The sequence below is a fragment of the Calliphora vicina genome, chromosome 1, assembly GCF_958450345.1.
Source record: "Calliphora vicina chromosome 1, idCalVici1.1, whole genome shotgun sequence".
In the NCBI taxonomy this organism is placed as follows: domain Eukaryota; kingdom Metazoa; phylum Arthropoda; class Insecta; order Diptera; family Calliphoridae; genus Calliphora; species Calliphora vicina.
In genome coordinates this window covers 5222746-5511103 of record NC_088780.1, presented here as the reverse complement: position 1 = coordinate 5511103, position 288358 = coordinate 5222746, and the positions used below count along the sequence as shown (strand labels likewise).

Sequence of the window (288358 nt, the reverse complement as noted above, 5' to 3'; positions counted from 1 at the left end):
GCTGGCTGGCTCGCTGGCTGGCTGGCTCGCTGGCTGGCTGGCTGGCTGGCTGGCTGTCCATGTAAACCTTGTGCGCAGAGTACAGGTCGCAATTTTGAAGATAATTCGATCAAATTTGGTACATATTATTTCTTCGGGCCAAGGACCAAGCCTATTGAAACTGGCTGAAATCGGTCCATTATTTCACCTAGCCCCCATACAAATGTCCTCCCGAAATTTGACGTTATCGGTCATAAATGTTTAATTTATACATGTATCTCCACAAATTCCACTCCAAATAAGTTTTATATACACAAAATTCATGTCACCAAATTTTGTTACGATCGGTCCATAATTAGTCATAGCTCCCATATAGACTCGCTTCCGAAAATCACTTTAACGTGCATAAATCGCTTAAAAATGTTGGTAAACACACAAAATTCAACATAGTTAACTTTATTATAGACATAAATCACATGACCTAATTTCATGGTGATCGGTCCATAATTGGTCATAGCCCCCATATAACCCCACTTCCGAAAATCACTCAAAAATATAAATTATTGAAATTTTAAAAGAAACATTTTTTTGCTCTTTTACTTAGTGTAGGGTATTATATGGTCGGGCTTGACCGACCATACTTTCTTACTTGTTTTTCTCTCAGATTGTTTATACTGATGAAATATATAAACGTACAAAGTTTCTTGTCGATACGGCTTTTCAAAATACTTTTTTTCGGCTAGATTGAGCCTTTGGACCACTGTGTAGTGACGCCATTTGAGTTTTTTTGTTGCAAAAATCATAACTTTTGAACCGAATGAGATAATCCAAAAATTTAAAAGGCATATAATAGATAATTGATCAGACTATGAAATGAGTGTTTGAAAGGTGTTCTACGCCTTTTATGTGCCTACTCATGGGTTAGCAAATTTTAAATTTGCGGAAAAATCTATTTTATGGATGTAAAATAAAATATTTTTAAATTTTTTTTATTTTTTATGTTAATTTTTAAAAGTTCAATAATGCTAAAACGGTATTCGGAAGATTACAACAAGTATGGAATTGAACACCAAAAGCTATTCATCAGCAAGTACCTCAGAATCATATGCAGAATATTTTGGCAAACAACATCAACAACTCGGATCTCTGGAATCTTACCAATTCATACTAACACAAATAAAACGTAAAAAATGGAGATGGGTCGGCCATACTATCAGAAAGAATTGTGACAGTATAACAAGGATAACGCTAGAATGGAATCCCCAAGGCTCAAGAAGCCGTGATGGGAATGCGTAGAGATGGTCGATACTCTAAAAACTAGAACAGTGCAATCTTACATGGGGAGACGCGAAAACAACTGCTTTATGGAAGCTATATGCTCCCAAGAAGGAGAAAAAAATCTTAAAGTCTAGTAATGGTTTAACCTTTATGTCAACGGCAACATACCTGGGTATGTTTTGCATTTTTAAAATGCTGTAGCTTTGAGTTAGATAATCCGATCGACTTGAAATTCTTGATATCCTAGCCAAAACTGTTTAGCGCAAGTGTCCCAAGTTAGGTTAGGAAAGGATTACTCGTTTGGAAGATAAAGCCCATTTACAAAGTTGCACCCTAACATCAACAGCATACATACCTGGGTATCCACAGTAAAACGCATGCAAATATAATAATAAAATTAAGTATTTTTTCAACGTTTTTACACACCCTACTCCACATTTTTGATAATAGAGGGTCCAAATATATACCGATTTTTCCATTTTTCCTTTATTGGACTAACAACAAATGTATATGTCAAACAAAGTAAGAGTTATTTAAAAATCATGACAGACTGTATGTCAGTCACGAATTTATAAAAATGTTAAAAGGCGATTTTTCTCTAGTTTTTGGGAAAAAGTCCTTTTTTTATTTTTAAGTTATCTAAAAAATTCAAAGAGGATGTATCAGGAATTTATACTTTTTAAAAAGCTAACCTTACACTAAATATTTCAAATGAAAACAAATTTAAAAATTCATGATACGGAGGTGAACAGGTCCATTCATATAACGCCTATTTTTTACGTAAAATTCAAATTTAAGGCAAAAATTCTCAAATCGCATAGTCGATCTCAAAATAAAGTAAACTATATTAGATGGCCAAATGTGTTCTTCATTATTTTGTAAAGGGTTCCAATAACCCCGCTCCTGGTGTGGATATTATAGCAAAAAAAATAAAAAATCCCATTTTTTTGGGATTTTTCAAAACTTTTTTGGGAATTACGGGATTCCTGATTATAAATTTCAAACTGTCAAATTTCATTAAAAACTATTAATAAATAAAAAAATATTTTAATTTGAAAAATTTGTATCTTTGCAAAATCTCAATTAAAAGCATTTTTTTCATACCTGTACAACCACTTTTTTTCAAAAAACAATGACTAAATGTAAGGGTAAATCTGGTTATCATAAAATTTTTGAACCTTTTGTCTATTTCTAAAAAATAAAAAAAAAAAATAATACAGAAGTTCCAACAAACGAGTTAGATATTAGCATTTGTATGCTATCGGCAGCCATTCACCATACAAAACGTATGAACATACCCAGGTATGTTGCTGTTAACGTGCGTAAAACAGTTCTGCTGTTGACATAAAGGTTAACTTATATTTATACTGTCTGTTAAAATAATGTTTGTATGAAAACTGTTAATTTAACTTCTTTTGTTACTAAAGTGGCTCTCAAAAGGCAATGAAGCAACGTTTTTGCTAGTAGGAGTCGAGATGATAATAAATTTCAAAATTATCCAATATATCCATAAAAAAAATATGATCTTAATGATATAAGCCATTAATTAAAACAACTTTGATGCATTAATGAATTTAATATCGTAGTTAGAAAACGATTTCGAAATTTTTCCAAATTAAAATTGACTTAGCACGTTTGCATGCCACAAAATAAACATTGCACTTTTGCATACCACAGTAACTACTTATAACAACGATAAAAATACAAAATAATTGTAAACTGTTTTTCCGCAAACAATCAGCCCAATTATGAATAAAAAATTCCGCGGGAGTTTGTTCCACGGGAGTTTTTTCCCATTGAATTTGAATACGAAAAATGAGGAAAGGGAAAAACTCCCGGGGAATTTTTATTCAAAATTGGGCTGAATGTATTTTTACTTATTCTAGCGTTTTGTATAAAAATCACAATTTTCATAAAAACTGGACTTATCACCTTTGCACACTAAGCTAATAATATATATGTAAAACATTAAATGAAGGACTTTTTCATTTCAAATTATAACTTAAAATAGACTACAAATTAATTTTTTTAAACACCTAAATGTATGCTAGAGAAAAATGTCTTAATTTACATAAATATTTCTCTTTACTTATATCTGCAATATTCATAATAAAACCTCAATTGTTGTTAAGACTTTTAACTAAATATAAAGCATACCTTTTAGGCTTCACCTTCATATCTCAAACAAATCCATTTTAATCTCCTAAAAAAAACTTTTAGATTTATTTAACAAATAACACTAATAACAAATAATTGAACAGCCAAAATCCAAAATTATAATTCATTGTGTGACAAGTAAAAGTAATTGAAAATATTGTATACAAATAAAAAAAAATAAAAACAAACTTTGGACATTTGACTTAACAAAAAAAAAAAAGTTTAAACTCTCAACAAATAATATCTTTAAGCTTCTTTAAACTTATTTAGTTGCTGGTTCTTTTTTCTCTTTACAGTTTTATCTAATTTTAAACAGACGCCGTCTGTTATTAAACTTAAAATTTTAAACATGGTTACCCACCAAACTTTGCAATTCTTCGCACCTAAATAAACTTTTTAATTCAATACCTAAACAACTACTAAAATAACACTAACAAGCACAACAACCTCCAACGTCTGATAAGAAAAAAACTGGAAAGAATATTTTCGTTTTTAAGCAAACTTTTAGTTCATATTTTTATACTTTTGATTTTTCTTCTTTTTTTTCCAATTTACAATTTAAGCAAGCCAATGATCATCATGTTTGCCAAAAAAAAACCTACATAAATACGTACATATTACCATTAATATGAATTATTGTTTCGAAAAGTTTTTAATCGAAAAGTTTGTTTCATTATAACTTGTATAAAGATTTATACTTCTTAGTGAACGTTTGCTTGCTTCCTTTCATTTTTTTAAAGCATATTTTCAGGCTTTGTAATATATATGAAATATAAAGACAGACTTTTAAGCTAAAGTTGCATTTGAGTAGTATATCCAAAAGAGTGTTTTATGTAGAAAACAAGTGGGTGCAGAATTAAGTTAATGTTGGTAAGTTGAAATTAAAGTTGAAGTTTTTATGGCAGCTAAGTAGCAGCGTTATGGTTACGACCATAAAGAAATGAAATAACAAGAAAATCAAAAAAGAGTTTGTTAACTTTAGAAGTTAATTTCAAAAGGAAATTTTAGAGAAATTTTACAAATATATAGGTGAAGTGTTAAAAACACGTTAGTAGTTGTGTTATGGTTTAAATATTGTGTATGTAATCATATTTATAGTTGAAAATTGTGTTACATTTGGCAGTTTAATGATTATGATTTATAGGTAAAAATATTTATATACTACAAAAACACAGATCAATATTTAATAGTTCTAAATATATCTTAGTAAATAGAGAATATTACTCACACAAATTCCTCCAATCTTCTAGAAAACCTCAGATAACATATTGTTACGTTTTAACCTTTTCAAAACGCTGGTTTATTTCCTTTAATAAACCGGATACTTTTGATTGCAAATAAAAGCCGTTTAGTAGTTTGAAAATTGTAACAACTCTTTATTTATTTAAAATGTACAACAACAGAATTAAATAGTCACTCAATGTTTTTTTATACACGTTTGTAAATTCTCAGAAATACAGACACTTTATAATGTATACGAATTCACTTGAAAAATACAGCACACTTTAAGGCACTCAGTTGATGTTTATTCAAATAGCGTCACTGATAAACGACTCACGACTGCAACCTCTGCCACTATTTATAACACTACCATCTGCACTCTAGATTGTTCTTTAACTGTCAAAATTCGAATATTCTAGATCTTACTAATACATACGCCATCTGTGGTGTACTTTCTACAATGTTCTTTAACTGAATATTCGAATTCGAATACAAGCTTTTATTTAATAATGCCCACAGATATGTTACAGTTTGCTATTACAGCACTGTTATTTGAAAGCATTATGCTACTTTTAAATCTGCCCTTAAAATCGTTATATTTGAATTCAAGTACAATTTCTTAACAATATGAATAATTAATAATGAATTCATTTTCTGTTTAATTTTTTTATTTCAAAAACTGGTATTTCAATTTATAGAAAAAGGTGTTTGACATGACAAAACAATAATTCTGATCGTACACCGTTATCACACTCTCTGGAGTCTGTCATTTCCATCCAAAAAGAGTTAAGCGCAGACCATAATGATACACTCAAATGTTGGAAACAAGCTTACCTGCTCAAATGGGTATCTGCAGACAATATTGTATAAATATTTAAATTCATTTCCTTGCCGATTTGCTTGAAATTATGTCTGAGGTCAAAAACAAGTTGAACTGAATTTTTATATGTGTCAACAAAGAAAATTTATTTTAATTTGGCGGATTTCAATAGAAATTTGTTATTTATGATTTTGTAACAGATAGCGTATCTTTTGAATGCGGTTTTTTTTAATCACTTATATGTAAATTTGAGAGGTACATATCTGTCATTTATTCTCACTTTGTTTTTCAACTTTTAGTGTAACACCATATTTTTTTTTTTGCTTCGAAAATTTCGAATATTGTACCAACAAAGCGTCATATGCGAGGAGTTTCACTTTACTTCTTTAATACCAATTGGTCGCCGAAGATTATGGTGAATGTGCGATCGCCCAGGCCAGTCGAAGACCGCGAATTGGAGGCATTACTCCATGAAGATTGTTGCAACAATAGCTTGCAAAAATCATTGGGAGGTAATCAGGCAGCAATTTCAAAATGTTTCCGAGCAGCAGGATTCTGCCAAAAGCTGGGAAATTGGGTACCACATTGGTACGAATTGAATCACAGAAATTGATGATGCTTGAACTGTGCTCGGAGAAGAAAATCATTTTTGCACCGAGTCATTACTTGCGAAAAAAAAATAAATCCATAACGATAACCCCAAGCGTAATAGATCGTATATAAATCCCGAACAACCAACTGAACCGACACCAAAGCAAAATATCCATGGCGTTAACCAATTTCGCTCCGCTGTTCGATTTTTCGAACAGTAAAAATTAAATTTTTCAAAAAATGTTTATATGTGAAAAAGGTGGAATTTCTGAAAAATGTTGGCATGAATGTTAAGTGTCATCTTTTAGCTAATAAAAACCTATATCCCGACGTGACCATCCCCCTCCCCCTCGTTGCTAGGGGCAAATTTCTACAGTTACATTAAATTAAAAAAAGTGTCTAAAAAAGAAATTTTTTAAATTAATTTTTAAAAATGTAAAAAAATAAAATTGAAATAAAAAACATGAGGAATTATTGCCAACATATGTAACTGTTTCATAAAACATAAAAACCATGATTTACATGCAAATGCGGGACATCACATATGTTTAAACATAACTGTTCGAAATTTTGAACTGGCTTTTCTGAGAAAACGAAAAATCGGAAAATTTTTTTTACCAGATATTTGCAATCAGGGGGTCATAATTACCCTAAAAAAGTTATTTTTTTTTAAAAAATAAATAAAAATTTTATCTCGGAGCGAAATGGTTTGTATTTGGTGCTGAAATCTGGCCAGACCATCACAGGCAACGATCGCAACTAATTCGCTTGAAGCGATCAATTTCAGAAAAACGCCCAGAATATGCTGCCAGACATGAAAATGTAATATTCCATCATGACAATTCCCGGCCACATGTTGCAATACCTATTAAAAAATATTTAGAATGAAGTGGTTGCGAATTTTTGTCTCACCCGCTTTATAGTCCAGACCTTGTCTCGTCCGACTGCTAATTATTTCAATCGAACCAGAACGTTCTCTCTGGGAAGATGAGCAGTTCTTTTGTATTTTATGTATATTGTAAAAATGTTTCAAAATAAAAGCTGAAAAAATCACTTATTTTTAAATCACACTTATACTATATATAATATTTTTCTTTTAATATTGTGCGAAAAAGATTTGTTTTGGTAGGACATTTTAATGGGGGCTAGTTGAATTAATGATTTCAACAATTTCAATAGGCTTTGACTTCAGGCTGTAGTTACTACATGTATCAAATTTTATCGAAATATCTTAGATATTGTGACGTGTACTTTGCGCACAAAATTACATGGACAGCCAGACAGACGGACGGACATCGTTAAATCGATTCAGAAAGCGATGCTGAGTCGATAAAGTTAAAGGGTGTTGAAGTGCAAAACAGCATTACACACATAGTATATTACAAACACCAGCTCAATATCATATCAGCATAATACCCTTCTTACTATGGTGGTGTAGGGTATACAAATCGTGTGCTAAACGTAAAACTAAACATTTTGGTTCAAAAACCATTTTTTTTTCTATTTATAAAAAGGGCTTTTCTCTTAAAGGCTTAAAGAAAGGTATTTCTTCACACAACAAAACTATTAGTTTCCTATATAAATAACAAAGGTTTGCAAAAAATAATTTTAGCGAATGAAAATATTCTTTAGCATTAAATTTTTATAAAAATTCACTATTTCAAAATTTAAAGGGATAAAGACAAGTTTTTTTTTCACACAACAAAACTATTAGTTTCCTATATAAATAACAAATGTTTGCAAAAAATAAATTTAGCGAATGAAAATATTCTTTAGCATTAAATTTTATAAAAATTCATTATTTCAAAATTTTTGTTAATTTATTGCCAGTGAATTGCAATAATAATTTTTATACAAACAATTAATTATTTACACAACAGAAAGTATGTTTTAAAATTTCAATATTAATTAAAACCGGCAAATGGAAAACAGACACACTTAAATACTATGTACTCATATGAATATACATATATTTGTATAAGTAAATTCGCCTACATAGACATTTATATACTTATGAATATTTATACAGAATGTATGTTTATGTATGTATTCATATGTTTATATTCGTTTAATTTCAATTTCAATAACGCATCAATTCATCGATACTGATAAATATTAAACTATTATAATTTGTTGATATGCAACATTAAGTGTTGCAAGTACGTATGTATGTAAGTTGTTCTTTATTATAGGCAAACATATTTCATGTGTGTATAGAGGTTTGCTTTCCGCCACAATTCAGTTTTGATTATTTTTGTTGAAACATGTAAATTATTAATTATTGCAAGCAGTTGGTGTTCGCAAAATTTTCAATGACAAAAATCTCTAGCGTATTGTCGCAAAAGGGCTTGTCAAACAGTTGTCATTGGTACTATTAACATTTACAGTACATATTGATATTTAAGGCTACTTTTTGCATACATTTTTTGTTTTAATTTGCAAATATAATTTGCAATAAAACAGCACAACAATGGAAGCGGAAGTGTAGGACCAACTTTAAAACATTCATTTTTCATAACTTCGTTTTCTATAAAAGTTGTTAAACTAACAATTTTAAATTTGTTAAAATTTTATTTCATTTAGTTGGTCCTATTGTGTTTGCATTGTTGGGACTTTTAGTAAATAGTGGTAAATAGTAGTTTTAATTTATTAATTCCTGTCTATATGTTTGAGTGAGTGTGTACGTTTAAAGCAATTGTAAGCACACACGTTACTTTAGGGCTTAAATGCTTAAAGTGTTAACAAGGGATTTAAACAAAACTAAAATGAAATGCTATGAATACAGCAAAAAATAAAAAATAAAATGTTGGCATTTAAAAATTGCTAAGAGACAAAAGCTGACAATGAAAAATTCATCAGCAGCAACACAACTGCAATGAATGCTGACAATGCGAATTATAAAGATTTCATTTACCAAATATTTCCACATTTCATTCCAGAAATTTAATTGCAGGCAATTAACGCTTTGAAAGGTATGTAACGAAAAGTAAAATTAAAAAAACAAAGGCGATTCATAATCGTTAAATACATTAATTTCCTAGAATAGTCTATATTTAAACTATACACCAATATTAAATCTATCATAGCATAGAAAAAACCTACGATTTATTTACCGAATTTCTAACTTAGGCTATTTTGCCTGTTACAAAGTTAAATTAAATAAGACTTTCATAAACTGAAGCCTATTTTTAGGCTACATTCTTTAACACATAATTGAAAGCATCATGCTGATGTCTTCTCTTCAGCTTAAATTTTATAATTCCATGTTTATTTCAGCTAAACCCCAATTGTGATTTCTTTCAATGTCAATTAAAACAAGTAAGAGAACTATATTCGGCTGTGTCGAATATTATATACCCTTCATCAAATTATACTTTAAAATAATAATTTTCAATATTTTTAATTAAAATTATTTTTTTTAGTCTTTTTTTAAAAAAAAAATCAGTTTTTATAAAAAAAAATTTTTTTTTTTCAAATTTATTCGCGAAAAAAGTTTTATGCTAAAAAAAATTTTTTGGTGAAAAAAAATTTGGTAAAAATTTTTTTTAAATTTATTTTTCAAAAAAAAAAATATTAATTTATTTTTGAAAAAAGTTGTATGACAAAAAAATTTGTTGGTAAAAAAAAATATTTGGGTTAAAAAATATTCCCCAAATTTGACCTATTGTAGGTGCGATTTATCCAAATTTTTTTTTCAAATTTCTTTTAAAATTTTTTTTTTTAAATTTATTGGCGAAAAAACTTTTAAATCAAAAAAATTTGTTGGTGAAAAAAAAATTCGGGTAAAATTTTTTTGTCAAATTTTATTTTTTCAAAGATTTGGTAAAATTTTTTTTTAATTTATTTTTAAAAAAAAAATTTTAAATTTAAAAGTTTTATGAAAAAAAAATTTGTTGGTGAAAAAATATATTCGGGTTAAAAAATATTTTTCCCAAATTTGACCCATATTTTGTATTTTAGTTAAAACCGAATTTTGATTACTTTCCATAGAATTTATAAAATATATAATTTATTTACCAAACTTAGGCTATTTTTCCTGTCACAGAGCAAAAATTATTAAAATTATCATAAACTACTGCCTATATTTAGGGTAAATTCTTCTCATACATAATAGAAATACTTAAACAAACATCATTATAGAGTCTTCTTCAACACCTAATTTTAAAAATGAATCTTTTCGACGATTACCGCCCCTTAACTTTGTATTTATATATTTTAGCTAAACCCGAATTCAGATTTGTTGGTGAAAAAAATATTCGGGTTAAAAAATATTTTTCCCAAATTTTAACCATTGTAGGTGCGATTTATACCCGTAAATTCTGCAAATAGATGTCTATCAGTGCTTAATTACTTATGGAGTAAAATTTTTTAGGTAATGTTTACAATTACTCCTTTTTTTAATTTTCAAGCTATTTTTTAATATCTTCGCCTCCACCTATATTTTATATTTTTTAGTTAAAATCGTAAAACATATAATTTATTTACCAAATATCTAACTTAGGCTCTTTTGCCTGTCACAGAGCAACATTTATTAAAATTATCACAAACTACTGCCTATATTTAGGCTAAATTCTTCTCCTACATAATAGAAATACTTAAACAAACATCATTATAAAGTCTTCTCCACTACCTAATTTTAAAACCGAGTCTCTTCGACGATTACCGATCCATAACTTTGTATTTATATGTTTTAGCTAAACCCGAATTCAGATTTCTCTCCATAGGATTTCAAAAAACTTAACCTGGCCTCTTTCCACTGTTGCACAGTTAATTTAGCAATTTGTTTAATAAACTGCTGCCTACGTTTAGGCCAAATTCTTTAATTCATAATAAAATCCTCAAACAAGCATAATTTTAATGTCTTCGCATCTGCCTCTGTATTTCTATTTTTTATCTATAACTCAATTCCAAAGAACATATGATTGTCCAAATATATAACTTAGGCTCTTTTGCCTGTTACAGGGTTAAATTAATTAACATTTTCAAAAACTGCTGCCTATATTTGGGCTAAATTCCTTAAATCATAATCACAATTATTAAACAGTATTCATTTGTCTTCTGCTTTGCATAATGTTCCTAAGAAACATGCGATTTATTTAACGAATATCAAACTTAAGTTAATTTGCCTGTTACCAAATTAAATTAATTAAAATTTACATAAACTGCTACCTACATTTAGGCTAAATTCTTTAAAACATAATTAAAATTATAAATTTAATGTCTTCTGCTACACCTAAACTTGGTATTTCTACTTATAGAATATATTTCGAGTAATTTTAGCAAAACAATTTTATATAGTATATATTAAGGCAAATTTTTAAGCAATTTCATAATTAAAAATATATTAAGAAAAACAACTCAAAAATGTAGCCACCCCATAATGTGGATTACAAAAACACTTTATTAAACTCATATTTCAGAATTAATTAATAAATTGTTTAACATATTGAGTATATTTGATATGAAGTACGAATTAGAGCAACGGTTAACTAAAATGAGTCAAGAGTACATACATAAGCATTTATTTTTTAAACATATTTATTCTATGAAAACAAAAGAATTGAAATTCAAGCGAAATACTTAAGGACTTGAAAGTGTGTCTATTAGGGCTGAAGGGTATTTGTGTTTTTTTTTTTGTTTGTGCTTTCAGTTGAACTCATTTCAGGTTTCCAATATCATTTCATTGAATAAAGCAAATGCCAGTTCCTGTAAAATACTGTGGTACTTTAAACACTTGTGGAATGATGTATGCTTAATAATAAGCTACATACAACAGCATGGTTTTGTATAACAAGTAGTCAACAAGAATACAATCAATAATTTCTGGGAAATTCTTGATTCTTATATATTACAACATTTCAATTCAGTTCATTTATATTTTATTTTCACATCACTCTTACTCTTCACTCTCACTCTCTCTCTCTCTCTCTCTTCTTCACACTCATTTGTTAAAATCAGGCTAATGGAATTCTTGCTAAATGTATAGAAATTGTGGATTCCTGCTCCCCTTTTAACCTAAAGGCATTAAAAATTATTACAAACTCTTACAGATTCAGTTTAAGAATACCATACAATATTTTAACAGAATGTAGGGTGTTCTCCTACTGCTAGTCACATTAGAAAATGTATAGAATAGTGTAGACAAATCTAAAAACACCTTATTTTTGTTGGTGGTTGCTGTTGCTGTATTTATACCCAATTGAGATACAATAAAGTTTTTCTAACTCTAAGCTATTTTGTTGCGTTGCTGTTACTTTAAATAGATGTTTTTTCCCACTGCTAAGGGGGATTGAATGAGTGAGTGCAAAATACAAAAGAAAAAAAAACAGAAACTAAAACTTTTGAGCTGTCAACTGTCATTAGCAAATGTTTTGTTATTAATTTAAGTTGAACTTTTTGCCCCTCTAAGCTGTTCGATTCCACATAAATACATTTAAACAGTAAAAACCAAAAACGTTCTACTATATTTGCTTCAAAACAAAACAAATTTTTGTAATATTTGTAATTTTTGTAAATGCCTTAAAGTATGCTTCAAATTTATTTGAAGAGAAAGAATTCTTGGAATATTCTTGAACATTTTGTAGAGGTAACCCCCATTAACACGAAGTCTGGTTATGCCTTAACTAATAGTTATATTGTCGGTTAAAATTATTTTTATATCAAAACTGTCAATATAACTATTAGTTAAAACATAACCAGACTTTGTGTTACTGGGGGTTAGTAAATCTTGTCTAACTTAAAGAAATATGAATCGGGAATTATATTTTTCAGTAACAGTTAGTTAAAAGATGATGTTTATAAGAGATATTGAACATAACTATAGATTGCTGAGGAAACCAACGGGCAGAAAATTCATTTTAGTGGCTAAATTACTTATTCAATTTCTTTCTTGAATTATTACATATAAATGAACTTAATTCTGAAACTTTCATAAGCTCGAATAAAATTCTGCATTTTCTTAATTGTAAATATTTAAAATTTTGTATTTTTTACAACATTTCATTCTTGTTTCGCTCCTCACTGTACCTGACAATTCACATTCTAACTCATACACCCTTTTAGCTATACACTCAAATACACACTTACCCTTCAATTCTGAACATGTAGAAATGTTCGCTAAATAACCAACTTTTAAATAAAAAAACACATTGTTGATAATCCAGCACCCCTAGTGTCCCTAAAAATATGCTGCTACATTTTGTTGCTGTTACTTTTCAACTGATCATAATGTGTTCAATTAATTTATACTTTAACTAACAATAATTTACTGGTGAAAGCAGAGCAAAAAAAAAAGTAAAGAGTAAATAAAGTTTGACTGCTAACCAACATATTTGTTACATGGTTTACAACAGCAATGGCAACAAGAAAAAAATGTAAAACTTTTACTTTTTTTCTCATTTGTGTGAAAAAATAAAATACTAAAACAGAAACGTGTAAAAAAAAAGTTTAGAGAAAACTCAACACGTTTTATACGTTTTTGTTGTTTTTGTTAATATTATAATTGGAATAATAATGGCCACGTATTAAATGAAGTGTGAATCTGTTTTGTATTTTTGGTAAACACATATAATGAATAAATACACTGAGAGCAAAGGGTGAATGAAATGATGATATTATAGAACAAATATTACAAACAACATGATAAATATAAATAATATTACAATATTGATGTAATGTTTCAGCATGATCAAACTCTAATGTTTACAGGATATCGACTTTATTTAAAAAAGTGTCCTGCCTAGACAACCTTTCATCTAACTCTGATGAATATCGAAATCGAGTTTGCTAAATAAAGGTTCTGTGAAAATCATTAATTACGCTACTCAGGAACTTTAGACTATTTTACGGCATGTCATAACCAGGGCAAGTTTTTAAAGCTTTTTGCTTTAAAAGTAAGCTTTTACATATTTCACAAGTTTTTAAAAAACAAATATTTTTTTTCTTGAACTTTGCATAACACTGTGTGTAATTTTGTGAAGTCATGGAAATATAATCATATACGGATACCACTACGTGATAAATGACCCGTGTCTCACAGTTTTGCCCAAAGTCATGCACTTTTTTAATGGGCCCCAAAAATTTGGGGCCTCGGTATCATTTTCTCAGGTTCATATCTTACAAAGAGGTAGGAATTTTGATTTACTCTCTGAGGCAAAGTTGTAGCCCTTGTCATAAAGAACAAAAACTGTGAACATATAAAATCAAAAAAACTTCATCTTCAAGATCAAAATCTCAAAAAAACTTTAAAAAATGCTAAATAAATTAAGATTTTTGTTAATTATTCGACCTTTATATATATAATTTGAAAGTAAATTTTAATTAGACTTAAGTTAATTTTTTATTATAATTTATTTGTAATAATTCAAAGAATAACACTGAAAACTAATTTACAAATAATATAAATATGAATTTCGCTTCCCATATTCTAATTCCTAATAATAGTAAGTTAAATAGATGCTATTTACAATAGACCCTGACAATGAAGATTGTTTATGACGCCCTTGGCAGGGTAGAAAATGCATTCCAATTTGCCAATTGTCTAAAAAATTTTAGTATTCAGTGATATTCTTTGAATTATTACAAATAAATTATAATAAAAAATGGACTTAAGACTAATTAAAATTTACTTTCAAATTAAATAAATTGAGAAATAATTTTTTTAAGCTGCCTAAAAGTATGCTTTAGTTTTAATAATTTAATAGTTTATGGCCCAAAACACTTAATTCATTTAGTTTTTATACCCTTCACCTTCGTGAGAAGGGCATACATATATAAGTTTGTCAATCCTTTTGCAATTTCTACATTTTTCATTTCCGACCCTATAAAGTATATATATCTGGATCCTGTCTGTCAATCTTCAATAATTCTGTCAGACATGCTTTCGAGAAGTTTTCTATTTAAAATCAGCAAAATCGGTCCATAAATAACGGAGATATGAGCAAAAAACCGGGACAACCTCAATTTTTGACCTATTTTTGATCTATATCTGGATTACTAAGTCATTAATATAGACAATATGGATATCTAATATTTCAAAGTCCATTGCTGATGTAGATAAGGCTATAGTAACTTTTAAAAAAATTTGGAAAAATTTTAAAAAAACAATTTTTTAACCCGAATTTTTTTTTCATCAAAAAATTTTTTTAAAAAAAAAAAAAAATTTAAAAACAAAAAAAAATTAAAAAAAATGTTTTTAAAAAAAATTGGAAAAATTTCAAAAAAATTGAAAAACAATTTAAAAAAAATTAAATTTTGTTTACCTAAAAATATTTAAACAAATTTATTTTAAAGTATAATTTGGTGAAGGGTATATAAGATTCGGCACAGCCGAATATAGCTCTCTTACTTGTTTTCACTAACTTATAGCTCTGACATGTGAATTCTCTGAACGAAATTTTGGCGATTTTTTTTAGTTGGCAAAACTTGGCTGCACAAATGGTGGAAAATTCAAATCTTGCATGATTTTTAGGACAGTCTTTACATATACGTTGGTCATTTCCTTTGTGATTTTTACAACATTCATTTGAATATCTAGGAGAATCTATACTCTCATTTGATTTTATATAAAGTGATACAGACCTGTGATATCTTTCTATTGGATCCCATGAATAGGATGGTTTTGAGTTCGGAAGAATAAATATTATTAGAAGACAAAAGAACAATTGGCATTGAAACCATTTATTTTACACAGAACAAACGTACATTTTACTATAAAGAGCGAATGTGGTAATGAGTCATATGATCCCCACACCGATCATTTCCCATTGCTTTATTTTTCTCTTTTCTCCCAAATTCTTTGAAACCTAACAAAGTCTAAATTGTTTTAAAACAATTTTACAAACTTTTCATTAAATCTAATTAATTTCAAATCATAACTTTAGAGCTTTTAACCAACCATATAAATACAGACAAACAATAAATAACAAAAAGGTTAAACAACAACTTGACCAATATTTTTGTTTGTTTCTTTTTCCCAAAGAAAAAGTTACAAAATTTTATTTAAAAAAATAAAATAAAGCAGACTTAAAGGTATAAAAACAATTATTAACAAAAGGAATATTGTTTGTTGTTTTATGCTTACATATATATTTTTTAAAAGGATTTAAAACTTGCCTTTTCATATTAATAAAAAATATGAAATATTCATATACAAACAGCAAAAAAAAAAAAATAGACAACGAAATTATATAGAGACACAGACACTGAGACTTTAATTTAGGTTATTTCTGAAGAAGTTTGAGATGTAGGTGACATTTTTTTAAGGCACTTTATGTGTTTAGTTATTCATGAGAAATTTGTCTGAGAGGATTTGTATACAAATATTAAAGCTGGGCTGCTTTACCTCCCTTGGTTATACAAAAATAATAAAAAACAAGTAACAGGGCTAAATTCGTCTGTGACGAATCTTATACACACTTCACCAAATTTGTTATTTAAAATAAAAATTTTAAATATTTTTAGGTGAACAAATATCGCCAAAAAAAATTTAAAATTTTTTTAAAAAAAAAAAATTGAAATTTATTAGTGAAAAAATACTATGACTAAAAAATTGTTAAAATTCTTTAATTCTTTATTTTTCCAAATTTATTGAAAAAAATTTAACGACAAAAAAATTTTTTTGGGAAAAAAAATTCGGCTTAAAAAGTATTTTTCCCGATTTTGACCCATTGTAGGTCAGACGGTTGCAAAGTTCTTTGAAATATCGATCATTAGATATCCATATTGTCTATATTAACCCTCCGTTACTCGCAACTGATCTAGTCGATACAGGCAAAATTTTTTTTATTATAAATTTTTTTAAACATTTTTCGAAATAAAAAGTGAAGAGTTTTAAGCTATTTTTGATAAAAATATATTTATACTGCAATTTTGTTTGTATTATGCTTTTAAATACTTTGAATTTAATATTGTTTTTATGTTTTCGAAATAAAAAGTCTTTTATTGATATCAATTTGATACATTGCGGTTAGTCTCGATTGAAAATGATTGCGAATAACGAAGGGTTAATGACTTAGTAATCCAGTTATAGATCAAAAATAGGTCAAAAAAGGTTGACCTGGTTTTGTCCTATATCTCAGCCATTTGTGGGCCTATTTTATCGACACACTAACGGACATAGCTGGGTCGTCTTAGATTCTTATGAGGACCCAGATTATATATACTAATGTGGTTCTGCGACAAATATTCTAAAGTGTTACAAACGAAATGACAACATCAATATACCGCCTATATTTTTTTATGTTGGGTATAAAACCGAAATGAATAGTAACAGTTTTTTTTCTTCCTTTTTTAAATTTAAATACATATAAATAACTAATCATACATGTCTGTTTCATGGTATACACTAGTGTATTTTTACTATATTCATATGTAAGTAAAACTCAAAAGGACTGCAAAATACTAACAGCAACAAGCATCCTTTTAAGTAAATATATATTTGTAAAAGGCTGTCTGCATTTACAAGCAAAAAAATACACAACTTTTTAGGTTTATTTTTTTTGGTTTGTTCTGTTTTAGAAAACATACTTTTAGAATTTGAAAATTTGTTTCCTAACAAATGTAAAAAAAAACAAGTAAATGTTACTTTTAAATATACAAAACAAAAAACCAGAATACTTTCACGCTTGACTATTTTCACAACGAGCACGGTTGCTAGAAAAATTAAAGAAAGAAAAACAACCCGCGTTTTTTTATTTATATTTTAGATTCCACTGTTGCTGTTTAGATTTGAACATTTTTTTTACTTGAAGTTCTTTTTTTGATTCCTTTTTGTTTGCATTTTGTTTCTTTTAATTTAAAGCACATAGAATGATGTTTAATGAAAACCCAACCCTCTGGCTGGTGGCTTGAAGTAAGTAATCAGCTCTCGCCAGTCAGTCAGTCAGTATTTTTATACAGTTCAGCAGCATGTGAAAGTGCAGATTTGCTCAAATGGAAAATGGGACTAAATTTTGTATACCATTTGAAGTTGTAAGCAAAAGTATATGAAAAAATTTAAAAAAAATAGAATAAGAAATTATAGTCGGTTAAGCCCGACAATGTAATACCCTACACTTTTTATATAAGCAAATAATTTTTCTTTTAATATTTCAATATTTTTTTTGAGAGGAATTTCGGGCAAAGTTGTACCCCTTGTCATAAAGAATAAATATTTTGAACATATAAAATCAAAAGAATTTCATCTTCAATATCAAAATCGTAAAAAACTTTAAAAAATTCGAAATAAATTTAGAAATACATTTTTTTAAAGCTGCCTAAAAGTATGCTTTAATTCCTTTGGTTTATTCTTACCAATTTATATTGACCCACCTAAACGGTGTTAAGAATTATTCCTAGAATATTAATATGTTCTAGAAAGTTGTTTATTGAGATCTTAGGTACAATTTTGTGGTGGATTGTTTTCTTGAATTTTGAACGGTTTGCTACCTATGGACCTGAACAGGGGAAAAAGGTAAAAATCCAATGTTTTAAAGTTTTTTGTGATTTTGATCTTGAAGATGAAGTTTGTTTGATTTTATATGTTCACAATTTTTTTTCTTTATGACAAGTGCTACAACTTTGCCTCAGAGAGTAAATCAAAATTCCGAACTTTTTGGAAGATATGGACCTCAGAATATTATCACTTTTTTGCAAAAATGACGCCTAGGACCCAAATCTTTAAAATGTACCTAAGATCTCAATAAACAACTTTCTAGAACATATGAACTTCCTAGGAATGATTCTTAACACCGCTTAGGTAGGTCAATATAAGTTAAATAAGCAAAAACTAAAGGAATTAAAAAAATTATTTTGAGTTTTTTAAAGTTTTTTGTGCGATTTTGATCTCAAGTGATTCTGGGTCGATCAGTATATCTTAAGTGGATCTGAGACTAATATTCTGTGGCGTTACAAACATATGCATAAACGCATTATACCCTCCCCACTATGGTGGTGTAGGGTATAATAACTGAAAGCAACAGACAGTGAATATGTATGATGATGTGACTGATGAGGGTAACGAAGGAGTTAGTTAAAGTAAATGTTAACAGATAAATGTGTAATGCATGTTAACAATGAGTGACACAGGAGATGGTACGAGAATCAACATGAGTTGCTATGAAGAATTTAAAGTCTATGAAGAATTTCTAATTAAATGAGTAAATAAAATTTTGGATGGTAATAACTATAACAAATATTTGACAGCAATTTCTTGGATTAGATGATTCAAAGAAACAATTGTTCAGGGAAAAAATTTTAGTAAAAATTTCAAGCTCTTAATAATCATTTTTTCCATTGAATAAATAATTCAATATGTATAATAAAATTATCGCCAAACTTGTTTTTGTTAAATTTTCAATTCTAAAATTTTGTATAAGAAATTCTTTAAAACTTTCCTGTAATACTTTACTTTAAGAAATTTTCATAACTTTAACCGAATCCCACAAAAAGTATGGCAATTATTTTCTATTCTTATTTATAATATTCAATGTCGTCACCAAATCCCTTAATTTGTATAAAGAATTTCTATGAAAATTTCTTAAACAAATTCTTTAAGTAGAAAATAAGAAATTCATAGTTAATTTATGACCACAATTCCCAGCCAGAATATAAGGTTGTCATAATTACATAAATAATTTGAATATTAATAAGAAATATTTAGCAAAGTAAAGAAAATACAACACAACCATAATAAATTAAATGAAGTGAGGTATCTATATCTATAAAAATAAGAAAAATAAAATAAAACTAAATTATAATTTAGATATTTCTGGCTTCCGGAAATTGTAAAGGAGTGTGGGTGTTAGAGCATAAGACAGCGTGTGTGTGCATTTCTGCGTTATAATTAAACACACACATGCCGCATACTATTTCTCTAATTTATTTTTTTCCTTTTTGTTTTGAGTAAAGAGCCTTATATGTAGGTGTGTGAATGAGTGAGTGTATCTATATTATCTGCACGAGTGTCACTGAAAAAAACTACACAAAACTTGAATTATTTTTCCTGTTTCTTTTTAATTAATTCTTAACATTTTTCACAGTTTACTTCATTTTCTTGTTGTTGCTGTTGCCATAGTTGCCTTAATAAACAATAGAATGCAGTGTTAATGAACAGTGTGCTTGAAGAGAGAACAATAACAACACATGAACAAAAAAAAAAAACAAAACCAATAAAACAACAGCACCAGACAAAAAATCGGCTAAATGAAAAAGCTATTTTGTGATTAACAACTGACTACGTAGCTTACTGCAGGCATCATGCTACGTAAGAGAGTAGTGCCAAGAGCTTTAAAGGAATTAATTCTGCAATTGCAACTAGTAAATATATTCCTAGTTAATAAATTTATACATGGCAAATTTTGTGTGTCTATTTCTTTTGCAAATTCTAAGAAAATATAATAATAAACAATCTCAAAACAGCAATAAATGGGCTGATTACACAATATATATCTTCTGAGAATGATCAAGTCATTAAACAAAATTTTGTAACCAACCTGTTTGAGTTAAAGGGTGAATTTGAGTTTAAAGTAAGAATATAGTCGCCTGTGTGGATGACGTGGTGATTCTGATTAAAGAAATGCTTCTCTCCACTATCAGAATTGGGGTTTGCGACCAAGTATTGTAAATTGGATCTATACATCTGTTGTAGGACCTATAAAAGCCTACCACAACACTAATGGGTTTGGATAAGTAATTTTAATAGAAGTGATAACAGGTCACTGTTCAATTAGAGCATTTATAGTTAATTGGCTGCCCGAGACTACAGATTCATAGATTTGCAAGGCTACACGCAGAGAAAAAATATAATTGAGCATTGTTACTGTAACCATTTAAATAGTGTTACAAGATTTTTAACAATATTATAGTCACAGTAACCATTTACATGATTGTGGTAACCATAATATGTTTAAAGTAAACAAATATATGATTGTGGCAACCATATTTATGATGAATAATTTTATCATAATATGTTGTTCTCAGATTATGATAAGCTTTAAGCCGAGTGCAACATAATATGATAAGTCCTTCATCATATGAATGGTTGTCACAAACATATATATGTTTACTGTAACCATATATATGGTTGAGACAATCATGTGAATCGTAAATTAACCATATTATGGTTACCACAATCATGTAAATGGTTACTGTGACTATAATATAGTTAAAAAACTTGTAACAATATTGAAATGGTTACAGTAACCATGCCTAACTATATTTTTTCTCTGCGTGTATGTACTAGATGAACTTGTGAGTGTTGCTGGTTTTAAATTAGGTAACATACTAGGTTTTATCAATTGAATAGATTGGCTATTTAATAGATATTCTACGGTGAATTCAAATATGTAACCTTTTTCACCCTCTTTACGCAGATTTGGATTTTTCTTTTTGTTTCTCCTTCAGCTATCTCTAAAACGCCACACTTCTCTTTTCTTTATGTCTTTTTATTTAGGCATGACATACTTTTTTTCTGAATCTGACTCTTGAAGGGAATCACAATTTAGTTTATGGGCTCCGACAAATGGTCGTAACAAAAACGCCTGATGAATTTTTAGAAAATTTATTTAAAAAAACGTCAAAAAGCTTTTTAGACTTTATTTTAAAAAAAATCCTTTTTTTAATAGAAATCTGTTTATCTATAAATTTTTTCTCAAACATGTTTAAAACAAAATTTAAAAGCAGTTTTACCACAATAGCTTTAACAAATTTTTATTTTTTTTCATTAAAACTTTTTCAACTAATTTTTTCATAAAAATCATCTTCAGAAGAAGCTTTTTGAAAAATTTTCTAAAAAGATTTTTTATAAAACTAGAATCACAATTTAGTTTATGGTCTTAACAAAAACGCCTGATGAAAATTTTTTCAAAAAAAGCTTTTTTCCAAAATACTAAAAAAGAGCATAAATTCGTTGATATTTTTACAAACATATTTCTTTACCGTCAGAAAGCTTTTTTAAACTTTTTTTAATAGAAATCAGTTTCTCAAACATGTTTAAAAAAAACCACAAAAGCTTTAACAAATTTTTATTTTTTCATTAAAATTTTTTTAACTAATTTTTTCATAAAAATCATTTTCAGAAGAAGCTTTTTGAAAAAATTACTAAAAAGATTTTTTATAAAACTTTTTGAAGAAGCCTATGAAAGAAAAATTATTTTAAATTCTCTCAAAGCCTTTTTTAACAAAAATTTTGCTCTCTTTTTGCTGAAAAGCTCTTTGCCAAAACATTTTTTTTTTACAAAAAAGCTTTATGATCTTCGAAACAATCTGTATCAGAAAACTTTTTCAAGTTTTTCAAGCTCATTCCAAAACTATTTATGAAAAAAAATTTCCAAAAGCTTTTTTTGAGCTTATTTAAAAATAATATTTTTCAAAAAATTAAAAAAACTAATTTTCCAAAAGCTTTTTTAAGGAAAAATTTACAGAATTTTTCTAAACAATAGCTTTTTAATAAACAGTTTTTTATTAAACACATTTTATCCAAAAAACTTACAAAAATAAGCTTTTTCAAAAAATTTTTATGGAGAAAGCTTTTTAAAGAAAATGATTTCAGCAAAAAGGCTTTTTCTCAGCAATTATTTATCCAAAAAGATCTTCTTTTTTTTAAATGGTTGTTACAAACATATACTTGTTTACTGCAACCATATATATGATTGATAAAATCATGTGAATCGGTAATTAACCATATTATCCTTTAACTTATGAGGTGGTGGTAAATTTTACACCCTCTCTTCATTTTTTTAAAGTTTTATCAAAAAGGCTTGCGAAATAAAGTGCCTGGATTTTTGTTTCAAATAACATTTTGCTTTCTTTTTTTTAATTTTTTAAAGTAAAATTGTTGTATCTTATTTTTGAAAAGCAAATATTAACGAAAAAAATGTTTTTTAAAGTAAATTTTTTTGCAAAAATTATAAGGTAAAATTTACATCACATCTGTGACTATATCAAAAATTTTCACGTCATAAGTTAAAGGTTATTGTTACCACAACTATATAAAAAATTAATGTGACTATAATAGGGTTACAGTAAACATGCACAAATAAATTTTTTCTTTGCGTGTATTTGTCTGCTTTTCAAAATAAATCTTCTTCAAAAATTAGATTTATTGATCTTGTGGCAAAGGACTTTAAATGATATCAATTGTTTAATGATCAATACATTCCTTCAAAAGCCCCTGCGAACGACTAAAAGAGTTCCATCTCTTGCAAATAACTAAAAGAATGTTTCTGTTTTTCCAATGCTTTTCTCTTTCTTCATTTATTCACAAAAATATAAAAACACTACAAAGAAACAACAAACAAAACTTGGAAAAAAAGTTTATTGAATATTACGAATAAACTAAATGGTAGAAAGCTCAGAATAAAAGACAAAAACCGACAACAACAAAACAAAAGGCTTAAGTGCAACAACAAAAAACAAGGATTCATTTATTTGGTGGTTTCCTTTTTCCCAAAAGTTGCTTTGTTTTTTAAACCAAAAAATAAATACCAACAAAACACTCTTTCACACACACCCCACCCCTTTCAAAACAAAACTTAAAGAAAATTTTAAACACAGAGAAAAAAAAAACTAAAATAAAGGAAACGTAAATGGTTTTGAAAGTTTAATATAAAGAAGAAACTCTAAAAGAATTTTTAGCATGTAATCAGGGCGGCACTTTTAAGTGAATGAACAATTAAATTGAAATTGAATAAATGAATTTAATTCATAATTATATTACACAGACATCTTTGAACAATAACCAGAAAGAAACTTGTTAGAAATGCTAAGTGCCTGGTATTTTGTTCATTCATTCATTCCATTTTTCTTTTTTTGGTTTATAATTTTACTGCTTATTCACCACTAGAGTTCAATTTAAGACATGTGTAGGAAGGAGCATGTGTTGCTGCTAGTGAAAATTGTTCTATTGTTTTCTAACTGTCGTGAAATTCTAATAAAGTTTTCATAAATAATCGTGCATGTCTTTGTCTCAGAGCCTTTAGTTCGGGAATTGTTTGTTGTCTGTTTGTGAAGGTAAAGTGTCATTGTGTAGTTGTTTGGTTTTTTTTTTATATACAATTTTTGAGTATTTTTTTTTTTTGGTGGTAAAGGAGTGTTGTACATGTCTTGTTAAACCTTTTGTCTGATGCGGTTTCCCCTTGTAATTTTACTTTTATATATTGCATGAAATAACAGGGAACTGCTTGTTAACGTTGTTGTATTCGCTAATATGTTCAACATATAGAAATATTTTTATTTAATGTTTTTCATTAGCATTGAAGCGCGAACTTTTTGTAGCTTTTGTCTGCAATCTGTTTCCGTTGAATATATACATCTATACTCCTACTGTTTATATGTGAATGTATGGGAGTGTGGTTGAACTAATACAACCAATGTTGCTGTTACTGCCACTTTTCATTTCCCCTTTTCAGTTTTAACACACAGCTCAGTGTTCCCAACAATGTGTATAGCACAAAAATTAAGCAACAAAAGAAAAAGGAAATGATTTAACATACTCATACAATGTGTATGTGTGTGTGTAGAGCTGTTTATTTGCTTGCATGTATTAGTCTTTGTATGTATGTCTGTTTATTAATAGATGTGCAAAAAATTAAATAAAAAGCGAAAAAAAAACAAAAACCTTTAGTAGAATGTTTAAGTATGTGAGGTGATGTCTTTTAGGGCCATGATTTCACATACTTTAACAGCTGACGCTTACACAAAAGAGTCACTTAACTAACATAAACTAAACTATACAAGACAAGACAATAACGTACAGTACAACAATACAATGTTGTTTGGTATATGGCACAATAAAACGACAAATATATAACTCGAAGACTCGCATTAAAATAATCATTCCAGCACATGTTATGTATGTACATTAGGGTGGTCCAAAATTGTTCTCCTTCATATAAAAATTTTCTGAAAAAAATTTTAGCAAATTCTGATAACGTTTAGTGGTTGTACATTTTAATTGAAATTTCGTGTTTTAAGCAAAGGTAGAAATATTTTTTCAAAAAATTTAAAAAATTAATTGTTGAAAAAAAAATTTAATTAAAAATAGTTTTTATACCCACCATCAAAAAAGATAGGAGTTTCTTGATTTTTTTCATTCCGTTTGTAACACACAGAATTACTCATCGCAAATTCAGAAAACTATATATCTGTGGTCGTATTTAAAAACTAGTTAACTCAACTTTTTGAGAAAATTGGAGATAACACCAAAAATATTTTCTCATTTAAAAGTTATTTTCAAGTGAAAACTTGGCTAACTCCATGCATTTTTTTGAAAAATAGTTTCTTAACTCTTTTAACCACGCTTTTTTGTGTATAAAGCCTAGTTCTCTGTTCATATTTGCGAAAAATCATGGTTTTTTCATGCGAACAATTTTATATGCAGTTTGACAACTCGCTGTTGCTTTTAATTTCGTGCGAAAGAAGTGCTGCCTATGTTATTTCGTGTGGAAAAATAAGGTTGCCAGATGTATTTCACATGTTTTCCACAATAAAAACAGAGTACAACTTTTGCGAAATTATTTCGCATATATTTCATTCCAAATATTTTATATGAAATTTTTAACAGAGTACCTAGCTTAAGTTTAAAATCAAAACAATTGCATTTTTACTTTAATCAAGGTTAGTTTATTATAAAAAGTAAGAAAAAATTAATCAAAACATGAAACAGCCACCCCATTCCAAGGTTTTTTGTGGAGTGAAGTGGTTAGTTTACTAACCACCGTGGTGGTTGGCATTAAAAATAACTATGATAAACAATTTTTCTTTCGTATAAATTTTTTTGAAATCGAATATTTTTGACTAAATTTTCTGACCAAACAAACGAAATATCAAAGTAACACTGAATTCGATGAACAATAAACACTCTGTGCTTTTTTTATTGAATGCGTGAAAGTATCTTAAAAAAAACTGATTTTTACAATATTTTCAAATGAATATATTTATCTAACCAGAGCACCCTGACGGCAAAGTTTTGCCAAAAATTATAAACTATGACTTGTAAAAATATAATTGTTTAGCAAAATGGCAATAGATGACAATAAACTATGTTTTAAAGACTATAGAAAATGTGGTTAGTAAACTAACCACCAAACCGCAAAGAGTTAAAATAATCATTCCAGCTGATCTTTTTATGTACATTAGGGTTGTCCAAAACAAATTTTAGCACATTTTGATAACGTTTAGTGGTTGCACATTTCAATCAAAATTCGTGTTTTGGATCAAAGTAGTAATATTTTTCAAAAAATTTAAAAAATCAAATGTTGAAAAAAAATTCTAATTAAAAATAGTTTTTATACCCACCACCAAAAAAGATTGGGGGTATATTGATTTTGTTATTCCGTTTGCAACACATAGAAATTTTCATCACAGACACACAAAAATATTTTGTCACCTAAAATGCACTTTTCGTAAGTTTATACACTCTAATAAATTTTCATGTAAATTTCCTACATTAATAGTAGGAAACTTTTCTCCTTCTATAATTAGGGTAAAAATACATGTTGTGTGTAAATTCAAATATTTTTATACCCTTCACCTTCGTGAGAAGGTTTTGTCATTCCGTTTGTAATTTCTACATTTTTCATTTCCGACCCTATAAAGTATATATATTCTGGATCCTTATAGATAGCGGAGTCGATTAAGCCATGTTCGTCAGTCTGTTGAAATCAATTATCTGAAGACCCCAGATATCTTCGGGATCCAAATCTTCAATAATTCTGTCAGACATGCTTTCGAGAAGTTTGCTATTTAAAATCAGCAAAATCGGTCCATAAATAACGGAGATATGAGCAAAAAACCGGGACAACCTCGATTTTTGATCTATATCTGGATCACTAAGTCATTAATATAGACAATATGGATATAGATGTAGATAAGGCTATATAGTAAGTTGGGCCTACAATCGGTCAAAATCGGGAAAAATATTTTTTAACCCGAATTTTTTTTTCATCAAAAAATTTTATTTGTCATACATTTTTTTTCCAAAAAAAAAAAAAATTTAAAAACTAAAAAAAAAAATTTTAAAAAAACATGTTTTTAAAAAATTTGGCAAAAAAATTTTAAAAACAATTAAAAAAAAAATTAATTTTGTTTACCTAAAAATATTTAAAAAAATGTATTTTAAAGTATAATTTGGTGAAGGGTATACAAGATGCGGCACAGCCGAATATAGCTCCCTTACTTGTTATACCCTTCACCTTCGTGAGAAGGGTATATATAAGTTTGCTTTTTGATTTTTTAGAAATAAAATGTTGACCATTTGTATATTAAACGTTTAAATTAGTTTACACACTTTATGTGAAAACTTCAATTTATGCACAATATATGTAATTTTAAAAATAAAATGCCTATTACATTATAAAAATTGCAAATACAACATTTTGTTTGTATTTTTGCTGAAAATAGTATGTAATTGATTTTGATAACCATATTGTGCTTAAATTTACGCATATTGCGTAATTTTACATGAAAACTTACTTTATAGTAGTAGATTTACATGCATTTTTAGAGTGTAGCAGAAGCCGAAAAAACGATATAAAATGAAAACAAATTGAGATATTGAAACAAATTTTCTGAAAATCTGAATAAAAATTTTCGTTATTTCGAATTGTTGTTTTCTAAAACCAAAATAACGTATCATCAAAATAAATTTGTATAAAAAAAAAATTTAAATAAAATTATGTTTTAGTTACTTATTTAAACTTAAAATTTGGAAATAATGTAAAATACTATTTATTAATTAATTACTCAAAACTTTTTTGTTTAAGAAAATCGTTCACCTTGTTCTGAATTTTTGTTATAACATGATAATTTTTGATAGTAAAAGTAGTGTATTGAATCGTAATCAATAATAAAATCAATTTCGAATTTTTGATGATACGTTGTTTTGCATATATATTCTGGGTCCTTATGCAATTCTAAGACAATCTAGCAAAGTCCGTCCATCTGTCTCTATGCTGAAACAAGACAGGCGCCAAACGAAAGGAGCTAGCTGTTTGAAATTTTTCACGAATACTCTCTGTTGATAAGGTTTATTTGGTATTGAAAATGGACAATATCGTTCCATGAATTCACCTAGGACCCATTCAAATTTAATGATACAGCTATTGATAACAGATTTGGTTCCGTAAGATATCTCAAGCCTTCGTAAAATTTATTTAAACTAACATGTGGACAAAGCGGCAACACTATATCAACTTTCCTATCGCCAGAATGTATACCTTAGAATTTACAAATGGAATGACAAACATATACTCACCGTGAAGGGTATACAAAAATTTAATATCATTTTATTTGATATCCATTCTTCTCAATACATTTCCATACAACTCCCTCAAAGTGTAAACAATGTATAGGCATTTTTCTAAAAATATAACAAAACTAAACCAATAACCACCTCAAACTAGTTACAAATTATGTAACGAATTGCAAAAGGCTTAAACTTAACACCCCTGACAAACAGAATTTACAAAAATAACTCCCAGGATATGTTTTGAATAACCTTTTTTAAATTAACTTTATTTTTCCAAGAATTTTCTTCAACATTTTGCCCCAAAAAAAAAGCTTATAAAACATATTTGCGAATTTATGTTTTTGAAATGTTTAGTTTATAAAATAATAAACACCCAGCTACACACTACTTCCTTTTTAGTGTAAAATAAACAAACATCCTTTATAATTCATTATTTATTCTTTTATTGTTGTTTTTTGTTGCCAAGTTCACATTCTTTTGTGAGGCAGTAAATGTATGTGTGTGCTTTTCTCTTTGTCTAAATTATGGTTTATTTTGGATGAGTTGGTTTATTTTGTTTGTTGTTAAGAAGCTTTCAAAGGCGGTAATAGGGTTACCAAACATACAAATTTTAGGCTGGTTTAGGATATATAAACAACAATAACAATATAAAGCAAAGGAAAACATCAAAAAGGATGATGATGTTGGTTTTTTATAAAAATAATCTAAAAACAAAAGCAACAACATTAATATTAACAACAAAAATAAGCAGTTTGTTAAATAACAATGACTTTATATCACTGGGCTTTCAGAAGCAAAATGTAACAGACCCCTACATACACTCGAGAAAAAGTGAATAATAATATTTACTAACATCTGAGTGATTTTTGGAGAATCGACTCCATAGTCGACTCTATAGTAGAGTCGACTATAGACTCTGTAGTCGACTCTGTGGTCGACTCTTTAGTCGACTCTGTAGTCGACTCTGTAGACGGCTCTTTAGTCGACTCTATAGTCGACTCTGTAATCGACTCTGTAGTCGACTTTTTAGTCGACTCTTTAGTCGACCCTGTAGTCCACTCTGCAGTCGACTATATAGTCGACTCTTTAGTGGACTCTAAAGACTCTGTTGTCGACTCTGTAGTCGACACTGTTGTCGACTCTGTAGTCGACACTGTTGTCGACTCTGTAGTCGACACTGTTGTCGACTCTGTAGATAGCTCCATAGTCGACTCTATAGACCACTCTGTATTTCATCCTATAGTCGAATCCATAAACGACTCAATAGACAAATCTATAGACGACTCTCTAGTCGACTCCTTAGTCGACTCTATAGTCGACTATAGTTGACTCTATAGTCAACTCTATAGTCGACTCTATAGTCGACTGTGTAGTCAACTCTACAGACAACTCTTTAGTCAACTCTATAATCGACTCTATAGTCGACTCTTTCAGTTCATGGGGGATACAGAAATTACCTCTTTTAATTTGGCCACGATGACCCACCAATTTGTGCAACGTGCTTTGATATGGAAGTGTTTCAGAATTAACAAATTTACGCATGATAATCTCTGACGAAAAATGGCAGTTAATATCAAAATTTGTAAATAACTGTACCTAGCGTTAAGAAAAGAGAACGATTAACGAAAGGAGCTTAGGGCGGGCCTAAATGCAGCCGTAGCAGAGATGCTAGCCATCCTCGTGACGTAAAATTTTAGAACAGTTCCGCGCTAACTGCAATTGAAAATGAGAAAGCGGTTTAGTGAGTAGGTGGCAAAAAACTCTTATTCAATGTTTTGTATGTTTACTGTCTTATTTCTCTGAGTGTTTGTCAAATTTATATTTATTTTCTGTTTTTTACGGATCTTCTGTTTTCGTTATATTTTCCCCAATTAAAATTCCATGTCATGGCAAATAAAACCTTAATGAAAAAAAAAAAACAAAACAATGCTAAATAAAAATTAAGTAAAAGGCAGCAAGTTTATTTACAACACAAACCACTTGCCACTTAAGGTGGCATAAAGGTGTTGCCTGCTTGCCTAATTGTAATAATGTATTGTTTATTATTTAATTGTCTTAATAATACCCAAACACTTCCACAACTTTCTTCTTGGCTTAAACTTGCACGGCTTATTACAGTTTTCTTGGGCCAAAAAAGACTTTTAGTTTTTTGTTTAAAAAAAAGTTTTAGGGAACATAAAACCCAGCAGCAACAGCAAGCAATAAATATACAGAGAATGAAAGAAATAAAACGTTTTCAAAGGAAAATAATGTTTTGAAATATAAAGCAGCCTGTGCATCTATTATGAATTAAAAAAACATAGACACACGCACACACATTTGGCAGCCGCGTAGCTTAAGCACCCAACTGAGAGAACTTTAGAATTCTAGAAAAACATATAGAATATGCAACAATGGCCTGCAAGCATAAAGAATGAATGAATGAAGGAATAACTGACTGAGTTACAAACGCAAAACTAGCATTAGTCACGTGATACATTTGTCACGCACACATGAGCACAGTGGTGAACTAAAGAATTTTGTAAAGAAAACGAAACGAAACGTAACAATTGCAAAAGAAAGAGAAAACTTAAAATGATGATGTATGTTTGAGTTTAAAAGGAACTTAAATGCGTGTGTATGAATGAATATGCTTGTGCGAGTTTGGAAAATACAAAAACCATAATTTGTTTATTTGCATGACTTTAATACAATGACATACACTATGGTTTAAACACATTCATACTTTTCTATGCATGCATACGCATGCACTCTCATGTTCATACTTACATTTACATTTACAACTACAAGTATGTATGTATGTGTGCACTTCAATGAACTTTTGAACTTGTGTGGAGAATTTTATGGAAATAAAAAATATTTTTAATAGTGTTCAACAGAACAGCTTTTTTTATATAGAAGTAAATGATGGGGTTGGAATATATAGCAGTAAATAGATAAATTATTTGATTTATATATTTTGAATATATGAATTTGTTCCTTTTTACCATTATGTGTTCTTATTATATTTATATTATAAACAAAACGAGCTGTGCTTGTTCGTCTGCAATAACTTTAGGTACAATTTAATCTTTAAGACCTTGACAACAGTTTTTAATTCATAAATTTTTCTACAATTTCAGGAAATATATTTCAAATTTGTGGTAAGTATTACTAAACAATATATATAAGAAAAACTATTTACAGTGAACAATTCATAGCACACACCAGCTACATACAATTTACTACAGGATGTATTTTTGTGTACAATTATAACCTACACCACCATAGTGAGGAGGGTATTATACGTTTGTGCAGATGTTTGTAACGCCCAAAAATATTAGTCTAACACCCACCTTAAAGTATACCGATCAACTTAGCATCACTTTCTGAGTCGATTAAACGATGTCCGTCCGTCCGTCTGGTCGGCTGGCTGTCAATGTAAACTTTGTGCGCAGAGTACAGGTCGCAAATCTTAAGATATTTTGATCAAATTTGATACATACTATTTTTTGGGCCCAAGGACCAAGCCTAGTGAAACTGGCTGAAATCGGTCCATTATTTCACCTAGCCCCCATACAAATGTCCTTCCGAAATTGGACTTTATCGGTCATAAATGTTTAATTTATATATATATCTCCACAAATTCCGCTCCAAATATGTTTTATATACACAAAATTCATATCACCAAATTTTGTTACGATCGGTCCATAATTAGTCATAGCTCCCATATAGACCCGCTTCCGAAAATCACTTTAACGTGCATAAATCGCTTAAAAATTTTGGAATACTCACAAAATTCAACATGGTAAACTTTCATATAGACACAAATCACACCACCTAATTTCATGGTGACCGGTCCATAATTGGTCATAGCCCCATATAAGGCCCACTTGCGAAAATCACTATAAATTATTGAAATTTTAAAAGAAAAATGTTTTTGCTCTTTTACTTAGTGTAGGGTATTATATGGTCGGGCTTGACCGACCATACTTTCTTACTTGTTTTTTTTACTTTATTTTAGAATTTCAAGCCACAAGTTTCCGATTATTCTCGCGCTGATTTAATAGGGCTTGGAAGATTCTTTAAAATTGCATAATGTTAACATGTCCCTCATCGGTTTTGATGATTGCAAATGTGTTTGCAATAGAGTTCTATAAGTCGATGGTTCGATTGATCAAATAAAAAACTTTTTCCTGAAAAAAGTCGAAAAGTCCAAAGAGAGTTTTTGTTCGGAAATTATTATGTTATCGTAAAAAAGAATAATCGATAAAAGTAGAAAGTAAATTTTTTTATTTTTAATCTTAGTGGTAAATATTAAAAGAAATGCATGTTGAAATCAACATTCCGTAACTTACTTACATGATTCATATAGTAATGAATCCGGTTCGGGTGCTATTTAACCCTCCGTTAGTCGCACCTGATCTGGTTGATACAGGCAACAATTTTAACTTATTTTTTGATAAAAATAAATCTTTACTGCAATTTTATTTGTATAACTCTTTTAAATACCTTGAATTTAATATTGCTTTTAAGTTTTCGAAATAAAAATGAAGAGATTATTTTCAAACGCGCCGTTTTTTTATTGATATCAATTTGATACATAGCGACTTGTCTCGATTGAAAATGATTGCGACTAACAGAGGGTTAAAATCGGAAAAAACCAGGAAAACCTAGATTTTTTACCTATTTATGATCTGTATCTGGATAACTAAGTCATTAATATAGACATAATAAATACTTCAAAGACCTTTGCATCGACGTATATAACCTTATAGTAAGTCGGTCATACTATGAGTCCAAAATCGATAAAAATATTTTTTAACCCGATTTTTTTTCACCAAAAAAAAAATTTTTTTATCACATAATTTTTTTCACTAATAAATTTAAAAATTAAAAAACAATTTTGAAAAAAAAAATATTAAATTTTGTTTACCAAAAAATATTTAAAATTTGCCCAATAAGCATTTTTGCTGGAATTCAAGTGTAAAACAAGTTCATACATTCAAGCTTCAAGGGTTGAAATACAGTTGTATTATACTTGATTTCAATAGCATTCTCCAGTGAAAAGGAAACTTGAATTCAAGTCGAACATTACAATGTTAATATAGTTGAATTCCAGCCTTGAATTACAGTGAAATACAAATTGAAAATATACTTGAATTAAAGCTTTGAAATATAGTTTAATTCAACCCTTGAATTATAGTTCAATTCAAGTCGAAAAATAGTTGAATTCAAGCTTTGATTTTTAACTAGTTCTAAATTCAACAACAAATTTGGTTTTTATTATTTTTATTTTGCAACGTACATTAAAGTTATTTAAACTGAAATCGGAATAAATTTACATTTAAAAGTATGATTCATGTAAGCTTCACTATTTCTTTTTTAGCATTATCGAAATCTTCTTTAGAAGCCAAATATATGTATGTAGGTTCATTTCATCTGTAGACATTTTTGGAAATTGTTGGGATTTAGAAGGAGATGTAACATTCTGCGGGAAGTCGGAAAAAATAAAGAATATAATGTGAATCTTTTTCTTTTAATAACATATTTTGATTTTAATTATATATTTTTTGCTAATGGACTTGCTTATGAACTTTAATTCTGCTTATTAACAGTTAACATTTTTATATTAGTTCTTCTGTTTTTAAAATATTTCATTCGTTTTTATTATTTGTTTGACAAGAAAAGAAAAATTTTCAAATAAGTTTGAACATTTTATAACGTTAAAAATTCCAATAAAATTTCCAATACTTGAATTTAAATTTTTCGGGTGCTTATTGGGTGTGTGTTAAAGTATAATTTAATGAAGGGTATATAAGATTCGGCACAGCCGAATATATCTCTCTTACTTGTTTAAAAGAAAATTATATATAAATTACGATCCCATTAATTAGAAGTTGTTTGCAAAAACTGAATAATTCCAATTTTCAAAAGGCAGCATCCATTGGATCAGTGTCATCTTTAAAATGGAAAGTTCACATAATCTGAGCTACATCTGATCTCAAAAGCCAATTACACTGTGAGTAATTTTTTCAGTCATGGAAATAAAACCATATACGGACACCACTACGTGATAAAAGACCAAAAAAAACAGTTTTGCCCAAAGTCATGCACTTTTTTTATGGGCCCCCAAATATTTGGGGCCTCGGTGTCATTTTTGCAAAAAAGTGATCATTTTCTCAGGCTTATATCATGCAAAAAGTTCGGAATTTTGATTTACTGTATGAGGAAAAGTTGTAGCCCTTATCATAAAGAACAAAAACGTGAACATATAAAATCAAAAAAAAACTTCATCTTCAAGATCAAAAACGTAAAAAACTTGAAAAAATCGAAATACCTAAAAGTATGCTTTAGTTTATAATAATTTATAATTTTAAACGATTTGCAACCTATGGACAGGGGGAAAAAGGTAAAAAAATTCGAATTTTTAAAGTTTTTGCGATTTTAATCTTGAAGATGAAGATTTTTTGATTTTATATGTCCACAATTTTTGTTATTTATGACATAGGCTACAACTTTGCCTGAGAGAGTAAATCAAAGTTCCGAACTGTTTGCAAGATATGAGCCTAAGAAAATTATTACTTTTTTGCAAAAATGACATCGAGGCCATAAATATGTGCCTGACTTTGGGCAAAACTGGACACGGATATTTTCTTTTTGGTCTTCTATCACGTAATGATGTCTGTATGTGGTTCTTTTTTCTTGTTACACTGTTTTAACAGATCGATTTGGTGGAATTTTGAAATTTTCCACCCAAAACAAAAAAAAAATTCCCAAAACATTTTTATAACTTTTATTTTCCATTTTATTATAATACATACATATTTCGTGTTTAGAGAGATTCCCAAACGAATACATTAGTGCTGCTTGTTCAGACATAAATTTGATAAAATTTTGAGCTAAATCAAAAGAACGGAATTCACACATGTTTTCCTTCAATCAAATGCTGCACTTACACTCACATACTCTAGGAACAAAAAAAGCAACATGCTAATGTTTTTCATGTTGCATGAACATGATTTACTTTGAATTACAGGTAGTTTTTTTTTAGTTTTGTTAGATTTCTTATGATTTTTTTTTTAACAATTTCTATGTGTTAAGTTCACATAAAGGTTAGTTGAGGTTATAAAGCTCAAGATTCTAAGTAACTATAAATGTGGATTCATATGTACTATGTAGGTTTGAATGTATGCATGCATGTATTTACTTAAGTTTCTCTTAACTTCTGTTCTATTCCTTTTTCATATTTCTACAGTCTTCAGTTCACTGAAGTTAAGCATAAAACGAAGATTATTCTTATGTACATTTGGGTTCTTAACGTGGCTTACTTTAGTTGCTATTTTTAGTTAAAACATTCATTCATGCATTCGTACAAGTTTAATACGAGTGACTACTCCCCGCACCAGCATGTACGTGATGAATTTTACTGGATGTTTGCACTACACTTCCCTTATGAAGGAAAAAGGGGAAATGAAGTTTATGTCTTATACTTTCGTATAAATTCCATGCAGGCAGTAGCTAACAATCATATAAACTAAACATACATAGATACTAAAATGATTATGAAATACTTACATTTTCAACTTAAAAAAAAATGTAAAATCTACTCTCTCGTTTCGTTTCTTTTTTTGTTTTGTTCTTTAGCACAAAGTTAGTTTAATTTTAATACAAGTGAGTTTACGGGCACGAGTTCCATTGGGGTCTAAGATAAAATGAAATTGAAGAATAGAAAACTGCTGCTCGTTACTCGTTTATAAATTGTTTCATGTTGGTTTAAACAACAAACTCACTTCTCCTCCACCCCCTCTAAATGCCTTACACGAGAAGCAAAATGCAAATTCAAATATTGTTACAGTTTTGAATGGATTTACGTTACATTTTCGTTTTTTTTTTCTTTTTTTTTGCCAAAAAAGTACATGTTTTGAATCACAATTTGTAATAGTGAGTGTGTGTTGCAGAATTTTTATTTTGCAACTAAAATTTTTTCTAACAAAAATTTGAAATTTTTTTTATCTTTTCTTTTTTGTTTTCTTTTTTCATCTTTAGATAGCTGGTTATAAAACATTTATCTTTGGTTATTTTAGAAGTATTTGCAAAATTCGATTATTAGTGGATTAATATTGTAGAACTAAGTAAAATTTATGTAAATCAACTCAATTTCCAAGGGGAAGCAATGCAGTGTGTAAAAAAAGTCGTTTAGTTATAGTAGCTTATTATTTTAAGAGATTTTGTAATATGATTTGTTTCCTTTAATGGAAAATTTAATATATAACTTTTAGCAGTTTTTAGAAGTTTTCTGTTTAATTTAAATTTGTTTTACGCAAACTTTAGAAACTTTATAAACAACATTCAAACATTAGTGTTTATATTTAACTAAACGTTAGAATTTTTATTTACAAGTCGTTGTTAAACCAAACTTTTATAATGAAATTTCTCATCAAAACTACTAAATATACAAATTTTTTTTTTATTTAAAGAGAATTAAAATTCCAATAACTGCTAAAACTTTTAAGAAATAAACTAAAATTAAGTTTTAGCTAGCTGTACAATTCAATTTAAGGTCTTTCTACAGTCAAATTATAGTTTCAATACAGCGAAATTTTAACTTCAATCCTAGGTCTTTATGCAGCCACATTTCATCTTTAGTCGAAGCTCTTTATACAGTCAAATTTAAGCTTCAATCGTAGTTCTTTATACAGCCAATATATAGTTTCAATTATTGGCCTTTATACTGTAAAATTCATCTTGAATCTAAGAACTTTATACAGACAGATTTTAGCTCCAATCTAAGGTTTATACAGCCAAATATTGTCCTCAGACGAAGGGGTTAAAACAGTAAAATTTTTGATCCAATCTTAAGTCTTTTTACTGACAAATTAGCTTCGATCGGAGGTCTTTCTACAGCCAAATTTTAGCTTCAATCGTAGTTCTTTATACAGCCAACTTTTAGCTTAAATCGTAGGACATTCTACAGCCAGTCAAATGTTAGCTTCAATTTTAGGTCTTTATACAGTCAAAGTTTAGCTTTAATTTTAGATCTTTATAAGGTTAAATTTTAGCTTGAATCTATGGTCTTTATACAGCCAAAGTTTAGCTCACTAGCTTACTGCCAAATTTTTGCTTCAAACAAAGTTCTTTAAACAGTCAAAATTTTGATCGAATCTTAAATCTTTTTACTGCCAAATTTTAGATTCTATCGAAAGTGTTTCTACAGCCAACTTTTAGCTTAAATTGCAAGTCTTTATACAGTCAAATTTTAGCTCCAATCTTAGGACTATACAGCAAAATTTTTGCTTCAGTCAAAGGTCTATATACAGTAAATTTGTTGATCCTATCATATCCCATTTTATTGACAAATTTTAGCTTCAATCGAAGGTCTTTATACAGCCAACTTTTAGCTTCAATTGTAGGTCTTTATGCAGCCAAATTTTAGCTCCTATCTTAGGTCTATACAGGCAAATTTTTGTTTCAGTCAAAGGTCTATAAACAGTAAATTTTTTGATCCAATCTTAAGTCTTTTTACTGACAAATTTTAGCTTCAATCGAAGGTCTTTATACAGCCAACTTTTAGCTTCAATTGTAGGGGTTTATACTGTCAAATTTTAGCTTGAATCTATGATATTTATACAGCCAAATTTTAGCTCCAATCTTACGTCTATACAGGCAAATTTTTGCCTCAGTCAAAGGTCTATAAACAGTAAATTTTTTGATCCAATCTTAAGTCTTTTTACCAACAAATTTTAGCTTCAATCGAAGGTCTTTATACAGCTAACTTTAAGCTTCAAGTTGTATGTCTTAATACAGTAAAATTTTGGCTACAATCTCAGATCTTTATACTGTCAAACTTTAGCTTTAATCGTAGGTCTTTACACAGTCAACTTTTAGCTTGAATCTTTTGCTCTAGTCTTAGGTCTATACTGCGAAATTTTTGCTTCAAAATAAGTTCTTTAAACAGTCAAATTTTAGCTTCAATCGTAGGTCTTTACACAGTCAAATTTTAGCTTGAATCTTTTGCTCTAGTCTTAGGTCTATACTGCTAAATTTTTGCTTCAAACAAAGTTCTTTAAACAGTCAAATTTTGACTTCAAACGTAGATCATAATTCAATAAAATTTTAGCTCCAATCTTAGGACTTTATACTGTCAAATTTTAGTTTCAATCGATGGCCTTTGTACAGTCAAATTTTATCTTCAATCGAATTTCTTTAAACAGTCAAATTCTGACTTCAATCGTAGGTCTTAATACAGTAAAATATTAGCTCTAATCTCAGATCTTTATACTGTCAAATTTTAGCTTCAATCATAGGTCTTTACTCGATCAAATATTAGCTCCAATACTAGGACTTTATAATGTCAAATTTTAGCTTCAATCGAATTTCTTTATACATCCAAATTTAGCTTCAATTTTAGGGGTTTATACAGTAAAATGTTAGCTTAAATTTTTTGTCTATTTACTGTCAAAATTTAGCTTCAATTGTATGTCTTTTTACAGCCAAATTATAGCTCCAACTTTAGTCCGTTATATAGCCAAATTTTAGCTTCAATCGTAGGTCTTTATACAGTCAAATCTTAGCTTCAATCGAAAGTCTTTATACAGTCAAATTTTGGCTTGAATTGATGGTCTTTATACAGTCAGATTTTAGCTTTAATACTAATTTTTAGCTTCAATCGTTTGTTTTTATACTGCCAAATTTTATCTTCAATTGTAGTCAAACTTTTGATTCAAAATTTTCAGATCTCCTTTCAACATTTAAGGCATTTTATATACATCAAAGTAATATCGTATATTTTAGAAAAATTTAACGATTTTGTACCGCAAAATATTTATTTTGCCCTTAAACAAATATTTGTTAAACATTTATTAATAAAAGTTTTTCTACAAAAAAAAAATCAAATTTAAACAACATGAACTCAGCAAACAATGCTTCTCAATATGGGGCAATACAATTAATTTAATAGTTTTCCTATTTCATAAAATAATAATAATAATATTGTTCTGAGTTTTTTCTACAAATAAAAGCCATTCACATAAATATGTTTTCTATTGTATTTAAGTCATACATTTCAATGTTTGTCCGTCAGTCTGTCTATGTGTCTGTCATGGTCTTTTTTTTGTGAGAATAAACAAATATGGAAATATTTTTGAATAAAAGTTTGACATTTAAATTGGCAATTTGTTCATATGTACTTTGCTTTATAATACATATTTTATTTTAGAAGTTATAAACAGTTTTTTGTTTTTTTTTTGTAGGTTAGGGAATAAGGGAATTTTAATTTTACAATATTCTATGCCACAATGGATATGGATGGATACTACAAAAACTAAGTAGTTGAATTAAATTATTTTTGTTAAAGAAATATTTGATATTATTACTTATGTTTTGACATTTTATTGTTTTGTTTGTAGAGGGATCTTTGATGTTAAATAAATATTTATTTTTGGAAAAGATGTGATTGAAAGCTGATTTTATAAAAGGCAATTCAAAAACTTAAACTGATATTTTATAAATCAAAACTACTACAGATTTTGTAATAATTTTCCCTTACAAATGGTATAAGTCTTCATTTCACACTTGCATTATTTTAAAAAAAAATACCATAAAGTATACTTCTATTGAGTAGCAAACTATATTGTTTGCCTTTAAATAGATTATATTTTTCTCCAAATAATAAAACTCCACAAAAATTTGCATAAAATAAAAAATAACTTTATATTTAGAGAGCTCTCATTCATAATGCCGCAAATGGCGGTAAATTTTAGTGAATATTCAAATTATTATTCTTTTCCACCAAATAATATTAAAACCACAAACAATTTTTAAAATAAAAACTAAAAACACACCAAAAAAAAAATATATAATGTTGTTTAAAATATCAAATGAGCAAAAATTATAAAACATATATGTAATTATGGCTAAAAAGACGGGAGTAAAAAAGGAAACGGATGTAACACTGCCACCATTAACGTCATCATTATCATCATCATAATGGCTGGTTGTCTAATGTGGCCATATGCAAATATTGAAGCATGTGGGATGCTTAAATAATATTAAGAGACAAAAGGGGAGATGAACAACGAACATTTTTAATAATAATAAAAAAAAACAAGCACAACCAACAATTTTGCACAAAATTTAATGCTTAATTTAACATTAGTTTTGATTTGCGGGGAAAAATATTCATACATTATTTTAAAATGCATTTTACAGGTGCTTAATTTGTTGCTACATATAAGTTTAAATCTATAAATTTATTTATTGAACAATGAATTTAACTGAAAGTAAATTTTACGATATTAAATCGGTAAATTTTATTACATTTTGACGATACTAAAACAAGTAATTTACTTTAAAGACAAATTTTCCGATTTAAAAATTGAATATTTTTTTGATTTCGAATCTAAGATTTTTGTAAACTAAAATTTTGATCGGTTTCTTATTGAAAAATTTCATGAAAAGAAAATTTTCGTAGAGAGAAAATTTCAAATGATTTTGAATCAAAAATTTTCTTTAAAGGAAAATTTTAATAAATTTCGAATTAAAATTTTTCGTAAAATTAAATTTTTTTTCAATTTTGAAACGAAAATTGTAATAAATTTTTAACAAAAAAATGTTCCGATTTCAAATCGAATATTTTTGCAAAAAAAAAGAAATATAAATTTTAAGTCCAAAATTTTAGTAAATGAAAATGTTAATCGATCGTTATGTATACATATAATTTTAAATCTATAAATTTATTTTTTGAACAATGAATTTAACAGAAAGTAAGTTTAACGATATTAAATCGGTAAATTTACTTTAAATATATTTGAACGATATTAAAACAAGTAATTTACTTTAAAGACAAATTTCCCGATTCAAAAATTTAATTTTGTATGCCTTCGAATCAAAGCTTTTCGCAAAAATAAAATTGTGATCGTTTTCTTATTGAAAAATTTCTTGAAAAGAAAATTTGCTTCTATTTAGAAAAAAAAATTTCATAGAGAGAAAATTTCAAACGATTTTGAATCAAAAATTTCCTTTCTTTTTTCTTTCTTTAAAAGAAAATTTTAATAAATTTCGAATTAAAATTTTTCGTAAAATTAAATTTTTTTTCGATTTTGTATCGAAAATTGTAATCAATTTTTAACAAAAAAATGATCCGATTTCGAATCGAATATTTTTGGAAAAAAATATAAATTTTAAATCCTAAATTTTAGTTTCATCGATTTCAAAAAGTATATTTTAATAGCGACAATATTTGTAAAAAACAAATTATGGATTTTGAATCAAATGTTTCAAGTGATGATATGAAGTGAAAATTTCCGTAAAAGGATAATATTGATGGATTCATAAAAACAATTTTTGGTAGATTCGAAATCGAAAATTTCGGTAAAAACTAAATGTGTAATGATTTTGCTTTAAAAATTTCGAATTAAAACTTTTCGTAAAAAGAAAATATGTATTAATCGATTTCAAATACAAAATGTTCATAATTTTAATAAAAAAAATGTTGATCGATTGATTTTGTTTTGAAATTTTTTTAAAAAGAAAATGTTAATTGTTTCCGAACTAAAACTTTTCATAAATGAAAAGACATTTTTTATTAATCGATTTTGTAACGTAAATTTCCATAGAAAGTAATTTCGAATTGAACATTTTGTTCAAGAGAAATTATTGATCGATTTTGAACAAAAAATTTTAGTAAAGTGAAAATTTTTATAGATTTAGAATATCAAATTGCCAATTTTTTATTGGGTGTATGACTTAAAATGCTGGATTTACAATATATGGCGTATATTCTGAACGCGGTTTTTGTTTATAATAACTTCTATGTCATTTTGAAGGGTACATATCTATTATTTATTCTCAGATGATAATTGAAAATTATGGTGTAAAAAACAAGTTATTTTTGCTTCGAAAATTTCGGGAAAAATGCGGGAAGTTTTGCTTTACTTCTTGAGAAAAGAGCCGCTGAAGCAAACCGATTGCTCACCAAAGCTTTTGGAGAATGTGTTTCAGAGAGATGGTTTGTGTGATTCAGAAGTGGTGATTTTGAAACGAAAGTCAAAGATCGTCCAGGCCAGACAAAAACGTCTGAAGACCAGGAATTGTAGGCATTACTCCATGAAGATTGTTGTAAAACTCAATAAGAGCTGCAGGATTCATTAAAAGTCAGGGAATGGGTACCATACGAATTGAAGACGAGAGTGCTTGAAAGGTTATTTTGCATATCCGAAATGATGCTACAAGAGAAATTAATTTATTTTTGAACAGTATCATTACTTGCGATGCAAAATAGATCCATTACGATAACCCGAAGCGTAAGATATCGTACGTTAAGCCAGGGAAGCAGTCCTTTGACTCAAAATCCATATGTTGCCAGAAAGATGGGAAAAGGTTATAGAAACAAGTTAGAACATAGCTTTTTAACTTGTTTTTTTCTTGTCGATAAAAATTTTAATTTTAAGAAATTTTTTTTAATTAAAATCTATAAAAATTTTCTTTTTACTAACTGCGGGATTTTTTAAAATTTTTAGCGTTTATTTTGAAACACTTGTACAATATAAATTTTTTAAAGAATTGGCCATTATCTATGGCTGTGCCGAATCTTATATACCCTTCACCAAATATATTTAAATTTTTTTTTTAGTTTTTGAAAAAAAAATTTATGAAAAAAAAAAAATTATAAAAAAAAAAATTTGTTGATGAAAAAAAAATTCGAGTTAAAAAATATTTTTCCCGATTTTGACCCATTGTAGGCCAATCTTACTATAGTCTTATATACTTCGTTACAATGGAAATTAATCCAGATATATATACAAAATAGGGCAAAAATCGAGGTTGTCCCGGTTTTTTCCTTATATCTCAGCCATTCTCAGTTGGCCGATTTTGTCGATTTTAAATAGCAACTGAGTCAGAAGAATTCCCGACATATTGATGTAAGAATCATGTATGTAGGTTATTTGGGGGCTACGGAAAGTTGATTTCAACATACAGACGGACATTAGGGTGGCCCTTAATAAACGAAAATTGGATTTTGGCCATTCTCACCCTCCATTGGTGAACATTAGTAAAAAAAATCATCCTGAAACAATTTTAGGTAAATCGGTTTGGGGTTAAGACGTGCCGCAAGCCCTCTGAAATTTTGAGAGGGGAAAAAATGCATTTTTTTCAGTTTTTGAAATTCCAAATATTGAACAATTTGACCTTTGACCTTCACGATTTAAGGGTTAACGTTTTTCGATTTTAGTAAAACTTTCAGAGTATATTTAGAATTGTCTGTGCTATAATATTCTGAATAAGTTTTGCTTAAAATTCATAAGAGTAAGGAAATAGAGCTCATTCGAGTAAAAATTGCCAAATAATTGGTTTTTCTCGAAAATTTCAAAATTTAAATCGCAGGTACGAAAAAACTATAAGAGATATTTCCATAATTTTTTCACATTTTTATTCCCTATTATATTCTTAATAAATCCCAATGAGATGATAAAAAATTCTGAAATTTGTTAAACAAAATTTTTAAAAATTTGAAAATGGAGTTTTGAAACTGCCGTTAAAAAATTTTAATTTTTTTGTTCATACCTAAGAATAGGTTAACGGAGACAAAAACTCATATACAAGTAAATATGGACATATTTTAAGTAAAAATGAGCTTTTATTTTAATATTTATCAAAATATGTTAATTTTGTTCCTACCTTTCTTGTTCTAGTTGCCTGAGACACGTTAATGCCTGGCGAATTTTTAATAACTTTAACATTTTTTGACCAATTTCTGTTTTTTATGTCTGATTAGAACGAAAATTACGTACACATTTCGATTCTTTTAAATTAAATTGCAAAAGTAATTTTTTAATGACAAAATTTGTACAAAAACTGAAAAAAATGCATTTTTGCCCTTGTAAATGCATCTCGAAACTTCAGAGGGCTTGCGGCACGTCTTAACCCCAACCGATTTACCTAAAATTTTTTCAGGATGATTTTTTTACTAATGTTCACCAAACTGGAGGGTGAGAATGGCCAAAATCCAACCTTCGTTTATTAAGGGCCACCCTAACGGACATCCAGAATATATATACTTTGTGCGGTTGCAAATGAAAAATGTAGAAATTTCAAACGGAATGATAAACTTATATATACCCTTGCCACTCATGATGAAGGGTATAATAATCTATGGATTTTACTTGAAACATTTTTGTAAAAATAAAATAAGAGATTTTAAATGAAATTGTTTTTTAGAAAATTTATTGATTTTGAATTTAATGTTTTATAAATTGAAATTTTATCTATAGTAAAAAGAGAGCATTAATTGAATTATATCATTCAATCTAATCTATTTTTAATCTAAAATTTTTTTTAACGATTTTGAGTCGATTTTTTTTTAAAAAGAAAATTTATTGAATTATGTAAAGAGAGAAATTTTGAAAAAAATTTTGGAAAATTTTATAGAATTTAAAAAAATTAAAAAGGGATTTTATCGGTTTGGCAAGAAAGTTGATCGATTTGAAAACGAACAATAATTTTACTAAAGCTAATATTTGTAATTAAAATTGTATCTATTTTCACTTAATTTACCAATTTTTCACAAAAATTTTATCTATTTTAAAAAATGTTTGTAAAAACAAAAATTTTCGATTTCTTATCCAAAGATTTCAGGAATTTAATTAAAGTAAAAACAAAAAAAAAAACTTTGTAAAAAAAATCAAATAAATTTTCACTGTATTTCTCAAATTTCCATACAATTCCAAAGCAACTTTTAATTAACTTTAATTTTCTCTTAAACATCTCAAAATTTAAGGAATACTATAACAATATCTAATAATTTTCCTCTTTGTTCTATTGTTTACATTTTGTTTTGTTTCTGTTGCAAGGAAATCCAAAACAATAAAATTACATTTTTAAAATCATTTATGTACATAATTCTACATGATTACACCATTAACATAAAAATAAAACCTAAAAGCAGGCAACAAAAACTTGTGTTTACTGCATAAGGAATACACTATAAAAACCAAAAATTACACTTAAAGAAAACAATAGCAAAGTAAAATAAAGTAAAGTAAAAAGGCTGGCAGTTAATGTAAACAATTTTTGCACACAATATAGAGCCATAATGGCTAAAAAAGGAAATATTTGCATTTTAAAAGAGTAAAAAAGAAAAAAAAACAGAGTTTTTTCCAACTTAAGGGAATAGGAAAAGAAATTAAAGGGAAATACTGCTACAAAAACTAAAAAGTTAAGAAAGTTAAACAAAAAAAAAACAAATCTGCGATAACGAGAAATCAAAATAGTTTAAACTTACGTAAAGAAAATTCGTAATAAAGCTTGCAAAAAGCAATGCAAAGAAGTTTCAATATTAAACAATTACATTTGTACTAAATTTTACAGATATTGTTTTGAATTTCTTTGTGGGATGCCAACAAACTGTCACACTGTAATATAACCACTAAAACTCAGTAAAGTCAAAACGAAAACTAAGACTGACAGTAGCAGCATAAAAACAGTAATAAACCTACAACCAAATACTGCTACAGACAACATTTTTGAGGCAATTTAGAAGAATTACAAGAACAAAAACAGCAAAAGAAAATTCTACTACAGTCTGCCGAAGACACAAACAATTGACAACATTAAAAAGATGTTACAGAAAATGAAGACGATGAAGACACAAGAAGCAGGAAGATATATACAGACCACTACAATACAAAACCACCAAGTGCAGTATGAAAAGAAAACCAAATTGGTTGCATTTGTATGCTTAACAAAACATCGACAATAGCAACAACAAAAACAATCTACTTGGCTGAAAATAAAAGAAAGATATAGTGAGTACAACACAGCAGCAACTGCAACAAAGTTGAGAATACAAATTGCTGCATAGAGATACAAAAACAATGCGGATGCCACACTAATGCAAACCACTCAAGATGCCAGTACCACAGCATCACTACCAACCACCACCATCATCATTATTGTAACCAATTTTTTTCTTTTGGTTTTTATTTTTTTATATTTTGTTGCTTTCTTTTATACTTCTTTGTACTTTGAATGCCCTTAAATCCCCCAGGATAACAACAACTGTACTTTGTTGTGCATGTATGTTTGTAAATTCAAATATTGTTGCTGCCAAAGCTAGCAAAGAGGCTGTGTGTTGCTGCCTCGCTGGCTGCCTTGCCTGGCAAAGCAAAGAAAAAAAAACACTCATACAGGCAGGAGGCCAGGCCAACATTAGCCAACCAAGTCAAGGCAATCTAGACAAACACTTTGGGAAATATAAATTTAAATTTTCATATTTTTTTCCAACAGACAATAACAACAAAAAAAAAAGATGCCATTTTCTCACTAAACAAGATCACCCAACAACAACAAAATGAACAACAACAGCTATTAGAACGCAGTGTTGTCTTCTTTCTATTCATCTCCTTTTACTTAAAAATAAAACTTCTAAAAAGGAAGCTGGAAATAAAAATAAATATATAAACACACACACATGCATACACAAATACATAGATATCCTACACAAACTCACCCATTTGTGTAATAAAGAACCAATAAATGGAAAAAAAACCCACAAGTGACGGTAAAATCTGTTTAAAGTGAGAATAATGACAAAAGTTTAAAGTCTCATGCAATGATTGTTATAGCAAAATATGTATGATTATAAGTATGTACGTCCACTGGCATAAATAGCAAACAACGAGGGTAGATTTCAAAAGTTATTCTAATATTTCAACAAACAGAATATTTGTCTATTTCTGATCAAATTCTTCCGACTATTTAAAATCAAGAAAATCGGCCCACAAATGGCTGAGATTTAAGGAAAAAATCGGGACAACCTAGATTTTTGGCCTATTTTTGATCTATATCTGGATTACTAAGTCATTAATATAAAAAATATGGATATCTAATGATAGATATGTATTTCAAAGCCCATTGCAACGATGTATATAAGGCTGTAGTCAGTTGGACCTACAATGGGTCAAAATCGGGAAAAATATTTTTTAGCACGAATTTTTTTTCACCATAAAAATTTGTTTGTCATAATTTAAAAAATGTTGGACAAAAATTAAAACAATTTGGAAAAAAAAATGTTGAAAATTTTTTTTTTTAAATTTTGTTTACCTAAAAAGTTGTATTTTAAATTATAATTTGGTGAAAGTTATATAAGATTAGGCACAGTCGATTATAGCTCGCTTAGAGTAACTTCGGGTATTGTGGACTATGCGTCTAATGTGGACCTTTTTTCAGAAACTATTGAAGGTATGATAAAACTGATTTGTCGTACATTTTACAATTTGTTTGAAACGACAATTGCACATTTGTTTTCATGAGTAATTGATATGTTGGCTATTTATTCTTGTATTGAAATTAATGCGCGTGCTCAACATTTTTTTCGGCTCAAGTAAGAAACAAAATTTGGTACAGTTACTTTGTAGAATTTAATGTTTGGTTGTTTTATATAGTTAAAGTGGACACGTAGTTTTGCATATATTTGGTAAGAATTTAAGCACATTTAGATTATTAGGTAAAAATATTTTTTTACCACTGTAACCCAAGTTCGTTTAATGTGGACCACTTAAATTACTTGATTATGTACTACTGGTCCATATTACCCGACAATAACTATGTACTTTGTAAGCAATATATCTAAGCCAAGAACGCGACTTTTTAGTTTGTATTAATAAAAATATATTGAAATTAAATTTTTTAATCATTCATGATTAGCTGGTTCATGAATTTTATGTATTAAATACTAGTCCACATTACCCTCATATAGTGGTCCATATTACCCTCCAATTTTTTTAATGCTGGTTTTTGGGTTCCTTACAATATTTTCACATAATTTTTTTATCCTTTGACGGAAAAAATTTTCAACTGCAAAAACAATTAGGGAATATATTAGCTAATATATTGCTTCACAACATTTTTAATATCCATATATATTGTGGCCAAAATTTAGAAGAAACAAAACGGTAGTCCACATTACCCGAAGTTACTCTATTTGTATAATATACAAAACGTTGTCAAATTTTAAAATCAAAATTATTAAAGCATTTGCAAATTAACCAAATCAAATGGAATCTGAAGAGGATAAAATAAAATATATCGGAAGAATCAGGTGTGTCACAGACATCACTTTTAAACAAAAACGTGGAACTAAAAACTAAAAGTGTATAAATTATAGTGTCCTAAAAACCGGCAAAATTAAAAAACCGGTTTCCGGTTTAACCGAAAAGATGTGTTTTTGAAAAAACCGGTTCTGATTTTTATGTTTTAAAAAAACCGATTATCCGGTTTCGGTTTTTGTCTTCAAAAAACCGGTTAACCGGTTTATATTAAATTTTTATTCAATATGAAAAATACGCTAATTTAAAATTTTTGAATTCTTAAGGCAATTATTTTATATATTTTACGAAATATTGTCAAATGCTAAAATTTTCTATAAAATTAATCGAAATTTTTAAAAATGGTGTCAAAGTTTTTCAAAAATATGTTTAAATGAGCTTTGAAAATACATTTCATTAAAACCGATTAACCGTCTTACAAAAACCGGTTTTTCAAAAAACCGAAATGTTAAAGAAAACCGAAACCGGTAGAGTTAACAAAGATGAAAAACCCGGTTGACCGGTTTTCGGTTTCGGTTTTGGATACTCTAGTATAAATAAAAGACAAATTTAAAAATATTTCATAAACACTTTTAAGAGCAACAGATAAATATTTCTTTAATAAACTATGTGTACCTTAAAATATGATTATTTTCACATTCGTACAAATTCTATAACAGATCTGAATATCTATGGAATCCATATGAAATGTGTAACAGGCCTGAAGCGTAATTTTTGATTCAAAATATAATTTCGTTATCGAAATTATAATAAAATGTAGTAAAATTCTTACGATAAATTTGACTCGATATACAGTGCGCTAACTCAGAAGAAAAATGTTGGAAAAAATCTTTAAATTGGAAATTTATTGATTTTGTATTCAAAATATTTTATTGAACATTCAAGTAAAAAGAAATTTATATGTATTTTTTCACAAAACTTTCGGAAAAAAAAAATTGATTGATTTGAAACAAGGTTGGCTGGCGATTTTAAACGGTGAAAAGGTGACGGTAACGGTAATTTTTGAAGTTTAGTAGAAACAATAATTTTGCTCAGACTCGAATGATCAATGAAGTTTCTAAAAATTCATTCAAATCAGTTTGAATAAGTTTAAAATTACCGGTAACAGTATTTCGAGGTAACGATATTTTCGATTATATCGGTAACGGCTTTTTAATGCTAACGGTAATGCTAAAGCTAAAAGGGAATAGTGTAGTAATGGTAGCCAAACTTGAAAAAATTTATAAATTTTTTATTAAACATTTTCGTTAAAATAAATCCAAAATGTTTTTAAAAACAAAATTTATTTAAGAGTTATAAGGGAATACAAAATTAATATTATAGTAAGAATTGTGCTAAATTTCCCAATTATTGATAAATTCACTGACATTTATTGTTGGTTGATAAGCTAGTTCCTATGCGCATTTCACTGGTTGCTTAGGCCAGATCATCAGGAAACCTTTTCCCAAAGGGCTTTAAAAAAACTAAAGATATTATACAAATCAAGCTATAGAGTGTTTGAGAATTACAGACACTCAAGCTTTATTTGTAAAAATATCAAAGCTTAAACAAAACTCCAACAATAAACAGTGAGTTTATCTTTTCTTACATTCCCTCTAGAATTAGTTGGCTTTTTCCGACTCAAAATGTAGTTGTAAGTGGGTAAATAAAAAGCAAAACAAACTAAAAATTTATTATTTATTTTGAAATTCAAATATTTGTCACATATTGAACTGGTTTCAATTATTTCATAATTAAATCAAGTTTTGAATTTGATTATTTTGACAATTGAATATACAATTTTAGTTATTGGTTGAATTTCAAATACAAAGATTATTGAATAGATAATTTTCGTAATTGAAAACACATTTTTGTTATTTTTTGTGTTTCAATTACAATAATTTTTGTATTTGAAATTCAACCAATAACGAAAATTGTATATTCAATTGTCAAAATAATCAAATTCAAAACTCAAAATTCAATAGAAAATATCAAGAAATTTTGTTTTTGAGCCAATGAATACTTGATTTAATTATGAAATAATTGAAATCAGTTCAATATTCAAACTGTTTGAATTGAAATATAATTTTTTCTGTGTACTGGGAACTTCTTACTCTTTTAATCGTATTCGCCAGTATTTCAATCATGATTCCACACAATTGAAGTAGCAATCTAGTTGGCTAGGTACGAGTTAAGTTGGAAGTGTAAATTAAGTAAAGGGTAGGTCCAAGAATACATGAAACGAATATTTTCGTAAAATAAAAATCGCAAATTTTTAGATCAAAAATATCATTATTATTTTTTTATCGTTTAAACATGTTTTGTTCTTTTGATCTTGAACAGTAAAATGGATGAGGCTTATCCTTGAAATTTTAAATGAGGGAAGCTATTATTATGTGTTTTCCTTGAAATAAATGTTAATTAAACCACTTGTGTCTACATACATACATATTTAGATATTTTACAAACATTTTTCTATAACAGCTACATAAAATCTAACAATAACACTTACTTTTCATACCAAATATACATTCATACGTAAATGTATTGTATATGTAAATGTCATATACCAGCAGTTCTACAAGAACCCAGCAGTTATAAAAGACTGCCCCGAACTAGTAATTTTACCCATCGTTTAACACAGAAAAAACTATTTCTTAAACCGTTTCAATTCAAATATTAGTCACATATTGAACTGGTTTCAATTATTTCATAATTAAATCAAGTATTCATTTGCTGAAAAACAAAATTTCTTGATATTTTCTATTGAATTTTGAGTTTTGAATTTGATTATTTTGACAATTGAATATACAATTTTCGTTATTGGTTGAATTTCAAATACAAAAATTATTGAATAGATAATTTTCGTAATTGAAAACACATTTTTGTTATTTTTTGTGTTTTCAATTACGAAAATTATCTATTCAATAATTTTTGTATTTAAAATTCAACCAATAACGAAAATTGTGTATTCAATTGTCAAAATTATCAAATTCAAAACTCAAAATTAAATAGAAAATATCAGAAAATTTTGTTTTTGAGCACATGAATACTTGATTTAATTATGAAATAATTGAAATCAGTTCAATATGGGATAAATGTTTGAATTGAAATATAATTTTTTTTGTGTATAGTCAATTGGTTACTTTACACATCTCAGGTAATCTAGCGTGAAATCAATTGTCACTTCAGTGTCTTTAAGAAATCTGTAATGTAGTCACTGCTCTTTAGAAATTATTTATTTTACCCACTAAAAAAATCTATTGGAGGGGAGAATCAGTTGTCACTTGGCGTCCCTTTGTAATCTGTTAAATAATCTATTGGCAATAAGTAATTCTACTCTTCAGAGTCTAGTTATTATACTTACGCTAAGTAATATAGAGTCGGTCAGTCATATTTGATTAACCCTAAGCAGTTTGTTCATCTATTTGTTATTTTACTTACTTCATAAAGCGACACCTTATTTGAATCCAATATGTTGACTACATTGAACCAGCTATCAAACAGTATCTTTGTAATCTATGTAGTCTCTCTAAATAATAGCAGAAATCACTAGTTCGTCACAGTCACCCAGAACTGCTAGTATATATAACAATATATTAATGCATATGTATTTTTATGTTCTAAATATTATATGAACTCGTACTAGTGTTTATATGTATGTAAATCTAAGTATAGTTTTTTTTTTCATTTCCTGCTGTTTTTTTATATAAAAACGCTGCAGTAGTTGTCGCAGTCATTGTAAAAATGTTGTGAAATTTAAATATTTCGTTTCACAGCAGAGGCTCGAGTAGAGGCGGCAGCCATAATAATACTTACTACAACAGCAACAACAACATACACAGTCATTCATACAAGAGGAAATATAAGCAATGAATATATGAATGCAATAGATTAGATGAAATATTTTGCTGTAGCAATAAAACGCAACTACAGTGACAATAGCAACAACGACAACAACATCAACAAGCCAAATTACAATAAGAAGAAATAAACTGAAAATAGAAAAATGGAAATTGAAATAAATGGCAGTGCAATAAAAAAGGATTTGTCCTTGTTATGTTGCATTAGACATGCATACTCATACATACATACATATATAGAAATGACTAAAAAAATAGATATGTATGGATGTGTGTGAGAATATATTCCACTTATATGATCAAGAACTTTAACTATTTGACACATATAACGATGGGAGGGAAGAGATAATAAAAAATACATAGATTTCTATTTAACTATATCGATTTTTAGGTGGAATGTATTAGTTGGGGTTAGGTAGTGCAGGAAATCGCCAACAATTATATTGAGAAGGAAGGTATGAAGTTGAAGATAATAAAAATAATCTGTATAAAAATCTATATAAAAATGAGCAAAATAATATCCCAGTTCAGCAATTCGGTTTCCATGAACATACAGAACTATTGAATAAATTAAGATCGTAAGATCGAAAAAATCTTATCATACATAAATGTTATTAAAAAAAAACCACTAAACTTAGAGTTTTGCTTCTTTTCATATATTTCATTCAAATTATTATTACAACTTACAAAAAATAACATAACACACTTTTGGACACTTTTTTGTGCTCTTCAATTTTTTTTAACAAGAGCCCAATATATTTCCACTGGCCTTAGCTCCAGTTTGGAGGATTTGTCTCTCTTGGTACAAATAACACATTATTTTTCTTGTACCACTCAAGACCTTGCTTACCAAAATCTCATGAATGGAGGCATCCTCTTTTGTCAATATTCCTTGATGTAAATTTCGGTATTTATAGGACCCTTAGTAACAAATGTTTGGCTTCTTTTGCCACAACTGCTTATTGCTTGCCATACCAAGAACTTTTTGGAAAAATTTTCTGCTTTTGGGTCTTAAACTTTTCTACAACATTACCTCGAGCATCAAATGTCGACCCGGAAGCAGCGAAAGTTTTTTCAGATCATAAGTTTCGTCCCCCATTATGCAGCAGATATATTTTTTTTATAAAATTTTAATTTCTCGCTCTGTACCAAACACGATCACAGCTTTGCAGTTCCGATCTATCACCTGTATAAGGACAATTTGTCCATCTAGGTTCTTGTTAGAGAGTAATATGATTAATTTTATAAGATTTTAATTATAATTGTTAAACATGCAAATACGAGAGATTCTATAAATAAATGCAACTGTGAAAAGAGAATTGAAAGCATTATTGAAGAGAGTATGCAACGAAGAGCTGGTCATTTGCATTAATATATAACATCTTGTCAGCTAATATCTGAGTGTATGTGCATGCTAAATGAGATAGCGAGATACGAATAGATCGTCGCACACTGTGTCATTTCAGTTTTTTTGTTGCAAAAATCATAACTTTTGACCAAAATTTATGTTTCTTTTTAATTTAAAATTATTCCAGAAAAGATAAAAAAAAAATTTTTTCTTAAAAAAAAAGTTTTTGGTTGGTTTTTCACGGTCATATGTCATTTTTGAAACTATGTCTTTTTTCAAAATTGTACTTCTAGCAAAAAATGGGGCAAGAACGGGCAACTGGAAATTTTTGCATTAGGTAAATGAATAATCAAAGAACTTATTTTGAAAATATGGCAAATATAGAAATTGATGGTTTTTTTCCTTCGAAGTTGAGAAATATTGAAAAAATGGATAGTTTGTAAATATCGATTTACCTGGACAAATACAAAGCAAACAGTACAATTTGTGTTTATTATTTTCTTAATAAATATATCTATCAAAAGATTCAAAAATAATGAAGATCAGTTATATAGTTTTTGATATATTGTATCTGAAAGCGGACAAAATTACCTAAAAATTGTCTGTTTTTTTGAAAACTGAAAATCAGTCAACTTTGAAGGGCTACAGTGACGGATATTACAACTGAATCACTACCAATATTTCATTTAAAACAAGGAGCAATCATAAGGATTGGTGTGAGCCAGAAAATATAAAAAAGTGGCAAAATGTGTTGTGGACGGACGAAACAACCATTAATTTAATTGGTAGTGATGATAAGACATGGGTTAGACGTCCAAAAATGGCAAAAACCTAAAACGTTTAAACATGGTTGGGGAAATATTATTATATGGGGATGCTTTTATTTTTATTACGTTGGTCCAATTTATTGGATTAAAGAAAATATGGATAAGTACTTGTATGTAAATATTTTGGAGAATGTTATAAAGCCACATGCAGAATGGAATATGCCCTTAAAATGGCTCTTCCAGCAATGTCCCAAAGCACACATCAGGTCTTGCCAAAAAATGGGTTTTATATAACAAAATTCATGTTATAAAATGGCCGTCTCAATAACCAGACTTAAATGCTATGGAAAATAGTAAAAGACAAACTCGGACCTGAAAAATTGAAAAACAAGGAAGAACTGTTGCAGAAAATTCAGGAAATATGGTATGCAATTTCCCGATCTAGATGCGAAAGTTTGTTAAATTCAATCCCCAAAAGATTTGATGCTGTTATTAGAAATAATTGATATGCAACAAAATATTAAGAAAATAACGAATTCTTATGATGATTTTTTATTTTTAATCATTTTAAGACTGATTGATTCTATTTGAATGTCGCATATTTTAATTAGTCTTTTAGATTTGACATCGTTTTTAACATAAGAATGTGTTATTTTTTTATTTTATTTTTTTCTATTTATTGTTTACGTTATGAGCATTAATATATAATGAACAAATTTTAAATTTTGAAATCAAATTTTGTAGTTTTACCGCTTTAATCGAATTCATATGTAGTGATTCTATTATATTGTCCGTCACTGTATATCTTCTGAACCAAAAATCTGATTATAATAAGAGTATCATTTTTGAAATCGTTAGACAATTTACTGTAAAAGACATTTATTCAATATTTTTTAGGGACACATGCAGGTAGATGAATCAGAGAGCGGAGATTGAAACAAATTCATCGTGAATTTTATTTAAAATATTTTCTAAATAAATATCAGAAATTATCTCTAAATAGAAAATTTATCGTATATTTTCTTTAAACTAACTTTTAGTGAACTTTCTCTAAATATAAATATTCAGAATTATAATATAAACTTCAATTAAATAGAAAATTTATCCTAAATTTACTCTATATAGAAAATTTACTATCTCTGAATAAAATAATTATCGTAAATTTCTTCGAAACAAAAAATTGATTGTAAATTTAATTTAAATTGAAAATTTATCGTATTTTAAATTAAAAAATCATCGTGAATTTTCTTTAAGCTGGAAAATTTTCGTATACTTCCTTTAAATACAAAATTTATTATAAATTTATTTCAAACAAAAAATTAATAGTAAATTACCTTTAAATAGAAAATTTATCTTAAATTTTTCTAAATAGGAAATTTATCGTAAATTTCCTTTAAATAGAAAACTTGTTGTAAATTTCGTTTAAATAGAAAATTTATCGTAAATTTTACCTAAATAGAAAATTTAATCTAAATTTACTATATATACAAAAATTTCTTCAAAATATGAAATTTGTTGTAAATTTTCTTTAAGCAAAAAATGTATTGTAAATTTTCCCTAAAATTCTCAAAACAAATTTGAGAATTCAAAAACGACTTATTTAGCATTTAATAAGAACGCTCCTCGTTCAACATAATTATTTAAAGCTCCACAATACATAAAACTATGTATATGTTCATACATCTTTTGTCGTTACTCTTTGTAAGCCATAGTAATTGTGAATATGAATGAAATACATGCTTGTTGAATCTTTTCATGCATTCAATGTCAAAAATGCATGTAGTAGATGATGCCTGCATTAAACATGCATTCATTACTGACTGCTTTACAAAAGCAAACAGCAACCAACAAATTCTTTGCACATCATGCACCAGCTTCGAATGATGATGAGATGATGAAAAACAGCAAAAAAACAGAAACAAAAAAACTTTAAGGACATTAAATGTTGAGTGTCAATTTATAAAACTGAATGTTTATGTTTTATTGATTTTAAGCTCATTTCTACCCCAGTCTCTCTGTCTGTCTCGCTCTGTTGTACATTTTCTCGACAAAAAAGTGTCTGCATAAAATAAATCTCTGTTATGTGTGTTAAGGACAGGAAAAATTTAATTTCGATATTAATGACACAGCACGGTACAATATAAAGGTAAAGAAAATTATAATATATAAAAACAACATCATAATAACATTCAGTCATAATGATGATCAGAATATCCTCTTCGTCTTCATCATGGTCCTCATAAAATTGTAAATAAATTATTATAATACTGATGATGCTGCTTGTAAATGGGTATAAGGCTGATGATGTTGCTGGAAATGATGACAATTTCAAAAATTAAAGGAAAGGCTAGAAGAAACATACCCGGTACCCAAACACTCTTTTCTTTATGGTTATGTGGTGGAAATTGACGGAAAAAGTCTATAAATAATAAAACAGGCTATAACACAAAAAAAAATAAAGAAATTAACTCAATGCCATTTTTTGTCAACATCATCATTATTATTATTATAATTATAATCATCATCAAAAGCAGCATTCTTAACTCAACAAGGATTTTCCAACAATACAAATATTTGTTGTATTAAGAGTTCTTGTGTGTTTTTCTGCTGAAAAATCTACTTTAGCCGGGTTTTACTTATTTTAATTTTAGAATTAAAATTAAAGAGTCATCATATTTTTATATAGTAAGAGCGAGAGAATGAGAGAAAGGAAAACATAACAACCTTTTGGAAATCTTAATAATAATACAAACATAATTAAAATGCTAAATAATACATTTAAGGACTGAGATCGAAAAAACCTTAACACACGTTTTTCATTAAAACTTTTAACCCAAATATTATTTGATTTTTTTATCAAGTTACCTTATCTTTAATGTCACTTATGTTCATTTGCAGTTAATCTGATTAAAATGAGCGACGAGAAAAAAGTGCGGACTAAAATTAATAAATATTTTCAACAAAACCCAAATTGGTCCTACAAAAAGTTGGCCAAACAATCAAAGGTCAGACTGTTTCCAATATTATTAAAGAGTATCGGGAGAAGTTGTGCGTTAATAGAAAACCTGGCTCAGGTAGAAGGAATGCTCCAAATGATGTTTCTAAAGCCAATAAATAGAAAGTATTTTCAAAAGAGCTCCCAACCCATCATATAGGAAAGCAGTCCGGTTAGCCAAGTACTCGAAATATTTGGTACGAAAAGTTAAAGCCAATGCAGATTTAAAAATATACAAGGCTCAAAAATTTCATGACAGGAACACTGCCAAAAATTTAGAGGCCAAAGACAGAGCATGGAAATTGAAGTCAAGTTTTATACAAAAAATATACCAGCTGCATTACACTTTGAACCATAGAAATATAACCATATACGGACACCACTGCGTGATAAAAGACCAAAAAAGACCCGTATCTCAAAGTTTTTCCCAAAGACATGCACTGTTTTTATGGACCCCCAATGATTTGGGGCTTTGGTGTCATTTTTGCAAAAAAGTAATCATTTTCTCAGGCTCATATCTTGCAAACAGTTCAAAATTTTGATTTACTCACTGAGGCAAAGTTGTAGCCCTCTTCATAAAGAACAAAACATTGTGAACATATAAAATTTAAACAAGTAAGAGAACTATATTCGGCTGTGCCGAATCTTATATAAATTTTAAATATTTTAAGGTAAACAAAATTTATTTTTTTTCCAAACTTGTTCTTCTCATTTTTTGGAATAAAAAAATTTTCGAATTGTTGTTTTAAAATTTTCAAATCTTTTTTTTTAAATTAAAAAAAAAAAATTTTTTTGTGAAAAAAAAAAATCTGGTTAAAAAATATTTTTTCCGATTTTGACTCATTGTCCAACTTACTATGGTCTAATATACGTCTTTGCATCATTAGATATCCATATTGTCAATATTAATGACTTTGTAATCCAGATATAGGTCAAAAATCAAGGTTGTCCTGGTTTTTTCCTCATATCTCAGACATTTGTGCACCGATTTTGCTGATTTTAAAGCATGTCTGACAGAATTATTGAATTAATTTCAACAGACAGATGGACATGGCTTAATCGACTCCGCTATCTATAAAATCCAGAATATATATACTTTATAGGGTCGGAAAATTATAAACGGAATGACAAACTTATATATACCCTTTTCACGAAGGTAAAAAAACTTCATCTTCAAGATCAAAATCTTTAAAAAAAAGTCAGCTTTAAAAAAATTTATTTCGAATTTTTTAAATTTGTTTGCGATTTTCATCTTGAAGATGAACATTTTTATCTTCAAGATGAAAATCGCAAAACACTTTAAAAAATTCGAAATAAATTTTTTTAAAGCTGACTAAAAGTATGCTTTAGTTTATAATTGCTGAATTCACAAAACCCCTTATATCATTGTATCGAGTGTATTATTGAATTGTTATTGGAAATTTTCATACACAAATTAAATACACTCATACACTTTTATTTTATATGTTTTTAAAAAGTTGTATTGGTTTACAGCTATAAATTTCTCTGAGCACACATAGTACCCGCAATTTTGAAGATATGTGAGAGAGTAATTTGAAAAAAATGAGAGTCGGTCTACTTGTTATACATACTACGCTTTCAAAAACATTCATACAATATACAATGGGTGTTCACAAACTAATAAACAAAAATTGTATTTAATACAAGATACACGTTACAAATTGTTGTGAATTCAGCAAATAATTTAATAGTTTACACTTACTTCCTTTAGTTTTTTCTTACTAACTTATATTGACCTACCTAAACGGTGAAGAGGGGGAAAAAGTTAAATAAAAAATCTATAAATCATCTTGAAGATGAAGTATTTTTTTTTTATTTTATATGTTCAATTTTTTGTACTTTAAAAAAATCAAAACCATAAGTTTAATGGTTTCATTATACTCTACACCACCATAGTGGGGAGGGTTTAATGCGTTTGTGCATATGTTTGTAACGGCCAAAAATATTAAGTCTAACACCCACCTTAAAGTATACCGGTTGACTTAGAATCACTTTCTGAGTCGATTAAACGATGTCCGTTGGTCCGTCCGTCTGGCTGGCTGTCCATGTAAACCTTGTGCGCAGAGTACAGGTCGCAATTTTGAAGATATTTCGATATATTGGTCCATTATTTCACCTAGCCCCCATACAAATGTCCTTCCGAAATTGCACTTTATCGGTCATAAATGTTTGATTTATATATGTATCTCTACAAATTCCACTCCAAATATGTCTTATATATACAAAATTCATATCACCAAATTTTGTTACAATGGGTCTATAATTAGTCATTGCTCCCATATAGACCCGCTTCCGAAAATCACTTTAACGTGCATAAATCGCTTAAAAATGTTGGTATACTCACAAAATTCAACACAGTAAACTTTCATATAGACACAAATCACACGACCTAATTTCATGGTGATCGGTCCATAATTGGTCATAGCTCCCATATAAGGACCACTTCCGAAAATCACTCAAAAATATAAATTATTGAAATTTTAAAAGAAAAATGGTTTTGCTATTTTACTTAGTGTAGGGTTTTATATGATCGGGCTTCACCGACCATACCTTCTTACTTGTTTTTATTAAAATGCATGTATGTTAAGATTTTTTCGATCTCAGTCCTTACTTATATATACACATTTATTAAGGGTAATCACTGAATGGTTCTTAAATAAAATATTAATACTTATAATACACATATGTATTACATATGATATGTAAGTACCAAACATAAGCTTTATTTAAATATTTTATTTACATTGAAAATTTGTTTTAATTTTCAAACTATTATTCAAAAGATATACAAATATTATTTAGTTTTTTCCTTTATAGGCATTTATTTAAATCTGCTTAAAATATGTTTTAGTTGCCATATATAAAAGCATATAAAAATTAAATTGCAAATAGAAAAAATCCAAACAAAAAATGTGTTAAATGTAAAACGAACATTCTAAAACTATGCCATAAATAAACTTAAAATCACATATACATATCTAAATACCCCCTCACCAAAACTGCAAAACCCATTTATATACATACATACATATACTATATATAAAATAAATATTATATGGACTTGTATAGAGCTGAAGGAATAAAGCCATTTTATTTAAGAACCAGATTTTTTATTCCTTTAACACTATAATATAGTACAAGCACAACATTTGTGAAATGCAGACAAAACGTCTGCTCAAGTTTTTATACATGTTTAGAGAAATTTTTGGGCATAAATCCAAATGCAAACACAGAACACGAATATTAAATTGCTACAATATAAAATAAACACTTAGACAAACAAGTACACACACACACACTCACACATATGTATAAAGGATATTTATGAGTATGCAAGTGTGTACTGCATATGTGCATGCTAAGAATAAATATTCTCTTTTAGAATAAAAATAATATTTTTAAGTGTATTCAAGAACGCAACAAAAAAAAAACAACAACAAAACATTAGAAACATTTTTAATACTAAAAGACTAAGACGAATAAATTGTGCACTAAAAAATCCGTTTGGAATACAATAAATTTACAAAAATATTGTAAAATGTTTTCTACATTCACTTAATAATGAACATCTTAAACACTCATAGGCTAATGCTGTTGCATTAAAAGAAACTGCCTTAAAGTATGATTCATTTATAAATCTTGTATTTAAACATTTAAATAGTTGTGTAATAAAACAATTAATTAATTAATAAATACATGTTTATTATTGATAATCTGTGATAATCTTTCCTAAATACATATGCTGTAACAAACTTTAAGTTATTTTTACATTAATGACTCCTTAAAGTATGCCATATTTTAATTAAAACTTAAGGTATGCTATTAAATTAAATATTAAATTCTCATAACTTAATTTCGTTTGGATTTGATTATTTTGTTGAAATTTATGAGTTTGTAATTAAATGAAATAAAGTATTTGACTTGAGTTCATATAGATTTCTAAAAAAACACACACACATTAAAACATCTTGGTCATACCTATGAACTGCTTATTTTGAAAGTGACTAAAATCTAAATTTAGACAAGTTCTACAGTAAGCCTCAAAAGTGAGTAAACACCAACAAATATTTGATTTTTTTAAGATAATGAAAATCCTAAAATTTATTCATCGATTAAAATTTTAATGTTTCGGTTTGTTGGAGATTGAGTTGAATAATAGATTCGGTTGTGAAAAAAAGATTTAAGTCGGACTATAATGATTTTCATGATCATAAAAAATAAAAAAACATCGCGGTTGTTTACTCATTTTTGAGGCTGTGTGTATATAGAAGGCATTTTCAATAAATTTTGTAATCAGGGAAAACATATAATAAATTGTGTACTTAAAGAAATTTTCGATAAATTTTCCATTGAGTCAAATGTATTGATAAAATGATACTTATATTCAAACACAATCTACGATAAATGCTCTATTTAGAACAGATTTACGATAAATATTACCATAAATTATCTATTTAGAACACATCTAGGTAAATATTTCGCTTATTGAGAGGAAAATTAACAATAAAAATTCAATAAAAATTAAATTTAAGATCAATTTTCAATGATGATAAAATCTACTATATATTTATTAGAGTTCGTTTGGTGGGCAGGTCACATCATTTGATTTTCGGTTATCATAATTTTTTTGCATTTTAGATCTTTATTTAAGGGTTTAAAAAACGTTCATTGTATTAATTTTTGCTGCAAAATCGAATGGTAAAATCAGATTTGCAATATATATATTTGCTCTACAGAAAAATGAGCTCAAAATCCTCGAATTTAAGTGCGTTGACCTTAAGGAGTGAAAAATTTCAAAAAAAAAAAGACCGCCATTAGTTTTATATATTCAACAACCTTAAAATTTACTCTAATATTTATACCCTTCACCATTCCATTTCTAATTTCTACATTTTTCATTTGCGACACCACAAAGTATATATATCCTGGATCGTTATAGATAGCGAAGTAGATATATCCAAGTACGTCTGTATTTTGAAATCAACTTTCCGTAGCCCCCAAATAACTTACATACATGATATATATTTCAATAAGGAATATTTCCGGCTCGGATGCTATTTAAAATTGACAAAATCGGCCCACAAATGGCTCAGATATAAGGAAAAAAATCAGGACAACCTCAATTTTTAACCTATGTTTGACCTATATATGGATTACTAAGTCATTAATATAGACAATATGGATATTTAATGATAGATATTTCAATGTCCATTGCAACGACGTATATAACGCCATAGTAAGTCCGAACAGCAAATAGTCAAAATCGGGGAAAATTTTTTTCAACAAAAAAAATTTTTTTTTTATTTTAAAAAAATTAAAAAAGAAGTTTTGAAAACATATTTTTTCAAAAACAAATTAAAAAAATTTTCCTAAAAATATTTAAATTTTTTTTTGCTTGATTTTCAGCCTGTTTTTGATCTATATCTGGATTACTAACAAAACACTTGTAAGAGTAAAGTCAAACAAATTTGTGCTAATAAAAGTGGTTACGCTTTTATTAGCACAAATTTGTTTGACGTGTTTACTCTTACAAGTGTTTTGTTAGATCAAACAGCATCAAATAAAATAAAACAATTTTTGTTGTTGTTTTGAATAATATATTTTATTTAGTGGTTACTAGGGTATTCAATTAATCGGGTTTCTGGTTTAATCGGTTAATCGAGCAAATAATTAATCGAGTTTTAGATTTATTCGGTTAATTTAAAATTATTCGATTAACCGAATAGTTTCTATTTTCATTTTAAATTGAAAATACAACAACGAATTTTGTGTACAAAAACATAAAAAACAGCAAATAAGGTATTTGAGATCATTTTTGTTAACATATCGCCTATTTTCTGCAACAACGTTATAACTCATAATCCGTGTTTTATAAACTGAGTCATATAAAATATGCGCTGTTCTATAATCTTTCATATAGTTTAATCTGTTTTCAAAAAAGTAAATTATTTTTTGTGTGAGTGTTTTTTTTATTGTAAACACCAAAATTTAAATTCATGTTTTTTCGTATACTTGATAAGTGGAAATTTGGGTTAAATACAGAATAGAAAGATATTAACATCTACTATTTATATTTCTGAAATCGCATGATTTGTTGAAAATTTATTTAAGAAATAGTAAAATGTCATAAAATATTTCGAAACGACTGAATTAAGACGTTGTTGTGAGTTTTTTACGGGTTTAGTGAGATCTTCTGAAATAATCTTTTATAAAAATAATATAATTTAAACGATTTTTTCTTTAGATTTAATAAAACTTTTCTTGGAAAAAAACTCTCTCGCTGATTGTATATATTTCAGTAATCAAAAGCATGATAAAGAATATTCCTTTTTGGATCGTTTTAGATTTTGATTAATTTAACAGTTTCGTTTAGTTATGATAAAATACTCATTTCAAAAAATGTAAATACAAACAAAGTTTCAAATACATGTAAATTCAATATGTCAGTTGTTATACATACTCACTAATCATGTATATTGGATGTTCAAAAAATATCTAATTTTAATTTGAAATTTGTATTTGAATTTGAATTTGAATTAAAACGGAAAAATAAATACAAAAAAATGGTTTAAAGTGCAAAAAAAAGAAATTTCGGTTAATCGGTTAATCGACACAAATTAATCGGTTTATTTGTTATTTGAAAATCGGCAATTTCAAATTATTCGAACAGTTAACCGTCCAAAATTAATCGGTTAACCGATTAACGGTTAATCGATTGAATACCCTAGTGGTTGCGTCTTTTTCGTCAAATATTTCCCATGTGTAACCCGACCTTAAGTCATTAATAAAGATAACTAGTCATTTCTCGTTTTACTTTAAACAAATTAAAAAAGAAGTTTACATTTTTTTCATCAATAAATTAAGAAAATAAAAAATATTTAATATTTTTTTTATATTCTGGATAATTTAATAATGTTTTTGATATTTACAGCAATTATTTTGTAAATTTACAGATTTTCAAAAAAGTAGTAAATCTACTACTCTTATTAAATGTGAGAAAAATTAAATTTTCTGGATAACTAAATACTGTTTTTGTTATTTACAACAATAATTTTGTAAATACTTTGGTTTTTAAAAAAGTAGTAAATCTACTACTTTTTTAATGGTAGCAACACCGCAAAATTCTAATATATTTGTTTAGTTTGAATTTGTGATTTATTTTGACTGTATGATTTTTTAAATTTCTCAACTCCAAAATGGTCACAAATTTGCAAAATTTTTATATTTTTATTTGAATGTTATTAAAACTATTATTTTTTTAAATGTGAGCAAAACTTAAAAAAAGCAATAATTTTGTAAATTTTTGATTTTTTAAAAAAGTAGTAAATCTACTACCTTTTTTAAATGGTTGCAAAACTGTAAAATGTTCATACTTTTATTTAGTTTGAACCATAGTCTTAATTTTACTGTTATAATTTTATAAATTTCTCTATTCAAAAAAAGTTAGTAAAATGTACTACTTTTTTAAATGTGAGCAAAACTTAAAAAAAAGTTCATATTCTGAATAACTAAATACTGTTGTTGCTATTTATAGCTTTAATTTGATAAATATCATGATTTATAAAAATGTAGTAAATCTGCTAACTTTTTCAACGGTCGCAATCATAAAAATTATTAAGTTTTTATTTAGTTTGAACCAATTATTTATTTTTAATATTATAACTTTGTAAATATAGAAAAATTTCATATTCTGGATAACTGAATACTGATATTGTTATTTAAAGCCAAATTTTGGAAAGATTTTTGATCGAATTCATCACGTGTTACACACTTCCTGAACAGTCTATGTAAACCACTGTAGCTTACACACTAACCTACTCATTTACAATGAAGTGTACGACGACTGCACGCATACTTATAGATATAAAATGTGGAGAAAAATATAAAGAAGAAAGACAAACAACTAACAAGAAAACAAACAAACAAATGCGTACAATAAACTTTTTCGAAATATATAAAACAAGCTGCATTAACAAAAAATAAAATGAACAGAAAATAACAGAGAGAGAGAGAGAGAAAAAAAATCAACAACGAAAAACGTACAGATATTTATATAAGACATGGGGAAAAAAATAAGAATTCATTGTTTATTCCCCTGCAACTCAAACACACAATGTGTGTTGTGGAGGCAGTAATGTGCATTTAAGGAATAGTTGAATGCAAAAGTATGTGTAAATTAATACAACTAATGTACATACGGATTCATACATATGTATATGTATTTGTACAACTATAGAAACTATATATTGTTAAATATGTATGTACATTATTTGTATGTTTTGTTTTGTTTTTTTTCCTTTTACATTATTGTATTCACACGTACAAAGCTCTTTCTTATGCACCAGGCAAAGCAAATACACATGCACATGTTTAGAAACTAAATGCATTTTAAATTAGTTTTATATTCGTGCTATATAATAGTAAGAGTTTGTATGAATTGCAATTACAGCTAAACAAAAAAACAACGACATCAACAAAAAAAAATACTACAAGTGTTAAGAAATGCGTTTTAATATTTACTTAAGAAAACAATAAAAACAAAAATGAAAATGAAAATGAAAAAATCCTATATATAATATTTATGTATGTAAAAAGTACAGCAGCTTTTAATATGGCTAATGTTTATTTACTCACTGAAGAAGCAAAATATAGACAACAAACTAAACAAAAACAGCTACTAAAACATTAGTAGCCTGAGAAACATGCATGTAGTTGTTTTTTTACTGTAATTACCAACTACCAACCAACTACACTACACTCCTAGTATTTGTTATAGAAAATGCAGTGATTTTTAGTGTATTTATTTTTAAACAAAAATACCATAAAATATTTAATTATTGCGCAAGGAACGTAAATGTAGGAAATATTTAGAGAAAACTAGATTAAAGTGTGTTAAAATTTATAATTTTTGTAAAGTTTTATTTCATATATTTATGTATTTCGGAAAAATGTTTATAAATTATTGACTGGACTTTTAAATAACAGCAATAAATATCTATTTTAGTACCAATAATAAATTATAATTTTTAAGGTCGCTTTTTTACAACTATGTGTATTTGAGGAGTGTGGTGAAAGTGTTTTGAAAACCAATACATATAAACAAAATGTTACCAATACATTCAAAGAGTTAGGTTTTTTATGACAACCGACTTAGGTTTTTTTTTGACAACGTTTCACTTCTTGTTAATATTCTTTGCATCCAAAAGTCTATTATTAATATTATTTGTTTATAATTACACTATGAACATGATTGCCACAAACATATATTTATTTACTATAATTATAAATATGATTTCTACAATTGTGAGAATGGTAACTTTTACATATTATGATTACCGCAATCATAAACATAATTACAGTAACCATAATAATGTTAAAAAACTTGCAAATATGTTGAAATGGTTATGGTTAACATTAGAGTATTCAAAACAGAAACCGAAAACCGGTCATCTTTGTAAACTCCAGCGGTTTCGGTTTTTCGACAAACCGGTTTTTGTGAAATATATATAATATACTAGCTGATCCGGCAAACGTTGTTCTGCCATACAAATTATTTCTAGTGAATATTTTGGTTGTTAAATCAAAAATAGCGAATGTATTCTAAGTGAAGTTGGCATTATAGGTATTTTTGATGCCAAATGAAGAGAAATACAAACAAAATTTGTTGGCGAAAAATATTTTAAAAAATGGGTGGATAGGGACATCCTAATTTCCTAGCGGTATGATATATAATATTATCGTACTTACCAAAAATATATACAAAATTTCATAAAAATAGTTAAATATTGATATTTGGATATTGCCATACAAAATACTAAAATCTCGGCTAAAAAACGGGTGGGTGAGGGTCGGTTGATGAAAATTTGGGGTTATCGGTATTTTTTAATGCCAAATAAATAAAATGCGAAAAAAAGCTTTTGACCAAAAAATGGTAAAAATAAATTCTGGATAGGATCACCCTAATGACCTAGCGGTATGAAATATACTTTACGACCTATTCTCATACCTACCAAACATACATACAAAATTTCATAAAAATTGGTTGAGCCGTTTCGGAGGAGTTCAAACACTAACATTGTGACACGAGATTTTTATATATTAGAAGATATATTAGTACACATTTAATTTAAAATCCAATTTTTGTTTTATAAAAAATTATATAAAAGTACAAAGTTTTTCATAAAAGTCGCAAAAGAGAGTATTATAATTTTTTAGTAACGAATAATCATAAATCCATAAAAACACAGCATTTTAGAAAAAAAAAAGTTTTAAAAAAAACTTTTTAACCCGTTTAGCGTATTATTGTTTTTTGGAAAAAGTACCTTAGCTCACAATTCATGCTGTAACTTTGGAATGGAAAGCGATAAATTAATGAATAAAATTGAAAATTAAAGCAAACTTAATGTGCTATTCAAATATTCAAATAATAAATTTATTGTATGTATTTACATTAGTATAAATTTAATTAAAATTAAATTTTTTTTTGTCACAAAAGTTTACAAATGTAAATTTTTTTTTAAAAAAAATGTCGCAAATTTTTGTAATGAATAATCAGCTTTAAGCTTTAAAGAAAATGGAAAATTTTTTTTTTAACCTGTTAGGCGTTTTTTGTCTTTCGGAAAAATATAATTTTCGCTGTAACTTTGGGATCAATATAAATTCAAAGAATAAGTTAATATGTAATATGTAATATGTATTCCTAATAGTACAAATTTGTATCCAGTTTTTCTTTCACTAAATTCTGTAAATATTTTAAAAGTTTTTTGGACTGTTTTTTTTATTTCTTAAATATAAGCCGATATCATATACTATTCTAAAATCTATAAAACTAATTTCAGCTATTACTAACTTAATACTTGTGGCCCATTAAATGCGGAAGTTATCCCAATTTTGGACCTTTTTTAAAAAAATTATTAAAAATGTATACACATAATTTTTATAAAAAAAAATTTAATATATACTTTAATATCCGATGTTGAAGGTTCCATTATAAAAGATTTACTTTTAATAGATTTAATTTTAACAATAATCGCTTGAATTGTAAAAATTTCCAATTTTTTCACTTTTTTAAAACAGGCAATAATTTGCTAATTTTGACAGCTCACTGAACAGAAAGTAAACGACTTAGTTGATTGATTTTTACAGCTGGTGTTGTCGAATTTTATCTACTTTTACCCTATACCAAAATTTATTATAAAAACTTTATTTCTAAATTCCAATGCCATTTGAACCCAACGTGCAGCCGTTAAAACAGTTATATTTAAATTCAAGTATAACTTCGTATCTTTAATAAATAAGTGAGAATAAATAACAGATATGCACCCTTCAAAATGTCATATAATTTATTGAAACCAAAAATCGCGTTCAAAAGATACGCCATCTAAATCCCACATTTTTGAGTCATAATATATTCGATATATGTTCGAGCATTTTTGTATTAAAAATCAAAAAAAAAATAGTCCTGAAATGGCTGAGATATGAAAAAAAACAACGACTACCACGTTTTTTGGAAATATTTTTTGGATATACCTCGGATACAAAGCATAAACAATATTTTTACCAAAAAAATGTTTTCATTGAAAAAATTATTTTTCACAAAACAATTAAAATATCATGATCGTTTTCGAAATAGTTTTTGAACCAAAACAAATGTTATTTTTCTTTTAAAGTATAGCTACTAAGGTGAAGGGTAAATACGTTTCGTCAGTGACGAATACAGCAACTTTTCTTGTTATCTGTAACGACTTGCATTTTCAATCCATGAGTTATAATATTCCAACATGTAAATTGATATTGTTGTTGTTGTAGCAGCAGTGTTTGCTGAGTAAGAGAGCTATATTCGGCTGTGCCGAATCTTATATACCCTTCACCAAATTATACTTAAAAATAGTTTTTTTTTAAATATTTTTATTTAAACAAAATCAAATTTTTTTTAATGTTTTAAATTTTTTTTAAAAAAATTTTTTTTTCCAAATTTTTTTTTAATTTTTTTTAAAAAAAGTTTTTTCAAATTTTTTTTTTTTAAATTTCTTTAATTAATTTTTTTGGAAAAAAATTTATGACAAAAAAACATTTTTGATGAAAAAAAATTCGGGTTAAAAAATATTTTTTTCCGATTTACTATGGTCTTATATACGTCGTTGCAAAGGTCTTTGAAATATCTATCATTAGATATCCATATTGTCTATATGAATGACTTAGTAATCCAGATATAGGTCAAAAATATGTCAAAAATCGAGGTTTTCCTAGTTTTTTCCTTATATCCCAGCCATTTGTGGACCGATTTTCTCGATTTTAAATAGCGACCGAGCCGGAAGAATTTCGGAGATCATTCCGGTACGTAGAACCGGCTGTCGTGGGAATTGATCTTATAATCTTGGGTTGTTAGTGCTAGCCACGTTTGCGTAATGAAAACTCATTATATGAGCATTTTAAGCCATTTCAGAGTAATTAAAGTTTTCGTTATCTTTATTTACATTTTGCTTAAAATTCCCTTTATCTTACGAAAACCTTTCATTTTGGCAAACCACTAATTTGAAAAATGTGCTTTTTTTATTTAAAACCCCGCACTTAAGTAGTCAATTATGAAAACTAAAGCACTTAACTTAAGTTTTATTAATAACTACTTAACACCAAGTAGCTGCCCTTTCCTCAAGCAAACCCTATAATCACGCAGTTCCTGCTTGATTTACTATAAACATAAATCTGTTTAATTTAACTGCTACTTACAATGACCGAATAGTAAAACAGTAAACTTTCAGTAAACTAACTGAATATATGTATAAAAGGGAGTTAGTTAGTTGTGGAAAGAATAGATTATGAAACATACAATTTATGCAGTGCTTTCTTTTTATTCCAAACAAATCTTTATTTCTTTATGTATTTGCGAAAAATCTTTTTGTTGTTAGAATATAAAAAATGTAACATAATCGCACATTAACCTAAAACGGTACTTAAAATATCGAAACAAAAGCCGTTCGTAATCTGTAAAACTGCAATTACAGCGCTCTAAAATAATACTTAAACAGACAGTTGTTACAAATAACAACAAAAAAAATACATACAATATATATAGTCGTATTTTGCAAAGAAGAAAAGTCTTATAGAGTTTGTCAGTGATTTTTTCTGCTTTAACGCCACGTTAGCAACAATTGCTTTAGTTCTTTAGTACATGGGGCATCAACTGAAGTGGAGTGGAGTTGCAAGTGTTTTCTTTTTTGTTGCATTGTGTACCACTGGAGTTGTTGTTATTGTCTTGTTTATACTATTCTTTCTTTCTTGTCTTTGCTGCATTCTAAATATTTAGGAGTCTCAACAATAAAACTGCAAGTTTTTATTTAGTGTTGTTGTTGTTTGTTTTTTATATTTTTGTTGTTGTTTAATGCGCACAATTTCCCCTAATGTTTTGTGTCTGTGTATGAGATAAGCGATTTTTCTATTCTATTCGTATTTTCTTCATTTTTTTTAATGCAGACTTTAATTTTGTATTCTGTACATGTTATATTATTTCCGTTTTTAGTTTGGTATTTTTTTTTTACAAAAAAAATAATGAAAATAATATTATAATGCAAGCACTCCATTTGTAAATAATACTTATTAAGAGATTTTAATATATTTTTTTAGCAACTAAAAAATGTGTTATAATTTCATTCTATCTTTATATGACAATAAATGGTTAAAAAGTTTCAAAAACTGTTTTAAAAAATAATAATATCCAAATAATGTAACTGATATAAGAGATTTTTGACTGGAAAGTTTGGGATTGAAAATTTACCATAATATATGACTAAAATATTTTCGATCAGTAATCGTTTTTTTTTTGCAAATTGCAATGAAAACAAGTAAGAGAGATATATTCGGCTGTGTATACCCTTCACCAAATTATACTTTAAAATAAAAAATTTAAATATTTTTAGGTAAACAAAGTTTTTTTAAAAAATAGTTTGTGAAATTTTCTTTTCTTAATTTTTTAAAAAAATTCTTTTTATACCCTTCACCATCTTGAGAAGGGTATATATAAGTTTGTCATTCCGTTTGTAATTTCCACGATATAATTTTCCGACCCTATAAAATATATATTCTGGATCCTTATAGATAGCGGAGTCGATTAAGCCATGTCAGTCTCTCTGTCTGTCTACTTAACTACTTTTAACTACTTAATAATAAATCGCTTACCTTTTAGTACTTTTATAAAATTGAAAAAAGCACAAGCAAATATACTGGCGAGTCATTAAAAAGAGAATATTTAGTGTTCAGAAATAAATCTGTGGTAATTTTTATATATTTTTTTGGTACTAAAAAAATAAAAGTAGCAAACAAGATACCAGCTACTCAGGAACACATTTATGATTATTTTTCTAATATCTTTTGGTACTTGCCAAATTTGTTGTACTTTTGAGATATTTTTACTTCTATAAAATGCCAAAAAGTACGTACCAGCTACCCAGTATATGGTTCTTCTATAAAATTAAAAGTAATTAGAAATTAGCTAAAATTTCTAACTAATCAATAATAAATTGCTTACTTTTTATAATATTAAAAAAGTACCAGAATTTTTAAGTACTAAAAATAAAATGTTCAAAAGTACTAAACAAGATACCAATTCAATTAACAAACTAAAATTTTGATAAAATATTTTGTATTTTTGAAATTTTATAAAATATGTAGCCAAAAAGTACCAAAGTGACTCATTAAAATGAGATTTTCATAATTCTCAGTTACAAATGTTTTCAAAAGTTTTAATACTTTTTGCTATTTTATTAGAAACCTGAAAAATTTACAAAATCAGCCAATTTCCTACTACTACTTAGAGATATATTTCTTGGTATTTTTTGTGGTGCCGTTGGTACTTGTATAAAATGACAAAAAGTACCAACAAATACATCGGTAAGTCATTTAATTTCTTAAGCTCAGTAAAAATTTAAAAAATTACATAAAATACCAAATTATTATGTGGTCCAGCGTTGACATGAAAAAATATTTCGGTTTCATGTCTGGCAGCATATGCTTTCGACCAATGCTCGCTTCAATCGAATCTGCTACGTTCGGTACAGGTTCCCTGTGATGGTCTGCTTATAATAGATAGGATCCTTTTGCTCCCACCAAATAAAGAGAATTATCTTAGCGCCACGCTCGATTCGGGTGATAGGCCGGGCTTCACATACGCTCCCTTATGCCTCGAGTTATCTTAAAGGAGGCATTTATTATTGCATATAATGATTTGATACAAAAATGATTTTCTTTTATAGCGTTCAAGCAGCATTTCAGACTTGCAAAATCGTTTTTCAAAGTCTCTCGGCTTCAATTCGTATGGTACCCGATTTGCCTGCTTTTGGATGAATCCTCATAAAGTAATGCCGTCAATTCTTGGTCTTCAAACATTTTTGGCTGGCCTGGGCGATCTTTCTTTTACATGTCAAATCACCACTCTGAACCGCACAAACCATCTATTGCACATTGAAACCGATGGAACACATTCACTACGCTTTAATGGACAATCGGTATGCAGCGGCACTTTTTTTCAAATTAAAGTAGTAAAGCAAAACTTCCTGCATATGACGATTCGTTATTACAAAATTCGACGCTTTCTTAGTAAAAAAAGCGTTGTTGTGTATATTATAATTTTCAATAACTAAGTGAGAATAAATGACAGATATATAGCCTTCAAAATGACATATAAGGTATTTAAAAACAATAGCTACGTTCAAAAGATATGCCATCTATTTTAAATCCCGCATTTATAAGTCATACACCCCCAAAATATAAATAATTCTTTTACAAATTAAAATGATTTTCTTATAATCGTTTTTCAATTCCACTCATTTTTTATATTCCTAGTAATTTTTAATAAATTTCAGCTATTCGTTAATACATTTTTTGGTACTTCTATCAATATGTTGCCAGGTACTCAAAGTTAAATTTCATGGTACATTTAGAAAGTAACAACAATTACCAAAATGTAATTCGGTAATTCATTGGAAATTAAAAAAAATCTACAAGCTTTTGGTGAATGTCTTTAGGGCTAAACATTTTAGTAAAAAATTTAATTAAATAAAAATCTAGCTCGACTGACAAAATTTTCTTGAACACAAATTTTTGCCAGAAGGAATTGTCATGCCTGTGATCGACTTTAGTATTTAATGAAGGGACTTAATAAAGAGTCATAGATATTTTGCACCTTTGATTTCAATATTTTCAAACCGAAAATGAATTGACCAACTACATAAATTATCAATATATGAATAATATAAGACACAAATCAATAATGCAGGTTTAATAAATGTAAAACATGCTTCGAATATAAAAGTCTTAAATATTTTCTTCTATTTGAAAGCTGAAAACAATAGTTTTTCTTCTGAAAGAAAATCTAAACATTAGTTTTTTTAGTATTTGATTTCTTTCCTTAATCTACCTTGAAAAATTAAAATTTTTTTAATTTTTTTTGTAACTCCAACATTTAACACATTTTCAACACCTGCTTCATGGCGTCAACTGTTAACTACCACTAATTTAATTCTTATTACAAATAATTTGACAGCAGACATATAGATACAAATAGCGGGAAAGAGAAAGATACAGAAAAAGAAAAATACCTTTTTTACCTCATCATAATTTACACAAATTTTTGAAAAACATTTGTAACATGTGTTACCGCACATTTGTAGTGATTACCGTAGTTTGAAATTTAATCATAGTTTAATTTAATTTTTCCAACTGGCTGTACTTCAATAAATGTTTGTGTGTGTGTTTAATATTACACGTTTTAACATTTACCAGAAAAGTATGCAACATAAAAACTAACTGTAATAGTAAAATTAAAAATTTAATAAAACATTTTCCCGCAAATGATGTATAATTAAAAGATATAAAAGTCATAGTTATAGCTGATACACAGTATTTCGGACAATAAATGACTCAAGTGAATCAGATATAAGAGTGTTATAATAAATACTGCGAAAATCAATAACAAATTTATATTGGTGCGTATGATTAACATTTATTTAATACTTAACACTCATTCGTCATGATGTTTTAAATAACAAGTGCATACTTTTAGGGAGATTAATTAAACATTAATAAATATGGGACGTATGATTTATATTTATTTCACTCACTATTCCATAACACGTATACGCTATCGTTACATAAATTAATATTCAAAGCATACTTTAAGGAGTAGATTTAAAAACCTTATTTTTCACTTGTCATTTTTACTGATTTTAATTGCAATAATGATAACAGCTCATAAATTTTAATAACATTTTTATTTATTTTCTTGTATTTACAGATGCTGCTCAATGAAAATACAAAAAAAAAAGAAATGTTGAAACAATAGACAACATTTCCGAAAACTGCCATTAGTTAAACGCTATGAAATGTGAAAAACATCAATAACTACAAAAATTGTTATCAAAAACACTAAAATTTACATTATACTATTTAAACAGACATCTGCAGCAAACAACCAGAAAAATAACAAAAAAAAAAACGAAAATAATATGAGAAAAACCCAGCAAAAATAAAATGAAATTTCACAAACATTTTGCTTTAACAATAAATATTGGCTTTGAAAACGATAGATATAAAACTATGAATACCGCAGAATAACAGCCAACAACAATAACAATAACAAAATTCAACTTAAAATTTATGCAATAACAAAGAAAAATAATAGAAAATAACATAAAAACAAAATCGAATTCGATGGGAAAAAGCCAATGTGTTGTTGCTAAAAACATAAACACTAGCAGGCAGTCTGACAGACAGACAGATAGAAAAACGGAAAACTAAAACAAATGCCATGTTAAACTGTAACAACAAATGAATAGAAAAAGAAAAACAAACAAAAATAGTTGTTAAACTAACAAAACCAACAACAACTAAAACAAAAACTGCAATAAAGTAGAAATAAAAAAGAAAAAAACAAAAATAAAACTCCAATAAACCAACATTATGCGGCTGACAAACTGCAATTGCTTGAAAACGGCAGCAACAACAAAACAAGAAACACAAAAACTGCTGAAAATACACAACAACACAACAACAACAACTAAAGACTGTAAAACACAAAATACACCAGCACAAACTACAAAAACAAAATCATTAAAAACATGCAAAAAATCACTGTCAACGACAGCAGCTGCTGCTGCTCAACAAACACCAACAACAACAGCCACTACAAAAATAGCTAATACTTTAGCTGCAGCAACAGAACTACTTTACACTAGAATTCCAACTACGACAGCAACAGCAACAACTACAACAACTCCCGCAACAACAGCAACTTTAACAACAAGTTGTCGTTGTAGCTTTAAGCAAATGTGGTGGTGGCGCCATCAACGTCGCTGGCATTCTTTAACCGCCACCCTAATATTATTTTGTCTCTCCGCCTTGATACAATCATCACCCGCTCTCAATATACAGGCCTCCAAATCGGACATTTATAAAAATCTACGTCTCGGTCATCGTATCGTTCAAACACGCTACGGTCGTTTGCATGGCCTAATACTGCCACTGGACAATTATCGGTTTTTGCGTTCGGTTGAGGTATTTCTGGGTGTCCCATATGCCACGCCACCCACCAAACAAAATAGGTGAGTGTCATTTCTTTTTTTTCTCTTGTGCACTATTTTTTTTTTTTTTGCAGTGAAAAAGCAACATATGGTTGGACAATTTTATATTCATGCAATTACAATATTAAATTTATATTGTAGATTTTTTGTGTTAAGAATATCACAAATGAATTAACTGAACACCATTATGACTAAGAATGAGTATGAATAGTGAAAGTGTGTACTTAGGTTTTAATTTTTTTATATGTTTTAAAGAATTTTCATTTGAAGGAGGTTTTTAGTTCTAAAAAAGGCACAACAAAAAATTAGATTTCCAACAAAGTTTTGTTCCCAAAAAGCATTAAAAAATTTATATTCCAAAATTAACTTTTTCAACAAAAACATCTGCAAGATAAAAATTGTTTATAAAAAAAAGCTTTTCTATTATATGGCTTTTTCACCATAAAACCTCCACTAAATTATATTTGCCAAACTATTTCTCCGCCATATCATTTTTGTGGCAAAGCATTATAATGAGCTTTCCTCTCCAATAAAATTTTTCATATATTTAACTGTGAACTTATCTTTAACAAAACAAAAGCTTTTAACCAAAATAATCAAACGTTTTTTTTGGGAACAAAAAATCTATTTTATATTAAGATTTAGTTTTAATGTGCTAAATTCCCAATTTAATTATCGATAAATTCTCTGAAATTTATTCTTGCGGAATAAGCTAGCCCTATCTACCAAAGGTTCAAGCTTTACTTATAAAAAAATATCAAAGCTTGGACAAAAAAACAACAATAAACAGAGATTTTATATATTCTAACACTCCCAATTACAATAGGATGGCTTATCTCCGACTACAAATGTAATTTTGTAAATTTGGATAAAGAGAAAATCTGTTTAGACAATGAAAATAAAATTTTTTTAAATAGAAAATCGTTTCAAAAATAAATATGTCATCAATAAAAACAGCTTTTATTATTATAAGCACAAATTTTAAATAAAAAAATCGTTATCCATAAAAGCATTTGCAATCAAATAGCTATTTTACAAATAAAGCTTTTTAAAATGAGAAAGCTTTTTCACAAATAAAGCTTTTAAAATGAGAAAGCTTTTTCACAAATAAAGCTTTTAAAATGAGAAAACTTTTTCACAAATAAAACTTTTAAAATGAGAAAGCTTTTTCACAAATAAAGCTTTTAAAATGGAAAAGCTTTTTCACAAATAAAGCTTTTATAAACAAAAAGCTTTTATCATCAAAAAGTTTTTCCACCATTTTAAGAAAATGTTTCCTTAAATCGTTCACAGTCTAGAAGCTTTTTCACCAATAAAGCTTTTAGTGAATAAAAGCTTTATTGGATAAAAGGTTTTAGTGAATAAAAGCTTTCATAAATGATACAGCATTTATCATTTTACAAAATGTTCAAAGAAAACAAACATTCCACTTGAAAAGCTTTTACAATAAAAAATCGTTTTCACAAATAAAGCTTCAAACAGCGTTTTCTGCAACAAAAAAGTTTTATAAATAAGGAATTTTCATATTTTATCATCAAAATACTTTTTGACCAATGATGTTTTATCACCAAAAACCTTTTTTAACACTAAAGATAAGGTAATAAAAAAAAAATTAAGATTTTTCACCAATAAAATACAAATATTTTTACAACAAAACAGCCTTTTTCCATAAGAGAGCTTCTAGCATAAAAATGTTTTTTTCCCCAATAAAGGATTTATCATCAAAAAACATTTTCTAGAAAAACACAGAATTTGTCACTTTTACTAATGAAGCTATTTAATACAGCTTTGTTTTCAAAATACCAAAAATATATTTTCTTTAAATTCTATTATAACTAAAAAGCTTTTTCGGGGAAAAAGCTTTCATCGTCAAACAGCGTTTTCTCCAAAAGAGATTACATCATTAAAAAGATTTATTCACCAATAAATCTCTTTTACTAAAAAGCTTCTTCTCCAAGCATTTCAAGTTTTTTTCACAAACAAGTTTCGTTCTATTTTTCCTTTCTATCCGTACGATGACTCGAACGAAATTTTGGCTCCTCTATTTTCTGCGAACGTAATGAGACACATTTACGATATAGATGAATATAATTTATGTGGACTTCGTGTGACTTTCAAAAGCTTTTGTCTTCCTATAAGATCGAAGAATAGGTTTCAGTAACCTAAAGTCATAATCGTTGTTCCATGAATAATTAAGGCTTTCAACAAAAAGGGCCTTAATAGCAGCGTTACAGAAAATTTTAGCTATAATTAAAGATATGAAATTTTAGCATCCTAACTGATTACAGCATCTTTTATTAACTATTTGTTAACCCAAAAGCTCGTTTGTTTGTTCGTTATCAAAAATGTTGATATGAATAAATAAATAAATAAAAAATATATTTTAAAATTTACTAAACAACTTTACAACAAGTAGAATGTACAGAATAATTTCCTCAAAATATGGGTTATTTCAAACATTAACATAGATGTTATTACGGGAAAAAACTCAAGCACTTTTTATAAAAAAGTTAACAATCAAACAATCTTTTTTATAAATATTGGGATGGTTAACATGAAAGTCGGTGGTTGGTTGTTTTTCCATTTTAATGATTTAATCAAATTAAAAGTGTACAACACGCACTTTTACAAAATATCCCCAGAAATTGAACACAAATGATATGAAATGTAAAAATAAACAATACTTATATACATAATATGAAAAAACAAAGTACTTGTATTTTGCAGCCCAACTTAAAAAAAAATAAAAATAAAATTAACCAACAAAATACCTTTTGAATATTTGCCCAAATTATGTTTAATTCAATATGTAAAAAAAACATGGCTGGTTCTGGGTGACTGGCTGATTGTTTGTTTTTCGGATGTTATTTTTGTTTCTTGTTCCTCTGCTAGAATGGCGTTCTGTTGTTTACGTTTTAAAAACATGATCCGCTTAACATGGGTTTTTCCCGCTGCTTGTTTTACGATTTTACATTTTATTTTGCTTTTTATAATATTTTATTTTTTTATTGCTTTTTATTGTTTGTTAACAAATTCCGAAATTCCTGTAATTGCGTGTGACACTAAACCCAAATGAGAAGCGAAAGCATTGCGCCCCAAAAATATAAATAAAAAAACTTGAAATAATAAGGATTCTTGTTTTCCTGGAGAAGGGGTGTTTGAAATAAAAAGGGACTTAAAATTAGAAATAGGATTTGAATGTGTAGCAACAGCTGTTGGAATATTTTGTAAATGAAATACATCAAAAAAAAATAATATACAAAAAACAAACAACTCATCAAACCGCCAGCAACCAACCAACCAGCCAGCCAGTCACTCAAAGCCACAAAAATGAAACAGAAATAATGTTTTAATAACAAAAATATCAAAAAAAAAATAATATGATGGCATAAGGTTGGTTGTCTTTAATATAAAATCATATTTAAATTGTATGTGACACTGATACAGAGTTACAAGTATGAAAAGTATAGTGATGTTAATGTTTGAGGGGTGAAATTTTTATTAAACCTTCTTCTTCTACCTACCTTACCACCCAGTTGTCTATGTTTGTACCACAATTTGTTTACTCTACACTTTGATTGTGGTAATAGCAACAAATTTACAAACAGTATCATCATCATCAAAAACGACATGTTGACCCATCATTATATTTTTATGTTTAACTGTGTCCTTGTTTAAATTTATCTATGTGTGTTTCACAAAATTTAAAATTGTGTAGGAGGTCAGATTTTTTAATTTTTATTCTGAATTCTATTTAGGTTTAGCATGAATTTTGGTAGTTTTGATGATTTTTAATCAGAAATTTCTAAGAAAACTTTCGCTTAGAGCTGTACTTGCCAGAAATTGGAATACAAATTTAAATTATTTCATGATAAAACAGAGAATTGTATTTGGCGAAACAAAGAAAATCTTCTAACTAAACCCTTGTTAATGAAAAAATTTATTTTTATATTGATTTTTTTTTTCAATAAAATTAAAAAAACAAAGTATTTTGGTAAGAATATAGTGCGCTAAATTCCCAATCTATTTTTGGGGGATAAGCTAGTTCCTATGCGCATTTCTCTTGTTTGCTACAGGAAACCTTTTCCCTTTTGTACAAAATATTTTTAAGTGAAAAAAGCTTTATGAATGAAAGAAATATGTGAAAAATTTTCTTGAAATAAAGTTATTTTAATAAAAAAATTTGTTTTGGTTAAAACAGCTTCCATAATTAATCAACAATTTTTTTTTGTGAAAAAATGGTGGAAAGCCCTTTCTGTAAAAAACAGAAAATCGCTGCTCTTAAAATTTATTCAGTGAAAACTGTTTTTTTAAAAAGTTTTTATTTTGCAAGAGTTTAACTTTTTTAGTAAAAGCTTTTTGAGGAAAAAACTGTTTTAGCTATTAGCTTTTTGGTGAAAACTTTTGTAATAAAAAACTTTTTAGTAAAAATACTTTTTTGTTCAAAGCTGTTTTGGTGAAAAATATTTTAAGTAAAAAAGCTTTTTTGCTAAAAAAAAAACTTTTTTGGTGAAAAACTTTTTTAATAAAAAAACTACCGGTGACAATTTTTTTGTAAAACTGTTTTTTTTGGTGAAAAAACTCTTTTAGTAAAAGCTTTTTGTGTGAAAACTTTTTTTTCGTTAAAATCTTTTTTGGTGAAAACTTATTGTAGTAAAACAAATTTTTTGGTGAAAAAACTTTTAGTAAAATTCTTTTTTGGTGAAAAAAAAAATCTTTCAGTAAAAGCTTTTTTGGTGAAAAAACTTTAGTAAAAGCTTTTGTGGTAAAAAATGTTTAATAAAAGCTTTTTTTGGTGAAGAAACATTTTTAGTAAAAGCTTTTTTGGTGAAAAAAACTTTAGTAAAAAAAACTGTTTTTTTTCTGAAAAAACTTTTTTAGTGAAAGTTTTTAGTAAAACAGCTTTTTTGGGAAAAATGCTTTATGTAAACTAGAGTTAATTTCAAAAATTTGATTTGCGGTTATCATCATTTTTCTGAAGGTTTTTGCGTAAATAAAAATAATGGCGTCCTTTTTTTTGGAAAATTTTCACTCCTTGTGGTGGTTTAACGCACCTAAATACGCGCATTTTGAGCTCATTTTTCTGTAGAGCAAAAACGATTGAATATATTGTAAATCTGAATTCACCAGTCGATTCTGAATCAAAAATTAATATAACTGATGTTTTTTGAGTCCTTAAAAATAGTTCCGAAAACCCACAACAGGGGACGCAAATCTCATAAAAAAATAGCAAAAAGAATTTTAGTTTTTTTAAACAGGCACGATGAAAAGCCATTTTAAGCTTAGCAAAACGGCATCAATATCTTTTTCTATCACTTTCTTTTCTATTTTTTGGAACTATTTTTAAGGATTCAAATAACATCAATTATATTAATTTTTGATGCACAATCGACTAGTGAAATTCGACTTGCAATATATTCAACCGTTTTAGTTCTACAGAAAAATGTGCTCAAAATGCGCGACTTTAGGTGCGTTGAACCACCACAAGGAGTCAAAATTTTCCAAAAAACAGGACGCCATTATTTTTATTTACGCAAAAACCTTCAGAAAAATTATGATACCCGAAAATCAAATGACGCGACCTAGTCACAAACGAACTCTAATGTAAACATATATTTTTGGATGCAAAATGTTTTAAGTAAAAAAGCTTTTTGAAGAAAACCTCTGACAAAACTTTTGTTACTGAAAAACTAAATATATTTTTTTATATTACTTAAACACACGTGTTCATAAAGCTATAATCTAATTAAACTAAACTAAGAAATAAAATTTGGGACTCTCTTTTGTAAATAGAAGACTAATTGGAACAATCCTATTTGTATTCCACACAAAAAAAAATTGAAATTAAGCTTAAACTAGAAACGATATTTTTGTGTATCACAAACAAAATGAACAAACTTTTATTTGCAATTCCAAGTAGATAAAAATTAAAAAAAAAAATCACCCTTAAAACAAAAGCCATAAAGTCGATTTTAAGTCCATAAAATTAACTATTATTTCAAATTTCGTACCATAAAACAAATTTTCAATATAATTAAAAATGTTGTTTTATTATTTCAAAAAAATGCTTTTTGTTTTGCAATTTCTTTTTTTTTATTTACATTCATTGAAAAATATTTGAATGTATGAGCTGGAAAACGTTTTGAAAGCTTTTTTAAAATATTTTTTATGGTACGTAAAAAACAAATGTTCTATTTAAAAATAAAGTCGACTTTAACAAAAATTAACTTTAAAATTTCTTTGAATGAATATTTTTAAAAATTTTTAGAATACAAGTGCTATCTACAAAATAAATTTATTTAATATTTTTAAACTTATATATCTAAATTATACATTATTTTCTTGCTGCTCTTCGACAGAATTGCTTATTGTTAATTTCCTTTAAATATACTTATATACCACATTTATATTGCTCTTCTTATCTTAATTCTCAATATTACTATTTTTATTTTTGTTCATATTTGCAGATTTAGTCCTACACGTGCACCAGCTCCCTGGGACGGAATACGTATATCGGATACATACAGTCCCGTATGCCCACAACGTTTGCCAAATATACAAAATGAAACGGCTGCACTGGAGAAAATGCCAAAAGGACGCTTAGAATATTTAAAAAGACTATTGCCACATCTGGAAAATCAATCAGAAGACTGTCTATATTTAAATATATTTTCACCCATCAATGGTAAGTGCAATGACTTGTGATGACATACTTATTTTTTCTATTCCATACTCTTGTTTTATTTTACTCAAAAAAGGCAGAAAAAAAACCGAAAAAGTTAAATACATAAATGTTTTAAGTACATAATAATTTCATGTGCCAAAAACAATATTGATATTAGCCCAATAAATAGATAGATAAATATAATACAAATACATACCCACATGTGTGTTACTTTATGTACAGGATTAATAAACTTTGCCAAAGCCAAATAATGGTTTTCATATAAACAAAATTTATTACTCAAACTTTTACATTGACTGCCAATATGCAGCCTTAAACTGAGTACCACCCGTTAACCAGACAGACTAACATGTTTTTAATTAAAAATTAACCACAAAAAACGTTTCATAATCTCATTAATTTATTTAATAAAAATTAAACAAATAAAAACAACAACAACAGCATCATCGTTCTCATATGATGTGTTTTATTAATTGTATTTTTAAAATCACTAAAAACACAATTTGCAACAACTTTTACTTTTACAAACACACATTTTTTCACTTTGGTTCGGATGGAGATCGAATGATGGCTCATATATTAAGTATATGTTGAACAAACAAACAAAAAATTATAAAATAAAATTACTATAATTAAAACAATAAATTCAATTAAAAAATAAAACAACAAAATGCCCCCACACATGGTAAATGTCACAAAAAAAAAGCTAATAATTGAATTTGTTGCAGATAACGAGGGGTTTTTTAAGTAAAGGTTTAAAACGAATTAGAAGGGCGCTAATGAAAATGATAAATACTTACATACTATTTCCTTATATATTCAAAATTATAACTTCTTATTTATATTTTTTTTTTCTAAGCATACTTTCGATTGGGTGTGGCTTTAAGTATGCAAATATGTTTGAAGATCTGTATTTTAACAATATGAAGATCTGTATTTTAACAATATAGACATCAAATGGAAGGTGTTTTAAGTACTGTTTCAACGCTATATAACACATAAATCGGTTTGGCAAAGGATCACTTTGAGGAAAATATAGAAAAAATCCTATTTAAGTAAATATCTAGATAAATCTAGTGTGTAGAACTTTTAAAATCACGAAAAACACAATCATTTTGACCCCAAGTACTCTTAACGGTTAATTTCATTTTTGTACTGTTATTGTAAATACTAGACCTCATGTTATATTTTTCTTAGGTTTCATCAAAATCGGCCAAAAAATATATAACATTTCGCTATCTTTAAATTAGAAATTCCAAATATTGAAAAATTTTACATTTGACCTTCACGATTTAAGGGTTAACATTTTCCGATTTTAGGAAAACTTTCAGACTATATTTAGAATTACCTGTACTATAATATTCTGTACAGATTTTACTTAAAATTAATAACAGTAAGGAAATTGGGCTTATTCGCCAAAATATGACCAAAAAATTTGTTTTTTCTCGAAAATCTTAAAATGAAAATCGCAGGTACGGAAAAACTATAGGAGGTTTTGACATATTTTTTTCACATTTTTATTCCCTATTATGTTGTAAATAAATCCCCATGTGATGATCAAAAAATTCTGAAATTTGTTTAACAAAATTTTTAAAAATTTGAAAATGGAGTTTTGAAACTGCCGTTAAAAAATATATATTTTTTTGGTTATGCCATCGAATAAGTTAACTGTATCCTATGAAGATAAAAGTAAATATACAAGTAAATACGCATATATTTTAAGTAAAAATAAGCTTTTATTTTAATACTTCTCAAAATATGTTAATTTTGTTCCTAAATTTCTTGTTCTAGTGGCCTGAGACACGTTAATGGCCTGTCGATTTTTTAATAACATTTTTCAACCAATTGTTGTCTTTTATATCTCATTAGAACGACAATTACGTACACATTTCGATTCTTTTAAATTAAATGGCAAAAGTAATTATTTAATGGGAAAAATTTAAAAAAAAAATCAAAAAAAATGCATTTTTCTCTTTTCACCTCAAAACTAAATCGAAAGTCGGCACGGGTTGCCCTTCTTAGAACAAGCTAAATAATTTTTTGGTGGCATTTTAGGTCATTGCTGTGGACACGTGTGGACACGTGTGGACACGAATACAGTTTCAAAAAAGAATTTAAACATTTTTGCAGCAAATACTTCACAGTGTGGACTTACATGAATTTTTAAACAAAATCTGGTAGTTTTTCGGCAAAAGAAAATTTTATTTGTTCATATTGCATATATCTGAAAAAAATACTTTTTTTTTAAGTAATAATTTTCTAAATAAATACATTTCAAACCTCTACTGTTTCTTCATTCATTTGATAAGAATAATGAATTCTAAAAGTACCTTTAACTCCTACACTAAGCTTTGTTGTACATTATATGCTTTATATTATTATACCCTACACCACCATAGTGGGAGGGTATTATGCGCTTGTGCAGATGTTTGTAACGCCCAAAAGTATTAGTCTAACACCCACCTTAAAGTATACCGATCGACTTAGAATCACTTTCTGAGTCGATTAAACGATGTCCGTCCGTTCGGTTGGTTTGCTGGCTGTCCATGTAAACCTTTTGCGCAGAGTACAGGTCGCAATTTTAAAGACATTTCGATCAAATTTGGTACATATTATTTTTTCGGCCCAAGGACTAAGCCTATAGAAACTGGCTGAAATCGGTCCATTATTTCACCTAGCCCCTATACAAATGTCCTTCCGAAATTGGACTTTATCCGTCATAAATGTTCAATTTATAAATGTATCTCCACAAATTGCTCTCCAAATAAGTTCTATATATACAAAATTCATGTCACCAAATTTTGTTACGATCCGTCCATAATTAGTCATAGCTCCCATATAGACCCGCTTCCGAAAATCACGTTAACGTGCATAAATCGCTTAAAAATGTTGGTATACTCACAAAATTCAACATAGTAAACTTTCATACAGACATAAATCACACGACCTAATTTCATGATGATCGGTCCATACTTGGTCATAGCCCCCATATAAGGCCCACTTCCTAAAATCACTCAAAAATATAAATTATTGAAATTTTAAAAGAAAAATGTTTTTGGTCTTTTACTTAGTGTAGGGTATCATATGGTCGGTCTTGACCGTGCCACGCCTACTATCAATAATCCGCTAATATTTTCCTCAAATATTTATAAAAACGTGAAAAATTTGAGGACTCTATTTTTTTAATTTACATCATATGGGAGATGGATATCTAATAATAGATATTTCAAACACCGTTGCAATGGCGTATATAAAACCATAGTAAGTTGGACCTCCAATGACTCAAAATCGGAAAAATATTTTTTAACCCGATTTTTTTTCACCAAAAGTTTTTTTCGCTAAATATTAAAAGCAAAAAAAAATTAAAATTAAAAAAAAAAAATAATTTTGAAAATTTAAAAAAAAAAAAATTTAAATTTAAAAAAAAATTTCGAAAAACATAATATTATTTTAATTTGGTGCTTATCCCTAAAAATTTATTTTAATAAATAAAAAGTACCATATTACTAAAACGTACTTTTTTCCAAAAAGTACCTATTCCAAAATTAACTATTTATAGCATAAAAAAATTTATTTAAACAAGAAAAATTTATATTTTAAAAAAAAAATACATTTTCAAAATACATAAGTACTTTTCTATATATAGAAAGATTACTACATAATAAAATTCAACGCAAATAACTTTCATGGCGATCGGTCCATAATTAGTCATAGTTCCCAAATAAGACCCTCTTCCGAAAATAAATTATTGAAATTTTAAAAGAAAAATATTTGACCGACCATTTTTTCTTACTTGTTTGAATACATGTCATTGAACAATTTGACAGAAATAGTTAAACTGTACTTTTTAAAGAGACTTAGAGCTTTTTCTTGTGATAAATTGGACTAAGCGCTTTTGCTCATCACTACAAAACAAAAACAAAATGCGAGATAACTCCAATTTTTTTCTTTGTAATCAATGTATTTTTACTTTTATACATTACTGCATTAAAATCTCAATTTCTAAAAAAGTGGACTTAGAGCCTTTGCATGTTAAGCCAGCGATATGAGAAAAATTTAAAATTCCTAAATTAAGTGCTTTACCACTAAATTAATTTTATTAAAGTAAATATATCGTATTATTAACAAAAATAAAATTCTAATTGAGAAAAGGTATCAAATTACAAAAAAGTATTTTTTTTTTAAAAAGTACCTTTTCCGAAAAAATAACTTTTTATAGTAAAAATAATGTATTTTTTTCTAGTTTCTGGACAATATTTTGGTTTTTTAAGCCGCTTAATGTACTAATATTTCATGTAAATTAAGTAAACGTACTTTATTGTAGTAATTTTAGTACTTTTCGAACATGGTAGCAAAAATTCACAGAAATGTATTTAATTCATTTCATTTAAAATTTGGTACTTTTTTATAAAAGACCTATTTTGTTTTGACCAGAAAAAAGTACTTACTTAAAAAGCACTATTTATTAACAAAAAAAAGAATGTTTTTATAAAAAAATTTATAATAGATGGAAATTTTTAGGACTGCTATAAATAATAGCTTTTTGAATTAAGTAGTTTTATAGAAAAATTACATTTTCCTCATTTGTGTATATGATATTTTAATAACTAGATTGTTTTAAAATAATATAGTTTTTTAACACCTCTTCTTTGGTTATCAAATAATGGTACTTTTTTCAACAAAAGTACTTTTGTGAATTATGGTACTTTTTGTTAATTGAAATTTAAATAATATAGATTTGGTTTACTTTGGTTCTTTATTTAAGTACTTTTTCTTTGTTATTAAATAAATTTTTAAAGTATTTATATTGTTTGTAAACAAAATATCAGAAGAAGATCTCTTTTTAGAAAAATGTTTATTGTCCAAATTTGCATTACTTCAAAGCACAATTTTAAAGCCATTTCCATCAATATTATCCACCTTAGAATCAACCCTAAACATGTTTTAACAAATAGTACTGTGTAAATTAAAGTTCTGCTGTATGTTCATGGACAAACTGATATTAATTACAATATAAAGGATATTTAAAAAAAGCTCGTTAATCTACACTTAGACAGGAAAAAGCGACATGTGTCCATATGCTTCAATGTAAATCAAGGTCTATAAACAATAATACTTTATACATACTATATTAATGTATACATGATAGTTAATACAATAAAATCAATTTTTATTACTCGTAACAAGTTGGCTTTTAAAACAATAAAATATTCAAATAAAATACATATCACATGGAGACAAGAACAACTAAAAAGCAACAAATACAAAAAAACAAACAGAATAATAATTAATCTCTCACACTGAGCACAACAATAAAAATTCAAAAAACTAAGGGAAAACTGTAAAAACAAAACAATTACACATCTCAATATTCGGTTAAATGGTTACTTTGATGACAAAAACACAAACACACACACACTTGCCAGTAATCAAACCCATACTCACACACACACACAAAGTCACTTACACAACTACTGCTGTGTTCTGTTTTGAGCAACATGTAAATGTATTTGTGGTCATTTCCTGTTTAATACACATCAAGTGCAGGCATACATGTGGTGAGAGTAACCAGTAAAGTATGTGTGTGTGTGAGTGTCAGTCACTCCATTGGTTACTGCGTTAAATAGATTCTCAACTACATTTCAATCAAAATTACCATTTTGTCTAAAAAGCTCTCCTTCCTTTCCATTCCATTCGTTTCGTTTGCTAATGATGCCGCTGCTCAGTTGTTGACATCAAATCAAATGGAAACCACCTCATTTTAACCATTTACACGTAAACGACAAGAGTCCATTCAAATCAATGGTTGAATGGCTGGATGGATAGATAGATAGATGTTTACAGCTTTTTCTTTCTAGCTATTTAACTAATTGTGTGTGTCTCTGTCTTTTTGTTTTGCCCCAGACTTAGTGCCAGACTCTATAACGACCTCTAATGCATTAAGTATAAAGACACACACAGATACTTTTGTCATGATATTCACTGCCTTTTAGCAATAGGCTGTAGTAAGTAGTTGGAGAGAAACCAAATAAAATCAATTTAATTTAACTACTTCAGGGATTTTAGAAAACAAAAAACTGTTTTCTTTTTTCAAGCAAATTTAGGTACTTATTTGCAAATGTATTTTGTCTTTATTTTATTGGATCCTTACAAAAATTTAACGCATTTTTCTTATTATTTTCGCACGAATTCACCATGGCAACTAGAGTCAATACAGTAACGCCATGAAATTGATATTAAATTAACATTTAAACAAGCAGACAATGTAAATTGTGGAATTATTTTATTGTTATATTAATACAGTAAATGCTAAGCAAAAGGGATGGGGATATAAATACTTCTGTCTTATAGAAAAACATATGTATATCTATGTATGTATATTAAAAAAACGAGTTAGAAGATAACAAACGGTAGGGCCGAATCATAAATTGGGATATACCCAACCTTTTTTGTCGCACTTTTTATATACAACAAAATCAAATTTTTTCCACAATTACAAGGTCCAACCAATAAATGAAGTGGAATTGCCGAGAGCTAAAAAAATGTAATTAATGAATACTTCCTATCCAAATTTGCTATCGAATGTAATATAATACAGATATTAGTGATTTTAGTTAAATTTAAACTATTATTTTTAATGCTAAATTTTTGGGTATACTTTAAAATAAAATTCTTAATAAATTCGAAATTAACCCTAAGCTCTCTTATGTTGCGACTTATATCTGACTTTCTGGTTGAATTTTCCGTTTTGGTGTATTCAGGGACTTATAGTAAAATTTCACGAATAATATTTTTGCGGAACATTTTAACACCTCAGATTTTAATATTAACTTTAAAATAAAAATTTCAAAAATATTTTTAGGTATACAAAATTTAAAAAAAAATTTATTTTTCAAATTTTTTTTTAATTTATTATGGAAAAATTTATTTTCAAAATTTCTTTTTCAGTTTTTTTTTTAAATTTATTAGTAAAATCAATTTTACGACAAAAAAAAATTTTGGTGATTAAAAATTTGGGTTAAAATAGTAGTAGAAATACTACTTTATTAAAATAGTAGTAGAAATACTACTTTTTTAAAATAGTAGTAGAAATACTAATTTTTTAAAACAGTAGTAGAAATACTACTTTTATAAAAAAATATTGGTAGAAATACTATTTTTTTAAAAAAATAGTAGTAAAATTAATACTTTTTTTAAAAATAGTTGTAAAAGTACTACCTTACAAAAACAGTAGTAGAAATACTACTTTTTTAAAAAAAGTAGTAGTAAAAATACTACTTTTTTTAAAAACAGTAGTAAAAATACTACTTTTTTTAAAAATAGTAGTAAAAATACTACTTTTTTAAAAATACTAGTAAAAATACTACTTTTTTTAAAAAATAGTAGTAGAAACACTACTTTTTTAAAAAAAATAGTAGTAAAAATACTACTTTTTTAAAACAATAGTAGTAGAAATACTACTTTTTTTTAAAAAAAATAGTAGTAGAAATACTACTTTCTTAAAAAAAAGTATTAGAAATACTACTTTTTTAAAATAGTAATAAAAATACATACTACTATCTTAAAAAATAGTAGTAGAAATACTACTTTTTTTTAAAAAAATAGTAGTAGAAATACTACTTTTTTAAAAAAAATAGTAGTAGAAATACTACTTTTTTAAAAAAATAGTAGTAGAAATACTACTTTTTTTTTAAAAAATAGTAGTAGAAATACAACTTTTTCAAAAAAAATAGTAGTAGAAATACTACTTTTTTACAAAAAATAGTAGTAGAAATTCTACTTTTTTTAATGAAAATTGTAGTAGAAATACTACTTTTTTAAAAAAATAGTAGTAGAAATACTACTTTTATTAATGAAAATTGTAGTAGAAATACTACTTTTTTAAAAAAATAGTAGTAGAAATACTAATTTTTTTAAAAAAATAGTACAAATACTTATTTTAAAAAATAGTAGCAAAAATACTACTTTTTTAGAAAATAGTAGTAGAAATACTACTTTTTTAAAAAAATAGTACTAGAAATAGTACTTTTTTTAAAAAAATAGTAGTAAAAATACTACTATTTTTAAAAATAGTAATAAAAATACTACTTTTTTAAAAAAATAGTAGTAGAAATACTACTTTTTTTTAAAAATAGTAGTAAAAAAATATTTTTTTTTTTTTATTTCATTTAAAAAATTTGTTTACATATTTAACTTAGTTCTAATCCCGCGAAGCCATTCCGCTTGTCTGCAGGATACAAAAATAAAAATATGGACTCAAATAATTTTATTAAAAAATATATATACATATTATGTTTAGATATTAAAATGTTTAAATACATTGCGAGGATATAAAATGTAATTTTAATAATGATTTTCTTTTATAAATATTAGTTATATTAAGTAGATATAACGGTAACTTGTTGAAAATTGTAGGTAATATAACGGCTAAGGTGTTTTTGCCATAGTTGTTTCTGTAGCGCTCAACTTTGTATCTTCCTTCAGTACGAAGTCGTGTGCTGTATGTATGGTCTAGTGGTTTTAGGAATCAGTCGTCTTTATAAAATTCATTAAAAAGTGTGGTGTAATATATACTTTTGACGTTGAGTATTCCTAGCTGGGTACCGATGTTATTATTTGGGCTGATGTTGTTGCTCCTATTAATGCTATTACTTTCTATTTTGTTTGCGTTCAAGTTTCTGCGATTCTGGATGTTGGAGTTTGAGGTGTTGTTGTTTGGATAGTTGTTATTCGTAGAGTTGTTTGTGTTTATATTATTGGCTGTGTTACCGTAAACCAGGTCGTAGTTAGTAAATCGTTTGTTGTACTGGAGATTTTTAAATAGTATCTTCAAAATTTGGTTTTGTGTTTGTTGCAGCGATTTGCAGTATGTAGAACTGAAATAGTTTTAGAAATACTACTTTTTTAAAAAATAGTAATAGAAATACTACTTTTTTCTAAAATAGTAGTAGAAATACTACTTTTTAGAAAATAGTAGAAATACTACTTTTTTAAAAAATAGTAGTAAAAATACTACTTTCTCAAAATAGTAACAGAAATTCTACTTTTTTAAAAAATAGTAGTAGAATTACTACATTTTTAAAAATAGTACTTTTAAAATAATACTTTTTCAAAAGAGTAGTAGAAATACTACTTATTTAAAATAGTAGTAGAAATACTACTTTCTGAAAAAGTCTGTTTCAACGTACTAGAGCTGGTTTGTGTGGTTCAGAAGTGGTGATTTTGACATGGAAGACAAAGATCGCCCAGGCTAGCCAAAATAATTTGAAGACCAAGAATATTCGGCCAGACCATAATATTCCATCATGACAACGCTCGACCACATATTGCAGTAATTGTTAAAAACTATTTAGAATATTTATTTCGATAGATGTAGAACGCTCTCTCTGGGCTACGATTCAGTTTCGAACAGTGTATCTGATATTGGCATTATTCGTCTTGTCCTCCAAAGATGAGATGTTCTTTTGGCTCGCAATCCATATGTAGCCAGAAAGATGGGAAAAGTTCATAGCTAACAATGGCCAAACTTTGAATAAATTTACATATGTTGTAAACTATTTTTTTTTCTTTTTTAAAATTTCGAAAAAATAGCAGTTGAATTTTTTTTAAAAACCCAAAGAATATATTTTATAAAGCTGTAGAGACTCAAACTGGAATATCCAGGGACTTTTTATTTGTTGAAATACATGATATACACTAAAATAGCTGATATTTTTAATATAATTTTGACAATATTTGTCAAACATTTTCTATATAAAAAATACTCCAAAAAATATTATAAAGTCCCATACTATAAGTTTCCATTGTTTGTATATCTAGTAATTTATTGCCTTAACAGCTGTAACTGCTTATGTTAAATTTATTTATACGTTTTTCATTTTTATAAATTTCCATTCATACCAACGAATATTTACATAATTGAAATGCAACACATTAATTTCCATTTATTATGTGTTTATAAAAGTGATAAATTTATTTGAAAACATTTAAGTTAAGTTAATGGCATGCAAGTAAAATAAATAAATATCAAGTAATTTTGCACAACAAGGCATGCATTATTGACACCTCAGGCGTATGAGGAATATTTTAACAAATAATTATTATTCATACGCATAGGGTTGGTTGCAATAAAAGTAATTTTTAAAAAACATTTGTGTATAATATAGCCATATAAAGTAAATATAATACACCAATTGGCGAGAATTTCTTCCGGCTATGTCTTTTTCATTATAAAATTTGTATTACTCATACAAGATCTAGCAATAACTTGAATAATTAAGGCTAAACTACATGACCTTCAAAGCAATTACAAAATCAAGGCAGCCAAATCAAATGGAAACGAGAGCAAACTTAGATCATATGGAGCCATTTTCATAAAACCATTTTAAACCAAATACATACACATAAATGTGGCTGGCATTAAATGAAAAAATATTAGATTTGTGTTTTTAAGTATAACAACGACAAAAAATTATCTACTACATACAAAAATAAACTCTGGCACTCACATATACATACATATTTATGCACTGATATTAACATACATTTAGAGCAGAGGAAATTACTAAAGGAAACAAATGATAAAAAAGGAAATAAATCGTCTAAAATTGCCTTAAAGCACAAATGAAACCAAACGAACTAGTTTAATATCCGGCATATTAAAATGGAAAATTAGCAAAAATAAAAAATAAAAAAAAAAACGAAAATAAAACGAAATTTAAACAAGTATTGTACATAAACATAAAATAGCAGCCATAATATGATATTAAAGAATTTTATTGCAATTTTACATGTTTAAATTAAAGTATTTGTTATTTTGACATTTAGTTTAATGCTATAAGAAAATATTTTGAAATAAATTTGTAATAAAAAAAATTTTTATAATCTCTGCTTCACTCAGAAAAAATATATAATTATACATGTTTACTGTAACTGTTTCAAAATGTTTACAAGTTTTTAAACAATTATTGGCACTACTATATGATTGTGGTAAGCATAATAATGTAAAGTTACGATTCACATGATTAAAGCAATCATTGTAGTAAATATGTTGTTCTTAGATTATTATTATTTTTTTAAACAAACGCAAACTGCGAATCGTTTTGCTTGTCTGCAGAAACACCCAGAGTGCCTGGCAGGAATCGAACCCGCAAAACTAGGATTGATAGTCCAGCATACTATCGTGTAGTCTATCGGTGCACACATTATGATAACACAGTACGATACTCAATATTAGACACGAACCGGATGATATACGTCTTTAACAATAAATTAAAAGGAGAAAAACTGCGTTTTCAGTTTTTCATTTCGTGATCATATTTCCTTTTAAAAGGATTTCAAATTTTCAGAGAAGTACATTTTTATAAAAATGTTTTAAAATACTTGTGATCATCCTACTATGTCAAATTTGGTGTCAGATGATCAAGAAGGGTCGTAAAATATTTCGTATTATTTTTATTTTATCCTGTAAGGATCAAAAAATGTCAAAAATGTCCTTTCAAATTTTTATCCTTGAATATCCTTTTAGATTTCCAATAATTTTTTTTTAAAAAATAGTGAGTTAAAGATCCAAATATTATATACCACATGCCAAAATTTCTTAACCACTTAAGTGCTAAAAAATATTTTAAATTTAAATTATTTGATTTTTTATATTTTCTTTTAATATTTCATTCGAAAAAAATGTAACAAAATCCGCTGTGAAAAGCAACGAAGAAGACTTTTTAATAAACAAGTAAAATGGTATAGTCGGTCAAGCCCGACCTTCTGATACCCTACACCGGGTATATGATTATAAAGAGTGTTGAATCTTATTTGAATACACACATTTTCGGTAGTGGGCCTTATATGGGAGCTATGACTAATTATGGACCAATCGTCACAAAAATTTGTTGCGATGAATTGCGAATATATGAAACATATTAGTGTTGAATTTTGTTTGGATACTGACATATTTCAGAGATTTATGTATATTAATGACATATTCGAATATGTTGCTTATATGGGAGCTATGGAATATTGTTGACCGATCGTTCGGATATTTATGAGAGCTTAACTATTTTCAAATAGGCCAATTGTATGAGGGCTGGGATAAATAATGGGCTGATTCTAACCAAATTCAATAGCCATTGTCCTTGGGGCAATATAAAGGTTATTTCCAAATGTTTTCGAACTCAGAAAGTGATCCTGAGCAGATTGGTATACTTTAAGGTGGGTGTTGGGACAATATTTTTGTATCTTGCAAACAACAGCCCTAACCCTCTACCTCCCCCACTATGGTGGTGTAGTTTATAAACATTCTTGATAAAACTTTTTTGGAACTTTGAAGTCCTTAAAAAAGGACACAGGCTCACGACATGAAAAACTGAAAACACAGTTTTTCTCCATTAAGTTTATAGTTTCAGACGTATATCATCCGGTTCGTGTCTAATGATTTTATCTCTATTTGTCGGACGGTGTAATCATAAGCCGATAAAAATAATTTTTACATTAAAAACATTTTTAATTAAATTGAGACTTTGAAGAACAGTTAGCTCCGTTTTCAGTTTACCTATTGATGAACTGGAGTATTTTCAGATCATTTAAAATTTTAACCCATAGATTTTAAAAGTGAAATACAATGAAGTATTATGACATAAAAAAAACGCTTTTTCCTCTTATGGACCAAAGATTTAGCAAAATTAAAAAGGTGCTCCTTATATTCATAGTGTGTTGGAAAGCATGTACATATACAGAGTTACATTTTTACCTCTTAAAATCGATGGTTCATTTCCTTTAAATAAACCGGATTCTTTCAGTTGTAAACCAAAGCAATAAGTATTTGAAAAATTGTAACAACTCTTTATTTATTCAAATTTAAGCCGTTGTTTCCTGATACATAAAGTTATATTACACACTTTAATACGATTGATGTTAACTATAACAGCGCCAACAATACACTTACTGCTCTGCAAGTCGATGTTACTATTTATATATGTACACAGTACTAGCTTCTAGTAGTTTCATGAATTGTCTAAAGCACAGAACTAGAATGTTTTATTTCCACAATAAACACCTAGAGCTTTTAGCAGCTTTAACAGTTAAACTGTTCATACTTAGAAACAATGTTAATAACAGCGTGCTATCAACATTGATGATTACAAAAATATCTATATCTAAATTACTAAAGGCCTGTTTCACGATGTCGAAAGAAAAATGATTCGAACAAATTTGTATGAAAACTATTCAAAAGAATTTTAAAAACTGAATCTTTTTCATACAAATTTTTTCGACACATTTTTCTTTCGACATCGTGGAACAGGCAGTAAGTTACACAGTGCAATACAAAAAGACCCTTGTCTCCCAGTTTTGCCAAAAGTCATGCACTTTTTTTATGGGGCCACGGTGTCGTTTTTGCAAAATGTGATAATTTTCTCAAGCTCATATCTTTTAAACAGTTCGGAATTTTTATTTACTCCCTGAGGCAAAGTATACTTCAAAAAAATACTTCATCTTCAAAATCAAAATCGCAAAAAACTTGAAAAGATTCGATTTTTTACCTTTTTCCCCTGTTCAGGTCCATAGGTAGCAAACTGTTCAAAATTCAAGGAAACAATCAATTACAGAAATGTACCTAAGATCTCAATAAACTACTTTCTAGAACAAATGAACTTCGTAGGAATGATTCTTAATACCGTTTAAGCAGGTCAATATAAGAAAAAACTAAATGAATTAAGTGTTTTAGGCCATAAACTATTAAATTATTATAAACTAAAGCATACTTTTAGGCAGCTTTAAAAAAGGTATTTCTAAATTTATTTCTAATTTTTTTTGACTCATATACATTAATCCTTTAAGAGCCGTTTTCTCATTAGGTGATTATCTTTTTCCCCAACGAAAAACTGCAGATTAAAGAAATTTGGTTTTCTCAAAGTCTCACTTGTTTCTATTCTGTCGCAAAGCTAACCCGACCTCATCTGCCAATTATTTATTTATCGTGCAGATAAATTCAATCAGCTTACTGCTGCTCATAGTTTTTATGTGTTTGTGTTTTTGCAAACGAAATTAAATAGATTTTATAAAAAAAAAAGTTTAGTAGAGGAATTAATATTAATTTGATGGAGGATGAACTCCAACAACATGAGTTCCAAGTGAATGCTGAGAGAGTTTATCATGACAGGCCTAACTACCTGGCAGACATGCAGGATAATTAATTTTTCAAACGATTCCGGCTGTCGATGGCCACATTAAACAGCTGATTTATGTAAACATGTTGTCACTTGAAGGCAGGTTTCCCAACTTTCACATCTATTTTGAGAGGTATTGCCATCTGAAAATAATGTTTTTTGTCGGTATATTGAGAAAACCAAAATTGTTAACGGACAGTTTATCGGCCTAATAAATTTATGTCGACATTTAGTAACAGGCAGTTTATCGATACATTGAGAAAACGGGCCTAAATCTTCATGGTTAAGCTAAGTACTTTTCTTGGATAGTACTTTTTTTTATTAAAATTTACGTGTGTATGCATAAAAAATCAGATGACTTAGGTATTTCTTTTAAAAAAGTACTTTTATGTAAGAATTACATTTTTTTTATAAGGTACTTTTTTGAAAAAGTGCTTTATTCAAAATGAACTTTTTTAAAATTAAGTACATTTTTGTGTGGTATTATAATTTAATTTTCTTTTATTTATTCGGAAAAAATACTTTATTGAAAAGTTATTTTTCGTAGCTTGGTACTTTTATTCATCAAAATATATTAATTAGTTGAAATCAGGTACCTTTTGTGGAATAAGTACCTTTTAAAAATAATTTATTCTATATATTTTTAAAAATAAGTAATTTAAATTATAAACCCCATAAAATATTGCTTCCCCCTGCTTTTGCCTAGAATCTCTCTCTCCTTCGTAAGCGTACATTTTTGTTCACCTTATTTATTTTAATAGATTTTATTTTATCATTTAACAAGAATAAAAATGCAGTTAATTTTATTTTATTTCATTTCATTCCCTACAATTTTTTTATGTCCATCATTTATTTCAATAACAGTTTATGGTTCATACTTTCTGCTCCATCCTCCATTCGCATCCTGTTACTCTCCCGTGTCTAGCATTCTTTGTTTATGGGTGTGAATAAGTCTGTATCTGGCTGTTGCCGTGGCTGGTGTTGGTTTGATAAACATTTGAATGTAATTAATTAAAATTAATCATACGTCACGTAGCAACACAAATGAATGTTAGTAGGTATCCGAAATGCAGGCATAACAACAATAACTATATAAAATAAAAAATGTAAACAAAAACCGAGCAACAGAAATGAATAGAAAGAAGACAAGAATGAACAACAGGAACAAATAAAATAAACATTATTATAAAAACTAAACGCCCTCATACGTAAATTCTCTAACATACTGTGTAGCTCAAGAAAAAACGTTATAGCACAACAAAGCTGCTTATCTTAAGAACTCCTGCTAAAGATAATATTTCCTAGCTATTTTTTGTTTCTTGTTGGATCAAAAAAAAAATAAAAACAACAATAGATTATCAAAAAATAAGAAACAAAACAACAATGACGAAAAAATTCCTTAATATTATCCCAGCTTTTATTTTAGTTATTTTTTGTTTGTTTTCTTTTCCACCAGCTCAATTCATGGCGAATATTTTCTTATACAGGGAGCATAGAAATAGTCATTTATTTCACTTTATTTTAGCTGTTTTTTTTTCTTCTTTTTTGCTTAAGACTGGGTGAGTTCAGTATGCTATGTGAGTTAGTGGCTGTTGTAGTCTGCCGGAAACATTTAATGGAGCTTAAAAGCGCGTTTACTGGCACACAGTCATGAATTTTTATTTTCTAATTTTTTATACACACCTTTTGAAAGAAGGTTCTTTTCTTAGGAACTTCTTGTTTATAGAGGGGCATTTAAATTGATACTTAGTTTTAAGATATTTTGCTACATAAACCAACTAGTTAAAGAACAACTTTGAAACTATGGAAATTTTTCAAATTCCTCCTTCTCCAAACTTAAAAACTTTTTAAAGAGATGTTTGAAAAGGAACTAAGTCTTTTTAAGAAATAATACAGGTACCAAGTTTTTTGACGATTCGATTTAATAATTGAATTTTTGTATATCCTTTTCTCAATGAAGTTTTAGCTTCGTTTACATAAGGTACTTTTTTGAACTATTCAAAATATTAAGCACTTTTACGAAATATTTATTATTTGTTTCAGTTACGCAATCTGTTTAGGATACTTTTTTAAAAAAAGTACTTTTTGGTATTTAGTACTTTTTCGAAAAAAAATTTTAATTAATTTTTACAATGAATTTACTTTACTTTTATCAGCTTAAAAGTAGGTACTTTTTGAAATAAATATTTTTTTTGAATTAAGTACTTTTTTTTAAATAATTTTTTTTTTTTTTGATTTAAGAACTTTTCTAAATTAAATAAATATTTGAACTAAATATTTTTTTGAATAGTACAAGCTTTTTTATGTATTTAAGACTATTTTAAGGTACATTTAAAAAAACGTACTTTCTTTAAATAATTACTACTTATGAGTTAATAATTTTTCAGAATTTAAATTCTACTTCATTTTGCACAAGTATTTTGGTCTTTTTTAAAGTATTTCAAATATCCATTCTTGAAATTAGTACCTTTTGAAATAAATAAATTTGTTATAATCCTCAAAGTCTCTTATACACGCAGAGAAAAAATATAGTTGGGCATGGTTACTGTAACCATTTAAATAGTGTTACAAGTTTTTTAACTATATTATAGTAACAGTAACCATTTACATGATTGTGGTAACAATAATATGGTTAATTTGCGATTCACATGATTGTATCAACCATATATATGGTTACAGTAAACAAATATATGTTTGTGACAACCATTCATATGATGAAGGACTTATCATATTATGTTGCTCTCGGCTTAAGGCTTATCATAATCTGAGAACAACATATTATGATAAAATTATTCATCATACATATGGTTGCCACAAACATATATTTGTTTACTGTAACCATATGGTTGATACAATCATGTGAATCGTAAATTAACCATATTATGGTTACCACAATCATGTAAATGGTTACTGTGACTATAATATAGTTAAAAAACTTGTAACACTATTTAAATGGTTACAGTAACCATGCCTAATTAATAGCATAGGAAGGAATTTATATAAGATTTTCGTTAAACCGACATTTGCCTTAATAAATATCAAGTAAGTACTTTTTAAAGTAAACTAATTTTCAAATAAGAACTTTTTTGAAAAATTTACTTTTTTCAAAATAAATACATTTTTGGAAATTAGCAAATCTTTTAAATATGTTTATGATATTAAAGCTCTTTTAAGGTACTTTTTGAAAAAGGTACTTTCTATCTTTAGGATTCAGTAGGTATTTTTTAAATTAAAAAAATTTTAAAATAAAATAATATTTTGAACAAAATGTAGTTATTTTATCAAAATATGTAACTATATTTTTAGAAATTAGTAAATTTTATAAATATATTTTAAGTAATGTACTTTTTTGAAATCGGCAAATTTTCATTACTTTTAAAAAAAAGTACTTTTTCGATATTAAAAATTCCAATTAATTTTTACAATGAATCTTCATGTTTCATTAAATTTAAAGTAAAATCTGGAATTTCTGTAGTTTCAAAATTACTTTTTTAAATAAGTACTATTTGTGAATTAGTACTTTTTCGCAATTAAAGTATCACTACATTTAAACAAGTATTTTTCATGTATTTAAGGCAAGTAAATAATGAATTTTGTATAGGGACCATGCCACGGTCCAGAACGCGACATTTGTAAACCTTTGAAGTGAAAAGATAAAGAAATCAAAAAAAAAATTTTGTTTTCAATTTTCGATAGCATTTTAGTAGCATTAGGCATTGCTCTTTTGTTTTCAATATATTAGCAAAAACATGAGAACCAGAACGCTACAAAAAGTGCTTCTAGGAAAATTCAATAATCTGCAAAAATTAAATTAATAAGAATTTCTGTTGAGAGTTATCATATTGATATATTTAACGAGACATACATATTTAACCAACGACTTGTTCATGTGATTTCAGCAAAAGCTTCGTATTTATTATTTATTGGTACGAAAAACTTTTTTATATGTTGTACTTTTTGAAATTAGTACCTTTTCGAAATTATAATTAATTTGCAATGTGATTTCATGTACAAATGCGTTTTTATAAAAATTACTTTTTGAAATAAGTTTGTTTCTCATAGTACTTTTTTTTAAATAAGTACTATTTCTGAATCAGTACTTTTTCGAAATTATAATGTTACCATATTTTTTATTTATTTAGGGCTATAATTTATAATTAGGTACTTTCTCGTAAATTCTTCTTTGAAATAAGAACTTTCTGGAAATAAGAAAGTACTTTAAAAAAATTACTTTTTCAAATAAGTACCTTTTTATATCCTTCACCATGAGTGGCAAGTTTGTCATTCCGTTTGTAATTTATACATCGTTATAGATAGCGAAATCGATATAGCATTGTCCGTCTGTATGTTGAAATCAACTTTCCGTAACTTACATACATGACTCATACATCAATATATCGGGAATTCTTCGGGATAACCTCGGTTTTAGGCCTATTTTTGATATATACATATCTGGATTACTAAGTAATTAATATAGACAATATGGATATCTAATGATAGATATTTCAAAGTCCATTGCAACGATATATATAAGGCTATAGTAAGTTGAACCTACAATGGGTCAAAATCGGGAAAAATATTTTTTAACCCAATTTTTTTTTTTCACCAAAAAAAGTTTTTTGTAATAAATTTTATTTTTTTAATAAACTTAAAAAAAATTGGAAAAAACTTTTTTAATATAAATTAAATAACAATTTCGGAGAAAAAAAATAAATTTTGTTTACTAAAAATATTTAAAACTTTTATTTAAAAGTATAATTTGGTGAAGGGCATATAAGATTCAGCACAGCCGAATATAGCTCTTTCTCTTACTTGTTAGAATAAATATTGTTCTGAAAAAACTTTTTAAATACTCGTAAGTAGTATTTGGAAGTAAGTACTTTTTAAAATAAGTAAATTTCCTTAATTTGTACTTTTTTTTAAATAAGTACCTTTTGTACATTAGCTCTTTTTGAAATATGTAAGTAAATTTTAGAAGTAGCTACTTTTTATACCCTACACCATTATAGTGGGGAGGGTATTATGCGTTTGTGCAGATGTTTGTAACGCCCAAAAATATTAGTCTAACACCCACCTTAACGTATACCGATCGACTTAGAATCACTTTCTGAGTCTATTAAACGATGTCCGTCCGTCTGGTTGACTGGCTGGCTATCCATGTAAACCTTGTGCGCAGAGTACACGTCGCAATTTTGAAGATATTTAGGTCAAATTTGGTACATACTATTTTTTCACCTAGCCCCCATACAAATGTCCTCCGAAATTGGACTAAATGTTTAATTTATAAATGTATCTCCACAAATTGCAATCCAAATAAGTTTTATATATACAAAATTCATGTCACCAAATTTTGTTACGATCGGTCCATAATTAGTCATAGCTCCCATATAGACTCGCTTCCGAAAATCACTTTAACGTGCATAAATCGCTTAAAAATGTTGGTCTACTCACAAAATTCAACATAGTAAACTTTCATATAGACATAAATCACACTACATAATTTCATGGTGATCGGTCCATAATTGGTCATAGCCCCCATATAAGGCCCACTTCCGAAAATCACTCAAAAATATAAATTATTGAAATTTTAAAAGAAAACTGTTTTTGCTCTTTTACTTAGTGTAGGGTATTATATGGTCGGGCTTGACCGACCATACTTTCTTACTTGTTTTAAACAAAAACTGTTATTTCATTCCATTTTTAAAATTTGTTCAAAATATGGTACCTTTAAACTTAGTACTTTTTCAAACGTTGGCCTTTAAATAAACGAAGTAGTATTCCTATATTTCATAGGAATTTCTTTAAAAATAGGGCTTTTACCAAACGATTTTTTACTATCTATAGTAGGTTTTTAATAAGAACATTTTCGATTAAGTATTTATCAAAAAAATACAACATTTTCACAATTTTTTACCTTTTTGGAAAAAGTCCTTTTTTGCAAAAGTATTCCTTCCTTCAAGCCTTTCTACACTTTTCCTGGAATATGAAAGTATGATGTATTTTTTAAAGTCCTTTTTGTAATAAGTATTATTTCCAATAAAGTAATATTTTCAAAAAGTACTTTTTCTACATGTATTTAGAAATTTTTAGTTTAGGGTTTTTTAAGTTACTTTTTCACAAAAAGTACTTTTTGAAAAAATTTAATATAATCCATGAAACCATTAATACTGCTACGATTTTTCCAACACTAAATTCATTTACACATCTAAACTACAAAAGGTGTACTTAAAATCGCTTTTAATTTATTTTCCTTGTACTATTAGTTATAGCCATACTATTATTTAAATACCAACTTATTTGTTGTTCATTTTTCTTCTTTTGTTGCTATTTTCAGCCGGAGCTAGTGAGAAAAAATTACCCGTAATTGTGTTTATACACGGTGAATCGTTTGAATGGAGCAGCGGTAATCCCTATGATGGCAGTGTATTAGCCAGCTACGGCGAGGTTGTGGTAGTAACGCTTAATTACCGTTTAGGAATTCTAGGTAAGTGCAACAACAAAACAAAAGCTTAAAGAAAATAACAAAAAAAACTAAAGCAACAAATATTTACCTATACTGCTACATACATACAAACATACAAAAAAACAATAATAATAAATTATTATATTTAAGAGCTAAAGCACACAAAGAATGAAAAACGAACAAGAAAAACTGTTTATGTGCGTGCCTTTGCTCGCTGCTACTCACACACATAAGTTAGAATACCTGCCGGTATCACAATTATTTATGAGCTTAATAAAGTGTAGCTGTTTTGTTACTTTTGGCTTTTTATTTATTTATTTATTCTCAACAGGTTTCCTAAATGCCAATCCAAATCCTCAACAGCATGCACGCGTTGCCAATTACGGTCTAATGGATCAAATAGCGGCTTTGCATTGGATACAACAAAATATACAGAAATTTGGCGGTGATCCCAATGCTGTTACCTTGGCGGGCCATGGTACGGGAGCGGCTTGTATTAACTATCTAATGTCCACGCCCACTATGGTGAGGGGTCTTTTTCAAAGAGCCATTTTAATGTCGGGTTCAGCTTATTCGTCGTGGGCTTTGGTGGAGGATCCAGTTTCGTTTGCCGTTAAGCTGGCGAAAGAGGTGAATTGTTCCATACCAGATGATTTAAATAAACATCATGAGCAAATTGTGGATTGTTTAAGAGATGTGCCGCTGGACGATTTGTATGGAGCGGACATTCAAGCGCCTACGTTTTTGACCTCCTTTGGGCCATCGGTAAGTTGGAGTATAAAAAGTGGAGGAAATTATTATCAAATATTACTGGCAAATTTAGGAAGAACTTTTAGGGAATTTGGAAAATATTTTCTGTATCATAAAATATTTATTTGAATCAATAAGCTTGATTTCTAATTCCTCAATTAACAACTAGATTTCATTATTTGGAACATTTAATAAAATAATATATCAAATTTCCAAAACAATAAATGGGAATGAAACATCAAAAGTAATAAAATTTGTCTCAGTAAATTTGAACATTATTGCTTAAATAACTGGGAAAAACAATAAACAAAAATATCATCATCCTATTAAACAGAACGAATTTAAATTCCTATAAATTTCTTAATGAATTTTCCAAACAAAATCATACATTTCTTATACCAACACTCATCCTGAATGCAGAATGGTATACAGGAAAAAACCTTAATGAGATTTTTCGTTTCCAAGAATTTTTTGTATTTCGGCTTTAAATGTTGCATTAATTTGCCAAAAAAGGGGGAAAATTAAAAACAGCAGCATTAAGACTTAAGCGGAACAGTTAAAAAAATCTGTAAAATAAAATTTCTTATGAATTTAACGTCTGTAATGAAAAACGAAATGAAATACAAACGAACGCTTTTTTAAATGAATCGTAAGATTTAATGTTTGATACCAGGAAACACCATTTCCTTTAAAAACGCAATAACATGAAAATTATTTTGATTTTAAAGAAAATTTTCCGCGAAATAAATTATAAAAGAATAAAGAGTACGAATTGAGTACATTTTTGCAGAAAGTATCATATCAAAATTTTCTGATCTTAAATTTAAATGAATTTTTAGCACTTAGTATAAATTTTAATAAATAAGGTACTTCTTCTGTAATAAGTACTTTTTCCGATTTTATTGATTCAAATGTATCTAAAATGTGTTTTATTAAATGTGGTACTTTTTTGCAATTAACTACTTTTTTGGAAAGAATATATTTTGAACATTTTGCTTTTTTTTTGTACTTAAATTAACTTTAGTCTTTAGCATATGCTTTTATAAATAATGTACTTGTTTAAAATATACTTATTTTGAATTAAATATTTACTTTATTGTATGTAATAAATATTCTAAAATGAGTTTTATTAAATTTTATAAGGTATTTCTGGCAATTTATACTTTTTTGAAAAACAAATACGTTTTCCACATTAAGTATTTTTTTAGATAAAATTTTATGATTAATTTTTAATTTAGGTACACTTTTCAAGTTAAGTACTTTTTGGAAAAAGTACTTTTTATAAACTGAGTATAATCATTAGTATTATAAAGGAATTTATAGCTTTTAAACTCAATTTTGTTAAATTTGGTACATTTTTGGTATACGTACATTTTTAAGAAAAAGTACTTTTTATGATATAATTATGTAATTGTTAATTAAAATTAATTTTAAGCCTCTTGAATGTGTTTTGTTGCATAAAATATACTTTTTCTATTTTCAAATAAGTACATTTTGGCAGGAATTAATTAAGTTTTCCAATTTTTGGAAATTGTTATTTTCTTCATTGAGTAATTTATTAATTTTAATGAATTTTTATACAGAAAAAATAGGTTTTGTTAATTTTGGTAAATTTTTACTTTTTCTGATTTAAATTATGTAAATTTATAGCTTAAATAAATTGTGTGGCAGTTTTTTCTTCAAATAAGTACTTTTTTGAAAGAAGTACTTTTTTAATTAAAGTACCATTTTGGAAAAATTCACTAAAATTAACAAAATATGTACATTTGAATGGATATCTAGCATATAAAATGTATTTTTATTTATTTTCGTACTTATTCTGTACAAGTACTTTTTAAACAAATTTTCCTTGTTTAAATTAACTTTGCACATTACAATGTGTAAGTTAAAAAAAAATGTTAAGCGAAGCTCGGAATTTAGTTTTTTTTATTTTATTCAATAAACTAAACTGTTTTTAAATTACGCGAATATTTTTTGTGCAACCTCCTCTATTTTCGAAATACCGGTATATCTCGAAAACAAGAGCTAATCTAAACAAGTAAGAGAGCTATATTCGGCTGTACCGAATCTTATATACCCTTCACCAAATTATACTTCAAAATACAAATTTTAAATATTTTTAGGTAAACAAAATTTTTTTTTCAAAGTTGATTTTTTCATTTTTGTTAAAAAAATTTTTTCGAATTATTTAAAATTTTTATTTTTATTTTTAATATTAAGTTTTTGTTTTTTTAAATTTTTTAATTCTTTTTTTTTGATGAAAAAAAAATTCGGATTAAAAAGTATTTCTTCCGATTTTGACCCATTGCAGGTCCAACTTACTATGGTATTATATACGTCGTTGGAAAGGTCTTTGAAATATCTATCATTAGATATCCATATTGTCTATATTTAGTAATTCAGATATAGGTAAAAAATCGAAGCTGTCCTGATTTTTTTTTCATATCTCAGCCATTTGTGTGCCGATTTTGCGGATTTTAAATTGGAAACTTCTCGAAAGCATGTCTGACAGAATTCTTGAAGATTTTGATCCCAAAGATATCTGGGGTCTTCAGAAAATTGATTTCAACAGACAGACGGACATGGCTTAATCGACTCCGCTATCTATAAGGATCCAGAATATATTTACTTTATATTGTCGGAAAATTATATTGTGGAAATTACAAACTTATATATACACTTCTCACGAAGGTGAAAGGTATAAAAATATTAAACACCACTGGATCAGTGTACTCGAATTAGTTTAACCAGCTGGCTGCTCTTTTTTCTTAAATTCCGTACATTAGTTTTACATAAACTAGAACTCTTTTATTTATTTGAATTTTTATACTCTTCAAAAGTTTATTATTTCTTTTGTAGTTTCTACATTTTTCATTTTCGAACCCACAAAGTATATATATTCTTGGTCGCTCTAGATAGTGGAGTCGATATGGACATGTCCGTCTGTATGTTGAAATCAACTTTCCGTAGCAACCAAATAACTTACATACATAATTCATACATCAATATATCCACTATATATAGACGGTTCGGTTTCTAAAATCGACCAACAAATGGCTGAGATATGGGGAAAAAACCAGGAGAACCTCGATTTTGATCTATATCTGGATTACTAAGTTATTGATATAGACAATATGGATATCTGATATAGATATAGATGTTTCTTACGAATAATTATTCGAACAATTTAAAAATGGCCACTTTCGAATAACGAATAAATCGAAAAATTTTATGTAGAATAATCTAATAAAACGAACAAATGTTCATCATATATATTTAAATTTATTAAATTGCTTAAAGTTTTTCATAATTTCATATTTAAATAAGTAATAATGACTCACAAAAATTATATTGTTTCTGAAATTCGACAAATAACTAAAGACAAAGGGACTTTCGATCACTGTAGGAGCTATCCTTCTAAAAATTTATAAATATTACTACAAGAAGTTACAATTCTAAAAACAAATCTTTAAAAATTTCTAACTTAGGAACTGAACCAATGAAAATAAAAGCTACGGAATAAAATATTTGTTATTTAGCTGGCGAAATATTAGAAGAATCGCAATTAATAATCAAAATATTAACTTAGATTTAAGTAGAGTTGAATGGGATGGAGAATGTGATTTTGAAACGGTCGTCGAAAGTGATATTGAGGATGACATTTATAATGATTACATTGAAATAGATGAAGGCCATTGTCTTAAAATATATGTATATAAGCGATGTTATTAAACGCGTACTATAGTATTGCAAAATATTTAGTAAATCGAATGATAAACACAAAATATTGCAAACTAACATGCATGGAGTTCGTCTTATACATGATTTTGAACATCGTTGAACATCTTTTAAATGCGTCAATCATGCATTGCTTAACTTCAAATTAGCTACATACGTTCACTGACAATGATATCAAACTTTGGACAGATTCCCTTTATTGTGTAATTCCCCAAGATCACTTTATTAAGCAAAGATTCGGCAACGTTGATAGAGCTTGAGGGTATAATACAATTTGTTATAAATAATTTAGAAATAGTGAATAATTAATTTACTAAAGAATTAGTTACTCAATTTAAAACCCGAATTAATGAACGACATACAAAAGTTCTTAATACGTTTATATTGTATTTGAATTCAGGAGCATGTCCAACTAGCTCAAATTTTTTAAAGCATAGCTCCAAAACGGAAAGTAAAGGGTTTGCTATAGTCAATTGTTTGGTAGATTGTTCGGGAGTTAATCTGATCAGAATATTTCTGTTGAAAATTCTTTTCGAATGATTTTTAACATTATCATTGTTTTTTTTAATAAAAAAATATTAAAAAACTGACATCAAAACTACATTCTTTACATTTTTAAAAATATTTAAATTAATCGAATAATTCGAATTATTTGAACAAGTTAAAATCTCTTATTCGAATTATTCGTCTTATTCGAACAAAAGAAAAATCGAATAATTCGAATACCCTAATATATACCCTTCACCAAATTTTTTTCAAAAATTTTAATGAACAAAGTTTTTTAAAATTTTTTTTTACCTTCATGAGAAGGGTATATATAAGTTTGTCATTCTGTTTGTAATTTCTACATTTTTCATTTCCGAACCTATAAAGTATATATATTCTGAATCCTTATAGATAGCGAAGTCGATTAAGCCATGTCCGTCTGTCTGTCTGTTGAAATCAATTTTCTGAAGACCCCAGATATCTTCGGGATCCAAATCTCCAATAATTCTTTCAGACATGCTTTCGAGAAGTTTGCTATTTAAAATCAGCAAAATCGGTCCATAAATAACGGAGATATGAACAAAAAACCTAGATTTTTGACCTATTTTTGATCTATATCTGGATTACTAAGTCATTAATATAGACAATATGGCTATCTAATGATAGATATTGCAAAGTCCATTGCAACGATGTAGATAAGGCTATAGTAAGTTGGACCTACAATGGGTCAAAATCGGGAAAAATATTTTTTAACCCGAATTTTTTTTCATGTAAAAATTTTTTTCGTCATACATTTTTTTTCCAAAAAAAAAATTAAAAACTAAAAAAAAAAATTTTTAAAAAATTTGGGAAAAACTTTTTTTTAAAAAAATTAAAAACCAATTTCAAAAAAAAAAATTTGAAAAACAATTAAATTTTGTTTACCCAAAAATATTTAAAAAAATTTATTTTAAAGTATAATTTGGTGAAGGGTATATAAGATTCGGCACAGTCGAACATAGCTCTCTTACTTGTTTTTAAATAAATTAGTATTTTATATATTTAAATGAAGTCTCTTTAACATTACTTTTATGGAAAAAGTAATTTTTTTTATTTAAATTAATGTTTAGCCTGAATGCTTTTAAAAATAATTTCTATGAATATATTTTATATTACTGATTCAGTTTTCTTCACAAAATTAAAAATTTAAATTCAATTTTGTTAAATTTTTATATTAGGTACTTTTTTCCATAAGTACCTTTTATACGTTAATACGTTTTGAATTAAATAAGTATGTATTTGAATTTATTTTATGAATCCAGAATGTGTTTTGGATATATTTTTGAACAAAATTCTTTTCTTTATTTATACGTTTATATCAAGGCTTTAGTCCTACTAAATACATTTGTTCATAAGTATTTTATAAAAATTTGCTAAATTCATAGAAATGTTATTTAAAAAAGTACTTTTCAGTTCCTCTTTTAAATTGTTAAAGTTAAATGTGCAATAATAATGAATTCATTTTTGATTTTTGTCTGGGAAACAGTGTTAAGGTTTTTATTAAAATTACCAAAAACAAAAAAAAGAAATATCCCAAAAAGCAAATGAATAGTAAACTAAAGCAAAATACACCAAAAAAATGTCATTTAATAGGCTGTAAAATGAAACAATGAATAAGGCAATGATGATGGCATATTGTGTAAACGTAATACATATTTATATGGCAATGAAGGACTTGCTTCATAGTAGTCCAAGTCCTACAGCCTCCGCTCACAGGCTTTTTTATAGCCATTGAAATTGCCATTTGCTGTTATTGTTGTTATTACAGAAGATGTATAATAATATTGTACATGGAGTGTTAAATTTATAGTGTCTCAATTGATGATGGCATATTTTAAAATTGTGTTTTCTTCTTCTCCTTCTTTTTTTTTCTTTGCTTTATTTACATTATTCTGTTTTCCGATTTTTTTTTCTAAACAAATTTACCAAAAAAAAAAAGAAAAATTCTTTAGAAAGCTAGAAAAATGAAAGGAAAAAAAATAATAGAAAGTTGAATGTGAAATAGAACAAAGGCCATGAATATCAACAAGAACAACAGCAAGAGCAAGAGCAAAAAAAAAAACTGAAACATTTGAAAGTGGTGTTTGAGATAGAGAGAGAGTATAGATACTTGAAATAGGCCTGAAATACTTTTAAATGAACTTATGACATTGTTGTACACTTGGACAACAAACAACAAAACATTCTTGACTGTAATAAAAAAAAAAAAAAAAAAATACAAGAAAAAATAAAAACTGATAAAAGAAAACATATTTTTTTATTTATTTATTTATGTACGCATAAATATACAAGCTGTTGGTTGTCCTTGTGTGTTAATGAGTATCTATAGTGTTGGATAGAATATGTGATGATTGGTATGTACGAACTAATACTTGATGATAATAATGAAGAAAATATGTTGAAACGCTTCTTTTGCATAAGTATTTTTTGCATTTCCCTTTCGCACTTCTTCAGTCTTAGAGTGGCTTTCATTTGTGTTAGGTGCTGTGATTTGCATGAACTTCTTTATTGTTGGTCATGAATTTAAACTTGAGTTGTTGTAGCTTGAATGATTTTGCCAGTCAAGTGGCTGACTTTTAAATAATCAAACGCCTGCATATTAATGAAATGTCAGCAAAAAGTGTTATATGCCTTTTGAGAATAATCACTAAAAGTTTAAATGAATTGAGGATAGAAAAAAGTAGCTCTATTTTAAGGAATGAACATTTGCTAACAACATTCAGAGATAAAATATAGATGTGCATGTTTACTAGAGTGTCTCTTAGAATTACAGTTTTTGAAATGTTGAAACGGTACGCGCTGAAAACTTTCATAATGACCCAAAATACAACCAAACAATTTTTTAGATTGTTCTAAGAAGGGCATCCCGTGCCGACTTTCGATTTAGTTTTGAGGTGCATTTACAAGGGAAAAAATGCATTTTTGTCAGTTTTTTTTTCAAAAATTTTGCTATTAAGTAATCACTTTTGTAATTTAATTTAGAAGAATCGAAATGTGTACGTAATTGTCGTTCTAATGAGATATAAAAGACAAACGTGTCTCAGGCCACTAGAACAAGAAATGTAGGAACAAAATTAATATATTTTGAGAAATGTTAAAACAAAAGTTTATTCTTACTTAAAATATATCCATATTTACTTGTATATGAGTTTTTATCTTCATAGGATACAGTTAACCTATTCGCAGGCAAAACCAAAAAAAAATATTTTTTTAACGACAGTTTCAAAACTCCAATTTCAAATTTTGTTAAACAAATTTTAGAATTTTTTGATCATCACATGGGGATTCATTGACAACATAATAGGAAATAAAAATGTGAAAAAAGTATGACAATACTTCCTATAGTTTTTCCGTACCTACGATTTAAATTTTATGATTTTCGAGAAAAACTAATTTTTTGGCCATATTTTGGCGAATGAACCAACCCAATTTCCTTACTGTTATTAATTTTAAATAAAATTTTAATATAGTCTGAAAGTTTTCCTAAAATCGGAAAACGTTAACCTCTAAATCGTGAAGGTCAACGATAAAATTTTTCAATATTTGGAATTACTAATAGAAGAAAAATATAACATGAGGTCTAGTATTTACAATAACAGCACAAAAATGGAAATTAACCCTTAAGAGCACTTGGGGTTAAAAATGACTGTGATTTCGAGATTTTAAAAGTTCAGGGTCATTTGGACCCAAGTGCTGTAAAGAGTTAATTTCCATTTTTATGCTGTTATTTTAAATACTAGACTTCATTTTATATTTTCCTTAAGTTTCGTCAAAATCGGCCAAAAATATATAATATTTTGCTATCCTTCCATTAGAAATTCCAAATATTGAAAAATTTGACCTTTGACCTTCACGATTTAAGGGTTAACGTTTTCCGATTTTAGGAAGACCTTCAGACTATATTTAGAATTACCTGGACTATAATATTCTGAACATATTTTATTTAAACTTAATAACAGTAAGGAAATTTGGTTCATTCGCCAAAATATGGCCAAAAAATTAGTTTTTCTCGAAAATCGCAAAATTTATATCGCAGGTACGGAAAAACTATAGGAGGTATTGACATACTTTTTTCACAGTTTTATTCTCTATTATGTTGTCAATAAATACCCATGTGATGATCAAAAAATTCTGAAATTTGTTTAACAAAATTTTTAAATATTTGAAATTGGAGTTTTGAAACTGCCATTAAATAAAACATTTTTTTTTGGTTATGCCTGCAAATAGGCTAACTGTATCCTATGAATATAAAAACTCATATACCAGTAAATATGGATATATTTGAAGTAAGAATAAACTTTTGTTTTGATATTTCTTAAAATATGTTAATTTTTTCACACATTTATTGTTCCAGTGGCCTGAAATACGTTAATGGCCTGGCGATTTCTTAATAACTTTAACATTTTTAACCAATTTTTGTCTTTTATATCTCATTAGAACGACAATTATGTACACATTTCGATTCTTTTAAATTAAATTGCAAAAGTAATTACTTAATATCAAATTTTTTTTAAAAAAAAAAACTGAAAAAAATGCATTTTTCCCCTTGTAAATGCACCTCAAAACTAAACCGAAAGTCGGCAAGGGTTGCCCTTCATAAAACAAGCTAAAAATTTGTTTGGTGGTATTTTAGGTCATTACGAAAGTTTCCAGCGGGTACCATTTCAACATTTCAAAAAATTAAATTCTAAGGGACACTCTAATGTTTACTGTAACCATTTCAAAATGTTGACAAGTTTATTAACAATATTAAAGTCACAGTAACTATTTATATGAATGTGGTAACCATAATATGGTTAATTTACGATTCATATGATTGCATCAACCATCTATATGGTTATAGTAAACATGTTGTTCTCATAATCTGAGAACAACATATTATGATATAATAATTCATCATAAATATGCAATATTTAAATAATATATATAATTTAAATGGTTTTCTAATAAATGCATACTTATTTCATATCTAAAAATATAAAAAATATTTTTTTTAACAGAAAAACATTCAATTATTTTTCAACAAAAGATAAAATGGAAATTTAAATTTTTTTTATGTAATTTTCTTTCCTTTTAGCTTTGCTTCAAAATAAGAAATTATGAAGAAATTTTTAAAATGAATGTACTTTTTATACTTATTATGAATTGAAATCTATGAAAGGCTTTTCATAGTATTTATCTACAAAAGGTTTCCTTTGAATGACTTAAAATTTTTTTCAATTTTTGTAGTAGACATTCAGGAGCTGAGAATTTAATTGAATTATGAAATAGTACTTAATCACTACAATTTATTAAATCTATCTTTCTATAAAACGATATTTAGAGCTGGAAAAAATATACATCTTCCTAAACTTAACAGAAGAAGCTTTCAAAAGCTTTAAATTCATTTAAAAAACAAGATACAATAGAATTTCAAAAAAGTATCTAATATAACAAAACATACATTCTAAAATGTAGCCTATAAAATAGAACCAATTTCAAAAAAGTACTTTATATTACAATAGACATTGAAATTAATTCATATAAATAGATAACATACTTAATTCAGCAAAAGTACTTTTTTCAAAAACGACTGAACATTAGTACTTTTCGGTAAAATTACTAATGCCAAAATGTCAACTTAATTTGAAATTCAATTTACGACAAAAAGGTTTAAACAAGTTAGATAAAGTTGTAAAAAGTTAAAAAAAACTACTTTTCCAAAAAGGACTGAACATGAGTACTTTTCGGAAAAGGACTAATGCCACAATGAGAAGTTAATTTGAAATTCAATTGAAATAAATGGTAACTTGTGCCAAAAAAGTACAATAAACAAAAAAATAGTGCAAATAAACAGAATCATCATTTCAAATGCATACTAGAAGCTTAATTCATATAAATAAAAAGTAAATTTTTCAAAAAATTATGATTCTGAACTGAAAAGAATCAATTTGAACAAATAAAGCTATTACTTGATTTAATGAAGGTACTTTTGTTTGCCAATCATTAATGCTTTAGAAAAGTACTTTAATCAAAAACTATTTAAAATATCAAATCATTTATGAGAGACACCAAAAATTTAATGAAACACTTATTTAAATACCTAAAAGAGAAAATTTACTTTTTGCAAAAAAGTACTTATTTCAAGAAAATAACTTAATTTTTAAAAATTGTAGGAAATCCACAAGTTTTGCAACAAAATTATTTCAATTATATAAAAAAATATTTTTTATATAAAAGTATCAAATGTAACAGTAAAAAATGGGGACTAAAAATAAAGTTTTCAAATAAAATGAAGAAAAAATAAAAAATATTTTTGGAAAACAAAATACTTTTTTCAAAAAAATACTTTTTTCCAAAAAAAAATACTTTTTTCCAAAAAAAATACTTAATTTCGAAAATTTAAATCTTGTATATAGAAAATCATTTTAAACAGATTTTGAGAGCTTAAAATCAGTTTAAATGAAGAAAAGTACCAAACACATATCATGGGCTAGAAACACTTTTTAAAAGGTACTTATTCCCCCCCCCCCAAAAAAAAAACAAACGTACCGCATTAAACAAAGTCCAAGCTGAACAAAAGCTATTCTTCTGAAAATATATGAAAATGTATCTAAAATTCATTCTAAGAAATGTATTTTTAAAAAAGTACTTTTATCACAAAACTACCAATTAAAACCAAAATAGTTTGATTTTTAAGGATGTAAAAATCTTTAAAATAAAGAGAAACTATTCATTGCAAAAATTTTTATTTTTTCCAATTACTTAATCCAAAGTAAACTCTTGAAAATTATTTAATAAAAGAAAAAGTACTTCTTCCGAAAAAGTATAAAAAATTCATTACAAGTATTAGAGCACTCAAAAGCACTTTTCCTACCTAGCCTTTATTTAAAAAAAAAAAACTCATTCTAGTTTTTTTAGTTTAAGATAAAATATTTAATGTAAAAATGTTTAATGAAAATAATTTCCTATAACTTAAATAGTAAACAAAAAATTCCATGTTACATTCCAGTAGTTAAATGTTCTTAAATGAATAATGTACACAACTTTGAGAAGTAGTAATAACAAATTTCATATAGAATTCGAGTAGTTTAATTTTAATTTAAATTATTAAAAACTAATTTTTTAAATATTCTCTCAGACGAATAAAGATATACAGAAGTTAGATCAATTGTTTATTCGTAATTTAACCAAAAACAAGGAATAAATTTAAATTAAGGAAAAATACACAGAAAAAATTATATTTCAATTCAAACATTTATCCCGTATTGAACTGGTTTCAATTATTTCATAATTAAATCAAGTATTCATTTGCTGAAAAACAAAATTTCTTGATATTTTCTATTGAATTTTGAGTTTTGAATTTGATTATTTTGACAATTGAATATACAATTTTCGTTATTGGTTGAATTTCAAATACAAAAATTATTTAGTAGATAATTTTCATAATTGGAAACACATTTTTGTAATATTTGTGTTTCAATTACGAAAATTATCTATTCAATAATTTTTGTATTTGAAATGCAACCAACAATGAAAATTGTATATTCAATTGTCAAAATAATCAAATTCAAAACTCAGAATTCAATAGAAAATATCAAGAAATTTAGTTTTTAAGCAAATGAATACATGATTTAATTATGAAATAATTGAAACCAGTTCAATATGTGACAAATATTTGAATTGAAACGGTTTAAGAAATTGTTTTTTCTGTGTACTTAATGAAGGCAGCAAAATTTAATTTCCCAAATAAGTACTCTTAGCAAAATAATGCTAATTTTCCTGGTTGAAATAATTTTAAGAAAAACTCAATATATCAGCTAAAAAAGTACTTTTTTCAAAAAAGTAAATTTCCCTAAAAAGTTCCTTTTTCAAAAAGTACTTAAAACAATAAGCAGAATCTAGAAACTACAAAATAATTTAAAACAAGTTAGAACGGTATATTCAGCTTTGCCGAATCTTAAATACCCTCCACCTGCATACATATTTTTTAGGTTAATATACTATATGGGAGCTATAACCAATTATAGGCCGATCATCATAGCGATTTTGGTATACAGTGACGGACAATACAATAGAATCACTACATATGAATTCCGATTAAAGCGGTAAAACTACAAAATTTGATTTCAAAATTTAAAATTTGTTCATTATATATTAATGCTCATAACGTAAACAATAAATAGAAAAAAATAAAATAAAAAAATAACACATTCTTATGTTAAAAACGATGTCTAATCTAAAAGACTAAATAAAATATGCGACATTCAAATAGAATCAATCAGTCTTAAAATGATTAAAAATAAAAAATCATCATAAGAATTCGTTGTTTCCTTAATATTTTGTTGCATATCAATTATTTCTAATAACAGCATCAAATCTTTTGGGGTTGAATTTAACAAACTTTCGCATGTAGATCGGGAAATTGCATTCCATATTTCCTGAATTTTCTGCCAAAGTTCTTCCTTGTTTTTCAATTTTTCAGGTCCGAGTTTGTCTTTTACTATTTTCCATACGATTTAAGTCTGGTTATTGAGACGGCCATTCCATAACATGAATTTTGTTATATAAAAAACATTTTTTGGCAAGACCTGACGTGTGCTTTGGGTCATTATCTTGCTGGAAGAGCCATTTTAAGGGCATATTCCATTCTGCATGTGGCTTTATAACATTCTCCAAAATATTTACATACAAGTGCTTATCCATATTTTCTTTAATCCAATAAATTGGACCAACGCAATACCAAGAAAAGCATCCCCATATAATAATATTTCCCCAACCATGTTTAAACGTTTTTGGTTTTTGCCATTTTTTGGACGTCTAACCCATGTCTTATCATCACTACCAATTAAATTAATGGTCATTTCGTCCGTCCACAACACATTTTGCCACTTTTTTATATTTTCTGGCCCACACCAATCCTTATGATTGCTCCTGGTTTTAAATGAAATATTGGTAGTGATTCTATTGTAATGTCCGTCACTGTATATGGGGATTTAAGTGATTTTCGGAAGTGAACTTCATATGGGGGCTATGGTCAAATATGGGCCGATCCACAAACAATTCAGTGTTGTGATTTCTTTTAGCACGAAACTTATTTTTGCTGAATTTTGTATGGATACTGCAATTCTGAAGGCATTTATAGACCATAGAACCATATTTCGGGAAGAAATTTGAATGGGGGCTAGGAGAAATCATGAACCAATTCTAATAATTTTCACCAGAGTTAGTCCTTTTATTATAAAAATGACGTGTGTAAAGTTTTATGGTATTATCTGCGATATATTTACTCAAATAACCAAAAATATGTGAAAATTGTCAATTTTTTTAGGTTGTCTCATATTTTGGTTCATAGCTCTGGTTCTACTGAACCGATTTTCCTGATTTTCAATACCAAACTGCTCAGGACAACAATAAACATATTTTTTGCAAGTCCACCAATTTTGTTTATATATTTAGGACGTGAGCGTGTTTTACACAGACACACAGACGGACATGACTCAATCAACTTAGAATTTCATAAGGATCAAGAAAATATATACTTTGTTGGGTCTCAGATGAATATTTCTCAATGTTGCACACGGAATGACAAACTTATATATACCCTCATTCACAACTTGTGGTGGTGGAGGGTATAAAAAGAAGTATAACTATTTCTAAAAGGGAACTTAGTTAGAAAAATACTTTTTCAATATAGAACTTGCCTATAAAAAGCTTAAATTCTAGAAGTTAATAATGAATGTCAATATTATGAAAAATACATACTAAATTCAGAAAAAGTACTTTTTTAAGAAAAGTACCAAAAAAAGTACCAAATTTTGCTGAAAAAACAGTAATAACTAGAAAATCATTCAAACAAAGAAGAAAGAAAGTAATTTTTTAAAATTTGATTTAAAAGAACGATGTGTTTAAAGTACTTTAAAAAAAAATATTACTCCAAAAAAGTAAAAAATTTACAAAAAAACTAAAAAATATTTTTTTTGAAAATGTATCAAATTTGAAGAATAAACAACTTATTGAATTTAAAATTTCATTTAAAAGAACAAAATCTTTATTTAATTTAGAAAAAGTAATTTTTTGTAGAAAAGTAGGTACTTATTCTCCAAAAGTACCAAATCATAAAATATTTGTTTTTTTTAATGCATTAAATTTTGAATATATTTATGCAATGTTTAACATTAAACAAAAAAATCTTTCAGAAATGTTAAATTATATTTTTCCCATCTTCTACATATCAATAAATTATCGCTGTAATTTTATATTAAGAAAAACTCAGCGCTACATAAATATATAAACATGTCTTCTTTAATATATTAAAGAGAAAATATAACGAAACCTAAAATAAGAGCAAGTTCAAACCAAAAAAAATATTCCTTTTTGCCATTTTTCATTTAAACCCACATTCAGCCTAAAACTAGGCAACAATTTAAGCAAGTGTATTTCCTTAAATAAACAAAAATATGTGGGAGAGAGCAAAAAAATATCTATAGAGTAGGTTTTGTATACATGTAAAGACAAACAAAAAGGTCTATTGCTTGATATCTTACAAAACAGATCTGCTTGTCTCTATTAGTCATCGTTTCATAGTTAAGAACCTTCTTTTTTTTCTTTGAGCTGGTAAAGTAAAGCTGCAAAAAGTAAAGAAAAACTTACAAATGTTTTTAGTCTTTACGGTTTGTTGTTCTTTTGGAATTATTTACCAAACAATTTTTTTTAGTTGTTGCCGCTTTTTTATCTTCATCCTGTTTTTCTTGTCATCTTTCTTCTTTTTTTAATTTTTTTTCTCTACTTTGATATTTTCAATTTAGGTTGATGGCGTCGTTATACGTTCCGGACATTCCAATCTCGATATCGATGATTTAATGACACGCAGTACCAAACGCTCTTCAAATGATGGCAGCGGTGGTTCTTCGTCGGGTGGTGGTGGTGGTGGCAATTATGGCAGTGGTTACTTTAGTGGCGGCAGTTCATCTTATGCGAATGGTGGCAATGGTTTTGGTGGCATGGGCGCTCACTATGATGTTTTGTTTGGTGTGGTTACGGGTGAATCAATTTGGCGTTTTAGTGCCCATGATATACAAAACGGTTTCGAGGGCGAGAGACGTGACAAAATTATACGCACTTATGTACGCAATGCCTACAATTATCATCTAAATGAAATATTCTTTACGGTAAGTCAGAGATCGTGTTATTTTATCATTATTATTACTTACTTATACAAATAGCAAAGGCTAGACAAATCTAATTATAGCTAATTTTTTTATATATATAAAATAATGTAATGTAGAAATGTAATTGATTATTTTTTTTTGTCATTTTTATTTTTCCATTAAATAAACTTTTTGCCAGTTTGTTACAAATATAAAACAGAGCTCGATAAATAAATCAAAGCCAATCAATTTCATTTTACACACAACCATATAGTCTAAAGAACTAACTTATTTGAATATCTATTTGTTTGAGAATGTGTGTGTGAGCGAGTGAGTGTGTAATAAGGCGAACCTTATTTTGGATTTTCCATGTTCCCAGAATATAAAATCATTCTTCGTCATGCAAAAATCAAATGCTGAAAATCGGATAACGTTGCTGATATTATTTGAAGTTTTGAATTTTATTAATTTTGAAAATAGTTTAAATATAAAGTATCAAAATTTTCGGAAATCGATAACCCATTGTTACACTGTGTATAATTTTTTAAGTCATGGAAATATAACCAGTATGTGATAAAAGGCCAAAAAAAGTCCCGTGTCTCCCAGTTATGCCCAAAGTCATGCACTTTTATTATGAGCCCCCAAAGATTCGGGGCCTCGGTGTAATTTTTGCAAAAAAGTGATAATTTTCTCAGACTCATATCTTGTAAAAAGTTCGGAAATTTGATTTACTCTCTGAGGCAAAGTTGTAGCCCTTGTCATAAAGAACAAAAATTGTGAACATAAAAAATCAAAAAACTTCATCATCAAAATCAAAATTGCAAAAAACTTTAAAAAATTCGAAATAAATTTTTTAAGCTGCCTAAAAGTATGCTTTAGTTTATAATAATTAAATATTTTATGGCCCAAAACACTTAATTCCTTTAGTTTTTTCTTACTAACTTATATTGACCTACCTAAACGGTATTAAGAATCATTCCTAGGAAGTTCATATGTTCTAGAAAGATGTTTTTAAGTAAGTTGAGATTATTTTTGTAGTTGATTATTTCCTTGAATTTTGAACGGTTAGCTACGTATGGACCTGAACAGGGAAAAAAAGTAAAAAAAATCGATTTTTGAAGATTAAGTTTTTTTGATTTTATATGTTCTCAATTTTTGTTCATTTGCCTCAGAAAATAAATCAAAATTCCGAACTGTTTGCAAGATGTGAGCCTGAGAAATAAAGTGTTTTTGCCAAAATGACACCGAGGCACAGTGGAAAATTTTGGTAATTTTCGGATCAAAAATCTGTAACATTTGAATGGATGAGGATTTTTGTAAAAAAATTTTTTGAATAGGTGGGAATTTTAGCTTTAATATGTATTTTTAATCATAAAAAATCGAATTATTAAAAAAAAGTTATGAACGGTTAAAAATACATTTTTGATTTTTATTTTTTGAGTTTTTGTATAAAAGTAATAGTACTATAGTACCTCTAACTCACACATTTTTAGACTGATTTAAAAATTTTAAACAATTATGGAGGGACATCGAATTAATCTTTCATAAATATCTGAATATTTCATGAAATTATGTAAGTTTTTATAAAAAGTTTAGCATTTTGTGATTTTTTTCGTAATTTTTCAAATTCTACAATAGTTATTTTAATTTTTTTCTATAAAATCCTATTTTTTTTGCACAGTGAGGGTGTAAATGAAAAGTTGAATAACTTTTCCATTTTCATCCGGTTAAAAAAATTCAAATACTGTTTTGTTAAGAACTAAATTTACTTTATATATAGTTATGAATTTGTATAACCTATCATAGCAAAATAAGCTATGAAAAGCAACTAAAATCAAAAAAAGTTAATAATTTTTTTTCTTAAATTTCTGAGTTGCTCAACATTTTGGCATACCATTTTTTTTGTCAGCAAAAGGCAGCTAATTTTGATATATATTTTGCGTAGGTAAGCCAAAAAAGATTATATTTTTTAAATGAATAAATTTCAAATCTGCGAACAATATATACAAAACTCTTTGCAAATATAGAATCTGGACAAGATACCCTTTCCAACAAGGTATAACAATTCTGAAAAAAATAATTATAAATATTAAAAATACGCCCTTGAATAATGTATAATTTTAACTCCACAAATCTTTAAAGTGGAAAGTAGTGCATTCTGTCGCCATTTTCGAATACTTCTGTTGACATAATAACTATAATTTCTGCAAATAATTATTGCTTGACATCTTAGCTTTACGATACAAGTTGTTTTATGGTTAATTTCAATCATTTGCAAAAATCATTTATGAGATATAATCCACTGTGCGAGGCCCCAAATCTTTGGGAGACCATAAAATAAAGAGCAAAATTGGGGTCTGTTTTTTTTTGTCTTTTCGTATATGGTTATTTTTCGTGTTGCACTGTGTTATTTGATACCAAAAAAATCATAAAATATCATACCGGAAATTTGAAATTTAGAATTTCAAAATTTTTTTTCAAACAAAATTTCAAAATTTTAAAAAAATTTATTTCAATTCTAACACAGAAAAAACTATTTCTTAAACCGTTTCAATTCAAATATATATCACATATTGAACTGGTTTAAATTATTTTATAATTGAATCAAGTATCCATGTGCTCAAAAACAAAATTTTCTAATATTTTCTATTGTATTTTGAGTTTTGAATTTGATAATTTTGACAATTGAATATACAATTTTCGTTATTGGTTGAAATTTAAACACAAAAATTATTGATTAGATAATTTTCGTAATTGAAAACACATTTTTGTGTGTTTCAATTGCAAAAATTATCAAATTCAAAACTCAAAATTCAATAGAAAATATCAGAAAATTTTGTTTTTGAGCACATGAATACTTGATTCAATTATGAAATAATTGAAACCCGTTCAATATGTGATAAATGTTTGAATTGAAATATAATTGTTTCTGTGAATAAACTCTAAATGAGGATTAAAAGCTCAAATTTTAACGGTTTTACCCGTAAAGGTTTAGCGACGGGACCGATTTGAATTTGGCGGATTTCCAGGTTTTTGGCCGCAAGGTTGTTAAAATTCATTTCGTAACCAATTTTCTTATATTTAATATCCCGTTATCGGATTTTGCTCAAAATCTCAGCATTTGGTGTTTAATGGTGAAGATTGGACATCCAAAAAGTTCAAAATAAATGCCACCCTACTATGAATGTTTATTTACATTTTGCTAAATGATTATCCTGTCAATACTGCTGCCATAGAGTTCCTAACTCGTTTTAAAGGGAGAAATGGCGGAGGGGGGTTATGAGTTAGACTGTCTCTATTTTACCCTGGCAGTCTAATAAATTTTGTGTTAATTTTTATTTTTTTTTATTACTGTTGCTCTTCCACCCATCTAAACAAAGTTGTATTTTCTTTGACGAGATTGATTGGCTGTCAATATTGGTGGGTAAGTTAGTGCTAAAAAGGATTTCAATATATCAAATTGCCAGAAATTATTTCTGTATTTTTTTTTCTCTCTCTGCTAATATCAAAATGTTTGTTACCCAACCAAACAACCAACCAACCATTCATCCATCCATCTATCCAGCTCTCAATAAAATTGTTATGTATGTTTGTCTATGCTGATGGTTTAATAGAAATCGTTACGTATTTTGACATTTATTACACAACTCAACTTTCTAGTTATAAACGGAAAGTCAAAGCCAATCATAGTAGCAAATGATTGCATATCTTTCCCTGACTTTGCTAAACCCATATTTGTATGCTACACTTACATACATATACATATGTATGTAGCATAGATAAGGCCCTAAAATATTTAGACAAAGCAACAAAAACAATTTATTTTCATTTTCAGTTTATTTCTTTTTTTTCATTTTAATTCAACACGTATTTATTTAAAAACGATTTTAAAGTGAATACATTATAAATGAAATGAAAATTGTTTATCTTATTTGCAGTTGCTCTCAGTCTATGAACATTTTAAAAGGAAGTTCTTTTATATCAAAAAGGCAATAAGTTAAAAAAAACACATGAATAAATAATAATATTTGATTTTGTTCTTTTTCAAAAAAAAAATAAAAAAAAAGAGATTTAAGGCAAATTAAATTTTGCTACTTTTTTTAGCAAAAGACATAAAAAAGTAGCTTTCGCTATGGCTGTCATATGAGCCAGACGTGACTGTTGCTAGAATCTATAAGAAAATAAAATCTATATCAATAATATATCGCAGATGGATAATCTCTGTTTAAAAAGGGAATGTATGAAAGTAGGTTTTATAAAAAAAAAAACAATTTTAGTAGGAGTTGGTTCCACTTTGCAAATAAAATTTAAAATAAAATCATACAAATTTGATAAGCTTGATGAAGATTAGTAAATGAGTTTAATAATTTATTATTTCAAGATGTTTATAGTTAAATAAAATTAAAAAATTTCGTTATAAACTTTTGAAAAATCATCAATTCAAAAAGCTTTGTTTATTTGTTAATGTCACAAAATCATCACTATTTCAGTAATAATGGAAAGAAGTGTATTTATTCGGTAAACAGGTACAATAGAATGTAAGTTTATGTTATAATTATTGGGACGGACCTCAACTATCAACTATTACAAAGCACAGTGATATAGAAAAACAAGTAAGAGAGCTGTATTCCTATATACACTTTACCAAATTATATTTTAAAATACATAAAATTTTTAAATATTTTTAGGTAAACAAAATTTAATATTTTTTTTCAAAATGGTTTTTATTGTAAAAAGTTTTTTCGAATTTTTTTTTTATTTTCGAAATTGTTTTTTAATTTATTTTAAAAATTTTTTTCTAATTTTTTTTTTTAATTTTTCAAATTTTTTTTTATAAATTTATTGAAAAAAAAAAATTATGACAAAAAAATTTTTTTTGGTGAAAAAAAAAAATTCGGGTTAAGAAATATTTTTCCCAATTTTGATCCATTGTAGGTCCAACTTACTATGGCCTTATATACGTCGTTGCAAAGGACATTGAAATATCTATCATTAGGTATCCATATTGTCTATATTAATGACTTAGTAATCCAGATATACAGTGAGTCTCAATACTGAGTATACACCAAAAATTATTTGATTTTTTTAAGATAATGAAAATCCTAAAATGTATCCATCGATTAAAATTTTAAATTTTTGGTTTGTTGGAGATCGGGTTGAATAATAGATACGGTTGGGAAAAAGAAAGATTTAAGTCGGACTATAATGATTTTCATGATCTTAAAAATATCAAAAAATTCGCTGGTGTTTTCTCACTTTTGAGGCTGTGTGTAGATAAAAATAGGCCAAAAATCTAGGTTATCCCGTTTTTTCCCTTATATCTCAGCCCTTTATGGACCAATTTTGTCGAGCCGAAAGAATTCCCATTATATTGATGTGTGAATCATGTAAGTAAGTTATTTGGGGGCTACGGAAAGTTGATTTCAACATACAGATGGCTATATCGACTTCGCTATCTATAACGATCCAGAATAGCCTTGCGACTCATGGTGAGAGGTATCAAATGAGGGAAATAAATCTGAAATTTATAAACGGCTAGTCCGATTCGAATTCTCTGCGAGATGTTAAGTTTTCCCTAACTAATTTTCCACGTAAAAAACATAAGGTAGATTTTTCAAAAATATATATTTTTCAAAAATATATGGGGGATTTCATGTCAAGTGAACCAACTTTTGAAATCGATGTCTTCCGATCGGGATGAAATTTGCACCAAGGTTAGCTCTATTGGATAGTAACTCAGACACAATTTTTCAACAACATCGGTCGAGAACTCTCTCAAACAGGGGTTTTTTCTTATCCATGTAACTTATTACCTATTGTTCTTAGCAAAATGTGTTCCAAATAGTATAGATAGCTATTTCTTCGATCTTTCGAAAAAAAATATTTAAAAAAAAAAATAAAAAATTTTTAATATTTTTTTTCCGAAATCAAAAACTTTTTTGACTTTTTTTTAAAATACGCTATTTTTTTTTATTTTTTTTTTTTTCTTAAAATAAAGTTTAGATATTTTCCTTGAACACCTACTTGGTCGCTTAGTGGGATGCGAGTGGTATATCTATCAAAATAAATATTTTGTAACTCAAAACATAAAATTTTTGACTTTTTTTGCAAAATCAAAAACTTTGTTGACTTTTTTTTTCAAAATGGACCCTTTTTTAATCTTTTTTTTTAGGTCAAACAAAAGCTTAGATATTATCCTTGAAGACCCTTTTGGTCGCTTAGTGGGATGCGAGTGGGATATCTATCAAAATAAATATTTTTTAACTCAAGACTTACAATTTTTGACTTTTTTTTTTGCAAATACGATTTTTTTTCCAAATGGGCCCTTTTTTTAAAATTTTTTTTGTAGTCAAAAGAAAGCTTAGGTCCATTCCTTTAAGATATTTTTAGTCCCTTAGTGGGATGCGAGTAGGATATCTATCAAAATAAATATTTTGTAACGCAAGACATACAATTTTTTATTTTTTTTTTGCAAAATCAAAATTTTTTTCCAATATGGGCCCTTTTTTATTTTTTTTTTTTTGCTCAAAAGAAAGCCTAGGTCCATTCCTTTAAGATATTTTTAGTCCCTTAGTGGGATGCGAGTGGGATATCTATCAAAATAAATATTTTGTAACGCAAGACATACAATTTTTTAATTTTTTTTTGCAAAATCGAAATTTTTTTCCAATATGGGACTTTTTTTTAAAAATTTTTTTTGCTCAAAAGAAAGCTTAGGTCTTTTCCTTTAAGACCTATATTGTCACTTAGGAAGATGTGAGTAGGATATCTATTAAAATAAAAATGTTGTAACTCAAGACATTCAATTATTGACTTTTTTTTTGCAAATTCGAATTTTTTTTCAAAATGGGCCCTTTTTTAAAAATTTTTTTTTAGTCAAAAGAAAGCTTAGGTCCATTCCTTTAAGATATTTTAGGTCCCTTAGTGGGATACGAGTGGGATATCTATCAAAATAAATATTTTGTAACTCAAGATATACAATTTTTGATTTTTTGGCAAAATCAAAAACTTTTTTGAGTTTTTTTTAAAATGGGCCCTTTTTGTAATTTTTTTTTTTGCTATAAAGAAAGCTTAGGCCTATTCCTTTAAGATGGTTTTGATCGCTTAGTGGGATGCGAGTGGGATATATATCAAAATAAATGTTTTGTAACTCAAGACATACAATTTTTGTGTTAAAACATTTATTTTGATAGATATCCCACTCGCATCCCACTAAGGGACTAAAAATATCTTAAAGGAATGGACCTAGGCTTTCTTTTGAGCAAAAAAAAAAATTAAAAAAGGGCCCATATTGGAAAAAAATTTTGATTTTGCAAAAAAAAAATAAAAAATTGTATGTCTTGCGTTACAAAATATTTATTTTGATAGATATCCTACTCGCATCCCACTAAGGGACTAAAAATATCTTAAAGGAATGGACCTAAGCTTTCTTTTGACTACAAAAAAAATTTTAAAAAAAGGGCCCATTTGGAAAAAAAATCGTATTTGCAAAAAAAAAAAGTCAAAAATTGTAAGTCTTGAGTTAAAAAATATTTATTTTGATAGATATCCCACTCGCATCCCACTAAGCGACCAAAAGGGTCTTCAAGGATAATATCTAAGCTTTTGTTTGACCTAAAAAAAAAGATTAAAAAAGGGTCCATTTTGAAAAAAAAAAGTCAACAAAGTTTTTGATTTTGCAAAAAAAGTCAAAAATTTTATGTTTTGAGTTACAAAATATTTATTTTGATAGATATCCCACTCGCATCCCACTAAGCGACCAAGTAGGTGTTCAAGGAAAATATCTAAACTTTATTTTAAGAAAAAAAAAAAAAAATAGCGTATTTTAAAAAAAAGTCAAAAAAGTTTTTGATTTCGGAAAAAAAATATTAAAAATTTTTTATTTTTTTTTTTAAATATTTTTTTTCGAAAGATCGAAGAAATAGCTATCTATACTATTTGGAACACATTTTGCTAAGAACAATAGGTAATAAGTTACATGGATAAGAAAAAACCCCTGTTTGACCAAATTGTCAAAATTTTACCCCCTATAACTCAGAGAGTTCTCGACCGATGTTGTTGAAAAATTGTGTCTGAGTTACTATCCAATAGAGCTAACCTTGGTGCAAATTTCATCCCGATCGGAAGACATCGATTTCAAAAGTTGGTTCACTTGACATGAAATCCCCCATATATAACTTTTGACAATTACAAATTGATGGAATACTCTTTCAAAAATAGTAAAAAAAAGCTTTTTATTGACTTTTGCGAAGATACAAATTTTTCAAATTGAAATTAAATTTTTAGTTATGAATATTTTTTAATGAAATTTAATGATAAATACACATATCTACTAAGCTATACGAGAAAATTGATAGCTACGACGAAGTTTTTGTAGTGCTCGACGAGGAGATAGGTTAGGTTAACAGGCAGCCGCTTGGTAGAGTAAAGAAAAAGAGCTGCTCACTTGGGTCCAAACAGTAGGTCCCTTTGTGTTACCTGAAAATAGAAATGTCTCGCCATCCTATCAAAGGTTCTATATAAGTATTTTTTAGAAATCGGAACACAAATAAAAAAAATAGCATCGTTTTAAAAATGTAACATACACGAGGTGTCCTACTTAAGGGACCCTGGTCCCTGGGCCCATGTGATCCAAAACTTAAACTCAAAAGCACTTTCTCTTATGCACTTTCTGCATATGTAAAATTTCATTCAAATCGGGCTAACCTTTCAGAAGATACAGTTATTTCCCTCTTTTTATACCCTATACCACCATAGTGGGGAGGGTGTAATGCGTTTGTGCAGATGTTTGTAACGCCGATCGACTCAGAATCGCTTTCTGTCCGTCCGTCTGGTCGGCTGGCTGGCTGTCCATGTAAACCTTGTTCGCAGAGTACAGGTCGCAATTTTGAAGATATTTCGATCAAATTTGGTTCATATTATTTTTTCGGCCCAAGGACCAAGTCTATTGAAACTGGATGAAATCGGTTCATTATTTCACCTAGCCCCCATATAAATGTCCTTCCGAAATTGGACTTTAGCGGTCATAGATGTTTAATTTATATAGGCCCGCTTCCGAAAATCACTTTAACGTGCATAAATCGCTTAAAAATGTTGGTATACTCACAAAATTCAACATAGTAAACTTTCATATAGACACAAATCACACGACCTAATTTCATGGTGATCGGTCCATAATTGGTCATAGCCCCCATATAAGGCCCACTTCCGAAAATCACTCAAAAATATAAATTATTGAAATTTTAAAAGAAAAATGTTTTCGCTTTTTTACTTAGTGTAGGGTATCAATGACTATTTCATCGGAGAACCTTTCCATTTCAAAAATATCACGATTTGAAAATTTAAAATTTGGTTAAAATTGTCTAAAATTATATACACATAATTGCCCATAACTTTGAAGCTACTCAAAGTTCAACAAAATATTTGATTCCATTTTAAAGGCAAAGATATTATTCTTAAAATGGTGGGAATAAAATTGTTTACTTCCAAAAGGTTAAAGGTCAATTTTCAGAGTATATATTTCAATGTAAAAAATATCAAAGATCGCGGTGTTAAAAATTCAAAAAGAAAACGGTATAAGTTCGCCTAAACTCTCTACTATATTCGTAAACTATATAAAGAAAAACTTTATTAAAAATACGTTTTTTCATATAAATTCTTTTATATGAATTGATAATTGAATTGATAAATTGAAATTGATTCAAATGTGTTCTGTTTTCTATTTGCTTAAATTTATATGAAAAAACTTACTTTTATTAACGTTTTTCTTTATAACTCCTGAACTAATAGATATTTTGAATTTTTAACACCGCGATCTTTGAAATTTTTTACATTGAAATATATACTCTGAAAATTGACCTTTAACCTTTTGGACGTAAACAATTTTATTCACACCATTTTAAAGACAATATCTTTGCCCTTAAAATGGAATCAAAAATTATGTTGGACTTTGAGTAGCTTCGAAGTTATGGGCAATTATGTATATATAATTTTAGACAATTTTAACAAATTTTTCAATTTTCAAATCGCGATATTTTTTCATCGGAATGAGTTTCCATTGAAAAATTCACTGATATAAGAAACATATTGGATATATTATGTATGTGGTAAATTTCATTAAAATGCTGTCCGCTTTGACATGGATCTTCGCTTCTGACAAAAACATATTTTTATCGGGCATTTTTCACAATTTCACAACCCTTTTCAACAAGAAAGCTTTTTAACAAAATCATATATAACAGAAAAGCTTTTTCACGACCTTTTTATAAAAATGAAAAACTTTCTTCCAAAAAAGTTGTTTTTAAAAAAAGCTTTCATTAAACAATTTAATGAATAAGATTTTCATTAAATAGATTGAATTAAAAAGCTTTAACGAAAATCTCATAGTAAAAAGCTTAATCACAAAAAATCATATAAAAGCTTTTTTCTTCCAAAATCAAAATACTTTCCAAAACTGTTTTTTATCAAGTTTTATCCAAAAACCAGTGGTTTACATCAAAAAGCTTATTTCATTCTTGTGATTTTGCCACTAAAAACTAAAATCTAGAGAAAACTATAGTCCATGGCTTGAGGTTCCCCAAAACTATAGTCCATGGCTTGAGGTTCCCCAAAACTCCATACAGTTTTGACAGCAGTCTAGTGCTGCTACTGCACATCAAAAGAAAACTCTACATAAAACCATCACAAAACCAACACAAATTATATTTGAAAATACTTTATTGTTTAAATAAGTTTAATATTTTAATAAAACAAGAAGAAAATGAAAAAGAAAACACACAGGAACGCACAACTTTTGTTTAGTCATTTTAAGGGGAAGTTTTCATTTTTCGGCTACCAAGAATACCATGACTCTAAAATATATGTATATATGGAAGTATGTACGAGTAAAACTATAATAAATAATACACCATTATGTATATATATATATGTATGAATATGTGAACATTTTCAAGTAGCTGTGTGAGTTTAAGGAAAAAACGTCCTTGACTAACTTTTTCTTTTATTTTTCGTTGCAAAATTTTGTTTGTGTTTGTAATTTTGGGTATGCAAGCTGGCAAAAGACGGAAGCTCAAAGTTTTATGCGACTGAGATGGCAGAGGCAAACCGTAAATAAATATAAAAAACAATATATATATTGTTAAAAAAAAAATAAAAACTAAAAAATAGAAAACAAAAAATATGTATAAAACTATAGTAAACTTTTTAAAAAGCTTTTAAAACCACATTAAATTTGTTTTTTAGTTTTGTTGCTTTTTTTTCTTTTTGCTCATAACAAAATAAATGAAAATTCCATAAATTTTTGTTAATGCTAACGTTGTGTTGTTATTTTATGGCAAATAAGAAGAGACAAAAAAAATAAAAATTTTGAGTTGTGGTGGTTTTGGTTTCTTTATTTTTTGGCCAACAGGAAACTATTTTAACAAGATTTTTCAAGTTTAAAGTTTTTTTGAATGGTTGTTTACGAAATTATTTAAATAAATTACAGTCACTAACTAGAAATGTCATTTAGAATTTTAAACTAAATTCTGGGCCAGGGGAACAGCAAAACAAATGCTAACATTAACGATTAATATGCCTGAAAGCAAGTGTAGAGGACAGTTTTTTGTCTCTTGCTGGTATCCCTCTGCTCCATTTTAATTAAAACTAAAACTTGAATTTGTTAAGTTTGCCATAATGAAGTTTGACACTTAAACTTTACAAATTTTCATAAAAGCAACATTAAAGACGCTAGCTGGGTGTAATGTAAAGTTTTAATGTAATAGAATATTGTATAATTAACAGCAAGGCCAATGCAGGGATGTTGGGAAAAGGTTAATGATTCTGTTTGTGAAAAAAAAAACGGCAAATGAATATTTAATTTGTTTGGATTATAAGGCTCTAGAAAAACTATAATGTTTAAGGTTTTAACTGTTGATTGTCTTGAAAATAACTTAAAAGGTGATAAAAATGCTTTGCTGCTTACGAATTACTGAAATTATGGGCTATTTCTGGTAAATTACTAAAACTTTGTCTACAGCAGCCCAAAAGTATGCAATTAATTTATATTTAAATTGTCATGCCTAAAGTATGCTACAATTTATAAGCATATTTAAACAGAATTGGCAGATAAACTTTGAAAATTTGTAAATTTAATGTTTTAAGCTAGATTTCAAATAAAGTACTATTCATACTTAGTTTATGTTATAAACCAGCCATTACTAAACTACTTCTGAGTAACGTAATTGGTAATAGTAGTTATTATAAAGCCTATTAATCAGTAATGGGTGTCTGTACCAACTTTTAGAGGGGAATTTATAACCAATTATACTCCAAACTCTATCAATTTGTACAGGAAATTAACAAGTGCCAAGACAACCATTAACAATCTGAAACTGTGATATTATTATGATTGTTTATACAAAATTTATTCACTTAAATATCTTTTTTATAAACACTTAACAATTCAGTATTTATAAACCCCCTAAAAATTAAAATTTCTTACAACAAAAAAAACGCCATAATCATTTAATAAAACAGATAAATTTGTCCACAATTTACAATCCCCTTGCACGGACTGACTCTGTATTATGGAGGGTTGATTAAGCACCAACTGACAAACCAAACAAAAACAAATACATGAAATTGTAATAGTAATAAAAATGCAAACACACATGAATACTCCTAAAGAAAAATAGCCAAAGCAGGAAGGGGAGATTATTTTATGGCTTCGATTAGTAGACAAAGATAATAAAATGCAATAAAATATGGATTTAAATAAACTCCCCTTAATAAACAACTACCAAAGCAAGACCCTTTGATATATGTATGTTCACATTCTAGCTACTCCTACTTTATTATAGGGTACGTATGTACCTTTAAATATCAATGAATTAAAATGACCGGAAAATACTCGTTGGCTATGACAACGCAAAATGCAATAAAAACAAAACCACCAAATAGCTTTAGCAAATGTTTGACATGAAATTGTTAAATATGAGCACATAAATCTAACCTCATCTCTGTTGTCACAAGCATATTGAATGACAAAGACATTCCGGCCGACCTTAAACTAGAAAGAATTTCATCCCTCAAAGATTGTCACTAAAGATTGGTTGCCATGTTTACTGCACATGCTAGACTTATTTCCTCAGAGTCTTTAAAAGCTTAATATTAATAAAGGGAGGGAGGAAGAAGGCCTCCTATTCTCTACATATAATAAAATATAAAAATCTACCATAAATTGTTGGGCGAATTTTTTTCAAGGCATCCATCCATCCATCTTCACCAGCTTAAGTTCTCTCCTACTGCCAAAAATATAAAAAAAAATGGCAGCAACATTTTTTTAAAGATTTCTTTTTATAGATTCTTTGTGTGCAATTTCGTTAACATCAATGTTTTTTGTGTGGCCTACTGGCGTATTAGAAACTCATAAATATTTGAAGTCTTATTAAAATTGGTTGTAGATATGTAAGGCTGTCCCTTTAGGAAAATTTAAAAAGAAATGCTTTTACCAGTTAAAAAATGTTTTATAACTATTCCAAAGCAACACCTTTCAAATTATGTTAAACTTGGAGAAATAAAATTAATTATTTATTTTATATCATTATTATGTTAGTTAAATTGCAAAAAGCTTTAGGAAAACCATTTAAACCAAATATTGTTTAGAAAAAGCTAAAGGCTTTAACTTTAGTAAAATAGTGTTAAATTTAAAAGCTTGACTAAAAACATTTAATCAAAAAACTTTTGAGAAAGCTTTAAAAATAACCTATTTTAAAGGATTGTTATAACACTTCTAATAAAGCTCATGCTTTATGAGCTTTAAAAAACTTACAAAAAGTCTTTTTATAGAAATAAATATATGAAATAAGCTTTTATTAAACAAAACTTTAATATAAAAACTTTTCTCATAAAAAGCTTTCAATAAAAAAAGCTTTTAATAAATTCATGAATTCTTAGTAAAAAGCTATTACAGAGGAAGCATTTAGTAAAACATTTATAGTGATAAAGCATTTAGCAAATAAATTTTAATGAAAAAAAGATACTTTTTTGTCTCAAATCATGTTGAAACAAAATCTTTTATTATAAAACTATTGATGAAAAATCTTTTAATGATAATTTTTTTAATAAAAAGATTTTAGCAAAACTTTATATGAAAAGGATTTTAGCAATAATCTATTTATGAAAAACCTTTTAAGAAAATACTTTTAATGAAAACACTTTTGCAAATGTCTTCAGAAAAAAGGTATATGAAAAAGTTTTTGTTAAACATTTCTTATGAAAAATATGTTAGTATTTCATGAAAAAGCTTTAATAAAAAATTTATGATAAAGATTTAAGTTAAAATAAAACTTTTAATAAAAAACGCTTTTAGTAGAAATAGTTTTAGCAGAAAACTTTTCATGAAAAAGCTTTTGGTTAAAAGTTCATTTTGATAAAATCTTTTAGAAAATAATAAAACGATTTTTTATTAAAAAGCCTTAAATAAACAACTACACTCAGTTCTCGTTTTATACGAATTAAAATTTATGCGATTTTTAAATAAATGTTTTTTTTTAATTTTAAAAGATAATTTCAAAATCTTAGATGGTTTTTTTTATTCTTCATTTACATAACCGAGCCCTTAAGGGCCTTACCTTTTTACCATTTTTAAATTAAACCAATTTTGCATCACTGATATAATGGTTATAGTTTGTTTTTTACAAAATCAAATTCTTAATAGAGATTCAGATACGGAAAGAGAATTAAAGATTCATTGCGGACTGACTGATCTGTTTTCCGGATATCAAGAGTTGCATAAGCAACTTAAAAATTCAAAATCGCCAAGTTTAATGAAAAATTATTTGCAAGAAAAGAAGCAATTGAAGCTCCTAAAAATTCTTCGATTTCGTCCCCTATTCACTAGATTAATTCTAGTGATGAAAATGATATTTTACCATATGATGACAATATGATTATATCATCTAGTGATGAAAGTGACGTTGAACCAATTCCAAACCGATGCAGACAATTATTCAGTGATTCAGATTAATCATGCATATTTACAGAATTTCTTTAAAAAATGTGTTAGCTTATTTTTTTTGGATCATTTTCACTTTTTCTGTAATTATAAATATTTTTGTTTATTCTTTTTAAACGTATTTTGTTTTTATGGTTTAAGTAAATGAAATAAATATATTTTTCTTGATTTTTTTATGCGATTTTGTTCTGATTTTTTAATTAAAATCTGAATTTATGCGGTTTTTCAGAATTTTGGAACGAATCATTCATTTTTATATGAAGCTAGAGTATCGTTTTATGCGAATTCAATTTATGCGATTTTTTTGGAACGCATCTATCGCATAAAACGGAACCTGAGTGTACTTTGAAAAAACATTTTCTGAAAAAGCTTTTAGATAGAAAACATTAAGTTAAAAAAATTGTTTGCAAAAGCTTTTAGTAATCAACTTTTAATAAAAAAGTTTTTAATATAAAACTTTGAAAAAGCTTCAAGTAAAATATTTCAGTAAATCACTTGTTATGAAAAAGCTTTTATTAACAACTTTTCATGGAAAAGCTTAAATAAAAAGTTTTATTAAAAAGACTTTTAATATAATGTTTAAATAATAAAGCTTTTAGTAAAAATTAAAATCAGAAAGCTTTTAGCAAAAAGTCTTAATTAAGGGACTTTTAGTTAAGAAAACCTTTTAACAAAAAAGCTGTTAGTAAAATTTTTCGTATTACATTTTATTAAAAGCGTTTAGTAAAAAACTGTTCTTTGTTAAATACTTTTATAGCTTTTATGATAAAACAGCTTTTAATTCAACAATTTGTTAAAAAAGCTTTAGTCATATATGTATATGTTTAATAAAATCGTTTATAAAAAGAATTTCAAAAATATTAAAGCTTTAAATTTTTGTTAAAAGGTCTATGATCTAAAGCTTTTAGTAAAATGACGTATAATCTATATATATATAAAAATTAAACGATCCATGTATGTAATGGCATCACGTGAGAACGCCTGGACTGATTTGGTTGATTTTATTTTATTCGATTCGAAATTTTCAGGAGATGGTTTGTAAAGAAAATAAATTAAAAAATTCCGGGTAAAACTCGAACATTTTTTTTATTTTGAATCCAGTCAACTGTAATAAAAAAAGCTCCCTAAAGTATGCAATACAAATTTTGATATTTTATTTGCTAATAAATAAGAACAGGCAGGTGTATGTGGGTTGGAGAAACTTGAAAAACTAACATTAGTAAATGCTACCGGGCGAAGCCGGGGTGCTCAACTAGTAAATAATAAAAACCTTTATTAAAATTAAATCTAAAAACTTAAATTTTTAAAAAAAAAATTGCATAGAAAGCTTTTCTTAAAAGAAGGTTTTCTGTTAAAAGTTCTTAGTAAAACAAGCTTTTCTAGCAGCAATAAATTATTTAAAATTTATTTAAATATCAGCAAATTTTAAAGAATAGTAGACACCCTTAAACAAATTTTTGGTTTATAATCAAAGTATTTGGTTATTTTTTTTTTTTTCATTTTTGTATTTTTATTATTAGTATAAACGAAATGCCAAAAAAACAGAAACAGAAAAGCTTTACTACATTGCCGTTGCTGTTGTTGTTATTCTGTTGATTAGTGTTTGTCCTCATTTTGTGAGTTTGTTTACTATTTAGCATATTGTATGTATTTTAGTGGATTAAGGCCAAAAACCACAAGTTTATATTGCAAATTCGTAAACAATGGACCAATTGTGTACATGTATTTGTATTCGTTTATGTGTATAGTTAGGTGTAAGCAATAGAGATTGTGTGTGTGTGAGAGAGAGAGAAATTATAAACAAATTCTAATATAAATTTACATACATACTTAGAGTATACAACGATTTATGTGTAGAGCCATTAAATTTTGTGTAAATCTGCGAATAAAGAGCAATAAAAATTTAATTGATTTAATAACAGAAATTTCTGGTTTATTAGGAAACATCTAAAGCAGCAATTTTAAGGGTATAACACGGGAAGAAATTGTAATAAAATAAATGTAAATGGAATGAAATTAAAATGGTTTAATTTCAAAATTAAAGGGTCTTTAAAGAAGCAAAGTTATATATTAGAGTATAAAATGAATACAGTAAAATTAATCTAAAACGCAAAGAGTTTCGGATGGTTTTAACTGATTTTCTTAAACCTTTTGTAACAAGTATATTTTATTTTAGTTAATAAATACTTACCAATCGTTTGTTTATTGATTGTAGAGGCATTAAAATGATAACACTGCAAAAAGAAAAACACAAATTAAGGAAAATAGTGCCTTATTTAAAACGATTACATCAACTTCTAATCTTTTATTTGTTAAATCTAGTATCATATATCACAATTTATATATTTTTATAATTATTACTATCATTATATTATTCTTTAAACTCTATAAATTCTATAAAAAAAAAATATAAAATATGTAAATTTACCGGAACTAAATAATCAGAGCTTAAACATCAAAACACATCATTTGCCACAGCAGTAAATCATACAAAAAAAAAAACTAAACATTAACTCGTTAATTTTACTGTTTATTGAAAGTTGATAAATAAACGATAAATCTAGGAAAACAATAGAAAAAAATATCTTCTGTATGAGAAAAAAAACAACAAAAAACGGAAAACTAAATGATGGAAACAATAAATACAAACATACATATATATTAACATAATAACCCAACGAGATATATAATCATAAAAATAGTTGAGTTATATTATTAAAAATATAAAAAATATTTATTGTAGTTTTTTCTTTTCTCCAAATTGTATCTTTTATGGAAGTCTTAAAAATTTTCCTTTTAATTAAGAATTTTGCTGGGCTATGTTATACATTTGCTAAAACTATAAATTATACACAGACACGAAAATATAAACCTCAATAGACCACACAGTGAATTACAACAGAGTGGAAAATGAAAGTAAACTAAAATTCATGATAAATAGCGAATAGGGGTATCTGAATATGGGGGATTTCATGTCAAGTGAACCAACTTTAGAAATCGCAGTCTTCCCATTGCGATGAAATTTGCACCAAGGTTAATTCTATTGGATAGTAATTTAGACATCATTTTTCCACAAGATCGGTCAAGAACTCTCTGAGTTAGAGAAATTAACAAAAAAATAAAAAAAATTTTGACATTTTTTTTCTAATTTTTTTCCGACTTTTTTACAAAAAATTATTTCAAAGGAAATCTTAGGGCTTTTCCTTGAAGAGCTTTTTGGTCGCTTAGTAGGATGCGAGTTCGATAGCTATCAAAATAAATGTCTTGTAACTCAAGATATAAAATTTTTGAGTTTTTTCAAAATTGTAATTTTTTTTGCTCAAAGAAAGCTTAGGTCTATTCGTCTAAGAGCTTTTTGGTCGCTTAGTGGGATATATATCAAAATAAGTGTTTTATCACTCAAGATATAAAATTTTTTACGGGCCCTTTTTTTCTTTTTTGCTCAAAAGAAAGTTTGTAACTCAAGACATAAAATTTTTTAGTTAAAACATTTATTTTGATATACAGTGGTTGACAAAACAATAGAAATATTCCATATGTAGCCCAAAATTTAAAATATTTTTTTAAAATAAATTTTTTTTTTTAGTATTTTACTTGTATAGTTTTATTTATATAAATTAACTGAAAAACAAACAACATAATTATATTCTGAAAAAGGGAACAAAATTAAAAATATTCACTATTTCGCTACTGACAAAACAATGGAAACTTTTAAACTTCTGCAAGAAAGAAGTGTAAAACGAAATAATATTTAAAATAACGATGTAAAAAGCATCCGGTTTACAGTTATTTTATTTAATTTTATTTTTAAATTCTGGTAATTTTTCACAATTTCTTTTTCTAAGTTTTTCGCATAACTGCTTTTTTTCAAAGTTAACGAAAATGGCTAAAGTTAAGATTTGTGAAAACTTAAAAAATAAAATAATTAACGATTTTAAAGCAGGTTTAAAACAAAAAAGTATCTGTGTCAAATATCTAATAAATAAATCAGCAGTTTCAAAAATTATAAAGAAATTTCGTGAGACCGGTTCTGTAAAAACTCAACATTTAGGTGGAATACCTCGTAAGACTACTCCTAGACAAGATAATTTAATAGCGAGAGATTTCAAGAAATTCCCAAAAATAACTCCTCGAGAGGTTGTTAATAGCCTAAAATTAGAAATAAGTACCCGAACAGTTAGTCGTAGGGCAAATGAGGCTGGTCTTGGTTGCTATCGGCCTGTGAAAAAACCACTCATTTCTAAAAAGAACCGTTATTCTTGTCTACAATTTGCCAGGGATCATTTAAACTGGTCGATACAGAAATGGAATACTGTACTCTTTTCCGACAATTTAAGAGGCAGTGATGGGAGAATATTTGTAAGACGACCAAGGGGAAAAAGATTTGATCCAAAGTACACAAATAAGACTGTAAAGTTTGGCGGTGGCAATATTATGGTATGGGGATATTTTTTCAGGGCAAGGTATGGGCCCAATTCATATTATAAAAGATACCATGTCAAGCATAGGATACAGAACCATATTAAACGATGTTATGTATCCATACGCTGAGGAAAATATGCCCCTAGTTTGGAGATTCCAACACGACAACGAACCGAAACACACCCCTAGAGTTGTAACCGAGTGGTTACAATCCAACGAGGTACGTGTTTTGAAGTGGCCTGCCCAATCGCCAGATCTCAATCCCATAGAAAATCTATGGGAAATTGTAGATCGTAAAATAAGAATCCAAAATTACACCAGGAAGGAAGATTTATCGGAGGCGGTTATAAGGGAATGGCAAAATATTTCAAAGGAGACCATTGACTCTTTAATTGGTTCAATGCATCGTCTATGTGTAGCAGTTATAAAAAATAAGGGATACCCAACAAAATATTGAGTTATTGCTAAGTTTAGACCATATTTATTAAAATAATAACTAAGTTTCCATTGTTTTGTCAATGCCGTAATAAAGAAATCTTTTAATTTTGTTTTCTTATTTTTAGAATTTAATTAATTATGTCTTTTGTTAAATTAAGTTAATAAAAGTATACATATAAAATACTACAAAAATGTTAAAATTGTTTAAAAAATTATTTCAGATTTTAGGCCACTAATGAAATATTTGGAAAAGATTCCATTGTTTTGTCAACCAATGTATATCCCACTCGCATGGAAAAGACCTAAGCTTTCTTTTGACCAAAAAAAATAAAAAAAAAATCAGAACAGTTTTTATATTACAAAAAAAATCAAAGAGTTTTATCTTTTTTTATTTTTTATCCAAAGATTGTAGAATCGGTTTCAAAAGTTGATTCACTTGACATGAAATCCCCAATATATAATTTAAACAGGTAAGAGAGCTATATTCGGCTGTGCCGTATCTTATATACCCTTCACCAAATTATACATTAAAATATAAATTTTTAATATTTTTATGTAAAAAAAAATAAATTTTTTTTTAAATTGTTTTTGAAAATTTAAAATTCTTTTTTTTCAAAATTTAAAAAAAATAATTTTGTTCTAAATTGATTTTTAAATTTATTAGTGAAAACAAATTTATGACATAAAATTTTTTTCCTAAAAAATAATTCGTGTTAAAAAATATTTTTCCCGATTTTGATCCATTGTTGGTCCAAATTGCTATAGAGTTACATATATATTATGAAATTTCTATCATTAGATATCCATAATGTCTATATTAATGACTTAGTAATTTAGCTATAGATCAAAAATAGGCCAAAAATCGAGGTTGTCACGGTTTTTTCTTATCTCAGCCATTTGTGGGCCGATTTTCTCGAATTTAAACTGCAACCAATCCGGGTAAATTTCCGATATATTGATGTATCAATCATGTTTGTAAGTTATTTGGGGGATACGGAAGGTTGATTTCAACATACAGACGAACATGGCTCGACTTCGCTATCTAACTAACGATCCAGAATATATGTACTTTGTGGGGTCGCAAATGAAAAATGTAAAAATTACAAACAGAATGACAAACGAAAATATACTTTTTGGACCTTTTTTAAAAAAATCTATATCTTTAAAAATGCAAGGCCTGACTCATTCATTCACTCACTCACTCATGACTGATGAAGCAGTGAATGAGTGAGTGAGTGAAGAGTATAAAAAGAGACTACGAAATGGAGAGCTACAGAACTTGCTTCAAAGCCAAATGTTTATACCCTACACAACCATAGTGGGGAGGATATATTGGATTAATGCTGATGCTTGTAACGTGAACAAATTCTCCCAACACTCGCCTTAAAGTATGTATACCGTCTGACCAACCGACCGTCCGTCCATAAGCAAAGATAATTCGACAAAATTTGGTACACGCTTTTTTATTACCCCAGAGACGGAGCCTATTGAATTTGGAATCGGTCCATTATTATATCTTAGTTATATAGATATCCAAACCAAATTCAGTACAAATAAGATTTTATATAAGTTGAACTCGCACCACCAAATTTTATAACTATCGGTCGATAATTAGTCGTAGATCCCATATAAGGCCCACTTCCGAAAATTATTTTAACGAGTATAGATTTCTTAAAAATGTTGGTGTTCAAATAAAATTCAACACAAATAAGTTTCCATATAAGTAATTTTATGGCGATTGGTCCGTAATTAGTCATAGCTTCCATATATATTTTAAAAGAAAACTGTTTATAATCATCTTCTCGGTGTAGGGTATCATTTGGTAGGGCCTGAATAACTACTTTCTAACTTGTTTTATTTGAATTCAACACATATTGTGGCAATGTTATGTATTTATGCTATGTATTTAAACACAACTGTTGCTGTTTTGAGAAGAGTGAGAATTTATTATAGTAAATCAAATAAATAGGCCAAAAAATATTATTTTATAAATAAAAAGCACAACACATTAAACTATAGATATACCGACTGACTGTCTGAATGAATGACTGACTGACAAACGAACATATGAAAAAACAAAAGGAACGAAGCAAATAAATATCTCTATGGACAGTCATAAATTTAATAAATTTTGATAAAAACAATATCCTTTTGTAACAGACTCAACTCTAACGTAGATACTAAAATAATAAAGCAAATAATTTCGGGAACTGAGTGAGGTTCTGGCAAGTGAGAAAAATAATCAGATTTATAATATTAAATCAAGCAATCCATGTTTGACAAATGTGTGAGAGTGCAAAAACGTTTGATGATTGTGTGTTGATACAACATGTTGTAGGATGTTGTTTTTATTTTAAATGCTTCAGTGGTTTCATTTCAATTTCAATTTATTTTTTTTACTTTAATTCATTTTATTAGTAAAAATTTGTTGAAAATCAAATGTTGTTGGAGTTTTTTTTCACATAGACAATTTTTTTGTTGCTGTTTTTGCACAACAATTAATTTAACAAATCAATCAATTGCAACGCCATGCCAGTAATAATTTAGACAATACTCTCACACAAAATAAAACCAACAGAATTTACATCGAATTGAGGGTTTTTTTTTTTGCTTTATTTCGAAATTCTGACCAATTACTAAATGATTGATGCAAACAACACATTTAAGCATAGGGTGTTTCAAAAAAAAGTGTTAATTTTTAATAAACAAAAAAAGTTTCAATAACTAAAGAAATCAAGAGCAAAATACATATTTTCTTTAATGTTTTAACCAACATTTTGTAATATTACTGTCTTTTTTAAGATATTTTTTTGTCACTTTTTGTTAACCCCGTTTTTCAATGTACAGATTTCCCTGTAACTAAAGGTTAGCAAGTATTACAGTTGCCTGCCTCTTTCGGAGTATTTGTGGGGGCACTTGTCAACACAAATGCATAAACGTTGCCATTTTCAAAATGTTTAATTCATGTTAATTTTATAATGACCTGTACAAAAATAAAAATAAAAAAAAATAAATGTTTTCAGAGGCTTTAATCTGACCACTATTTTTTACATTTTCTACTTGACCCTTTCTATCCCCCTTGGCTATGCGAGTGGTGTTAAGGCCACAATGGATTATTTGGTGGATAATTGGAAAAAATGTAAAGAATTTTTAATTATTTCAAATTAATTTAACATTAAACAAAATGATTGTATTTCAAATAAAATAAAGAAATTAAAGAGTTAAGTTTTAGTATCAAAATTGTTTATAAAGAGAATGGAAATAATAAACTTTTTGCGTACATCGCAAAACCTTTACTATTTTTTTGACATCCTTAAAGTATGCAACACTTTTTTGCATAATTCCAATTTCAATGGAAATGAAGTTTCATGTAACAAATTCTCGGAATATTCTCAGAAAAATATTAAAATCTGATAAAATTCTGTATTTTTTATAAATAATAAGCTTACTAATGTTATATATGTTTCATTATAAGACTCCTATGCAAGTTTTAAACTAAATAAACTTTCTAAATCTAAAAAAAAACAACTGATAGACATTTTGCCTTCCATATTGACACACTCACCTTAATCATTTGACATTGACACTTTTCCAAGTATTACAAACGGCATAACATATTTATTATACCACTCAACGAAATGCAAAAACAACTACAAAAAAATACTATAGTTAAGCTTGCTTTGCTCTTTGTTTTCTGTAACATTGAACTAGTTTGCCTAAAAAAAAAACAACAGCAAAAAGATGTCCTCATTTCACATAAACGTTTAGCAGTGGAAAAAACTATGCAGAATTGCCATTCTTAACACATGTGAAACACACAGTTAAAAGCACTTAACTTAAATTATTGTATTCAGCAAAATGGCTAAACAAATGGTGGCTCATAAATATGCGCGAAATGAATGGCAGAGCAACAAAATTTGGGCCAAATCAGTACTGTTTGGGGGAACGAAAGTACATTTTAGGAATAATTTTGAATAACTTGCCTTTAAGTTCCTAATAGTAAAAGTTAACTTTAAGCAATAGAAAAAGGTACCCTTAAAGTTAACTTTTACTATTTCGAACTTAAAGGCAAGTTGTAATAATGGCCCTAAGAGTGTTAAATTCTTATATAACCACCACACCAATTATTGTACATTTTATATAAAAACATTTATTCTGATCAGATTTTTCCAATTTTGAATACCAAATTTTTTGAGATCGAAAAAACACACGTTTTCACCTTCGTGAGAAGGGTATATTAAGTTTGTAATTCCGGTTGTAATTTACACAATATAATTTTTCGACCCCATAAAGTATATATATTCTGGATCGTTATAGATAGCGGAATCTACATAGCCATGTCCGTCTGTGTGTTGAAATCAACTTTCCGAAGCCCCCAAATAACTTACATAAACGATTCATACATCAATATCTCCGAATTCTTCGGGGCAGTTGTAGGGTTCTATAAGTCGATTGTTCGAACAATCGACTATTTCCTGAAAAAAGGCGAAATCGACTTTTTGGTTGGAAAAAAGTCGAACAATCGATTATGTTATCTCAAAAGTCGAATAGTCGAAAATAGTCGATAAAAGTCGAATAGTCGATAAAAGTCGACTTTTTAGATTGTTAAAAAAATATTGCACTTGCATTTTTTGTAGTGTATGCTAATATATGTAAATAATAAATAAATATATGTTTATAAAATAAAGCTTTTTTCTACACAAAATTCTTACAACATTATTCTAACTATTATCGCCTAGATAAATTTAATTTTTATTGCTAAACATTACAAAAGGCGCATCAATAAATGTAGAAACCATGTATTTTTTACAATAAATGGTAAAAAGTTGAAAAAAGTCGAAAAAAGTCGATTAACTAAAAAGTCGAAAGTTCGAAAAGTCGACTATTTAAAAAACTGAAAAAGTCGAAAGGTCGACTTTTTGTTTCAGTTATATAACCCTAGTCAGTTGCTATTTAAAATCGGTCTACAAATGGCTGAGATATACGGAAAAAACCAGGAGAACCTCGATTTTTGACCTATATCTGGATTACTATGTTATTAATATAGACTATATGGATATCTAATGATAGATATTTCAAAGACCTATGCAACGACGCACAGTGCTTTGTCCCCATATAACGAATGGACAAAAGTAGAAGGAGCTTTCGTAGAGATATGAAATTTGGTACACTAATACACTTTTGCATTGCTAAATAAAATACAAATTTTCAGCAAAATCGGATGAAGGACTTGCCACCTGCCATATATCCTGAATATTAAAAATTACATTTTAGCTAAAATATTGATTAAAATTTCTTACACATTTTCAGTTTTCTCTAGAATTAAGGTGTTTCATTGTATGACAAATTTAACCTTAAAGACAAGGTCTCCTTTTACTTCCATTTAAGCCTAATTTATATAAAATTCGTTTCGACGATTTTCTTGAGATAATTCACTTAATTTATCCAATTTTCAATTGCAAAATAAATGGTAATAATTATAAAAGTTATTTATTGGAAATATAATTTTTTTTTAAATAATATTAAATTAAATAATGTACAAGGGTATATGTATTAGTCTCAAATTTGCTAATTCTAAAAACGGTAAATTAAAAATTCATATTCAGTGATTTTTATTTCTTAATTTATAATTAAGGATTGTTTTTAATTTTATTAATGACATTTATAATAGCACTGTTTACTGAATTTAGTTATACGCGTATTAAAAAAGTTTACTTTTTCAAATAGTTTTGTTTTTTCAAAATGTACATACATTACCAATTTTTTCTCTAACAAATTTATATATTTTTATTATTCTTTTACTTGAAGATACTGAAACCAGCAATAAGTCAAGTCTAAATGTTTTAAAACAACCATATTGATAAAAAAAAATATTTTGTAAGAAGTTCAACGATCTTCAATACACTAATTTTACTAAAATGTTGTCAAACAACATCTCACTTATTATTTAAAAATCAATATTAATATCGAGAACAATTATAACAAAATTCCAAAATTATAGAATATTTTTTTTAAGTGACAACAACCATAAATATTACAAACAATACTTAGCAACTCCAATGAACCAATTATTGAAAATAAAAAAACAGGACAAATTTTTAAAGAAAATTTATTCAAAATTTTAAATATATTATTTGTACAATTGATATTATAATTTAAATGATTTAATTTAATTTTCAATTTGGGATATAATTAACATTTTATACTAAAATTAACCATAATAAGCATTTTTAAAAATAATTTATTTCAAAGATGCGGCAAAAATTCCGTTAATTTTATTTTTATTTTTAATAAATAAATGTATTAACTATAAAAAGCAATAACAAAAAAATACTACATTTTACACACTTTGTTTACATTTTCCACCAAAGTGAGATATTTTTTAATTTTTTATATGCATTTTTTAAAGCTATGTAAAAACATTCTAGAAGTGAAATTTCACAACAAATTATTTTTTGGTAATTGAACGTATACATAGTTATTTAAAATATTAAACCAAAAAACATTTTTTTAAAAACCTAAATTTTTATAATATTTTTTGCAAATCTATCTTCAAAAGCACTTTCGTTTCCCTGAAAAATTTTCTGACTTAGAGCCTTCTCTCAATAATAAATATGGTCATATCAAAATAATTTTTGGATACGCATATTAGATGTCTTCTTAGCTTTCAAATTATATATATCTTATTAAAATTTGGAAGAAACATTTATTTTCGACTTTTGTCTATAGAACAGAGTACTGTGCGACGTATATAAGACCACAAGTTGGATCTACAATGGGTCAAAATTGGAAATAATATTGTTTAACCCGATTTTTTTTTCCCCAAAAGTTTTTTTCGCTAAATATTAAAAAAAAAATTTAAAAACAAAAAAATATTTTTTAAATTTAAAAAAAAATGAAAAAACAATTCGAAATATTTTTTTTTTTTAAAATTAAAAAAACAACTTAAGAAAAAAAAATTTTTTTGTTTATCTAAAAATATTTTTTATGAAGTTACTTTTGAAAAGTATGTCAGTTATTATGTTTAATGTCAATTATATTAATTTATTATTAATCTGATTAAAATAAGTGACCAGAAAAAAGTGCGTACAAAAATTATTAAATACAAAAAGTTGGCCAAACAATCAAATATCTGCCATCAAACATATTCCAATGTTATTAAACAGTATCGGGAGAACTTGTCTTTTGAAAGAAAACCTGGTTCAGGTATAAGGAATGGTCCACATGACGTTTCTAAAGCTAATAAATAGAAAGGAATTTCAAAAGAGCTCCCAACACATCCGGAAGGAAGGCAGTCCATTTAGCTTAGTACTCGGACTATTTGGTACGAAAAGTTAAAGCCAATGCAGGTTTAAAAACATACCAGGCTCAAAAAGTTCCTGACAAGAACTCTGCTATAAATTTAGACGCCAAAGACAGAGCATGGAAATTGAAGTCAAATTTTATATAAAAATATAAGAAGAACACAAAAAAGGTGTCCAAAAGTGTGGTAGATTTTAAACGGAGATGGACTTAATGGTAGGGTTTCCGGAAAAGGTTCATAAATTCATTACTATTGATTAGAACTATGAAAATAATATTTTTTGTAAATTGTAATAATAATTTCAATCAAATAAAAAAAATATAAGCTTTAGGTTTAGTGGTTTCTTTTTATACCCTTCACCATGAGTGGCAAGGGTATATGTATATAAGTTTGTCATTCCGTTTGTAATTTCTACATTTTTCATTTGCGACCCCACAAAGTATATATATTCTGGATCGTTGTAGATAGCGAAGTCGATATAGCTGTCCATCAGTATGTTGAAATCAACATACATGATTCTTACATCAATATATCGAGAATTCTTCCGGCTCAGTTGCTATTTAAAATCGACAAAATCGGCCCACAAATTACTGAAATATAAGGAAAATAACGGGACAAACTCGATTTTTGGCCTATTTTTGATATACATACATATATCTGGATTACTAAGTCATTAATATGTATAGACAATATGGATATCTAATGATAGATATTTCAAAGTCCATTGTAACGATGTATATAAGGCTGTAGTTAGTTGGACCTACAATGGGTCACAATCGGAAAAAATATTTTTTAACCCAATTTTTTTTTCATCAAACAAATTATTTGGCATACATTTATTTTCAAAAAAAAATAAAAAAATTTGCCAAAAACGTTTAAAAAAATTAAATTTTTTTTTTAAAAATATTAAAAAAAAGCAGGGACCGTAACAATTATGACATTTATAATAAAAATCACAACATAATTGTTATTTTTTTGGTAAAAAAAAAAATTTATGAACAAAAAAATTTTTTGGTAAAAAGAAAATTCGGGTTAAAAAATATTTTTCCCGATTTTGACCCATTGTAGGTCAAAGCCTTATATACATACATCGTTGCAATGGACTTTGAAATATCTATCATTAGATATCCATAATGCCTATATTAATGACTTAGTTATCCAGATATAGATCAAAAATAGGCCAAAAATCGAGGTTGTCCCCTTATCTCAGCCATTTGTGGGCCGATTTTCTCGATTTTAAATGGCAACCGAGCCGGAAGAATTCCCGATATATTGATGTGTCAATCATGTTTGTAAGTTATTTGGGTGCTACGGAAAGTTGATTTCAACATACAGCCGAGTAGACGGACAGACGGACATGGCGATATCGACATGGCTATCTATAACGATCCAGAATATATATACTATGTGGGGTCGCAAATGAAAAATGTAGAAATTACAAACGGAACGACAAACTTATATATACCCTTGCTACTTGTGGTGAGGGGTATAAAAATCAAAGTCTGACAAATATTCCTGACAAAATAATAAAAATTAGAAAATAACAATTATTTCTGACAAAAAAAATAAAAATCAGGAATTTAACAGTAATTATTTAAATGATTGTGGTAACCATAATATGGTATAGTTACGATTTACATGATTGTCGTAGTTGTAGTAAATAAATATATGTTTATGGCAATCATGTTCATTATGAATCATTATTATAACCATAAGCCGAAATCCTTTATAATTAAAATGGTTGTCACAAACATATACTTTTTTACTGCAATCATATACATATAATATTATTGCTACAATCATGTACATCGAAAATTTACGATACTAAATCAATTTTTGATGATGGGTATAAAAATTAAATTTGTTAATAAATCAAAATAAAGTAAATTTATTATAACATATTTAGTATCGATATATTTTTCAATATATTCACCAGTTTAAAGCAAAATTTAAACACATATGTAGTACTATTTTCAAGTATTTATTTCCTCTACTCCATATTTAGTACTATGTTTTAGCACCTATTTTGGTACTAAATCCCAAAAATGTACTTTTTCTAAAAAAAAGTACCCATTTTCATCTTTACCTTAGCAATTTAGTACCATGTTCTCCATTTCTCTTAAAACATCCTTGTGTATCCTGCATTACTCCAGCATACAATTACAAATCACCAAACACACATTTATTTTATGAATTTTTGCACGATGTTAACAAATGAGTATGTTAACAAATGAGCATGTATTAGTAATACTTATAACAACGAAAAAACTATAAAAATATGAGTTCTTTTTTCAGTTTGTTTGCCATTTTTTGTGCACATCCCCCGATAAATTTTGGAGCAAAAAATAAAAGAAACTTAAATAAAATGTTCATATCCATACATACATATGTATATATTCATACTGTTGTCATATTTCATGATTATAAAATTTGTATTTTTATTACCATTTGGAGTATATTACTTTTACTTATTTCCAAGCATTTTGGCTGCCTTTTTTTGTGCTCATACTAAAGTAAGAGCCAAAATTACACCACATGATGCTAAAAATATAAAATACTTACTACTGTGCTACTCATTTTACTCATACTCTTAAACAATTTAAGCTAATACTACTACTACTACTATGTACTTACTATTACAACAGCTTCTAACTTTAAGCAAGCCAATATAAACAGCGACAACTTTAGCATCCTTTTTGCTATATAAAAATAATGTTTTTATAAATACTTGTACATACATTGCTACAATTTCCCTTAGTACTTGTATCCATAAAGAAAAAACAAAAAAGTATATGTGTGTGATAAAGTTTTCGTGTTGTCATTATAATGTCACACTAACAGGTTGTAAGTACAAGTACATATGTATCGGTTATAAAATGGTTTGTGTTTGATGATATTACCAACAAAAACCCAAAAAAGAAAACACTAACATTATGCGTGCTTGGCTGTGAATACAACTTGTAAAAGCATAAAAAAATATTGTTCCTGCAGAAGGATTTTTACGTAACTACGTATGTACCTATACGCATATTGAGCAACTCATAAGCAATATTATGATGCATCAATATGTAGACAAGAGTGAAAGACCACAAACAGTTGGAACAGGCATTCTAACACCAAGAGAAAAATATTGGTCCTTTCTTGACAAATGTTATTCTGTTTACAATGGAATTGTCCTTAAAAAATTTAATTGGTTTGGAGCGGTGTAATTTTATTCTCTAGTATCTGAGAAAAATTACAGCAATCGGTGGCTACTGGGCAATGAAAAAAACCTGTTTGAGGAACTACAGTATTTTTGAAGTAATATAATATACTCCTCAATAAGCTGATAACGCAGTGTAACTAGCTTTTCCCAAAGTCATGCACTTTTTATTTAATTGGTCCCCAAAGATTTGAAGCATCGGTGTAATTTTTGCAAAAAAGTGATTATTTTCTCATTCTCATATGTTTCAACCTGTTCAGAATTTTGATTTAGTCTCTTGTCATAAAGAACAAAAATTGTGAACATATAAAATCAAAAAAACTTCATCTTCAAGATCAAAATCGCCAAAAAAAACTTTAAAAAATTTGATTTTTATACCCTTCATAAGTCAGTCATTCCGATTGTAATTTCTACATTTTTCATTTCCGACCCTGGATCCTTTTAGATAGCGGAGTCGATTAAGCCATGTCCGTCTGTCTCTCTGTCCGCCTGTATGTTGAAATCAACTTTCCGAAGCCCACAAATAACTTACATACTCGATTCATACATCAATATCTCCGGAATTCTTCCGGCTCGAGAAAATCGGTAAACAAATGGCTGAGACATAAAGAAAAAACCAGGACAACCTCGATTTTTTGACCTATATCTGGATTACTAAGTCATTAATGTAGACAATATGAATATGTAATGATAGATATTTCAAAGACATTTGCAATGACGTATATAACACCATAGCAAGTTGGACCTGCAATGGGTCAAAATCAGAAAAAATAATTTTTAACCTGAATTTTTTTTTTAACAAAAAATTTTTTTTCGCTAAATATTAAAAAAAATGAAAAAACTAAAAATAAATAAAAATTTTTAAAATTTAAAAAATTCGAAAATTTCTTTTTTCCAAAAATGAAAAAACAACTTTGGAAAAAAAAAATTTGTTTACATAAAAATATTTAAAATTTGTATTTTAAGTATAATTTGGTGAAGGGTATATGAGATTCGGCACAGCCGAATATAGCTCTCTGACTTGTTTTTATCTTTTTCCCCTTGTTCAGGTCCATAGGTAGCAAACCGTTCAAGATTCAAGGAAACAATCAACTACAAAAGATCTCAATAAACAACTTTCTAGAACATATGAACTTCCTATACAGAGAAAACAGATTCGTATTAGCAAACGAATTTGTTGCCAATCGAATGATTCTACCTTAGTAACCGAATATTACAGTTGTAGCTACAATATTTTAGAAGCGGTAACAAAATTTTGGTTGCATTAACTGAAATTCTTCTTTATCAACTGACTTTCTGTTGATGGAACCGAAAAATTCTATGTGTGCAACCGAATCATTCGATTGGCAACAAATTCGGTTGCTATCACGAATCTGTTTTCTCTGTGTAGGAATGATTCTTATCATCGTTTAGGTAGCTCAATATAAGTTAGTAAGAAAAAACTAACAGTATTAAGTGTTTTGGGCCATAAACTATTAAATTATTATAAACTAAAGCATACTTTTAGGCAGCTTAAAAAAATTATTTCGAATATATTTAAGTTTTTTGCGATTTTGATCTTGAAGATGAAGCTTTTTTGATTTTATATGTTCACAAGTTTTGTTCTTTATGATAAGGGCTACAACTTTGCCTCAGAGTGTAAATCAAAATTCTTAACTCTTTGCAAGATATGAGCCTGAGAAAATGATCACTTTTTTGCAAAAATGACACCGAAGCACAGTGGCGCCCGTAGAACAAGTGAGGTTTCAAAAATCAAACTTTCATGTGCCCCTAAAAAATATTGAATAAACCTGTTTTACAGTAAATTGTCCAACGATTTTAAATATGCTACTCTTATTACAATTAGATTTTTGGTTCAAAAGATATAGCCCTTCAAAGTTGACTAATTTTCAGTTTTCAAAAAAACATACCATTTTTAGATAATTTGGACCGCATTCAGATACAATGTATGGAAAACTATGTAACGGATCGTCATTATTTTTGATTATATTGATGGATATATTTATTAAGAAAATAATAAACAAACACTGTACTGTTTGCTTAGTATTTGTCCAGGTAAATCGATATTTACCAACTATCTATTATTTCAATATTTCTCAACTTTGATGGAAAATAAAAAAACTATCAATTTCTATATTTACCATATTTTCAAAATGAGTTCTTTGATTATTCCTTTACCTAACGCAAAAATTTCCAGCTGCCCGTTTTTGCCCCATTTTTTGCTAGAGGTAAATTTTTGAATAAAGACATGGTTTCAAAAATGATATATGACCAAAATTTTTTTTTTCAAAAAAAAATTTTTTTTTAATCTTTTCTGGAATAATTTTAAATCATAAAAAAATTAAAAAATTTTAAAAAATATTTTATTTTACTTCCCATAAAATTGATTTTTCCACAAATTTCAACTTTGCTAACCCATAAGTATGCACCTGCAAAACGTAGGACTATTTTCAAACACTCATTTCATAGGCTTATCCATTATCTATCATATGCCTTTTAAATTTTTTGGAGTATCTCATTTGGTTCAAAAGTTATGATTTTTGCAACGGCCAAAATCTTTGGGGCCCATAAAATAAAAAGTGCATGACTTTGGGCAAAACTGGGAGACATGGGTCTTTTTTTTGGTCTTTTATCACGTAGTGGTGTCCGTATATGGTTATATTTCCATAATTCATAAAATTACACACAGTGTAATGGTTTATTTCAAAATGAATCCTCATATTTCTCCAAGTATATTTAGTCCTGTGTACACTTGATGTAGTATCTTGTATTAGTGCATGTATTAATGATTTCAATATAAGTATGTTTATGTGTGTGTGTGGCTGTGTGTGTGTGAGTGAGTGAGTGTTGTATTGGTGTTGTTTCGTTGGTTATTGGAACAATTGCGTAAATTTTGTTTTAAGCTGAAATTATGGTCGTATGTAGAAACAAACGTTAACATAATGCGAGTGTGTGAGCAAAAGAGAAAGAGTGTTTAATAACTGTTTTGGCAACCATTGTAAGCAACAAAATCCCCTCCTCCTTTCCCGCTAGCTTTCCAACCAATCGAGCTGACTAAAGTAAGAAATGACTTAAGTCATCATAAAGTATGGTATTATGTGGTATTTTGAAGGTTATACAAGAACTAAACTCATACACACATAAACAGACATAAATAAATACCTAGATATGCACATAAGTGTATGTAGAAACTACAAATGTACATTAGGATGGCCCTTATTTCGCACGTTTTGGGATTTTTGATGCTACCAAGGTCTTTAATATTTAAAATTTTAACAAAATCGTATAACATTTATAGCTTTGAAAATCGAAAGAGTACAAAACGAAGGCCCACCCTAATGTACATATGTAAGTATGAACGAGCTTCAATGTAAAGAACATAAACCTTCTAAACGTTAAAGTAGCTTAATTTGGCAATTCATGTTAATTTCTTGTTGCGTATTTATGAAGCTCACTCGTTCGTTCGCTCGCTCGCTCATATGTTGGTAATTAAAGTCAAATGATTGTAAATCACTGGAATAATATTCTGCTTCATGTTTTCTAATACATATTTATTTATGTACATTATACAGCATAAAAGGTAATAAAATATAAACATTTTGCTAAATAGTCTTATATAAATACTCAAAATATACAAACATTCTTATTAATTTAGGCTTTTGTGAGTAGCTACACTTGCAAAACATTTATATTAATATAGTTGAAATTTAGCAGCATTAAATAGTAATTGTAGCAGTTATTTATAAAGGTGTAGAGTTTATTAATCATTTTAAATGACTGTGGCATGTTTAGCAATTTCTCATGATTATTGTTTTTCTTTTTTTTTCCCGTGTAGATTGTTAACGAATACACCGATTGGGATCGTGCTTCCCAGCATCCCATTAATACCCGTGACACTGCCGTGGCCGCTTTATCCGATGCTCAATTTGTGGCTCCTCTTATAAGAACGGCGGACATATTTGCTGCCAACTCACCGCCACCCATGTCTAGCAGTAGTTCAGGTGGAGGCACGGCCTCGGCTTCCACTCAGTATCCCGGACAATCGGGTCGTTGTTATTTCTATGTCTTCGATTATCAGACCAAAGATGGTGACTATCCTCAACGCATGGGCACAGTGCATGGTGAAGATTTGCCGTATATTTTTGGAGCTCCTTTGGTGGATGGTTTTAGTCATTTTCCTCAAAACTATACAAAATCGGAAATAGCCCTTTCGGAAGCGGTAATAACATATTGGACGAATTTTGCCAGAACTGGGTAAGTACATAATGATATATATTAAAGGATATTAAAGAAAGAAATTTGAAAATTGTCCACCCCTTATACATTTAAAAATTCCTGGGAATTCCGGGAAGTCTATTAGATTTGAGATACAGTTCAATAGAGTGAAAAGCGGTGTATGCAATGCTCCTGTTATCAGGATTGTTATTCTCCTTAATAACCGTTCAAAGACAATGCAGTTTGAGTCCTTCTCCATTGCCCCCACTAGACAGAGTAACCATATCAACTAGCCAATTTTCATTTCATTTTGTCAAAACGGGTTGCCTGCGACTCTACTTGATTGTTCACACACAGTTCGAAAACAACCCCATTTCATAAGTATGACCTTCTTACAGTCATACATAGCCATCATAGCATTTGATGTTCTTGCCAAAGTGTTTAATTTCCAGGACAGTTTTCTGTCCAAAATTATGCCCAAGTATTTTGCGATATCCAAGAGCTCTAGTTCAGCACAGTTCAAAAGTAAAAGTTCACTTATGTTTGGATTTACACTCAATCCACGGTCAATACTCCATCGACTGTAACTGCAACCGCTACGTCTTCCGCATAGGCAACAGTTTTTTAATTCAGGGAATCCAGCCTCTTGAGCAGACAGTTTATGGCCATATTCCACAAAAGTAGAGCTAGAACACCCCCTGAGATGTGCCTCTTTTGACAGATCTAGAGATCGTAGTCGCCCCGATTTTAGAATGAATGATACCATACTGACGAACATAACAATATGTTGGTCCAACCCCAAATCAAGTAGGGCTGATTCTAGTCCAGGCGCGGATCCAGGTCAACCATTTGTGGGGGGGGAATTAAAATTTGTTCTACATTTTTCTTTTTATTCCTTTTTTATATAAAAACTTTTCGGTTTTGGGGGGCGGAAATTTCCTATTTCACCCCTCTGGTTCAGCGCCTATTCTAGTCTCAAATTCCACATTATTGTAAGCCCCTTTTATATTCAGAAAGGCTGCTAGTGTTTAATTGCCAACTTCGATTGATTTCTAGATATGCCTTACTAGCGAGTGCTGTCTCAACTGATTTTCCCTTCATATAAGCATGTTGAGAGGTAGATAGTGATCCCTGGTTTACCGACATTCTGATGCGAGTGTCAATGATTCTCTCCGGAATCTTGAACAAAAAGGACGAAAAGCGAATCGGTATAAAATCCTTTTTCATAGTATGTGACGCTTTCCCTCCATTCGTAATGAATGTAGCAGTACATTCAGTCCTTCGATCGGTTATGAACAACCATGAAAGACAGGCATGATCATTTCTGATCAGCCATGGAGATAGTGATACCCTGCATTGTTTTTCAGATCAACCGGTATAATTCCATCCGGACTTGGAGACTTATATGGATCAAAGCTTCATATCTCCCAATGGACCTTAACCTATCGTCTATTTTGATCGAGGCAGAAATCCGACCATACGTTAGGGATCTATCTGCTGTAATTACAGGCAGACTTCACGGAAAGTGAGTTTCCATGAGCATTTCAAGCATTCCACATTCACCAGTAGTCCAACTACCATCCTGTGTTTGGATGTAACCCTGGACGGTTGGTGTTTTATACAGAATCTGGCTTAAACGATTGATCTCAGAGGAACTTTCAAAGCCGCTGCAAAAGTAATCCAGGAATTAAGTTTTGCATTCCTGACCTGATTATGTAAATTATTCAGCGATGACTTGTAAGTTGACCAGTCCTCGGATCTTTTAGCCTCGCTGAAGAGTTTGCAACAACTTCGTCTGAAGTTAGCTCTTTCTGGAAACCACCATGGAGGCCAACCCTTTCCTCTACGTATAGAGGGTGCGCATGTTTGCGCCATAGCTTATGAGCTTATACACAGCTTTTTCGATATCCCAAATGTCATTTATCATAAGCGGTGAGGGAAGGAGATCATATATGATTCACCGCTGCTCCTCCCATCTTATTTTCCTCCCGTTAAATAGGGTTTTATCCCAGCAAATTTCATCTTAATCGAGAATTCCAGATATCGATGATCTGAACAGGAACAATCACCTGAAACTTTCAAATTTCCAAGAACTTCCAGTCTGTTTGCAACTACAAAAGTTTGTTTTAAACCCTTATTGACTATTCCTAGATGAAAATGTAATATGAAGTCCTAAAGATTAACTTCCCGAGCTTTACCATATAGTGTGGCCAGCATTAGCGTCGGCTCCTATGACCACAGGAGTTCGATTTCGATTTGCAGCGCTTATCATAATCTTTACCATATTGTTGGGTCTACTAAGGCTTGAGTTGAGTGAAAAAAAATTCAGTTTGCCAACCAACCATCTGTTACTAGAACCGAAAAAATGTATGGATATAATGGAATCATACAATTAGCAACAAATTTAGCCATCACAATGAATCTGAATACTGAAACTTTAAGAAGAAAACTCATAAAGAAATTCTAGCAACCCTAGTTCCCACCCACTTTATTATGAACATTCTTAATAGCTATTTTTTCATTTAAAATAAAAAAAACAAATATTCTTCTACTTTGTTTTAAAATTCTTCACGGTTTGATGAATTTCAAGTAAGCTCAACAACAAGTTTGTTCTTCTTTTTAGTCTTCATTGTTTATTAAACAATTTCAACAGCTAGTTTTCTATGCATTACAAGTGTGTAGGACTGAATTTCTATTTCAAGCCTATTTAAACATTAGTTGAGAGAGAACAACAAAAAAAAAAAAAAACTTAACAAATTGTCTTTTTTTGTTTTACAAACGTAACAAAGAGAAAACATGTGGCAATTTTTACATTTATCACAAGAACAACTTTAAGTGGGAAATAACACATCAACAACATCAAGTAGGTACTTTAAGTGTTTTCCATTTTCCATTTAGTATCTGTTTTATTTTTCACTTTTCATTCAAACGAAATGTTCATCATCATCATTGTAGTCATCATATTATTACGTATAATTTGCCAACAAACATGTGAGGAAATTTAGCAACAAATTAAAAACAAAAACTCAATAGATGTTGTAAAATGACAACAATGACAACAAGCAACGAGAGCAGCAGCAACAACTATTTTATTTTTTTTACAATTCCCCCTTTTTTTGTTGGATGATTGTGTTGTGCAACAATTAAACATTTGTATTCATGTGTACATTTTAATTTGTCACTTTTATTATTGTTTCTTTTGTTGTTGCAACAACACAAGAGGCAAAAAATTATGCCATTGAAAATAGCTAACAGAGAGAAACGAGAATTTGAATTGCAATTACAAACAAAATTTAAATATAAAATGTGGCATGAAATGAATTTTTAAAATGCTTTAAACATTAAAAAAAAAGAATTTATATTATCTTCAAATTTAATAAAAAGGTACCCATCTCAAATTACTGTTTTGAATATGTTGTTTTTAGGACTACAACGAAGTTAAACTTTAACATTTATGTCAACGGCAACATACCTGGGTATGTTTTGCTGTAGCTCTGAACTGGATATTCGGATCGACTTGAAATTTCTTGATATCCTAACCAAAACTGTTTTCCGCAATTTTCCCAAGTTTGGTTAGGATATGATCACCCGTCATTTACAAAGTTGCACCCTTACGCCAACAGCATACATACCTGGGTATTCAAATTATTAGATTTTTCTCTTGTTCGATTAAGCGTTTTTAAGTTATTCGCATAATTCGATCACACGGTTAAAATTAATCGAATTATTCGAATAATTAATTTTTTTTTAAAAGTAAAAAATTAAGTTGTAGATGTAGGTTTCTTGATATTTATTGTTAAAGAAAAAAATATAACGTTAAAGTTAACAATTCAAATATTGATAATGTTAAATAACATTCGATAACAAAGTTCATCATTAAATTTTCATTAGAAATATTCTGATCAGATTCCCTCCCGAATAATCTACAAAACAATTGACTATGCTAAAAGAATTTCAGCTAGTTGGACATAATCCTAAATTCAAGTACAATATAAACGTGTTAAGAACTTTTTTATGTCGTTCATTGATTCGTGTTTTATGTACACCCTATATTTTTAAAAAAACGGACCAAGGTATAGCAAAATTTTAAAATTTCAATTTTTAAATGCATATAACTCAGAAATTATAAGAGATAAATAGCACACACATGCATGTTTTTTCAAGCCGAGCGCTTTCCAAAAATATAAAAATCTTTGGATGGGAAACAAAAAAATTGAACGTGTTTAAAAATGTTACATGGTGAAGGTACCCTAATTTGAGCGCCCATAGGGCCGCCCCTGGATCAGTTGTAGGGCCCATTTTAATAACTTAAACTCGAATACTCCTTGGCTACGCTCATGTCAAATTTTATCCAGATCGGAGAAGTCTTTTAGAAATACCATATTTATTTCCAAAAAATTTCGATTCTGCCCCACTGTGCCATGTTAGACAAAGATATCCAACAATATCTAACAAAATAAAATTATTTAGCCTTTTTTACTTAATAACAAATGGTTTAATTCCGTGCCTTTTATTTTCATTTGTTCAAGTCCTAAATTAAACATTTTGGAAGACTTATTTTTAGAATTGTAACTTCTTGCAGTAATATTTCTAATCATAACTATAAAAGAAGCTATCGGACCGCTCATCTACAGTGATCGAAGAAAGACTCCCTTGTCGAATTTCAGAAACAATATAATTTTTGAAAGTCATTATTACTTATTTAAATTTGGAATTATGAAAAAGTTTAATTAATTTAATGAATTTAAATATATATGTAAATTTATTCGATTATTCTGCATAAAATTGTTCGAATTATTCGTTATTCGAAAATGGTAATTTTTAAATTGTTCGAATAATTATTCGTAAGAAATTATTCGATTAATCGAACGATCATTAGTCGAATGAATACCCTAGTATCCATAGTAAAACGCATGCAAATATAATGATAAAATTGAAAAGTATAGTATTTTTTTCAACGTTTTTTCCCACCCTACTCCACATTTTTGATAACAGCAGAAACAAATATATCCCGACATAACAACAAATGTTTTTTAAAAAAAAAAAAAACAAACACAAACTGCGAAGCGTTTTGCTTGTCTGCAGCTACACCCAGAGTCTCTGGCGGGAATCGAACCCGCAACCCTCAGATTAATAGTCTAGCACACTATCGACTAGCCTATCCGGGCACCGAGATATGTATATGTCAAACAAAAAAAGAGTTATTTAAAAATCGTGACTGGCTCCAAAGTTATATGTATTTGAATTTAAACAAGTAAGAGAGCTATATTCGGCTGTGCCCAATCTTATATACCCTTCACCATATTATACTTAAAAATATTTGTTTTTTAAAAAAAATTTTTTAAAATTTTTTTTTTTTAAATTTCTTTAATTATTTTTTTTGGAAAAAGAATTTATGACAAAAAAAAATTTTTGATGAAAAAAAAATTCGGGTTAAAAAATATTTGTTTCCGATTTTGACCCATTGTATGCCCAACCTACTATGGTCTTATATACGTCGTTGCAAAGGTCTTTGAAATATCTATCATTAGATATCCATATTGTCTATATTAATGACTTAGTAATCCCGATATAGATCAAAAATAGGTCAAAAATCGAGGTTGTCCTAGTTTTTTTTATATCTCAGCCATTTGTGGACCGATTTTCTCGATTTTAAATAGCGACCGAGCTGGAAGAATTTCGGAGATATTGATGTATGAATCGTGTATGTAAGTTATTTGGGGGCTTCGGAAAGTTGATTTCAACACACAGACGGACAGACGGACATGGCTATATCGATTCCGCTATCTATAACGATCCGGAATATATATACTTTATGGGGTCGCAAATGAAAAATGTGGAAATTACAAACGGAATGACAAACTTATATATACCCTTGCCTCTCATGGTGAAGGGTAATAAAATTTAAAAGGGCGATTTTTCGATACTTTTTGAGAAAAAAGTACTTTTTTATTTTTAAGTTATCTAAAAAACTTCAAAGATGATGTATCAAGAATTTATACTTTTTGAAAAGCTAAATTTACACTAAATATTTTAAATGACAATAATCCATTCAAATAACGCCTATTTTTTATGTAAAATTCAAATTTAGGGCAAAAATTCTCAAATCGCGTAGTCGATATCAAAATACAGTAACCTATTTTAGATGGCCAAATATGTTTTTAATTATTTTGTAAAGGGTTCCGATAATCCCGCTCCTGGTGTGGATACTATAGCAAAAAAACTAAAAATCCCATTTTTGGGATTTTTTAAAACTTTTTTGGGAATTACGGGATTGCTGATTATAAATTTCAAAATTTGTTTTTATTTTTCCATATCTAATAGAAAAGTCTTTATAACTGTAAAATTACATTAAAAACTATTAAAAAAATAAAAAATTAATTTTAATTTAAAAAAAATTGTATCGTTGCAAAAACTCAATAAAAATCATTTTTTCACATACCTACACAACCATTTTTTTTCAAAAAAAACTTTTGTCTATTTCTAACAAAATAAAAAAAAATAATACAGATATTCCAACAAACCAGTTAGATATTAGCATTTTTATACTACACGCAAAGAAAAAATATAATTGGGCATGGTTACTGTAACCATTTAAATAGTGTTACAAGATTTTTAACAATATTATAGTCACAGTAACTATTTACATGATTGTGGTAACCATAATATGGTTAATTTATGATTCACATGATTGTATCAACCATATATATGGTTACAGTAAACAAATATATGTTTGTTGCAACCATATTTATGATGAATAATTTTATCATAATATGTTGTTCTCAGATTATGATAAGCCTTAAGCCGAGTGCAACATAATATGATAAGTCCTTCATTATATGAATGGTTGGTAGAAAACACAGTTTTTGTTCATTAGATACGGTTTTACCGTTTAGAAATGGTATTTTATTTCCACAGCATCACACAGTGGTCCAAATGCTCAATCTAGCCGGAAAAAAGTCTTTTGAAAAGCCAAACTTTGTACGTTTATATATTTCATCAATATAAACAATCTGAGAAAAAACTAATTTTTTGGGCATGAATTTTTTCTTGTGGGCTTGTTTGAAGCCTATATATGGCTATACGGCTGGATAAATTTTCCTGAAATTTTCACATCGTCTTTCTGTATGTATGGAAGGAATTAAAGGCTACTTTTCATTAAAAAATTTGAAGTGGGCGAAATGCCACGCCAACCTTAAAAATAAAAATACAGTTCCTTGCTTATAATGGACATGTTAAACTCTAAATGAAATAAAAATCGTTTATTCAAAAACTGGCACCTAATTTTTTAAACATTAAAAAGCTACATATATATAGATGACGACAACATAAAAACTAAAACTTAACTCCGATAAATAACCATTTGAAATTCTAATAGAATATGGACATTGAGCAAAAATTGCACATTTAAAACACACATGTACATAATTGCAATTTTTTCTAAACAAAACTTATTTTATGAAAAATATAAACAGTAACTTTTATTCCTACTTTTGTTATATTAATTACACTAACAAATTTCTTTTTAATTGTTCTTATTATTTTTTGCCGACACATTCACTTGCACTATTAAATGTCACTTGAGATATTAATTTTTTAGCAAAGAAAAAATTACTTGTACTTGAAGAAATATATCAATGCTAGTGTAGCTATTTAAAGAAAAAAATATGCTGTTATGTAGTATGGACACTTGTCAACATATTACCATACAAAAAAATTGTGGCTAGATTGAGATTTTGGACCACAGTGCGTCACCTACTAGCAGTTTCGAGAATTATCTAACGGAAAAACTAGAATGTTGTATTTCCACAATGATCAACTAGAGCTTTTAAAGCTGCTTCACAGTTAAGGTTGTCGCACTTAAAAATAATGTTAATATATGTTTCTATTGATGGAATTGTTTATAAACATGATCAATGTTGCAAGCAGCTGTAAATAAGTTAAGGTGGGACAGAGGCGATGCGACAAAGATGCTTTGATGGACTTTGAAATTTCAAACTATGCCTTAATAAAATGACAGTTCCCTTACAACTGAAGTATTATAACAAGAACCGTCCCTTATATACAAACAAGCAATCATCTGACTGCTGCTGTGTCAGTATTCCTTTTTCCTCTTTAATTTTTGTAAATTCAACAATATGACTTCCAAGAATTTTTTAACCAATTCATTAAAACTTTCTTTTCGCATAAAATTTTCACAGCAGTTTTAAATTAAATTATAGGAATTAAACAAAACATTTTATTGCATACAAAATGTTCTCTCAAATTCTCTTTAAATGTCTTTCTGAAATTTCTAAGGAAATTTTCTAACATTTAATATTGCCATCGCAACAAATATATTTTAATGCTGTAATTGTAATTAATAGGAAACATTTTTTTCTATATTTCTCCTGAATAATAGTTTTTCCTTGTAACAATTAAAACTGCAAAGTAATTTGTAGAAATTTAAATTCTTTTTGAGAAATTATTTTAAGCGACTTCTGCATAAACTTGCAATACAGAAATGCTAATTAAAAGAAAGAAAACAAATGGTGTTGAAACAGCAATAATGCCAGCAATATTAGAAATTATATATGTTTACATGAATTTATTTTGGCATTTGGGGGTAAAAAAGACATAATACGTCCGTGATACGTCCGTGCCTTTTTTAATGAAACACAGGTTTTTGGTTAAAAAATTATTTTATTTTTCAATATAGCTCTGAGCTCTATGAACTTTGTTCAACGTTTCACCAGTTTTTGTATCCTTTCCAAAAAATATGAATTGTCGAGGTCATCAAAATAGGTTTTTTTTTGGAGATGATTTCATCATTGGAGTTTAATCTCTTTCCGCCGAGACATTTTTTCAGGTTTGGAAACAATAAATAGTCTGGGAGCATTTCGTAGCCTAATTCATGGACATTTATCATGAAAACTTCACATGTGTGTACCCTTTTGTCCACCCGATTGTGAGCAAACGCTAAAGCCATCTAGCGGAAAGCTTTCTCATGCCCAAGTGATCATTCAAAATTGAAAGCACTGATCCATGTGAGATGCCTATGGCTTCCACAATCTCTCTCACTTTCAATCTCCGAACGGCCAGCACCATATCATGATTTTATTCAATTGTATCGGATGAACATTCGGCATCTTCTGTGCTTGTACGGCCACAACGAAATTGAGTAAAGCACTTTTTTACCATTGAAATTGATGGAGCAGAGTTCCCATAGATGATTTTTTACCGCAAGTAAAAATGCTTAATGAGCGCAATTAATTGTTTCAAATTTCTCCTCACGAGTCACGAGATACTCTGGTATCAATGGCTGTCAAACAAAGAGAACAAAGAGAATTCCCTTAGCGCCATGGATATTTGGCTTTGATGTCAATTCAGTTGGTTGGCCGGGCTTCAAATAAGATCTCTTACGACTCGGGTAATGATTTTCTTTTATAGCGTTCAAGCTGTATTTCTGAAATACAAAATCGACTTTCAAGGTCTATCAGCTTCAATTCGAATGGTACCCAATTTCCCTACTTTCGAATGAATACTTTTTGCTGCTTGAGAAGTAAAGCAAAACTTCCCGCATATGACGCTTTGTTGCCACTATAATGTTCAATAACTAAATGGGAGTAAATGACAGATATGTACCCTTCAAAAACACATATTAGTAATTAAAAACAAAACCAGAGTTCAAAAGATTGTAAATCCTACATTTTTAAGTCATAAAACAAATAAATATGATGGTAATTGTTGATAAAGTATTTTTTTATATATTTCGACAATAACACTGTGCTAGTTGAAAAAACTGTCAAGCGGGGCACCCGGTGGGTTAAGCCAATTCGGGTACGCTGAATTCAGTGGTGCTAACCGTTTTTTTTTAGGTTAGCTCGTATTTTCGAGATATACCGTTATTTCGAAAATGGAGGAGGTTGCACAAAATATATTCGCGTAACTCAAAAACGGTTTATTTTATTGAACAAACTGAAAAAACCAAAATTCGGGAACAAAATTACCTTTAAGTTAGGCTTGACATGTTTTTAATCTTCGCAGTCATTTTAGAAATATAAATTTTTTTTAGAAAAATTTCGAAATTTTTGGTTTTTAAAACGGCATTAAAAATTGGAAAATGCATATACCCTCTTAATTTTTAAATTCAAATGCATATAACTTTGGAGTCAGTCACGATTTGTAAACAATTCTTTTTTGTTTGACATATACATTTGTAGTTAGTCCAATAAAAGAAAAAATGAGCAAAACGGGAAATATTTGGACCCGCTGTTATCAAAAAACTGGAGTATGGTTGGAAAAAATGTTGATAATTTAATTTTCAAATGCGAATATCTCCTAAGTTATAAGAGATAATTGATAGCCACGATGAGATTTTTTGTAGTGCTCGATGAGGAGATTATATTTGTGTAAGTTTTTTGAAATCGGAACACAAACGAAGAAACAGGATCGTTTTAAAAAATTATCATACCCGAATCCTATTTTGGGGACCCCTGGCCGCACCTCTGGTAGACTCATGCGGTCAAAATTCAAACCTTAAACTCGTCAACACTTCTTCTTTGCACATGTCAAATTTCATTCAAATCGGACTAAGGGTTTATATTTATTTCCCTCTTTTTTGTGTATACCTCTGTGCACAGCACGATGTAGCTAATTACTACGAGTTATGTATTTTGATAAAATATTAGGGTTGTATTATTTTTTGTGAATAAAATGAAAAGTTGTGGACAGAATTTAATTATTTAGAGTTTATTTGGAACTTCGTTTTCTAAATGTGTAATAAAAATTAAGATCATATATCGTATAAAAGCTAAAAATTTCGAAATTTTTCAAAAAAAATATTTTTAAAACGACTGCGAAGATTATAAACATATTAAGCTTTTCTTGAAGGTAATTTCATTGCGGAATTTCTTTTTTTTTCAGTTTATTCAATAAACTAAACTGTTTTTGAGTTACGCGAATATATGGTGTGCAATAGAGATGAGCGATATTTCCATACCTGTGATTTAATCACTGTGATTGAAAAATCACTGGTAACAACAGTTACTGAATATTGCAAGTAACAGGTACAATTAAGTCGTTCTTTTATATTTTTCAACATACTGTTAAATGTTGTTCTTTTATTTTCTTCAATATTAGCAGGCAACGTTTTAGAAAAATCACTGGAACAACTGTAGTAACAGGTACTTTTAATATCGATCTTTCACATTTTTCAACATACTATTAATTAGTAACGTTTTTAAAAAATCACTGGTAACAAAACAAGAAAGTAACAGGTACTTTTAATGTCGTTCTTTTAAGTATTTCAACAAACTGTTAACGACATTTAATATTTTTCAACTTTCACTGGTAACAACAGCCTATTTTTAGGCGCATAATTTTATTTATCTCCAACACAGTGTATAAAATAAAATGTCAAGTACCATATCAGTTAATTCTCTTAAAATTTTGTTACATTTGCTTAATTTTGTTATTTTCCTATTTAAAAAAAAAAACGTTTTTAAATCAGCAAATATTAGTTTTTGGTTAACATACGAGCAGATTTAAGAATGCAAATAATACATAATATATTCTTCTTAACATAATTGTTATTTTGTTTAAAATAGACAAAACGTGATCACGGTCACTGTTTAAAAGAACAGTGATTTATAAATCACGTTCACTGAGAACGACGTTCTTCAAAAATCACGGGATCGCTCATCTCTAGTGTACAACCTCCTCCATTTTCGAAATAACGGTATATCTCGAAAATACGAGTTAACCTAAAAAATGGTTAGCACCACTGAATTCAGCGTACCCGAATTAGTTTAAGCCACTGGGTGCCCCTCTTGACAGAAAAAAAGTGTCAATTTCGTGCATAGTGTAATTAATTTTTTTATTATAATTAAAAGTAAAGCCTAAAATCGTTCACTTTCGATACATTAATTACAAAGGTCAACAGCAAAAAAAGGCTTCACTAACCAATATATAGATTTGAAGCATCATGATTACCTAAGTACAAAAATGGTAAAATTTTTTAATTCTATGGATCGACATTTTTTTTCTAAAATTGTTTATTTTTGTATATTTTTATATACTACGTTTTAATCGGCTCAGTAGTTTCGTAGTTACAACAAATTGAAACAAAAAATATATTTCTTACGTGAAAATAGCAAATTTTTGTGTTTTAAAAACTCATAAAAAATCGAAAACTGCAGAACTTGTTCAGATTTGTTACTTTGTCGCAAAGCTGCATATAATAGCAACAAAATGAGATATCAACCATAATATCAACCATAAATCAAATTGATTCTCTTCGAATTTATTCACAATTAAGTGAATTCGCTCATTTTCGCAAAATTTAAATTTTTTGTTTGATATACATAAAATTGAGTAGTTAATGTTCTTCTTTTGATTGATTGAATTTTGAGAACATTTTTCCCATCTAAGTATAAATTTTCACACATATATTTCGTTTTAATCGGCTCAGTCCACTGTGGTTCCAAATCAAAATCTAGGTGGACAAAATTATGAAAATCGGTATCTTCAGAATTTGGAAAAACTAAGTTTTTTCGGAAGCTGACAATCTGCTCTCCTCCAATACAATTGGGGTTTTCAATTGGACATTTCGTTTTCTCCACAGAAGCGACAGAATTTCAACAAATTTTGAATCATATTTTCGTTAATTTTTTTTAATATTTTACTGCTTTACTAAATTAGATATATCTCAATGGTTTTACCATACAGAAATTCATACTTCAAAACATAGATAAACATTGATATAGGCTTTTATTAAATATATATCTTATATTTATGGGCCTCTCCATTTTCCTGTTATAGTTCTTTAAACATGGTTCCCAAATATACTGATATTTTTTTTTTTATAAGAATGTTATATAGCTTGCCAAAAAAAGACCGTCGAAGCCCGCCCAATGACTAAATACATCATTTAAAGAAACTTCTGGGATGAATGTCTTTGTAAAAAAATTGTAGCCGGAAATATTTACGGAATGGAATTATTAAAAATATTTCTTTACTTATTATTGATTTTTATAGATCTAGCCCCTACTGTAACTTGAAATATAGTAAATACAGATCTTTTAAAAATTTAGTTTCAGAAAGACATAAAAAAGTATTTTTTTTAATTTTTTATTAATGTTTTTTATATGTATAGCCAGACCCTACTGTAACTTGAAAAAAAGTTTATATTGATCTTTTAAGGATTTTTTTGGAATTCTATATAAAAAGATCGCCAAATAATTTTGTCCACCTAGATTTTGATTTGGAACCACAGTGTAGTAGTTTGGGAGTTATAATAACAAATTGAAGCATATAATACCCTACACTAAGTAAAAGAGCCAAAACATTTTTCTTTTAAAATTTCATTAATTTATATTTTTGAGTGATTTTCGGAATTTGGCCTCATATAGGAGCTATGACCAATTATGGACCGCTCACCATGAAATTAGGTCGTGTGATTTATGTCTATATGAAAGTTATTTATGTTGAATTTTGTGTATATACCAACATTTTTAAGAGATTTATGCACGTTAAAGTGATTTTCGGAAGCGGGTCTATATGGGAGCTATGACTAATTATGGACGGATCGTAACAAAATTTGGTGACATGAATTTCGTATATCCAAGACTTATTTGGAGCGAAACGTGTTTAGATACATTTATAAATTAAACATTTATAACCGATAAAGTCCAATTTCGGGAGGACATTTGTATGGGGGCTAGGTGAAATAATGGACCGATTTCAGCCAGTTTCAATAGGCTTTGTCATTGGGCCGAAAAAACTATATGTACTAAATTTTATCGAAATATCTTCCAAATAGCGACCTGTACTTTGCGCAGAAGGTTTACATGAACAGACAACCAGCCAGACGGACGGACGGACATCGTTTAACCGACTCAGAAAGTGATTATAAGTCTATCGGTATACTTTAAGGTGGGTGTTAGATTAATATTTTTGGGCACAAATGCATAATACCCTTCCCACTATGGTGGTGTAAGGTACAAATATATTTTTTTGTGAAGATATCAAACATTTTTGTTTTAAAAAAATCATGAAAAATCGAAAACTGCAGAAATTGTTTATATTTATTGCTTTTTCGCAAAGCCACATGTAAGAGGAACAAAATGAGATATGGATCATAAAAATCGATGGATTATTTTCGTATTTATTCACAATTAAGTGAATTCGCTTATTTTCAGAAAATTGTATGTGCGTACAAGCTTGTACTTTGAGTGTAAATTTTACTTATGTTTTGTTTTTGTTAAAAATTTTGTTACAATAACAAAACACATGTAAAATTTACACTCAAAGTACAGGCTTGTAACCAATTTTATGAAAATGAGTGAAGAAGTGTCATAAGAAAAAAAAGTTTAGTCAAATTCCCCATAATTTTTTTATTTTCCAGTATGAAAATAAAGAAACTTTGATTTTTTTACTCTTCTAAAATTTTATTCAAGTATTGTGTTTAAATTACTTTGAAAGCCTTCCTTCAAATCAATATCATTAATTCGTCTCATTCCAGTTATAATCTGGCAAAACCTATAAAATCACAAAAATATTATTGAACTCATACAAAACAATATGACACAGCTAAATCTGGAATTCCCTTAACGCATATCACAAGAAAGTCTAAAGCAAGTGGAAGGGAATGATTGTTATAATAAAGAGAATAAAGAAACAAAAGAATAAAAGCAAGAAACTCTTTTAACCAACAAAAAGAAAAAAACACTTAAAGTTGATTGTTTTGTTGAATCAAAGAGATTTGAGTGTGTGTTAAGAATGCTAAAGTACAAGCAATTGTAGGCATTTGTAACACTACTTTCCTCACAATCTTACCACCAAAATATATGAAAAAAAAAAGAAAACATTTTTATATTTTATAGAACATTGTATTTATTTTTGCCATTTCAGTAATCCAAATGAACATCATCGTCAGGACTCTGCTCTGCCAGCCTCTAAAGAACGTAATCGTTTTCGCAGCATAACTTGGGAAAGTTATGATCCTTTACATCAGAAATATTTGGAAATAGGTAAGTTTCATTAAAAAAAAAATATATACAATAAAACAATTGTTTATTCATACAGAAAATTTATTTAACAAAATTTAGTTTCTTTAAAATAAATCTTTTATTTATTTTATTTTTCTATGGTTTTCCCAAGGTGTTGTTTATTTCTTGTATTGGCTTTAATAAAATTTATTTTTTTACTTTCCTTCCTGGCCTAAGCAGCTTTTCTTGTATATTCTTGGTTTGATTTTGTTGTTTTTTTGTTTTACTTTACAACATTTTGATAATTGCCAAAGTTTTTTACCAGCTTAATAGTTGCCTAACAAAACACAGCCAAATAAAACAAAATAACTAAAAGAACCTCAGCTAGTAGTTCGTAAGAATCTTAACAAAATTTGCTTCTTTTGAGAAATTAAATTAAATAGTTTGTAAAATAAATATACAAACATTATAATGCCTTTTATTTGTAAGTAGTTGATAAAGTAGGCAACGAAAGTTCAGGTGATTATTATGGCTTTGCTGTTTTGTATAGTTTCCGTTTGAAAAAATTCGCTCAACTCAACTAATTTGTAAGCAATTAGTAGGCACTTTCAAAGGGGTCATAATATCAGCATTATATTTACTCTTAAAAAGTTTATGGAAAGTTTATACTGAAATGTTTTTAAAAACATTTTAATAAATAAGGATAGTTTTGTATAAATATGTTTCCTTTTTGTTCCCTCCACGCACAGAATTGTAACCATATTGTGGTCACTGTAATTATGTATATGATTGTGGTAACCAGAATATGGTATAGTTACCATTCACATGATTATCGTAATCATATATAAGATTGCAGTAAATAAATATATGTTTATGGCAATCATGTTTATGATGAATCATTATATCACAATATGTTGTTCTCAGAGAACTTTATCATAAAAATGGTTATCACAAACATTTACTTTTTATAAATAAATATAAATAATTAAAGAGACCATAACATTGAAAAAAAATTTAAATGTTTACAGCAAACATGTACAAATATATTTTTTATCTGCTTGCTCCATTCCTTTATAAAATCTACTAAATTCAACTGAAATCCTATGCTGAATGTAAATACAATTTGAATTGGATTTAACGACCTAACTAAATTGCGAGTCTGTTTGTTAAATTTTTGTTTGGGATGTACTTTCGATATTTTTATACCCTACACCACCATAGTGGGGAGGGTATAATGCGAAAATATTAGTCTAACACCCACCTTAAAGTATACCGATCGACTTAGAATCACTTTCTGAGTCGATTAAACGATGTCCATCCGTCCGTCTGTCTGGTCGGCTGGCTGGCTGTCCATGTAAACCTTGTGCGCAGAGTACAGGTCGCAATTTTGAAGATATTTCGATGAAATTTGGTACATATTATTTTTTCGGCTCAAGGACCAAGCCTATTGAAACTGGCTTAAATAGATCCACTATTTCACCTAGCCGCCATACAAATGTCGTCTCGAAATTGGACTTTATCGGTCATAAATGTTTAATTTATAAATGTATCTCCACAAATTCCGCTCCAAATAAGTTTTATATACACAAAATTCATGTCACCAAATTTTATTACTATCGGTCCATAATTAGTCATAGCTCCCATATAGACCCGCTTCCGAAAATCACTTTAACGTGCATAAATCGCTTAAAAATGTTGGTACACACACAAAATTCAACATACTTAACTTTAATATAGACATAAATCACACGACCTAATTTCATGGTGATCGGTCCATAATTGGTCATAGCCCCCATATAAGGCCCACTTCCGAAAATCACTCAAAAATATAAATTATTGAAATTTTAAAAGAAAAATGTTTTTTCCCTTTTACTTAGTGTAGGGTATTATATGGTCGGGCTTGACCGACCATACTTCCTTACTTGTTTGTATTGAAAATCAGTAAAACTAGTGGCTGAGATATGACAGAATTCAACTGAGCTTCTTTTTTTAACAACAAAAATTAATAAAGTATTGTGTAGATATCGTAAAATTATACTTATATTATTTGGCGTATGACTTAAAAATGCGTGATTTACAATAGATGACGTATCATCTGAACGCGGTTTTTTTGGTTTTAATAACGTAGATGTTATTTTGAAGGGTACATATCTGTCATTTATTCTCAATTAGTTATTGAACATTATAATGTGAACAACAACATTTTTATGCTTCGAAAATTTAGAATTTTGTACTAACAAAACGTCATATGCGGGAAGTTTTACTTTACACTTTAATTTGAAACACGTAAGAGAGCTATATTCGGCTGTGCCGAATCTTATATACCTTTCAACAAATTATACTTAAAAATATATTTTTTCTTTAAATATTTTTATTTAAACAAAATATTTTTAAAATTTTTTTTCCAAATTGTTTTAAAAAAAAAAAAAATTCGAGTAAAAAAATTCGGGTTAAAAAATATTTTTCCCGATTTTGACCCATTGAAGTTCCAACTTACTAAAGCCTTATATACATCGTTGCAATGGACTTTGAAATATCTATCATTAGATATCCATATTGTCTATATTAATGACTTAGTAATCCAGATATATATACAAAATTGGCCAAAAATCGAGGTTGTCCCGGCTTTTTCCTTATAACTCAGCCATTTGTGGGCCGATTTTATCGATTTTGTTGATGTATAAATCATGTATGTAAGTTATTTCGGGGCTACGGAAATTTGATTTCAACATACAGACGGATCTGGAATACAGTGAGCCACAAAAGTGAGTATACACCAAAAATTATATAATTTTTTTAAGATAATGAAAATCCTAAAATTTATCTATCGATTAAAATTTAAAAGTTTCGGTTTGTTTGAGAATGGGTTGAATAATAGATTCTGTTGTGAAAAAAAATATTCAAGTCGGACTATAATGATTTTCATGATCTTAAAAAAATCAAAAAATTCGCTGGTGTTTACTGACTTTTGAGGCTGTGTGTATATATACTTTGTGGGGTCGCAAATGAAAAATGTAGAAATTACAAACGGAATGACAAACTTATATATACCCTTGCTACTCATGGCGAAGGGTATAAAATAGATAATTTGGCATACAAAAATCTGTAAATTTAAAAAGTTAATAAAATGACTATTTCTACAAAAACTATAATAAAATCGAAAATTTGACAAATTCTGAAAAAATTTATAATTTAACAAAAAAAAAGCGACTAATTCTCTAAATGCAATAAATCGCCAAATTCATAAAAAAACGCTTAATTAAAAAAAAAATCGTGTCGCTGCTTTATTTCAAGCATGGTTATGATATAAATTCACATATTTCAAACATGATATCTGACTCTAAGTAGTATTCAAAAAAACATAGGGTTGTTAAATTCAAATATTAATATGTCTTCATAAAGAGTTACATTTAAAAATAAAAGTTAAAAAAAATTGACATAAATTCAAATATTGGTTTAAATAATGATATGAGTAAAATATAGTATTAAAAAGTATGGACTGCTACAAAATACTATTAAATAAATCTCAAAAAAATATATAATTCCAAAAAAAATCACTTAACAAAACAAGAAATCGCTAAATTCACAAAAAACGTCAAAATACAAAACACTTAAAAAAAATTCTAAATTCAAAAATTCTTTCAATAAAATAATAATTTCAGAAAAAGTTGCGAAATTCTGAAAACCTGATTTAATTCAGAAACAATAAGTAAAAAACGAGAAAAGTTAAGTTTAACAACAAAATTTAAAAAAATAGCTAATAACGAATAAAAAAACGCTAATTTGCAAAAAAAAATCGCTTAATTGATAAAGTTTATAAAATCTCTATACAAAAACTAAAAAAAAAAAACAATTCTGAAAAAATCGATAAATAAAAAATCGCTTAAAATAAAAAATTTCAATTAAAAAAATCGCCTATCGCGGAAAAATAAAAAGAAAATCCTGAAAAAATAATTGTAATTCCAAAAAAATACTGAAAAACCAAGAAATCACTCTTTAAAAAAGTACTAATTTAAGAAAAATCGCTAAATTCAGAAAAATCTGTAAATCATAAAATATTACAAATGTGAGAAGTTATGCAAATGAATATTTTAAAACAAATTTGGACATAACTTAATTATGGGAATGGTTAGTAATATCAGCATTATTACAATACCAACTTTTTATGTACTAAAGTAGATAAGATATGAGACCTGGAGGTGTCATTGATAAGGGACAAGTTCAAAAGAATTCATCAGAAATATTTACTCAAACTATTGTACAAAATCATCACTCACACACAAGGTTTGTTGTTACCAATGAAAACGGCAAGTCGTATTAAGTAGTTATTGTGATACGATATGGTAACAGAATAGTTGGGAGGTAGGTTTTCTACTTTTGCTGAACCACACAACGATGCACAAACCTCAAACTCCTCGCATATAAGTGCTTTTATGTATCAGAGAAAAAGCCAGTCAGCTACTGATATAAAATGAAAACGGTATGCAGAATTATATTAATAAGTATGGAGATGTTATTACAAAGTTTTTAAAGGAAACATTTTCTAAAACTACCCTGCAGTGAATGCCAATAGTAAATTTGTAGTGATTTACTAGTGACATTGTCAGTAGCACTACTACCATAGTACCACAGCCAATGAAATCTTCTATTGACATTTAACATTAGCTTGTCATTGAAAAGCCACCAGTAGACTGTATCACTATTGACTAGGTAGTTACTTTCTATACCTATTGACTACACAGCATAATAAAAAAAACCAAACTATTGACTCAATCGTCGACAATGTCACCAAAAATGCAGTACTAGAACTGTTTTCTCTAATGTATTTCTACTGACGCTTAAAGGAAAGTTTGTCGACTTTTTAACTAGTGCAATTGTCTGTAGAGAAATATTATTGACATAGAGACATATGGTCCTAGGTTGGCTATAGGTTATTTAATCTAGTTTAATACTTTATACAGCCAAATTATGAAAAAATAAAACGTTTTTAATAAAAATCTTCAACTTGCTGTTAAAAATGTTTAACATTCTCATTGAGATTCTTTGTCATTTTATCAAAATAAGTATTTGCTAGTACTTATTTTAAATTGATGTTTACAAGATAAAAACTACAAAAGAAAATCAAAGCCTATTAATTGTGTTTTTTTTTACATACTCGTACATGTACCAATATTACATACAATTCTTTTACCTTAATATCATAAACGTGTAAAATCACGTTATAAACAGACAATACAGCTCATATTTTCTTTCAATTGAAATAAACAAAATAATACCGGGAAGGACAACAATAACCGTGGCAACGATAAGTTGTTATAGGTGGGGAGGGGGGTTATGTTTGAAAAATGTCATTAAAAGGTGAATATCTCTTTTCACAAACAATTTTAACTGCCAGCCAGACAACAAATTTTGTAGATATTTTAATATTATAATGTTTAATTCAAAATATTAGATGTTATTCACACCTTCATACAAGGAAGTATACAATTTCATCATCAAAAGAAAACATGTTACCCCTAAAAATGAATGAATAAAAATGAAAATGTCAAAAAGAAAACTGAAGAATTCTGAAAGAAAGAGGAAAATGAAGCATTTATACATGGCACATTAAAGAAAATAAAGAAATTTAAATGTTTTTTTTTTTCAAAAAAAATCATGTCAAAGAAATTTGAAAAGAAAATCATTTACAGGATGAGAATAAAATTCATATAAAGAAGATGAATTTTGTTTTAATTTTAGAAAGGAATGAGCACAGTGGGTATTTATGAGGTAAAGACATCCTGTTATAAGATATTTGTTAGCATGAATGTACAAAAGTCTGTACCATTACTATGGGTTTAATCAAGCTCGTTTTCAGTTGTTTCAGAAATCATTTATGTAAGTTCTGGCAAGGATACTATACACATCTTTAAAAGTAGATGCCAGTTATTGCCATTTAGTAAATTCTACTTCTTTTTCGCTTCTTTGGAAGTAGTTCTTTTGCTGGTCAAGAACTTCTAAAGTGCAAGTTCTATACATATATATAAAACTTAGACAATCAATAGAGAAAGTGATCATATTTCAGAATATATTCTTTAAATATATGGGCAATTCCGTATCATCGTACGTGAAATTTGTACGCCTATAAAGTGGGATAGATTTTGCAAAAATAAGAAAATATCTGAAAAATAATTTGGTCTTTATGTTTCATACAGAGGGTACTTTATTTTAAAATAATAAAAAGTTCTTTCGAAATATTGTTGTCCAAAATATCGAGCGAAATAAGGGTATATCGTACGTGACATAAAACGGAAGTCATTTTGAAGTGCATGTAGAAATATTCGGAAATATTCGAATCGTGAGAGGCGTTATGATTTCTTTTAATTTCTTACACTAAACGAATATTTTTCCTTTACAATCCATCATCTATATATATAACAAGTAACAAAGTATGGTCGGTCAAGCCCGATCATATAATACCCTATACCAAGTAAATGAGTAAAGTGAGTGATTTTCGGAAGTGGGGCTTATATGGGAGCTATGACGAATTATGGACCGATCACCATGAAATTATGTCGTGTGATTTATGTCTATATGAAAGTTATTTATGTTGAATTTTGTGTGTTTACCAACATTTTTAAGCGATTTATGCACGTTAAAGTGATTTTCGGAAGCGGGTCTATATGGGAGCTATGACTAATTATGGACCGATCGTAACAAAATTTGGTCACATGAATTTTGTATATATAATACTTATTTAAAGCGAAATTTGTGTAGATACATAGATAAATTAAACATTTATGGGGGCTAGGTGAAATAATGGACCGATTTCAGCCAGTTTCAATAGGTTTGGTCCTTGGGCCGAAAAAGTAATATGTACCAAATTTGATCGAAATATCTTTAAAATTGCGACCTGTGCTCTGCGCACAAGGTTTACATGGACAGCCAGTCAGACAACCAGCCAGCCAGACGGACGGACATTTTAATCGACTCAGAAAGTGATTCTAAGTCGATCGGTATACTTTAAGGTGGGTGTTAGACCCTCCCTCCCCACTATGGTGGTGTAGGGTATAAAAATGAAATGGTCCATGTATGTAATGTAATCACGTGAGAACGGCTGGAGCGATTAGGCTGATTGTTTTTATTCGATTCGAAATTTTCAGGAGATAGAAAAAAGAAAAAAATTAAAAAAATTCCGGCCAAAACCGACTTTTTCGAATTCAGTAAACTGTAATAAAAAGAGTCCCCTAAAGTATGCAGTACAAATTTAGTTAGTAAACTAACCAACCCACTCCACAAAAAACCATGAATAGGATGGTTTTTTCATGTTTTGATTAATTTTTTCTTACTTTTTATAATAAACTAACTAACCTTGATGAAAGTAAAAATGCAATTGTTATGATTTTAAACTTACAAAAAAGTGTAGCTGAAAGAGTTAATCATGACCACCTCTGGTGTGCGAATCATTTCGGAGCTACAAACTTTAAAAAAAAATTTTATTTAAATAATTGTTCTCTAACAGCTTAAAACATTTAATTCTTTAATCATACATTTAATTTTCTCTATTCCAACACTTTATTTAAAGTCATTTGTATTTAATTAAAAAAAACCCACCCACTATTTTTTTACATTTCTAATGAACAGAAATCCTTCCCCCCTTTCATAAATTTCCCTCCACTAATTTGTGTTTAACAAAACAATTTAAATGTCGGCATTCATATTCCCAAAAAGAAATTAAAGTATTTTATATATTTAAACTGTTTAAATATTACACCCATGAACCCTTAAACTTGAAAACTTTTCCAACGATTTTTGCCAAACACGCAAAAAAAAAATTATTTATAAACGAAAAAGTCTAAACTTTATGAGACACTGGCAGTATGTTTCATGGCTAAAGACTTAAATGAAATTTCGAAAAACTTATTGTGCGCATAAGAAAATATTACTAAAAAAAAAATAGAAAGAAAATATGTATAATTTCTTATAAACTTTAATAAAAAAAGAAACAGAAATGCTGCTAAAGATGATGTCAATTTTTACCACCTTTACCACGCTCTCACATGAATTCTCAATAATAAGCATACACAGACATACCTTCACATATGTATTGTATGTAAAAACACATACTCTTATAAATGCTGCTACGAGGGCAAGCTGAAAAGGTTTTGTTTCAAATAAGGGAAAACAAGCTGTTAGTTTAAAAACAAGGTTTGTTTGCAACCCATAAAATTTGTCAATAGACTTGTTAAAATTTCAATGACAGTAATAAAGAGTTGGAAACGCAAAAGAATTTACCGTACACCCAATTGCATCTTTTCTATCCCTAAGTAATCTAAAGTGTGGTCAGTTTAAATGTGTTTTTTACATTACACTTCAGAAATTACATACATATGTATGTACTTATATTACAAGGTGCTACGATGGAAAAAAACTTGGAAAACGACCTATTTATTGATACATTTGTATGTTATAAGTAGTGTTTTTGTTAAGAATATCTAAAAACAAAATAAAATTTATAAACTGTTTTGATTTCGGTCGCTTTCCATTGATTATTTTGATATGAAAGCTTATAAAAATGTATATCAATGTATAAAGAAAATTTAGTTCTTAACAAGACATGGTTTTAATTTTTCAAATCGTATGAAAACTGTAGAAGTTATTCAACTTTTCACTGATACCTTTTGTAGTATTTTCTCCCACAGCGCATATGAATAAAAAACAACAAAAAAAAAACTATACAAAAAAAATATTTGTAAAATTTTTAATTTACAAGGTAATTTTTTTGGAATTTTTTACGAACAAGTTTAATAACTTTTGCAAATATAAACCGATTTTAATAAGTAATGTCACGTTTTTGTCTACATGAAATTGTCTTTACAACACCATGCGAAAAAAATTTAGTTTCATAGAAAAAATTTAAAATAACTATTGTTGAACTTGAAAAATTACGAAAAAAATAAAAAAAAAATTTTTAACTTTTTTGAAAACTTGAACAATTTCTTGAAATATACACTTTATGCCTACATAAAAGGAAAGCTTAATTCTTTGTCTATTCATAATTGTTTAAAATTTTGAAATCGATCTAAAAATGTGTGAGTTAGAGATACTAAATTACTATGACCTACCCTAAAGCAGCTTTTTCAAAATAACCTAGGCCTACAACCCCCATTAGGTCGCTTTTCAAGTTCTGACAAAAAGTATCATTTTGTAGCAGAGTGTTATTAACTGCAGAGTTTGAAACCAAAAGCATGTGTCTACAAATTGTTGTAAAGCCAATTGCCCTTTAGTGTCTCTAAGTAATCTAGAGTGTAGTCGGTTAAACAAATTTTTTACATTACACTTTCAAAAGTATATTGTTACTTTATGGGAATCAGTAAATTTATCAGAAAGCCATCAGTATGTAAGCAAAAACACTTTTAACATCTTTTGACAAACTCTTAACAAATAGCATAGGCTAAATATCAAATATGAATCCTTCATTTATAGCTCTGCACCCAGAGAAAAAATATAGTTGTCATGTTAACCATAACAATTTCAATATTTTTACAAAATGTTTAACAATATTATAGTCACTGTAAATATTTATATGATTGTGGTAACCATAATATGATAAATTTACTATTCACAGGATTGTAGCAATCATATTTATGATTGTAGTAAATAATCATTATATCACATATTGTGAAATAATGATACATCATGAACATTATTGCTATAAACATATATTTATTTACTACAATCATATATATGATAATCATGTGAATCATAACTTTAAGATATTATGGTTATCACAAGCAAAACTGGCTACACTAAATGTTTAAGCTGTTAACATTAACATTGAAGCAGCTGAAAGTTCTAGAAATAGAGCATTCTAGTTTTGTCCGTTAAGATAATTCATGAATAGAGTTGTCAAATATTCGACATATTCTAAAAACCGGTTTTCGAATAATTCGAAAAAGCTTAATTTTTAAAAACCGGTTTTCGGTTTTTTCGATCAAAAACCGGTTCGAATAACCGGTTTTTAGCCTTTTTTGTCAATTTAAGAATTGAGTGGCAAGGGTATATGTATATAAGTTTGTCATTCCGTTTGTAATTTCTACATGTCAGTCTGTCCGCCTGTATGTTGAAATCAACATTCCGTGGCCCCCAAATAACTTACTACATACATTATTCATACATCAATATATTGGGAATTCTTCCGGCACGGTTGCAATTTAAACTCGAAAAATCGGCCCACAAATGGCTGAGATATAAGGAAAAAACCGGGACAACCTCGATTTTTGTACCATTTTTCATCTATATATCTGGATTAATAAGTCATTAATATAGACAATATGGATATCTAATGATTGATATTTCAAATTCCATTGCAACGATTAATATAAGGCTATAGTAAGATGGAGCTACAATGGGTCAAAATCGGGAAAAATATTTTTTGGAATTTTTTACATAAAAAAAATTTTTTTTTGTCATAAATTATTTTTCCCCAAAAAAGATTTTTTAAAAATAAAAAATTAAAAAAAAAAATTTGCAAAAAACTCTTAAAAAAATTAAATTTGTTTAAATAAAAATATTTTTAAGTATAATTTGGTGAAGGGTATATGTATAAGATTCGGCTCAGCCGAATATAGCTCTCTTACTTGTTGTATTAAAATTATTAAAAGTAATCGCATAAAATCTTAAAATACGTTTTAAAAAATATTCGATTTTGTCGAATAATTCGATACAAAAAAACGGGGTTGTAACTCGAAAACCGTCCCTCTGTAAAAACCGGTTTAAAAAAACCGGTTTTCGAATTATTCGACAACTCTATTCATGAAGCAACTGGAAGGAAGATGGTGCTGTATGGCAATTAGTGGCAGCATTTGCAGTTGGGTAGTGAGTTTATCATAGGCGCTATCAGAATAAACATCAACTGTATTAACAGTGTATTCTTGTACACTACCAGTGTGTTTTTAAAGTGTGTAGTATAAGTGTATTAAAATAGAGTTACTGTTTAAATTGTTGTTTAAATTTAAATAGTTAAAGAGTTGTTACTAAACTGCTTTTATTTCCAATCAAAAGTATCCGGTTTTTTTAAAGGAAATAAACCACCGTTTTTAAAAGGTATATGCTTCTAAAATAACTCGCACCGCTCCATATTGGCATTGAAGATTATTAATTTTAATTTGCAGAACGTACAATTTATTATCGACACCATTCTCTAAGTTGGACAGTTTTTTTATTGACGCCTATGGCTTGTATTACTCAATGCCATCCACTCTGCTGTTTATAACTTGCGATATTTGCTGAAACTTCTCGTGTGTCACTCTAGAAGTTTCTTGAAATTTTATTTCCATTATTTTATTTTCTTCTTTAACTTCAGCAAGATGTTTTTCGTTGTTAACTTTAGAAGTTTCTTGAACTTCTCGCGTCATATCCGCGAACATCAATGCTACTTGTTGTTGCACGGGTAGAAACTTCCAATTCTTCTTTATATATACACAAACTCGTAAGTAACAACATCAATATCACGCCGCTTGAATTCATCTATGAGCCTTCTCTGCAATTCTGCCATGTTACCTGCTGGTGGTAGCTCCAACTTACTCAATTCTTTCTTGAGTTGTTTTAGTTCTTCAAACTTCATGCGGAATTGATCTTCCTAGACTTCTAACAACACAACTTCTTCGATATCTTCCTTTGAATAGCTTGTTGTTGTTTAGTGGGAAATTTCCAAACTGTGGCTGCACAAATGGCGGCAAGCTCAAATCTTGTATGAATTTTATGACACCCTTAAGTACATTTTCATTGGACCAGCAACCAGACCGACCCTTCGTAATATTTTTACATCATAACCTTTTTTCCACTGAACCGATTTTACTGATTTTCTTATAAGAGTACAGGAAACTTTTCAGTGCTCCTTTGCAAACAGTTTCATGTAGTCTGTTTTTAATATTATTAAGAATTACATTACAGTTCATAGGTGACATCTTTGAACATAAATACACAAACAGTGAAGGCATGAATACGCAAACATCCCAGCAGTTAAGCAAGTAGTCAATGTATCCCTTAAAGACAATAATTGTCACAAATGTCTTATCATTTGGCTGACACCAATTTATATATTTTAATCATTTGACACGTATGTGTACTCTCTGTAATGCACATATAAGACAATTGGTTATTTTATACATCCCAAGTAATCTAGAGTGAAGACAATTGCCACTTAAGTGCCTTTAAGTAATCTGGAGTGTAGTCACTTTAAACCTTTTGTGAGTAATTCGTACAAACTAGTTTTATGCAAATTCATGTAATATAGCATGAAGTCAGTAGTCACTTTAGTGTCTCTTAGTAACCTATGGTGAAGTCACTTCAAACATTTTTTGTACTGCACTTTATTTTACCCACCAGAAGCGTTGAATACTTTCGATCAGCTATCAGATAGTCACATTGTATTCAAAAATGATCAAAGTAACTAGTCACGTAGCTATTCAAGTAACTAGTTCACACCCTAAATGATGCGTAAAATCACTAGTTATAGACTGTCCCTAGAACTGCTGGGATACTTATGTGGGGATAACTGTGTGTAAATTGTATGAATGTATTTGAAATATTTTCTGTCTGTTCCCTTTTTTTGTTCATTGCTAAACACAAATCATAAAGGAAAAAGTATTTTGTATTAAAATGAAAGCAATACATGCGTAAATTTATGTTCTGCTTCTATTCTATTACATTAACTGTTTTGTATTTCAGCCAGGACTTTCAGCTTAAAGCAAGGAGCTGAATACAACACATGTATATGCCATGTAAATTCATATGTATGTTTAGGTGTTAAAGTCATGCTTTTTTTATATATATTTTGATATGTTCATGTTACGCTACAAAAGTTTTCACAAAAACCTTTATAATACATACCGACAAACGCCACTTTTTACAGTGTCATGATAAAATTTCCCAACACGATTATGCTATTCAACTTATTCTCTGTTCTTGCTTTCTGCTTTTCAACATTATAAAAGTCATTTCTAATTATATTGTTGTCCTTACCCCACAGCTCCTCTATATTCCACTATGTAAATGTACCTGGTGTGACCAAAAAACGTTTAATAATATGTAAATCTCTTTTGTTATCAGCACAATATCAGCCAAAAACTTTGTCTAATGGCATTTTATTTAAATGAAACTTATCACCATCACCAACTTTTTGTTGGAAAAGCTGTGTCAAATGTTACCAAATGAAAGCGTTACGCTTTTTGCGCGAAACTGCGCATCATATCAGCCACTGAAATGCACATAAATTTCCCAAAAGGTTTAAAAATTATGAATTAATATGAAAATCTTAATATTTAAATATAAGAATATTGTATTTATAGAAAGTTTAAAAAGTTTAACTAAAAGATGACAACTAATTTTAATATTGAGCCTTAAGATATTTAAATTTAAATAAATATTTAAAAAAAAGCTCTTGACTTGCACAGAAATTATGAGAGAATTAAAAATCGTTCAAGATATGAAGTATCCAGATACACATACTTGATTATTATAACTGCATACTGATTTCATTACTTAGAAGTAGTAGTAATGACTAGCTTATAATCTGTTATATAAGTATTTAATTATGAGACATAAACAGAGTAAATCACAACATTAAATGCACATTCTGAAGAAGAGAGCAAATCTAAAGCTAATTTTAATATTGAGAATTAAGGAATTTAAATTTAAATAAATATTAAAAAAAAGCTCTTTAAGTTATACAAAATGTATGAGAGAATTAAAAATCGTTTAGGGTATAAAGTAACCAGCATTAAATTACTGATTAACATACTTGGTAATTACAACTTCATACCGAATACATTACTTAGAAGTAATTTAGTAATATCAAGTATATAATCTGAAGAAGAAAGCTAATCTAGATATTTATGTCATAGTATGTGCTGTACTGATTACTTTCCCAAACAAGTTTCTCGATTAGCGTCGCAGCTAAATATATTTATTCGGTAAATCTGTGCCTGAAATATAGACGCCACAGAAAAAAAGGTACTTTTCGATTTTTTTTTGAAATTTTCTAGAAAAAATCAATTTCCCAAAATTTTCAAAAAACTACCTTTTGTTCTAAAGCTCTTCAAGTTTAGTTTGAATTCGCCTGACTGCATGAGCCATAGAATAGACCTGACAAATGTGCATTTAATGTAGAGTATATCTCGAGGTCCCAGTAATAGATTTACAGGCCACTATCTGTTTCAGATTAAGAAATATGTTTCTATGTTGACCTTTTATTCCACGAAAATTTAAAAAAACTTCTTCCAAAAACTATTATAAAACAAGAAGAAAGCTTTTATATCACAATTATGCTTTTTTAAACAAAGGAAGCTTTTTTTACAAAATTATTTTTTAAAACAACAAATGCTATTTTCTACGCAAAAAATTTACTAAGGAGTGAGATCGAAAAATTCTTAACATACATATATGTTTATAAAAAAGAAACCACTAAACTTACAGCTTTAATTTTTTTTTTATTTGATTGAAATTATTATTACAATTTACAAAAAAAATTATTTTTATAGTTTTAATCACTAGTGATGAAATTTTGAACCTTTTTCGGAAACCCTTCCATTAACGTTTTTATAGTGCTTTCTGTCACTTTGCTCGAACATGTAGTCCATCTCCGTTTAAAATCTACCACACTTTTGGACACCTTTTTTGTACTCTTCAATTCTCTTTTAACAAGAGCCCAATATCTCTCCACTGGCCTTAGCTCCGGGCAGTTTGGAGGATTTGCCTCTCTTGGTACAAATACCACATTATTGTTCTTGTACCACTCAAGGGCTTGTTTGCCATAGTGACAGGATGCCAAGTCAGGCCAAAAATAAGTGGACACATTATGAAGTCTTATGAATGGAAGCAGCCTTTTTTGTAAACATTCCTTGATGTAAATTTCGGTATTTATAGAGCCCGTTGTAACAAATGAGTGGCTTCTTTTGCCGCAACTGCATATTGCTTGCCATACCAAGAACTTTCTGGGAAATTTTGTCTGCTTTTGGGTCCTAAACTTTTCTTCAACATTCCCTCGAGCATCAGCAACATAAAATTTTTGACCTGGAAGTTGCGAAAAATCTGCCAGAACATACGTTTCGTCATCCATTATGCAGCAAGAATATTTTTTTATAAAACTTGACTTCAATTTCCGTGCTCTGTTTTTGGCCTCTAAATTTTTAGTAGCGTTCCTGTCAGGAACTTTTTGAGCCTTGTATGTTTTTAAACCTGCATTAGCTTTAACTTTTCGTACCAAATAGTCCGAGCACTGAGCTAACCGGGCTGCTTTCCTACCGGATGTGTTGGGAGCTCTTTTGAAAATGCGTTCTATTTTTTTGGCTTTAGAAACATCATGTGGACCATTCCTTCTACCTGAACCAGGTTTTCTATCAACTGACAAGTTCTCCCGGTACTGTTTAATAACATTGGAAACAGTTTGACGGCAGACCTTTGTATGCTTGGCCAACTTTTTGTAAGACCAAGTTGGGTTTTGTTGAAAATATTTAATAATTTCAGTACGCACTTTTTTCTGGTCACTCATTTTAATCAGATTAACAAAAAAATTAATATAATTGACATTACACATAATAACTGACATGTTTTTCAAAGGTAACTTGATCAAAAAAAAATTCAAATAATACTTGGGTTAAAAAATGTAATGAAAAACGTGTGTTAAGAATTTTTCGATCTCACTCCTTAACAGCCTTGGTGAACTAAAAAAATTTTTCTATAGAAAATGATTTAAACAAATAAATTGGTTTTTTAAACCAAAAACAAACTTTTTCAACAAGAAAAAAGCTTTTTTCATAATTTGTTTTTAAATAAAAAAGTTTTTAAGAAAAGGAAGCATTAGCACAAAAAAATAACAAATAAGTTTTTTCCTTTTTAAACAAACTTTTGAAAATTATTTAAAAAAACTTTTTTTTAGAAAAAAGATTTTTCATTTGAGACAAACTATATATGTTCTAGATCATTATAGATGGCGGATTCGGTATACCCATGTCTGTTCGTCTGCATTTGAAATAAAATTTCCTTAGCCTCCAAATAAATAACTTACAAACCTGATTGATACATCAATATATCGGGAATTCTCCCGATCTTCTGAATATCTAATGATAAATATTTTAATGTCCTTTGCAACGACGTATATAGTAAGTTGGATTTACAATGGGTCAAAATCGGGCAAAATATTTTTTAACCCGAATATGATAATAATCTATTATATTTCAATCATGTTCTTCGAACATTTTTACTTCAAACATATTGCATCAAACATGTTGTTTAAAGCATTTGAAATTTTACATTTCAAATTTGTTGCTCCAAACATTTTTGCATCAAACATGTTGTTTCGACATGTTGCATCAAACATGTTCCTTCAAACATGTTGTCTCAAACATTTTTAACTTCAAATTTGCTACATCAAACATTTTCCTTCAAACATGTTGCATCGAACATGTTCCTTCAAACATTTTGCCTCAGACATTTTTGCATCAAACATGTTGTTTCGACATATTGCATCAAACATGTTCCTTCAAACATGTTGTCTCAAAAATGTTTGCTTCAAATTTGATGCATCAAACATATTCCTTCAAACATGTTGCATCAAACACATTGTTTCATTTGCTTCAAACATGTTGCATCAAACATATTGTTTCATTTGCTTCAAACATGTTGCATCAAACACATTGGTTCATTTGCTTCAAACATGTTGCATCAAACATGTTGTCTCAAACATTTGTATTTAAAATTGGTTGCATCAAACATTTGTCCTACAAACATTTTGTCTCAGAGATTTTTGCATCAAACATGTTGTTTCGACATATTGCATCAAACATGTTCCTTCAAATATGTTGTCTCAAAAATGTTTACTTCAAATTTGATGCATCAAACATATTCCTTTAAACATGTTGCATCAAACATATTGTTTTATTTGCTTCAAACATGTTGCATCAAACACATTGTTTCATTTCCTTCAAACATGTTGCATCAAACATATTGTTTCATTTGCTTCAAACATGTTGCATCAAACATATTGTTTCATTTGCTTCAAACATGTTGTCTCAAACATTTTTATTTAAAATTTGTTGCATCAAACTTGTTGCCTCACACATGTTGCATCAAACATATTGTTTCATTTGCTTGCAATAAGATATACTTCAAACATGTTGCATCAAACATGAATATTAAAAAATTTTATTTTAAAGTATAATTTGGTGAAGGGTATAGAAGATTCGGCCCAGCTGAATATAGCTCTCTTACTTATTTCTAATATTGTCATCAAACAAATATTATTTCTCAATAATTTCATTCATTTTCATTTCAATAAATTCATGTGCTCAAAAACTAAATTTTCTGATATTTTCTATTGAATTTTGAGTTTTGAATTTGATAATTTTGACAATTGAATATACAATTTTCGTTATTGGTTGAACTTTAAATACATAATTTTCGTAATTGAAAACACATTTTTGTTATTTTTGGTGTTTTCAATTACGAAAATTATCTATTCAATAATTTTTGTATTTAAAGTTCAACCAATAACGAAAATTGCATATTCAATTGTCAAAATTATCAAATTCAAAACTCAAAATTCAATAGAAAATATCAGAAAATTTTGTTTTTGAGCACATGAATACTTGATTCAATTATAAAATAATTGAAACCAGTTCAATATGTGATAAATGTTTGAATTGAAATATATTTTTTTCAGTGTGAGAAATGCTTTCAAATAAAACAAACATTTTACTAATTCCTTTTAAATTATTGATTTTATAAACAAACAAAATAACAAGGAAGCAAATTTAAATTCCAGTTTATAAAACTGAAACCCTTCCTTTTATTCTAATAACAAAAACTCTTCGTTATTGTCTTCATTTAGACATTAAGAGATTGACACTCCATCAATAGATGTCAAGCAACCTGTGCATATTTCAATTCAACTTCTTCTATTTCCAATTTATTTAATTTTTTTATATTTTATGTTCTTAACCTTTTTTAAAACACTCAACTCTATTGGAACTTATTTGCAGGCATGAAACCACGCATTAAAAATCATTTTCGTGCCCATCAATTGTCAATTTGGTTACGTTTGATACCAGAACTCCATCGCACTGGCATGGAAGATGTGATAGCACGTCACAATTTATTTCGCAATCACGATGATATGGATTTGTATGAAGGACCCGTCAAGCCAGATCCATTTGCTTCACAGCGTTTGCTGCTTATCGATGAGGCTCTAATGAAAAAAGGCCGCTCCAATAATACCGGCTACGTGGCAGGCGTTTTGGGAGGTAAGTGCAAATAATTTACACAAAAGAAAACTTATTTAAAAAAAGAATAAAAGAAATAAAAATGTCACATTAAATACTGGAACATTTTAACATTTCTAAAATGTTCATTCCACAATTCTTTTGTTATACAAAAAAAGAACCAAAATGTTGCCTTGAAGGCTAAAAACCCAAAAAACAAGATGAATTTTCTGTAGAATCAGGTGTATAAAAAATATTACTCAAATACTGTGTGTAGGTGTGTTAAGAATAGATTTCTTTAAGTAAATTTCAGTTTTTCGTTTTTATTATTTGTATAAATGTTTTGAAGTGTAAGTACAGGTATGTGTGAGTGAGTGAATGTGTGTGTTTTAGTTATGTTTTCCAGCCATATTTAAATCAAATATTTTACGTTATTCAACAAAAAAAATTACATAAGTAAAATAATAAAGAAGAACCTTAGACAAGTATAACTTTAGGCTCTATTTCCTACAGTTGCTTTCATTTTACAAATATGTATCTCTGTGAGTGAGTGTGTCAGTATTTAAGAATAAGTATTTTAGATTGTATGTGTTGATAATACAATAGTGTACGTGTGTGTTAGACACTCACTCACTCAGTTTTATTTAAACTACACTGAAAATGCCTGATAAGTTTTCTCTCTTTATATGTATTTTCATTTTATTTTTATCTTAAGGCACGTGTGTTTTTGTTAAGTGTGTGTGTATGGCAGAGGAAACCTAGAATTGTATTCACACACACCTTCTTTAGTTACTCCACTCTCCCATTCCAACACTTTAATATTCTTTTACATGTTAGTTACAGCTGTCGTTTAATCTTTATTGACAAACGTTAGATTTCTTAACAAAAAATAAAAAAAAAAGATATTCAAAAACACACACACTTAGATTACATGCTCACATACATACATTCATCTACACTCAATGACACTTGAAATAAATGAATATTCATTTATGTAGTATGTTAGGGCTGATTGAAAAGGACTTTTAATTTTATGTCTAAAAAATATTAAAACTTGGACTCTTCTTATTTGTTTTCCAATAGTTTTTAACATTATTTACCCTTAATTCTATTTAATTCACCTGAAAACATGTAAAATTAACTATACAACAATACTTTGCAGTGGTATTTTTTGAAGCCTAAACTATGACTATTGCTGTTTTCATAACTGCCTAAAAGTATGCCACTTTTCTATATACTTAGCTTCAAATTTAACTGTTATTTAGTAAAAAACAAGTAAGAAAGTATGGTCGGTCAAGCCCGACCATATAATACCCTACACTAAGTAAAGTGATTTTCGGAAGCGGGTCTATATGGGAGCTATGACTAATTATGGACCGATCGTAACAAAATTTGGTGACATGAATTTTGTATATATAAAACTTATTTGGAGCGAAATTTGTGTAGATACATAGATAAATTAAACATTTATGACCGATAAAGTCCAATTTCGAGGGGACATTTGTATGGGGGCTAGGTGAAATAATGGACCGATTTCAGCCAGTTTCAATAGGGTTGGTCCTTGGGCCGAAAAAGTAATATGTACCAAATTTGATCGACATATCTTCAAAATTGCGACCTGTACTCTGCGCACAAGGTTTACATGGACAGCCAGCCAGCCAGCCAACCAGACGGACGGACGGACGGACGGACGGACATCGTTTATTCGACTCAGAAAGTGATTCTAAGTCGATCGGTATACTTTAAGGTGGGTGTTAGACTAATATTTTTGGGCGTTACAAACATCTGCACAAACGCATAATACCCTCCCCTCTATTGTGGTGTAGGGTATAAATACACAAATTCTCTGAATATTCATATTTTATAAATTGGGAAAAGCAGCTTCCCAATTAATATTTCTGACAACATTTCGAATTGTTTATAAAAAATATTAAAGCAACAATAACTTAGTAAATAACCGTTTAATCAAGAAAAGTATATCAATCTGTGGTCGCTCATATTTCTGATCAAATCTTGACTTTCAGATCTCGATATTTTAGACCAAAAAGATCTCGATCTGTGATCACTTGTATTCCTAATTGAAAATCAGTTTTTAAAGAAAAAATTCAAAAAACTAAAAGCATCAATAACTATACAAAAAAATAGTTTTATCGTTATGAGTCATATTTCATTTATATATGGGGGATTTCATGTCAAGTGAACCAACTTTTAAAACCGATGTCTTCCGATCGGGATGAAATTTTGCAAAAAAAGTCAAAAATTCCATGTTTTGAGTTACAAAACATTTTTTTTGATAGATATCAAACTCGCATCCCACTAAGCGACCAAATAGGTCTTCAAGGAAAATATCTAAGCTTTATTTTAAGAAAAAAAGGGCCCATTTTGAAAAAAAAAGTTAAAAAAGTTTTTGATTTCGGAAAAAAAATATTAAAATTTTTTTATTTTTCTTTTAAATATTTTTTTTCGAAAGATTGAAGAAATAGCTATCTAAACTATTTGGAACACATTTTGCTAAGAAGAATAGGTAATAAGTTACATGGATGAGAAAAATCACATGTTTGGCCAAAATGTCAAATTTTTACCCCCTCTAACTCAGAGAGTTCTGGACCGATCTTGTTGAAAAATTGTGTCTGAATTACTAAAATTTCACAAAATCTGACCAAAAATCTGATTTTTATAAAAAAAAAGAAAAATTCTAAAATCGGCTGTGTCAAATCATAAATATTGAATAAAAATTTTGGAATATTTAAGTCAGATTTTTATAAATTTACATTATTATATAGACATTGTTTAACAGCTAAAGTAGATACTAAAAACAAATAGCGTGCTGTTTTCATGTTTCATATAGTGCCACGCCCATTTAATGAAGGCATTATGAAAAATGTAGATAACAAATTAGTCTAGTAATTCTGTGAATACATAAAATGGTTATTACTAATATATTACATTAAATATTTTGCAAAACTAACAAAACATTTTGGAAACAATATTTTTTTATGGTTGTCCTCCAGACAAAGTATTCAAAAAACCGACTTTTTCGAAAAATTGCTTTTCCAAAATAACCGGTTTCAAATACGAGTTAAGCTTAAAAACCGGTTAACTTTATTTGCTGTAATATTTCAGTTTTACTTCTAAGCCCTCTCAATAAGCACCAAAGCCCCAAAAATTCAAGCACTTGAATTTGGAATTTTACTTGAATGCAAATGTCAAAAGTCATTTTAAACTTGAAAAATATTGGAAAAATTAAATATTTTTCTAACAAAAAACATGGCTTGAATTTATGTTTCCTTTTTACTGGAAAATGCTATTGAAATAAAGTGTAATACAACTGCAATTCAATTGCTTGACTATATTTCAAGGCTTGAATTACACTTGCTTTCAATTTGAATTCCAATAAAATGCTTATTGTGTTTGTTGTATATTTTTACAAAGAATGAATAATTTAAAGGGATAAAAAATAGCATAAATTTATTCAAAGAATTGGGTATTGTAAGCTATAACATTTCCTCATCTTTCTGACAACATATGGCTTCCGAGCCAATAGAATTGTTCATCTTTTGAGGCCAAGAGCGAATCAAGACAATTTCTGATACTCTATTCCAAAGTGAAGGGTATACCAGTGAGAGCGAGACGAGGTACGGTCTAGTTTATAAAGCTTATGTGGCAAAACTTCCCAACCACTTCATTCTAAATAGTTTTTAAAAGGTTTTGCTATATGTGGCTGAGAAATTTTCGAATCAAACAAATCAGTTGCGTTCGTTACAGGTTCCCAGTGATGGTCTGGCCCGATTTCAGCAGCTCAGAATAGATAAGCCCCTTTTACTCCCACCAAATACTGAGAATTACCTTAGCGCCATGGAAATTTGTCGTTGGTGTCGATTGTACTGGGCTTCGAACTCTTACGATTCGGGTTATAGTAATGGATCCATTTTCCTTCGCAAGTAAGTATTCGGTGCAAAAATGTTTTTCTTTTATAGCGTTCAAGAAGCATTTCAGATATGCAAAATCGTCTTTCAAGGTCTCTCGGCTTCAATTCGTATTTCCGTGCTTTTTGGATGAATCCTGCTGCTAGCAAGCATTTTTAAATCATACACCCAATAATAATTGGAAGATCAATCCTTTCTCTACATTTGTTTTAGACTCATTTTAAAATTTACAATTTTCAATCGAAATTTTGGAAATTAACTGTTCTACACACTTTGGGTCATTTTTATTCAAAATTCGTTTAGGGTCATTTGGGTCCCATTGGCATTAAAGGTTAAATTTAAATTTTTCATAGTTTTGGAAACACTGCTGTGGCATTAAAAGGGTCGATTTCTGCCAAAAATTAACTTCATTTCTGTAAGAGATTTTCACAATTAAAACCTTTGAACAACTTTGATATCTTTAACTAATTTTTCTGAAATTTTAGGACTTTTTCTATCATTTTCCAATCAACGGTTCTGTGTGGCATTATATACTTTTAACAAGGGTTTAGAATGTCTAAAATGTTTAAGAGACTTTTCAAATTTCCCTCGTATTATCATAACAAATTTTATATGTGTGTTTTTGGGTATGTTTTTGTTATCAAATGTTTATAACATGACATTGTATTTAAAATGATATTTAACTACAATTACAGCAACTCTTTTTTACAAATTATTTACAGAATACTTATACAAATACTCCTACACACTTTACCATATAATTTTATAAATGTAATTTAAAATATAGTTAAAGAGTTTAAGGCAATATATAATAAAGTATTTTTCGTAAAATTCACAAAATAACCCAATATTATTAAAGGCAATGGAAAATTTATTTAATAATTTCTATAATAACTCAATAAAATTATATTAAAAATATAAAAATGTGGGAAATAATAATAAATTAGCCATTAAAAATCACCTTAAAGCTGCTACACGCTACTTATAACACTGAAGGTCAAAGGTCACTATCAATGTTTTCTAAACGCTTTATAAATTACTAAATAACTATATATTTATTTAATTGCTTCTTTTCCCCCAAATTTATTTCCATAATAAACATTTTAAAATTAATTAAACATATCTCTTCGTATTTATACCCTACACCACCATAGTGGGGAGGGTATTATGCGTTTGTGCAGATGTTTGTAACACCCAAAAATATTAGTCTAACACCCACCTTAAAGTATACCGATCGACTTAGAATCACTTTCTGAGTCGATTAAGCGATGTCCGTCCGTCCGTCCGTCCGTCCGTCTGGTTGGCTGGCTGGCTGGCTGGCTGTCCATGTAAACCTTGTGCGCAGAGTACAGGTCGCAATTTTGAAGATATTTCGATGAAATTTGATACATATTATTTTTTCGGCTCAAGGACCAAGCCTATTGAAACTGGCTGAAATCGGTCCATTATTTCACCTAGCCCCCATACAAATGTCCTCCCGAAATTGGACTTTATCGGTCATAAATGTTTAATTTATATATGTATCTCCACAAATTCCGCTCCAAATAAGTTTTATATACACAAAATTCATGTCACCAAATTTTGTTACGATCGGTCCATATTTAGTCATAGCTCCCATATAGACCCGCTTCCGAAAATCACTTTAACGTGCATAAATCGCTTAAAAATGTTGGTAAACACACAAAATTCAACATAGTTTACTTTAATATACACATAAATCACACGACCTAATTTCATGGTGATCGGACCATAATTGGTCATAGCCCCCATATAAGGCCCACTTCCGAAAATCACTCAAAAATATAAATTATTTAAATTTTAAAAGAAAATTTTTTTTTGCTCTTTTACTTAGTGTAGGGTATTATATGGTCGGGCTTGACCGACCATACTTTCTTACTTGTTTTTTAATAAAATTGTTTTCTAAACCAACAATGTCAAAAAAAATCTATTTAATTATGATTTGTAATCTTTTGCAAATTGTTAACATGCTCTTCTCAGCAAATATTAGGACAAAGTCTCAGTATTAGTGTGTATCCATGTATATTTGTACAAGTATCCAGTAGCTTTAGATGATCTCTCAACCAACATATTTATCTTGATAACTTTTGTATGCATGTCAGAGCATTGACCACAATAGTCAGCATTATTTAAATAAATGTAAAATACATACATTCAACATAGTTTCAACTACCAAATATTTGTCTAAAGTAGAAATTAAATTAAAAAAAAAATCTAAAAATAAAACAAAGATTTCGTTTTCCTCACTCATTCCCTCTCTATCTAGCTGATTTAGTCATATTTGTTGTAGTTTTTGGCATTTTAATGTCGGAGAAAATCATTGTCAGGACATTAAAATGAAAGAATAAACAAAATTTATTCAAAAAATCAACATGTCTTTGGGACAGAATTCTTTGAACATTTTAGATGAGTTTGGGAAAATGCTGAACAGTGGTTGGAGAGGCTTGTTTTTTTATAAAAGGGAACATATTGTTTTCATTGTTATTGAGTTGATAACAAAAATATGGTAAAGATTTTATTATAAACATAAATTTGTCAATATAAAATAGCAACACATTTAAAATGTTTGGGATACAGAATTTTCCATAATTTTAAGCCAGCGGAATTTTATTACCAAATCGAAAAAAACTATTCACGTCAAACGAGCTTTTAATGAAAAAACGCTTATAACAGAAAAAGCTTTTTCAGACATGAAACATGTTTATAAGTAAAACTTTTTTCACGTCTCTTGTACTAAACTGTACATCTGTTATACTAAAGACCAGATCTGTTATACTAACGACTACGTCTGTTATACTAAAGACAATGTCCGTTATACTAAACAGACTACGTCTGTTATACTAAAGACAATGTCTGTTATACTAAAGACTACGTCTGTTATACTAAAGACTACGTCTGTTACACTAAAGACTACGTCTGTTATACTAAAGACTACGTCTGTTACACAAAAGACTACGTCTGTTATACTAAAGACAATGTCTGTTATACTAAAGACTACGTCTGTTACACAAAAGACTACGTCTGTTATACTAAAGACTACGTCTGTTATACTGAACGCAACATCTGTTATACTAAAGACTACGTCTGTTATACTAAAGACTACGTCTGTTACACAAAAGACTACGTCTGTTATACTAAAGACAATGTCTGTTATACTAAAGACTACGTCTGTTACACAAAAGACTACGTCTGTTATACTAAAGACTACGTCTGTTATACTGAACGCAACATCTGTTATACTAAAGACTACGTCTGTTATACTAAAGACTACGTCTGTTATACTAAAGACTACGTCTGTTATACTAAAGACTACGTCTTTTATAATAAAGACTACGTCTGTTATACTAAAGACTACGTCCGTAATTCTAAAGATTACGTCTGTTATACTACGCTGTACTAAAGTCTATTTCTGTTATACTAAAGACTGCTTCTGTTACAATTATAATAAAGACTACGTTATAATAAAGACTACGTTTGTTATAATAAAGTCCACGACTTTTATACTAAAGACTTATCTGTTATACTAAAGACAATGTCTGTTATACTAAAGACAATGTCTGTTATACTAAAGACTACGTCTGTTACACAAAAGACTACGTCTGTTATACTAAAGACTACGTTTGTTATACTAAAGACTACGTCTGTTATACTAAAGACTACGTCTGTTATACTAAAGACTACGTCTGTTATACTAAAGACTTCGTCTGTTATACTAAAAACTACGTCTGTTATACTAAAGACTACGTCTGTTATATTAAAGACTACGTCTTTTATACTAAAGACTACGTCTGTTATACTAAAGACTACGACTGTTATACTACGCTGTACTAAAATCTATTTCTGTTATACTAAAGACTGCTTCTGTTATAATAAAGTCTGCGTATGTTATAATAAAGACTACGTTTGTTATAATAAAGTCCACGACTTTTATCATAAAGACTATATCTGTTATACTAAAGACAATGTCTGTTATACTAAAGACAATGTCTGTTATACTAAAGACTACGTCTGTTACACAAAAGACTACGTATGTTATACTAAAGACTACGTCTGTTATACTGAACGCAACATATGTTATACTAAAGACTACGTCTGTTATACTAAAGACTACGTCTGTTATACTAAAGACTACGTCTGTTATACTAAAGACTACGTCTGCTATACTAAAGACTACGTCTGTTATAATAAAGACTACGTCTGTTATACTAAAGACTACGTCTGTTATACTACGCTGTACTAAAGTCTATTTCTGTTATACTAAAGACTGCTTCTGTTATACTAAAGTTTGCGTTTGTTATACTAAAAAATACGTTTGTTATAATAAAGTCCACGACTTTTAAACTAAAGACTATATCTGTTATACTAAAGACTGCGTCAGTTATACTAAAGTCTACGTCCAAACCAAAATTTCTTTAAAACAAACCCACTGTTTTGAAAAACTCAACATCTGTAACAAGGAATAAACCATAAAACTAGCAACGAATAACGGGCATTCTTAACTCTCTACCCACATATCAAACCAAATCCTCCTCCAACGACCAAGCGACCTTTTCCAACCATTCACCACCAACCTAACCCCAACAAAAATTCTGCCAATGTCAGCAAAATTCCACATAACTGACCAGAAGAATAATTTTAGTAGAAATAAAAAAAAACAAACTACACGATGATGAAAAACAATTGAAATCCAGCATGTAGAATGTTTCATCTTACCAGCCAGCCATTCAAGTCTAAAACAAGTAAAAGAAGAAAAAAAAGAATAAAGATTTTCTTGTTCTTCATTTATAGTTAGTTGCTGTTGCTTGTAGTGTAGTTGTTGTGGATATTTTTTTTACGTTTTTGCATGTCAACTGCTGAATACCACAAATGGCAGGGAAAAAAGGAAAAACAAAAAAAAAATATAAAAAGAAGCTTAAAATGTAGAGGACATGAGAATAAATAATTTCAAATGAAAGGCTCAAGCCTCACACTGACATCAATAACATGCAACCAGGAAAAAAAACACCAGAAGCATAAAAAACATTTCAGTAACAATTACACTAAGCTCCTGCAACACAAACACATACAATCTCCATAACAACCGGCTACAATGACAACCAGCACATGACGACAAATGAGACAAACTATGACTGCGAGTTGAGAGTCCAACCAACAAAACTGACTTGAAATTGGAATTTTTAACAGTGAAGCCAAGAAAAATAGTAAAACAAATCGAAAACTACATTTGTGTATTCATTTTGAATATGTTTCATATTTGTTCTTTTCCCTATAATTTTTTTTTTTTGATGGTCAGAGGTTTTATGTTAAAAGGATTTTATTGTCCTTATATTTCAACTCAAATAAATAATAGCAACAAAAAAATACAACAGCACCAGCAAAACCAACAACAATATTAAGCTGGAAACAAAAACCCGAGGGAATAAATGAACATCGTTAGAAAAATAATTCTGAAAAAAAAAATCCCAAAAACATAAAGAAATAAAGATAAATAATTATAAACACTGAATGTTTTTTTTTTGCATAAAGATTTGTGTCTATTTCTTTTTAGGTTTTTAATTTCGCTACAAAATCCTTCTAGAAATAATTATGGGCATGAAAAGTTGCAATTTCTAGCAATTTTGATTATAATTTGTCGAAAAAATACTGAAAAGGGTTTGGTCGAGAAATTAATAAATGACAGAGGAACAGCAAAAGGAGGAGTATTAAATAAATCCTTTATGAAGGATAACCTAAGGCGGTGTATACAAAAATTGTTTATGGAACCAATAGCGTAGATTAAACAATGTGGAATAATGTACCTCACCTTCCCACTAAAATTACAAAATCAATGCTTAAAGACCTTAAGAAAGCATAATACGTAATCCTTAGTATAACAGATGTAGACTTTAGTATAAGACGTGGACTTGAGTATAAGACGTGGACTTGAGTATAAGTCTTAGTCTTAAGTATAAGACTTAGTCTTATGCATAAAACATAGTCTTAAGTTATAAACTTACCCCCATATGCATAAACAGTTTATAAATTTATCAAAGGTTTATAAAACAAATTTTGTATGGAAATTTTGTTTGATAAACCTTTGATAAATTTATAAACTGTTTATGCATATGGGGGTTAGTCTTAAGTATAACACTTAGTCTTAAGTATAACACTTAGTCTTAAGTATAAAACTTAGTCTTAAGTATAAGACTTAGTCTTAAGTATAAGACTTAGTCTTAAGTATAAGACTTAGTCTTAAGTATAAGACTTAGTCTTAAGTATAAGACTTAGTCTTAAGTATAAGACTTAGTCTTAAGTATAAGACTTAGTCTTAAGTATAAGACTTAGTCTTAAGTATAAGACTTAGTCTTAAGTATAAGACTTAGTCTTAAGTATAAGACTTAGTCTTAAGTATAAGACTTAGTCTTAAGTATAAGACTTAGTCTTAAGTATAAGACTTAGTCTTAAGTATAAGACTTAGTCTTAAGTATAAGACTTAGTCTTAAGTATAAGACTTAGTCTTAAGTATAAGACTTAGTCTTAAGTATAAGACTTAGTCTTAAGTATAAGACTTCGACACCTGATACACTGCATTAGGTGCATTCGGTCCATTCGCGAATTTTCCCTAAATGTTTATGTCTTGAAATATTGTATGTAGGTACCACTCCCGATGAGTAGATCCACTGAGAAGGGATTTTTGGCAATTCGAATTTTAAGGGGATAAAATGGGTAAAAATAGTTAAAATCGGTGTCTCTACATCTCCGGAACTAATAAATTTAGCACCAAAAATCCAACATAATCTAAAATTTTCAAAAAATAAGTGGGCGAAATAGCAGTAGAAATATTACTATTTTTAAAAATAGTAGTATTTTTGCTATTTTTAAAAAATTGTAGAAATAGTACTTTTTTAAAAAGTAGTAGAAATACTACTTTTTTAAAATGTAGTAGAAATACTACTTTTTTAAAATGTAGTAGAAATACTACTTTTTTAAAATGTAGTAGAAATACAACTTTTTAGAAAAATATTAGAAATACTACCATTTTTGAAACGTAGTAGAAACTCTACTATTTTAGAAAAGGACTAAAAATACTCCTTTTTTTAAAAAATAGTAGTATTTCTTCAAATTTTTAAAAGTAGTAAACATGCTACTGTATTAAAAAAGCAGTAGAAATACTACTATTTTAGAAAAGGAATAAAAATACTACTTTTTTAAAAAAGTAGTAGAAATACTCCTTTTTTAAAAAAGATATAGAAATATTGCTATTTTAGAAAAGTAGTAGAAGTACTATTAATTTCAAAAAGTAGTAGAAATACTACTATTTAGAAAAGGAGTAGAAATACAACTTTTTTTTAAAAAAAGTAAAAATATTCCTTTTTTAAAGAGAAGTAGTAGAAACACTACTATTTTAAAAAAGTAGTAACAATACTACTATTTAAGAAAAAGAATATAAATACTACTACAATTGCACACGCCAGGTATCCTCTAATATAAAACGAAAATTAATAGTTAACTTATAAGTAATTAGTAGGCTAAAAATTAGTAGCACTAAATATTGTATTTAATTATACATTATTAACTTAAAACTCATGTTTCTATTTAAACTAATCATAAGCCTTAGCAAACAAGTCTAGAGAAATAAAAATTTAATTTTAAAATACTTTTGCATACCAAAAAAAAAAAACAAACAACACAAACTTAAAGAACTAGCAAATATACTTAGTAAATAAAAAAAGTAAAAAATAGTAAAAAATAAATAAAAGTTAACATTTATTTTAGTTTACATTTATTTGACTTTTCTTTCAGTTGTATTCAGAATTTTGCAATTTAACTGTCTCCCTCCTTCTCTCTCATACCCTTGGCTTTGCACATCATCTTATTAAATATTAAACAGAGAAAAAAATAAATAAAGAAGATAAAAAATAAATAGTAAAAAGTTCTTAAATAAAACCACATTACAAGCCGCATAGTTAAAATAAATACATGTGTACTAACACACACACACACTTGCACACATACACTTAGATACTTAAATAAATAATCTTTTCGAACACATGAACACATACATACATACATACATATATAAATATTAGGGTAGTTGCAAACAAAACAATTTTATCTACTTCACGTTTTTTCTGAATTTCCTCATATTTGCTGCAATTAAACCATATCCAATTTATATATTACATTAACGGCTTTTGATAGGTACATCAAAGGATGAGAAAAGTTCAATCATATTTGACTTTTTCTGGTGCCATTCTAATGTATGTATAAAGGAATAAAAAAGTTAAAGAAACTTTTATTACATTAACTCTACTTAATTAACAATGACATCTTATGCCTGCTTCAAACCTCATCATCATTATTGTACTCTTTATCAACATCATCATTATCCTCATCGTAGTCAGCAGCATTATCCTCGTCATAGTAACTGGGCACAAACAAAACTAAAGAAATTTAAATTCATTTTTATTTATTTTTTATTTCGTTTCCCCCACCACAAAGAAAAACTATAACTTCCTTTTCAAGTTCCACTACTCATTTATTTGTAGAAAAATACTACAAGGTCTGGTTCAACGAATTTTTTTTTAAATTATTTATTACAAAAACTTTAAAATATTCTCACCATAACAAATTGTTAACCAATTGTGAAAAATCAATAAATGTAACCACACAATATTTAGTATAACAGATGTAGCGTTCAGTATAACAGACGTAGTCTTTAGTATAACAGAAGTAGTATTTAGTATAAGAGGAGTATTCTTTTGTATAACAGAAGTACTCTTTAGTATAATAGAAGTAGTCTTTAGTATAACGGACGCAGAGTTTAGTATAATAGATGTAGTTTTTAATATAATATAGGTAGTCTTTAGTATAATAGAAGTATTCGTTAGTATAACATACATAGTCTTTATTATAACAGACGCATTCTTTAGTATAATAAAAGTATTCGTTAGTATAACAGACATAGTCTTCAGTATAACAGACGTAGTCATTAGTATAACAAAGGTAGTCTTTAATATAACAGAAGTAGTCTTTAGTATAACAGACGTAGTCTTTAATGTAGCAGACGTAGTCTTTAGTATAACAAACGTAGTATATAGTATAACAGACGTAGTCTTTAGTATAACAGACGTAGTCTTTAGTATAACAGACGTAGTCTTTAGTATAACAAACGTAGTCTTTAATATAACAGACGTAGTCTTTAGTATAATAGACGTAGTCTTTAGTATAACAGACGTAGACGTAGTCTTTAGTATAACAGACGTAATCTTTAGTATAACAAACGTAGTCTTTAATATAATAGACGTAGTCTTTAGTATAACAGACGTAGTCTTTAGTATAACGGACGTAGTCTTTTGTATAACAAACGTAGTCTTTAGCATATCAGAGATATAGTTTAGTATAACAGAAGTAGTCTTTAATGTAACATACGTGGTCCTTAAAATATCAGACGTAGTCTTTAATATAACAGACGTATTCTTTAATATAACAGACGTAGTATTTAATATAATAAAACTAGCCTTTAGTATAAACAAACTTAATCTTTAATATAATAGACATAGTGTTTAGCACAGACTTATTCTTTAACAGACATAGTCTTTAGTATAACAGACCTTGGCTTTAGTATAACAGAAGTAGCCTCCTTTATACATAGTATATTGTTAATCTATTTAAACAAATTAAGATTTCCTCCTCCAGTTTTTCGTGACTAGAGTTGTAGGTGTACTTAAGGCCAAGATAAATAACAAATATACTATTCAAAAACAAAAGAATAGACAAACTGATGGAAAAAAAGGATAAGAAAGTTGGTCAACCGCAAAGTCAGTAAGATGAACATTTCTTAAGTTTCACAACATTTTTCATTCTTTTACTCATTCATCTCATTCTTTTCTAAGCCAACCATTATGGGTTTCTGTACATACTTGACTTTTTTCAGCACATAAAACAAGCACCTTATAGTGGCAGTGATGAAATTAGGTTTGTTAAAGCATAAGAGACTTTACAGAAACCAACAACAATTTATTCAGTGAAAAAAGACTTCCAAAGAAGTGAAAGAGTAATTCTGGTCAAATGTAAACAGTTTTAGAAAATTATTGAATCAAATATTCCCAAAGACAATTCTCAATTTAAAAGCAAAATCTTTAATATTTATAAATTGACTATTGAAACTGATTCTGTCTTTTAAACACAAACTTTAAACATTTACCTGCATAATTTTCCCAGCTTCTACTGCAACTAAATTAATAATACTATGCGCTGTCTTACCAGCTGTTTACTTTTGGTTTGACAGTTAAAAAATTTCAAACCGCTAAAGCACCTTTCAAAAAAAAAACCAAGTTAATTTTCTTTTATTTCCCATCTTAAAACATTAAAACATTTTCTTTTCAAGTGACATTTACTTACTGCTCTAAACTCCATGTGTCTGTGCTGAGTGTTTGTTCTATTTTCTTAAACTTTTGTCGGATGCCAAAGATAAGTGCATGTCGTTTGTAGTTTCCTTTGAATTTGTATAGAATGTTTACAAAAAAAAATGGAAAAAAAAGTAAGACAAAAATAAATGCTAAAAAGTCAATAAGTCAAAGTTAATTTATTACTTTTTGCTACTTTAGTTATTTTAATAAAAAAGAGTGTCTTTGACTATGTCTGCAGCTGTGTTTGTGTATTAAAGCACATAAAGTGGGTTTTATAAATATTTAAAAATGAAATAAAAAAAAAGAAAGAATAATGAATACTTGTGATTATTGCTAAATGCCATTACTTAGAATTTAATATGTATTTAATTGGATAAAGAAAATAAGTAAAGAGATTTTAAAAGGAATTAAATAATTCAAATAAAATAAAATTCCTGGTATTTACATAAGTCAAGTTATCCAGTGGCGTATGATTGATATTGAATATACTAAACAAATTTTCCATACAAAATTCGTTTCATAAACCTTTGATAAATTTAAAAATTGATTATGAATAAGGTCTTAAACGTAGACTTTAGTATAACAGACGTATTGTTTAGTATAGCAGACGTATTGTTTAGTATAACAGACGTAGTCTTTAGTATAACAGACTTAGTCTTTAGTATAACAGACTTAGTCTTTAGTATAACAGACTTAGTCTTTAGTATAACAGACTTAGTCTTTAGTATAACAGACGTAGTCTTTAACAGACGTAGTCTTTAGCAGACGTAGTCTTTAACAGACGTAGTCTTTAACAGACGTAGTCTTTAGCAGACGTAGTCTTTAACAGACGTAGTCTTTAACAGACGAGTCTTTAATATAACAGACGAGTCTTTAACAGACGTAGTCTTTAACAGACGTAGTCTTTAACAGACGTAGTCTTTAACAGACGTAGTCTTTAACAGACGAGTCTTTAATATAACAGACGAGTCTTTAGTATAACAGACGTAGTCTTTAACAGACGTAGTCTTTAGCAGACGTAGTCTTTAACAGACGTAGTCTTTAACAGACGTAGTCTTTAACAGATGTATTCTTTAACAGACGTAGTCTTTAACAGACGAGTCTTTAACAAACGAGTCTTTAATATAACAGACGAGTCTTTAACCGACGTAGTCTTTAACAGACGTAGTCTTTAACAGACGTAGTCTTTAACAGACGTAGTCTTTAACAGACGTAGTCTTTAACAGACGAGTCTTTAATATAACAGACGAGTCTTTAACAGACGTAGTCTTTAACAGACGTAGTCTTTAACAGACGTAGTCTTTAACAGACGAGTCTTTAATATAACAGACGAGTCTTTAGTATAACAGACGTATTGTGTAGTACATTAGACGTAGTCTTTAGTATAACAGACGTATTGTTTAGTATAACAGAAGTAGTCTTTAGTATAACAGACATAGTCTTTAGTATAACAGACGTAGTCTTTAGTATAACAGACGTAGTCTTTAGTATAACAGACGTAGTCTTTAGTATAACAGACGTAGACTTTAGTATAACAGACGTAGTCTTCAGTATAACAGACTTAGTCTTTAGTATAACAGACTTAGTCTTTAGTATAACAGACTTAGTCTTTAACAGACGTAGTCTTTGACAGACGTAGTCTTTAACAGACGAGTCTTTAATATAACAGACGAGTCTTTAGTATAACAGACGTATTGTTTACTACATTAGACGTAGTCTTTAGTATAACAGACGCAGTCTTTAGTATAACAGACATAGTCTTTAGTATAACAGACGTAGTCTTTAGTATAACAGACGTAGTCTTTAGTATAACAGACGTAGTCTTTAGTATAACAGACGTAGTCTTTAGTATAACAGACATAGTCTTAGTATAAGACGTAGTTTTAGTATAAGACGTAGTCCGTTTTTCTGCACAAAATAGTTTTTACAATTCCCAATATTAAATTTACAATTAAAGCAATTTAAAATCCTTTAATTAATTTAGCTTGCATTGGTCCTACTATTTCACTCCATATTATTCATATGTGTATGTTAAATGTCAATTAGTTTTGTTTATTAATCGCCTGTCGTCCCAATTGTGGCATATTTTTGTTTCAATCCTAAACCGAAGTATGATGAATTAATTCAAATACATAAAATCCCTTTTAGCATTTTTTTGTTCAATTAAAACTCATATAGAGCAAATGTAATAGTAAATAGTAGGGTCATAACAGTTTTTAGAAAAATATTAAAAATCTTTTAAAAAAAATATTTTATTTTGAAACCAACTTTATTTTAAAAAATTTTGTTTGGGAAAATTTTTCAAAAATGAAGATTAGAAAGAAGCTGAAATAAAACAGGTATCATCCTATCAGTATAATTTACAAACTGTTATACAAACACTCGTATTCATCCAACACATACAAATTATAACCACAAATTACTAGTGAACAAAAAAAGTATCTAGAACTAAGTAAGTACATTCAGATATACAGATACAAATTAAAATATACAAACCAAGGACAACAGTAACAAGAAAAAGATGAGCAAAATAAATAAGGAATGAAATAACAACAACAACAAAACAAGAAGCAGAAAAAACGAATTGAAAACCCACAAAGTTCAACAGAGCTTAAACAACAATCCCTTAATGTGCATTTAATTAAGGCGAAACTGTATGAATAACAAGAACAACAACAACAAAGAAAGAAAGAGAGAAAGAGTAAAAGAAGCAAAAACTAAATAAATAATTATGTAGATCTGCTGCTTGGTTTTATTTTTTATTTTACTTTTACTTCTGCCTCATCTTATGTTTTTACGAAAGCTGATTATTCCTATTTTTACTATTCAACAATAAAGACTTTACCCAGGCAGTTGGTATTATCTGTTTCGACTGCAAGTTATAATCAAGAAAATATTTCAATATCAAAATTGTATCTACTGAAAGTGACTTGTTTGTCTCTACCTAATGATAATTAGGTGTTACTATACAGTTTTAATGCCTCTCAAAGGCATTGAATAGATATTACCAGAAGTAATTAAAAAGTTTTCTCTAGAATACTATACTAATTCTATATGAATTCTTATATAAGGTCTGTACATTATTATTATTTAGTGATTTTTTCAATAGAAAATGCTGCCAGGGTATTTTTGTTTTTATTTGAATTTATTTTCATTTTTCCTTTACTTACTTATGTCTGTTGGTGTAAGAGTATAAGTTGTAACCCAAGGTAAATTAGTTACAACTCTTTAGTCTTTGAATTTGAAAAGAGGCAACAAAAAAAAAACTAATGAAACACCCAGTAACAGAACATAAAAAAACACAACATTTAAATTAAAATACTGAGAAGTAGAAGTGTAAAAAAACGGCTACAGAAGAAGCTGTATAAAAGTAATATTAAATAAAACTATAATGCAGGAAATATGTATATATATGTATTTATTACAGCACAATTATACAAAGTATACAAAGGCAGTAATTGAAAAGAGTGCATTTTTCAAATCATTAGAGTCAGACTGAAGCCGTTTCTACTTCTTTAATTTGATTGCGATTGCTTACCAAAGCTTATGGTGAATGTATTGCATCGCTTTCAACTTGCGAGAGATGGTTTGTACGATGGTTTGTGTAAAACTCAACGAGAGCTTGCAGAATCATTGGGAGCTACTCAAGATGCAATTTCAAAATTTTTCCGATCATCAAATTTTCCGATGGCAATTTAATTAGGGAAAACTTAACAACTCGAAGAGAATATATCTAACATAGAAATTCACAAAAAAAGTATGTTGCCTACATAACAACATTTTTATGAATGTAAATAACAGTGCTAGGTGTATTATCTGCGAGTTGTTAAGTTTTCACTAATTAATTTGCCATGTAAAAAACAGACATGGTAGACATGTTATATATCAACGAATAGAGGATTTGGTCTTCTTTTCAATAATGTATATAACTTTTGACAATTAAACAATTCATGGAATACTTTTTTGAAAAATATGACAAAAAATGCTTTTTATTGAGATTTTTCATAGATACAAATTTTAAAATTGTAATAAAATTTTTATTTATGAATATTTTTTAATGAAATTTTACACTTATATAGATTTTTTATTGAAAATGGAAAAATAAAAATAAATTTTGAAATTTGTAATCACGAGTCCCGCACTTCCCAAAAAAGTATTGAAAAATTCAAAAAATGGGATATTTTCGTTTTTTGGCTATAATATCAATACCAGGGGCGGGGTTATCGGAACCCGTTACAAAATAATTAAGAACATATTGGGCCATCTAAAATGGGTTATTATATTTTGATATCGATTATGCGATTTGAGAATTTTTGACCTAAATTTGAATTTAACAGAAAAAATAGGCGTTTTTTTAATGGATCTGGTCCCCTCGGTATCAAAAATTATAATTTTTTTTCTCATTTAAAATATTTGGTGTAAAGTTAGCTTTTCAAAAAGTATAAATTCATTATACATCCTTTTAGAAACTTTTTAGATAACTTAAAAAGAAATAAAGTACTTTTTTCCCAAAAAACTAGCGAAAAATCGCCTTTTTTAATTATTTTTTTTAAATCAAATGCATATAACTTTGGACTCAGTCATGATTTTTAAACAATTCTTTCTTTATTTGATATATACATCTGTTGTTAATCCTATGAAAGAAAAATGGAGAAAATCGGGAAATAGTTGGAACCGCGGTCATCAAAAAACTGGAGTAGGGTGGGTAAAAATGTTGAAAATTTAATTTTCAAATGCGAATATCTCCTAAGCTATAAGAGTTACTAGACATTTACGACGTTTTATGTAGTGCTCGATGCGAAGATTCTATATATGTAATTTTTTTGAAATCGGAACACAAACGAAGAAATAGTATCATTTTAAAAATTTACCATACCCGAGGTGTCCTAATTTGGGGACCCCTGGCCCAGCTCCTGGTGGGCTCATGAGGTCCAGATTCAAAACTTAAACTCGACAACCCCCTTTGCGCATGTGCAATTTCATTCAAATCGGACTAAGGGTTTAGAAGTTACAGATTTATTTCCCTCTTATTTTTCTCATACCACTGTGCAACGCCTTCTCTGGAATACGCTTCACTTTGGAACAGAGTATAGACCAGACCTTGCCTCGTCCAACAACTATTTGTTTCGATCGATGCAGAATGCTCTCTCTTGCGTACGCTTCAGTTTGGATCAGAGTATTTTCAAGTTTAATACATACAAAAAATCTATTAAGCCATATTTTGTTTAAACCTAAAACTTCTAAAAATCTGTATCAATAAATGCAAGCAAAATTCTGTAAATATAAAATTTATTAATTTTTTACTCCTTTCCATAATCTAATTGGTCATCTTTAACACAGTACTGCTTATCTTGTATAACAAAAGAAGATATTAATATCACTATCATCTGAAAGCCTGCGCCCCCTTCTATAAATTATTCATACATTTTCTCCCAATCGCATTAGTAGTTTAAGAAATAAAATCAAAAAAACTTATAATTACTATTTCATATAAAAATTAAATATTAATCATACGTAACGTGGTACAATGCAAATAGAAAATTTAAATAAATATATAACTTTTAAACTACTGATCCGATTGAAACTAAATGTATAAGAAAATTATAGATAAGGATGTAAGCTTCAATAATATTAAACTTGTAGTAGTTGCGTTTGTGCATAGCGTGAGATACAGGGCGTCACAGTAGACCGCCTCGAAATGAAAAAGGTTGAAAGGTTTTTTTTTTTGAATTGGCTGAATTTAAACTTTTTGCATAGCCCATTTGATAATTATTATCACAAGACTCAGTTACTGAAAGCTTAGGTCCTATACTATAATTTCTCCATACACTTTCATCCAGAGTCTATAAAATGTATAATTACTATTACTGGCTTTTTTAAACTAATTTATAAAACAAATAATTGATTTGAGTTTGTGTAAAGAAAGGGCCTGGCTTATTAAATGCGAACGAACATTTTCTTTCTTATTTTATATTGAAAACAATAAAAACATTAAAATTTATTTGTTGTTTTCAATATAAAATAAGAAAGAAAATGTTCGTTTGCATTTAGTGAGCCAGGCCATAAGTTTTCATTGCGACTTGTTTATTAGAAAATATAATTTATTACGTTTTTATGTGACAAATATTAGAAAAATCAATAGTAAGCAAAAATTCAATTGAAATGTTATTTTTATCAAAAATACATATACACGATAGAAACAATATAAAAACTGTTTAAATTTTTCGCGAATATCGAATTACGTTTTCAATAAGTATTGAAAAACATGAGACGACTTTACGATACTGATAAAATATATTACAGAGACACTATTGAAGTCATTGATCATACAGTACGTAAACATTTCAAAATATTTTCCAAAAATTCGTTGCTCATCTTCGATAACTTGCTGCTTATCTTTCATATCAAAATAGCGATATTTTGTACATTCATATGAAAGCTTACGTCCTCTTCTACAAATTCTTTACACACATTCTCTCAATCGTGTTATTAGTTTAAAAAATAAAGTCAATTAAACGTAAAATTATGATTTCATATACAAATTAAATATTAATCATACGTAGAGTGTTACAATACTAGCAAAAAATATAAACAAACATGTAACTTTTATACTACTGATACGATTGAAAAACTTTGTATATGAAAATTAAAGACAAGGATTTAAGCTTTAAGAAGATTTAACTTGTAACCGCCATGTCTATTTGCAAGCTGTCAAATGTATCCGCTTAAATTGAATTTAAAATTTTTCGAAAATTTAACACAAATTTAATTTGATATACTCTCTAGTATTTTTAGCTTTCCTTTAAGGCACTGCTTTTTATATATGCATAAATATATAAGAAAATTAAAAAAAAATAAATTGTAACTAAACAACTTGAAATATTCTTAAGGGCAAATGCTTGTACTTATTCTGTTATATATTATATATATGTACAGCTTGATGTAATATTCTTTTATAATTCTTGTATTACTGCTTACAAATGCTACCACTACAACTAATAAAAAATAAAGTAAAAGAAACCAAAAGCTTAAAAATACTACAAATTTATAAAATTGTACATATTTATCTACTAAATATCTATGTTAGTAGGATATACTATGTGTGTATTTTATAAGTTTGTAGTTTAAAAAAAAAGCAAAATACTAGCTTCTAATTGCATTTTTGTGTGTGTACTTGAATAAACAAAAACCAAAAAAAAAGGGAAAAGCATAAAACAGTTGTGTTTAAACTTTACAAAGATGTTTAAGAATGAACAAATTCTTAATCATGGCAAATTATTTTTATTATTATTTTGTTATCTTCACCTAAAAAAAAAAGAAATAAAAGTATAACAGACCTTAACATTCCCCAGCACAACTTAATTTACCACCTTCCTTTTTGCCATCCTGCCAAAAGCCTGACTGTGTGCTTGCTCGCTAGCTTGCCTTCCTTCCATGCCTTAAAGATTAGTTGGTTTAAGTGTGTATGATTTAACAAATATATTTTGTTTTTTCATTGCTTCTTTTGCTAGTTTTAAGTATAAATTTTGCTTTTTTTAATTTAACCTTAACAACCAACAACCAACCACGCTCAATCACAGAAATGTGTAACACACAACAACAACAAAAAAAGAAAGCAAGCAGCAGCATCTCATAATTGGGTCAACAACTACAGCATCTCGTAGTGACACCACTTTCACTCTTTCTCTCTTGACTTGTTTTGCTCTGCAACGGAGTATTTCTGTATGAAGGTTTGTGTGACTGTGTTTGAGTGCGTTTGTTTAGTTGTGTATTTGCAAGTATCACCACTACAGTAATTTAGCATTTAGTTTGTATTGCTTAATCAGCTTCCAGCAACAAAATTACACAATTACATTCTATACACTCTTATATACGCTCGTAGTTTCTCTTTAAAATAAAAAAAAATAAAATAGTGTAGTATATAGTGGAGGGGCCGATGTGCTGTTTATTTTTTAGGTTGAGGTTTTCTTGTGTTTATTAAAAAACATTAAAAACATTAGTGGCAAAAATGTATATCAAGGGTAGAGTTCTATTTTTATTCCTTTTGGGTTCCTTAATTTACATTGATAATAATGAAGTGTTGAAATGCGTTTAAGCATGAATAATGTTTGCAAGGAAAATTTTGCAAATTTAAAAAAATGTACAAAGATTTATATAAATTTGCTGTATAATTTTGTTATTTCAATTAAGGATATTTTTCAAAAAATACAAATATTCATTAGTTTTGTTTAGATTTTAAAATTTAGTTCTTTATTTTCTTAAAGACTTTAAACTTAAATTTTTCATTTTATTTATAACGAAAAACATAACTAAATATTCATAATTCTATTTAGAGAAATGTTCAGTTCTCTGCACGCAGAGAAAAAATATAATTGGGCATGGTTACTGTAACCATTTAAATAGTGTTAAAAGTTTTTTAACAATATTATAGTCACAGTAACCATTTACATGATTGTGGTAACCATAATATGGTTAATTTATGATTCACATGATTGTATCAACCATATATATGGTTACAGTAAACAAATATATGTTTGTGGCAACCATATTTATGATGAATAATTTTATCATAATATGTTGTTCTCAGATTATGATAAGCCTTAAGCCGAGAGCAACATAATATGATAAGTCCTGCATCATATAAATGGTTGTCACAAACATATATTTGTTTACTGTAACCATATATATGGTTGCTACAATCATGTGAACCGTTAATTAACCATATTATGGTTACCACAATCATGTAAATAGTTACTGTGACTATAATATTGTTAAACAAATTTTAACAATATTGAAATGGCTACAGTAACCATGCCCAACTATATTTTTTCTCTGCGTGTGTATAACAAAGAAATCAGTCGCACAGTGTCAAAATTGTAGATATATTTTAAAATTCTTCGAAAAAGAATATAAGAATAAATTGTGGTGAAAACGTTTTGATAATTCTTCATAAAATTGGTGAAGTTTTGAAAAATTTTTGATTTAAAAAAAAAATAAAAATGTCTGAATTTAAAAAAAAAAAAATTAAAATTTTTTCGATAATTAACATCGGTCGATTTTCCAACATCATATTTTTAAAATTTTTTTTATGACGTTAGAATAGAAACAAATAATGGCAGTTGACAACCGATAATTAGACATAAAATGCTGATAATATATAAATTTATTCTAATTCATTTTATTAATTGTGAAGAAATATAATTTTTTATTAAATAAATCGTCGTTTTCCAAAATATACTTTCAATAAAATAAATCTTTGAATATGGATTCTATTACGCGAGGTGTCTATTTATAACTGTTGTAAAGAATTGCAAACTCACGACTTAATGCTACTTTTGCAAAAGGTAAATTCATATGGGAGCCCCACGAAAAAACTGACACGACTTTCGTAATTGTGTCTAAAGTTTATAGAAATGTATCTATCAAATTATAAAGAGGGAGTTTTAGAGAGTAAGCATTAATTTTTTCGAAAATCCCCCTTATGGACAGCCCAATACAAAAAAGGGGGCGTGGACCGCCCATTTTTACTCAAATTGAATACTTTGACAATAGAAGACTGTATTTAGTGGGTCTAGATTGTTGGGAAATAGTTTTTGCCACTACTTGGGGTTTTTCGGCCATAGTGCATTGATTTATTTGAAATTGAAAATTTTATATTAAATGAATTTAATAAATTTAAACGTTGAGTTGCATCAAATGAATAATTGAGATAAATTTTTCATGTTTTAAATGGCTACGAATGAGAATTTACTAAAGTGAAATAAAGGTTTCAGTCTCTTAAAAGAAAAAAAAAAAAGTTTTTAGTTTTTATAAAACATGATAAAAATTCTGCAAAAAAAATTATTAAAAATCCCTAGAGACTACAATGTTTTTAACATTTTTTCACAATCAAAAGCTTCAAGTTTAATACATTAAATATATAAAAATTCAAAAATATATATATATATTAGAATGACCCCAAAAAAGCACTCAATATTTTTCACCAAAATTAAAGTATATCTTTTAATAAGATTAGTTTTAATGTAATAAATTTCCAACTTGAATATTGTATTATATTGCAGAAAGATATGCTATATAGTTCCTATATGCTTTAACAATATCGTCAGGAAATCTTTTTACAATTAAATTGGCACATTAACCCTCTAACCGGCCAATTTTATTTCGAGGTAAAATAATATACCAAGTTATTGTTTGAAAAAAAAAGTAATACGTTGGAATAAAAACAAACAAAAGACAAGTGCACTTTCTTGTTTATCACAATAAGTAAATTGTTTGTCTCTTTACACATATTTACCGTTATAACGGGAAAAATAACCAAATAAAGCAGCATTACACACATTTAACATACCCGCCTAAAAGCAGCCTTGCCGTTTAGAGGGTTAAAATCAAATCTTACTAAAAAATAAATTTTTAATTCTTGAAAATAAGTTTTGAAAGTATATTTCGTTTAAACACAACATTTTAAAAAATTTTAATCAATAAATACAAGCACCATTATGTAAATTTAAAAATTTCTAATTTTAAAATCCACTCCACCAATGACATGTTCATATTTATTCACGTGCAGCTTATCCTGTATAAAAGCAAAGTGATTGAAATTATAATCATCTGATAGCTGAGGTTCTCTTCTACCAATTCTATATCCACTTACTCTCAATCGGAGCAGTAGTTTGCAAACTAATGTCCATTAAACGTAGAATTACTATTTCATATAAAAATTAAATATTAATCATACGTTATGTTGAACATTATAATTAAAAAGTGGAAAAATATATGTAACTTTTAAATTAGTGATCCGATTGAAAATCTATATACATCAAAATTATAGAGAAGAATCTAAACTTTAAGAAAATTAATGTTGTAACTATTGAGTTTGTTCATAGAGTGTGCTACAGTGAGTTTAAGTGGAACGCATCACAGTGAAAAAGATTTAATTCTAGCAATTGTTACAAATTCCCAACAAATTGGCAGAAATTTATGTTTTTGTAAGACACATTTGATAAAAACAAACATTAACAGTACTTAGTAAGACTGCCATATAAAAATTAAATATTAATCATACATTACATTGTTGTAGAGTATACTTTATCAACCCAATTATGAACAAAAAATTCGCTGTAGTATTTTTCCCTTTTCCCATTTTTCCTATTCAAATTCAATGTTTAAAATGGGAAAAAACTCCCGCGGATTTTTATTCAGAGTTGGGCTGTATATATATTTTTAAACAATTATTGCGTGTATGAGTTGAAAATGCGGGATTTACAATAGATGGCGTATCTTTTGAACACGGTTTCTGTTTTTAATAACTTATATGTCATTTTGAAGGGTACATATCTGTCATTTATTCTAACATGGTTATTGAACAATACTAACTATTTGTTTGTTTCCATCGAAGCAGAACGCTCTCTCCGGGATACGCTTCACTTTGGAATAGAGTATCCGATATTGGATTGATTCGTTCTTGGCCTCAAAAGATGAGCAGTTCTTTTGGCTCAGAATCAATATGTTGCACTGAAAGCTTCTACAATTTCTCCTTACACTTTTTTCCAATTGGAATATTAGTTATTGAAATAAATTCCTTAAAACGTATGAAGTCTATTTATATATAAAAATTAAATATTAATCATACGTTAGGTTGCACTGTACACATTCAAATATATCGATGGATTAATATAAAAAAGGCGTAACTAATTTTTTATTTTCAAAAATTTCAATGAAAAAAAAAATGAAAAATTTATTTTTGCATACATTTATTTTAATATTTTTAAGTTTTGTGTTGTGTTGTCCACTTATACAAAAAACTGTGATATATTTTATAAATGATGTAAACTTGACAAAAAAGATTATATGTAAGTAAATTTGTTGAATATGTAGATTATAATTATTGTTGTTATTGACCAGAATTTTTTTCCTTTTGTATATTTATAATGTTACCAGATTAAAATAAAATTCAATCCCTGAAGAAGTTGGAAATAATACCAACGAAACGTCGGATTATATTGAAAATGATATAAATAATCTTTTATTTACATCAAATCACTGACCTTGAAAGCCTGTATATAGGAAACTATATAACTATCTATGAAAATTAAAGAAAAGGTCGATTAACAATTATACATATAAAATAATCGGAGGGCCCGCCGAATTTGATTGTTTAACAAGCAATAAGATGAGTTTTTTTAATCGTATCAAGCAAAAGTACAACGTGGACACCTGCTTATTACTTAAGAGATATTGTAGGAGTATGAAGAAGCTAGGAAAACAAACTGAACGACTTAAATATCTGTTAACCTGCAGGAAGAAGGGTCTTACACCGACACATTTGATAAACACGACGAAGATCACAAGACAGTTATTCACATCGACGAGGATATCACAGAAATTATATAAGGTTGAACATAAATTTCACATGAAGATACTGAGTCTGGAAATTAGGGAAACGAATTACAATTTGAATGATTTGAAGAAGGAGATGGCTGAAATGAGACGACTAATTACACGATCCATAAGTGGGAATGAATACGAATCCTTTATGATGGGACAACAATCTAGATATAGAAATATCACCATGGAGAATAAGGGATCACATTTGTCCAAGATTGAAAATTTGAAGAAGAGAAAATTTAAGGAATATAACATAACATTCAACCCTGAATGGTTTGTTAATAATACGACAATAAATATTCCCGATGATAGCAAATGGATTCTTTCTCTAGGTTCAAAATTTGCTTTACCAATCAGTAACGGGAATTTTTCTACGATCGGATTGATAGCAGATTTGGAACAATGGGTACAAACCCTCACGGATGATAGAGAAAAGGATATCATCAGATCTAAGATAGCAAACAGAATTATGACGCACCGAAGAACAATGAAGAATAATGACAAAGATAAATTCATACTAAACATTTATGACGATACAAGAAGATTCTTGAAACGATATAAGGATAAGATAATCATAACTAAAGCAGACAAGGGAAACAAGACAGTTTTAATGTACAAAAAGGACTACTACGAGAGAATGGACGAGTTATTGAAAGATAGAAACACATACAAACGAATTTTGATAGACCCGACACAAAAATTACAGAGGGCAAACAACAATCTTATTATGGACCTATATAAGAAAGAATATATAAGTATTTATGATAAGAGAGTATTAACATCAAACGCAGCAACGGCCCCCAGGCTTTATGGACTTCCTAAAATCCATAAACTAAACAATCCACTTCGTCCAATATCATCATCGGTAGGAGTACCCTGTTACGAATTATCGAAACATATTGGGAAGATATTGAAGAATATTATACAAGAAAAATATAATATAAGGAACTCCCTGGAATTAAAGATGAAACTGGATACACTTACATTGGACGAAGATGAGATCCTTATATCTTTGGACGTGGTATCGTTATTTACAAACATACCTATACACCTAGCTATAAGCAATATTATGGCAAAATGGAGTTCACTACAGAATCACACCAAAATACCAAGAACACAATTTCTGAAGATACTTCAATTCTGCTTGAATGACAATAATTATTTTGTACATGACGACAAATTATACCACCAGACATATGGTATGCCAATGGGAAACCCTTTATCACCGACAGTTGCTGATATAATATTGGACTGCCTACTGGATCAAACATTAGCGGAGCTACAGGAGAAAAATATTAAAATAAAACTCATCACAAAATATGTCGATGATTTATTTGCTATAATAAAATATGAGGATGAGGACATGATACTAAAGACATTTAACTCATATCACAACAAGTTGAAATTTACGCTGGAGAGAGAAACGGACAACTCTATACCATACCTTGATATGAGAATACATAGGAATAACCAGAGGATAATAACAGATTGGTATATGAAACCAATTGCATCTGGACGATTATTGAATTTCCACTCAACACAACCCATGAGACAAAAGATGAATACAGCGATGAATCTAATTAACAAAGTTATGAAGATGAGTGACCGACAATTTGAAATAAGAAATATGGCGAAAATTAAGATTATACTGAAGAAAAATGACTTTCCAAATGATCTAGTGGATAAACTGATAATTAAGGTCAAAAATGGGAGTAATGATAATTCTTCACGGGAAAATGACAAAGAGGACACATCTGGCAACGCCAAATATTACAGTATACCTTTTATCCCAAGACTAACTGAGAACAACAAATTGAGAGAGATGATAAAAGACCAACAAATAATATTTGCACATAAACCAAACAGAACAATACACAGCTTATTTACACAAACAAAGACGAAGATTGAGTGCAGAGAACAAGGTGATGTAGTGTATCAAATTGAATGTGATGGCGGAGACAGTGAGGTGTGTGGGAAAGTGTACATTGGCACAACAAAGAGAAATTTAGGCGTGAGAATAGATGAACATAAGGCGGACATAAAGAGAGAAAAACAATCAACTGCACTATCACAACACTGCATTGAAAACGGACACAAACCAAACTTTGAAAGAGTGAAGATTTTAGATAAGGAAAAAAGGGGAAATAAGAGATATACGTTGGAGAGCTTGAGAATACAGCAAAAATCAGAAAGTGCAATAAATACAAAAGAGGATAAAGATAATACAAATGCAATCTACACCATTGCAATATTTTAGTAATAACAACAACTGTGATCGAATAAGACAAATTTACTGTGATATTTTATTTATTTTTGCATACATTTATTTTAATATTTTTAAGTTTTGTGTTGTGTTGTCCACTTATACAAAAAACTGTGATATATTTTATAAATGATGTAAACTTGACAAAAAAGATTATATGTAAGTAAATTTGTTGAATATGTAGATTATAATTATTGTTGTTATTGACCAGAATTTTTTCCTTTTGTATATTTATAATGTTACCAGATTAAAATAAAATTCAATCCCTGAAGAAGTTGGAAATAATACCAACGAAACGTCGGATTATATTGAAAATGATATAAATAATCTTTTATTTACATCAAATCACTGACCTTGAAAGCCTGTATATAGGAAACTATATAACTATCTATGAAAAAGAATTGTATTAATTAAAAAAATAAATTTTAAATAAGAAATAAAATGTGATGTCTTCTTCTTCTTATTAAAAACTGTATTTAAACTTTTTTTGTGTCTAAAATTTAATGGATTTTATTAATTTTTTTCCTTCTGCTGTAAAGTAACAAAAAATCGAGTTACGCTTTTTTATATTAAGCCATCGATATGTATATTTTAAACTTTTTGTACGATTGAAAAATTATATATACGAAAATTACAGAGAATGACCTAAGCTTTCAGAAATTCAAATTTGTCAACAACATATTTGTGTACGCAGTGAACTACAGGGTGTCAAAGTTGAAAATCCCGTAAGCGCAAATGTCTACATTTTTGTATAATATATAAAACTACAATATTTTGGTAAAAACTTAATGATTTTTAAACAAATTTTAACTAAAAAATTCGATTTTTTGATTTCTTGAACGGTTTTCACAAATCAGTAATTTTGGATACTGGCCAGCTTATCTTGTACATCAACAGTATGATTACAAATTTAACCTACTGACAGCTTATATCCTCTTCTATAACTTCCCCTTACACTGTTTTACAATTGGAATAGTATTTCACAAATTAAAGTCCATGAAACGTATGATAACTATTAACATATAAAAATTAAATATTAATCATACGTTATGTTGCACAGTAGAAATACAAATTTATAATAACTATGTATTTTGTAAGCCATAAATACGATTAAAAAACAATGTATATGAAAGTTATAGAGAAGGAAATAAACTAACTGAAAATCGAACTCCTAATAAAACAATTTACATACACAATGAGCTACAGATTAACAAAGTTAGCCATGTCAAAAGTACAAAATTTGTAATTCAAACTAAAACCATCCTAATCTTTATAGTATTCCAATAATTTCTTTCTATATCTTAAAAGTCTCTAGCAAAGCCTTTGTCTTACTTTAGTTCTTTTTGTTTAGATTGTGCTTTTTCACGAAAAACAAAAACGCGTGAAAATAAAATATTTGTTGAATATATTCTTTAATTTTCATATGTAGATCAAGTCATAGAATGGAAAAAAAACTTGATGTTTTTCTGCCATAAAAGAAAGAAAACTAGTACAAGTACACGTTGTGACTATTTGCATGAGTATGATTATGATAAACATGTACATAGGAACGACGTTGGAAGCTCACTGTCAAAAAAGAAAAAGTTGAAGAAAAAGTGAAATCTTTGCTGCTGCTAATGCCTGATGAGTTTTGTGTGTGACTCTTTGAGTACTAAGTGTATGAGAGTGTAGTGTAGTTGTCAGTAGAGTGTTAAGGGAAACTAAAGCAGTCTCTCTTTGTTTTTGTGTATGTACGAACACAAGTATTTGTTGGTTTAGTGTTGTATTTTCCAAAAAAAAAAACGTTCTTTTTCTTTTGTGTTTCTGTGTGTGTGCTGGTGTTTATCATGTTTAATTTCTTTGTAACTTGTCTACTTGACAATATTAGTAATGCTGTTTGTAGCCTAGTAAGATAACAAGATGTACTTGTGTTTTCCAAACCACACATTGAAGCAACATACTCTACAATATAATTAGACAAATTTTTGTTTTTTTTTCATATTACTCTACTCCACATTAGTAAAGCATTTTGAATGTTTGTTAGAAATTCTTTATAAATTTTATTTAATTTTTGTAGTTTTATCAGATTAAATAAATAAATAAAATAAGTATGTAGTTTGCAGTTTGTATGTATTTTTAATTACATTTAATTCAATTCATTTAATATGATCAGTCGCTTAATTTGGTTTTTGCAAAAAAAAATAAAATAAATTCTCTTTGGTTTGTTGGGGCAAATAAACCAAAAACTGAAATAATAATGACATCATTTTGGTATAATTTCATTTGCATTTTAATTCAACAAATGGTACAAAATCAACCACAAACATGACATGCATACAATATGCTTTTTACATTTTATTGTGAGTGTAATTAATAATACTCAAAAGATAACAAATTTTACATAGAAAAACAACATTTGTAAAGGGCAGTAGAACAAGAGCACAGCCAAATCAGTGTAACACTGAGCTAGAAAATAATTCTAAAAAAAAAAATTAAAATATTTTGAAAAGTTTTAGAAATTTCAGAAAACAAATGAAGAATATGAAACTACAATAAGTTCAAATTATTAAAATGCTACCAAAAAAATTAAATAGTAGAAGTAACAAATTTGATTTGCTTTTTTCACCATCAAGTTGTTCATATATGCAAGGTCTTAGTTTATGTTGCATACCAACAAATAAATTACAAGTTTAATTTTCCGAAACCTTAGATCCTCTACTACAATTTCTTCTCATACATTTTTTCAATCGCAATAGTAGTTTACAAAATAAAGTCCATAAAACGTATGATAACTATTTGCATACAATAATTAAATATTAATCATACGTTACGTAGCACGGTTTATTTCAAAAATTGTTAATAAATAGATATCTATTAAACTACTATTCCGATTGAAGAATAATATAAAAGACAATTATAAAGCAAGACCTTGGATTTCCATAAATTACATTTCTAAATATACAATGTGAAATACAGTGTGTCAAACTTGACCATTACTGGTGTGAAAATTTTTTTACAGCTTGTAATATTAATTAACTTTATGTATTTATTCTGTAACTTTTTGAGCTACTATGAATGAAACCTCAATTCGCTGGCTTCTGGCAAAAGGAAGATCTTCTGTTATGATATATAATGGAATGGAGTAAGGGAATGTAGTAAAGGTTGATAATGAAGTTTTTTTCATAATCAACATTTTTTTAATAGAAAACAATAAATCTCCATAAACTTGTGCTATATTATTTTGTAACTATGTTTATAACAATTTATTTACAAATTTCAAATCTATTTAGGAAAAATACTCCAAATTTTTTAAGACCAACTATTATTGGGTTTATGCAATACGGATTTTTAAGCAAACTATATTTTTAGAGTATTTCTTTCATTATTGTTTAATCCGTATATTAGTCACTTCAGTATCTTTAACTGCCAAGAAAATATTTGGAATTAAGTAAGTAGCAAGTAAATAAAAACGGTCCTTCTACATTTGTAACAAACGGTTTTTACAAAGTGTCATTGCTATACGATATAAAATTATGCAATTATTTCACAGTTCTAATATTATATAAATTCTAGTTTATAAATTAACCTATAAACACTTTTCTAATAGATGCTAATTACTATAAAATTAGTATAATTTATCTCATTTATTTTACAAAAATATTAAAAATCCACATTTAATCACAAGCTTTAAACTTTATCACCTTCGAGATGGTTAACTTTGACATCCTGAAGCTCACCCTATACATAAACATTGTGTTTACAAACCAAATTATCTTAAAGTCTAAGTCCTCTTCTTTAATTTTCATTTACATCAGTTCACAATCAGAATAGTATTTTAAAAGTTACATTGCTATTACCATTTATTAATTTTACTGTGCAACATAACATAACGTATGATTAATAATTAATTTTGTATGTAAATAGTAGTTCTGCATTGTGCTTACTTTATTTTCTAAACTACACGACCGATGTATAAGATTTAAATATAGAAGAGGGGGACAGCTTTCAGGGGATATATTTTATAACCCCTTTAAAGCTAATCAGAACAAGCTGTGTGGGGTTAAAGATGACCTTATAGATTGAGAAAAAGTGTACTAAACTACGAACTTCTACTTTTAAGCAATATTTCTTTTAATTTATGATGCCTAGTAAAGGAAACAATTAAACTTACACACAAATTGTTTAAAAACATTTTACGTTTAGATTTCGAAAATATTAAAATATTTGCCCATTTTATAACCGGTGTTGTATCGCTGTATCGACGTATAGATATAATTATACCCTACACCACCATAGTGGGGAGGGTATTATGCGTTTGTGCAGATGTTTGTAACGCCCAAAAATATTAGTCTAACACCCACCTTAAAGTATACCGATCGACGTAGAATCACTTTCTGAGTCGATTAATCGATGTCCGTCCGTCCGTCTAGTTGGCTGGCTGTCCATGTAAACCTTGTGCGCAGAGTACAGGTCGCAATTTTGAAGATATTTCGATCAAATTTGGTACATGTTACTTCTTCGGTCGGAGGACCAAGCATATTGAAACTGGATGAAATCGGTCCATTATTTCACCTAGCCCCCATACAAATGTCCCCTCGAAATTGGACTTTATCGGTCATAAATGTTTAATTTATGTATTTATCTACACAAATTTCGCTCCAAATAAGTTTTATATATACAAAATTCATGTCACCAAATTTTGTTACGATCGGTCCATAATTAGTCATAGCTCCCATATAGACCCGCTACCGAAAATCACTTTAACGTGCATAAATCGCTTAAAAATATTGGTATACACACAAAATTCAACATAAATAACTTTCATATAGACATAAATCACACGACCTAATTTTATGGTGATCGGTCCATAATTGATCATAGCTCCCATATAAGGCCACTTCGAAAAATCACTCAAAAATATAAATTATTGATATTTTAAAAGAAAAATATTTTTACTCATTTACTTGGTGTAGGGTATTATATGGTCGGGCTTGACCGACCATACTTTCTTACTTGTTTTTAATTGCTTTGCTTTTGTTTTTAGTTTGAAAAGTAATTTTGCTGTACAACAGTAAAACAAATCAAATAAGTTTGTGAATTGAACAATTGATTTTAAGAATACAGAATGAGGAAATAACTCCAAGTGGATACAATTATAACAAAAATAATAAAATTATGTTAAGATTTTTTAAAAGTAAGAACAATTTCCTTCCTTCTAATATAAAATATTTCCACTTCTTCCTCTTCACATGTTAAATAAATAGACTCGAACCTCAAAGTAAAATTGCACTTCAGATTTGTTCTGTTTTTATTCATAATTAATTAAAATCTGTTCTTCTACTTACATAATCACTGTTACGAAATTGCAATCATCATGTTTATAAACATTTCTCTCATTAGAAACTCTTACTTATCAACAATGTTAATAACACGCTGTTATTAACATTGTTTATAGGTATGACAACATTAACTGTGAAGCAGCTTTAAAAGCTCTAGGTGATCATTGTGGAATCAGAACATTCTAGTATTTCCGTTAGATTATTCTTGAAGATGGCGCTGTGTATATAAATAGTAACAGCGGGTTGTAAATAAGTCAGTATATCGTAGGCCATGTTAGAGTTAACATCAACTGTTTTACCAGTGTATTCTTGTGAGTTAAAAAGTGTGTGTATCAAAAGAGAGTGATTACTTGCAATTTTTAAAGTACTGATCGCTTGCAATTAAAAGAATCCTATTAACATAAAGGAAATAAACCACCGATTTTTAAAAGGTAAAAACGTAACACTGCCTTAAGGAAATAAAATTGGTAATAAATCAAGTGAACCAACTTTTGCAATCGATGAAATCGGGATGAAATTTCAAGAACTCTCTGAGAGGCGGTCAAAATTTTACATTTTGGGCAAACAGGTATTTTTTCTCATACATGTAACTTATTACCTATTGTTCTTCGCAAAATGTGTCCGAAATAGTTTTGATAGCTATTTCTTCAATCTTTCGCAAAAAAGACTTAAAAAAATAAAAAAAAATTTGACAAACATTTCATGTCAAAAATTGTATATTTGGATTAAAGAACACATATTTTGATATACATTCCACAAGGCGAGCAAAAAGCTCTTGAAGGAATAGACCTAAGCTTTATTTTGGTCAAAGAAAAAAATTAAAAAAAGAGAGCATTTTGAAAAAAAAAATTTTGAATTTGCAAAAATAATCAGAAATTTTATGTCTCGATTTGCAAAACATTTATTTGGATAGATATCCCACTCGCATCTCACTAAGCTACCAAAAAGCTCTTCAAGGAAAAGACCTAAGCTTTTGAAGAAAAAGTCAAACAAATTTTTGATTTTGGAAAAAATATTTAAAAAAATTTTTTTTTTAATTTTTTTTTTTCGAAAGACTGAAGAAATGGGTTGTCAGTTGATGGGTTGTCAGTTGTTCAGTTGCGCAAATTTCATCCCGATAGGAAGACAGTGATTTAAAATGTTGGTTCACTTAACATGAAATCCCCCATAAATATAATTTTTTAAATATTTAATCCTAAGAGTTTAAAACTTCTTTATTTTTTATGGCTAAAAATCTATAAAAAAAATCTTTCGAAGTCAGCAAAGACATTTGATATTATGTCTAAAGTAACAGTTGCAAATAAGAACTGATTTTGATACTTGTTTTACAGAAACTCTTTTCTACTTGAAAATTCTTTAGAAGCTAAACTATCTTTAGTACTGAACTCACACTTTTTTTCTATCAAACGTTAGATAAAAGTTTCGGATGCAAACACTTACGATTCCTAAAATATTGTTTGTTGTTGTGCTACTGCTGCTTGTTTTTTTTGTGTGACACACACCATTAAACAAAGTATAATTTTGTTTGTTTGTATGTTTCCTTTTTTTGTAACTTTGAAAAGTGACTAAAATCCACTTGTCGCCAGCATTTTTTTTCAGTCATTTTTTGTTGTTTGTGAAATTGTATACACAAAAAACAAATGTTGCTTAAACTTAAAATCACTACAAACACTTGATTGCAATCCGTTTCCTTTTATTTTTGTCTTTTGTAAACAAACGCAAACAGAAACTAACAAACACAAAAACACATGCATATACTTATAAAATGTATATGTATATAAAACACATACTTATTTATGTATAAATGTATATGTATATGTTTGTATGGCTGTGTATTTATTTTTAAAACTTTAATCGTAAGTAATTCTCTATGAGCCGCACATAATCAAACAAACATTAAGTTTGAGTATTCGAAAGCTGTATCTAAAGGATCAGTGAGATAGAGGAAGTATGTTAAAATATGCATAGAACAGCAAGATGTATTTATATGAAGTGAAGTGAAAAATATATGAAAATTTGGGGAGGTTTTTTAAACAGCCAAATAACTTATATTTAAATATGATTTTTATTACAAAAATACTAAGTGTCTGCTTTTATTTTCCAATATTTATATACTGGACTTGGTTGAAGTTATTTGCAAAATAACGTAATAAATTCAACGTCAAAATGCAAATTTTCAAAATTGTGTTTCTTTGTCTAATTTAAATCACATAAATTGGTTCACATTTGTAAAACTGACAAGCATTACACTTTTTTCACTTTCGAGTAGGTCATCTTTAACATCCTCCAACTCATCATATAGACAAGTCATAAGAATACCAAATGTATTTTCTGAAAGGCTATGTCCTAACTATAATTCTCCTTTACATCATATTTTAATCCTACTACCAGTTTAAAAGATACATAGGTTTTAAAAAATGTTAATTTGTGGTGCAACGTAACGTATGATTAATATTTAATTTTTGATTATAAATCGTAATTATACGTTTTTTGATTTTCTTGTGTATACTACTAATACGACTGAAAAAAAGTATAGGAAGCAATTATAGAACAGATCCTAAGCTTTCAGAGGGTGTACTGTTGACGTACATGACGAGCTGCAGGTTGTCGAAGATGACCAAGTCGATTGTGCAAAAGTTTAAAAACTAATAACTTCTACATTTATATAACTTTCGGTTTAAATTGTTTAAAAACTATAGGATTAAGTCGCTAAACAAACCGTTACAGCCAATACTGAAACTCTTAAGTATACATTGTAATTTTCTCTAAATACTTTTGTCCCAAATAATCGTTATTTCTGTATGTATTAAACACAGTTAACAGAAACGTCTATTTAATCGATTTACAATTGTCTAAAGATAGTGTTACGTATATAATGTCACACATAGTTCTGTCATTAAAGCATACGAGTGCTGGCTGGCAGGAAAGTTGCTACAGCATCGAGCAGAATAGCAACAAAAACAAAACAGCAATAACAGAAAAGTTTTCAGACACTTGAGTATCATCTAAAGCAGCACTTAAAAGTTAAAATATTTCCGAAACATTAACAGTTGCATAAATAACAACAACAGGAGCAGCACACTACTGAAAATCATTTACATAAAACAGTGGCTAACAAAAAGATGTCATTGAAATAAAAGGAAAAACTTCTTTCAATATATTCACTAAATTGATACACAAATTAGGAAATATAATCGTTCACGAAAATAAACTGAAAACAAATTCCTTTATTTACACAACTTGATATAAAAATAATCATAAAAATATGAACCAATTAGGAAACCTTATATGTAATTTTCAAGCATTCTGCTCTTCACTACTTTTCATTGTAACAAAATTTCAATTACAAAATAATAGATAAATGATTCCCGAACTTCAAAATCCCATTTCCTTCTTCACTGTGTCTTACTTATTACTGCCACCATCATCATCATTTTCATTATCAACGCCATCAACTAACACCATCTAAAAAAAAGTTCATCCGTATTATAAGTAGAGGGTGCACAGAGATGAAAAATTAAGTTTTGACAGAAAAATTCTCCAACATTTACTGCTACATTTACACAAATACCAATACAACATCAAAATGACATAACTTACATACATATACAATCATGTATAAATTTCGTTTGTGTATTTGTATTCTCCGTTTTGAACGTTTAAAAGCAATAAAAATGGCGACAAAGACAATAAGAACAACAGCCAGTAAAAGCAGAAAAGTGCTGTGCTGTTGAAAAACAAATTAAATTAACAAACTTAGGATGAAATTTCTGGAAAAAGGACAAACTGAATTATACTTTCAAATGTGCATTAATCTACTTTGTACGCTACTAATGTAAAGCGAAGCATAATGATTACAGATAGTGGGGGACGGTTTTAAAATAAGTTAAATAGAAGTTGTTAATTCTGGCATTAAAAACTAATCCCCTTACCCCCAGTAACACGAAGTCTGGTTATGTATTAACTAATAGTTAAACTGACAGTTTACATACAAAAATATTTTTAACCGACAGTATAACTATTAGTTAAGAAAATGTTATTTTATCAAAGTATAAACCTTTGGCATAGATATTTGAAATAGTTTTAGCTTTATGTGTTAAAGTAAAATTTTTAATGTTTCGTTTGTGATGTTTTATGATTTGACATTTCTTTTCGTAAAATTGGTAATTTTGATTCCTGACAACATGTTGCTGAACTCTAGCAATAGCTAATATATAAGGGTAAACCCAGGACAACCTCGATTTGTTACCTATTTTTGATCTATATCTGGATTACTAAGTCATTAATATAGACATAGTAAGTCAGACCTACAATGGGTCAAAATCGGAAAAACATATTTTGCCCGATTTTTTTCATCAACAAAAAAATTTTTTATCATAAAATTCGTTTCATTAATAAATTAAAAAAAAAATTAAAAAAATAAATTTTGAAAATTTTTTTGTCACTAATAAATTAAAAAAATTAAAAATTTATAATATCAACACGTTGAATTTTCTGAACTCTGGGAACATGTTTCAGAACTCTGGGATCATGTTACAGATCTCTATCAACATGTTGCTTAATACTAGGACCATGTTGCTGAATTCTTGTAACATGCTGCAGAACTCTAGTAACATGCGGCAGTACTTTAGCAACATGTTCGGTAGCATATTCGAACATTAGCAACATATTTCAAAACTCTAGCAACATGATACAGAACTCACGAAATTGTTGCTAATTCCTGGCAACACGTTTCTGAACCCTAGCAATATGTTTCTGAACTCTATAAACATTTTCTGACACATGTATCTAATGTTGCTGATGGTGCGGATTTCTGGCTAAATGTTGATGATCTGTAGCAATATGTTCAATCCTTAGCAACACATTTCAGAAATCTAGTAACATGTTGCTTAACTCTAGCAATATGTTTCTGTACTCTACAAACATGTTTTGTAAACTATAGCAACATGTTGCTAAACATTATCAACTTGTTGTAGATTCCTGACTACATGTTTCTGAACTCTTGGCAACATATTGCTGAACTTTAACATATTGCACAACTCTGTAAAACACTAGTAACATGATGCAGAACTCAAGATTCCTGATTCCTGGCAATATGTTTCTGAAATCTTTGAACACGTTGCTAACTCTAGGAACATACATATTTCATAATACTAGAAACATGTTATTAAACTCTAGCAACATGTTGATGAACTCTAGCAACATGTTGATGAACTCTTGCAACAGTTGATGAACTCTTGCTACATGTTGCTGAACTCTAGCAACATGTTGCTGAACTCTAGCAACCTGTTGCTGAACTCTAGCAACATGTTGTACTCTACCAACATGTTGCTAAACTCTACCAACATGTTGCTAAACTCTACCAACATGTTGCTAAACTCTAGCAACATGTTGCTGTCCTCTAGCAACATATTGCTGACCTCTAGCAACATGCTGCTGACCTCTAGCAACATGTTGCTGCCCTCTAGCAAAATGTTGCTGACCTCTAGCAAAATGTTGCTAACCTCTAGCAAAATGTTGCTGACCTCTAGCAAAATGTTTCTGACCTCTAGCAACATGTTGCTGACCTCTAGCAACATGTTGCTGACCTCTAGCAACATGTTGCTGACCTCTAGCAATATAATGCTAACCTCTAGCAATATGTTGCTGACCTCTACCAATATGTTGCTGACCTCTACCAATATGTTGCTGACCTCTAGCAATATGTTGCTGACCTCTAGTAACATGTTGCTGAACTCTAGCAACATGTTGCTGAACTCTAGCAACATGTTGCTGAACTCTAGCAACATGTTGCTGAACTCTAGCAACATGTTGCTGAACTCTAGCAACATGTTGCTGAACTCTAGCAACATGTTGCTGAACTCTAGCAACATGTTGCTGTACTCTAGCAACATGTTGCTGTATTCTAGCAATATGTTGCTGTACTCTAGCAACATGTTGCTAACTCAAGGAACAGGTTAAAGATTTCCAGCAACATGTTGCTGTACTCTATAAACATGTTGCTAATTCTAGGAACATGTTGAAGAATTCCAGGAACTTGTTGCTGTTCTTTTTCAAGATGTTGCAGAACTTAAGCAACACATTGCAGAAATCTATGAACATGTTGCTAAATTTACAAATCCTAGCAACATATTGCAGAAATCTACCAACATGTTGCTGAACTCTAGCATTATGTTTCTGTACTCTAAAAACATGTTTTGTAAACTCTAGCAACATGTTGAAGAATTCTCTGGCAACATGTTGAAGAACTCTAGCAACATAATTTTTTTTTAAATGGCATTTATTTATTAAAAAAATGTTTTTCTTAAATTAGAACCACCTGCAACAGTACATATTTTCTTACATTTACCCACCCCAGTGAACCCTAAAAGTATACTGCATTAAATGCTTCATACTTTTCAATTAAATTAAAAATCAATTTAACTCAATTCAGCACGTAAAAGTAAAATAAAAATAATGATAATATGTATTTCTTTTCTCCTCAATTACGCTCGCAATTACACTACTATACTACTGACCACTAACAACATGCCTGTTTTCTTTTCTGCTTCATCCTACTTACTTTCAGTTACAACCGTAGAACCGAACATGTACACAACATGCATACCCGTTGGCGGTGGCAACTATACGGCCGGTGGTGTTTATGCACCCACAACGATGGCCAATGCAACAACAGACACACTGGCATCGGGTTTCGAGTCAGCTGGATACGCTGCCTATTCAACGGCACTAAGTGTGACCATTGCCATCGGCTGTAGTTTGTTAATATTAAATGTGCTCATTTTCGCCGGAGTCTACTATCAAAGAGACAAGACACGTTTGGAGGTAAAGACACTGCAGAAACAATATCAACAACGCAGCATGCACCAGCAAGTGCCCTCGTATCCGCCAGATCCCATTAAACACGCTCACTATCATATGGGACACTCGCAGAGTGCTAATGTTATAGTGGATGTAGAGAATCATGGGGATCAGGGTACAATACTGCTTACAGCCAGTGATGTTAAACCACCACCGCCACACATGTGCAGCAATACGGCCATGCAACTAACCCAGCAACAACATCAACAGCAACAACAGCAACAGCAGCATCAACAACAAATGGTCTCAAATCCAAATGCACAAGCCATGGGAGGCAATTCCAACAATCCTGGTAACAATACAAATTTATGCTCAGCTAAACAAACAACTGCCTTAAATACGATGGATATTAGCTCAGCTGGTGGCATGATGGGTACTAGTGTTATTAATAATGTAACTTACAGCACAACAACTAAACAGCAACAGCAGCAGCAGCAGCAACAACAACAGCATCAACAACAACAGCAGCAATTACATCAGCAACAACAACAGCAACTAGCTGCTCAACAGCAACGTGAACATTTACAAATCAAAGGCATGTCCACAACCACAGTTAGTGTTGGCAGTGGAGGAAGTGGCGGTGGAGGAGTAGGAGGTGGTGTGGGTCTTAGTGTTGCCTCCATGCAACCCAATAGCACACAAACATTTGGACGTAATAGCACCACAGTCAACAGCAGCATGAATCCATCTACAACTTTAACGTATAATAACGGAATGATGACGTTGCCAAAAGCAGGTACCCTGCATCATACAAACTCAATAAATTACGGACGAAATCCTGGAGGTGGAGGTGTTGGCCTGGCAAGCAGTAGTATTAGTGCTGCTTTACTAGATGGTCGTGGCAATATGTTGATGACCACTGCTAATGGTGGCGGCACAGGCCAGGATTGCATGACGTTGCCAAGAAATTTGTCTATGTCATCACGTCACAATCTATCTTCAGGTGAGTACACTCTCTCTCTCTTTATTTAAACTCTCAGTTTTTAATCATATGACTAGGAAAGTGGTTCCCCTAGGATGTAAGGAAGTATAGTATTTATGAAAAATGACATGTTTATTGGTTTATTCCCTTTAAACCAACTACATGCTACAACTTGTGATAAATATTTAAAAAGAAAAGTGAAACTAAAAGTTCTACAATATAAATGAAAACTTAATTAATTAAAAGTTTTCGTTTCATGTTTTTTTTTTTGCTATTTCTGCCAACAAACAAACAAACACCTCTTAAGGGGAAATGAAAGTTTTGTATTTAAACTTTTTACACATGTGCTCACAGAAGTATATCATCATATTCACTTACTTACTATATCACTTACAGTGAACGTGAACATGTAAGATTAATTTTATTAAAATGTATGTAAATGAACAAGAAAAAAGCCCATACATTAAATCCTTTAAATTACTTGTAAATCCTTAAAATGGTTTTTGTGTTTAAATTAATAGTGAAAGGGATGTATAGAAAAATAAATGTATTTAAAGGCAGGCTGAAAAATATAAATGAATGTTACTTTGTTAAATTAATTAAGTATTTGGAGTGGTATTAAATAAATAATTGGTTAGATTAACAGAGTAATATATGATGTGCAAAAGTGTGATATTTATTACATAGTGGTGACAGGCGATTTTTCAAAGGTCCTTTGTCTTTTCAAAAACTTGGAAACATAAAAATAATATATTTGTACTTAAATTTGCATTTCAACATTTTTCATTTGCGAACAGACAAAGTATATCTAATATTCTGTATAGTTATAGATAGCCGAGTCGATATAGCCATGTCCATCTGATCGTCTGTATGTTGAAATCAACTATCCGCAGCCCCCAAATAACTTAATTACATGATTCATACATCAATATATCCCCTATTGTCCCGGTTCGGCTGATATTTTAAAACGAGAAAATCGGCTCACAAATGGATGAGATACAGTGACGGACATTACAATAGAATCACTACCAATATTTCATTTAAAACCAGGAGCAATCATAAGGATTGGTGTGGGCCAGAAAATATAAAAAAGTGGCAAAATGTGTTGTGGAGGGACGAAACGACCATTAATTTAATTGGTAGTGATGATAAGACATGGGTTAGACGTCCAAAAAATGGCAAAAACCAAAAACGTTTAAACATGGTTGGGGAAATATTATTATATGGGGATGCTTTTCTTGGTATTGCGTTGGTCCAATTTATTGGATTAAAGAAAATATGGATAAGCACTTGTATGTAAATATTTTTGAAAATGTTATAAAGCCACAAGCAGAATGGAATATGCCCTTAAAATGGCTCTTCCAGCAATGTCCCAAAGCACACATCAGGTCTTGCCAAAAAATGGTTTTTATATAACAAAATTCATGTTATGGAATGACCAGACTTAAATCCTATGGAAAATAGTAAAAGAAAAACTCGGACCTGAAAAATTGAAAAACAAGGAAGAACTGTGGCAAAAAATTCAGGAAATATGGTATGCATTTTCCGGATCTACATGCGAAAGTTTGTTAAATTCAATCCCCAAAAGATTTGATGCTGTTATTAGAAATAATTGATATGCAACAAAATATTAAGAAAACAACGAATTCTTATGATGATTTTTTTATTTTTAATCATTTTAAGACTGATTGATTCTATTTGAATGTCGCATATTTTATTTAGTCTTTTAGATTTGACATCGTTTTTAACATAAGAATGTGTTATTTTTTTATTTTATTTTTTTCTATTTATTGTTTATGTTATGAGTAGGGGGCGGATTTATATGCAAATGCATGTTTTTTCTCGAACGTCCAAATACAATGTAGACTAATTATCTATCCGAATCGCACATTTTGCTGCAAAATGGCATCGATTTGTTAGTGCATATTTTTGCATATTTTATTGATAATGCATATTTAATATATTTTTAATAAAAATATATTTTTTTTGTTATTAATGTACAATACATTGTTTCGACAAAAAATTTTGTTATAGAAATAGCAGTAAATGTTATCGACTAACTTCTTTCGACATCGAGAAACTGGCATTATGTTCTTCATTTCTCTATCAGTAATTGAAAATTATCATTTCAAAAAATTTTTCTTCAAAAAAGTTTAGTTTTTTTAAGTATCAAAAATTCATTAAATGTATCGAAAAACATTCATATTTGTATTTATTGCAAATTCGATTTATAAGAGATTTCGTTATCGAAAGATTTTGTAACTTCACAGTTACCGCTCCTGACAGTCATTTCTACGATGTGATTTTGGATAACTTAGAGACAAATGCACTACACAATTAACATTTAAAGTACCCACACTATAAATTACATAGAGACACTTAAGTGACAATTGTCTTTATGCTAGATTCCATGGGATGTATAAAGTAACCAATTGACTTCTCTTTGCATTACAAATAGCACGTCAAATGACCCAAAATATATAAATTGGAGTCAGCCAAGTGATCAGATATTATTTCCGTCTATAAGGGATACATTTACTAATTGCTTAATTGCTGGGTTATTACGAGATAAAAACTAAGGTTGGATGCTACTTTACAGCACGATAAAAATATTGATGATTTTAAACGGAAAGTCACAATAGAGAAGCTCTAAAGATTATGGCTTTAAACAAGTATTCATACCAAGATGTTACAATTAATATATCGTCCATAGTTTTTTCAGAAGAAAAATTATTTTAAAAATAGTTTTAGAACTTTAATAGTTTAATTCCTGGTATAATTTAAAGAGTTCTAACTGCTGGCAACAGTGTTGTGTATTTTTTGGACATTTCGAATTCCATACTTAATTATTTTATGTTTCTGCACAAAAATATAAGTGCATATTTTTTAAATTTTTAGGTCACATTTTGATTTTTTTGAAGCATATTTTAGGCGCATATTTTCCAATAATAAATGCATGAAAATCCGCCCCCTAGTTATGAGCAATAATATGTAATGACAAATTTTAAATTTTGAAATCAAATTTTGTAGTTTTACCGCTTTAATCGAATTCATATGTAGTAATTCTATTGTATTGTCCATCACTGAATATGAAAAAAACCAGGACAACCTCGATTTTGACCTATTTTTCTATCTATATCTGGATTACTAAGTCATTAATATAGACAATATGGATATCTAATGATAGATATTTAAAAGTCCTTTAAGGCCATGGTAAGATGGACCTACAATAGGTCAAAATCGGGAAAAATATTTTTTAACAAAAATTTTTTTCAACAAAAAAAAAATTGTTTGTCATACATTTTTTCCACTAATAAATAAAAAAAAAATTAAAAATTTTAAATCTTATTTACCTAAAAATATTTAAAATTTTTATTTTAAAATATAATTTGCTGAAGGGTATATAAGATTCGGCTCAGCAGAATAAAGCTCTCTTACTTGTTTGTATCAGATTTTGTCCATTTTCAATATTTCGGGAATAAATTTATATGGATGCTATGAGAAATCATGGGCCGATACTTACAATTTTAAACAAAAATTGTTCGTTTATAATAGGAATAACGTTTGCAAAATTTCAATGCATTATCTGCAATATATTTAAAGAAAATTGCAAACATATTTTGAAGAAAATATCAACTTTATTGGATGATGTTTCAAATGTTGGTGCTAACATTTCTCAACAACAATGAATATTTGAGGCACACTGCAATCCTTAACTGTAGGCTCTATCGAGCCTTCATCAGACATACCTACTGACAGACGGACAGACATAACTTAATCGTCTTAGAATTTTATAAGGACCCACAAAATATATACTTTTGTGGGTCTACGATGAATTTTTCGTGATGAGTATAAAAATGCAAAAAGTGATTTTTAAACTGTAGTAGAATAATGTGGCTTTCTATCCACAGTCATGTTGAAATATTTAGATTTAGCACGTGAGTTATTTTTTAAACGAGTTCAGCCATTTTTTTAAACTAAAGCAGAATAACGTGGCTTTTGGTTAATATTTGTAATACTGCAATATTTTCATTAGTTTTATTTATATTATGATTTAGCACGCGACATATTTCCCGTTGCGTTTGTAATAAGAGTTAGTTCAAGTAATTATCATTTATTCGTTCGTCATATTTTTTATTGCCGCTAAGCCCAATGGTAATGCGCTTCTGCTCGTTTTCCTTAGTCTTATTGGCCGATATAAGGCTCAAACTTCTCTTTTTCATTAGCATAACACAGTGCAACACGAAAAAATAACGGTGATGTCCGGTGATGTGATAAACGATTTTAAAGATTTTTTTAAAGCTACCTAAAAGTATGCTTTAGTTTATAATATTTTTTTAGTTTTTTCTTGCTAACTTATATTGACCTACCTAAACGGTGTTAAAAATCATTCCTAGGCAGATCATATGTTCTAGAAAGTTGTTTATTGTGATCTTAGATACATTTCTGTAGTTGATTGTTCCCTTGAATTTTGAACGGTTTGCTACCTATGGACCTGAACAGGGGAAAAAAGCTAAAAAATCGATTTTTTAAGTTTTTTGCGATTTTGATATTGAAGATGAAGATTTTTTGATTTTATATGTTCACAATTTTTGTTCTTTATGACAAGGGCTACAACTTTGCCTCCGAGATTAAATCAAAATTCAGAAATGTTTCAAAATATATAAACCTGAGAAAATTATCACTTTTTTGCAAAAATGAAACCGAGGCTCCAAATCTTTGGTGGCCCATAAAAAAAAGTGCATGACTTTGGGATTCCATTTATATGGATAATTTTGAGAATCTGCAGCCAATCAGGTATAAAAACAGACTGTTTAATTTTCAGAAGTGTTTGCTAAAATGTTTCTTTTACATTTCTCTCAACTTTACACAGGGTCAACAAAAATCATTGTAGTTCCATTAAATTTCAAGCTGTTTCTTTTTTTTACAATACTTTTCTTTAGTGTTCAAACTTTTTTAAACTTCACAACATTACAATGCACTACAAAGTAGTTCTTTTCAAAAATTTGTAAGAAAAAATTAAAAAATAAAAAAAATTACTATAAAAAACACAACAATGGCTAAAAAAAAAGAGGATGATAATAATAAAATGATTAAAACAGACAATAGTTAAAAGCGACAAGAGACGAATGAGCAAATGAGAAAAAAAAACACAACAGAAACGGAAGTTAAGTAAATGGCTTCTATTTTTCTACTTAATTCAAAAAATAAGAATATATTTCCACAAAAAAAACACACTTAAAGATAAAAAAAGACTCCCTACACTACAAACAAACAAAAAAAATTGTCTCCAAAAATAACAACACACACACACTCATTTTACTTGATGAAAGTTGGTGTTTTTCTAAAGAAAATTTTTACAACTTGAGGAAAAAAACGCACATTTTTATAACGAAACCAGAACACAAGAAAAAAAAAAAGAAAATGGAAAATGCAGAAAAATAAATGAACGCTGTCGGTACGAGTAAGAATGCTGTAGAATGTACATTGAATGATGAACAAAAGAAGTGGATTCTTTTTATTTTTTTTGTTCTTCAACTTCATACACTTCTACCGGATATAATGAAATTACAAGCAAAACACTTTGAACCTGAAAAGGAAGAAGCATAAAGAAAATGGAATAATGATGGAGTAACACAGCAACCAACCAACAAAAATATTACAGCCAAAGATATAGGTTAATTTCAAGGTTATTTCCACAGAACTTGAACACAATTTATTAAATTAAGTTAAACTTTCGAGTGTATTTTCTGTTTTAGCCAGACTTGAGACCCTGGAACAGCAGCTCTTGCATTGTAAAAGGGCATATGCAGATACAACAAACTAGAGTCAACAGCAGCAGCAATGACGACAACATACAGCAATTGACAACCAAAAAGTGGAAGAAAAAACCAGAAAATAAAAAAAGAAATCTTTTGCTAGAAAAAGTGGCCTTTTATGTCCTTAACAACGAAAATTGCAAACAACTAGAAGAAAAAAATAATACAGAAAAAACTGAAGAGAACGAAAAACAAAAGCAGTTACAGCAGCAGCAGCAGAACAAATCAAAACGTGTGATAATGTAGGTCTTTGGCAATGGCTGGTAAATAAAATGATGAAATTTGCATGCATACACGATTCCTCCATCTTAAGCAGATGATAAAATACAAAAGAAAACAAATAATAGTGTTAAATAAGACCAAGTCGAATCTTATATACCCACCATCAATATGTATTTTTGGACTTGAATCACTTATGGTCCGAACTGCACAGAATTTTATAGACTGATTAATTTCTTATAGCCCATTTTCAATATCAAACAAACCTTATCAACAAAAAGGATTTGTGGAAAATTTCAGTCAGCTAGCTGCTTTCTTTTGGTCATTTTCGTGTTTTCAACAGACAGACAGATGGGCGGACATTGCTATTTCGCCTTAGAATCTTATTAAAACCCCAAATATCTATACTAATGTGGGTCTGCAACAAATATTTCGATATGTTACAAACGGAATGACAAAATCAATATATCCCCCATTAAGAGTATAAAAATTATATAAGAAATAAATACCAAAGTAAACTATTTTCCAGTATCTAGTTTTACATTTCAATCTACATTAAAACGATTGGCAAAAAATAAAGAAAACGCTCATGCTTACATACAGCCAAGACTTTGAAAAGCCATAAATTTTCAAAAGTTTCATTATGTTGATTTTCTATTAAATAAACAAATTTCCGCTTTTGAGCTTCTTTCTCTATGCAACCACTATTTAATATTACATTTTCTACCCTTTTTTCCCCATCACCAACTACAACAAAAAAATAAAAAAACGAAAAGAATTTGGAAAAGATAAAAAAATTATTGAAAACCACTCATACGAACATTTTGTATAAGGTGGCATTAATGTTAAAGAATTTATTGATTTAACATTTTCATTGAAAAAAAAAATAATTTTTTACCCAAAATCAGCACTGAAGATGGATTTACAAGGTTTAGCAATAGTTTCAAGGAGTTTGGAATGCCAATTGTGTCACATTTGGGAAAAATATGATTGGAATATTGGTTTAACTTAATCAACTGTGAAGAGAGTAAGTTAAAAATTCAAGAAGATCGAATCGTTTGGAGATGGTAAACTCGTCCAAAAACAAGCCTTTCAAATGTCAAACATCAATACCACATTGTGGACAAAAATTGCAAATTTCAAGCAGCTCTCTAAAGCGAACACTCTCTCACTTAATTTCTCTACAGCTTTCCACTTTCAAAGTCGCTTAGTAAGTCTTTGAAAGTGTTCTCTTCCGTTCTTATATAAACATATTTTCAAAAACGAATCAGGTCAATTTCGGATACCCTGTTCTGAAGTGAGAGAGAGCGAGAGAGCGTTCTGCATCGATTGAAACAAATATTAATAGAACGGACCAAGGTCTGGACTATATAAGGTGGTTGGACCAAAACTTCCCAACCACTTCTTTCTAAATAGTTTTAATATATCTGCCAATGATTATGCAAGCTCTTGTTGAGTTTGACAACAATCTTCATGGAGTAAATCCTCCAATTCTTGAACTTTTTTGACTGGCCTGGGGGATCTTTGTCTTCCGTGTCAAAATCACCACTTCTGAACCGCACAAACCATCTCTCGCACATTGAAACCGATGAAACACATTCACCATAAGCTTTGGCGAGCAATTAGTGTACTTCAGCAGCACTTTATTCAAATTAAAAAAGTAAAGCAAAACTTCCCGCATATGACGCTTTGTTGATACAAAATTCGACATTTTCGAAGCAAAAGCAAGTAATTAATACAAAAAAAAATAATAGAGACCAAACGAAACTAGATAAATGGTAAATTTTTCTTTTTATTTTGATTATGTTCTAATGTCGCGTTCGTGTAGCTAAATCAAGGTTTGTTATCACTACTACCCGTTTGTTCTAATCAAGAAGCTGAGCATTTTAATTCAAATTAAAATAGTTATTGCATATTCACACTAAACATTTCATTTCGATTTTAAACAAATGTCGCATGCGCTATGGTTAGAGTAGCAGTATTCCAAAACAATTCTATTTATTATTTTAACATGTTTGGTTAGGTGGATCAAAGTCGCGAAAAAACCTTAAAAATAATCGATTGTTTACGTTTTTCCCTGTTCAGGTCCTTAGGTAGCAAACCGTTCAAAATTCAAGGAATGAATCATCTACAAAAATTTACCTATGATCTCAATAAACAGCTTTTTAGAACATAGGAACTTCCTAGGAATGATTATTAACACCTTTTAGGTAGGTCAATATAAGTCAGTAAGAAAAAACAAAAGGAATTAAGTGTTTTGGGCCATAAACTATTAAATTATTATAAACTAAAGCATACTTTTAGGCAGCTTTAAACTAATTTACTTCGAATTTTTTAAAGTTTTTTGCGATTTTGATCTTGAAGATGAAGTTTTTTTGATTTTATATGTTAAATTAGGACAAGGGCTACAACTTTGCTTCAGGGAGTAAATGAAAATTCCACACTGTTTGCAAGATATGAGCCTGAGAAGATGAAAACTTTTTTGCAAAAATGACACCGAGTCCCCAAATTTTGGGGGCCCATACATAAAAAGTGCTTGACTTTGGGGCAAACTGGTCTTTTTTTTGTTGGTCTTTTATCACATAGTGGTGTCCATATATGGTTATATTTCGACTTAAAAAATTACACACAGTGTTATTGAAATACTATATAAAAAGTTTGTTGAAAAAATAAAGAATGAATACGATGCTTTTGTTAGAATTACTTGAACTCATCCTTATTATATTTGACGTTATAAATGTCGCATGCTAAATCCATCCAAAATCCAAGTTCTATTGAGTTTGTTATTCCGTTTGTAACATATTGGTCTTACAACCAAAAAGTCTATCTATAGTGGGTCCTTATAAAATTCTTAGGTGATGTCTGTCCTACCTCGGTCAAGTAGAACCAGAGGTATGGACCAAAAGTGATACAGTTTCTAAAATAGTTGATAGTTTTCGAAAATGTTTTGCTATTTTCTTTAAATATATTGCAAATAATATCATGAAATTTTGCACACATTTTTCTTTTGATAAAGAGGTTTGAATAAATGAAGCCGAAAACGAGTTCTATTTTTAGTCACGTTCTTGATCCCAAGTTTATTGCTAATAAAAAAAGTATGTCGAACCAATAAATAATAAATATATTTCTTAACTAATCTTTATTGCAAATGAGACGGGAAATTATGTCACGTTATAAATCATACTAACAAATGTGAAAAAAACATATGCAATCATTTCAACATGACAAGTATTAACAGAAAGCTACATTATTGTACTTTTGTTTAAGAAAATCTAATTCTAAAGCGATTTTTAGTTTTTGTCGCGTTCTTGAACCCAGGTTTTTTGCTAATATATTAGAATAAACAAACATAGTGCTAAAAATAGAAAGAAGAAAACAAACATTTTAAGATTTCATTATTTTTTAAAGGAGCAGGAATGTCGCGTTCTGGACAGTGGAAAATATCACTTTTTGGTGCGTATTTCGGTATCGTCATGTCAGACACTGATAAATTACTTATTCAATGAAGTCTGCTTAATACACTCCTTTAAAACTCTGCCTTAAAAGCATACATTTCCTTAGAGCACTAAAAATATGAGCAACACGAAGAAGAAAAAAAAATAAAGGAAAGCAAAAATAACGCGAGAAAATTGAAATTGAACTAATATTGTATGGATTAAGGACAATGGTTTTGAAAGCTTCGAATGCCTTTTTCTTCGTTATGCCAAACTATTTCCTGCAAACAAGCACAACGACAACATAACGTTAGAAACTAAGGAACAGGCAGACATACGTATATACATATATTTATAGAAATTTCTAGATACTTAAAGTATGAGTGTGTTTTGAAAAAAAATAAAACCATAAAAGTAGAAAGAAAAAACTGTTACAGGCTGATTTTTTATCCTCTTAAAGCTACGACAAAAATTTAAGTCAAAACAGACGATGATGACGACGACAATAATGTTGGTTGGCTGACTGGGCTGGCTGGCTTTTAGTTGGTGACGGTGGTGATAGTAAAAAGGACTATGATTTTGTTACGACAACTAAGAAAATCAACAACAAAAACAACATTTCTGCATCGTTAGGTTCAATGGACTTGATTTTGAGAAAATAAATATAAATCTCCATGATGTGTGTGAGAGAGAGTATGTGTGGTGGCTTGACGGAAGGACTGAGTGACTGACTGACTGACTGTTGTTCAAATTATGAATGTGTAGTATGTATATGAATACAAGTGTTTGGTTGTATTTATGTTTGTGTATGTGTGTGTGCGCGATCATGAGATTGTGTTGGTACATGTGTCGGAATCATAAGAAAGCATGTTAAAATACATAAAGCAGCATTTATACTCAAACGAAAATAAAACAAAAATAAAAAATTCCTACCAGCAGAACAACAGCAACCAAAGGCAGCAACACAAAAATTGCGAAATAATCAAGAAAAACTGACTTTTGGTTAAAAATATTGTGCAATGAACTGTTAAGTCTTAAATTCAACAATAATGCATAGTGGTTTGAACAACGTAAAAATCGTGTACATTTGAATGTTTTAATATTTAAGTTTTTCCTAGACATTTTGCATAAATGACGATATATTTTATTGATAAAACATTGAATTTCCTTCTTTAAGGAAATTATGGTTGTGGACATGTTTGACTAAAAATTTGACTTCAAATAATCCCATAAAAAGAAATCCAATTGTGTGAAAGCACACGAGCAAGAAATGTCTCGTGAAGTAACTGAATTATTTCAATAGCTGTAAGGCAGATGACTCCATCTAAGTTGAAACCATATGTTTATTTTATGCTTAAAAATAGTTATAATACATTTCAAATGTATCTTTAGAAAAACTTTATTCTAAAACAAAATTGTCATTTAATTAACAGCCAAGCTTTTTTGTGTATAAGTTTAAAATCAAAACAATTGTATTTTTACTTTAATCAAGGCTAGTTTATTATAAAAAGTAAGAAAAAATTAATCAAAACATGAAAAAACCAGCCCATTCTAAGGTTTTTCTGTGGAGTGAAGTGGTTAGTTTACTAACTACAGTGGCCGTTGACATTGAAAATAATTATGATAAAAATTTTTGTTTCGATATCGAATATTTTTTATTAAATTTTCTGACCAAACAACCGAAATATCTAATTAATACTGAACTCGATGAACAATAAGCACTCTGTGCTTTCTTTATTGAATGCGTGAAAGTCTCTTAAAAAAACAGATTTTTACAATATTTTCAAATTAATATTTTTATCTAACCAGAGCACCCTGACGGCAAAGTTTTTCAAAAAAATCATAAACGATGACTTCAAAAAATATAATTGTTTAGCAAAATTGCAATAGCTGACAATAAACTCTGTTTTAAAGACTATAGAAAATGTGGTTAGTAAACTAACCACCCAACCGCAAAGTGTTAAAAAAATGTTTGCTCTATCTAATGAATAATTAGAAATTAAGTGAAAGTCCACTGATATCATGTTACTATATCGATAACCAGAAACAGTTATTACTTACCCGCCTCATTTTCGAAGAATTATGATAGCTCCAGTCAAAAATCCGCACCATACTGTATAACTTGAACGTGGATGCATTTGATTTTCGGCAATCACATCACAGGTCATTACCACAATGACCGTCAAGAATGCGACATTATTTTTCTTGTTTTCAATTTTCGTTAACATTTTAGTAGCATTATGTTTTTAGTTAAAGGTAGACTTTGTATTTTTGTTATTTCTAATATATTATTTCTAACATACATGACAAGAACGCGACAAAAAAAGAACTCGTTTTCGACTGCATGTAGAAATATGGAAAATCTTCGAATTGGAACGTTTATTAATAGTTGTGATTTGCATTCATTTTGTACTACAACCTTTATGACCGTAATATATCTACAGAATAAGAACCTAGCAGACTTTACCTCACAGGAAACTTGACATTAATTTCAAAATAACATATACGAGTAAAAATTACGAAATATTTTGACTCCATAGTAAAGTATGCACTGATAGAATCTATTTATTGAAATTAGGGGCATTGGTATGATTTAGTATGCGACATATTAACCGTCACGTTTGTAATAAGCATTATTTCAAGTAATTACATTCACTTTTTTATTTATAACGAAATTAACAAAGTCGCAAAAAACTTTAAACAATTCGAAATACATTTTTTTAAAGCTGCCTAAAAGTATGCTTTAGTTTATAATAATTTGATAGTTTTTGGCCCAAATCACTTAATTTGATAGTTTTTGGCCCAAATCACTTAATTCCTTTAGTTTTTTCTTACAAACTTATATTGAGCTACCTAAACGGTGTTAAGAATCATTCCTAGGAAGTTCCTATGTTCTAAAAAGTTGTTTATTGAGATCCTAGGTACATTTTTGTAGTTGATTGTTTCCCTGAATTTTGAACGGTTTGCTACCTATGAACCTGAACAGGGAAAAAATGTAAACAATCGATTTTTTTAAGGGTTTTTGTGACTTTGATCCACCTAACCAAACTTGTTAAAATAATAAAAAGAATTGTTTTGAAATACTGCTACTCTAACCATAGCGCATGCGACATTTGTTTAAAATCGAAATGAAATGTTTAGTGTGAATATGCAGTAACTATTTTGATTTGAATTAAAATGCTCAGCTTCTTGATTAGAACAAACGGGTAGTAGTGATAACAAACGATGATTTAGCTACAAGAACGCGACATTGGAACATAATCAAAATAAAAAGAAAAATTTACCATTTATCGAGTTACATTTGGTCTCTATTATTTTTTTGTATTAATTAGTTGTTTTTGCTTCGAAAATGTAGAATTTTGTATCAACAAAGCGTCATATGCGGGAAGTTTTGCTTTACTTTTTTAATTTGAATAAAGTGCGGCTGAAGTACACCAATTGCTTGCCAAAGCTTATGGTGAATGTGTTTCATCGGTTTCAATGTGCGAGAAATGGTTTGTGCGGTTCAGAAGTGGTGATTTTAAAACGGATGACAAAGATCGCCCAGGCCAGTCAAAAAAGTTCAAGAATTGGGGGCATTACTCCATGAAGATTGTTGTCAAACTCAACAGGAACTTTGGTAAATTTTTGTAGTTGATTGTTTCCTTGAATTTTGAACGGTTTGCTACCTATAAACCTGAGCAGGGGAAAAAAAGTAAAAAAAATCTAATTTTTTTAAGTTTTTTGCGATTTTGATCTAGAATGTAAAGTTTTTTAATTTTATGTGTTTACAAGGGCTACAACTTTGCCTCAGAGAGTAAAGCTAAACCGTTTACAAGATATGAGCCTGGGAAAATTATAATTTTTTTGCAAAAATGACAAAAGTGCATGACTTTGGGCAAAACTGGTCTTTATCACGTAGTGTTATCCGTATATGGTTATATTTCGTGTTGCACTATGTTATTGAACATTATAGTGCAAACAACAATTTTTCTTTTTGCTTCGAAAATTTTGTATCATATGAAAAAAATTTTGCTATACTTCTTTAATTTGAAAAAAGTGCAGAACACCGATTGTTCACCAAAGCTTACGCTGAATGTATTTCATCGGTTTTAACGTACGAAAGCTGGTTTGTTCGGTTCAGAAGTGGTGATTTTGACGCGGAAGACAAACATCGCCAAGGTCAGCTGAAAAAGTTTTACTTCATACGAATTGAAGTCAAGAGACCTTATTTATTTTGTGATTTCTAGTATGAACCACTGTTCCATGGATTTCATTCCAAAAAAAAAAATCCTGTTCATATCACTTACACAATCTCAATTGGGCTGGAAGCAATGAAACAATGAATGAATGATTGTGTCTGTAAATGCTTTTTTCTCTCTGTTTTTTCGTATTTTTTTTCTCTCTTTTGTGTGTGTGTGTATTGGAGCAATATTGTGTTTGTATTAAATACAATATAAACAGTAATTTAACAAAATTAAGTAATTTTTCTTTAGATTAATATTGAATAAGCAGCAACAAAAAACAAGAATGAAATAAAGCAAAATAAACATCATCAATAGAAAGCTGTATAAATTCCTTATTTTATGAAATAAATAAAAAAAGCCCACTTTTACGAGATGAAAAATGATGAACAAGATGATAAAAAAATATACAAAAATAAAATTAAAATATGTAAGAGAGACAACTATATTCGGCTGTAGCGAATCTTACAAAATTAAAAAAAAAATTTCCAAAATAGTTTTTTTAAATTTTTTAAAAAAATAAAAAAAAATTTTCAAAATACATAGTTTTTTTTAAAAAAAAATTATAAAATTTTTTTTCACAAAATAGTTTTTTTAAAAAAAATTGTTAATTCATTTGTGAAAAAAATTTATGACGAAAAAATTTTTAGTTGAAAAATATATTCGGGTTAAAAAATATTTTCCCGATTTTGACCCATTACAGGTCCAACTTGCTATGGCCTAATATACGTCGTTGCAAAGGACTTTGAAATATCTATCATTAGATGTCTATATAAATGACTTAGGAATCCAGATATAAATCAAAAATAGACCAAAAATCCAAATTGTACTATTTTTTTCAAAATAGTTTTTTTTAAAAAAAATTAAAAATTTTTTTTTTCAAAATTTTTTTTTTAAAATTCTTTAATTTTTTTTTTAATTAGTGGAAAAAATGTATGGCAAAAAAATTTTTGGTGCAAAATAAATTCGGGTTAAAAAATATTTTTCCCGATTTTGACCCATCGTAGGTCCAACATGCATGCCTTATCTACGTCGTTGCAAAGGACTTTGAAATATCTCTCATTAGATATCCATATTGTCTGTATTAATGACTTGTTATCCAGATATAGATAAAAAATAGGCCACAAATCAAAATTGTAATATTTTTTGTTTTTTAATTTTTAAATTTTTTTAATTTATTAGTGAAAAAAATGTATGAGAAAAAAATTTTTTGTGAAAAATAAATTCGGCTTAAAAAATATTTTTCCCGATTTTGACCCATTGTAGGTCCAACTTGCGTCGTGGAAAAGTTCTTTGAAATATCTATCATTAGATATTGTTACGTTTTAACCTTTTCAAAACGTTTGGTTTATTTCCTTTAAATAAACCGGATACTTTTGATTGCAAATAAAAGCCGTTTAGTAGTTTGAAAATTGTAACAACTCTTTTTTTATTTAAAATGTACAACAACGGAATTAAATAGTCACTCAATGTTTTATTTTATACACGTTTATAAATTCTCAGAAATACAGACACACTTTATAATGTACAAGAATTCACTTGAAAAACACAGCACTCAGTTGATGTTTATTCAAATAGCGTCTCTGATAAACTCACTGACGACTGCAACCTCTGCCACTATTTATAACACTGCATTACCATCTAGAAAGCTCTATTTCTACAATGTTCTTTAACTGAATATTCGAATTCGAATATACGGTCGCAGCAAACAGCGCTGCCAACCTACGATCAATGGTCAACTGAAAGCTTTTATTTGATAATGCTCACAGATTAGTTACAGTTTGCTATTACAGCACTGTTATTTGAAAGCATTATGCTACTTTTAAATCAGCCCCCAAAATCGTTATATTTGAATTCAAGTACAATTGCGTAACAATATGAATATTGTCTATATTAATGACTTAGTAATCCAGATATAGATCAAAAAAAGGCCATTAATCGAGGTTGTTCTGGTTTTTTCCTTGTATCTCAGCAATTTGTGGACCGATTTTAAATAGCAACCGAATCAGGTCTATAGCGGATATATTGATTAAAGAATCATGTATGTCAGTTATTTGGGGCTACGGAAAATTGATTTCAACATACAGACGGACATGGCTATATCGACTTCGCTATCTATAACGATCCAGAATATATATATTTTAAGGGGTCGCAAATGAAAAATTTAAAAATTACAAACGGAATGACAAACTGATTATAATCTTACCACTCATCTAAAAAGATGAACATGAACAAATACAATTGCAAAATTTCATTTAAGTGTGCAAGTTTCCTAATAAATTCTAAGAATATTTCTTTAGCTGAAGCTGACCTTGAGTACATGTACAAACTTGTATTTGCTAGTATGTAATTCGAAAACTTTTGAAACTGAATGATTACGAAAATCTTTTCAATAATTATGCACATATTACTCTGATGATAATGGTAAAGTAGTTATTTTTATTATATTTCGTATGTACATTTTTGATTTTGATCATTAACTACACAGTAATACATAAAGTGTTTTTCAAATTGTAATGGAAAAAAATATATATATACAATTGCTGCTTATAATAACACTCCAATAATTTATGTACAAATATTATTTTTTGTATTTTTTTTGGTAGCTTTAAACATCTTCAGCAACTATTGCTGCTTTGATAGTTCTTGAGAAATTCTTGTTGAAAACTAACGATGTTGTTATAAGAGCATCTATTCACTATAAAATTTTCGAGCAACAAAAAAATGCAAGAAAAAACTAAGAAAGTGAAGAAAAAGAAAAGAAAATACATGAAATATAATAATAAATCAGTGTATGAAGACTGTGTAAGCTTAGCTCATACATATTTGCGCAAAAATTATACACACTTGTGCACAGAAATTCACAAATTGTATGATTTGAAACACTAACCACTCGAAAAACTACCAAAGGCGCCGAAAAACAAACTAAACAATACTTTCTTAAAATAAATTATGAATTAAGCAAGAAAAAAAATTCTTTAAAATATTTAAGTGGCATAGAATAAAAGAAAATAATAGAATAGAAATTAACTACATTTGATATTTAGTCACGCCTAAAAAGCTGCACTACATTTTGTTGTATTTATGCTTACAAAAAGCAGACAGAAACTCTCTAGAATGAATGAATGGGGAAAATCATTCAGAAAATAAAATAATAATCAAATTAAAATGTATTTTATTACGTGTTGTATCACACATTTATTCACCAAAGGCAACTCAACTCAAATCAAGACAGAACGGCCAGGACAATGCAAATAAAGAAAAAACCTAAAAAAAAAACATAAATCCAAGCCAACCACTTGTCATGGCAAATTATTAAGGCTACAATAATTTGCAGTTTGACTATGACGATGAAGATGAAGACACTGGATGACAGGTCTGTAACAAAGACCCTGACGACGATGATGATGATGATGCTTTTACTATTATTTCATCATTGCCAGTGTGTTGTTTAAGAAAAATCAAGGGAATAGTACGAAATTATAACAAATTTTATTATCGACTCAACCTGCCCATCTGCCCGTCAGTCATCACCAATGCCTTACCATCAACTTAAATTAAAATAAATATTTGCCCTGCAATAATAAGCAGAGAGAAAGAGAACAGTAAAATACACACACAACCTAGGCACAAAAATTTCTTACAATTCAATTGTATTGAAAACATTGATGGCAAATTAGTTTTTATACACTTCAAAAAATTGTTATTAATAATAAATATATTCGCAAATTATTAAGATTGTGTATAAAGGAAACTCTAATTAACCTTATACTTGTTAAAATTACTATTTGAATATATAATCATTAATTTTTCTCTTACAGCTTAGTAGTTCTCAAGCTAAGGATTAAGTACTTAAAATTTTTAGTACCGCCTTAAAGTATGCTACTGTGTTGGACATATACGAGTAATTGCTGAGTTGTTTAAGAATTCATTAATTTTATCAAATATTGCTAAATTAACCAAAAATATAATCGCAAATTTCAATACAGCCATTAATTCAAATAATAGACAAAAAAATGTTGATAGCTTATTTAAAAAAACAACTATCTCACAAAAAACTATTATTTTACAAAACAAATTTTTTAATTAAATTTTGTTGAAGTTCCAAAGTCACGTTCTAGTACCTAAATCATAGTTAGTTGTCTGTACTCTGCAAACGTTCTAATTAATTGGCTGAAAATTTTAACTCAACTTAAAATTTAGTGGATTTAACTAAAAAGAGTTACCACATAGATAAATATTTTGTTTTATTTTTCAAAATATGTCCCGTTCGCGTAAAACCAATGTGATACCTGGGATAAAATTAAAAAAAATCTACTAAAGTCTCATGACATTTCGAAACATCTGTAAAGCTATTCAAATTAGCAAAAACCCAAAGCAAGTAGCTGAAAGAAAAAAAGGAAAAATATCGTTTATGGCATAAAAAGCGGCTAAATTATACTTTAAAATACAAATTTTAAATATTTTTAGGTAAACAAAATTTAAAACAAAAAAAAGTTTTTCTTAATTTAAAAAAAAAAAACAATTTTTTTCGAAATTGTTTTTTAATTTAAGAGAAAAAAAATTTTTGTTGAAAAAAAATTCGGATTACAAAATATTTGTTCCCGATTTTGACCTATTGTAGGTCCAACTTACTATAGCCCTATATATATCGTTGTCTATTCTATTATTAGATAATGTCTATTATTAGATATCCATATTGTTAAGAAGTTGTACTTGAATTCAAATATAACGATTTTAACGGCTGATTTAAAGTTTCATAATGCTATTAGAAAGCAGTGCCTCTCCAACTGTAACATATCTGTGGGCATTATTAACATTAAATAAAAGCTTTGAGTTGATCATTGATCCTAAGTATGGCAACACTGAATGTTTGCTAGCTTTGACAGTTAAAGAACAATCTAGAGTGCATATGGCAGTGTTATAAATAGTGGCAGAGGTTGCAGTCGTGAGTGAGTTTATCAGAGACGCTATTCGAATAAACATCAACTGAGTGCCTTAAAGTATGTTGTATTTTCAAGTGAATTCGTGTACATTATAAAGTGTGTCTGTATTTCTGCGAATTTATAAACGTGTATAAAAAAACACTGAGTGACTATTTAATTCTGTGGTTGTTGTACATCTATATACATATATACAAATTAAATGGTCCATGTATATAATGGCATCACGTGAGAACGGCTGGGGCAATTTGGCTGATTTTTTTTATTCGATTCGAAATTTTCAGGAAAAAAATTGAAAAATTCAGGGTAAAAGTCAGAAATTTTTTTGAATCCAGTGAACTGTAATAAAAAGCTCCCTAAAGTATGCAGTACAAATTTAGATATTTTATTTGCAAATAAATAAGAACAGGCAGCTGTATATGGGTTGGAGAAACTTGAAGAACTAACATTAGTAAATGCTACCGGACGAAGCCGGGGTGGTCAACTAGTTTTTAATAAATAAAGAGTTGTTACAATTTTTAAACTAATAAACGGCTTTTATATGCAATCAAAAGTATCCGGTTTATTTAAAGGAAATAAACCAATATTAAAATAACAAAAAGTCGTAAATAATAAAATTTAATTTAAAAAAATCACATTTAACTAAATAAATGAAAATTTACGAAAAATATGCAATTTTCAAAAAATCTCAGCTTTCTCAAAAAAAACGCCGCAAAATCGTCTATTTTACAAAAATAAAATAAAAAATTAAAAAATCACTTTTTTTTCAAAATTTTTATTAAAATTTTCAGAGAGAAAAAAAAACAATTGAAAAAAGCTAAATTTTGCAAAACAAGAAAATTGAAAAAAAATACCATTTTAAAAGTAAATTTAAAATTTTAAAAAATTCTAAAATTTCTTAAAGGATTGATTTTAGAAAAAACGCCAACATAACCACACAAATACACAATTTTTACATAAAATCGCTATTGAATTCAGTGGCAGCAGGACGGACTGATTGAGATGACTGTGTGTTGATTTGATGCAATTATTGAAGCATCAAACTAACCTGTTTAATACTGATGATTTCATCATAAATACTTTATTATTTTATTTTTTAAAAGTATTGAGAATCATAATCCAAATTTAACAAAAAAAATCCAAATTTTCTGATAGACAAAACAAATATTTGAAAAAATGTAAATTTTGCAAAACTAGAAAATTGAAAAAAAAAATACCATTTCAAAGTCGCCAAAATAAATTTCAAATTTTAAAAAAATCTAAAATTTCTTAAAGGATTGATTTTAGAAAAAACGCCAACATAACCACACAATTTTCATAGAAAATCGCTTGTATAACAAAAAATACGCAAATTTAAAAAATCGCAAATTAAATAATAAATTTTGAAGTTTTAAAAATTTCTCAAAAATTTCCAATTTTATAAAAATCTCAAATTTAACAAAAAAAAAAACAAATTTTCCAGGAGAAAAACGAACATTAGAAAAAAAATTTAATTTTGCAAAACTGGAGAATTGAAAAAAAATCCACGATTTTAAAAAAACAACAAATTTCAAATTTTCAAAAAATCGAAATCAAAAGAAAATGTTTGACAAAAATCGCTAATTAAATAAAAAAAATTTAATTTTAAAAAATGCAAATTTAACAAAAAAAACATCAAAATTTTGCAAATTTACAATTTTGTAAAACTACTAAATTTTACAAAAATCGTTAATTAAAAAAGTATTAAATTTTAGAAAAAAAGGCAATATTAAAAAAAAATATTTTACAAAAATCGCTAATTAAATAAAAAAAATTGAATTTTAAAAAATGCAAATTTAACATAAAAATTTTGTAAAACTTCAAAATTTTACAAAATTCATTAATTAAAAAAAGTATTAAATTTTTAAATACTTTTCAAATTTAAAAAAAAATCCCATATTTTACAAAAATCGTCAATTAAGAAAAGTATTTTATTTTTAAAAAACGAAGATTTCTTAAAAAAATTTCCAATTTTATAAAAATTAAAATTTTCTGAAAGAAGTATTTCAATTTTGAAAATTTAAAAAATAATTAAGATTTTAAATTATAGTCAAAACAAGAAATTTCAAATACATCGCAGATCTTTCAAAATATTTTTTAAAAATTTTAATTTTTAGAGAAATTCACATATTTAGCAGAAAACTCAAATTTAAAAAAAAAACACTGAATTAAAAAATCTAAAATTTTTTATATTCACAGATAAAAATTATCAGATAAAATTACTTATTTAACAAAAAGTTGAAAATTTAAAATAAATGGAGATTTCCTAAAAAAAACATTTTCTAAAAAATCGAAAGGATTCAGAAAAAAACGCTAAATCACAATATCGATATAGCAAACAAATCACTTAGTGGGTTCTTTATAAAAAAATTAAATTTTTTGTGTTCAGCAGAATATTTTTTATAGTTTTGATTCCATATAACACAATAAAACTGTAATGTTCTATATACAATAATATTTTCATCCCAGTGTACCTCCATCATAAAAGCAACTCGAGCACTTGATGATTGTAATGCCAAAGTTACAGCAATAATAAAATCAAATATTGAACTAAGTACGAGTAAGTATAGAATTGCAAAAGGAGAAAAAAACTACTTAAATAACAAATTATAATAATGTAAAAACTCAATTGATTTTGGTAGCAGAAACTACATAGATTTGCTGTTTATAATCGTGTAATAAAAAAAAACCGGCCAATACACATACAATGTCATTCCAGTATACTACTACTCCAATTTTATTATAAGAATAAATGAAATAAGAGAAAACATAACTTGGCTGTTAAATGAAATCCTTATGTTTGTTTTTTTCTCTCACTTTAAGTATTTCATTTAATTTCCTGGCTTATAACGCAGATAAAGAACCGAGGCCGAGTCAGGAGAGTCAGCTAAAATCGTAAAATTCGCTGCAAAATGATTATTTTCATTTTATTTTATGATTTCATTACATTTGTGTTTAGTGCCATTAAATGTTAAAATCGAAATTATAAAGATACATACAATATTTTGTTGCAAGTATTTATTTGTATTTATGTACGAGCATTTTATTATTTAGGTTTTATTTGCCAACATTATTATTGCCTCAACATGTTAGCAACCAACAACATTTTTATGATTTTTTACATTCATTATTTATTTGTATTATTGGAATGACAGACTTCAAGTATCAGCTTTATATTGAATTCAATGGCAGCAGGACGGACTGAATGAATGTATGACTGACTGTGTGCTGATTTGATGCAATTATTGAAGCATTAAACTAACCTGTTTAATACTGATGATTTCATCATAAATACTTTATTATTTTATATTTTATTTTTTATTTTGAAGTATTGAGAATCAAAATCTAAATCTAAATAAAAAAAATAAATTTGAACAAATAAACCATAAATAATATACTTTAAATATATGTATGTGTGTATTACCACTATTTATTTATGTTTTTGCAATTTTTTTTTTTTTGATTTTTTTCCCAAAAATATCATATAATAATCCTAAAAAAATAATCTATATAATCTATATGTATGTATGTATGTGTATTTTCATGTGTCTATATATGTGATTTTGTTTCCTTGTGTTTGTTTAACTAGATTGATATAACGCGTAAAACTTTTTTTTGCCAAATTGTGCTGAGTAGAAGGTTTTAGTTTTTATGTATTTTAAATATTATATTTTGTCATAAATTCTGTTATACACTTGCAGAAAAGATATAACTTGTTTAACAAAAGCCTTAAAGTATGCTCTATTTAGTTAAATCCCTAAAGTATGCTATATATTTCCTGTGAAATTTAAACTATTACAAATATGGGGCGGATTTTCATGAGATTCTTTTAAATTTTTATCTGTTATTTTAAAAGATTTGTACAATATAAATTTATTCAAAGTATTGACCATTATTAGCTATGACTTTTTCCCATATGGGCAATTCCACGAGAATCGCTACCACGACTGAAAACACAAAAACCTTGAAACTTTTTTTCAAGATGACTTGAATAGAAGAAAATAATAAAATGTTACTATGGGAAAGTATTTAAATCATATTACAACATTTTAAAGACAAAAATAATAGTTTAAACTGATTATATTTAATTTTTTAATATTTTAGGTATGTTTTAGGCTAAAATTGCGGCGAAAACTAGGCTCCCAATTAGCTTGTAGTATGAAATGAATTTGACTCCGATTGTTTTTCTGCTATTGTCAAACTGTTTATTGAAACCGAATGTATATTTTCTATTCACTTTTTTAGTTTTTACATACATATATATATTTAAAGAATATATATTGTTTTATTATAAGAGAAAAATCTGTCATGTACGGTATGTCACGTACGATATTAAATTTTATTTATTATAAAATTATCCAAAGATTGTTTTTATTTAAATATGACGGATTGTGAAGGAAAAATATTTCGTTTAGTGTAAGAAATTAAAAGAAAACATAACGCCTCTCACGATTCGAATATTTTCGCATATTTCTACATGTACCTCAAAATGAGTTCCGTTTTATGTCACGTACGATATACCCTTATTTCGAATAAACATTTTATTATTTTAAAATATAGTACCCTCTGAATGGAACATAAAGACCAAATTATTTTTCAGTTACTCTTATTTGTACAAAATATATTCCACTCTATAGGCGTACAAATGTCCCATACGATGATATGAAATTGCCCATATGTCTGGCACCATATGGATTCCGATCTAAAAGAACTGCTCATCTTTTAAGGCCAAGAACGAATAAAGCCAATCTTGGATACTCTGTTCTAAGCGAATTTTAGAAACAAATATTATTCGGACGGCGACGAGGTCAGTACTTGTTTAATAAAGCATTTTTAGGCAAATAATTTTATGTATAAATGCTCGTTTTTGTTCTCTGTGTATTCAATTGAAATTTATTTAATGCTACTCGTATTTATGAATATCCATGCGTTTTTTTTTTGTAAGTATAAAATTCTGCTGTTTCCAAACTTTCATTTTGGTAACTTTTACTGTTAAAACTGTCAGATTTTAAATGTTTAATTAAAATAAATTGTTTTTGCTGAACAAAATTGATCTTTTGAAATCATTTTATATTTTCTAAATAAGAGAAAGCGAGAAATAGAAGGGTTATTTACAGACTAGACTCAAAAATCTATTAAATGAACATTTTTTATTTCAACATCATTTTAAAATCAATTTTTTAAGTTTTGGATATACTTATGGACTTAATTCAATATTCTTTATTATACCCTACACCACCATAGTGGGGAGGGTATAATGCGTTTGTGCAGATGTTTGTAACGCCCAAAAATATTAGTCTAACACCCACCTTAAAGTATACCGATCGACTTAGAATCACTTTCGGAGTCGATTAAACGATGTCCGTCCGTCTGGACTGGCTGGTCGGCTGGCTGTCCATGTAAACCTTGTGCGTAGAGTACAGGTCGCAATTTTAAAGATATTTCGATAAAATTTGGTACATATTATTTTTTCGGCCCAAGGACGAAGCTTATTGAAACTGGCTGAAATCGGTCCATTATTTCACCTAGCCTCCATACAAATGTCCTTCCGAAATTGGACTTTATGGGTCATAAATGTTTAATTTATATATGTATCTCCACAAATTCCTTTCCACATAAGTTTTATATATACAAAATTCATGTCACCAAATTTTGTTACGATCGGTCCATAATTAGTTATAGCTCCCATATAGACCGGCTTCCGAAAATCACTTTAACGTGCTTAAATCACTTAAAAATGTTGGTATACACACAAAATTCAACATAGTAAACTTTCATATAGACATAAATCACAAGACCTAATTTCATGGTGATCGGTCCATAATTGGTCATAGACCCCATATAAGGCCCACTTCCGAAAATCACTCATAAATATAAATTATTGAAATTTTAAAAGAAAAATGATTTTGCTCTTTTACTTAGTGTAGGGTATTATACTTTCTTACTTGTTATATTTATAATCATGACTTGATCACAAATATTCCATAATATGGTAATGTGGCTACAACCATAATATGGCCATGGCATCTAATAGTTTTAAAAGTAATAATATTGTGATTATTACTTTTCATAATGTACTGGAATCATAATAATGTTGGGTTCAACCATAATATGATTGTGCTATAACCATCTCGGTTTACACAACCATATTATGGTTGAGATAGAATGAAAACAGTGTTGGACACAATCATATTATGGTTTGCTGCTGTTATAATATGACGCTCTTCGATTATGGTCACCACAACCATGTTTTTTAATTGCATATGGCTGTGAGTAAGATACCAATCTCCAGTCTTCTCATACTGAACAAAAATTGTGAAGGAATTAAGTGTTTTGGTCCAAAAACTATTAAATTATTATAAACTAAAGCATATTTTTAGGCAGCTTTAAAAAAAATGTATTTCTAAATTTATTTCGAATTTATTTAAAGTTTTTTGCGATTTTGATCTTGAAGATGTAGTTTTTTTGATTTTATATGTTAACAATTTTTGTTCTTTATTATAAGGGCTACAACTTTGCCTGTTTGCTAGATATGAGCCTGAGAAAATGATCACTTTTTTGCAAAAATTACATCAAGGCCCCAAATCTTTGGGGGCATAACTTTGGGCAAAACTGGAAGACATGGAGTCTTTTATCACGTAGTGGGGTCCGTATATGGTTATTTTTTTCGTGTTGCACTGTGTTATTTAATCAGGCTGAATACAAAGTAAATTTTTTTAGAGTTTGGATCGCACTCAATAATTTTCTCCTACCACAGATTTTAATCAGATCTGTTGTTTATATATTTACTGTATTTTCAGTTCAATATGAAATCGGACCCACTGTGTTTATTTTTCTGTTTGTTAGATTCTACAATTCCTTTATTAAATGAGTGACTTTGGAATTCTGCAAACATCATTGAAGATGATCAATCATTCTCAAATACTATTTGAAGAATTTTAAAAAGATTGGTTTTCGTGCCCTTAGAAATGACCAATGAGATTTTAAGGAAACAATGTTATTGGTTCAAATCTTATGAAATCAAAAGTAAAGTTATACAATGTATACCCAATAAGCACTCAAAAATTTAATTTCAAGTGTTGGAAATTAAATTTGAATTCAATTTGAATTCCAGTCCATTTTTCAATTATTTTTCAAGTCAAACATTATTTATTCTTTTTTGTCAAACAAATAAAATTCATCAAATTAAAAAAAAATATTAAGAAACAATTGAAAATAGATTAAACAATTTTTCTATCAAATCAAACATCAGTAAGTAAAATGCGAAAAAGCAATATGGAGTGTATAACAAATTCCTTCCTTATCACACAGAATCCATCGCCAATTTCCAAAAATGAAAGACTCGTCAGTAGATGAAACTCTTAATTATTTTGTTTTAGATTCCCAGAGGAAATCGAAAATAATAAAACTTCAGAATGTATCTCCAAAATCTTACAATAAGCTGATTTTTTTAATTGATTTGTATTTTAATAATATATAAAACATGTTTTTTTTTGCAAAATAAATAGAATCCAAAAAAATTTGAGATTAATTAATTAGAAAAATAAATCAAAGCTTGAATCCGATTATTTTTCGACTTGAATTAAACAATAATTAAAGGATTGAATTAAACTGTATTTGAAAGCTTGAATTCAAGTATTATTCCTACTTGAATTGCATTTTAATTCAAGACTTGAACTCAACTGTATGAACACTGGAATGTTCGACTTGAATTCAAGTTTCCTTTTCACTGGAGAATGCTATTGAATTAAAGCGTAATACAAGTGTATTTCAATCCTTGAAATGTGAATGTATGACTGGAATTAAACTTGCTTTACACTTGAATTCCAGCGAAAATGCTTATTGGGTAGTTTAAAAGTTATTCACATTTTTTGGGTAACTTTTGTAAAGTTTAAATTTGTTTCAATATTAAAAATGTCAAAATGGAATACGTATATAATATTAATGTTAAATTTCTTTGAAATTGGAACTTGCAAATGAGAAAATGGCTATTTAATGTACTATGTTTTGGGTTGGTGAATAAATACAAAAATAAATTTCTCTAATCTAAACTTTATTTCTTAATTAAGTTGTCCATTTTATAACAAACTGTGAATACCATGTATATATCTATTTTCCATCTACATATCTGTGATTATTTTCTCTTGCTGAAAAAAAATAGGAAATTTTCAACATTTGTTGACAGTTATATATTGTTATTTTTATTGATATTTGTCAGCAAAAACTTTAGTTTTTTTTTGTTTGCTGTTATTTCGTTAACGCTTCATTGTTTTTTATAATGCCAACAATTTATTTTTCTTTTTTTTTTGGGACAAAAATAAATTTGTCGATGATCTATGAGTTTTAAAATGGTTTTGAATTTATGTGTGTAAATGTGTGTGTTTTGATACAACAAAATTAATTCTTTCAATGATGTAGAAGATTTTTAAACATAAAAATAAAAAAAAACTAACAGCTTTGGGAAAAAATAGATTAATATATATATAAGAAAACATGTTTAAAATGTACAACACATTAATAGTCTTTTAAATATAAATTCAAGACATAAATTTAAAAAAAAATAAACACAGACACACCAACCCACATATTCAACGCACTTTAGTCTACAAGAATACTCTAAACAACATTTACCACACTATAGTAAAGTAGCAAAAGGTTAATGTACAACACCTCTATCTAGCAATAGCAAAACAGGATAAACATGGAAATATGTTTATATATATGTTTCTATAGACAAAGACACACATTTTAGGTAGACTTCAATACCTAAATAAAAAAAATACCGTTAAAATAGTAATTTTTATTTGTAAACGAATGTGTGTGTATTTATTCATATACAATACTCTAGTAAACTGTGTAAATCATGACAAACATGTAGCAAATAATAACAAATTGCCTACATTAAGGCGTTCGACCTACAAATGCGTTGATAATCGAAATGAAAACAAACGAGCAGGGCGTTTAAAATGACAGTAGGTGTTCTATAGACTACAAACAACAACATCATCCACTAGAAAGTCACAGCGAATTTTCAACCTTAAAATAAAATACAAAATTTATAATGAATGTCAAAATAACAAACAGCACTGTCATGTTTCATTTGTGGGGGAGAGGATAGGGGAGGGAAGCACAAGTAGCCAAATAACTCTGCTGCTGCTTCTCTCTCTATTAACTTAATATAAATAGAAAATGTATTGTTGTTATGTTTTACTCGTATTTCTAACTAAAGTGGTTGCAAGATTTGCTCTCATTTCTCGTTCATTTATTTAATGACAAAAGCGAGATAATGAATGCGAGTCTAGTTAAAATAAAACGTGATTGCTTTATATGATTTCTGTTTAGATTTGTGAATTCATGTATTTTTCTGAAAAATTTAAGGCTTTTTTATGCATTTTATTGATTAGTTTTATAACAATTTAATAAAATTTTAAATCATTGTAAAATAATTTATGGCGGAAACATGACTAAGGAAGTTTGGATGTAATTTGATTTCCTGTTTTTTCTATTGAATCTTATACGGTTGCTATTTATTATTTTGAGCTGTCAGAATCTGGATGTTTTTGAACTTTCACAATCTATCAATCTTACGATTATTTAAATTGGCTTTCTTCGAACATTTTTACTTAATAGATATTCTCTTTAGTTCTAAGAAATTTAGAACTAATTTTTTAAAGTAGTTGATTTATTTTCGTTCTTAATAAGTTTTTGTTGTCGAATTTTTACAGAATCCCATGATTTCAAAGCTAATCGGCTCGTCATTACAGTTTAGTTCTGACGTTTCTCAAGGCAATACAAATATTTAAACAACAATTTTAAGCTATTATAATTATTCACAGTTTGAAATATATGACTAAGAGACTTGAGTAACATTAGAGTGTATTCAATTCCCCATTTTTTTCTATATATAAAACTATAGTTAAATATGAAATTTTGTCTTTCTATCATGATTGCAACCCTGCGATTTAGTTTTGAGGTGCATTTACAAGGGAAAAAAAAGTATTTTTTTCAGTTTTTAAAAAAGTTTTGCCATTAAATAATTACTTTTGCAATTTAATTTAAAAGAATCGAAATGTGTACGTAATTGTCGTTCTAAAAAGATATAAAAGACAAATATTGGTTGAAAAATGTTAAAGTTATTAAAAAATCGCCAGGCCATTAAAGTGTCTCAGGCCACTAGAACAAGAAATGTAGGAACAAAATTAACATATTTTGAGATATATTAAAATAAAAGCCTATTTTCAATTAAAATACATACATATTTACTTGTATATGAGTTTTTGTATTCGTAGGATACCGTTAACTTATTCGTTAAAATATTTTTTCTAACGGCAGTTTCAAAACTCCAATTTCAAATTTTTAAAAATTTTGTTAAACAGATTTCAGAATTCTTTGATCATCGCATGAGGATTTATTTACAACATAATAGGAAATAAAAATGTGAAAAAATACTAGACCTCATGTTATATTTTTCTTAAGTTTCATCAAAATCGGCCCAAAAATATATAACATTTCGCATCTTTCCATTAGAAATTCTAAATATTGCAAAAATTTACCTTTGACCTTCATATAGCTATCTAAAATATTTGGAACACATTTTGCTAAGTACAATAGGAAATAAGTTATATGGTTGAGAAAAAAACACCTGCTTGGCAAAAATGTCAAATTTTGACCCTCTCTAACTCAGAGAGTTCTGGACCGATCTTGTTGAAAAATTGTGTCTGAATTATTATAGAACTAACCTTGGTGCAAATTTCATTCCGATCGGAAGAAATCGGACACTTGACATGAAATCCCCCATATGTATGTAGAATCTACAAGAAGAGACTAACAAAAAACGTTGCCAAAGCAGTGTTTTATCTCTTATGGTTAACAAGATATTAACATTTAAAAATTCAATTTTTATCCGTCTGTCCGTCTGTATATTGAAATCAACTTTCCGTATAAGGAAAAAACCGGGACAACCTCGATTTTTGGCCTATTTTTTATCAATATCTGGATTACTAAGTCATTAATATAGACAATATGGATATCTAATGATAAATATTTGAAAGTCCATTGCAACGATTTATATAAGGCTATATATAGTAAGTTTGAGCCCGAATTTTTATTTTTACCAAAAACAATTTTTTGTCATAAATTTTTTTTCACTAATAAATTTTAATAAATTTGGAAAAACATTAAAAAAAATCTTTTTTTAAAAAATTTAAAAAACCAATTCAAAAAAAAATATTTTTTTTACATACAAATTTTTATTATAAAGTATAATTTGGTGAAGGTTATATAAGATTCGGCACAGCCGAATATAGCTCTCTTTTTTGTTTTTATTTAATCAGTCCCTGATTTCTGAAACACTTTAATGATCTGATTCTAAAACAATTTTTTTGCTAATTTTGAAAACGGCTTTTTCATTTTTACTTAAAGTAAATTATTCTTATTAAACCTATTCATATATTTTTGTGTTTCCTTTTTATTTTAGTTTCTATTTATTTTTTGCGACCATTGCCATTAATAGCCATTGTTGTTTTTATTTGATTCCTTTGATTTCCCTTTTGTCTGGTAAATATCTGTGAATTATTTGTATCTATGTGTAAGTGTATTTCTACAAATATCCCGCTAGTTCTAAATGTGACACTGATATCCATTTTGCTAGTACTTTCCATGGAGACTGGTTATATGCCTTTAATGTCTCCCAGTCAATTCATACTTCGATATCCCTTTGATGTCTAAGACATGATATTTAAGATGTTGCTATATTGATCGCAACCTAATTATTGAGATAGAGAGGATATTATTAGCATTTTTGTTCACTTCTCGGACTAGTTACTTGACTGGTGCCAAGTTGTGAGTATGATAACTAATCTCAATCGTATAGTTTCCTAATAGTTTTTTATCAAGCGAAGTAACCACTGCTCAACCCTTTAAGCTAGTCCAGTGTATTGTCCCACAAACTATAGCTATATTAACTGAGTTTTCTCCATGATGATTTTCTACTTTTTAGTTGTTTTTCATTTAAATATTTCTTTTTTTTCTGTTTCCTTTTACTGATTCAATACTTGTTGTAAATACAACTCTATATTGATGATATGAAAAATATATAAAACTTTAGTTTCTTTCATCTTGTTTTTATTTTCATTCTTAAAGATTATTTTTGTTGTTATTGTACATTTGGAAAAAAAATAAACAAGATGTGAAGAAAGTAGGAACAAAATGAGAAATATACACAAAATACATACAGATGTACATACATATATACACAGATTTATATCCTTGAGAATATAGAATGTTATATAAACACAACTACAACTACAACCTGATAACTCACATTATTATAAATGTGTATGAAATTACACATACATATATACAAAACTTATAGAGTTTATACAACTCGCTATATACAAATAAGTATAAGAAAATGAAAAGAAAAATAAAAATCTCATGTATTTAATATAACATTGCCCATCATGCTCTGCAGATCATATTATATTAAGTTTATGTTACAGTTAAGTACAGCTAGAACACTTACTTTTATTATTTGTTTTATAATATATTCAAATTCATCTCATTCTAAACAAAATTAACGTTGTTTACCCTCCTGTGTTGTTTTCCATACAAACACCTTTTTGGCAGAAACAATCCATTTGACGACAAAAATGCTATTCCTAGTGCAAAATAAATAGAAATCACATGTGTGTGGAAAACCACACATAGGTTATCAAAAAATAGTTTGAGTCAATGAATGCGTTTTGTATGCTATATGCGGCAGCAAATGTCAATTTCATAAACATAGCTTAACAATTTTTTCTAAATGTATAAAAATATTAAGTATGTGTGGTTTCCCACACAAATCTACTTCGTTCCTCGTTAAAACAGTATCTGATGTTCTCGATGCTGTACAATCACTTTTATACACATTATGTTTTGTTTGAATACTAACGCGTTACAGCACATAAATCCAATTTAATTTGTATGAGTTTGCAAAAAAAAAACTTAAAACAGACTTTATTTATACATATTTTATTTTCTTTAAAAAAAAACATTAAATTTTCTTAAATAAATGTTAAAATATTTTTCACATTTTGTATGCGTTATTTGTAATTTTTGGTAGAAAAGGTAACAAAGCAAAAAAAATTAAAAGAGGGTAAGAAAAGGACATGAATAATTGATAGTATGAGATGACGTTGTTGGTGTTATTTAAACAGAAAAATGTTTGTTATAAAATCTTTGCTTCATTTTATTTTTGGAGAAATACATACTAAAGACCTGCACAAGCTGCATTGTTTAACACGAAGACAATTGCCACATGATGCTTTTGTCATGTCATGTTATGTTCTTTTACCTACTTAACAGCAACACGCAAAGGCAATGTATATCAAAACAAAAAACAAACGCAGCATCATTTTAACAACATCATAACACACACAACATTAAAAAAATTAACAGATGCATGGATGACATGGAAAATAATTTCAAGTCATTTAAATCATGTATGAGGCCTTTTTTGTATGAGATGATTTCAATTCACTTGTAGTATTTATTGTGTGCAATAAGAAAAAATCTATATTAATATATAAATGTCTTTGTAAGTTTGTTGGTTTGTTTATTTGTTTGAGCATCACGCCTAAACGGCTGAACCGATTTTATTGAAATTTGGAACGTAGATAGATCCTTACTGGGAAGCGTCAATAGGCTATATATTTTTTTACTACGACAGGGCTAGCGAAGCGCACCGAGTCAAGCTAGTTGACTATAAAAATACAACTGAAATTTATATTTATATTATATAGTAGGTCAAAATAAAAATACGAAAGTACACCAATGGGTTTTTCAATGTTGTTTTGGAAAATTTTACAATATTTAGTAATATTACCTGTTATATTATTACTTTAAAAGGAATACGTGGAATTAAAAATGTAATGTGTTTCACATACATATTTTAAATACTACCTGACTTAGGTACAACCGCTCGAATATTATTAACGGGACATTTAATAATTACATTGCTAAATAAAATAAAACTTCATGAACAAAGCCAATTGGCCTATTAAACGGTGTTTAATTAAAGAAAATTAAATTAATGTATAAATCCTTAACGGTGAAGTTTATAATATATTTAATGTTTAAATTTAATGAAGTGTCTCTGAATCGTTCGCGGCATAATTGCTACAAAAATAAAAATCTACGAAAATGATCCAATGGAACAAAAGCAACTGCCCAACGATTTGAAGAAAAAGTGTAGGGCATTTATTGCGTAACTTCACAGAATTTTTTCCCCTATTTTTTGTTTTCAAATAAAATCTAGAAGGCTTGAACAAAATTATTTAAATTTTCTAGTATATTTTAATGTTATTCAAAAATGTTTGAAATTTTTGTTGGAAAATATTTAATTTTTTTATGATTTTCAGCTATACAATGAGAAAATATGTATACGTTTCAGACTTTTCTATACATTTAGAAATATTGGCCAATATTGGGATATTATACAAAAATATTTGAACTACATAATGCAATTTATTATAAAATAGCAACAAATTTGTGTAAAAAATTAAAAATTTCCTTCATGTACAAATTAATAATATTTATGAACATGTTCTTATTCTGAATGAAAAAAGTTTGGAAAAAATTCATGTTCGATTAATAATATTTATTAAAAAATTCATTCCAATTATGAATTTCTTTTTCCTGTGTTACACTTTATTATTTATATTTTTTAAAAATCCTTATATTATTTGTTCTAAATATTTAAAAAAAAATATATAATGCTAAATAATAATAGTTCTCAGATTTTCACAGTTCAGCAGTTATGTACAATTTCATTCTGCTATGCAATTTTATTCTGCCTAACAATGCGACACTTGTTAACATCAATTCAATTCAAGCTACCACACATAACAACAGCATCATCAATAGTTATAGACATGACATGGCACAACACGGTTTTCGCGGCGCGAAGACATGGTACAACATGGTTTTTGCGGCGCGATGACATTGAACAACATGATGTGCGCGTCGACACAACAAAACAAAGCATCAAATTTTGAAGTAAGACATTTTTCTACAAAATGTTGTCTTGTGCAGGCCTTTAATACATACTACATAAATGATTTATGACTAATGGAAATGGGTATTTATTAAGAAGAAAAAATCTGAGAAAATAAGAAATAATGAAAAAAAACATGCTTTAAAATATATTTTAGGGCTTATTTGTTTTGTATAAACAATTTTTAGTAAAATTTAAAATTTTAATTAATTAGAACATTCAGAGAAAAGTTATGATTTATAGTAGCATATTTCAGTTCTAGTTCAGTTCTAGTTCAGTTCTAGTTCAGTTCTAGTTCAGTTCTAGTTCAGTTCTAGTTCAGTTCTAGTTCAGTTCTAGTTCAGTTCTAGTTCAGTTCTAGTTCAGTTCTAGTTCAGTTCTAGTTCAGTTCTAGTTCAGTTCTAGTTCAGTTCTAGTTCAGTTCTAGTTCAGTTCTAGTTCAGTTCTAGTTCAGTTCTAGTTCAGTTCTAGTTCAGTTCTAGTTCAGTTCTAGTTCAGTTCTAGTTCAGTTCTAGTTCAGTTCTAGTTCAGTTCTAGTTCAGTTCTAGTTCAGTTCTAGTTCAGTTCTAGTTCAGTTCTAGTTCAGTTCTAGTTCAGTTCTAGTTCAGTTCTAGTTCAGTTCTAGTTCAGTTCTAGTTCAGTTCTAGTTCAGTTCTAGTTCAGTTCTAGTTCAGTTCTAGTTCAGTTCTAGTTCAGTTCTAGTTCAGTTCTAGTTCAGTTCTAGTTCAGTTCTAGTTCAGTTCTAGTTCAGTTCTAGTTCAGTTCTAGTTCAGTTCTAGTTCAGTTCTAGTTCAGTTCTAGTTCAGTTCTAGTTCAGTTCTAGTTCAGTTCTAGTTCAGTTCTAGTTCAGTTCTAGTTCAGTTCTAGTTCAGTTCTAGTTCAGTTCTAGTTCAGTTCTAGTTCAGTTCTAGTTCAGTTCTAGTTCAGTTCTAGTTCAGTTCTAGTTCAGTTCTAGTTCAGTTCTAGTTCAGTTCTAGTTCAGTTCTAGTTCAGTTCTAGTTCAGTTCTAGTTCAGTTCTAGTTCAGTTCTAGTTCAGTTCTAGTTCAGTTCTAGTTCAGTTCTAGTTCAGTTCTAGTTCAGTTCTAGTTCAGTTCTAGTTCAGTTCTAGTTCAGTTCTAGTTCAGTTCTAGTTCAGTTCTAGTTCAGTTCTAGTTCAGTTCTAGTTCAGTTCTAGTTCAGTTCTAGTTCAGTTCTAGTTCAGTTCTAGTTCAGTTCTAGTTCAGTTCTAGTTCAGTTCTAGTTCAGTTCTAGTTCAGTTCTAGTTCAGTTCTAGTTCAGTTCTAGTTCAGTACTAGTTCAGCTCTCTCTTCTATCATGTTCTTCCACATTGTTTGTATGTTTCTAAATTTTATTATCTACATTTGTTTCCTTTGTATGTGTGCATTTGACCATTAAAATAAATACTATTTATTTAATGCCACTCAATTACAAATGCTCCAATAATTTCACTAATTTTTAAACCACTATAAATGTCAAAAATATATAAATCTTTTACATTTAACTATGCCTCTATCATTATTTAAACAATTTCTCTATAATTTATGCCTCTATGTAAGTGAAAATTATAATTTATTATTTTTAGTGATCAGCCAGCCAGTTCCCATTTAAAATGGTGGGCAAATTTTCCCAATTAGCATTAATAAGGAAACTGGCAATTGTTGAAAATAAAACAAAATTAGCCCCAGTGACAAAAAAAATATACAAATGCTTATATAAACCGCACAACATCCTTTTGAAAGGAAAAAAATCGCTCGCTACTCTGGCTTATCCTGCTGCCATGACAAATTAGACATGTGTCGCTAACATTTATTATTGTGTCCTAGTAATGGAAAAATTATATGTTCCGTTGAAAACAAAAAAAAAATTCCATTTCATTTCAACTGAACTCTATTATCAACAATTGCAGCGGGATAAAAACAAACGCACTTGCACGCATTTACTCGCTAGTACATGGAAATACTTTTATGCAAATGAAAATGACGTTTGTAGTTTTTTGCCGAAGAGCCTCCATATTTAAACACATACATTAGTTTAACTAAGCAAAAATGTGTGTGTTATTTGTGTACATGTGTATTTGCCATGAAAAAGTATTTATTTGAAATTAAAATTGGCATTTGATTTTGTGTTTATGTACATGTGCATGGGTATGTGTAGTGGAGGCTTAAGCGGAAGTTGATTAGAATGCATAACATTAACGGAAATAGCATCATAATTCAAAAGTGCTTTACAACTACACTACTACCATTCCTACTACATACCACCATCATCGTCATCATCAACATTTGTTGCTTTTCACCATCACTTAATCACAAAGAATGAACTTCTCTACATACAACATCATCCAGCTAGCTTTTTATACATTCCCCATCTGCCTGCAAATGTTTCAAATTTCAAACTCTTCTCCTATTCATACTCGCATGTATGTATGTGCGGAGTACTTCAACAAATTCAATTCGTTAACTTGCATGGCGTAAATAATGAATAATTGTCATTGTCATGACAGTAGTTAGTCACATGATCAGCCGCTATCATAAGTAGATTGCAAATGTAATTTTAATGAGTGAACAAAAAACGTTTAAATTTTAGTGTGAAATATTAAAGAACTCTGTTTAAAACTGTCCCCCCTACTTTTCTATAAAATTAGCTAAAGCGTTAAGAAAAACATAAACTTGGTTAAAACATTGCGTTTTATGTTGTGTTATTAAAATATTCCAAAGATCGCTCACAACTGTGTTACTTCAATATATTACATATATTTTCGGGAATTCTTGTATTATAAATCCGATAAAACAATCCATAAATGACTGTTATGAGATATGGAGACTTTCACGGTCCAGAACGCGACATTCGCACTACTTTGAAGTGAAAAATTTAATGAAATCTTAAAAATTTGTTTTTTACACTATGTTAAGTGTCAATTATAGATTTTATCGTTTTGTTGTCATTAACACATAAAACAGAATTGCAACATCATATTTGTTGATAGTTGTCATGTTAATATATTGAAATGATTTAGCACGCGGTATATTTTCCGTCACGTTTGTAATAATGACAAATTCAAGTAATTTCAACAACAGCCACTTACATTAATACTTTATATACAGTTTTTAAAAAGTCTTTCAATTTAATGTTTACTTCAAACTCTCTTTGTCTTTAGCTTATCTCTTCTTTATATTACGCAATTTTGTCTGCTCTATTAGATTTTTTTTTAATATTTTCCTGCAGCAGCTTGCAATTTTTTTTTTGTAATAAAAATTAGCCAAATCGATCCATAAATGACTGTATATGATTAATTTCACAGTCCAGAACGCGACATTCGTAGGCATTGGAAAACAAATAGAGAAATCATCATTATCTTTTAGCTTGTTTCCATTTTCAATGAGATTTTAGTAGCACTATGTTAAGAGATTTTTTGTTTTTGATATACTGGCAATAAACATGGATTCATTCCGTTTGTAATTTCCACATTTTTCATTTGCGACCCCATAAAGTGTATATATTCTGGATCGTTATAGATAGCGGAATCGATATAGCCATGTCCGTCTGTGTGTTGAAATCAACTTTCCGAAGCCCCCAAATAACTTACATACACGATTCATACATCAATATCTCCGAAATTCTTCCGGCTCGGTCTCTATTTAAAATCGAGAAAATCGGTACACAAATGGCTGAGATATAAGGAAAAAACTAGGACAACCTCGATTTTTGACCCATTTTTGACCTATATATGGGTTACTAAGTCATTAATATAGACAATATGGATATCTAATGATAGATATTTCAAAGACCTTTGCAACGACGTATACAAGACCATAGTAAGTTGGACATACAATGGGTCAAAATCGGAAAAAAATATTTTTTAACCTAAATTTTTTTTCATCAAAAATTTTTTTTTGTCATAAATTCTTTTTCCAAAAAATTTATTAAAGAAATTTAAAAAAAAAATTTTAAAAAACTTTTTTTAAAAAAAATTAAAAAACAATTTGGAAAAAAAATGTTTAAAAAAAATTTAAAAAAAAAATTGATTTTGTTTAAATAAAAATATTTAAAAAAAAAATATTTTGAAGTATAATTTGGTGAAGGGTATAAAGATTCGGCACAGCCCAATATAGCTCTCTTACTTGTTTTAAAATAAATTAGAATAATGTGACTCTTTGTTAATAGTTTTCATGTTGAAATATTTGCACTAGTTTTGTTCACAACCATTAGTAGGATTTAGCACGCGACATATTTTTCCGTCATGAATGTGATACGGATTAATTCCAGTAATTTTAATAAAAGCCTCGTAATTATTATTTATTAGTTCAACATACTTCAATAACTTTAACTCTTGAACTCAACCCACTGGATATTAATTTTCTTCTTTCTTATAAAATAAACTTCACTTTATCTCTCTATGGCGTAACTTTTCTCTCTCAGTTGACCATTGATGGCAACGCTGTTTGCTGCGACCCTATATTCGAATTCGAATATTCAGTTAAAGAACATTGTATAAAGTACACCTCATATGGCGTATGTATTAGAAAGCTCTAGACAGTTAAAGAGCAATCTAGAGAGTAGATGGCAGTGTTATAAATAGTGGCAGAGGTTGCAGTCGTTAGTGAGTTTATCAGTGACGCTATATAAACAGTGCCTTAAAGTGTGTTGTATTTTTCAAATGAATTCATGTACATTATAAAGTGTGCCTGTATTTCTGCGAATTTATAAACGTGTATAAAAAACATTGAGTGACTATTTAATTCTATTGTTGTACATTTTAAATAAATAAAGAGTTGTTACTGTTTTCAAACTACTAAACGGCTGTTATTTGCAATCAAACGTATCCGGTTTATTTAAAGGAAATAAACCAACGTTTTGAAAAGGTTAAAACGTAACAATACTTTAGTGGATGTCTTTTAATTGTTCGCAAGTACACCATTGTTGCTTTCCTTCTTGTTTTATCACTCGTTTTAAACTAAATATGAAATAATAAAAATATTTTTTTTTTTTTGAAAAATATACCTTAAAATAGCGAAAGCGACACAGCTAAAAATCAAAATAAAATGTTACCTTTTTAGCTAAATTAACTAAATTTGGCTTTGACTTAAAACTTTCAACCACTTGTTATAACTATATACCAGAATGCGACAAAAGAACATGAATAAAATCAAATGAAATATTTAAAAATCAATTTTTTGCCACTTGATTAGAACGATCGCGCAGTACTGATAACAAAGATACAAGAACGCGACATTGGCACATGAACATAATCAAATAAAGAGCAATATTCGGCTGTGCCGAATCTTATATACCCTTCACCAAATTATACTTCAAAATAATTTATTTTAAATATTTTTAGCTAAACAAAATTTAATTTTTTTTAATTGTTTTTAAATTTTTTTTTAATTTTTTTTAAAAAAAGTTTTTTCCAAATTTTTTTCTTTTTTTTGTAAAAAAAATTTGTGACAAAAAAATTTTTTTGATGAAAAAAAAATTCGGGTTAAAAAATATTTTTCCCGATTTTGACCCATTGTAGGTCCAACTTACTATAGCCTTATCGACATCGTTGCAATGGACTTTGAAATATCTATCATTAGATATCCATTAGATCTAAAATAGGTCAAAAATCGAGGTTCTCCCGGTTTTTTGCTCATATCTCCGTTATTTATGGACCGATTTTGCTGATTTTAAATAGCAAACTTCTTTGAAGATTTGGATCCCGAAGATATCTGGGGCCTCAGAAAATTGATTTCCACAGACAGACGGACATGGCTTAATCGACTCCGCTATCTATAAGGATTCAGAATATACATATGTATATACTTTATAGGGTCGGAAATGAAAAATGTAGAAATTACAAACGGAATGACAAACTTATATATACCCTTCTCACGAAGGTTAAGGGTATAAAAAAATTTTTTTTTAAAATTTTAAAAAAAAAATTTCTTTAATTTAAAAAAAAAATTTAAATTTAAAAAACAATTCCAAAAAATTTTTTTTAAAAAAAATTAAAAAAACAACTTTGAAAAAAAAAATTTTTTTACCTAAAAATATTTAAAATTTTTATTTTGAAGTATAATTTGGTGTATATAAAATTACTTACTTGTTTTTTTTGGTATTAATTTGCTCTTGATAGATACCTATAAAAATATGTGAACTCAATACTAAAGAGAAAATCTCATTAAAAGTAGCTAAAATAAAGGAAAAATATATATTCAATTTTCAGGACAATTTTGTAATGTTAACAACTAAGATTAGCTGAAAAAATTTAAATCATTTGTTTAATAACATTTTAATTTTGGGTCCTTTCTTTAGAAAAGTCTATATTTAAATTTAAACTGATATCCGCTTTCACATGAATCCTCTATTTAACTGAAATCCAATCAATGGGAATATTGTAGCATAATATTAATTTGTTAATTCAATATTGTAAATTTATATTTACGGTATTGTGTCAACATTGCAAACAAGAGTAAGATGATCATTATTTGAATTTATCATTTATGACTACATCGATATTGGGAAATTTGGTAAACTGCATGTTGGTCAACATATTTAGCAAAAACGTTGTATAGTTTTTCTCTTAGTAATGTATATGTGGCCACTCCCAAAGAAAAAATTATGGCTGTGGTGACCATAATCGTACAGCGTCATATTATGATGGGATTTTCGTATATGACCATATTACTTTGTGTATCATTATAAAATATCATAATCAATGATCATATTACAGTAGTCGCATAACCATTATATGATTATGTGTAACCATAATATGATTCCAGCTCAACCAAAATATGGTCATATTAAAACATGATGCTATGTTTGTAGCACAATCATATTTTTGTTGACTCCAACCATATTAGGATTCCAGCTCAAACATAATATGAATATTTTTAACTTTTTTAAGAACTTGAAATAGCTGTTATTGTATCCGCAGCGACGATCATGATCATGTTATGATTATAACTATAACACTATATTTGCATAGTTATCAGAATTTAGAATTTTAGAATTTTCAAGTTATTATTGAAATAAAATGTATTTAAACATAAAAACCTTTACGACAAACATTTATGAATGCCTAGAACATAGCATAGTTACCGCAACCATGTATTTTCTGGGCCTGCATGAATATATAAAACTTTCTCATACCTTAGGGCAGTATTGCAATGCTACACACAGTTAAAACGTAGTGGCAAATAAATTTCAAAATCATTTATTCAACTGCCATCTGTTTTTATTAAATTTTCTTCAACAAAATACAATAGAACATCATCAGTAACATAAAATAGATGGAAAATTGCATATTTTCATTTCTAACTCACTCTACTTTCGTCTTTCCTTGTAAACTCTAGATACATATATTGTAAAGTTATATAAAATAAACATGACGATACACCAGAAAATACGTACGTAGGTACGGTATGTACCTACTTACACATAAATGTATAAACTGAAAATAAATCCAGCTTAGATTTTTGCATAAATTTCTTACTGGTAATAGGTTTACTATGTACAAGTCTATGTAATACGTGTGATTTTAAACACATTCAGTTACACACACACACTTACATATCGTCACTTGAAATGCCAAAAGGGAGTAACAACCAAAAAATTTTAAATTGAGTTTTTAATGGATATTGGTCAAGACACACAAAGTCTTCACATATTTTTAGCTTAACCTTCGCTTTACCAAAGGCTTTTTTATGTACATGGTAAACCAATACCCCCCGAGTATTGGTAAACGAACGAAATTTTAAAAAATCGAAAAACCTTATAAAAAGTTTAAAATGTTTCTATTAAATTCTCTAGATCTCTAAAATTTGTTCAGTGAGTATAAATTCCATTTAAATCGAAATAAAATTAAAACAAGTTAGAACGGTATATTCGACTTTGCCGAATCTTAAATACCCTCCACCTGCATACATATTTTTTAGATTGATATATATGGGAGCTATAACCAATTATAGGCCGATCATCATAGAATTAGGTAGAGCGATTTTGGTATATATGGGGATTATTTATGACGAATTTAAACTTAATAGCGATATTTATAAGATATTTATGCCAATTTAAATGATTTTCGGAAGTGAACTTTATATGGGGGCTATGGTCAAATATGGGCCGATCCACAAAAAATTTAGTGTTGTGATTTCTTTTAGCACAAAACTTATTTTTGCTGAATTTTGTATGCATACTGCAATTCTGAAGGCATTTATAGACCATAGAACCATATTTCGGGAAGAAATTTGTATGGAGGCTAGGAGAAATCATGAACCGATTCTTATAATTTTCACCAGAGTTAGTCCTTTTATTATAAAAATAACGTGTGTAAAGTTTTATGGTATTATCTGCAATATATTTACACAAATAACCAAAAATATGTGAAAATTGTCAATTTTTTTTAGGTTGTCTCACATTTTGGTTCATAACTTTGGTTCTACTGAAACGATTTTACTGATTTTCAATACCAAACTGCTTAGGACAACAGTAAACATATTTTTTGCAAGTCTACTAATTTTGTTTGCGTATTTTGGACGTGAGCGTGTTTTACACAGACACACAGACAGACGGACATGGCTCAATCGACTTAAAATTTCATAAGGATCAGAAAATATATACTTTGTTGGGTCTCGGATGAATATTTCTCAATGTTACACACGGAATGACGGAGGGTTTAAAAAATATTAAACCGATAAAAACGAAGTGGTCATCCGGGTGGGTATTGGAAAAGAGAAGGTTAATCTTGAAAAAATAAAATCACATTTGTAACCACAACACATTAAATTTTATTAAGTTTTTTGTCTCTTCTGTAATATTTATAAAATTGATGATAGGCCCTTTTGCATTTTAGGTGACGCTATATAAAACTGCAGATACTTTTACACATATTCATCAGCATCTTCATGCTCTCTATTCATATTTACGTGATGTTCTCATGTAAATGTTATTTTGAAATCCGTTCATATGTAGATACGTTCTGGCACAAGAAACTGCTGTAACAAATTGATGTCTAAGATGAAAATTGTCGATGTTTATGTGTCTGTGAAGTTTATGTAGGAGGGTGGTAACAAAAGTTTTTTTTGGAAAATCAAATAATTAAATTACGAGAGCACAAATCATTACAATAAATAAAATTACTAGTTTACATTCTTAGAAAAACGTTTTAAAACATTTTTAAAAAAAATCTCAAAACAACCCTCGCATTTGCACATTTATTACGTATCCTGTACTAAATTTACTAAAGTCATACTAACATTTTCAAACACATACAGAATTTTCTGTAAGAGTATGTATAAATTTATCTGCCAAAATTTATGTTAACACTATAACGTCTAATATTATTGCAGATATGACATTGACATGATGACATGGCGATATAAATAAATGTTGTCATATTATGTTTGTATCAATAAAATGTCTGGCACACACGCTCATAAGGTGCCCTTCAAAATTATAAAGTCACATATTTTTCATTCGGTTTATCGAAAAATACAAATATTATTTATTGATTAATACTGTTTGCTCAAACGTTGTTCAGATAAGCATCCTTTACTCTCATTTGATTACTGTCAAAAATGTACATTTTAAAGTGCGCCAAAATTATAAGGTCAATGATGTACGAAGGACCAATAAAATAGAATCGGGTTTTAATGCACTTGATTTATAAATACATAGTACTGAAAGTAACCAAATGAAAGGAAAGTATTCGTATCTGAACAACATTTGAGCAACAAGTATTTCACACAATATTACCAATCAATATTGTTACGTTTTTACCTTTTAAAAACGTTTGTTTATTTCCTTTAAATAAACCGGATACTTTTGATTGCAAATAAAAGCCGTTTAGTAGTTTGAAAATTGTAACAATTCTTTATTTATTTAAAATGTACAACAACAGAATTAAATAGTCACTCAATGTTTTATTTCATACACGTTTATAAATTCTCAGAAATACAGACACACTTTATAATGTACACGAATTCACTTGAAAAACACAGCACACTTTAATGCACTCAGTTGATGTTTATTCGAAAAGCATCTCTGATAAACTGACTAACGACTGCAACCTCTGCCACTATTTATAACACTGCCATCTGCACTCTAGATTGCTCTTTAACTGTTAAAGTTCGTATATTCTAGAGCTTTCTAATACATACGCCATCTGTGGTGTACTTTCTACAATGTTCTTTAACTGAATATTCGAATTCGAATATAGGGTCGCTGCAAACAGCGTTGCCATACTTACAATCAATGGTAAACTGAAATCTTTTATTCAATGATAATAATGCCCACAGATATGTTACAGTTTGCTATTACAGCACTGTTATTTGAAAGCATTAGGCTACTTTTAAATCAGCCGTTAAAATCGTTATATTTGAATTCAAGTACAATTTCGTAACAATATTATTTGCATTTTTGAATAACCCAGTGACCTTATAATTTTGACGGGCACCTTACATGAACATACAACTCCCAGTTTATGGAAAATTTTGTAAACTTTTCAATGAGTTGTATTTATTATAAATAAATTTATTTATATGTATGTATTATAAATTTTGATAACTTAACTGGGAAATTTTACAACATGCAGACAAGCAAGAGACTTTGCATTTAAATTGTTTAATAATATTGAGGGATTTAATAAGGAAAATGTGTATAATAAGGGCGTAACTGTGAATCAATTACATATGTACTTATAATAGCCATGAGTGGCAAGGGTATATATAAGTTTGTCATTCCGTTTGTAATTTTTACATTTTTCATTTGCGACCTCACAAAGTATATATATTCTGGAACGTTATAGATAGCGAAGTCGATATTGCCATGTCCGTCTGTATGTTAAAATCAACTTTCCGTAGCCCCCATATAACTTGCATATGTCGCTTGGGGGCTTCATAATTTTATTTAATACTAGTTGACCGCCCCGCTTCGCCCGGTGATTATTTATTTGCAAATAAAATATATAAATTTGTACTGCACACTTTAGGGGGCTTTTTTATTACAGTTGACTGGACTCAAAAAAGCCGGTTTTAGCCAAAATTTTTTAATTTTTTTTCTTTACAAACCATCTCCGGAAAATTTCGAATCGAATAAAAAACAATTAAGAGAGCTATATTCGGCTGTGCCGAATATTTTATACCCTTCACCAAATTATACTTCAAAATAAAAAATTTATAAATTTAGGTGAACAACATTTTTTTTCCAGTTTGTTTAATTTTTTGGGAAAAAAATTTTTTCGAATTGTTTTTTTAAATTTTAAAATTTTTTTTTGGTGAATAAAAAATTCGAGTTAAAAAATATTTTTTCCGATTTTGACCCATTGTAGGTCCAACTTACTATGGTCTTATATACGTCGTTTCAAAGGTCTTTGAAATATCTATCATTAGATATCCATATTGTCTATATTAATGACTTAGTAATCCAGATATAGGTCAAAAATCGAGGTTGTCCTGGTTTTTTCCTCATATCTCAGCCATTTGTGGACCGATTTTTCTGATTTTAAATAGCAAACTTCTCGAAAGCATGTCTGACAGAATTATTAAAGATTCAGGGGTCTTCAGAAAATATCAGGGGTCTTCAGAAAATTGATTTCAACTGACAGACAGACGGGCATGGCTTAATCGACTCCGCTATCTATAAGGATCCAGAATATATATACTTTATAGGGACGGAAATGAAAAATGTAGAAATTACAAACGGAATGACAAACTTATATATACCCTTCTCACGAAGGTGAAGGGTATAAATATAACATGAAGTCTAGTATTTACAATAACAGTACAAAATGGAAATTAACCTTTAATAGCCCTGAACTTTTAAAATCAGGAAAAACACAGTAATTTTAACCCCAAGTGCTCTTAAGGGTTAATTTCCATTGAGAAAAATTTTAAATGTAAAATAAATGAGAAAATTACAAATATTGGAAATATATCGAACATTTTTCTTGGAAAAAATCTAAAATATCGTAAATTTTTATATTAAAAGAATCTAAAATATCGTAAATATTTTCAGCAAGAAGTCATTGAATATCACAAAGAATAATTATAAAATATCAAAATTTTCTTATAAATAAAATGTCGTACATTTTTCTTTGAGAAACTATTTCTATGGAAACCTTAAATTATCGTAAATGTTTCCATCAAAAACTGAAAATATCGTAAATGTTTCTGAAAAAAACGAAAATATTGGGAATTTGTATGTAGAAATACAGGAATATCTATAGCCAACCCAAAAAAAATTAATTCAATTCTAGAAAATGTTTCTTTAGAAAATTCAAAATATCGTAAAGTGTTTCTGTAGGAACCACTTTTCTGTAGTTATATCTCAATATCGTAAGATTTTTTATAGAAAACCCTTAAAATATTTTCATAGGAAAAGAAGAAATATTAAAAATATTTCGCAAAAACTTTAATATCGTAAGTTTTTCTAAGGAAAAATTAAAATATCGTAAATTTTCTTAAAAAACGGAAATAGCGTAATTTTTTTATAGAAATAAGGGAATATTGTAAAGTTTTCTATAGAAATAGCGAGAAATGCATGGACAAATTCAAGTCTAAATAATTTTTATCCAAAAAAATCAAAATATTGTTACGTTTTAACCTTTTCAAAACGTTGGTTTATTTCCTTTAAATAAACCGGATACATTTGTTTGGAAATAAAAGCCGTTTAGTAGTTTGAAAATTGTAACAACTCTTTATTTATTTAAAATGTACAACAGAATTAAATAGTCACTCAATGTTTTTTATACACGTTTATAAATTCGCAGAAATACAGGCACACTTTATAATGTACATGAATTCACTTGAAAAACACAGCATTCAGTTGAAAAAAATTATAAAATTTATCGTTTTTTCTATATAAAACTTATCGATATTCTGGAATTTCTATATAAAATTTCACAATATTTCAGTTATTTTAATGACAATTTTTCTTACAAAACTTACGATATTAATATTTTTGTATAGAAAAACTTATAATATTAATATTGTAATCAAAAATATCGTAAATTTTTTTATGATAAAATTACAAATATTGGAAAAATATCGAACATTTTTCTTTGGAAAAATGTAAAATATCGTAAATTTCACTATAAGAAAATCAATATATCGTAAGTTTTTCTATAAGAAAATTCAAAAATATCGTAAATTGTTGTGATAAAAATTCTTAATATCGTAATTCAAAAATATCTTGGTTTTTCCCATGAGAAAAATCTAAATATCGTAAATTTTTTTGGAGAAAAATTTTTTTCTTTAGGAAAAACTTAAAAGTCGTAATTTTTTGCGAAAAATTTTAAATTTCGTAAATTTTTCTAATAATTAAACTATTGTAAATTATTCTCTGGGAAAAACCTAAAATATTGTAAATATTTCAATAAAAAATTAAATATCGTAAAATTTTTCTATAGATAAATGAAAATATCGTAAATATTGCTATATTCATAAAACATTCCTTCATTATTCAGAAACAAAGCAACACAAATCTGAAAAAAAATCACAAATTTCAATAGATATTTCTCTCAAAAATAATTCTAAATTCCTGAAATGTTGCAAAACTTACTTTAATTTAGATTTTGCTTAAACAGAATTACTAAAAGTAAACTAAGTAATCAATCATTAGAGAAAATAAAAACAGAAACAAAGTAAATTCAATTCAATTTTCAATACACAGGAGCACACAATGACAACACAACTAAAAGCGAAAGAAGAACAACGAGATTTAGACAGAGAAAAAGATAAAATAAAAAAATAAGTTTTTTAAACCAAATTATCCTGAAAATACCATAAATTGCTATTGTATGTCAATGCGTTTATATAAATGCGTTAGTGTGTGTGTGTGTGTAAGTATATATGTGTGTGTCTGTGTCTGTATTTATTAGTGTTTTGGTTGTTTGACTCTTGACATAACGACAACTAATCAAATTTGAATTTACACAGAAAATTAGACTCAAAGCATCACAAAGTGCAACGGAAGCGGAAACAGTTGCACTATCACACTGATAGTTTTATATGTACGCACACACACACTGAAACTAACATGTATGTATGTATACATATATGCCCACAACTTTGTTAATATGAAGTAGCAAATACAACTGAATGTATGTATGTGGATGTGTCTGTATATAAGTAACACTACTACTACATGGATATATAGCAAAAAGCACATGTTTATGTATTGTTGTTATGATGCTGTTGTTGCTACTTTCATTAGTATTGTTGTAGTTGTTACATGTACTTCGTGCATTTTTAGTATAAACTTTAACAACGTTACGTTAGCAAAGAGAGAGAGAAAGTCTAGTGATGATGGTGCGTAACATTGACATAAACGACAGGAAAATGACATGACAGCGTATAACTAACGGAAACATTGAAAATTGCGAAACAAATGTTAACTCTGTGTTTAAATGGCTACACTACTTATATGGATGTATGTGTGTATATGGGAAAATGTAGGAATGTTTGTATGTGGGTTAGGTTAAATGTGTATGTATTAAATTATAGCAGCACAAACACACCTTTAGCATATACATACATATGTATGTTCTATAATAAGTGCCCTTAAAAATGTGTCTGTGTTTTTGGAAAGTTGAGAAGGTAAAAACGCATGTTATGGGTTAATGTTGGGTTTTATTGCAGGGTTTTTTTATATATGTTTTAGTGTTATAGTTACAAAAATATAAAAAAAAAACCATTATGCAGGTCATGGACATAAACAAAGTTAAGTTTGTAAGTTGTATTATATTTTATACTCTCTAAAGCCCAGCATTTACAGTGTGGACAGAAAAGATTCAGAATTATAAAATATATTAGCTATTGATATTGTAAGTTTTTCTATAGAAAGTTCTTTTGTGTAGATATACCTTAATATCGTAAGTTTTTTTTATAGAAAAACCTTCTTAAAATTTTTCTTAGGAAAATCCGAATTATTGAAAATATTTCATAGAAATCCACTTTAGGAAAACCTTAATATTGTAATAAGTTTTTACAAGGAAAAATGGAAATATCGTAAATTTGACTAAAAAAAAAACATATATATCGAAAAATTTTTTTAAGGAAATACTGGAATATCGAACAATTTTATAAATTTTTCTACAGTCGAAATAAGTCTAGAAAATTTCTCCCTAGAAAAATCAAAATATTTTAAAGTTTTTCTATAGAATCCCCCTTTCGGTATTTATATATTAATATCGTAACTTTTTTTAAAGAAAAACCTTCTTAAATTTTTTTAGGAAAATCCGAAATATTAAAAATTTTTCATAGAAATCCAATTTAGGAAAACCTTAATATTCCTTAAAGTATTTCTATAAAAATATTAACATTGTAAATAAAAATAGAAATATCGTAAATTTTCCTAAAAAAAACGGAAATATCGTAATTTTTATATACAAATACTTTACGATATTCCGTAAAGTTTTCTATAGAAAACCTGAAAAATTATATAAAATTATATAAATTTTTCTAAAGACAAATTCAAATCTAGAAAAATCCAAAAAATATCGTAAATTTTTTCAACCAAAAGTCATTGAATATCATAAAGAAAAATTATAAAATATCAAGTTTTTCTTATAAAAAAAATCAAATTGTTATATATAAAAGGTCGTACATTTTTCTTTAATAAACTGTTTCCATGGAAATCTCAAATTATCGTAAATGTTTCTATAAAAAACTGAAAATATCGTAAATATGTTTATAGACAACTTTAAATATCGTAAATTTTCTTTAAAAAACGGAAATAAATATAACCCAAAAAAATTTTAAAAATCCAAGTCTAGAAAATGTTTCTCAACAAAAGTCAAAATATCGTAAAGTTTTTCTATACCAACCCCTTTTCTGTAGATAAATCTTAATATCGTACATATTTTTTAGAAAAATTTTCTTGGGAAAAGAAGAAATATTAAAAATATTTTGCAAAAACTTTAAAATCGTAAGTTTTTCTAAGGAAAAATGGGAATATCGTAAATTTTCTTTAAAAAAAAATCGGAAATAGCCTACATTTTTTATAGAAATAAGGGAATATTGTAAAATTTTCTGTAGAAATACTGAAAAATTTTATAAATTTGTCCAAAGACAAATTCAAGTCTTCTAAAAAAATTAAAATATCGTAAATTTTTTTCGATTGAAACCCCTTTTCTGTAGTTATACCTTAATATCGTAAGTTTTTTTTATAGAAAAGCCTTAAAATTTTTGGTAGGAAAAGAAGATATCGCACTTGATCAACAAGAGGGTATTAACTCAAAATTTTAAAATTTTCAGTAGAGGTTAAAAACAGTTTGTGGTTACATTTCAAGAGAATTTAAAAATCCGAATACAACATAGTAAGCAAATTCCATTTGAAACTATATTTACATCGTTTTTCTCTTAAATTGTTCCAATTATTGCGAAAAAAAATCTATATTTTGAGTTAATATCATTTTTCTGAAAAAATGTGAGCAATTTTCTTCTAAAAATAGTCACATTTTGAATTAAAATCATAAAGTAAAAAACATTTTATCAACAAAACAGTATTAACTCAAAATAAAACCAAACTTAAATAAAACAATTTGATTATTTTTAACTTGAGTAAAGGCTCAAATCAAAATAATACCTTTTTTATGAAAATATACGATGCATTTCCATTTCAACTTTTGTATTAACTTAAAATAATACCTTTTTGTTGATATAAAAGTAGGCACTACATTATCACGAAAATGGCCTCAAATGTGGTTTTCGAGATGAAAGAGTAAAAGTAGATAGATATTGATATTGTTAGTTGATTTCTTGCAAAAAGTGAAATTTTAAAAATTTTGAGCTAATACCCTCTTGTTGATCAAGTGCGATATATTAACCCTTTATCTATAGATTATCTATAGAAAAACCGAAAAATTTTATACATTTTTATAAAGAAAAATTCAAATCTAAAAAACTGTTCAAGGAAAATCAAAATATCGTAAACTTTTTCAAAAAGTAATCATTGAATATCAAAAAAATTTTAAAATATCCTCTTTCTCTTAAAAAAAAAATAAAAATTTTTCTTATAAATAAAAATTTATATCTTTTTAACATAAATAAAATATCGTAATTTTTTCTTTGAGAAAAAAATTTCTATATGAAACTAAAAAATCTTTAAATTTTCTACAAAACACTCAAAATAAATAAATTTTTCGAAATATTGCAACTTTTTCTAAATAAAACTTAAAATATTGCATATTTTTATATAGGAAACTAAAACAATAGTAAATTTTTAATAACAAACTGATACTATGATATAAATTTCTATACAAAAAAATTATATTATGGTTAAGTTTTCTATATAAAAATCAAAATATCGTAAATTTTTACCTAGAAAATTAAGAATATCGAAAATTTGTTTAGAGAATACTCAAAATAATATAATTTTTTCTGGAGAAAACTGAAAATATCGTAAATTTTTTTATAAAAAATCTCAAATGTCGTAAATTCGTCCATAAGAAAAATTCAAAATATCGTAAATATTGTATGAGAAAATTCAAAAATTATATTGTAAATTTTTCCATAAGAGATATTAAAATTATTCCAAATTTTTCTATAAGAAAATTCGAAAATATCGTAAATTTTTCTAAAGAAAAAATTAAAAAATATCGTATGAGAAAATACAAAAATATCGTAAATTTTTCTATAAGAAAAATCTAAAATATCTTAAATTGTTTATTAGAAAAATCGAATATATCTTACATTTTTCTTAAATAAAAATCCAAAATATCGTAAATGTTTCTATAAGAAAAAATTTAAAATACCGTAAATGTTGTATGAGAAAATTAAAAAAGTTCTTTATGATAAAACTCAAAAATATCGTAAATTTTTTTATGAAGAAATATTATTAATTTTTTTATAAGAGAAATCAAAAATACCATAATGTAAATTTTTCTTTAAGAAAAAATCAAAAATATCGTAAATGTTTTATAAAAAATATCAATAAATCGTAAATCAGTCTGAGAGAAAAATCTACAATATCGTAAATATTTCTATGAGAACTTTCAAAAATATCGTAAAATTAGCTATGAGAATATACAAAAATATCATAAATTTTTCTATGAAAAAATTAAATAATATCGTAAAATTTTTGTATGAGAAAATCCAGAAATATCTTAAATTTTTCTATAAAAGAATTCTAAAATATTATAAATTTTTTATAAGAAAAATCTAATATATCATAAATTTTTGTGAGAAACGTAAATTTTTTATGAGAAAAATCAAAAATATCGTATGTATATCCTAAGAAAATATCGTAAATTTGTCTATGAGAAAATATCGCAAACTTTAGCATGAGAAAATTCAAAAATATTATAAATTTTTCTATAAGAAAAATTAAAAATACCATTAATTTTGCTTTGAGAAAAATTCAGAATAGCGTAAATTTTTCTATAAGAAATTTTCGAAATATCGTAAATTTCTCTAAAAAAAAATCATAAAAAATAAAAATTCAGAATATCGTAAATTTTTCTATAAGAAATTTTCGAAATATCTTATATTTCTCTAAAAAAAAAAATATATCGTAAAAAATAAAAATTCAGAATATCGTAAATTTTTCTATAAGAAATTTTCGAAATATCGTAAATTTCTCTAAAAAAAAAATATTGTAATTTTTTCAATGAGCAAAATCAAAAATATCATAAATGTTTCCATACAAAAATCAAATACATCGCAAATTATTCTATGAGAAAATTAAAAAATATCGTAAATTTTTCTATGAAAAAATTCAAATTATATAAATTTTTCTATAAGAAAATCTAAAAATCATAAATATGTCTATAAAAAAAATCCAAAATATCGAAAATTTATCTTTGAGATAAATAAAAATGTCGTAAATTTGTCTACATATTAAAATATCGTAAAGTTGTCTATAGTTTTTTTTTACTACAATATAATATAACAAAATTACAAAAAAATAAAAATAGTCAGCTTAATTTTACTACTCACTTCACCAGCCAACTACAAGTATGTACAAGTGTAACCATGTGTAGTTTAGTTGCAAAAAGTCAATTTGCAAAATAACTACACATCATTTTTAGTAAGTTTATGTTTGTGTGTGATATTCTCTTTCAAGTTAAATGCCAAACTTTAGGGGGTAATACGAGTAAAATTGCATGCGACAGGAGTAAAATTTGTATAATAAACTTTATTAAATACAACATACATTTTGGGTATATTTTCATTTAAGTCTTCTTACGCTTATAGTTTTATAAATTTATTTTTATGTAATAGGACTTTGACAAGTTAGAAAATAAGTAAAATTTGCCTTAAAGTTAATAGCAGCAGGAATAAATGAAAATACGTATAAGTAATATTTTGTATAAGGAAATATTATTTAACAAGTATACGCAGCGTGTTAGCAACATAAAATAAATAAAGAAGAATTTAACAATTTTCAAATTTTAAAAAATCTATTATTGATATAACTTTCTGTAAGATTAAAAAAATAAAAACCTTTCTCAAAATCTCCATTTTCAGAATCACCTCAACAACAATATCAGCAACAACAATCGAATAAAAATCATCCTAATGGTAGCATAATGACGGGTCTAGGTACCTTGTCTCATCATATACGAGCGCCACGGCCACCCACCAGAACCGCCTCCTCAACAACAACACAATGTGGTTCAGGCGGAGGAGGAGGTGGTGGCAGCAGTGGCATTAATATAGGTGGCGGTTCTAGTTTAATAGATCAAACTCCTTCGAATGGCAGCAGTAGTAGCGGTGTTAGCAGTGCACCCTCCTCCAAAGGCCACTCGCATCATCATGGTCATACGCATTCGCACGCAGCCTCGGCGGTAGATAATATAGGTATGACAGCGACATCATCGTCAACGGGTGGAGCGCCTCACCTGCAACAACAAGTGCCACAGGCGGCCATGGATGAGATGCGCGTCTGATAGGTGTCGGTGTTCGAACTAGATTTATAGTCTTCTTGGTAAGTACCTTAACAAACACATAGCTAACTTATTTATAAATTTAAGAAAATGAAAGAGAAAGAGAAAGACATATAGAGAGAGAGAGAGAAGCAATAGCCCAAAAGCATAGACGCAAGAATTAAGATAAAAATGGTTTCCATATTTCATCATCTATTTATACTTGGCTGTTTTGTCACGTTTCTCATTAAATACGTTTAACTAAAAGCTGTTCATGTGACAAGCCTTTGTGTTTATTATCCCTTTTGGGTAGTAAACCGTTTATTCCTTATTATCCTTTTAATAATTATTATTATTATCATTGTTATTGTCAGCATTTCAATCAAAATGATATTTGCATTTAAAATAATATTGCAAGAGCTTTGTCACAACATTTCGCAAATGTAAAATGCAAAAAAAAAAACTCATTAATAATTTCATTATTTTATTAAATAAGAAAAATGCTAGGAAGGGTAATAAAATAGAAGTGGATTGAATTGATGATTTATTGAAATTAAAGAGCTTATAAATTAAGTATGTATTGTGTTAAAAGGAGCCCAAAGAGTTAATTAGTTTTCTTTGTAGAAATATGCATGAAAAGTCATGTGCGGGAAGTTTTGCTTTACTTATTTAATTTGAAAAAAGTGCCGCATTGGTACACAGCATTGGTATGTGTTCCATTGCAATGGTTTCAACGTGCGAGAGATGGTTTGTGCTGTTCAGAAGTGGTGATTTTGACACGGAAGACAATGATTGCCCAGACCAGTCCATGAGGATTGTTGTAGAACGCAACAAAAGCTTGCAAAATCATTAGGAGCTACTCAAGCAGCAATTTCAAAATGTTTGCAAGTATCAGGATGCATCCGAAAGCAGATAAATTGGGTACCATACAAATTTATGCCGAGAGATCTTAAAATATGATATTGCATATCCTAAATGATGCTTGAACGCTAGAAAAGAAAATATATCCATTACGAAAAATGTATCCATTACGATAATCCGAAGCATAAGAGATCGTATGTGAAGCCCGGACAACCAGCCGAATCGATACCAAAACTAAATATCCATGACACTAGGTATTGCTCTGTATTTGGTTGGAGCAAAAGGGTCCTATCTATTATCAACTGTTGAAACCTAACCAAACCATCACAGGAAACCTGTTCCAAATGCAATTAATGCTTTTGAAGCAAGCATTGGCCGAGAAACGACCAGAATATACGGCCAGACATGAAACCGTAATATTCCATACAATACATAATACATCCAGAGTCTCTGGTGGTAATCGAAACCGCAACCCCCAGATTGATAGTAAAGCAGACTATCGTCTAGTCTATCAGGGCACGATCAGCCTCATGTTGCAATACCTTCTTTCGATCGATGCAGAACGCTCTCTCTGGGATACTTTTCACTTTGGAACAGGCTTGATTAGTTTTTGGCCTCAAAAGATCAGCTGTTCTTTTGGCTCGGAATCCATATGTTGTCCAAAAGATGGGAAAAAGGTCACAGCTAACAATGGCCAATACTTTGAATAAATTTATATTGTACATATCGAGCCCTTAGCGCCAAATTATCGTAAGCGACAAAACACAAATTTTACAGGAGAAGGTTTTTTCGATTATTTTGAAATTTATACATAGAATTAAAAATGTTATGATGCGATATAATATAATTTCGTTCAAGCTATTTGTCTATTTTTCAAAAATATTTATAACTTTTGACAATTAAAAATTCATGGACAAAAAATGTTTTTTATTGAAATTTTGCATACACGCAGAGAAAAAATATAGTTGGGCATGGTTACTGTAACCATTTTAATATTGTTACAAGTTTTTTAAATATATTATAGTCACAGTAACCATTTACACGATTGTGGTAACCATAATATGGTTAATTTACGATTCACATGATTGTATCAACCATATATATGGTTACAGTAAACAAATATATGTTTGTGACAATCATTCATATGATGAAGGACTTATCATATTATGTTGCTCTCGGCTTAAGGCTTATCATAATCTGAGAACAACATATTATGATAAAATTATTCATCATAAATATGGTTGCCACAAACATATATTTGTTTACTGTAACCATATATATGGTTGATACAATCATGTGTTTTACACACACATAGTTAAATCAGCAAAGAATTTCATAGGTATCAAGTATATATGTATATAGTTTAGTCTAAGATCTTTGTTGAACATTACTGATGGAGTTTTTAAAAAATTAGTTTACTGTTTGTTTTTTACATCTTAATATGAAGTGCATATTACATTCGATCCTGCTGAATATTGTAATTCTTTTTTATTTTTTTTCCTGCAAATAAACTTTAAAACTTTTTCTTTTAATCATGTCTTTTCATGCAGTTTTCCCCTTCATTTTCTGGCTTTTTATTTTCTATTTTTTTTTCTTCTTCTGCTTATTTCTGTTCATTATCTGTTGCGCTTGTGTGCACTTGACTAGGTTTATATTCATTCGCATTTCCGTTGTCTTGTCTTTGTAATTTCTTCACACACATTTGCATATAGACTCACACACTCGTATAAACTGTTTTTTTTCAACACTTTTCTATAGACTAGAAGAAAAAAAAAAACACAATAGAAAAAGTCAGTCAGTTTTCAGTTTCAGTTTTCTTATCAATTGAGTTCACTGACAACAAATTACAACAATTCTCTATGTGTTTGTTCGGTTTTTTTTTCTTTAAGTTTGAACAAAATTATTCCAAGAAAAGAATACGGGATTATAGTTGAAAGTTGCCATTTGAGAAAAAGGTTTGCTACACAAACGGGCTAGATGACGTTTCATTGAGAAAAGTCTATAACATGCATAACAATGGAAGACGAGTTAATAACGTTTTATCTGCAAAAACAAATGCTAGAATTTGTGACTTAAAAACAAATATTTAATTAAGGTTTGTTAAGGAAATTTTTGCAATTGTTATACAATTTTCTAGATAGTCTTGGTGAAAATTCTTTTTGAATTCTCCTTTAATTTCCTTTGGAAAAAGGCCAATTCAAGGAGAAAATAATTAAGATAAAATCAAATTTTAAAACACATCTTCAAGTAATCCAATAATAAACTGGTACTTTTTGGAAATTCTACAATTTTGGCTAGGAAAAGGTATAAAAATTCATTTTTGGTACTTTTATTTTCAACAGATATTTGCTGCTTTAAAAAAAGAAGGAAAAGTAAAAGGAATAAAAATAAATTTTAAAATACATAAATATTAGATTCAAAATTCATGAAGGGCTATAATGGGTTTGGTACTTTTTGGAAATTGGACCTTTTTGGAGTGATTAAGGAGATGAAATCGGTATTTTGCTTTGTTTTTATAATTTCTAAACAAATAAATACAGAAATAACATTGAAGATTTCATCTGGTTTAATCAGAAAATGTTCAGACGATTATTTGGAACTTTTTTCAATAATCGCACTTGAAAGGGTTTTTAATTGTGGCCCTTTTTGGACAAAGAAGGTACCACAATAGCAAAAGAAGGAAAAAAAGTACCAAAATTTTGTAATTTTCTACTACATATGTTTCAAATTGTATTTTTATTAGTTTAATTATTTAGACTAAAATACAATTTGAAACATACATATGTAGTAGAAAATTACAAAATTTTGGTACTTTTTTCAAGTAAATGTTCCTTATGTAAATAACAAAATAAACATTCGCAACATAAATTCAGGCCAGGCGGGACAAAAGTTAGAAAATTTTATCATTTTCAAATGCAACTTTTTAGATACTTTTTATACCCTTCATCATAAGTGGCAAGGGTATATATATGTAAGTTTGTCATTCCGTTTGTAATTTCTACATTTTTCATTTGACACCCCACAAAGTATATATTAGAGTGTCTCTTAGAATTAAATTTTTTGAAATGTTGAGACGGTACCCGCTGAAAACTTTCGTAATGACCTAAAATACCACCAAACAAATGTTTAGCTTGTTCTAAGAAGGGCAACCCGTGCCGACTTTCGATTTAGTTTTGAGGTGCATTTACAAGGGGAAAAATGCAATTTTTCTTTTTTTTTAAAAAAATTTGCTATTAAGTAATTACTTTTGCAATTTAATTTAAAAGAATCGAAATGTGTACGTAATTGTCGTTCTAATAAGATATAAAAGACAAAAATTGGTTAAAAAATTTTAAAGTTATTAAAAAATCGCCAGGCCATTAACATGTATCAGGCCACTAGAACAAGAAATGTAGGAACAAAATTAACATATTTTGAGATATATTAAAATAAAAGCCTATTTTCAATTAAAATATATCCATCTTAACAAGTATATGAGTTTTTATCTTCATAGGATACAGTTAACCTATTCGCAGGTATAACCAAAAAAAAATATTTTTTAACGACAGTTTCAAAACTCCAATTTCAAATGTTTAAAAATGTTGTTAAACAAATTTCAGAATTGTTTTAACATCACATGGGGATTTATTGACATCATAATAGGGAATAAAAAATGAAAAAAGTATGTCAATACCTCCTACAGTTTTCCCGTACCTGCGATATAAATTTTGTGATTTTCGAGAAAAACTAAATTTTGGCCATATTTTGGCGAATGAGCCCAATTTCCTTACTGTTATTAATTTTAAGTAAAATCTGTTCAGAATATTATAGTCCAGGTAATTATAAATATAGTCTGAAAGTTTTCCTAAAATCGGAAAACGTTAACCCTTAAATCGTGAAGGTCAAAGTTCAAATTTTTCAATATTTGGAATTTCTAATGGAAAGATAGCGAAATATTATATATTTTTGGGCTGATTTTGATGAAACTTAAGAAAAATATAAACTGAAGTCTAGTATTTACAATAACAGCACAAAAATGGAAATTAACCCTTAAGAGCACTTGGGGTCAAAATGACTGTGTTTTTCGTGATTTTAAAAGTCCAGGGTCATTTTGACCCCAAGTGCTCTTAAGGGCTAATTTCCATTTTTGTGCTGTTATTGTAAATACTAGACTTCAGTTTACATTTTTCTTAAGTTTCATCAAAATCGGCCCAAAAATATTAACATTTCGAACATTTACATTAGAAATTCCAAATATTGAAAAATTTTACCTTTGATGAAATATTCATCTTTTGAGGCCAAGAACGAATCAAACCAATATCAGATACTCTGTTCGAAAGTCAAACGTATTCCAGAGAGAGCGTTCTGCATCGATTTAAATAAATAGTAGTCGGACGATTCACGGTCCGGTTTATAAAGCGGGTGAGTCGAAACTTCACAACCACTTCAATCTAAATAACAGGTTCAGCAGCTAATAATAGATACGCTCCTTTTGCTTCCACCAAATACAGAGAATTACCTTAGCGCCATGGATATTTTGTTTTGGTGTCGATTCATCTGGTTTGCCGGGCTTTAACTACGATCTCTTACGCTTCGGGTTATTGTAATGAATCAATTTTTCATCGATTCAAGGATCATTCCGGACATGCAAAACCGTCTTTCAAGGTCTCTCGACTTCAATTCGTATGTTAAACAATTTCCCAGCATTTATGTGAATCCTGCTGCTCGCAAACATTTTGAAATTACAGCCTGAGTAG

At 28.2% G+C, this 288358-nt stretch overlaps 1 protein-coding gene across 1 annotated transcript; it reads left to right on the top strand.

Annotated features, from left to right (window-relative positions):
- Nucleotides 1-75280: 75280 nt before the first annotated feature.
- Nucleotides 75281-282785, top strand: Nlg4 (Neuroligin 4). The gene is made up of 12 exons (XM_065498841.1): nucleotides 75281-75921; nucleotides 82368-82585; nucleotides 103085-103234; nucleotides 103545-103978; nucleotides 119014-119376; nucleotides 153551-153969; nucleotides 168823-168941; nucleotides 186920-187180; nucleotides 228007-229242; nucleotides 255218-255225; nucleotides 281101-281116; nucleotides 282364-282785. Exons 1-12 carry the CDS (start codon nucleotides 75281-75283, stop codon nucleotides 282783-282785), a joined length of 4287 nt encoding a protein of 1428 aa, XP_065354913.1.
- Nucleotides 282786-288358: the final 5573 nt, after the last annotated feature.

Bases quoted from the DNA above. Each gene is read 5' to 3' on its own strand.
- Nlg4 (XM_065498841.1), top strand. From the start codon at position 75,281: ATGCGGCTGACAAACTGCAATTGCTTGAAAACGGCAGCAACAACAAAA. The intron at 153,970-168,822 runs GTAAGTACATAA...TTGCCATTTCAG, and splicing joins ACGAATTTTGCCAGAACTGG to TAATCCAAATGAACATCATC. The intron at 168,942-186,919 runs GTAAGTTTCATT...ACTTATTTGCAG, and splicing joins TCAGAAATATTTGGAAATAG to GCATGAAACCACGCATTAAA.